The sequence below is a fragment of the Lutra lutra genome, chromosome 8 (genome assembly GCF_902655055.1).
Source record: "Lutra lutra chromosome 8, mLutLut1.2, whole genome shotgun sequence".
In the NCBI taxonomy this organism is placed as follows: Eukaryota; Metazoa; Chordata; class Mammalia; order Carnivora; family Mustelidae; genus Lutra; species Lutra lutra.
Genome location: NC_062285.1, coordinates 15,349,643 through 15,610,267, shown reverse-complemented (window position 1 = coordinate 15,610,267; position 260,625 = coordinate 15,349,643). Strand labels below are relative to the sequence as shown.

The 260,625-nt window shown below is 40.5% G+C and overlaps 4 protein-coding genes and 1 pseudogene across 9 annotated transcripts; 3 read left to right on the top strand and 2 right to left on the bottom strand.

Moving 5' to 3' along the window:
- Positions 1-96,870: 96,870 nt before the first annotated feature.
- PRTFDC1 (phosphoribosyl transferase domain containing 1) lies at positions 96,871-187,714 on the bottom strand. The gene is made up of 9 exons (XM_047739967.1): positions 187,563-187,714; positions 177,813-177,919; positions 171,599-171,782; positions 114,623-114,688; positions 103,576-103,593; positions 102,122-102,204; positions 101,591-101,637; positions 98,588-98,664; positions 96,871-98,036 (listed from the first exon to the last, which is right to left on the bottom strand). Exons 1-9 carry the CDS (start codon positions 187,608-187,610, stop codon positions 97,989-97,991), a joined length of 678 nt encoding a protein of 225 aa, XP_047595923.1. The 5' UTR covers positions 187,611-187,714; the 3' UTR covers positions 96,871-97,988.
- On the top strand, positions 187,684-209,069 carry LOC125106831 (translation initiation factor IF-2-like). The gene is made up of 4 exons (XM_047741457.1): positions 187,684-188,137; positions 188,878-189,025; positions 195,979-196,046; positions 207,467-209,069. The coding sequence occupies exons 1-4, from the start codon at positions 187,684-187,686 to the stop codon at positions 207,469-207,471; spliced, it is 675 nt and encodes a 224-aa protein (XP_047597413.1). The 3' UTR covers positions 207,472-209,069.
- Positions 209,070-216,005: 6,936 nt separating this feature from the next.
- Positions 216,006-245,956, bottom strand: ENKUR (enkurin, TRPC channel interacting protein). Of its 4 annotated transcripts, none has more exons than XM_047739966.1 (5): positions 245,877-245,956; positions 235,068-235,213; positions 229,621-229,844; positions 225,815-225,961; positions 216,006-216,190 (listed from the first exon to the last, which is right to left on the bottom strand). In XM_047739966.1, the coding sequence occupies exons 2-5, from the start codon at positions 235,174-235,176 to the stop codon at positions 216,014-216,016; spliced, it is 657 nt and encodes a 218-aa protein (XP_047595922.1). In that variant the 5' UTR covers positions 235,177-235,213; positions 245,877-245,956; the 3' UTR covers positions 216,006-216,013. The 4 variants fall into 4 exon arrangements, with proteins under 4 accessions (XP_047595922.1, XP_047595920.1, XP_047595919.1 ...); XM_047739964.1 differs by lacking the exon at positions 245,877-245,956 and adding an exon at positions 243,812-244,015 and having other exon boundaries at positions 235,068-235,215; XM_047739963.1 differs by lacking the exon at positions 245,877-245,956 and adding an exon at positions 242,774-243,289.
- On the top strand, positions 233,616-235,035 carry LOC125106227 (hsc70-interacting protein-like; annotated as a pseudogene).
- THNSL1 (threonine synthase like 1) lies at positions 243,166-254,920 on the top strand. Of its 3 annotated transcripts, none has more exons than XM_047739960.1 (3): positions 243,166-243,463; positions 249,712-249,882; positions 251,098-254,920. In XM_047739960.1, exon 3 carries the CDS (start codon positions 251,144-251,146, stop codon positions 253,373-253,375), a length of 2,232 nt encoding a protein of 743 aa, XP_047595916.1. In that variant the 5' UTR covers positions 243,166-243,463; positions 249,712-249,882; positions 251,098-251,143; the 3' UTR covers positions 253,376-254,920. The 3 variants fall into 3 exon arrangements, with proteins under 3 accessions (XP_047595916.1, XP_047595915.1, XP_047595917.1); XM_047739959.1 differs by lacking the exon at positions 243,166-243,463 and adding an exon at positions 243,551-243,729; XM_047739961.1 differs by lacking the exons at positions 243,166-243,463; positions 249,712-249,882 and adding an exon at positions 249,898-250,571.
- The last annotated feature ends 5,705 nt before the right edge of the window (positions 254,921-260,625 follow it).

Sequence of the window (260,625 nt, the reverse complement as noted above, 5' to 3'; positions counted from 1 at the left end):
AGTTATTACCTACGTGTTTAAGTATTAGAGCTATCAAGTAATAGTACTGACTGCCATCTGTATAGCGCCGCCTCTGTGCTAGGTATTCCAAGAGCTTTACACACAACTTAGTGAGATAACTGTGTGACCGCCAGGATTAAGCCCACAGTCAGCTCCGGAGTCCATGCTTTTCTCAGCAACACTGTACTACCTCTAACACGGTTTTTGAACAATAATAACCTTAACTAACTTTTAGTTAGCTTGTTATGTGCTAATTATTGTGCTTTGTGGGTAACTAATTGAATCTTAGCTCTGGGTTAAGCATGATTATGATGTGCCATGTTGGGGAATGTTTTTAAGAGCCGTGAAGAGAAGTTAGTATTATATGTGTCTTACTTCTGTTAGGATGATCATGATATTCTAAAATTTGGGAATATTTTTAAGAATCATTATGATAGATTGCTATCATATGTATCTAAGTGTATTAGGCTATCTGGACGGACTGGAACAGTACACCGAACTAAGACTGGGGACATCTGGGCCCTAGTCCTCTCTTGGGACCTCTGTAACAGAACCTTCTGGAGCTAACTGGACTGTTGAGAGCATCAAATGAGATAATACAGGTGAAGGGGTTTTCAAAATGTAAAAACCTAATTCTGATTACAGAAGTGTTTACCCTGTTCCCCCAACTAGGAACTCTTTATACTCTTTATTTTATTTTTATTTATTAGGAACATGTTTGACCCAGCTAAAAATGAGGTCAATTCCCTTCTGAAGGCGTGAGCTGTAATAATACTTTATTAACGGCTTGAGCTCTCATTTAGATGTGACACTATCTGGGCATCTACAAAGTGGCAGTCATCAGCGAGTCATTCGCCATTCCAAAGGCTGATGGTGTCATTAGTGGAGAATGTAAACCCTTGGAGCTCCCCTTTTAGCTGCCCATCTTCGGCATTTCACTCATTAACACCTCCACCAGAGGGAGGGCAAGAGAAAGGAAAAGGAGCCAAACTTAAATCATGTGGCTACTTGTTAACTGCTCCAGTGAGAGATTTGGTATAACAATGGGTTTGGGGACTGTAACTGAAAGGAGTTTTGGAATTAACTGTGGGCTTCACAGTTCATATCTTGATAGTTTTCTTTATCCTAATTATCATGGATAAGCAAGAGCTAACAGCAATTCTACCTTTGTTTTACTTTGAAAGGCTAATATTTTCCTCTTTTGAGCAAAGCTAATTAATAATCTAGCTTCTTGGGATGGCTGGGTGGCTCAGTCTGTTAAGTGTCTGCCTTCAGCTCAGGTCATGATCTCAGGATCCTGGGATGGAGTCCCATATCTGGCTCCCTGCTCAGCAGAGAGCCTACTTCTCCCTCTGCCCACCTCTCCCCCTACTGTGCTCTCCCTCTCTCTGTCAAATAAATAAAATCTTAAAAAAAAAAAAAAAAAAAAACTAGCTTCTTAGAGTTTCCACTGAGTCTCAGAAATTAATACAGCTATATTAATAGCATCTACAAGACAATCTTGTACACCATAATTCTGACAATGTAGGCAAGACATTTTTAAAGATGAAGATTATATCCTTAAAACATAACTTTTGACTATGTTAATGACATAATAATATTGTTTTGGCGAACCACAATCAAGGAAAAATGTCAAAGCCAGAAATAGGACCAAGTGTCTTAACCCCCGGTCTAATGTCATTCTGTTATAAACTATGGATGATTTCTACTCTGAATATAGAAGTTGGCAATTCTCGGAGGCACAAGTGTTTGCCAATGAATTCCACAGATGAAATGTGTAATTTGGGATGAAGGATTTGCAAAACTATGTGTCTGAGGCAGTTAAGACCAATGGCCCTCAGAAGCGTAAGCATTTTTTTTGGTTTTAGGACTATACTTAGACTTTACATCTTTTTCATACAATAGTAAAAAGACACTGCTAATATTTCTTCTGCTTCTGCTTTCTGCTAATAGTAAAAATATTACCTGCTAATATTTCTTGGAAAATTTTCTGCTAATAGTAAAAATATTATCTCCTAATATTTCTTGGAAAATAGTAAAAATATTACCTGCTAATATTTCTTGGAAAAAGACTTTCATGCTGAATTGAATAGTTCCAGAAAACCCATCTCTCTAGCAAGGCATTCACAACTACAATCAAGAGAATAGAGTAATGGTCCATAAGAAATAAGTTTTCTAAGATTCTTCTTTCTTCATCATCTCTTTTATGATAATAATGTAAATCATTTATTAATTTAATGTTCTGCCTTGGCTAGATACATGACATTATTTCTGTCCCCAGGATGACTATTACCAGTTATTAATTTCTAATCTAAAGAGGAGTGACACTACTTAATCCAGTGTATACAGGGCCTAGAAAACTACCATACACAACAGATATTTTTGAATAATTTCCCTGCCCTCAGCTTATGGTGGTCTTTTCCTCCTCTGGATTATTCTTCTGCTTGGGGTTTTTTGGATTTGTTTGTTTGTTTGTTTGTTTGTTGCTATGAATTACTTACTTGATCATAAACAATCTTATGTTCTCATTTAACTGTAACTGAATATTGTCTCTCTTTCCATCTAGATTTTAAACTTCTGTGGGGAGAATTCATAGGGCTTTTACTTCTTTTCAGTCCCCATAATACCTACTACAACTTTCACACAGAGAAATCACTATAAAATGAGGGTACCCAGGTGGCTCAGTGGGTTAAGCCTCTGCCTTCGGCTCAAGTCATGATCTCAGGGTCCTGGGATCGAGCCCCGCATCGGGCTCTCTGCTCAGCTGGGAGCCTGCTTCCTCTCTCTCTCTGCCTACTTGTGATCTCTGTCTGTCAAATAAATTAAAAATATTTTTAAAAAAAAGAAGTCACTATAAAATGATTCAAGAATGGAATGATGATTGCATCACTATTATTGATAAAGATTGATACCTCAAGAAATTCCTGGCTGGCCAGCAACTCCCCAGAGTCCAGGAAGATTTGTGTACATGCCTGTTTGCATATGCTTAAAATGGAGAGTATAAATTACAAGAGTTGTCCAAAAGAGAGCTCTTCCTTCACCTTCCAGAAATGCTACATCCTATCTCTACTTGACTTCACTTCTGGTGAATGAGATATTTTTTTGGCCACAACACCATGCCAAAAATTAAGGTCACTTGTATTTTGTCAGTTATTCTAAAATATCAGCCCATAGTTTATCCAAAGTCGTGTATCAAATGTTTTCTTCCAGATTCAAATTATTTTTCAGCACCAGCGTCTCCATAATTAAACTTGAATGGTACAGTAGTCTTATTCATCAGCATTATTAAGATTATATTTCTATATTTTAAGAAAAACTAGCATAAAAATATACAAGTTTCTATTTTATCCTAAGAATCGTGATTTTCACTTAAAAGCATTCCAGTTTTCCTTAAAATATGAGACACATTTTTTTAGATGTTTCCACCCACCCAACTACATATGAGCTAGAACATCCTGTGAAAATACCATACAATCTGGGTAGAAAGCCATATTACTGGAAAATGAAAATATGCTTTTATTATCTTGGAATTTAGCTAAGTCTTAACCATTCTAACTAAGAAAGTGTGCTAGCAATTGACTTTGATATTATAGCCCTAATCCAGAGCAACCAAACCTTTTTCAAAAGAATGAAAAAAAAAAAAAAAATGAGTAGATTTCCCTTCTATTTTCATAGAGCAAAAGTAGGAGAGACATCGAAAAACCTCTGAATTACTTCATTCAGTAAAAGTCTGGGTGTCTTTTAATATTCTCTGGCACTGTAGATTCCATTCCTCTATTCCTGTAATTGCCTGCATTCCCTACTAATCCAAAAGTCAACTAACCAAGACTTCTTTCTTCAGATAGGAAAAGATTGCAGGAGTATGTGGCAATTCACATCTGGCCTTAAGTATGAAAGATGCAGGCTTGCATAACTTTTCCCTGAAAAGATTTTTTCAATTAAATTTCAATTTTTAAAAATTGTGACATAAAAGAAAAAAATAGTCTTTGCAACCATGAGAAAGCCCAGTCTTGTATTACATTTCATGAATCCACCTCTTGCTTTCTTCCAAGTTCCTCATTGGATAGATCTAACAGGAAGTTCAAAAATAATTCCTCCACTCTCTCTTTTATTTTTTTTTAAGATTTTATTTATTTATTTGACATAGAAAGAGAGATTACAAATTACAAGTAGGCAGGTAGAGAGAGGTGGGGAAGCAGCCTCCCTGCTGAGCAGATGGCCCATGCGGGGCTCAATTCCACAATCCTGAGATCATGACCTAAGCCAAAAGCAGAGGCTTAACACACTGAGCTATCCAGGCGCCCCCTCCTCCATTCTCTTTTGTATAAACAGAAAGTCTAGATAGGAAATCCTGATCAAAGATGGATGGGAAGAAAATTAAAAGACTGATGTAAACATTTTTAAATGAGGGGAGGTTGTAGAGAAGATGAAATAAAGGAGTATATTAATCAAACGAGAAAGAAAGAATATATTATAGAAAACACTCACCCTAATAAGCAGGAATAAAATGGTGACAAATGTTTTACACCCTGAAGGAAATAAAATATATTAAAAGTGAAATGACAAGAGAATAAATGAGATATAAAAGGATTTGGAAGAGCTAAGGAAAGACATTGAGAAAGAAAAAATCATATCATTGTAGAAGTAATAAATGAATTAGAAATAAGAAAGAAAAAGAAGGGATATCTGGCAGAAAAATAGTGGGATGGGTAACAGCCTTTTTGTTTTTATTTTTAAAATTTTTAAAAGATTTTTATTTATTTATTTTTTAGAAGGATTTTATTTATTTATTTGACAGATGGAGATCACAAGTAGACAGAGAGGCCGGCAGAGAGAGAGAGAGGGAGGAGGAGGCTTGCTCCCTGCCGAGCAGAGAGCCCGATGTGGGGCTCTATCCCAGGACCCTGGGATCATGACCCTAGCCGAAGGCAGAGGCTTTAACCCAATGAGCCACCCAGGCACCCCAAGATTTTTATTTATTTATCTGACATAGAGAGAGAGCACAAGCAGGGGGAGCAGATTCACGACTGAGCAGGGAGCCCGATGCAAGACTCAATCCCAGGACCCTGGGGTCATGAACTGAGCCAAAGGCAGTCCCTTAACCAACTGAGCCACTCAGGTGCCCCAGTGATGACAGCCTTTTTAAAAGCACATCAAACACAAAGGAAAAAGACAATAAAATGAAAGAAATCAGTTAAGAGATGAGAAACATGGAGGACAAATAATAAAAATCGAATTTAGAGAAATTGATGTCTCTACCAAAGAGTTTACATCTAATGAAACTAAAAAAGTATTTGAAAATATAACTTGGCAGACTACTAAATGTCCTCTAAGAGCTGTTCTCGCCTTCTTAAGAATACCGTTTTCACTGAGCACACGATCTAAAAGCTAGACTACATCTCCCAGCCTTCCTTCTAAGTATGCGTGCCCACTTGTCTAAATTCTAGGCAATGAAATGTTGGCAGGAAGGAGTGTCTGCTACTCTGGAGGTCTCTTAGAAGAACTGGACCTGTGCCTTCCTAGTCCTTCTCCCCCTTCCTATTGGTTGGTTGTAGATGACGATTGCTTCAATGTAGCAAATAAAAATAGAGTACCCAGTTCAACTGGAATTTCAGATCAACAATGAATAAATGTTTAGTGTAAGCATATCTCATATATTGCCTGAGACATACTAAAAAAGTGTTCATCATTTATCTGAAATTCCAATTGAACTGAGTGTCCTATTTTTTATCTGGGAACACTCCCAGAGATAGTGAGAAATGGAGCGTATGCCTTTGACCCAGAGAGGAAAGTCACCTGTGGGAGAAAGCCGAGACATTGCAGCAGGCCTCAAGCGCATACTGCATTGTTATCTAAAACAGACATAATTTTGTACGTCGCCATTCCTTTACATAAGGACCATGCTATTTTTAAGATCTTTTTGGTATAGGCACTTACCCTTTGTTCTAACTGATATGTGAAAACTTTCTTGCAATTCCCAAGATGAAAAGGACGAACCATGTTTCCAGATTTATTAACAGAGAATAATTACCTGGGGGAAGTTATTAAACTTTGAGTATTAAAAAAGGAACTTACAAGCAAACTGAAGTGACTCATCTAAAAATAAACTATGGCACACAGACTGAATCAGGTCTGCTACCTATTTTTGTAAATAAAGTTTTATGGAGTACGTTCACACTCTTGTTTTCATGTCTGTTGCCACTTTAACACTACAACAGGAGAGCTCAGTAATTGCAACCAACACCACGTGGCCTGCAAAGACTACAATAATTTCTAACTGGCCCTTTACAGAAAAAGGTTTGCTGACCTCTAACCCAAAGGAAAAACACTACTGATCTCAGAACTCTTGTCAGCATTAACTGACTTGAGAAGAGTTTCGAAGAAAGAAAAGGATGTGGACTTAAAGATCACAACCATGTAGAAAGACAGAAAGACACTCTCAAATATGTAGAGAATTGGGGACTGTATCACCTGTCCTCAAAGCAATTATACGGTATGATAGTGTAAACAACTCAAGGGCAATTTAGAATAACTATGGGAGGGACAAGCTTCAGCTGAAAGAATGGGATTATTATTGTGATGGTACAAAATTTACATGTCAAATCTTGAAAGGAAAGGACTACAGTGAGAAGTAATAATATACTAAGACAAAAATGAACATGCAGAAGGACGCCTGGGTGGCTCAGTCAGTCGAGCATCTGCCTTCGGCTCAGGTCATGATCCCAGAGTCCTGGGATTGAGTCCCGCATCGTGCTCCCTGCTCAGCTGGGAGCCTTGCTTCTCCCTCTGCCTGCCGCACCCCCTGCATTTGCTGGCTCACTCTCTCATTCTCAGTCTCCCTCTGACAAATAAATAAAATCTTTTTTTAAAATGAGCATACAGAAACATTGGAGAGGTGGAATAGGGAGAAATGGAAGAGAGCATTAACTGATCTAATTCCTTCACTGGTTATGGGGGTTTATAGAAATGATATTCCTATGTTATTTAAGACAGGATGGTTGAGTAACTAATTTGAAATAAAGTGGAAAGACAAGCCACAGAATCGCAGAAGAGAGACATGATTGATAGAACCCACCAACGATTTATACCGAAAATTTATGAAGAGCCCCTATAAACCAATAAATAAAAAGAAAAGATAAAAAGATAATTCACAAAAGAGGAAATACATGTGACCACTAACCATAATAAAAGATGCTCTATCCCTGGAATCAGGATAATGCAAATTGAAATGATAATGAGACCATTTCAAACCCATCAGACTGGCAAAAATAAGTCTGACAACATCAAGTGTTGAAGTGTTGATGAAAACAGAAGCTCTTACACACTGCAGGTGGGAAATATAAATTCATAAAAACAGTCGATGGCAACACTACTTGCTCAGGTCCCAAACCCTGGATTGTCTGTAAAACCCAGAAATAGCTGTTCTCCCCACCTTAGGATCCAGTAAGGGTCTCAGATTTCAGAGCCTAATCCACTCCTCCCATATTAAGTGGTAATTCTGTTCTTTCTACAGATAGAGACTCAAACATCCAGGGAAGCCCTGAGTCCTTTTTCTCTCACTCCCTGCATCCTGTCATCAGTAAACCTGGCAGCTCTCATGCCCAGTGATATCCAGAATCTGATGACCTCCACAGCTCTCTCATACCCATCTGTCACCTGGATTATAACGACAGTCTTTATTTAACCAGTCTTCTGGCTGCTGTTCAACACCAAAGCCAAGGGTCACCCTTTTAGGACCTAAGTCAGATCAAGTCACTTTTTTTTTTTTTTTTTGGCCTCAAACCTTCTACTGGCTTCCTATTCCACTCAGATACAAAGCCCAAGTCCTTACCATAGTTTACATTGGCCCTGCTTGTCCGCCCCCTGGCTATTTGCTCCGGTGGGACAACAATTTTCTCCTTTCCCTCAAACGCACCAGGCTGGGTCCTACAGTTCCCACAGCTGACCTACTGTTTACACCAGCTATTCTCCCAGTGCTTTCTCCAAAAAGACACCCAGATCTCTCTCCCTCATTTCATTCAGGCTTTTGCTTAAACGTCACTTATTGGACAGGTCTTCCTGACCGCCTGTTAAAAATAGTGCCGTATTTACTCACCCACCCCAGCTCAACTGCTCTCTGTCCACCCCTTGCATTTTATATAATTTTTCTAAGCCCCAATTACCATCTGGTGTTTTATATTTTTATTTATTATCTATCTTCTTGGTTTAGAATGTAAACCTCAGAAGGACAGGAAATAAGTCTTCTGTTTATTGATTAGAACAGACGTGGCATATGCTAAACACCCAATAAAATACATCCTGAAGAGTAACTGAATAACCACTTTGGAAAGCACATATCTTAGGACGCTGGCTAAGAAAGTTGAGGATGCCCATATTCTATTATACAAAAAATCTACTTCTGGATTCCCAGCCAGAGAAGCTCTTGCATAGACGCAGACATGCATAAAGTATACCTTTCTAGAAAAGTAGAAATAACCTGTTCTTTAGTAGGTGAATGGATAAAATCAGTTTTCTGCAGGCAGTACGCATCAATTTAGCAGTTAAAATAAATGACTACATCAACATATAACAATTTATAGCAAAAGAATGATGGGTTAAAAAGCAAATTGTCAAAGGAGCAACAATCTGATGGTGACATATAATATACATATGTATCCATATCTGTAACATATATTGTTTATAAATATATGATATGAATTAAAGGTACAAAAATTGGACCACCTGGGTGGCTCAGTGGGTCAAATGTCTGACTTTTGATTTCAGCTCATGTCATGATCTTGGGGTCCTGGGATCAAGCCCCACATCGGGGTTCTGTGCTCCGCAAGGAGTCCGCTTGTCCCTCTTCTTCTGCTCCCCCTCCCTGTCCCCAATCTATCTCTTTCTAAAATAAATAAATGATAAATAAATAAAGTCTTTAAAAAATGAAAGTATAAAAATCATGTAGTAATATACATCAACTTCAGGATGAGGGAAGAGTGAAAGGAAAGAGAGATGGAATGAGGGTTTGGCTGCAAAATTTCAGTTATTTAAAATGAAAAGGTAGGGACACCTGGGTGTCTCAGTTGGTTAAGCCTCTACCTTCAGCTCAGGTCATGATCCCGGGGTCCTGGGATTGAGTCCCACATCGGGCTTCTTGCTCAACAGGGAGCCTGCTTCTCTCTCTGCCTCTGCCTGCCCCTCTGCCTGCTTGTGTGCTCTGTCTCTTTCTCACAAATAAATAAATAAAATCTTTAAAAAAATAAAATGAAAAGGTAACTCTGAAGACATATAATTACAACATATATATTTTATACATGATGCAGCATACAGTTTATTTATCTATTTTTACAACACATACTAAAACCAGAAACTGTTAACAGCATTTGTCTTTGGTATGGAACTGAGAATGGTGGAGGGAAGGAAAGAAGTACCATGGTTTACCATTCGGAGTTAAAAAAATTATTTATGAGAATGCATTATTTTTATTTTTGAAATGACAAGTTTAAAATGCCTTTCTTCAGTCCTTGTCAAATCGAGCAGACAGAAAAATAAAAACACTGATGACCTGAATGATAGAATTAACAAGCTTGAAATAATAAATATATGTTAAACTCTCCTTCTGAAAATATAAGACTACCTTCTGCCCAGACTCCCATGAAATAGTAATAAAAACTGGCCATACATTAAACCTTACAAAAGATCTCAATACATTCTACAAGGTATGAGGAGCATAAAATATTTTTATCATGTATAACTAGAAGCAGTTGTTTGTTTTTGTTCTTGTTTTGATTTGTTTTTCTCAAATGGAAGCAAAGCCTTCAACCTTTTGGAGATGTTCATACGCTCCCCTGAACAACTCTTATATCAAAGGTGATCGCAGCCAAAATGTCAGGATAGCAACAAAAGAAAGATAATAAGAACAGAGGAATGTGATCAAAATTGTACTTCTAAGAAAATTCATAACCTTATATCACCTTATTACTGAAAAAGAAAAAATGAAAATAATTATTTTTAAAAAATTGAGAAATTAGAAGAAAGTTAAACCTAAAGAAGGCAGAATGAAGGAATTAACAGAACTAAAATATGGAATCAAATCATTAGAAAGCAAAAAGCAGTGGAAATTACAAGTAAACCTTTGTAACACAAGCAATAATATAAATTATTTTATTATTTAATAAGAAAAAAAGGGAGGAAATATGAATACATGGAAATAAGAATTGATAAAGAAAATAACCACAGATCTGGAGGAAAGATAAGAGAAGTAAAGTAAGAACTTGATAATATATCTGAATACCAGGAAAATAAAAATGTTTTTTGTTTTTTTTTTTTAATTTTTATTTATTTATTTGACAGAGAGAGAGATCACAAGTAGACAGAGAGGCAGGCAGAGAGAAGGGAGAAGCAGGCCCCCTGCCAAGCAGAGAGCCCGATGTGGGGCTCAATCCCAGGACCCTGAGATCATGACCTGAGCTGAAGGCAGAGGCTTTCCAACTGAGCCACCCAGGCGCCCCAGGAAAATAAAAATGTTAAAAGTTGACTTCAGACAAGTCATGCTAAAAGAGACCAACAATAATGGAAGAAATCTGGAAAATTCTCAGAATTACCTTTTAAGCAAGTGTCATAACCAAGTGACTTCTGGGAAACAGAAATTTTTCTATAGATCTTTAAGGAATAGATAACTCTTATACCATGTAGATGGTTCTAGGACACAAATAAAGCAGAAAAATTTCAACAAATGATATTCTAAAGACTAAAAGATAATTATATGATAGGCAAAGAAAACTCTGAGCCAATTTTGCAAGTGAATATTGATATTTAAAATCCTAAATAAGATATTAGTATTAGCTTTAAGCAAAATGTCACATGATATTTCATGATTGGGGGAAGGGTTCATCAAATAAATAGAACTATTGTTCAGAATCAGGAGATCTCTTCATTTTAGTACATCAAGGTAGATGCAGCTGAACCATTCAGTACTCACTCCTAATAAAATTCCTGGACTTCTGTTTTTGGGAAGGTGGACTAAATGTACTTTCCCTTATTCCTTTCACTAAGTACAGTTAAAAAAAAAAACCCTAGGAAAAAAATGTATATGTGACACACGCACATATATATAAATCATAAGGAATATCAGGAAAGGAGAGAGACGGAAGAAGACTGGCTAGGAATTACACAATGATGAACCTCCCGGGTTTCTTTTTGCTTCATATTTCCCAAAAGTGGAGCTGAAGAAGTTGGCAACCTGGAAAGGGCAACAGATGCAGACACACACACACACACACACACACACACACACACACACACACACACACAATCCTATGAGAGGCTCTCTCTATCCAGAGGACCAGGAAAGGGGTAGCCTAGCAACTAAGAAAGTTTCTAAACAAACACTTCAGTGAAACACTGCAGAAAACATTGTGGCCTCATGACATCTCCACCCAAAATGGCAAAGGTAGTGTAGAGAGCCTAGAAGACCGCACTCACCAGGCTGTAATGAATACTCTCCCCACCGCTGCTCACAAGTTCAGTGGGGAGTGACTGGGGAGGATGGAATTCCATCCGCATCCTGCAGTAAAGAGGTGGCATATTCCCTCCTCCCTAAGGGGTTGTCTAAGGAGGCTTCAGAGAGCATCCGGGACTTTGCATACTTCCATGGTAATGAAGCCATTACAATATGGTGCCAATGGAGGCCATGCAGGGAATAGTAAAAAGACACTCTTTTACCATTCCCTGCCAGGAGGTATCAGTGAAAGCCTAGTATGTATGAACCAAAATATATGAAGCAAAAATGAATAGAAATGAAAGGAGAAAGAAGCAAATATCCAATTTTTGTTGGTGACATCAACACACACTCAACATTTGCTAGAACAACTACACTAATCAGCAAGTATATAGAGAACTTAACAACACCATCAACCAATAAGATCTAATCAATATGTAGAGAATACTTCACGAAAACACAGCAAATAAGCATTCTTTGCAAGTGCTCACAGACTATACAGCAAAACCTCTCCTGGGCCATAAAGCAAACCTCAACAAATTATAAAAAATTGAAATTATACAGAGCATGTTAATCATAGTGGAGTCAAACTAGAAATCAATAATAGAAAGATCACAAGAAAACCCAAACACTTGGAAAGCAAACAACGCATTTATACTTGATGCATGATTCAAAGAAAAAGTCTTGAAGGAAGTCTAAAAATACATTTAAGCAGATGAAAATGGAAATACAGTCAATCCTTGAACGACACAGGTAAGAACTGGATGGATCCACTTATATGCAAACTTTTTAATATAAATACAGCATAGACCTGTAATTGTATTTTCCTTCCTTATGATTTTCTTAATAACTTTTTCTTTTCTCCAGCTTATTTTATTGTAAAATATGGTACATAATACATGTAACATGCACAACGTGTGTTAACAAATTTTTTGTTATTCTAGTCAACAGTAGGCTATTAGTTAAGTTTTGGAGAAGTCAAATGCACAGATTTCTAACTGTGTGGCAGGTGGGCACCTCATCCCCAGATGTCCAAGAAATAACTGTGCAACAAATCAAAATTTGTAAGACACAGCTCCAACGGGGGTGAGAAGGAAGAAGCATAGCACTAAAAACACACATATTACAAAAGAGGAAAATTCTCAAATCAATAAGCTCCCACCTCAAAAACCTAGAAAAAGAAGATCAAAATAAACACAAATGAGCAGAAGGAAGGAATTAATAAAGGTAGGAACAGAAATCAATGAAATTAAGGCAGAAAAAAAACAAAGAGAAAAATCAGTGAAACAATTGGCTATTTCTTTGAAAGATCAACAAAATTAACAAACCTTCAGCAACACTGACAAAGACAAAAGAGAGAAGACACAGATTACAACTATCAGGAGTGAAACAGAAGGTATCATCACTTACGGACCCTGCAGACATCAAAAGGAAAAGCAGATGTGGCTACAAGAGCAGGAGAACAACTATGTCAATGTGTATAGCCTGTATATGACCTTGTGCTGGAGAGTTGCAAAATGTTATTAGTGGGGAAACCAGGGAAATGGTACAGTGGATCTCCCTATGTAACTTCTTACAACTGCATGTGAATCCCCAGTTACCTTAAAATCAAAGTTTAGTTTAATGAACTCTAAAAACAATCCCTTAGCAAAGTATAGTTAGAAGCTTACTTCTTTTTTTTTTTTAAAAGATTTTATTTATTTTATTTATTTGACAGAGAGAGAGATCACAAGTAGGCAGAGAGGAAGGCAGAGAGAGAGGGGGAAGCAGGCTTCCTGCTGAGCAGAGAGCCTGATGTGGGGCTTGATCCCAAGACCCTGAGATCATGACCTGAGCCGAAGGCAGAGGCTTAACCCACTGAGCCACCTGGGCACCCCTAGAAGCTTACTTCTTCAACATAACTGTTGTCATGATACAACGAGACACTAGTGGTATCTTCATTAAAGACAGGAACACAGTAAGGTAGGTGGCCTCCTTCCTCAACTATATCTTATACTGTTCTAGAAATTCTAGCCTAAGCATTTGGACAAGGGAATGAAATAAAAGGCACAAATGAACAAAAGAAGGTAAGAATTCCAAAGTTAGAACTGGTAAGTTATGCAACTAGGATATCCAATAGAAACAAATGACAAATTGTTCATAACCAAGGACTTCAGATAGAAGGCCAGTCATAAAATAAAAATATAAAAATGTTCTCATTTGAGGGGTGCCTGGGTGGCTCAGTGGGTTAAAGCCTCTGCCTTCGGCTCAGGTCATGATCCCAGCATCCTGGGATCGAGTTCCGCATCGGGCTGTCTGCTCAGCAGGAAGCCTGCTTCCCCCTCTCTTTCTGCCTGCCTCTCTGCCTACTTGTGATCTCTATCTGATAAATAAATAAAATCTTAAAAAAAAAAAGTTCTCATTTGAGATTGTCAAAATAGGAATAGTTTGAATGTGTATAAATAGGGATTGATTAAAGACAATATGGCTGATCCAAAGAATGCAATCCCATGCACCTACTTAAAAAAAATGTGTAGAGCCTTATGTGTTTATACGTAAATGTGTTTGTATCAGTCTGGGTAGGCCTGGTTGAAGCTATTGTAACAAATGACTCCCAAATCTCAAAGGACTTTTTTCTTGCTCAATTCACATATCCACTGTAAATCAGCTCTACATCATTTTCTCTATATCATCTTAACTCTAGAACTCAGCATAATAGGACAAACTCTATATAAAATTTTCTGATCTCGTGGAAGAGGGTAACGAGAGACATGATGAAAGTATAAGCTAGCTTTTAAAGCTTTTCCTTGAAGATGATGTGTATCTGCTCACATTTCCTTGGCCATAGTCAAAGGCCATGCCTGAGATCAACAAAAACCAAACTTTTTATCTTCACTCAGAAAACAACCCCTTCGAAAAGGGGCACCAGATGTAGATGGACCTAATATCATCTTCCATAATATCCATGAAATATTATCAAGTAAAACCCAAATAAAACAGGTTAGAGTTGGGAAGAATATTCACTGTAAATATTGGCTTTTTTTAGTAGGGTGGGTAGGATTAAGGGACAATACTACGATTTCTTGCTTTTTATACTTTTGTAATGTTACAGGATTTTGTAGTAGATATGTGTTAATTTTAGATTAAAATAATATTTGATTTAAAAAGTGAAAAGAAGAAAAATCTGATCTTTGTCTCTCCTGCTTTCATTTAAAATGCTTGCCTTTTCCCTTTGTCATTCGTGGACGTGGAGAATATGTGTAATCATTCACAGAATAATGCTTTGAGGCATTTATTAAATGAGTTGGTACTTTAAAAAAATTAATTTTGTTTGAACCAAACACGTAATTGATTAAGTAAGAGTATCTATGCACTGTATCAGGCTATAAGAAAATTCAAATCCAGTCAGACAGGAAAATACCCTTCCATCCTATGTCCAACTACAGAGGGTTACCACATCTGCAATACATGGCAGAATGTTATTCACTGGAACCAAAAACAAAGGAAGAAAAACAGTATTTCCTAGGGAGTTTTGTGGACTTTCCCTTACGCAGAGAAAGAAAAGAGAGGAATGGTGTCAAACAGATTTGCCAACTGTTCTGGCCAATGAGTGGCTTGGTTCTGCCATCAGGCAAGAGTGAAAGTCCCAGTGACCATTTTCAGCTGGGAGGCTGTGTGACGTGGAGGGACAGGGGATGAGAAAGAAGTTAATAGAAAGCCAGAGTGATGATGAGGTTGTGTATGGCTGAGAGAAGAGATATTTTTAGCAAATTTCTGTGAAAGTGAAGGAGGAGGGGCGCCTGGGTGACTCAGTTGGTTAAGCATCTGCCTTCGGTTCAGGTCGTGATCTTGGAGTCCTGGGATAGAGCACTGGCATTCCCGCCAGGCTCCCTGCTCAGTGGGGAGTCTGTTTCTCCATCTTCTTCTGCCCCTCCCCCTGCTCCATCTCTCTCTCTTAAAAAAAAAAGGGGGGGGGGAGGACAGGCAGAAGGTAGGGTGTTCTTTCTGTGTGATGTACTATGTAAGACCCCATAAAGAAAGCCTTCTAGAAAGTGTTACAGGCACTTGTCGCAGAAGTAGGGATCCTCCCTATTCTCCTGTGACATCAACACGGCAAACCCTTGGCATTCATCAAAAATATCTATTAAGAGCTCAACCAACCCCCAGGGTCTCGGGTGTAACTGTAAGTGCCACATGCACTTGCTGCTATGACCTCTGGGGGCTCACAGTGGATGGAGATGAGGGGAGCAAAATGAATTCTTCTGCAGTTCCTCTCCTTCAGAGACAATTAGCAGGGAGCGCAGCCTTGAACACAGTAAAGAAAAACCCATAATTTAAAAACCCAGGCAGGTGTCCAATTAGCCAAGGGCTTGAGGACTGTATTGTTTGGAAAGGCATCATAAGGGACTGCATTTTCTATGCCCAGCGAGGCTCCTTGGCATGGCCCAGAGGAAGAAAACGAGAAGAAAAGGTTTGAAATTGCTCTGGGGTGTAATTTAGAACGTGCTCTCCGCAGTGAGCAGGGACAGCTGTGTGGATTTTCTTGCTTCTAGGAAACTGTTTCTTTCCCTTAATGTGGATGTAGACTATTGTCTGTCTGTGAGAACTGTTTGTCCTTGAGAGGGTGTGTGAATGTGTGTGTGAGGGGACGTAAGCCATTGTATCTGCGGAGGAGTATGTTTGAGCATGTTTCTGCCGTTACTCACAAAGACTGCTAGCCTCGGGGAGAATGAAGGCTTTCGCCTCACTTTGGTACAAAGATCACAAAGACAGCGAGCCTTAGAATGCCAAAACCAACCCTAGAATATTCTGCCTGTCAGAGCTCACCTTCTATGTGACGTTATTGTCTAAAGCAGGAGTTGGCAAGCTAGCTCCCCAAGGACAAAGTCTGGCCCGCCACCTATTTTTGTAAATAAAGTTTTATTGGAACACAGCCATACCCATTTCTCTACATTTTGTCTATAGCAGCTTTCATATTATAACAGCAGACTTGAGTTCAGAGTGACAGAGACCTTATCGCCTGTTAAGCCTAAAATAGTTACTATCTGGCTTTTTGCGTAAAAAGTCTGTTGACCTCTGGTCTAAAGCCAGCACTTCAAAGAGAAAAGTGCATATAAACATTATCCTTGAAAATCCATTAGGAAGTGAGGATGGATATTTGGTCACCCAGTAAGCCCCTATTAGTGTTTTCTCCAGAAATAGAGGAATAGTGTTTCTTCAACTTAACCCCAGATAAATGATTGGCCTATGTTTAGGAACCGTGATGTATGGAAAACACACATCTAATGGCAGAATTACCCTTAGCACAGTGAAATGAGAAGCCTGAAGAAATGCTACCCATAAAGGGTATAAGATTCATGTTTCCCAGCTCATTTACACTTTTGGTCAAAAGCTTTTTAAGAAGAAAGTAGGCAGCACCACCTCCACTGTACAAATTGCCACTACTTGCTATTTTTAAAAGAGGAAGGGAGGGTTGAATTTGAGTAAATGAAGAGGATATGTGCTGCAAATCCATTTTGGGAGACGTACTCTGAGGGGTTTGGGTGCTATAGCCTTGGTTGGGGGGAACGAGTTATTTCAGAGGGAGGGAAAGGTCTTTCCGGTACTGTAAAGAATCAGAGAAAGGCTTTTCTGCACAGAGAGATAGGTAGGTAGATCTTGAGACAAGGAAGATAGGTGAAGGACTGGAATGCGCCAGGAGAAGGCTGTAGGAGAACTGGTGCATTTCATTTCCTTTTGCCCCAGCCTGAGAACAGCCATAGCTTGCCTCCTATTTGAAGTTCCTTTGCCTAAATTGTAATTCTGTCCAGTTGGTCTCAAACCTTGAGGAAATCTTCTCATGGGATTGGGTTGGGATAGTCTGGAAAACCAAAGGCTGGAGTGGTAAAATGGACATTTGCGCTTCGCCCAAATCACCCCTCTGACCAGCATGACGGTAGAAGGGTTGATTAAGAATGTGGGGTCCTCTCAAAGTCTTCAGCAACAACCAACTGCAAATGAATGGAGGCTTAGTACAAAAGCTAGAAGCCTTGGGAGGGAAGAGGGCCTTGGGAAGACACAGCTATGCTATTTCATGATTTGGGGACAAACATGAGATAAACTAGCTTTTTTTTTACCCCCAAATATACTACAGAAACATGACTGGCTCTCAAAAATGGAGGAAAATATAAGTGCGGGCGTGTGTGTCTGTGTGTGTCTGTGTGTGTGTGGTGGGGGAGATCAATACATGAGTTACGTAAACATAGGACGATTTTACAATTGAATGTTCTGATGTATGTCTTCCCAGCAGAAGTCAATTGCTCTCTTCACAGTCACAAACACATTTTTTTTCACTCGGAGGCCATTTCTAACTGGGAGACCAAGGTGTCATGCGCGAGCCCCCCCACAACCAGCAAAATACGAGGAAACTGAATTGAGCCATGGATACACCCGCTCTCCAACCTAGAGGCCCACCTCCTTCCAACTTGTGCTTCAGCCAAATTGCAACCTGCTGTTATGTCAGAGACCTCCAGTTCATGTGCGAATATCCAAGCTACAATATTGAATTACTTATTTTTTTTACTAGTAAAATTTAGAAGCATTTTATTTTTTTAACTTTATTGAGGAATACCTGACAAGTATAACTGTCCTATTGAAAGTGAATAATGTGATGATTTGATAGACATATCCATTGCGGAATGATTACCAAGACCAAGTCAACTATTTTATTAATTTAAAATTGATCTGTCTGATCACTGAAGAGAGATCTTAAAACTTGGAACCAGAATGTCAAGTATGACTTAGAATTCCAAAGACATTTTTGAACAATGCAGTTTCATTGGGTTAGGAAGTGAGTTGATAAAAATGGCAGATTAAGTTGACTTTAGGTTTGATCAAAAGCATGAAACTTTGTGCTTCTCAACCTAGGCCACATTTGAAACTGCTGGGACCTTTTTTTTTTTTTCTCTTAAGGTATTATTTATTCGTTTGTCAGAGAGAGAGAGAGAGAGAGAGAGTATATGTGTGTACACAAGCAGGGGGAGTAACAGGCTCCCCTCTGAGCAAGGAGCCTGATGTGGGACTCGATCCCAGGATCCCAGGATGCTGGGATCATGATCCGAGCCAAAGGCAGATGCTTAACTGACTGAGCCACCCAGGAATCCCAGACTTCTGGAAGCTTTAAAAACTTCTTGAGACTCATGGGGCACTGGAGCTAGTCATTCATCTCCCTGGGGGGCTGGGGTGGGGGGTTAGCCATCAGTAGTTTTGAAAGCTCTTTCGGGATGGGGGCAGGTGGCGGGGTGGGGGGGTCCCATCCTGCAGTTAGTGCTGGGTCAGTGCTGGTAATCACAGCTCCAGATGCAAGGAAACGCTAAAGGGTATAGCTACATCCCAGAAGCCTCCAGAAACTTGACAAGTTGAAACGTGTGGAAGGCTTTCTTGTATTCTAGAGCAGAAGGCATTTCAGGAGTGCTTATTTAGTCCAGAAATGGGAACAGTTCTGTTTAGACTTCATTAAAGCACATGTGGGCGATGTCACCATGAAATCACTTCAGCCATCTGGCAACACAACAGGGAGTTATTCTGGTTTTGAATAAAGTGCAACAAGGCGGGTGAGTCAGCAATTAAAACTTATCAAGATAGCTTTGATTTTCCGAGCGGTACAGAAGGGTATGCAACCTTTCCGAAGGGATTTTTTTTTTCTTTCTCTCTTATTTCCATAGAAAATATTTCTAAAGTGAAGATTCAATTCAATTTAATTGGATTGGTTACATTTAAAAAAAAAATCAAATAAACCCTAGTACTTCAAAGGCTTTACTGAAACCATAAAGCTTGATTTCTTCTCCTGGAGAAGAATGTGTAAATCCCATTAATGGGCATTTGAAGTGAATATTGAAGCATTGTTAAAACTAAAACAACTTTAAAATGCAAGAAGGACTTGACCAGTCCAGGACTAAGCGGGGAGCAATGAACATTAATCTGGGTTTAAGGTGAAGGGGGGAATGTTCTCGGTAATATGGTTTTACTGTCCCTTAGATGTGGTTTTTTGAAGTAATCGTCATATCATCCACTGTCTAGTCTTAACACAGCTTTATTTTATTATACTGTTTTTCATTTTAGTAGGTTTTTCATTTGCTTTTATGAGTCCTATCTTTTTAGACTCTAATTTGAAGAATGTCTTTAAGCTCCACCATCACCCCTCCCCATCTTGCCCCCCTCTGCTGTAAAAGATATTATGGTGGTGAATATGAGCCTGTCTTTTTATTGTCCTTGAACACAAATACGGTTTTCTAGATTTCTTTTTTTTTATATTTTTTTAAGATTTTATTTATTTATTTGACAGTCAGAGATCACAAGTAGGCAGAGAGCAGGCAGAGAGAGAGAGGGGGAAGCAGGCTCCCTGCCAAGCAGAGAGCCCGATGCAGGGCTCGATCCTAGGACCCTGGGATCATGACCTGAGCCGAAGCAGAGGCTTTAACCTACTGAGCCATCCAGGCGCACCCCCTTTAAAAAAATTTTATTTTTAAAGATTCTATTTTTTTATTTGACAGACAGAGATCACAAGTAGGCAGAGAGGCAGGCGGGGGGGGGGGGCGGTTTCTAGATTTTGACACATTATTATTTGCTTTTTTAATTAATATTATTGAAGGGCAGTCAACAAGGATGTTTCTTTAGTTTCAGATGTACAGCACAGTGACTGGACAAGTCTACAGCTTATGCTCTGCTCACCACAGGTGTGAGTACCATCTGTCACCGTACTATGCTGTTAAAATCCCAGACCGTATTCCCTGTGCTGTATCTTTCATCCCACGGTTTACTCATCCCATAACTGGAACACATTACCTGTTTCTTATTTAAACTTTTTATTTTGGGAAAATTGGAGATTCACATGCAGGCATAAGAAATGATGCAGAGATCCTACGCTCCCTTTACCCGGGTCCCCCTTAAAGGAAACATCCTACAAAACTATGATACAACCAGGATGCTGGTATTATTGCAGCCAAGATCAAGGACAATTCTTTTAATGCAAGAATCTCAGGTTGCCTTTTTTTGAGCGACCCCTCACCGCATTTCTCTTCCACTCCCAATCCCTCTGTAACTCTTGGTAATTCTGTCCTTTTGAGAATATTGTGTAAATGGAATTATGTGGTCTGTGACCTTTTGGGATCCCCTTTTTTTTCACTCAGCATAATTCTCTGGAGAGTCATCAAGGGAACACATGTGTCAACAGTTTGTTCCTTTTCATTGGTGAGTAGTATTTCACGATATGGATATATCATGATGAAAGACATCTGGGTTATTTCCGGGTTTAGGCTGTCACTAATAAAAACACTTGTGTACACGTTTTTGCATGAATGCAAATTTTTATTTCCCTGGGATAAATATCCAAGAATTTGGTTGCTGGGTTATATGATAGTTACATGTTTTTCAAGAAACTACCACTGTACTTTCCAGAGTGACTACCATTTTACTACTACCATTTCCCTCCAGCAAAGTATGAAATCAAGTTTCTCACATCCCTGCCAGCATTTGGTATTATCATTTTTTTTTTTTTTTACTGTATATGGCCACTCTGATAAGCATAGAGTAATATAGCTCATTGTGGTTTTAATTTGCATTTCCTTAATGGCTGTTGATACAGAAATCTCTTCATGTGCTCTTCTGCTTGCTTTATGTATAATGTTACAGGGTTGTATTTAGCATCAGCAAGAGGAAAGTTCCACATTATCTTTATGATGGGTCAAAATACAGTAGTAGTGGAGAGAGCAAGTTCTGTTGCTTCATGGCCAAGATCCAAATCCTGACTTAACCACATCCTGGCTTCGCAACCTTGGGCAACTTCTCTTTCCTCAGTTTCCCAGTCTGTCAGACAGGGTTAACACCTACCTTGTTTAGAGGGTTTAATGAGCTAAGGCAAAACGCTTCAAACAACATATTCAATAATTTTTATTTAAATAAAATTCATAATGCTTTCATAAAATTAGTAACGTAGTAAAAAATGACAGTTTCACAAAATTGTAAGATTTGCTTAACTGTCCTCTGGTATTTCATATGACAGAAAACTATTTCGATGCAGACCCCATTTTTCCTTTTTAAAGTAACCTTTACTGGACATGCCAGCCCCGCCTGGACGATTTTATTTTCCTTGCAATTCCCAGCTGTCATCAGTCTATGTACAGGGGAGCGTCTCTTCATGCTTGATAAATGCTTGATAAGCTCTTCCAATCTGAAAATGCAAGTGTTTCAGCAATTTACAGAGCCATGGGGAAATCTGGTCCAGATTCTCTGAATTTCTAAGCATGTGCAAGACATGCTTTCTTTACTTAATATTAAATTTCTACAGTCATTCCCAAGATTAAGAAAAGATGGCTATATAGAAAGGGGAGAATCTTTTGAAACCTCATTATTCTATTCGAAATCCAAGATATAAACCAGTTTTCCTAGTATTTACTCTTCTTCTAAGGTTTTTAGTAATACTCTACTATTCCAAAAACTTGTATACAGTATTTTTTAAAAAAGATTTTATATGTACTTATTTGAGAGAGAGAGTGAGCACGCAAGCTGGGGAAGGGACAGAGGGAGAGGGATAAGCAGATTCCATACTGAGTGCAGAGCCTGATGTGGGGCAGGACCCTGAGATTATGACCTGAGCCAAAACTGAGTCAGTAGCTTAACCTATTGAGCCCCCACAGTACTTTTTAAAGTGTAAAATACATCCTAAAAGTGTAAAGATAGAAAATGTTCTGTTGTTGTGAATGACAAAGAAGGGACCATCAAATCATTAGCAGCATAATAATAATTTTATAGCACTTCCCAGTCATTCACTAATCCTTAAAGGATATCTACAAATAATGTAAGAAGTATTTTGATATTTTTTCATATTTATTGTACAACAAATAAAACACAAGATTCTAAAGTGAGTTTGATGACATGTGCAAAGCTCTCACCTATGAGGGGACATTTGGCTAAATGGCTATAATATGGGGTTGGTTAAATAAATTGCAGTACATCTCTAAAATAGAATATTATGTGGTTGTTAAGATGAGTTAGACAAATATAACACTGATGTGCAAGGCAATAATAGACATAGAATTATCTCATAGGAAGAAAATAAATTATATACATATATATGGGTGTGTGTGATTTACACATCAAAATGTTTACAAAAAACATTTGTTGTCAGAAGACTATAAACAAACAGCAGAGTGGAACTAGGTAGGGAGACAAAGATTTATTTTATATCTTTCTATATTATTTGAAAAATTTTAACATTGCACATTATAAAAACAATTTTTTTTTCAAAAATTGATGCATCGGGGCGCCTGGGTGGTTCAGTGGGTTAAACCTCTGCCTTTAGCTCAGGTCATGACCTCACGGTCCTGGGATCGAGCGCTGAATCAGGCTCTCTGCTCAGCAGGAGCCTTCTCCGCACCACCCCCCCCCTCTGCCTATTTGTGATCTCTCTCTGTCAAATAAATAAAATCTTTTTTAAAAAAATTGATGCATCACCACAAAGAATATTGGATGTTTGGATGTCCATGGACCAAACACACCATTCCTGTTAAATAAGGAAAAAAAAATAGAGATAGGGATGTCAGGATCTATCTGAACATAAAAATAAGCTATAATATCATATTTTGTATTTATTTCAGATGCTAGTTTTCTTCGTATCCTTAACAACAAGCTCCGTCTGGGAGAATAATGAGGAAAACAACGGACAATCTTGGCTCTTACTGTAACCAAACATTGAATCCACAAGATGTTTCATGTATTTACATAGCTATGCTTGAAATCCTTATTTGCCGGCTGATTTTAAAAGAATTGTAGGAGTCTTTGATGAGAAAGAGGAAGTGCTGAAGAATAAATTAAGGCAGGGGAAAGGAACAAGCGATAGGAAAACCACGGCGGTGACGTCCTTAGTGTTAGAATATTCCAGAGAGGAATCCGGGTTATTTCACACTGTTGGACAGCAACCATACCAACCCTGACAAGAGCTATCAGGACAGCGATTAAGGTCTTTTCTGAAGTGGCCGTGAATTTTGTATTTTAATCTTCGGGCTAACGTGTCCTTGAGGCTTATTAACATTTATATTCACAAGTACCGGCCTGTCCATCAAAAATATACGTATGTTAACTTTCATTTAATATTCAACAGGAGATGTCATGTAATATCATAGCTCTGGGGCACAACTCTAATTATGTATCCAATGAACTGAAAACACAATTTAATAAGTTACAGTCTTCTGGGAAAGAACATAGGTGACCCTAAATTTTAGCAAGTCTTTCTTTTTGTAAGCTATTTAGAGCAGCGGATGACTTTCAGATGGTATAGAATAATATTCATCAGTCCTCACAGGTATACATAGGTCATATTTACCTTTTTAAAAATATTTTTTTTATTTATTTGACAGAGATCGCAAGTAGGCAGAGAGACAGGCAGAGAGAGGAGAGGAGGAAGCAGGCTCCCCGCAGAGCAGAGAGCCCGATGTGGGGCTCGATCCCAGTACCCTGAGATCATGACCTGAGCCAAAGGCAGAGGCTTTAACCCACTGAGCCACCCAGGCGCCCGGATCATATTTACTTTTAAGCATAAGCTGAAATACTATGTGAAAGTGTAACACTATGGGGCGCCTGGGTGGCTCAGTGGGTTAAAGCCTCTGCCTTTGGCTCAGGTCACGATCCCAGGGTGCAGGGATCAAGCCCCGCATTGGGCTCTCTGCTCAGCGGGGAGCCTGCTTCCCCCCTCTCTCTGCCTGCCTCTCTGCCCACTTGTGATCTCTCTCTGTCAAATAAATAAATAAGATTAAAGAAAAAAAGAAAGTATAACATTATTTTTGTGTATATAAAATCTTTGTAAGGGAGCCGCAGTGGCTCAGTTGGTTAAGCGTCCAACTCTTGATTTCGACTCAGGCCAGGATCTCAGGGTGGTGAGATCAAACCCTGGGTCAGACTCTCTGCTAAGCGGGGAGTCTGCTTCTAGCCCTCTTCCTCTCCCTGTGCTCTTCCAACTCCCAATCACACTCTGTCTCTAAAATAAATAAAAATAAATCTTTAAAAAAAAACTTTTAAAAAATTGTAATTCATTAAGGCTGACATTTTACAATGAAAGTATTACAGCCTTTATAAAACAAATCATATCTTAAACTAGACATCCATTAATATAAATGCTATCATAATGCATACAAATAAACTAGAAGTGATGGCAGATCAATGGCAGCTGATTCTAGGGAATAAAACCATTCAAAAATTGCTTCCTAAATAAAATCTCCTAAATAAACAATTGTGTTGGAAGATACGAACATAAAAGTGCTTAAAATATGTCTCCTCAGCTTCTATAAAAGAGATCAATAGGGCTCTTGAGAATAACTAGAGGGATATATATTTTTTTCTTTCCTTTTTTAAAAAAAAAGATTTTATTTATTTATTTGAGACAGAGAGCAAGCATGATTTGGGTGGGGAAGGGGCAGAGGGAGAGGGAGAAGCAGACACCCTGATGAGCAGAGAACCTAATGCGGGACTCGATCCCAGGACCCCAAGATCATGACCTTAGCTGAAGTCAGATGCTTAACTGACTGAACCAACCAGGCACCCCTAGATGGATATATTTCATAAAGGATGATCTTAGTCTTCACAAGATCATGGACAATAGGAAGAAACTTATGTTTTGTTGTTGTTTTGGTTTTTGGTTTGTTTTTTTTTTTTAAGATTTTTATTTACTCATTTGACAGAGAGAGATCACAAGTGGGCAGAGAGGCAGAGAGAGAGCGGAAAGCAGGCTCCCCGCTCCCCCCTAGCAGAGAGCCTGATGTAGGGCTCGATCCCAGGAACCTGGGATCATGACCTGAGCCGAAGGCAGAGGCTTAACCTACTGAACCACCCAGGTGCCCTGAAACTTGTGTTTTTGAGCAAACTTATTTTAAAAAATTATGAAGTTATAGAATTGTCATGATAGGACATTGAACCATTTCTTGAAATGTGAAAGTTCATAGGGGGTTTGAATCTTGGCCCTTAGAAGGTGAGGCCTCCACAACACCCCTCTCAAATGCGACCATTGAGATCAGTTGATGAGGGAGATCCTCGCACATCACAGAACAGGAGCAGACTGGCTAACCAAGAAACCCACTCTTTTTTTTTTTTTAAAGATTTTTTATTTGACACAGAGAGAGAGATCATAAGTAGGCGGAGAGGCAGGCAGAGAGAGAGAGAGAGGAAGGGAAGCAGGCTCCCCACTGAGCAGAGAGCCCGATGCAGGGATCGATCCCAGGACCCTGGGATCACGACCTGAGCCGAAGGCAGAGGCTTTAACCCACGGAGCCACCCAGGCGCCCCCAAAAAACCCACTCTTACTGCAGGGCAAGTCCCTGCCTTTTCTGGGGTATATGATACAGGGCGTGAATCGGGGACTTACTACGAAAGTGGTGCGATTCTCTCCCCTTCCCTCTATTCATGTCCTTTGCAATGTGACTTTGCAACTCTGACCATCAAGAGACGGTGCACCAACACCGTCTTCATCCACTGACTCTGACCTGACCCTGTGACTTGTTTTGCCGACAGATGCAGGTAAAGTGACGCTGTGCCGGTTCTGAGTCTTGGCCTCAAGAAGCTTTGTGTGCTCCTACTCTCTTCCTGGGAACCCTGCCATCACCATATGAACGGGTCCAGCTCGCCTACTGTAGGACAACAGACACATGGAGTAGAGATGAGTCATCTCAGCTGAAATCGTCCTAGACCAGCCAGTCCCCAACCTACCTACAAGCCGATAGCTGATGCTTGAGCTGGCACAGCCAAGATTTGCTGAGCGTGAGTTAGCTCAGAAAAACCACCCAGCAGTCCTGCAGCCTGGTGAACTTCTGCTATTGTCCCTAGGTTTTGGTGTAGTTTTTTTTTATTCAGCGATACGTAACTGATGTGCAAAGTAAATGTCTTCAAGTTTTCTATTTCAAAACAAAATTAAATGAATCTTCCAACTATTTATTTACTGTCCTCTTCTCTTCGAGTTTCTTAAATGAATAGTCTATGTATATCGGAACCTCTTTTCTTTTCAGTCTTTTCTTGACCATTCTAAAACTGTTCTTGCGGGGCCCCTGGGTGGCTCAGTGGGTAAGCCTCTCCTTTGGCTCAGGTCATGATCTCAGGGTCCTGGGATCGAGCCCTGCATCGGGCTCTCTGCTTGGTGGGAAGCCTGCTTCCCCCCTCTCTCTGCCTACCTCTCTGCCTACTTGTGATCTCTCTCTCTGTCAAATAAATAAACAAAATCTTAAAAAATAAATAAATAAAACTGTTCTTGCTAAGGAGTCCAGACTTTTCAGTTGTTAAGCCCAGTAGGCACTTTCTTTCTTTTTTGAATTGTATAGCTTTTTAGGTCACTGTATCTGGTTTCACTGAAAACTAATTGATTTTGCTATCACACATCTATTAAAATTACTATTTTAATACTTAAGTAATTCACTTTCTTATAATTTTTTGGATCCAGATGGGTGATTATTTGCTTTTTAAATTGAGATGGAACTGACATATAATGTTACATTAATGTCAGGTGAACAGCGATTTGATACTTGTGTATGTTGTGAAATGATCACCACAATAAGTCTAGTTAATATCCATCACCACATATAGTTACATATTTTTTGTGTGATAAGAACCTTTAGATTTTCTATCTTAGCAACTTTCCACTATGTAATACAGTATTATTAGCTATAGTTGTGATGTTGGGCATTACATTCCTTGGACTTACTTATCACTGGAAATTTGTACCTTTTGACTACCTCCTGTCGGCATTCTCTTTCTTGTCTTAAGTTTCTACACCATTTGACACAGTTGATGACTCCTTTCTTGCAACAGCTCTGCTGGTGTTTATGACCCTACTGTCATACGATTTTCCTCCTGCTTCTATGACGATTGCTCTTAATTCACTAACATAGGTCGATCTTCTTTTGTTTGAGAGTACATGATCCTAACTGACCTATCCTCAGCCCTTATCTTTTCTCAGTATACATATGTCCTTTGGTTGACTTCATCTGGGTTCACAGCGTCTATCATCAAATCTAGATTCATTTCTAAGATGTAGGCTTTCATACTCAATTAACGTAGATGTATATGAAAGATGGGTCAGTTTGGTGATATTGTGGAGGTTTTATTTGTGGGGAGACGGGAAGCAATTATGAGGACATTGCAAGAGTCCAAAGGAGAGAGGAGAAATACTTTATCTTGGCCAAAAAACAGGGAAGGGATGTTGAGAAATACTTAAAAGGCAAAATGGACCAGATATGAAGAGTAAGAGATAGTGAAAAGTATTAGATGAAACATTTCTTGAATTTTTCTCCTTTTGTCTGTACTAGTTGAGATGAGAAATGTGAGTGCATGGGTTTCTTTCTGTTAATTCTGAAAAGTAAACAACATCTGTAGATAAAAAATTGGAGAATTAAGGTTGAAAATACAAATAAAAGGTTTAACACACTGTACGAATAAAAACATTTTTGAAAAGCCACAAAGTAAAGTTTATTCAAGCGGTATTACTGTTTGCCAGTTCTATTTCTAGTCTTTTTGACCTTATAGCTTTTTGACCATATAGCTCAGTAATATGTCACTCACTTTCTTTGGACTAAATTTTTGTTAAGCTTTCAGTTGAGTGAGTTGTATTATGTTTATTAATTAATTTGTTCAATGTAGAAGACGGTTATCTACTTTTTGTCCGGTACTTTGACGGAAGCTATGAAACACTAGGTGGATAAACGATGTCCTACAAGAATTTATATTCTAGTAAAATAGAATAAAATTTGTCTCTAAATGCTCATGCTTTGAGGTAGAACATGAGGAACCAAAGGGTTGACAGAAGGGAAGAAAACCTGTAGATACAAGAAATCAGGTGAGATTAAAAGATGGAGTAGATTTAGATATGCAGAGGTAGGAGCAAAGAGCTTTCTAGAATTAGTAAAATCATAAATGTAGCAAAGTGGAATGCATCCTCAGTGCCCAAGGAGTAGCCCAGATTGGACCACAGGTTGAGATAGGAGGTTAGTGAGAGATCAAACCAAGAAGACAGGGAAGGGCTCAAAGCATGGGACCTTTGACTAATATGGTCTGAACAGTTTAGATTATATTTAGGAGACAGCCAGTGGGTGGCTAGAAGTTTGGAAGCATGTGACCAGGGCCCCCTTTACAGGGATTAGTCAGGTAACAGCAGCATGGTTGGAGGTTGAACAGCTGGTCTGGAGAAGGCGATGAAGTCCGAGTGATCGCCGTGAACGCCAGGCAATAGCTTAGGGATGGGGTAGTAATCCTCAACCTGACTCAGGTAGTAAGCAGTGGAAATGGAAGAGAAGAGTTGGACTGTTTGAATCCATTTGATTTGTGATTTAATTGGCTATATGAGAGCAATCTGGGGAAGGACATCTTTGAACATGTTGATTCCAAATTTCTGGCTGGATTTCAAAGCCCACCAGGCACTTGGAAGGGTGAGAACTAACTCAGAGCCGAATGTGTGTGTGTGTGTGTCTATGTGTGTCCATGTTTATGTCTATGTCTATATGTATACATATATATGTACATATACACATATATGTATGCATTTACATACATGTATATATAAATATATATTTATTAATATAAATAAATATATTATATGTTTATAATAAATTTATATATAAATATATATCATAATAAATATATAAAAATAAATATATAAATATATTTTATATTTAACATATAATATAATATAGAAACCAAAATATATAATAATATAAATAAATATAAAATAAAAATATAAATATAAAATATATTAAATATAAATACAATATACTTATATATTACATATATAAATGTAAGTGCATATGTATATGTGTGTGTATATATATATATTCACACACACTTCTTTTGAGAAAGAGAGTGCATGTGTCAGAAAGGGAGTGGGGGAGGGACAGAGGGAGAGAGAGAATCCCAAGCAGGCTCCATGCTCAGCACAGAACCTTTTGCAAGGCTCCATCTCATGACCCTGAGATCATGACCTGAGCCAAAATCAAGAGTCAGACGCTTAACTGACTGAGCCACACAGGTGCCCCTGAAAATTTATTTTTTACTTATATTCTTTATTAGTGATAATCTGTAAAAGTAAGCCTCTTCCTTGAGTTAATATTTTTCTAATCTATTCTTTAGCTGTTTGTATTTGATTGGTCATTGCAAAAAAAAAAAACCCATTATGATTTTAATTGAAATAGTATTAAATGGATAATTTAATTCGGGAAAAAGTCACACTTCGTGTGTGTGTAAGAATAGAATATTATGCTTTCTTATCCAGAAACACAGATTCTTCTTTTCAGTGATTTGTCTTCTTTTATCTCCCTCAGTGAAGTTTTATCACTTTTTTCATGTAACTCCTGCCTATTTCTTCTTCATTTTATTCTTTGGTGTTTTAGAATTTATAGTGATTTGTGATTAGGATGTTTGTCTGTTATGTTTTCAAACTCTTTATTGGTATAAGGGAAAATGATCCATTTTGCATGTTGATTTTATAACTGGACAACTTATGCAGCCATCTCATTAGCTCTAATAGCTCTAATAGCTTCTGCTTCCCTCCCTTTCTTATATTATATCTGTTTATTTTTCTTGTCTTATGTCATGACTAGAATGCCTGGAGAAATCCTAAATAACAGCAATGACTAAAGGCAGAATCACTAGATGTTGTCTTAACCCTTGCAATTTCAGGGAAGTCGTTATGTTATCTTCATAAAAGAAACACAATTTTATCTGTGCTGTTTATTTTTACTTTTTCTTATTTTACCCGTTATGTTTCCTTTGCCTTTTTATCCCATCCTGTCATCTTTTTGTCCTTTTCTTTCCTCTTTGGTCTTTCTGTTCCCATTCTTTGAAACCGTCTCTTTCTGCACTCTATTGAAGAAGTCAAAGAGATTCCTGAAATTCTTCAAAACTTTGTGAAGATTACTCTTTTCCCCTAGTTTTACACTATATTTTATAGAATATAGTTTTCCTTCTGTTGTTCGTTCTTGAATAAGGTGAAATTTAGTCATACTATTTTTTAACAGATAGCAGTGGGGACTGCCCCGGCCTCTCTCTCTCCACATTTATGGGAAGATCGTGTTCCCTTCTTAGATCTATTGTTTGAGAGTGGGTGAAAGTGCTACTTGTTCGGTTGCCAGCTTTTAGAGTATTTTTGCTTATTGTGATTCTACTCATCTTATCTCATTCCTTGCACTTTGAAACTATGGAGTGTTTGAAAAATGAATATCCCCATGAAGTACCAGTAATAGTTAATTTTATGTGTCAACTTGACTGGGCCATGGAGTGCCCAGACATTTGGTCAAACACTGTTATAGATGTTTACATAGATAAAATTAATATTGAATGGATAGACTGAGTGAAGTAGATTACTCTCTTGTATGTGGGTGGGCCTTGTCCAATCAGTTGAAGGGACGAATAGCCCAAAAGACCTGAGTAGGAGGGAATTGCTTCTGCCTGCTTGCCTTCAAGCTAGGGCATTGCTTTTTTCCTGCCTTTGGACTCAATCTGAAATGCTGGCTCTTCAAGCCTGCCAGCTTTTGGACTGGAAACACACCATCAGCTCTCGTGAGTCCCCAGCTTGCCAACTGCAAATCTTGGGATTTCTCAGCCTCCAAAACTGGATGAGTCAATTTCTTATAATAAATCTCATTCTATATACATCCTACTGGTTCTATTTCTTTGGAGAAGCTGACTAACATAGCACTCTTACTGGGATTCTCCAATCTTGGCCCTCTACCTTTGGAACTTTACACTTGGCGTCTATACCTGCAATATACTACCACCAGCTCTCCTGAGCCCTACCTTCTGTCTAATCACTCTCTGGAATTATGATCAGCTCTGAATTATAAAAATGAAAATGATAATGAAAATGGTTAACATTGATAGGAACTTATTCTGACTCAAGTACAGTGGCTTTATCCCTAGCATCCCAGCCAATCCAAAAATATAGAAAGAGGTGAGGGGCAGGAGAGTGAGCAAGAAAGAAGAATGAGCAGTCCAACTGTTGCATAGAGCAGGATCCACCTACCCAATGTTTCAACTGGTACCAACATGGTACAGGAATAACAGGGATGATAAAAATTGTGTTTTACCTGTTTCCCAGTGGTTTAGGTGTACTACGAAGCAATGTCTGGGAAATTATAGTTAGTTGAGCTAGACTATAAGCTCTGTAAGGACTGGCTGTCATTGTGTTTGTTTATGATACATTTCTAGTACTTAGCACTGTGTCTAGCACATGGGGAGCACTCAATATTTCTCACTAATGTTTGTCAAATCTACTTTTCGTTTAGTCAAGATTTCCCCCGGTTTCTGGTAAGTCGTATATCTGTCTTAATTTTCCTAGTGACAATTTTTGATTCCTCTTTCTGTGGTTTCTTAGCTATTTTAGGGGACAATTGAGAGAAATTTTTAAACCAGAAGTCCCTTCAGTGAATTTTAAATGGTAGCGTATTAAAGCTGAGGAATGGCTCTACTAGCAGGCAATAATGCTACACACTTCATTGATTGAAGTAGGTGATTAATGTGCAGAGTCCGAAATATCAAGGAGGGACAGGATTTGGTGACTAAGTAAATCCCTTCATGGCCCACTTCCTTATCTGTACACGAAGACAATTATAGCCAACCCTTTGGCTTGGGGTATGTGTGTGTGTGTGTTTGTGGAAGAGGGGCTATACTATATGTAAAACGGCAGATCCTATAATATATTTAATTGCAATCGTAACGACAGTTTTCTGTGTCATATGCTAATCTGTGTACGGTGTCTTTTCTGTACCAAGATTCTAACCACATGTTTTATTTCTGTCATTCCCAGAAGCAACAGTGCATACAGTGTCATACTCGATTTCCCTACCCCATTCGAGGGTCATGCTCTCTTTGGCAGGGAGAGAGTTACTGCCAGGGACTCTTGCTGTTGGACTCAGGACAAACCATTACAAAGTTGCGTAAGTCTTTGTCAGCACAGAGCTGTGGGTCTGCAGGTGTTTTGCGTGTTGACACAGCTCATGTTTGCCCCGTTTTATTTATTGCTCTTTCTGTTGGAGGAAATCAGAGAGAAAATAGGACTCATACCACAAATGGAAACAGTGTATCTATTTAGCTGGTGAACTCCTTGGGAATGAGGGAAGAAAGAAGTAAGAGATGCACGAATGAATAAAAAATATTCACGTGTTCACCGTCAAAACACCCTGAAAAGAATAATGAAGGACCCAGATTAGAGACCCAGGAGCTCCGGCAAATGTAGAGGGGAATGTGAAAGGCAATTCCATTCATTTTGATAGAGTAAAGGTTAATCCGCAGTCACGTTCAAGGCTCTGAAAGCTATTCCTAGGTGAGTGAAAGCAACAATCCCCATCCTCGTGTTGCTTATAGCCGAGCAGAAAATAGAGCTAACAAATAACTCTGATATAAAACAAACTGTAATAAAATGGCTCTACCCAGCATCGGATCCCCCATTCTAGCAGATCTCAGTAATTCTTAATTATATTAACACTTGTTTCTCAAATAATATATTTTATGATAAACTCACGTAAGTATTTTATTCTCAAATACAGCACGTAAAGAGTCCAATGGATAAACCTTCAGAGAATGATGTAAAGTTTGTCTGGAAGAAATAAAGGTTTTAGAGATATAAGTAGCTTCTGTCCAAATGTCTGTCTCTGCGTTTGTTGATGGCCACTGGAAAGGCTGAGCATATAGGAAATAGTCTTCTTTCTAATATGAAAGGCATATTTGTGTCCCGTGGAATGAGAGGTATGCGTGGTATGAGAACAGGACCCAAGGTCATTGCAGGGCTCACAGTTGTAACGCATATTTCCCGAGTTACGATGATTGCTTGCTGGTTATTCATATCCATTCCTTCTATCAGATCAGTCCGAGGGTGTTTCATTCTTGTACTAATTTTTAATCGTTTTCCCCCGTCTTCATTGTTCTCTATCTTTGTTATCGTAAGTTTCACTTCTGTCTGGAAGCCGGTCTGTTCTCACGTCCGTGTTTCAACAGGATTTGTTGTACAATTTCTCAGATTCTTTACACATGGTTCAGCAATTTTCCACTTCTTCAAACTTTTAACTCTTCAGGGAAGTAAAGGCTCGGGATATGTGTGTGCTTCCAAACACACGTATGTCTGTACAAACACATGCATTTTAAGTTTGAATAGATGACATGGGTTTAATGAGTAGAAATCGGAACCTACTTTAAAAAATTAAAGAAATATTGAGGAACACAAATGAGCTTTGTAAACTGTTACTCATCATTCATATGTTACATGACAAAGTTCATATTTGTTTAATTTTCAAAGCAAGATTCAGGTAGAATAAAATACAGAAATCTGAAGCATACATTTTGATACACCACCACCCCAATCAAGACAGCCAACATTTCCATCACCCCAGAAAGTTCTTTTTTTTTTTTCTCAAGATTTTATTTATTTATATGACAGAGATCACAAGTAGGCAGAGAGGCAGGCAGAGAGAGGAAGGGAAACAGGCTCCCTGCTGAGCAGAATCCTTGGCTGAGCAGGCTCCCTGCTGAGCTCGATCCCCGGACACTGGGATCATGACCTGAGCCAAAGGCAGAGGCCTTAACCCACGGAGCCACCCAGGTGCCCAGAAAGTTCTTTTATAAACCACCACCCCAGTCAAGACAACCAACATTTCCATCATCCCAGAAAGTTCTTTCATATCTTTTTCCAGATTAATCTTCAACATCCGGGGGCAACCACTGTTCTGACTCTTGTCACCATGGGTTAGTTTTGCTTCTTCTTTAACTTCACCTGTGGAAAGACACAGGTTTTACACCTTTGTGACTGTCTTCTTTCACTCAACATACTGTGCTTGAGGTTAACCAATATTGTTGTATGTATTAGTACTTTCTTTCTTTCTGAGTCTAAATATACTCCATTCTAAAATATATCACAATTCATAAAACATTCAACTTTTGATGGATATTTGAGTTATGTCCTGTTTTCAATTATTATAAATATACATTCATAACTGATCCAAGTGCCCTTTCATTTTTAAGATTTTATTTATTTATTTGACACACAGAGAGAGAGAGATCACAAGTAGGCAGAGAGGCAGGCAGAGAGAGGGGGGAAGCAGGCTCCCCGCTGAGCAGAGAGCCCGATGTAGGCCTCGATCCCAGGACCCTGAGATCATGATCTGAGCCGAAGGCAGAGGCTTCAACCCACTGAGCCACCCAGGTGCCCCTGATCCAAGTGCTCTTTCAAATAACACTGCACTATTTCATGAGTAATGTGAGCGCCTTTTAAGAAAAAAAGTTATCCTAATTCTTCCTCCTGTCCTTTGTATCATTGCTGTCATTCATTTCACTCATCTATAAACACACATAAGCATATATGTGTGTGTCTCTGTGTGTGTGTGTGTGTGTGTATATGATATACACATAAGCATACATAATTGAATACATTGTTACTATTATTATTCTCAGTAATCTATTATTAGATCAATTAAAAATAAGAAAAAAAGAAGAAAATAAGAAAAAAATTTTTTAAAAATCACTTATTTATTCTTTGATGTTCTTCTTTTCTTTATGTAGATCCAAATTTCTTACTGGTAGTATTTCCTTCTCTTCAAGAAACTTCTTTTAATGTTTCTTGCAAAACAGGTCTACAGGCCACAAATCCCCACAATTTTTGTTTTTCTTCTTCACTTTTGAAAGATAATTTTGCATGGGGTGCCTGGGTGGCTCAGAGAGTGAAGCACCTGCCTTCAGCTCAGATCATGATCCCAGGGTCCTGGGATCGAGCCCTGCATCAGGCTCCCTGTTCCTGCGGACAGCCAGCTTCTCCCTCTACCTGGCTGCCCGCCCCCTCCGCTTGTGCACGAGCACACACACACTCTCAAATAAATAAATAAAATTTTTAGGAAAAAAAGAAAAATAGTTTTTCAGAGTACAGCATTCTAAATTGGTATTTCTCTCAACATTTTAGATATTTCACTCTACTCTCTTCTTGCTTGCATGGTTTCTGAGCATAAGTCAAATATAATTCTTATCTTTGTTCTTCTATAGATCAAGTACTTTTTCCCTCTGGCGTCTTTTGTCTTTCATTTTGAATAGTTTCTATCACTTTATCTTCAAGTTCTCTAATTTTTTCTTCTGCAATGTCTAATTTGCTGTTAACCCCATCCAGAGTGTTTTCAGCTCATGCATTGTATATTTAACTCCACAAGTTCAATTGGGTCCTTTAAAAATATCTTCCATGTAAAAAGAATACATCTTTCATGTCTTTGTGTAACTTTTTGAACAAATGGAGTATAGTAGTAATTATTGTTTTAATGCCCATGTCTGTCAACCCTCACATCTATGTTCTGTCAGTTTGAATCGGGGGATATTTCTTTTCATTATAAGTTCTATTTTTTTCTGTTTCTTTTATGCCTGGTAATATTTGATCAGATGCCACACATAGTACATTTTACTTTGTTGAGTGCTGGATATTTTTTATTATTATAGATACTTCTTGAACTTTGATCCAGGGTGCAATATAACTCATTTGGGTCTTACTTTTAAATTTTTTAGGAAGAACCAGAGTTCTGCTCAATTATTCCTCCCTATGGAAGACAGAGCCTTCTCTCTATATATACTCTACGGAACACCTACTGAATTACGGTGTTTTTCCACTCTGTCTAGTGGGAATAGTCACCGCTCCTGGTCATGTGTATGCAAGAGGTTCTGTTCCATCAACCCTTTGGGTGGATCTTTTCCCAACATCAAGTAGTTTCCTTACATAGATCCATTGATTGGTACTCTGCTGCATACTGGAGGGGCACTTTCTTTAGATAACTAGATTTCTCTTTTCATGAAAAGCTCTCCTTTCTGTTATCCTGTCCTGAACACTCTAGGTCTCACAATCTCTCTGGACTCTCACTTCGATCTCCTCAATTCAAGGAGTCTACCGGGCTTTGACTGGTTTTCCTTAGAAAGCGCTCAGACTTTCTCAAGGTCATGTGTGTAGGCCATTGTAGCACTCGCCTTGTTCATTTCCTGTTTCTCAGGGATCATTGTCTTCCATTGCCTAATGCTCAGTGGTTTCAAATCATCATTTCATATTCTTGTCTGTGTTTTTGGTTTGTTTGTATTTTGTTATTGCTGTTGCTTGGTTGTTTCAGGTGAAAGAGTGAATCTGGGCTGGAAGCAGAAGTCTCTATTTTATAGTTTTTGATGGACTTTCATTTATTTTCCAGTTGTTTTTTTGCTAGTACTTAGAAATACAACTGATTTTTGTATCCTCCAAGCAAGTATGGCTTTAGCAAGATCACTGGATCACTCTTACACCTATTTAAAGAAAGCTAACCATAAAGGGATATGGTGGATTAAGGGAGCAAGAACTCGCAGCTGGTAGGGGAAATTACTAGAAAGGCCAGATAAGGGAGGTGGAATTCGAAAGATATGTGCAATAGATTATAAATAAAACCTATAGCATAAACAAAGCACAGAAGAATGCATAATCAGGGATTCTGATTATGCTTGATTTGAGCAAAAAATCAATTATGAGTAGAGGACCCGAGGAAATGAAAATCTCTCTGTATATGATACATACGCATAAAACTTCTGTAGGAGAGCATTCTCTGATCCTCCAAGCCAGGTGAAGTCATTTGAAATAAACTTTATTTCCATTTTATAAAGTGTTCACAATTCTAATTAACTTTTTGTTCACCTATTCATGTAATGTTTGTCTTCCATCCCAGACAGAAAACTCAGTGAGGGCAAGATCAATGCCTGTTTTGTTCACTGCTTTATTTCCAGTATTTAACAATAAATATTCATCGAATGAGTTAGTAAATTGAACCAAGATCAGAAGTCTGAATTTAATGTCATGTGCAATTGGGAATCTTTCATAGTGTTTGCTTTGGAAGAATGATATGTCCAGAGTTGTGCTTTAGGAAGATTTTTCTGGCAGCATGTAGTCAATGAACTTGAGAGAGAGGAGTTAGGCAGGAGGAAAGATGTGAGGAGGCTACTGCAGTAGTTCAGACATAAGGTAAGGTGAATGTGAGCCATGGCAGTGGCATAGAAATAAGAAGGAAATAAATACAAAAAGGATTTGTAAAAAGAAAATCAGTAAAGTATAAAAATTGAGGATGAGAAAGAATAAAGGAGAAAAATGGTGTCATTCCATAGAAACAGGAAATCTGATAACAAGAGCTATGTTGTGGCAGTAGCTGTCCATCCTGAGTGTCAATTACCTGTGAACTTTCTAGGTAGGTCTATTAATTGATCAGGCAATTGGAAACTGTGGATCCTGGAACAGAATTGTGTATTAGGGACATGAAATTGAGAATCATCCACCTAAAGGGGATAATTAGCCCTAAGGAACAATGAGATCAAGGAGAAAGACAGAGAGAGGGAGAGATGTACACAGAGTAGAGAAGAAGCCTGAAGAAGCCCAAGGAAACAATTTCAAAGGACATTAATTTTAGGAGGCAGGAGGAAGTCAACAAAGAATATGCATAAGAAAAATTTTCTAAAGTTGGAAGTGGAATCAATAGAGTATTGTTATACAAAGAAAGAGTTTGAGTTACTTAACCGAGTATATAGACAGTTTGAGTAGCACAAAGACAGAGAAGGCCATTGACTTTGATCACTAGCTCACTAAAAACTTCAAGATCATTTGAGTAACTTCATTTGATTCTTAGGATAACCATAAAAGAGAAGAAGGGTATTTTTACCCTCATTTTATTTTTTATTTTTTAAAGATTTATTTATTTATCTGACAGAGTGAGAGAAAGCACGCAAGCAGGGGGATCTGCAAGCAGAGGGAGAGGGAGAAACAGGCTCCCCTTGCTTTTGAGCAAGGAGCCCAGTGTGGGACTCGATCCTAAGACCCTGAGATCATGACCTGAGCTGAAGGAAGATATCCAACGAACTGAGCCACACAGGCACTCCTCGCTTTTTTTTTTTTTTTTAAAGATTTATTTGTTTATCTGAGAGAGAGAAAGAGAGAGAGAAAGAGAGAGCATGCACACCCACGTGTGCAGGGTGAGGGGCAGAGGGGAAAATATTCAAGCAGACTCCCCTCTGAGCACAGAGCCCAGTGCGGGGCTTGACCTCTTGACCCGTGAGATCACGACCTGAGCCGAAATCAAGTTGATGCCCAACTGACTGAGCCACCCAGGTACCCCATCCTCAATTTGTAGATGAAGGAACCAGGTCTCAGAGAGTTCAGTGGCTTTCTCAAGGCTGCACAAACATGGAACTTGAGAACTGAATCTTTACCCTGATCTCATCCCCAACGACCATGTTGTCGGCGTTATGGGTGATGTCACCCCCCAACACCACTGTGCATATTATTCTTTCTACCATTCTTCAGAAAATTCTATTTGTTCTCAGAACTATACTGTTGTTATGCATCTCATTATTGTCTATTTCCCTAAGAAACTTATAAAAACATTTATCTTGGATCCTGATAGTATAATGATTGATATTAGTAGATATAATGATAGATATTAGTCAATAATGTAGGAAGAGTAAGGGCTCAGACTGTTTACCATCATAAGGCATTGTGTGTTGAAATATATAAGTAAATATTATTAAGGGGTTTCCCTTTCTATCAGACCAATGACACTAATGAGTATGTCAAGTTTCCCTCATCAATTCTATAAGTAAATTAAATATGCTCATATTTATTTGGGTTTAAACATGACTAAAAGCTCATATATGTATTCACCTACTTCATCTAATCAGAGACTTACTGTTACTATCTGAAAGTTATATAAGAATATTTAAATACTGATAATGTTTTATCAGTATACTATAATACTCTAAAACCCAGAACAGCTTCTTGTCCCAATGTTGTTAAACATTCATCCCAAAAGGCACAGGTATGTGATGAGGGGTACAGAAAAGGCTCAGAGGATTTTTCCTCTAACTTTTTCTTACTAATTACTTTTTCTCAAAGACATTGGAGATAGTTAAGCTGTGGTCTCAATTGATCTTAAATAAGGAGTTAATATGGGACAACAATATGAGCTACTGTCATCTTCGAGAACTTCTAAGACAAAAAAACCATACAAACAAGAAAATAACTGTTCTACCTGTAGAAGCTATTGTTGGAATCTGTGAGTAGAATACTGGGTTTGCTGATTGCTATGATGGGTATCTGTACATAGGGAGAACTGACCCCATCATAATCAATAGTCATTAGAATGCTGGTTCATTTAGTTCAGAGAAGAATTGCAATTATTGTCCTGAAAAGCCTGATGTCTGGGCCTCACAGATACAGAACAGTGACTCTGAAGAAGCGAGAGCTCTTTCTTATGCAGCTAATAGAGGTGAGAGAATGTTCTGGGTAGGGAATGGGGTAGGTTGATTCTTCTTTGAGAGTCTCTATTCAGTGGGTATGCTGACCCCTCACCCTAGGCTTCAGATTTACTGTATAAATTGATACCATTTTTCAGAAGAAAATAAGGACAATTTTAAGAGCATTTCCATGGATATTCACTTTTCCCTTGCCAAAAAGCAATGAGACAAGCCTACAGGCTTGGTTCCACTTTGGTCAAATTGCAAATATGTGACATTTTAGAAATCTTGGGCTGTTTTACTCTTCACACCCATTTAATCACAGTTTGGTGACTGGGGCTTGATGGAATAAGGGAGCTCTGTAGATTCAGTGCAGTTGTGTTTCTGGGATTTTGTAGCAACTATGGTTTCGGAAGAGAATGGGAAAAATAAACATACTTAGCAACCCAAGGACCAGCTGCCTGAAAACTGGCTTGGTCATTCTGGACTCATCACCGTGACTTTTTCAATCTTTGTTGTTGTTGTTGCTCTAAATTGTAAACAGACTTGTATGGATACTCCCCTTGTATATTTGTTTGAGGAAGGAGCAGGTTAGGTTAGTTTTCTTTTCCACATTTATATCAACTTTAGAAATTTAAAATAATAAGACCCAGCTTTTATATTTATTAAAAACGGGGAGAAAAGACTCAAAAGAAATGTAGCTAATGACTATTGGCACCACTTGCTTCCCCTTTAAGTGAAATTGGATAATAATATTCTTCACCTAAATAATACCTTCTTGTCTAGTCTGGCAAAGAGCTTTAGAAAACATTCATTTGGACTCAGAAACCTCTACTACGTGTGATGGCTATTGTATGGACTTATGTTGTAGGGAATGCAAGAAAAATGTGGTTAAAAGTTTAACCAGTAGAAGTCAACTAAACTGCCCATTTACAGAGTAGCATAGTTGGGAGGTTACCCATTCACTAGAGTCTCTCTTCCTCAGGTCTAGGCAAAGCTCTTGAAATTGAATTCCCACTACTATCATACATCTGGTAATTTTATACCTTCTATGATACTCAAAGGTATACATCTTTTATATATATATCACGATGGGATGCCATCATAGTATAGTGGAAGGGGTCCTGCTCAGGAATATAAAAACCAAATCCAGGCTACACTGTTGCCTAAGTTCTATGAACTCTAGCATGGCATTTTAACACATCCTTAGACATCATTTGGGGGATAGAGTAAAAATGAAGGGCACAGTGTATATTTTGGGGGTGACTTACAATAATCTATTCTTCTCTTCTTTTGCTTAAAGTACTGTGAGTTTTTTGAGGGGAATCTCTTTGCAAATCCATTGTCTGTTAGTCATGAAATTTCAGTGAATGCAGTGGGGTTGACCCAGATGTGGGCCTGATTGATTTAGGCCTATCTTAAATATTCTTTCTCGCCATAAGGATTACTCAGAAATAAACATCATCAAATTTGGGTCAGTGACACAAAACTATGTGTATGCTGAGGCTTCAGAGAAGTTATTTCCTCTCAATTCTTCTAACTACCCCAAAAAAGAATTCTTCCTCTGGGTGGGTTGAGAAGGTCTAGAACTCTGTCACCGTGAACACCAAGAACATTGTCACCATGAATGGAAATGGCCTTAAGACAAAGCTGAAGCATTAGGGGGTGGGGAGGAAGTGTGGCAAGATTAGACATAAAAGATGAGCAAATAACAGGAGGAGGAACCCGAACGTCCCAAGAACCCCTAGGTCAAGGCCTGGACTATCCCATTATGTGGGCCAATAAAGTCCCCACTCTTTAATTCTTTGGTTAAGTCTATCTGGGCCAGGTTTTCTCCTACTTGTGACCAAAGACAACCTAATTGCTCCACAGGGGTTGAATTAGAAAGTAATCACTAAAGCTACACTGTCCAATAGAAATTTCTGTGATGATAGAAATAGTTTTATAAATGTACTGTCCAATATTGTAGCCACATGTGTCTGAGGAAGTAAGTTTTCAATCTAATTAATTAAAATTAAAATTTAAATAGTCATATATAGCTAGTGGCTAATATATTAGCACATTGCTAGATGGTCTTTTAGACCCTAATTCTTCTAACACTGTATGATTTTTGCATAATTTTGTACACATAACACCCCTGAATGGATCCAAATTTTACCTAAATTAAAATCTTTGTGTATTGTAAATACACACAAGACAACCAATTTCCAGTAAGAATGAGTATATTAGATTTATGTTTTCATTCAAAGTTGCTATGGCAGTTAATTTTATAGCAGATATGAAAAAATCAATATTCACTACTTCTTCCCGCATTAAGCATTTTATAGCTAGGAGGACTCAAGCAAATTACATAAAATCTCTAATGATACTTTGAGGATTAAGTAAGAAAACGCATGTAAGCTTAGACTGTCCATAGTCAGTTTCCAATGAATGACAGTTGTGCCTCTTGCTGCTACTGCTACTTAAGACTAGATGCTGCCACTCCTTAGCATCTAGAAGGGCCAATGTCTGACCGAGCCGACCGGCAATCACTGAAATATGGATATACTGAAGTTGGAAAAGACTTAGAGAGCAAGTAATATATAGTTGCAGAAGGTTAAACTAAATCTCGATCATCAAAATGACCAGGTCATTAGTATAGGAGAGGAATGAAAACCAAGATCTCCTGACTCGAAAGTCAAGGTCCTGATGACTCTCCTCCATGGCACTTCATTTTGTTGCACTGGCATGGTCCATTCATTTAGCAAACAGGTTAATCCTGGTGACTTTTAGAAAATTCCATTTTTCGGGGCGCCTGGGTGGCTCAGTGGATTAAAGCCTCTGCCTTCGGCTTGGGTCGTGGTCCCAGGGTCCTGGGATCGAGCCCCACATCGGGTTCTCTGCTCGGCAGGGAGCCTGCTTACCCTCTCTCTCTGCCTGTCTCTCTACCTACTTGTGATCTCTCTCTTTCTGTCAAATAAATAAATAAAAATCTTAAAAAAAAAAAAGAAAATTCCATTTGTCTCCTAGGTAATATTACAATGGGATGATCTTCTTCAGACCATTTAACTTTGTGGGTGATTCTCAATTCCCTCTTCAAGAAGTAATGGGAAGACTCTTGTCAGTGTTACTGGATGTCTGGAACTGGAGGTTTAAAAGATTTCAAAAATTCAAGCACTGTTTTGATCTCTTTATTTCCTTTTATTTCATAGCAGGGAAAAATCTTTTTCTTGAATTTATAGTACTATATTAATATGGTCAAAGGCAGAATCATTCCTTATTGAGTCAGAGGTTTTCCTCTTTATTTCACTTTCTTGTTCATGCACTGACATTTTATTGTCTTCAAAATGGAGCAAACAATGCCTAAAAACAAAATCCCTACTGATCCAATACTGAGTTAGTTCATCTTTGGGTCAAAGTGGTAATACAGAGCCCAACTACAATTTATCACTAAATAAACAGATAATATTTGTTTCACATCTCCAAACTTAGGAATTTCAAAGTCATTCCAATTCTCTCTGTGGCATTGTAGGGATGGATTGGTTGAAGCGTGAATTTTGTAGCTGTATTATTTCACTAAAAATTATTAGGTCAGTATTCCTATCAGATTGTAATTAGTACTTTAGTAATTAGTACTTTATGGTTGAAAAATCAGAATAAGAAGTTAAGACTCTGTATGAGTTAATTTTGCATTACATTGCTTCTACATGGGTCTATATCTTTCAAGCTATCGCATGAAATTAAGTATGAGTATTTTGAAAGAAATATCTGATTTACAAAAACTTTTTTGTTTTACCATCCATCTCAGGCCATACCTGATGTTCTAAGAGGCTCACCTAAGCTATCTGAAGAGGAAAAAAAAAGATTCCCATGCTTCTATACTAAAAAAAAAAATAATAAAAAAAAATAAAAGTCAGCAGACTGTTGTTTCCATAGCTGTAAGAAAAAGAAGAATGTGTTACTAGGGCAGCCACATTTCTTCCCTTCTCATAAGAAAGTTTAAGGGAACAAGTATTTTCTCCAAATAAATGTTTGCCCTTTTTTTGATGCCAAAGAGTTGGTTTTCCCAGACATTGTTATATATGATGATTAGATTTCTAGGATGACCCACACATAAACACTCAAAAATATATTTCTACCACTTTAGGGATTAAGTTGGCTTTGGGTGGCTAAGGTGGGAATTAATCATGGATTTCAGAATTATTTCTGGGAAATGTCACCTAAGCTCCCAAAATTAGACTATAAATTTTTAGAACATAAGCCTTGTGGAAGTTGGGGACTTTCTATATTTCTATCAGATTTAAAGTCTGGATGATAAGAACACAAACATTTTAACAATATAGTTCGATTTCTGGGCAACAATGCAAAATAAAATAACAGATTGTGAAAATACAATAATGAATATGTTAAACATAAAATTTCAAAATGTAAGGTATCAATGCAAACGAAAGACTATCAGACATATTCAGGAAGGCATTCTAATGTTGGTAGTAAAATAAAAATGCCTTATTTGAAATACAAATGTTATGGTGGAGATATAGATATATATATCTATATATACGAAAGATGCACTGGGTCAATGTTAATCATATCATCCATTGCATTTTTTCACTTTGAAAGCACTGAGAAATCCAGTAGTGACTCATAACCATTCTTCCAAACTAGATCAATTTTGAAGGAGACCTAGCCCTGAGACTAGCTGATAAATGTCATTTGTAATGGGAAACATTTGCTTTCTGGCTAGTTTAGTGCATTTAGGTAGACAGTAATGAGTTGCAGCTGAAGGGTGGAGTTCCTCTAAAAAGAAGTATATTTTTTCTTTGCCAAATATAATGAAGAAAGTATGATTTCCAACTGCCCCACTATTGATATTCATTCAAGAAGGATTCTTGCGATGTGACTCTTCCACAGAAAAAAACCCCAAAACACTGGAAAATCAGAAGAGAGAATTATTACAGCTCAATAGACTGTACAGAGACATAAAAATCAAGATTTATCACTATAGAAACAAAGACACAAATTAAAACAAAGACTAAGATGGCTTAAAGTACAGGAAAATATGTGTATGATAAACCACATATTAGAGTGGGCTAGTTTATGTTTTAGTTACAAATAAATCCCAAATCTTGGGTGCTCAAGACAATAAAGGTTTATTTTTCTTTAGGCTCCATGTCTGACAGGGGTCTGCAAGGAGGTTTTGCTCATCCTTGCCACTAGAATTTTCCTAATCAACATGAGAAGGGCCTTGCAACACCAAACTACTAGCCATGCCCATTAAATGCCTCCTCCTAGAAGGGGCACACAACACTTTCAGTTTCATTTTATTGGTCAAAGCAAGTCACATGGCCATGGCTAGCTTCAAGAGGGTCAATTGCAATTCTATCATGTGTCTCCCTGGGAATATGAAGGGTGTGTGTGTGTGTGTGTGTGTGTGTGTGCGGCTGAGACAAAAGTTTCACAAAATACAACTTACCTTTACTACATGCAATAAACTCTGATATGTTCTGTTTGAGGCTTTTTTTTAGTGCTGATTTCAACTCCCTAAATTATTTCATCATCCTCTAAAGGATCACCACCATAGTTTGAAAACACTGACCTGGCGGAAGTTTCTAGTTGGAATGCTACAGGGATCCAGTCTGTTAAACACTTCCCCTGGTGGTTTGAATTAGGGTATTGATTGAACACCGATCATGTCTGCAGATGATATCAGACTGGAAGATATAGCTGATATGGGTTTAATAGGCTGCAACCATGGGTCCAAGAAAACAAGTCGAAGTTTCAAAAAGTTAATGTATCATCTCACACTTGAGTCTAAATGATATAAACCGTATATACCAAATAGGAGAAATATTTTAGAATTTATTTTTGTCTTCAGGAGATGTGCCTTAAAAATAGAACATATGGAAAATATTTCAAGATTTTAATTTACTTGAAGCACAGTATGAGTCATCAGTGTTAGGTGATTGCCAAAACAACCCAGTGAAACTGAGTTGGAGAGCAATCAGGTGAAGAGGTCCGGAGAGCCTTTTCTAAGGCCAGAGCTTACCTGGAATTTTGTGTTTCATTTTCAAGAGCACATTTTAATCGGACAGCCAATGGCAAATTCCATAAGGACAGTGGTAGAAGAATCCCGTCGCATGAGAGATAGTTGATGGATCTAAGGCCATGGAGCCTGAAAATATAAGACTAAAAGAATAGTGGTATTCAAGTATCAGCAAGTCTGATACGAAATCCCGTGAAAGAAAGGTGATACTTGCTCCCTCCAGTCCAAGAGGAAAGAACCATTTATGTGGTCATTCATTCATTTGTTCATTCATTCAACAAATATCTGCTGAGCGCTTACCACGATTTACCAAGGTAGGTTTCAGAGGTATAGGAAGGAGTAAGAGCAATTCTGCTTGCCCTCAAGGAACACACAGTCTAGTGGGGAAGAAGGATAAGTCCCAGCTTTCTGGGACTTTCTTTTTCCATGGGCAGTCATGGCCCCCTGGCAAGGCGCTCCCTTCTAGGTGGGATTGTTTTATTGGCAGGCTCACTGTACCTGACCATGTCACCATCCAGCAAAAATTTTTCAAAGTCCCCCAGCTACTTTTAGAATAAAATCTAGAATCCAAATGGCACCGATGGCTTGTTTCCAAAATCTCTCTAAATTTTCATCAACATTGTCCACCACTCTCCCCAGTATACCTACCCCCAACACTCCAGTCTTCCTGAATGGAATGCCAGTCTTCTGAATGTGCTATACCTTCTCACAACCGTCACAACATTGCATGCCTTTCATCACTGTCAGCACCTGACTGACTCGTTTTGTCCACCATGACAACTCAGTCACTGCCTTCCTCGTGAAACCTCCATGACTCCCAGGGACCCTTCCTCTGGACTTCCTCGGCACATGATGCCCCTTTGTTACTTATCCTTGTAAACTTCCACTTATCTGTGAACTCCATGAAGACAGGAGTGGCTCCCGTCAGTACCTTGGCACCAGGTATATGTAGTGTATGTGTGGGGGGAGGGGAGTAGTGTACAAAACTGGTCCTCAACCAATGCCTGTTAAATGTATCGGTGAATGAACAGTGCAGAATCGCTCTTTACAAAGATAAAACTGTTTATTGGCTTTCAACTTTTGAAAATGAACTTAACTAAAGGAAATATGGCAGAGATCCCTAGAAACTCACTTGTAGCTGCAAGGCCACCATTGACTGCTAAGCAATGGGAGTCACCAGTCGGTTGGGTGACAGGAAGGACTTCCCCAAACTTGCTTCCTTGGGACAGCAGAAGAGTCACCCATCAGAAGGTGCTCTCCATTGGCTGCTTTGCAAGTTGCCCTCACATGGCGGTGGGATCCAGCCTTTCTTGCTTGCGGGCTGGCACCGGGCCGTCTGCGCGTCGGGGCAGCTAACCAACCTTGCGTGAAGGCAGCACGTTGTCCGTGGGCCATGCCAGCCCAAGGAAACAGTGCTGCCTTTGAGAGACACAAAGAGCCACTGTCCTCGCCTCTTTTTTTCTTCTTCAAATGCTGTAAGAGTCCAAAACTGGCTGTGGCGATAACAAAGGCTCCTCGCAGACGGAGCAGAAGGCTGCAGTTACTCACCTGCAGGATGTCCGCCAATACTAGCCCTCGGGACGCAGCCCACAAGGTTAGGGCCGGCAAGCCTCCTTGTTCACCTGGGCTGTAATCTGAAAGAGAAATAAACTCTGGAGAAAACAGACAATCCCTTTTTTTCTCAGCATCTCTCTGCTCTGGGCTTCCCTACCCTCAACCACAGAGCCAGTCAGCCCCTGTGTGCCAGGAGCTCTTCTCGGTAACATTGACCTCACATGCTAGAGTCTTCTGTGATGTTTCCGTCTGTCCACTTCCTATAAAAGCCTTGGGAACTTATTTTAGCAGAGACTGAGTGACCATCCCTAAAGGTGAGTCCTGCCCTAAATGGATCGGTTGGCCACTGAGCTCCCTTCCTGGCTGCATGATGTGGGAACATGGGATTCATTCAAGTCCACGGTCACGTGGTGGTCACGTGGTGGTCACGTTACTAACCCAAATGGCTCAACTATAGGCAGCGCTGCCTTGGATTCAAGCGAAGAGGGCAAGGGTTATAAGGAGAGAAGAGAGGGAGAAAGAAGGCTAAAGATAGGGCTGCTGTGCAGAAGAAAATTGACTTAACAAATCTACACCGGGCACTCTCTCTGTTTCAGGTAGGGGCTGGAGCTGCAGAGCTGAAGCTCAGATTTCCTTCAGATGAGCAGTGCAAACAGACCTGCACCCAGGCCGTTATAGTACAGTGGAATGGGGGCCATGGTACTTGTGTGCTATGCAGTGAGGAGAAGTGTCTGCAGGTAGCATAAAAGAAGACTTTTCCACCAGGTAACAAGTGAGCTGAAGCTTAAGAATGAATAGCGGCTGATTTAGGCTGGGAGGAGGGCACGGGAAGATGTTCCAGCGTTAGGGCACAACAAATGGGAAGCAATAAGGAGAGAAAACATGGCGGACATTGTTTGATGCCGGTGGTTCCTTGGCATGGCTGGCCTAGAGGGTATCTGTGGAAAGATGACAGGAGACATGTTGGAGAACTAGGTAGAGGCTAAATAGTGAAAAACTTTCCCACCATCCATAGCGGTAGGGAATTTACTGCAGCGACAGGAGGCAATGGGTTCTAGACCCATGGGGAAGAAAAGCTGCTTCCTGGTAGTGACCCAGGGAGGGGGCAAGACTTCAGACAGGGAAAGAGACCATAGGTGCTGGCCTTTCCTGCCTCATCACACATCCCCTCATTCCAGGCATGGCAGGAGAGTTGACTGAAAGGCCCACGTGGGGCAGGGCAACAGACATCTCCGAGACTGACTAGAATTCCTTATCTCTCACTCCTGGCTACATCCTGGTACTGTGTAAGGCTCAGGAACTCTGTCTGGGGTTATGTGTAAGAACACTTCTAAGGTTAAAATTCTGGCACCCAGGTGGTTAGGGCTCAGAGTATATGTGATTGATTAATTGATTGATTGATTTTTTTTAAAGATTTTATTTATTTATTTGACAGACAGAGATTACCAGTAGGCAGAGAGGCAGGCAGAGAGAGAGGAGGAAGCAGGCTCCCTGCTGAGCAGAGAGCCCGATGTGGGGTTCGATCCCAGGACCCTGAGATCATGACCTGGGCCGAAGGCAGAGGCTTTAACCCACTGAGCCACCCAGGCACCCCAGAGCATATGTGATTAAAAAAAAAAAAAAAACACATCAGAATTTGTGGATTGAGATTTATGCCTACTCCATATAACATCGCATTTAAGATTCACAATAGTGGTGCCTGGGTGGCTCAGTCGGTAAAGTGTCTGCCCAGGGTTCTGGGATCAAGTCCTGTATTCAGCTCCCTGCTCAGCAGGGACCCTGCTTCTCCCTTTCCCTCTGGGCTCCCCCTGCTTGTGCTCTACCTTTCTGTCAAATAAATACAATCTTAAAAAAAAAAAAAAAGCCTCAATAACCTTAATGTGTGAGGTATTATTGTTCCCATTTTCCGGTAATTAAAATGGAGGTTACATAAAGAATGAGAAAATAAAAAGACATACTCTCATTCAAACACTGTGTCTTGCAACTGAGGTCATGGAGGCTTTGGGCAAGCAAAGTGGGTCTTCAAGTTCACAGACTGAGCTTGGAGGAAAGACGGGTTATACCAGCTTGCATTTTATTTAACATGAACCCTTATGAGGCAGACACATTTCTTGGAGATTTCCTACTTTTGAAATGTTAACTACAGTCTGGCACTATAGGCATGTGTTGTAGAACATAAAAGCCCTTGGGTCTAACAGGGATAACCTCTTCCTGAAACTCCTCCTGTTGCAAGTTTCCAAGACGGAGGCAGCAAATACAGGGAAAAGGGCAAGGGAAACTTCTGGAAGAGATGCTGCGGCTGCGGCTACCGGGCCGGGAGGGCACACACGGGCATCCAGAGGATCGAACCAAACCAGCACTGCCAGTCAGCTGTTAGAACAAACAGCTAGCCCAGTGGTCCAGGGGATCCTGGTTAGAGGCGAAAGTTCCAACTCTGCTGTCAGCCTTCTCTTGGGGGGCAAGAGGAAACTACTCTTTAAGAGCCTACTGTGGGCCAGGAACTTTCACCTGTGTTATCTGATTTCATTGTAGGGAAATACTATGAGAACGATATTTCCATTTTAACAGGAGACAAAACTGAAGATCAAAAAGGTTAGGGAGCTTGACAAAGTCAGAGAGCCAGGGCTCGGAGGGCAGAGATGCAAAGCCAGGTCTTCCTACCCCCAAACCCATCTGCTTTTTTTTTTTTTGCCCCCCCCAATCCCTCATTCCGTACCACCCTCCCCTACAGTTTCTCCATTTGTAAAAGGGGTTTACAAAAGAGCCAGTAAAACCTTCCTCACTTTCCTGAAAATTGAGGGAACAAATGTGAAAATATTTTGAAAGAGAAAGACGTAAAATACACGTAAATATACATATGTATATGTAATATGTACATACCTTTACATAGATATTTATAGGTAAAGATGGGTATATATCTGGTAGTAAAAAGACATGGATTAGGATTTGCATTACCTTGAGTTGGCGTAAGTCCCCAGGCGTAGCCTTAACAGTCAAACCCCTTTTGATTCCATTACTAGTACGGGAGAGGCAGGGAGAAGGGCAGACGCACTGTATTTCCCAAGGATTGTTTTTGGAAAGAAAAAAAAAAAAATCCTTGGTGCTCTAATCTTGAACTTGAGGAACTGTGCCTTTGTTGTCCAGCTGCCGCCTGCCTTAGGATCCTGTGTTTGTGTTAGGGACAATCACCACGGAAGTGTTTCATTTCATTTATTTATTATTCATATCCCTCCAACTTCCAACGATAAATGCAAGGCATGGAAGGAAAGTTTTGCTTTTTGTTTTGTTTTGGGTTTTTTGTTTTGTTTTTGTTCATTTTCATACTCTAGTTCATACACCAACCCCTCTGTTTTGCTGAGGCGTCCATTTAAAAAGCACGGAGCTAAATACAAGCCCCAGTCGAGAGGGTTAGGGGGTAGCAATTACTCCAAAATTTAAATATTTGGATCTGACGCAGAGGTCTAATGGCTAGGACGTGCTGATCCGCGACTGAAGAGCTAAAGCAGGAAAGTGCCAACCTTATTCTCTCTCCTGACCGTGTCGCAGGGATGCACTGTTGATTTAATCTCTTTAATCTGCCTTGCTGCTTCCAAAGCCACAATTATTCGGAAGCCACGCAAGGGCCGCCGCGGCCGGGAGCCGGCTCCTGAGCGCAGCGCGCCGCTGGGACCACAGAGCCCCACCGACTCTTTGTTCGTCCGCACAGGATTCTCTCCGTGGCCAGCTGAAGGCCTTTCTTTGTGTTGTGATTGACAGACATGAATTAAATATCACCCTACTGCGCTCTCCGATTGGAGAATGACTATAGATTACAAGAATGTCTTGGGAAAATGGCGTTTCATGATAGGGGGACGGGACCCGAAAGGCAGGGTTTTTCCAGCTAATCCTGAACTTGACAAACAGCAGAGACCTTGATTCTGTGCTCTGTTTTTTCAGCTTGATCGGCCTTGTTCAGGCCCCGGTGAGAACAATCCTAGAATGGCCTAAGAGAAGAGGATGAAGCCAAAGGAAGTAAAAATTGGGGGGGAGAGAAAAGGATACTTTTCTCAAAATGACTATTTCTGGAGATGCACTTAAGGATCTCTATTCTAAAATGGGTCTGGCATTGTCCCAGAGGCATTTTTCTGTCTCAATCTATCAGAATGGCAATTAGCATTCCTTATGCCAATGATTCGCTCTGCGGAGTCCGCGCCATGGGCAGTATGGGAGGCACAGCCTTGGGCGTAAACATCTCTGCACACATAATCCTCTGGTTTTGAACCAGCGAAAACAGTGCGATAAGAAAGTACGGCAAAATGGAAGAGCCAAGAAAGGAATCCCAGAATTCTAGGCGACCAGGCATGTATGTGGTTAACTAGAAGGGGAAGGAGTGAATGGGGGAGGGGGTAATATGACAGAATGACAGAAACAAACCTGCTATCTAGTCCAAGAGCTGGTGAAGGTCCGTATGAGTGTGGATCTCAAAGGCAGGTGGTGAAGCTGATGAGCTCCCAAGACAGAGAAGGGTGCTTGTGATGAGAGTTCTCACAGAGGTTGGGAGTGGCATCATTTGCCTTAGTTTGGATTTTGTGAATGATATTTCTTGAGCCATCTACCATACATGCCAAAGCGGAAAGTAGCCCGGTTCTTAGGTCAGCCACACAAATTTGCTATCAGTGAGACTGTTGGAAGAAAGCTTTAGGGAGGAATCTTTTGCCTGGCTTGCCATAAATACCAAATTTGCTTGGCCATTGAGTTGGAGGCAAAATTCCTTCTCCAAGAGGAGAGGAAGGGAGAAGTAGTTAAGTCTGGGCTAGACTTCAGGCAGTAAAAGACTAAAGAGTAAAGGTGTGACAAGCACTAAGACCATGTTCTTGGCCTGGAGTTCTCACGAGGTATGGAAAGGTAGGGTTCGTATTGGATTGATACCAGGGACAGGCTTATAACCTCAACCAGGAAAACTCACGGGCCCTGCCCGTCCAGGTGAGCCAGTGAGAATTGTATGGTCATAGCCAATGGCTGGGGCTGCTACTGAGTCCACAAGCCAGGCAGCTGAGGCATGGACTAGCCTGGAACAAAAGGGAGGGGGAAACAGACCAAGAAGTACATTGCGTACAGGGCCCAGGAAATTAGGGGGAAAACCTGGGAAAGCCGTTCAAATCTTGGCATGAAAATTTGGGCAACAGGTTGAGTCCATGGTATCAGAAAGATGTTTGAACCAGAGCTGTCTCTGCCTGGAGTCTGTCATGTTCCCTTAAAGAAGCAAAAGCCAATGTTGGCATGGCCAGGCTGAGTAGGCAGTGTGACCATATGGCTCCTGTGGGGGGTGTCGGAGGTGGCAGTGAGGGAGAAGCACAAGGCAGATGCTTTAGGAGTACAAAGCCAATGAGCTAACCACCTACATTCTCTGACTGCTGGAAATGGCATCCTTCTTTTGGGATTAGAGTTGGGAGATTTTCAGATTCACGGAAATCACGATCAAAGGGAGGTCCTTATTTAGAGACGGCACAGTTTGCGTGAACTGTTTGTGACTCTGGTACAAAGATGCCTGGGTGCTGAGCTATTAAGGCAGCAATACCAGCCCCTGGGGAGCCTTCCTAAACTGGAAGAGTCCTCCTCTGGGAGAAAATGGGAGTAATACCAGATATGCTTTCTCAGTAGACCAGCAGCTTGCTGGGTAGTAGTATGGTACATCCCCACCCCCTCCCGCCATGTTTTTTTTTTTCTTCCTAAAGTACACTGTGTTGCCAGGAAGATTGATGAGCTGTGGGTTATTTTGGCTCCTTCATGAATCCAAACAGTTCAATCCTGACGTTTTTGCCTATGATGTCACTGAGGTCATGGGATTAAATGGGCAGAGAGGTGGACTAGCAATGGTAGAGTATATTAGTTTGGTCTGGAGCCAAAAACAATGTACCCCAGACTGGGCAGCATAAGCAACAGCAATTTATTCTTTGGCAATTCTAGAGGCTTGAGGCCCAAGATCAAGGTGTTGGCAGGGTCTCTCTCTTTGGCTTGTACAGGGCTGACTTCTCCCTGTGTTTTCACGTGATCTTTCCTCTGTGCGTATCCATGTCCTTATTTCCTATTCTTATACAGACACCGGAAATACTGGGTTAGGGCCCATCTGAAGGACCTCGTTTGCCCTTAACTACTTCTTTAAAGACCTTATCTCCAGATATGTTCTGAGGAACTGGAGTTGGGACTTCAATACATGGATTTGAGGGGGAGTGGGATGGGACACAGTTTGGCCCATAACATGTCACTGGTGGCCTCCCTGAATACTCAGGAGATAAACATAAACCTGGGCTTTATAAGATTGTGGTGAGGTTGGTTTCACATGAAAACAGATGTTTATGGACCTAGAACCAGTGGATTTCCATTTAATCAATCACAGACCCATTTATTGTCATAACCCTATTATTATCACACACCGTAAAATGATCATATCAATATTAGTAAGTATTTATTGAATAAATGAATAACTCTTCTTTCTTGAAAAGACCCGCCTCTCCTCATTGGAGGATCTGACAGTCTAGGGTAGGCCAAGGTCTCAGGTTACGCTGCCAATTGCCTCCAATTGAATGGGCTGTGGGCAGTCTCCAGTGGGCTATAAAGCATCATAAATAATTCAAATGAAACAACCTTTGTCAACAAAATTAATAAAGTACTCTTTATGACACAGTTTTTTCAAATCTGTCAGCTTGTTCCCTAACTTTTAAATGCCAACACCAGGTGCTGTGGCTGCCTACTGTGGGAATGAGCTCCTCTCCTGGAGGAGCTCATGGAGGAGAAATGCTGGGCAAAACCTCCTTCAGAATGAGTGTCTGTGGAAAATGCCAGATTGGCCCAGACATGGATAGGGATCCTTCATGTCAGGCTCGGTCCAGACTGGAGCCAAACCAGCCCTTGGTTAGTTCCTGAGCCTGTGCCCATGCAGGTTTAATGGCTGATGAGCCCCTGAGTGGCATGTGAGTCTTGCCCTAGAAGATTCTAGAATCTGTCTGTCAGCTGTAGTCCCTGAAGACAAGCCCCTACTCTGGGAGCAGAGTTTTCCCTTGGCTAGCATTTTGTCACAGGCATAGCAGCTGTGAGGCAGCCCTATGTCAGGAATGTCTCTAAGTCAACACAATACACCAGCGAGGGCAAAATTGTGGACCAGATCCAGGAAAAGGGGTGAAGAATTGAATTTTGTAATATGTAAGGGCCAAGGATAGACTGATCCTTTTTACTTACTGTGATAAAATATATGTATATATATTTAAAACATAAGTGTATATGTTTTATCATTTTAACAATTTTTACCATCTTTAAGTGTACAGTTCAGTCTCACTGAGTACACACCATTGTACAATCATCACCACCATCCATCTCCAGAGCTCTGTTGATCTTGCAAAACAAGTTCTGTATCCATTAAACACTAACTCCAGTTCCCTCCTTCCTCAATCACTTGGCAAGCACCATTCTACTTTCCATTTCAATGAATTTGACCACTCTAGACACCTCGTATAAGTGGAACCGTACAACATCTGTCTTTTTGTCACTGGCTTATTCCAAGTAGCATGTCTGCCATGTTCCCTCCTGCTGTAGCCTGTGTCAGAATTTCCTGTCTTTTTAAGGCTGAAAAACATTCCACTGTATGTATATACCACACCTGGTTTATCCAATTCATCCAACCATGGACACAACCTTTTACCTTGTAGCTATCGTGACAAGTCCTGCTGTGAACATGGGAATACATATATCTGTCTGAATTACTGCTTTCGATATTTCTTAGCACTTACCCAACCGCAGGATCCCTGGAAGGTTTGGTTCTTAAAGCCAGGCCTCTCAAACCCAAAGGGACACACACCAAGCATCAGGATGCGGGAGGGATTGGGAAGAGACAATCTGGCAAACAGGGTCCGAGTCCAGTCAAAGAACCTGGGCAGTCGGGCTCTATCCTCAGCCTTCTGAGATCCTGCTCATGAGGAAGGATTTCTGCTTTTGGATGATGCATTTCCATCAGATCCAAAGCCCTGTGTCTGTACTAGTCAAATAACCGCCGCTACATTGTTACTTATGTGTGTACTTTAAGTTCCCTAGTAAACGGGAAACTTCCTGAAGGTGTCTATGCTTTGCTCATCTTGGGAGACTCACTAGTACCTAGCACAGTCTCTGGAACATAGCTTGTGGTTAATAAATATTTACTAGCTAGATGAACCTAATATTCAACATTACAGAAACAGACCTACTTACTCATTTCCTGGAATTCTTCAAGGAAAGCACCGCTCTCATGTCAGCTTAGATGTTATTAATAGCAACTGAGTAACCAAAGGAAGTAATAATACCACTGTGGGAAAATTAGGCCACTTCTGCAATACCATGTGCAGGTTCAAGCTTGTAAAGAGCCTCTCTCTTAGGTATTGGGGATAATCTAGAAAGAAGCTGTCAGGTGGGGAACAGTTGAATAACTATTTAGCTTAGAGACAAGAAGAGACGTAATAAATATCTGTAAATGTAGGAAAGGTGTGCTTGCAGAAGGAAAAGCTAAATTTTGCTCCAGAGAAAGATCCAGAACAAATGGATTTGAGAGCAAGGAGACCAGACTCAGTATGAGACAGAACTATTGAACTTTTTTTAAAATATTTTTATTTAAAGAGATCACAAGTAGTCAGAGAGGCAGGCAGAAAGAGAGGAGGAAGCAGGCTCCCCGCGGAACAGAAAGCCCAATGTGGGGCTCGATCCCAGCACCCCGGGATCATGACCCGAGCCGAAGGCAGAGGCTTTAACCCACTGAGCCACCCAGGTGCCCCAGAACTGTTGAACTTTTAAATTTGAGCTCTGCAACAAGGGCATGGACCGGTTGATAAGATGGTGAGTTCCCTGTTAACATAGAGATAGTCCGAAATGCAGTAGAAAGGGACATACAGACTAGATCTTGTAGATTCTTCTTTTGACCATCATAGTTTTTATTTCTAAGCCTCAAATAGTTTCCGTTTTTTTCTTTTTTTTAAGGTCTGTTTGGTTTCAGAAATGCAATATCCCCTCTTATCTATCTGAGAGTATTATCCCTGTGTCCTCAGGAAAAAAAAAAAGCTTCCATTTACGGAGTTTGGTACAACTCATGGGATATTGGTGTTTCTCAAATGATTGACCATTCTTAGCTGTGAGCTCACCGTTGAGGTGGAGTCTCCTTGCAGCACGTCTGCGAATGTTTTCTCTGCTTCCTAGCATTCTCATGCGCAAGTGGGACATACTGGCAGCAAGGTGAGCCAGTGGTTAGTCTTCTGGGTATTGGGATTCCCCTTTATTTCTGGATGTTTCCAAAACATTCTTCCAAAGCTCATATTCATTGCCCCTGCCTGAGGGCAGAACCTCTGTTTGGCAATAAGGAGTCAGACCTTGTCCCATCTGACCGCTTCTACCAGTTATCCCTAGCTTTGCCTCTGGGCTCCCCTCTTGCTGCTACTTCCAAGCATGGGGTTGGTGTCTTGGAGAATCCCAGAATGTTTCCTTCCTTCTAAAACAGGCTTTTATTTATTTTTTTTTGAAAAACACCTTCCTCTATAATCCCGATCCTCTCTGCCTTCTCTTATTTAGGACTTCTTTCTTATTTCTGGTCCACCAAGAATATTTCTGTTTTCCTGTTATATTGCGGGTTTATTATTTTAAACATGTAACCGCTTTCTGTCATTTTTAGGCATCTGTGTTCAGTTAACCATCTTAATTCAATCTCCTGTCTCTTCCAATTCTAAATGTTGTAATTTTATAAATTCAAAAGGAAAAGTAAACAGAAAACACTCAGTAATTATAAAAAGAACTCATTTTAAAATGTTTTTTTTCTAATTATAACAGTAACAGCAGAGATGAAAACCAAGATCATTCACAATACCAAATTCAACTATCATAATACATTTCTCTGTTCATATTTTGAAATATATATAGAATATACATAGATATGACTTACAATAACTATGTATAGAATATGCTACTTTCATTGCATGGATATATAAAATGAAAATAAGCTCTTCAAATTACCCTGTCTCTTGAATTCCCTCATAAACTCATATGTGATTATTTCCATAATTAAGCCACATATAAATTTCTGGTCACCTTTTCTCATTGAACTCTTTTTGGTTTTTCTCTTTTTTGTGCCTTTCCTCTTGTAATTAAGTGTTCCTCTTTCACCGGCTAACCACAAAAGATTGGTTTCTTAGACATTTTTGTTTCCTTCTCTATGAATAGCAACCCCTGCAAGGTTTAACAAATACAAAAACATGGCATCTGCCATTCTAGATGTCCGGAATCATGAGTCCCTACTGCCTTTTAAGGTTAATTAATTTTAATTTTAATGACTGTAACACATGAACATAATTTTAGAAATCTAATAGTAATTCTCATTCTTCCTAATTTATACCATAATTTTTCAAGATTTATTTGTTTATTTGAGAGACAGAGGGAGAGAGAAAGAGAGCAGGGGGAGGAGCAGAGGGAGAGAGAGAATCCAAATGCAGACGCCTCTGCTGAGCCCAGAGTCCCACATGGGGCTCTACCCCAGGACCCTGACTGAGACCTTGACCGGAGCCAAAACCAAGAGTCAGTCATTGAACGGACTGAGCCTTCCAGGCACCTCTATATCATAATTTCTGAGTGAATCGACATTCCGAGTTTGTGTTATTATGACTGGTTTTTTTGTTTGTTTGTTTTTGTCTGAGCTAAGTAGAACATCAGGATTACATTCCTTTTCTTATGCAAATTAAAAAATGTTTCTGGAATTATAGTTATACTGAGTCCTGGCTTGGGAAGCAGGCAGGGCCGAGGGACAGACAGATGTGCCTATCCTTACCCTCTGGACCCAGTCTAGACCCCATACCGACCCCATACAAAGTACTGGCTGGTTACCCCCCAGCTCTGGAGGTTCCAGCCTCTTTGGTGGTCTCCTGTTTCTGCCTCTGCCTTTGCTGTGGTGAAGAGAGGCTCCAGCCTAGGATATCCCTCCAGGTTCCGCCACCTGTCCTAACCCCATCTGAGGCCCTGGCTTTTCAAGAGAGTCAGGTGCCTCTGTCCCCCTGGGTCTTTGCAGTTGCCCTGGACCTTGTTCCTTTTCCCCCTCGTGGTGGCGGGGGATGGGGGAGTGGCGGGGGGTGGGGGGGTAGTTGGGGATGCTGAGAGGACAGAGAGAGGCCCCACGGAGACAAGCCACCCTCCAGCTTTCACCTGTCAGTTCAGTAACTGTCTAACCCTGGTGCCTTAACACGTGGGACGAGTGCTGTGGGGCCGTGGCTAACCTCTCACCGCGTGAGTCTGCGGGAGCTTGTGGTCTCCGGGTCCCTGCCTCATGGGCAACCATCCACAGTCCAAACCCTGGAGGGGTGTGGGATGTGCTGCTGCCTCTCCCCTGCCTGCCTGCCGGGGCCTGGCCGGGCCCTCCCTCCCCCAACCAGGGATGTGCTCCTGGCTCCAGGGCCTCGGGGAAAACCCAACTGCCAACACTGAAGTCGCCTCCACTTACATCTGGGTGGCAGAGTGTCCTCACGCCTCTGCCTTCCCAGTCCCGGCAGGCAGCTTCTCTGGAGTCCAGGGCCCCAGCAGACAAGGCCAGAGGTAGGGCCTTACCTGTCCCACCCGGGCTGCAGGCTGTTGGTCTTTCTTGTGTCCTCTGGGCCTGCTGCTCTGCCATCTCTGCCCCAGGCTCTTGCCACCATCTCTGGCAGGATCCCTGGAGGCAGCCAGGATGCCGTCGGGAGCAGATTAGAGTGGCGGGGGGTGGTGGGGGACGTGGGGGGGGGCTCGGGGGGGACGCAGTGTGCCTCCCCCACCTACAGAGCCGGCCTCTGCTTCTCTTTTTCTGACCTGGAAATAAACTTTCATGAAGGGGAAAATACTATTATTAAAACTAAAATATTTTTACTATTAATTGACTATTTTTTCTCAATTTGTATAATCATTTAATTCTAAATATTCCAGTAGCTTGATAATATGCCTCTTGATTCTATTTTCTTCTCAGTCCACTACATTAGTTTTGTTTTTTTATAATCCAGAAGATCTCCCTGGAGCCGTCCCTTCCTATAGTTCCGCCTGGACTGGTTGGTTTCTAGGCCTCCTGGACAGCAGTCATCCTGGGTTAGGTCTTCTGGTTCTTGTACTTTCTGTTTCATGGTTTCCTCCCATATTTTTATGAAGAACATCATTCAGTATTTTTCTGACGAGGGAGCATATGAAAGGTAAAACATTTGAGGATTTAAATATCTAAAAAGATCTTTTAGTCCATCTTTATGTGGTTAATAATTTGGCAGGATATAGAACTCTCATGTCAGAAAAAAAAAAATCCCTCTGATTTTTTGAAGGTAATGATCTTTTGACCTGTAGCTTCTGCTGTCCTGATACTTTTTCTGTGAAATGCTTTACTTTTCCTCTCTAGATATTTTTAGGGTCTCCTCTTTGTTTTTGATGTTCTAAAATTTCCCAGTGATATATATGGTTTGGGTCCTTTGTGGGAGGTGTTCATCAATGCCCTTTTAAATCAAGAGAATCAGATGGAAAATAATTTTTTTTTCCCATGCATGTGTCCATGTGTCTGTGTGTGTATGCGTGTGTACACGTGTTGGTGGGGGGAGGCGGGCAATTTGTCTGGCTGTCAGGGGAAGGGACAGACGCTGAACCATGTCTACATCCTTTTATCTGTGTTTTCTTTGTAAGTCACACAACTTTCCACGCTGCTTGGTGACTCCAAGACCAGAGTCTTTTTAGGTCTCTGGGGGGCAAACTGACTCCCTTCTCTTCGTTTTCCCTCTGGAAGCCATTTAGGGCGGCTGGGTTCTCCTTTCTGCATAAAAATCTCATCTATCAAATTTTTTGTCTCCTAAGGAGATAGGAACATATCATTCATTTGGTCTCTTGGACTTTTTACTTTTTTATTCCTGACATTCTATTATTGACATTTTATTAGATTTATTAAGCTTGTGTTAAACCCACTGTATTTTACTAGAAGTCTAACGGGCTAAGGCAAAAATGACCATCCTTTGCTATCAAATGTTTCTTGGCAAGGCAGAGAACAGGGATGTAGCGTTTCTCTTTTCTTCAGTAAACTCAACCTCCTGCCTCCTGGCAGGAAATGATATAAATGACAGATGTCCATCAATTCTAGCCTTCCCCCCCTTTTTTTTTTTTAAGATTTTATTTATTTGTCAGAGAGAGAGGAGAGCGAGCGAGCACAGGCAGACAGAATGGCAGGCAGAGGCAGAGGGAGAAGCAGGCTCCCCGCCAAGCAAGGAGCCCGATGTGGGACTCGATCCCAGGACGCTGGGATCATGACCTAAGCCGAAGGCAGCTGCTTAACCAACTGAGCCACCCAGGCGTCCCTAGCCTTCCCCTTTTGCCTGAAGTCTTGCCCATGGCTGATTTCCCCAACACTTCTTTGGTTGCTAACAACTGAAGGATCTGTTGTTTTACACTTGGACTGGCCAATGAGTATGGGCAAGGAGTCATTTGGAGGGCTCTTCTGCAAACCTGACCTAAATACAGAGGTTGTTGGAGTAGTTAGTCCTAGCGACTAGATATTACTATACCTTAAGGGCACTCGACTCTGAATCCCCGCCCCCCCAACTTTTTTTTTTTTTTTTTTTTTGCAAAAGCGAAGCAAGAAGAAAGTAAGATGCTGATGCTGTGATGTCCATCACAGCTGTGTTGGTATCTGATTTATTTCTGATGATACATTTTATATACCTTCTATAATATCCTTCTAATTCAGCATAGTATCGCTGTCCTAGAGTTGCCACAAGCCTGCACTGGAGCCAAATTGCGGAGGTTTGAATCCTGGCACCATCGTGGTTTAGTCCTTGACCTTGGGCAAGAGACAAGTCATGCCTCAGTTCCCTCATCTGTGAAATGCAGGTGGAAAAAGAGCAGCCTCACCAGGTCACTGAGAGCATAAAAGTAAAATAATGTCTCAGGCATTTTAAGTATTATATAAATGTTTGCTATGATCATTGCTGCTGTTATTTCAAATGACAGGATGTGGAGGTCGTGACTGTGGTTTTCAAGAAACTCACTACTGACCAGTCTGGAGTAGACGCTGGTGATCAGATACAAGATATGGAGCGAATTCCTTAGCAACCAAGGCTCAGATGACATTCCAGAGACTCTTTCTGGAAGACCCATTGAGTTTCTTTTCTGTATTAGTTGTTTTCCAAGGTGAGAAAGCTCAAGTTTGCCTAAGAAAGCGAGTACTCCAGATGGGAATAGAGTGGGTCCAGGGGACGCCTCTTGTGCTCACGTGACATCCCTAGATTTCCTCTTTCCTTCTCTTCAGGAAATCCCCTCTCTTATCTGATTCTTTCTCTATAAATAGATACAATATGTTTGGAAGGCCATGACCAGCTTGGGGTTCGGAGAAGAAGGTCTGTGAGAAGAGAGATACTTTTGTTCTGCTTCTCTGCAGGCAGGGAGCCCTTACTCAGTGCTGAGGGAGGCGAGGGTCAGGCAGGAGGGAGGGACCTGCCCACAGGGGCCAGAGGTGAGCCATTGGGAACCGACCCAGGGAAGCTTCTCTTGTTAAGGAGGACTCAGGTGTGTCGGAAAGAGCCCCAGGCCCAGAGTCTATCAGATCCAACTTCCGGTTTTATCCCTGATTCCATTGTCGATGTCCTCATCTATAAAAGGAATACCTTTCAGGGTTGTAATGTGGAGTAAATGAGATCGCATCTGTAAAACGGCTTGGCACATCTGCAGAGGTCAGGTTTTCAAGGCTCTCCTAAATTGTCTCTGTTAATGGCTTGTTTCCACTCAGCAAATGAATCAGGTGTATCCAATCAATTGAACCGCGTATTTATTAAGCCCTGTCCTGTGCCCTAGGTACTACCGCTGATATAAAGGAAGGAGAAAGGAGCTTGCAATTTCGTGGACAGAAGCCAAAGAACTAGAGAAGTAATAGAGAACTTACCCAAGTGATGGACTGTGGACAAAGTCCGTGACTCACTGATGTTCAGAGTGGGACACACTTGGCTTTGAGGCCCTATTTGCCCCTCCTATACTATAGGGTCAAGTGTTGGGTAGGGATGTCCTCACCTCATGCAGGCTGAGGGGGGTTTAGGGAGTTACATGCCAGTATGGGTTGAGGTCTATGGGGGGGTGGTGGGGAGGGGAGGCTTCTGGGAACGTGCATATCTGCTGATTCATCTTCAGGTGCCAAAATGCTTTCCCAGCCCAGAGCTGTTTCTGTTCAGGATTGTTTTCTCAGCTTCTTGGGGGAAAAGAACCAAAGGGAGAGTGCTGATGGATACAGAAAATTCTTTTCAGAACATGTTGTGGCCAGACTTGGCTGCCTACCGATTTTTCATTTTTGGCGATTTGTTAGAAGCAAGGCCTCTGTTTTATAGCATGGAGTCTTTTTCTAGACAATTGTCTTCCTGCCCGCCCCCCTCCATTCTGCTCAGAGGTGATGGAGAGACTCTTGTCTTCCACATCAGGGAAATACTTGGCTCATCTACGTGACTTCTCATTCACAGAACCTCAAACTCTCTGAAAACACAACTAACATCAGCTATTCAGTGCACAGGTCATGGTTATTGGCGGTCGGCATTTTCTAGGCAGGAGCTAGAGACTGATGATCAGCACAAGACTCTTTTCTCCCCTTATCTTGTATAAGGATCGGAAGGTAGGCCTCCCCAGGGTAACTTCCGCTTTCCTTCACTCTCTGTACCCTTTGCCCTGGTTTGACTGAGGCTAATACTCTTTCCCCCTAATTTGACTGGTGGTTTCCCGCGTCAGAGAATTCCCTTTTAAGCCTTATAGAATAAGTAAAGGAAGACCCACTTTGCGCTAAATTCAGATGCCATCCTGGTAAGTTCAGTCTCGAAGTCTTCTGTTTTCCAGCTGTTGCTTCTCGTCCAACGATGGACTGACCCACTGGAAGTTTCAGGGAGATTCTGTTCCGACCTCAAGTTTGCCCAGGTCTCAAAGGTCTGAGGTAAAAACAGCATTGTGTTGAGTGAAAAGCAATACTTTCTCACTTCTGGCTTCCCTTTGCTAATACAGTAACTCTGGGAATCTTGAAAGTTCATCCCAGTTTTCTTGAGGGGTGACCGGTTGGTGGTTCACATGAGTTTGCCAAGAAGTCTTTCCTGTGTTGGCCAATTGTTGGCTTTCCCATTTTGGCTTCTTCTGGGGACATCGCCCTGGAAGTCATAGCAAAGCCCCTCATCTGAGCAAACGTACTGACACCCGGTCAAAGTCACCCTTAGCTGCTGGTGGAGTCACCACAACCAGGGAAGGCACTGGCGTTCTCGGGATGCTCTCCCCGCCACGATGAGACCACCAATGCCATTATCATGGGGCTGCCAATGGAGCTGCTGCCCATAGATGTTGCCCTCAGGCTGGTTCTGGAGTGGGTTTTGCCCACCAGAGTGGGTGCTGGCCTGGGGGGTACGAATGCTGATTCCTTGTGCTGCTTTCTGGGCAGCAGGCACACTGTGGCCACGCATGGTGCCCTGTGCAGAGATGGCCTTCTATACAGAAGAGGGCTAAAACTTGCCTCCCACTTTCAGGGCTTGCTTTCATGCCTCTGGCCCAACTAGGGCTGCTTTGTGCTGCCAGAGTCTTATAGAGAGTTCTGCATGATAACCCACTTCCAGTTTTTACATGCCTCCCTCTTTTCATCCATGAAGACTCCGCTGCGTATTTACTAGGGATGAAGCTGTGGAAACATCTAGGTCCCAGGCACAGGCTATTTGCTCCATTCATACTGAGCACTATGTTGACTCAGGCTGCTGAGTACTTTCTAGGGTCCTTCAGTCCCTCAGACCATAAATCTGTCTCCAACCCTCCTTCAACATTCCAGCCAGAAACACAGTTTGCAAATCTACCTTGTTGCAGAGAAGCATGATGGCACAGTGAATAAAAGATTCTCAAGGATAAGTGTCCATATCATGAAGGTGCAAATAACCGGAGGAGTGGAATGGATATAGGTTCAAGGACAAAAATAAAGGCTTTATCATTTCCAAATATTAAATAAGAATCTTCCTGTGTTTGTGCGTGGATGAAAATGACTCATTACATTGTCCACACACTTCGCTCCCATCAGGCACATTTGAGAGTCATGTGCACTTTTAGTTTAAAATATCAACGTTTACAATCTGCTGGAAATGATCTCCTCGGCCATTAATTAAACTTCCAGTGAAAAAATTCTGGATGTTATCTTTAAAACAGCGCAGAGCTCTTCAAAATGACTTTTTTGGAGGGGGTGCTGGGAGCAAACGTGTCTGAGAACCTCCCGTACAAAGTGTTTTGCGAATACGTTCTGAACGAGTGACCGATTGCTATGGATTTTATTTCACAGATTGCTTTTTCATTTGCAATATTTTACATTTGCTTAGACATGTTTTTCACCAGAAACCTTGAAGAAGAAGAATGATGTTCGACGGTTACTTCATTTGGCGCACCCTCCATCGTTCACACGCTTCCCAGTCTCCTACTAGTCAGACACTACCCAAAGCAAGAGACCTCATATTGCTGATCACCAGACGAGGAACACACCTTGCGGGGAACCACGTTAACACTCCTATTTTAAAGCCTTATCTGTTCTCATTCTCTGTTGCCTCCTTCTGCTTTTTAATGTTCCAAAAAAAAGAAAGAAAAATGTGGCAAAACTCAAGATCGCTTGGCAAGGAAGATGAGTGGGAAGGGAACACAATTAGTGAGTAATCCTTAGTTTTCCATGTGAAGTTATTTTTGTTGCCACTCCAAGCCTCAAATATCAGTGGGGAGGGAAGAGTTGAGAATAAATCAGTAACTTGATTATCAAGAGAACTCTTTCTTGATTGGAAAAAGAGTAACCGTCCCAGGAAAAATTGGCTCACAGGGAAGGACTTTCCATGAATATCTTTCTACTCCGCTTTGTTGCTTACGAGAGAGATGGCATTCAGGGGCTGGAAGTGGGGAGACACCTCTGGCAGCTGGGTTCCTTGTGGACAGAAAGACAGGGATTTCCTTTAGCAAAGGAACTGGAGGGCATTGGGGTCCTGGAGACTGGCGGTCAAAGACAACATTCTTTTGCTAGGGCAGTGAGAGTCAGCGGGAGGTCAACGGATTCTAGCAGAAAGGAGAAGAGTATAAGGGTTTTAGTGCCAAAGCCTTTGCACAGAAGCTGAGCATAAGCCCCAGAAGGTTCCAGAGTCATAAGAGTCCAGAGCAAGTTCAGTCCCTCCTTCACCCTGGTAATGAAGATCAGAATCATATTTAGCAATGGGACCTGGAAATTTGGCCAATAAGGAACTTCAAGTACACCTATATATTTGTATGTATTTAAGTCATGTTCTAAATTGCATCTACTTTAAAATTCATAGGCAAACGTTGATAAATGGTGTTTGTTAGGGATTTATACTGATAAGTGTATACACAGAGCTTTATATTTATATGAACACAGACATACCCATACACGTATATGTTTTATGGACATGTTTAACTTATGGTTCCTCTTGCTAAATGTTCCATCAGATCAGCACTACGATCCCAGGAAAAGCCCAGATGGTTGGTTCACTTTACACAATCGAACACCAGCGTTTCTCAACCAAAATGGCAGGAATCATGCTTAAGAGGAAAATAACAGTTTCTAGAGCTGCCATTGCCAACCCAAGCCTCAAGGTGAGGGCAAATAGGCCATCAAATCCAAACCCACAGGGGTCACAGAGTCCGACAGGAAATGTCTGTCTGGGAGCTTCCTGCCTCAGTCTTCCTTGAAGCCCATTTCTAGCCTGGGAGCCAAGGTTTCATGTTTTGATGATTTATTTTGGGGAGGGGAGAGGGGCAGAAAAGGAGAGGGAGAGAGAATCTTAAGCAGACTCCACACCTGGCTCGGAGCCTGATACGAGGCTCAATCTCACAACCCTGAGGTCATGACCTGAGCCAAAATCAAGAACTGGGCACTTTACCGACTGAGCCACCCAGAGGCCCCTTGTGCTCTGATGATTTAAATATGTGTTCTCTGGTGGGTGGTCGGTGGGCCAGAAGAAGCCCGAGAGTGTTCACAGTCACATCTCAAGTTGGTCTCATGGCTATGGTGGCATCAAGGACCAGGCTGCACATCCCTCCACTTGGTGGACCGGGGGACAGAGTGGTTGGCAGTCATTAGACTTTGTTGCCTTTGGGGAAAGCCACGGTCTGCACCTAGACATCACCTTTCCTGGCTCTGGGTCAGAAAGCTGTGAATGGGCAGCCCATGTGGAGATCGGAAATTCTGATCCGACCCCCCCTCTCCCACTGCCGTGAATAGCAGAGGTAAGTATGTTACATCAAAGGGGGCCTCTCTTTGCTTGATTTCCTTGGCTTGAGTGGGAGAAGGAAGCAGAGACTCCAGGATATTCCCAGAGAGAAGGAAGGCCCTGACTAGGGATGTTGTTCACAACGCCTTTCTGAGGAATTCTGCCGCCGCTGAACTGGCTTGGGCACAAATGTTCACAGCTGCACGAAGGACGTTGCAGGGGACATAATGGCTGCTGTGTGTGCTGGAGGACAAACAGTCCCACACAGGCCTGGCCCTGGGAAACAATGGGCAACAAACAGCCTTCAACACAATGCGTTCATTTCCTGTAATGACATCGGGTGCACGGAGGCCCAGTGGGCGATGCCACCTGACGGAGACGCCCTCCACTTGATGCCATCATTGTTGAGGCCTGCTGTTCATTAAGAATGAGGAACACATAAAAAGAAGGAGAGATGACAAATCTTTGTGCTTTTTTTCCTCTGCAGAGCAGGATATAATTAAAACTTTTTTTTTTTTAATGCCCAGATAAAACAGTGCAGTAAAAATACCGGAGAGGTGTTAGAAGCTATTTCAATTTTAAGTCTTTTTGACATTAAATGCGTGTGACTCACTATCACCGCTAAAAATACTGGTGTGAGGCACCCGGGGCTTCTCTGTTTCCCAGCAAGCCAGCTGGCTCTGCCATGAGCTCACCTCCCTGCCTGAGTTTCCATCCTCATGCGGATGAAAGCCCTGTTGAGAGCCGGTTTATGATAGACCCTTCGTAATGGTAATGATAATCATGACGGCTGACATCTACGGAGCTCTTCCTAGGCAGCAGGCCCAGTTTTAAATGCTTAAATTCTCATGAGAATCCTATGACCTGGGTACCTTTAGTAGCCCCATTTTACAGATGAAGACGTTGGGGCATAGGGAGGGTAAGCCACTTACCCGAGGTCACAGTCTGTCTTCTCCAATACATACCCAGGGCCTCCGGTGGACCCACTTTGCTGGGTGACATTCTACTTCACCAGGTACTTGAAATAGTGTCCACGTGTTTCGCACGAGGCAGGCATGCCTGGAGGGGATGAGGAGAGGGCTTCTGGGGTCGGAAGTGTTTTGAGGAGATACAAGGGTTAGGGTTAGGGATGGGAAAGAAGCAACCTCCATGAGGCTGCTTCCTTCCTCAACTGACAATTAATCGAACACCAGGAGCTTCTTCATGGATCTGCTCAGAAAGCCATGACTGGGACACAGACAGCTCCTGACTTTCAGGCTTGCTGGGCTGTCACTGAACATCGAATGTGCCCCCAGATGGCTTAAGGTGTTGGGAAAGTCTCAGAGGGGTCAAAGGGTGGTAGTGGGAAAGGATGGGGTGAGCTGGGGGAAACATCACCAAGATAGAAATAAATACGTAGAACTTTGGAACTGAAGAGCCCATAGAGATCATTCCTGTACTTTCTCATCTTATCATTGAGGAGCCCTGAGGCTGGCAGGTGAAGAGCCCCAGTGAATGCCATTCACGTGGCTCAAGACAGAGCCAGGAGGACAACCGAGGTCTGCTCTCTCCACCTGAAGTAATGAGTAAACCCAGTTACAACCACTTGTCAAGTGTGTCCTGAACACTGAAGGCCATACTAATGACTGGTCTCAGCAGGGATGTGACAGGAAAGAAGTGGGAGATAGGTTCCTCCCTTCCTGAGGCGTACAGCCTCTCTGGGGATCCACAGGATCCCTGAGAGGAAACACCAATGGATGCATCTCACCACTTCCCAAGTCAAGAAGACTCAGGACTCCAAGGATCAACAGGGTGGTAGTTAGGCAGGAAGGGTTTCTAGAAGCACACCTTGTTCTATAGGGAGGTCACTAAGAGGAGGGGGAATTGGTGGAGAGGAAAGCAGGGAGTGAGAGCCGAGAGCACAGGCAGCCAACAGGTCTCTCTGGCTGGCCCAGAGAGTCTGTATCTACAAGGAATGAGAAATGACGTCATGAAGAGAAACCAACTTTAACAACATTCCTGTCATACCTCCAGGCAGCAAGCTGTCTGACATTTGAGATGCTGGAGAATCTGCCCTGGTTTGACAGCTAAGGAACAAGACCCGTCGTAGGCAAAACAATGAGGGGACACACATTGTTTCCCTCGTGTACCCCATGAGCCTCAGTGATGATGACGCCATCCACGAGCTCCATAAACGCGTCCAGAGCAGGGATGGGGCTCCTGACTCTATTCCAGGTATGATGCTGGGCTCCAGCGATACAAGGAGCAAGATAGGCTCAGTCCTGCTCTGGGTGTTCTTTATAAATGGTTTTTGTTATAACAGTTTCAGCAGAAAATCAGCTCTTTTTATATCTCCCAAAACTAAGGGAACCCAGGAATTCTCAGAGGCACTAAATAATCAGTATGTTTCATGGATGTTTAAATGAGGAAATGAAGTCACTGGTTTTTTTCTTTCTGCCCTGCCATCTACTCAAGAAGAGAAATCAAGCGTCCATTTATACACTTCCTGCTCTTCTGGCCACAAGCCAGGACAGCATTACCCCTTCTTTAGGCGTGCTCTCTCCCTGGAGAGATGCAAGGCTCTTCTCTGATCACTGGGCTGTTCTCACTCTGGGGGCTGCTGGGTAGTACTTTGTAAGACCACGTGGGGAGTAAACTCCCGAGGACACTCACTGGGAGAAGACCCGGCCAAGGGCTCCTGAAACAGAAGGGACTGTGAAGAAAGCCTTTCTCATTCTCCTTCATTTGCCTACCACTCCTGTTTTGATCAGTCAGGGACTAGGCATTTCCCTCAAGCTCTCCACTAGAACTGATGGGAAGGAACTGAGGTAGCTGGAAGACAGGGCGGGTTGAACAAGGAGAGGGTTTGCAGTTTCATAAGGAAGCCATCTTGTCTTTGCTGAGAGACGGAATGGACAGGATTCCCTCCTGTTGAGAGAGGGAAGGGGAGGAAGGGGTGTGTCTAGATTAAAATAGGCCTGACTGTCGAATCAGTTGATTTCAAGTAAACCAACTCAATTAAATAAACATTTCTAGGGTGCTTGGTATGTGTCCAAACCATTTATAGTAAGTCTGGAGCACCTTAGTATTCTTCTCTAAAAATGCATTTCTCACCACCAGACACTTGCAGTCTAGATATATTTAGAAACAGATATATAGCTTTTAATTCTTTTTTTTTTCTTTATTATCATTCTTTAGGTTTTCATTAACCCTGTTTTTTCCCAATGGTAGCTTGGCTATACTATGGGAAGTGAAGGAGTTCAGGTGGGGGTGGGGGGACAGGTGCTGTGGCCTTCTGTGGGGCCACCAGCAAGAATACAACTCAGGGAACATTCAGGATACTGTCAAACTGAGGGTGTTGAAGGCAGTGGAGCAACTGAGCCTTCCCATCTGCCTCTTTCCTCCTCTCTGCTCCTTCTGTCACAGTTTGTAGGTTCACAGCTTGGGGTTTGTGTTCATCTGGGAGCTCACAGTTCTGAAAAACCATTGCTTTCTAGGACCTGCATGGAAAATTTGCTACAGAGAGCTCTTGGTCCTGAAGAGATTATGGCAAGAGGGGAGAGAAAAGAGAAGCTAGCTTCCTCTGAGTAGTGGCTTCTCCTCTGAGGGAAGAAAGTGTTGCTAGGACAACTCAGTTAGCTCCAGCTTAAAGGGGGCGGATGACAGCAAGGAGGAGATGAACCATTCAGCCTGAGCTGTCCTACCCCCAGATCTCTGTGGGGTCAGCTGGTCAGCTGGGCATCAGGCTAGGAGGAATCTAGTTGCTACATTATGTGAGGTTTTCTAAACCGATTTCAGACTAGAGTCAGGAGGCTCTGAGCCAGTGGGGAAGGAAGCAGGGAGAGTCAGAAAGAAGACAGTGTTAGTGGACGATAAATCAGTTTGGACATTGCCACTGATTAGCTGTGTGGTGTTGGCAAATTATTTAACTTTCCTCAGTTTACTCATCTGGAAAATACAAGGCAGTCTCTAGAAACAGACCAGTTTAAAGTTTTATCACCTTTCAGCAATCTGACCCAGAGAAACTACTTTCTTTCTTTCTTTTTTTTTAAGATTTTGTTTATTTATTCGACCGACAGAGATCACAAGTAGGCAGAGAGGCAGGCAGAGAGAGAGGGGGAAGCAGACTCCCTGCTGACCAGAGAGCCCAATGTGGGGCTCGATCCCAGGACCCTGAGATCATGACCTGGGCTGAAGGCAGAGGCTTAACCCACTGAGCCACCCAGATACCCCAGAGAAACTACTTTCAACCTCCAGGAGCCTCAGCCTTCCTCTTGTGTCCAATGAGGGAGAATAATTATTATCTACATTAAAAGGGTTATAAGAATTAAATATGATGCACATTAAATATTTAGGCCAGTGGCTAGTACATGATGTCCAATAAACGTTAACCCTGTAGGATACGAACATAGGATGGATATGAGGATCTGAGAAACACATGCAAAGCACCTAACATATTACCTGACACGTAGTCGATGCCCAAAAAACATTAGGTATCATGTGACTTTGAGCAACCAATAAATATTTGTTGGAGAGATACCCCAAGGAGGAATGTGCCTTTTCATCTTTGTGTCTCTATTACCTAAGCAGTGGTACATAGTAGGTGTATTAGTTTCCTATTGCTGTCCTGACAAATTGTCACATATCTAGAGATTTAAAACAATACAAATTAATTACCATACAGTTCTGGAGGCCTGAAGTCCAAAACAGCTTTCTCTAGGCTAAAATCAAAGCCCTGGCAGGGTTGTGTTCCTTTCAGAGGATCCAGGGAAAAACCCATCTTCTTGCCTTCTCACTTTCTAGAGACCTCCTGCATTTCTTGGCTCTTGCCCTCTTTCTTCACCTTCAGAGCCAGAAGTGGAGCACCTCCTGGCTCTCTGATTCTGACCCCCTACCCTGTCTTTGTGTCTTCTTCTCCTCTCTTATAAGGACCCTTGTGATACCATGGGGCCCACTGAGACAATCCAGGATCATCTCCCCATCTCAAGATCCTTAATTTAATCAATCCATGAAGTTCCTTTTGCCATGAATGGCAACATATTCACATGCTCTGGAGATCAGGGCATGAGTATCGTTGGGGGGGGGGCGATCATTATTCTGTTGACTTCAATAGGAATGGATGAACAGTGTGATGCATATTAGTAATTTCTTCTAGAGCCTCTGCTCACCATGTAAACTTGCTCAACTTGTTTTATATTGAAACAACTCTGGCCTGGAATTTATATCAATTCAAGGACATTTGACTTCACAGTAAGACTTTCCAAATGCTAGAACGTGAGCTGCCTCGCCTCAGAGAAGGGCAGTTCGTGATGAAGGCAAGCGTCTCAGCCTGTCTCTTTCCCCCAAATTAATCATAAGTGTCTTGCTGTTTGCTATTGCTGATAAGTTTACTTTTCTTTTATTAACTCATTATTCCTCATAGCTCATTGGTCTCGCCTGGGCGTGTAGCTGAGTAATGCAAGGCCTAGAGAGGACCCCAGTGGGGCCCAGAATGATAGCTCAATGTTGTAAAAGTCAGAGTTACTTGGATTCTGAGTTTTGGCTTTAAGATTCACTTCTCTGCCTTTAACTGGGAGAGTAGAACCTGTTTGGTCTTAACTGCTGAAGTTAACTGAGAGTTATGGTGAGATCAAAATTCTCGTTGTTTTGCGCTCTGTTGGCATTCTTCCTGTTTTTGGTGCCTGATTTGAATGTTGCTATAAAGACTGTTTATGAACTTATGGCACTAAACTAGCAGGGACCCAGCACCTCGCCAGTGCACGACCCAATCATTCTGGCATCCCGATTAAAAGCTGGAACTTCCTGGACGCTTGGGTGACTCAGTCTGTTAAGCAACCGCCTTCAGCTCAGGTCATGATCCCTGGGTCCTGGGATTGAGCCCCGCGTCAAGCTCTCTGCTCAGTGGGGAGTTTGCTTCTCCCTCTGCCTCTCCCTGTGCTTGTGCTCTCTCAAATAAATAAATAAAATCTTTTTTTTTTTAATTAGAACTTTCTTAAAAAGTTTTTAACTAAGTTCAAAGATGGTCACCAAAATAATTTGTACTTAAAAAAAAAAAAGCCATCTGTTCAAATTAAAACAGCACCACAATTATTTTAACCATAGTTCTGTTAGGATAAGTTAAAAAACCAAGAGTTTTGTACCCTTGTAACAAAGTCAAGGTTCAGGCGAACACTATTTGACTGTGGAAATAGTAATTATTTAAAATACATTAATAAAGCTGAAGGGTAAGCTCAGAGGTGAACAAAAGAAAAATATCAACATTAGGTATTTACATAAGACCATATATTTGTATGTTGTGTATAGTTGGGTTAATACAAAGTACTTGGAATTTTAGATATATTATCCTATTTAATTCTCACGACAACTCTAGGGGGTACGTATTGTCTCCGTTGTAAAGGGGAAATCTTGACTCAAACACAGGCCTGTCTCCAATGCCTGGGACTTTACCCTCATATTCTAGTATTACACTCAGAGGTGGAGTACAGGGTTCGTTCAGCTCCGCATTTTAAGCATATGTTCTAGAAAAGTAAAATGCCGTGTTGCTAACAGAGAGGCTAAGAGGCGGGTCAAACTGTGAAGTGATTTCTAGTAAATTTTTGCTACCATTTGTTTCTAAGGGTTAGGAAGGAAATTTATTTCTCTTTAGCTTTTTCACCTTAGGAAGCAAATGCACAATCTAGTGTAGCTTTGAGGTTGCTGGGGCTGGGAAGAGAATGCCTTTGTTTGAGTAAAACCAGCTCAGATGAGGTAGATGGGGTGTCATCTTGGAGCTGAAAGGATGACCTGCCCCCTATTAGTCACAACTGTCAAGCTTTGGGCTTCAGCCGCGGTGGATAACGGAGGCAGGGCACGGAGCCAGGAACAGGCTGGGAATGCCAAGAAGTGGTGGGGTCTGTGGCCGTGGGCTGAGCGCAGGGCCAGTAGTCATGTGAGAAGACTGGGTCTCTGCAGGCCAAGGAATAGTGGACAGAAATCAGCCGAGCACTCAGGTTCCGCGTTAGCTCCGGAGGCCCCAGCACCCTGCAGGCTTGGTCTGGGGACCCTGCGCATAGCTCCTGTCTCAGAGCGCATGCGTGGATGGGGGGCCCTGGACTAGAGCTGGGTCACGGTTGTCGGTGTTCAAGGCCAGTGTAGATGCTTGTGAGCAAGACTGTCACGCCCTCCATATGCATTTCAGAAAATATATTTGTTTTATGTTGAAACATAACTGGTTTATTTCTGAAAATGAAGCAAGAGTCTGTGTAATATTTTTATTTTTATTTTTCCCACTGTTTCTTTTTTTTTTAAAGATTTTATTTATTTATTTGACACACACACACACACACACACACCCCCACACACACACACACAGAGATCACAAGTAGGCAGAGTGGCAGGCAGAACGAGTTTTCCTGCTGAGCAGGGACACCATCAGAGAGGGGTTCCATTCCAGGACCCTGGGATCCTGACCTGAGCCAAAGGCAGATACTTAACAAATGGCGCCACCCACACACCCCTCTGTGTAATGTTGTTAAGCATGCCTCATAGATATCTAGCATTGTGTTGGTGGTCAAGATCATTGTTTAAACATAGAGAGTCATTCTCAAGATACTCCACTGATTTTTTTTTTCTCCACTGATTTTTAAAGGGCCCAAATCTAGGATATGAAAAGGCCATATTAAATAGATGGTAAATATTAGAATATTAAATAATCATTAAATTATTAGTTAAATTAAAAACATTTAATTAATTAAAATATTAAATAAATAAAAATATTAAATTAAATGGTAAAGAACCAATGCCTACTATATATTAAACGATGAATATTTGTCACATGAATGAACGAGTCTGCACGGACAACAAAAAGAAGGCCACTCTCTTTTGGAATGCTAGTGGGAGGGTCTTCATAAAGCCAGAGAAAACCAGGAACTAATGCCCAGGGGAAATACTTAGTATGTTTGGAAAGTAGAGAAACCATCCTCCTCCCCACAAGAGTGAAGCTTAGACTTAGGAAAGAGATCTTGGACCAGGGTGAGAGCAGAGAATCTTCCATGAAGGTTATGTTCATCCTTCCCCAGACTTCAGGGCAGAAAGGACTTTTATTCAGCCACCTGGAGCCTGTGTGTACCCACAGCCGCTCAGGCAATGATCTGAAGGCTGCATTATTACATGCTGCACGTGGGAACATCTGAAACGGAGATTTGAGTTCCTTGGATGCTGCCTTGCATGCCCACACAACAGAAATGCACCCCAGTGCCTTGGCTAAGCACAAGAGGGAAGCAGACAGACCAGCAGATACTCTGGTATTTGTACTACATGCCCGTTCCCTGCGTTCCGGGTCCTGTTCTCCTTATCAAAAAACCAATCTCCTGTGCCATTTGATGTGAAGGAAGACTTCTCAGGGAAGGGAAGGTATGAACTGATTGCAAGCTTCAAGGCCTCTTAAAATGACACAGTTGCTTTTGAATTTCAGTTCTAGCAATCCTCCTGCCTGAAATCGGGGAACTTCTCAAGCCCCATCAGATTTTGTCGGGATGAATTACTTAACACCTTTGGAGCGAGGAAAGAAGAAACGTGCATCTGCTGAGATAACAGCAAGTTTCCTTTCTTCTCTCCCTGCAACGGGCAATTTTAAAGCGAGATAAACTTTGGGAATTAAAAACCTTTCTGAAGGAAGAGTAATTCCATATTCATTCACTCATTCACTCATTCATCACCTCCCAACTCCAGAACATTTCTCATGTTTGAAAACTGAAACTCTACACCCATTACATAATGACTCCCTATCACCCACTCTCCCCAGCCGCTGGTTTGACTACTGTAGGTAACTCCTATAAATGGAATCACACAGTACAGTTAACCCTTGAACGACACAGAGGGTAAGAGGCACCCACTCCCCACACAGTCAAAACTCTGCATCTAACTTTGGGCTCCTCCAAAATGTCACTACTACCAGCCTACCGTCGACCGGAAGACTTACAGATAACGTAAACTGTTAATTAACACACGTTGTGTATGTTGTACGTATTCTATTCTGTATACTTACAATAAAGGAAGCTAGGGTAAAGAAAGCGTTACTGAGAAAATCATAAGGAAGAGAACATGCATTTGCAGTCCTGTCTTGTTTTTTTTTTTTTTAAGATTTTATTTATTTATTTGACAGAGAGAGATCACAAGTAGACAGAGAGGCAGGCAGAGAGAGAGAGAGAGGGAAGCAGGCTCCCTGCTGAGCAGAGAGCCCGACGTGGGACTCGATCCCAGGACCCTGAGATCATGACCTGAGCCGAAGGCAGCGGCTTAACCCACTGAGCCACCCAGGCGCCCCAGACCTCATTTTTATCCATTCATCCACCAATGGACAAAGTGGGTTCCTTCTACCCCTGGGTTATTGTGAACAGTGCTGCCAGGAACATGAATGCACAAGGAAATAGTAATTTCTTCACCTGCCTACTCTGGTTTGTTGTTCACAGAAGAATGAGTGGATATAAAGTCTCATTAAGGGTGGAGACAGGGCGGGGACATGCTGGCGACCTTTTGAAACACCAGCCACACTTGAAACTATGCCAAGACCTCAAAGAATTCTGCTGTAAGTATATTCAATGTGTGTATTAATTTCTCTTCCAAACACATTATTTAAAACCAAGTTGTTTTCTCCTTGGACTTGATGACACAATTCAGTCTAATTTAGTCTCTAATGAAAATAAGAACACAGCTTAAAAAAGAAATGAGAAATATCACATTTATTAAAACCATCCAAACTACCCAATATTCAAGATACCAAATATCAAGTGAATCTAATTATTAGGAAGCTAGAAGAGTTCCATGCAAAGATAAGCATAAAATAGCTTATATTAATTATATCTATAATCAATATTAATGCCAATATTGGGTGTCAACCAATATAGGTTAATTTCTTCCTAAAATTCATTTTGATACCCTTAAGTATCTGGAGTCAATAATTACCTCTTTGCTCAATTTGATTACCATTTATTTTTTAACTCCTGGGGCATTTTTCCCCTGGCAAAAATGGAGATGCAAACAGATGGAGAATAAGTGGCTTGAGCTAACATTTTTCTTTTCCTGAAGAAACAGTAGTAGAAAATTGTATAAGATCTTATTCAAGTGAATGTAATTCCTGTTGTAGACAACAAGCCTAGTTCTGCACTCCCATTTCAAAGATTAATAAACAGACTAGACCAACACACGAACATTAAAAAATCCAGGGATATGTTTCAAGATCACTGAGTAGCATGAATATCACACATAGTTTATCTCTGTCTCAAGCACTGTGAGTCAAAAAGGATGTTAAAAACATCTGGATAGAAAAAAATGATGTCTAGCTGGGGATACATTTTGCAATTTCTGATCCTTATCTTCTCTTTTAGTGGTTATCAAAGAGGCTAAAAGGATTTCTTAATATAAAATCCCAGAAAAGAAATACTGTTCAGCTTGGGAAGCGCCTAAGACTGATATTTTTGTTTTCTTCTAATTCGTTCACAATTATTCCTAGTTTTCTTTTTTCAGGGTTGAACCAACTCAGAACAAATAAATGGAAGGGATTTAGGCACCCATCATTACAAGAATTTATTGTGCAATATTAGATCAAACTCCTGCACTTTTTTTTTTTCAAAATTTTATTTATTTATTTGAGAGAAAGAGAGAGAGTGAGCATTGGAGCTGGGAGGGGAGGGGCAGAGGAAGAGGGACAAGCAGACTCCCTGCTGAGCAGGGAGCCTGAAGGGAGGGGCACGGTGTGCCTTGATGCCAGAACCCGGAGATCACAACTTGAGCCGAAGGCAGACACTTATCTGACTGAGCCACCCAGGCGCCCCAAACCTCTGCATGTTTTAATCTTTAGGAAAAAAATTAAGATGCCAGTGTTAGACTACATGGAGAGAGCAACTCAGAGAAAAATGGAAGTCTGCCAATTGCAGAAACACATTGTCCAGAAAAATCACTGATTGTAAAGAACATCCTCTCTCCTTATATAAGCTACCAGATGTTGTTGAATTGAATTTTAAAAAGAAAAAAGGAAAAAGCTGATGAGTCATAGGGTGCAACCACAGCTAAGCAAAGTTTAGCAGCTCTTTTAATGAAAGCATGTTACGGTATGTGTAATAAACAATGGTACAAAATGAGAAAATGTAGGTTCTGTACTGAAAGGAGATTTAAATTTAAATACCTTTTACACTTGCCCATTTAGAAAATCTTAATAGCGTCACCTAGTTGCAAGGACTCGGAGAGATCCTAGCTACGGCTTCCACGACCTTCCACTTCCCCCTCTACACCCCCAAAAGCACATTTCAGAGAAATTTTTAAAATTTTTTTATTTTTATTTTTATTTTTTAAAAAGCTTATTTATTTATTCATTTATTTATTTATTTATCAGAGAGAGTGAGCACAGGCAGACAGAGTGGCAGGCAGAGGGAGAAGCAGGCTCCTTGCTGAGCAAGGAGCCCAATGTGGGACTTGACCCCAGGATACTGGGATCATGACCTGAGCTGAAGGCAGCTGCTTAACCAACTGAGCCACCTAGGCGTCCTGAAATTTTTTTTTTTTCTTTAATGTCAAAGGTATTACAGTGTCTGCTAGAGAGAAAATTGAGAAAAATACCCTCCTTACATCAGAATTCATTCAGGTGTCTCTCTCTCACATGTTAACAATGAACAAATCGTATACTTTAAATACAGGCAATTTATTGCCTATCAGTTAAACTTCAATAAAGCTGATAGAGAAAATAATACAGGTAATACAATCCTTCAAATTAATCCAATCAGAAATACACTATAGGTGACACACACACTGTGTGGCCGACCCTTTGAGATTATAGGCTCGGGCCGTTTGCAACACTTTACCTGCAATGTGACATTGGACACACGGGCCATGTGAGGGCTTCCATGACAATCCATATGGTAAATGCCAGCAGGGTTTAGCTTCTTATTTTTAGATTTAAAATAAGAAACAAATAGAAGTTTTAGTATTTCCTGCCCACCTAATGAATCATGTGTGTCCATCTGGAGCTATGAACATGAACATCCGTGGGACATCCACAAAAATGGTGGGAAGAGCAGGAACTTAGTGACTGCCTCACCTTTGTCACCAGTGCCGACACAATAGGCAGCTGATAAGTATCTGTTGATTGCATGAAATGGGGCTGTCCTGTTGACTGTAGAACTAATCTGACTTTCTGGAGTTCCAGCACCAGTTCTGGGAATAAAGGTGATAAAGAGAAAGCCAAAAATTGCAAAGAAGAAAGGGAGATTAGGTTTCTAACGACAGAATAAAGAAGCTTAGAGAAAAATCTCTGGGTAAGGGTAGAGGTTTGGAGCTGTTAGGGTTTAATTCAGATGTTGTGGAGGTGAAAGGCTAACCCCCACTTGTGAAAATCAAATGCAAGGGATTCCCATCTCCACTGGGTTCAAAGAGAAGACACAGCCCAATGTGACACCTGAATGAATTCTGATGTAAGGAGGGTATTTTTCTCAATTTTCTCTCTAGCAGACACTGTAATACCTTTGACATTAAAGAAAAAAAAAAAATATTGGTAATTTGTGTTTTCTTTTTTTCTGATCAGTGTAGCTAGAGTTTATCAATTTTATTAATCTTCCCAAACAACCATTTATTAATCCATTGATCTCTTTCTATTGTTTTTCGATTTTCTGTTATAGATTTCTACTTTGACATTTATAATTTCCTTCCTTTTATATACTATGTAATTAATTTGATCTCCTTTTCTAGTTCCTAACAGTGAAAACTGTTCTCCATTTTTAATATGTGTTTAGTGCTCTAAGATTTCCTTAAATATTGCGCTAGCTGTATCCCACAAACTTTGATATATTGTGCTTTCATGTTCATTCTGTTCAAAATACTTTATTATTTTTCTTTTGGCCTCTTATTTGACCCAGAGTTTATTTAAACCTCTGTTAGTTTCTAAATATTTGGGGATTTTCAAGAGATAGGTCATTTTGTTATTAAAGATTTCTACTTTTATTCCCTTGTAGTCAGAGAACACATTTTATATAACTTGAATCCTTTAAAAATTTTTGTGACTTATTTTATGTAATACAATATGGTATATTTTGGTAAATGGTCTACCTGCCCTGTCTATATTCTGTGTTGGACATTGTGTTCTACAAATATCAATCAGGTCAAGTTGATCAACAGTGCTGTTCAACTCTACTATATCCTCCTTACTGAGTTTAGTCCTAGTTGTTCTATCAGTTGTTTAAAAAGGGGTGTTGAAACCATTGTTTACAATTGTGGATTTGTCTATTTTTCCTCACACTTTTCAGTTTTTGATTTATGTATTTTAAAGTTCTGTTATTATGTGCATAAACATTTAGGTTTGTCATGGCCACATGATAAATTGCTTTATTATCATAAAATTTATTTCTTTATCTCTGATAATATTCTTTGTTCTAAAGTTTACTTTGTTTGATATTGATATAGACATTCCAGCTTTCTTTTGATTAGTATCATAGTGTTATGTCTTTGTTCATACTTTTATCTTGAACCTATCTGCGTCTTTATCTTTAAAGTTTGTTTCTGATAGATAGTTAGGCCTTGGATTTTTATCCAGTTTGGCAATCTATTCCTTTTAATTGGGGTGTTTAGGCCAAGGGATGGTGAACTACAGATCCTGGACTAAAGGTTATTTTTGCAAATGAAGTTTTTTTGGGAACAGAGCCACAATCATTCATTTACATGTTGTTTATGGTTGCTTTAGCATTCAAAGGCAGAGATGACTCATTACTACCAAGTCCATATAGCCAGCAAGCATAAAATATTTACTACCTGGCCCTTGACAGAAAAAAACTTTATCTACCCTTCCTTTAGGCTCTTTCCATTTAATGTAATTATTGTTGTGGTTAGGTTTAAGGTTATCATGCTGTTGCTGTTCTTTAATCTCACTTTTGCCATGGGTGTTTCTGTGATCAGACTCCTACCCAGCCCCAATCCTGGGTTTGCTCTCCTGTTTCTTATACCTCACAAGGCAATAAAAATGAAATCTCAGGTGCAGCAAGTTTGGTAAATACTCTTGTGTTGGCTTGGGTCCTCTGAGAAGCAGATGCCATGATGAGATTAAATGTATAAGAAATTTACAATGGAACAGTCCTATGAGAGAAAGTGGGGAGGGATCTGGAAAAAGAGGATAGAAGCATCTTAGACTGTTGTACAGGTCTAAGGAAATTTCAGCAAGACCATCGTGGAGTCTTGGAGACAAAGATGCCCAACGAAGAACATCCCCATGTTCTCTAGAAACAGAACTGGCTTAGGTCTCACTGTGCCCAGTCACTGACCAGGAGCAGCATGTGGGAAGAGTGACTTCAGGGCAAACGTGGTGAGGGTTTCAAAGTAGAGCTGATGCCCCACCCTCCTCTCTGAAGCCCAGTCTCCCTGTTGCTGGAGGTCTAAGGCTCATTCTCATGGCCTTCACAGTCTTAAGATGAAAACTGGTTTTAGCAAACTTACTTGTTTGGGTTTCTGCTTTTACTCATGTTTCAACCTTTGAGCAATTTGTATTTTTTTTTTTTTTTTTTTGGTAACAGTTCATGAGTGCATTTAAAATGACTTAAAAAAAATATATTTCAGGGGTCCCTGGGTGGGTCAGTGGGTTAAAGCCTCTGCCTTCAGCTCAGGTCAAGACCCCAGGGTGCAGGGATCGAGCCCCGCATTGGGCTCTCTGCTCAGCAGGGAGCTTGCTCCCACCCCCTGCCTGCCTCTCTGCCTACTTGTGATCTGTCTGTCAAATAAATAAATAGAATCTTTAAAAAAAAAAATTCATCCAGCAATTTTTTATCATTTCCTACAAGGAGGTCAGTCAGGGTATCTAAATTTTCACAAGTCTAGACACTAAATTTATCTCATTCATTATTTCATAATGTCTATTTTTGTATATATTTTATAACGAACATAATGTAATTGTAAATTTGTAAGTAAAGTCTCATTAAGGGGATAAAAGGTGATAAACATAAAAAAAGCGTGGACTACTGGATCCCTCCCTTCACATAAGCCCTAGAGAAACTACAGAAGTGAGAAGGGGAGTACAGGTTCGGTTTCAATCAATTAACAACAGCCCTCAACTGGGGGAACAGGAGTCTGCTTTCCACTGAGGTATAGAGCAGTGGGTAACTGAAGCCTAGGGGTGGAGTAGGCGCTGGGGAGTGGCTGGAGGCAGCAAAGTGAGTGTGGTTGGAAGATGGTTTTGTTTTTGCCTCCTTCCCTCCACCCCATTGTCCTGAGCCTTCATCACAGAACAATACCAGTAGCCAATTCCTTGTCCAGGAGGGTAAAATGCAGGAGCACAGAGATCCTTAGTGTTGGGGAGTTGATGAAAACAAGTACAGGTTGAGCTGCCAGCCTTGTGCATTCACTCTGGGAAGTGAGGGGAAACTTTCTCTGTAAACCCCTAGGACTGGTGGGTTGTAACCAAAGGAGCTTGCTTTCTCCCAATGCTGCCTCTAAGAGTTTAAATGGAAAACTCCTGTGAAACCAAGGGCATGGTTGCCGGAATGGCAGTGAATAGTGATCAACAACAGTTTTGTGGTATCTGGGATAATCTTTTCCCCTTACCTTCAGCATGCATGGTTGAGCACAGACTAGGGTTTGACCTTCTGCACTACACCTTTCCCCTAAAGCAGCTGATCCCTACAGGGAGATGTGAAGTCACAAGTCAAAATAACTAGATACACAAGGAATACAATGATCGTACAGGAAAACCTATGCTGAACATAATCTGAAGGAGAACTACTGAGCTAAACACACCTGAATTTTAAAATAAACATGAAAAATTTACTCTAGGAGGTGGGGGGAAGATAATGGGTGACACGTATCAATAAGAAGAAGCCATTTGTAGAAACCAAGTAAAAATATGAGATAGGAAAAATATAATAGTCACACTAAAGAACACCATAAATGAGAAGGACAGCCAGAGGGTTATGACTGACACATGCATTAGTGCGTTGCAAGACCCTATTGAGCAACTTCCCCAGAAAGCAGCAGGAAAGAACAGAGTTAAGATAGACAAGCCAAGGAGTGGCTAAGATTGAGGTAAAAGTGCTTAGGTCAGAATCATAAAACCTCCGAGAGAGAGGAAAAAAAAAAGGAGGAAATAGTGGAAAAAATAAAGACCAGTAATTTCTCAAAACTAAAAGAAGAGATGAAAGCCCTCAGATTATAATGTTCAGTGCCCAACAGGAGAGAAAGCAACACATTTCTTAGAGTGCGCAGAGAGCAAAAGCAGATTCTCTTCAAAGAAACAATTATCAGAGGGACATTCTGCTCCCAAGAGCAATATAGGATATAAGAAGATCAACAGATAATGTAAATTAGTCTTGAAATAATTTGAAACCTAGAATTTTATATCCAGCCAATTTTTCATTCAAAATGAGAACACAATAAAAAAGTATTCACACACATATGGAGGCTTAGAAGGTTTATCATAAACACACACACACACAATGAGAAGTTGCTTTAAGGTAATATTTAAATAGGAAGAGAGACAAGGCCAGGATACATGAGAGACAGAGCCAATAAAGGTAGTCAAATACCTTGGCAAAATTTATGTTGTCTTAAGAAGATAAGATGGCTGGGGGAGCCTGGTTGGCTCAGTCCATTAAACATCTGCCTTTGGCTCAGGTCATGGATCCCAGGGTCCTGGGATCAAGCCCAGTGTCAGGCTCCCTGCTCAGCGGGGAGCCTGCTTCTCCCTCTCCCTCTACCCCTGCTCCTGCTCTCTCTCTCTCACTCTGTCTCAAGTAAATAAATAAAATCCTTAAAAAAAACCAAAACAACAAAGAAGAAGATGAAATAGCTGGAACTAAAGAATAAAAGAAAGGATACACACGGTACCTTAGAACTTAACTTCTGGACAAGTAATAGCACTTACCATATTGGGGGAGAATAGATACTAGGATTTTAAAAATCATGAACATGAGAGTGGGTCTAGTAACCCAAAGCCAATGACCATGACAACAAAAATTGATGATGTAACTTCTTTTTAAAAGAATTTATTGGAGGAGTCAAGATGGCGGAGAAGTAGCAGGCTGAGACTACTTCGGGTAGCGGGAGATCAGCTAGATAGCTTATCTAAAGATTGCAAACACCTACAAATCCAATGGGAAATTGAAGAGAAGAAGAACAGCAATTCCAGAAACAGAAAATCAACCACTTTCTGCAAGGTAGGACTGGCGGAGAAGTGAATCCAAAGCGACGGGAAGATAGACCGCGGGGGGAGGGGCCGGCTCCCGGCGAGCGGCGGAGCAACGGAGCACAAAATCGGGACTTTTAAAAGTCTGTTCCGCTGAGGGACATCGCTCCAGAGGCTTAACTGGGGTGAAGCCCAGGCGGGGTCAGCGCGGCCTCAGCTCCTGCAGGGTTGCAGAAGGATCGGGGGTGTATGAGTGTCGCAGAGCTTACCGGTATTAGAACGGGGAAGCCGGCTACAGAGACAGAGCCGAGGAGTGACTCTCAGCTCGGGGTTGCCTTGAACCGGTCGCAGGCTCGGTCAGCTCGGAGCACGGCCGGAGGCCAGGGTGACGGGAGTCATTGGGCGCTGTTCTCTGAGGGCGCACTGAGGAGTGGGGCCCCGGGCTCTTGGCTCCTCCAGGCCTGAGACCGGGAGGCCGCCATCTTTATTCCCATTCTTCGGACTCTACGGAAAGCGCTCAGGGAACAAAAGCTCCCGAAAGCAAACCCAGCAAACCCGAGCGGATTACTCAGCGCGGCCCCGGGTAAGGGCGGTGCAACTCCGCCTGGGGCAAAGACGCTTGAGAATCACTACAACAGGCCCCTCCCCCAGAAGATCAACGGGAAACCCAGCCAGGACCAAGTTCACCTACCAAGGAGAGCGGCGGAATTCCAGAGGAGAAGAAAGCAAAGCACGGAACTCATGGCTTTCTCCCCATGATTTTTTAGCCTTGCAGTTAATTTAATTTTTTTTTCTTTTTCAATTTTTTTTTTCTTTTTCTCTTCTTCTGCTAAATTTTTTTTAACTTTTACTGTTTTCTTTTTTTAACGTTCTTTAAATAGTTTATCTAATATATATATTTTTTCCTCTTTTTATATTTTTTCTTTATCGGCTTTCTTTTTTTTAATAGTTTCTTTTTTTTTTTTCTTTCTTTCTGAACCCCTTTTTATCCCCTTTCTCCCCCCTCACAATTCAGGATCTCTTCTGATTTGGCTAAAGCATATTTTCCTGGGGTTGTTGCCACCCTTTTAGTATTTTACTTGCTCCTTCATAAACTCTTATCTGGACAAAATGACAAAGTGGAAAAATTCACAACAAAAAAAAGAACAAGAGGCAGTACCAAAGGCTAGGGACCTAATCAATACAGACATTGGTAATATGTCAGATATAGAGTTCAGAATGACGATTCTCAAGGTTCTAGCTGGGCTTGAAAAAGGCATGGAAGATATTAAAGCAACCCTCTCGGGAGATATAAAAGCCCTTTCTGGAGAAATAAAAGAACTAAAATCTAACCAAGTTGAAATAAAAGAAGCTATTAATGAGGTGCAATCAAAAATGGAGGCTCTCACTGCTAGGATGAATGAGGCAGAAGAAAGAATTAGCGATATAGAAGACCAAATGACACAGAATAAAGAAGCTGAGCAAAAGAGGGACAAACAGCTACTGGACCACGAGGGGAGAATTCGAGAGATAAGTGACACCATAAGACGAAACAACATTAGAATAATTGGGATTCCAGAAGAAGAGGAAACAGAGAGGGGAGCAGAAGGTATATTGGAGAGAATTATTGGAGAGAATTTCCCCAATATGGCAAAGGGAACAAGCATCAAAATCCAGGAGGTTCAGAGAACCCCCCTCAAAATCAATAAGAATAGGTCCACACCCTGTCACCTAATAGTAAAATTGACAAGTCTTAGTGACAAAGAAAAGATCCTGAAAGCAGCCCGGGAAAAGAAGTCTGTAACGTACAATGGTAAAATTATTAGATTGGCAGCAGACTTATCCACAGAGACCTGGCAGGCCAGAAAGAGCTGGCATGATATATTCAGAGTACTAAATGAGAAAAACATGCAGCCAAGAATATTATATCCAGCTAGGCTATCATTGAAAATAGAAGGAGAGATTAAAAGCTTCCAGGACAAACAAAAACTGAAAGAATTTGCAAATACCAAACCAGCTCTACAGGAAATATTGAAAGGGGTCCTCTAAGCAAAGAGAGACCCTCAAAGTAGTAGATCAGAAAGAAACAGAGACAATATACAATAACAGTCACCTTACAGGCAATACAATGGCACTAAATTCATATCTCTCAATACTTACCCTGAATGTGAATGGGCTAAATGCCCCAATCAAAAGACACAGGGTATCAGAATGGATAAAAAAACAAAACCCATCTATATGTTGCCTACAAGAAACTCATCTTACACCCGAAGACACCTCCAGGTTTAAAGTGAGGGGGTGGAAAAGAATTTACCATGCTAATGGACATCAGAAGAAAGCAGGAGTGGCAATCCTTATATCAGATCAATTAGATTTTAAGCCAAAGACTATAATAAGAGATGAGGAAGGACACTATATCATACTCAAAGGAACTGTCCAACAAGAAGATCTAACAATTTTAAATATCTATGCCCCTAACGTGGGAGCAGCGAACTATATAAACCAATTAATAACAAAATCAAAGAAACACATTGACAAGAATACAATAATAGTAGGGGATTTTAACACTCCCCTCACAGAAATGGACAGATCATCCAAGCAAAAGATCAGCAAGGAAATCAAGGCCTTAAATGACACACTGGACCAGATGGACATCACAGATATATTCAGAACATTTCATCCCAAAGCAACAGAATACACATTCTTCTCTAGTGCACATGGAACATTCTCCAGAATAGATCACATTCTTGGTCTTAAATCAAGTCTCAACCGGTATCAAAAGATTGGGATCATTCCCTGCATATTTTCAGACCACAATGCTCTAAAGCTAGAACTCAATAACAAGAGGAAATTTGGAAAGAACCCAAATACATGGAGACTAAACAGCATCCTTCTAAAGAATGAATGGGTCAACCAGGAAATTAAAGAAGAATTGAAAAAATTTATGGAAACAAATGATAATGAAAACACAACGGTTCAGAATCTGTGGGACACAACAAAGGCAGTCCTGAGAGGAAAATATATAGCGGTACAAGCCTTTCTCAAGAAACAAGAAAGGTCTCAGGTACACAACCTAACCCTACACCTAAAGGAGCTGGAGAAAGAACAAGAAAGAAACCCTAAACCCAGCAGGAGAAGAGAAATCATAAAGATCAGAGCAGAAATCAATGAAATAGAAACCAAAAAACCAATAGAACAAATCAACGAAACTAGGAGCTGGTTCTTTGAAAGAATTTATAAGATTGATAAACCCCTGGCCAGACTTATCAAAAAGAAAAGAGAAAGGACCCAAATAAATAAAATCATGAATGAAAGAGGAGAGATCACAACGAACACCAAAGAAATACAGACAATTATAAGAACATACTTATAGAGCAACTCTACGCCAACAAATTTGACAATCTGGAAGAAATGGATCCATTCCTAGAGACATATAAACTACGACAACTGAACCAGGAAGAAATAGAAAGCCTGAACAGACCCATAACCAGTAAGGAGATTGAAACAGTCATCAAAAATCTCCAAACAAACAAAAGTCCAGGGTCAGACGGCTTCCCGGGGGAATTCTACCAATCATTTAAAGAAGAACTAATTCCTATTCTCCTGAAACTGTTCCAAAAAATAGCAATAGAAGGAAAACTTCCAAACTCATTTTATGAGGCCAGCATCACCTTGATCCCAAAACCAGACAAGGATCCCAACAAAAAAGAGAACTACAGACCAATATCCTTGATGAACACAGATGCAAAAATTCTCGCCAAAATACTAGCCAATAGGATTCAACAGTACATTAAAAGGATTATTCACCACGACCAAGTGGGATTTATTCCAGGGCTGCAAGGTTGGTTCAACATCCGCAAATCAATCAATGTGATACAACACATTAATAAAAGAAAGAACAAGAACCATATGATACTCTCCATAGATGCTGAAAAAGCATTTGACAAAGTACAGCATCCCTTCCTGATCAAAACTCTTCAAAGTGTAGGGATAGACGGCACATACCTCAATATTATCAAAGCCATCTATGAAAAACCCACCGCAAATATCATTCTCAATGGAGAAATACTGAAAGCTTTTCCGCTAAGGTCAGGAACACGGCAGGGATGTCCGTTATCACCACTGCTATTCAACATAGTACTAGAGGTCCTAGCCTCAGCAATCAGACAACAAAAGGAAATTAAAGGCATCCAAATCAGCAAAGAAGAAGTCAAACTATCACTCTTTGCTGATGATATGATACTATATGTGGAAAACCCAAAAGACTCCACTCCAAAACTGCTAGAACTTGTACAGGAATTCAGTAAAGTGTCAGGATATAAAATCAATGCACAGAAATCAGTTGCATTTCTCTACACCAACAACAAGACAGAAGAAAGAGAAATTAAAGAGTCCATCCCATTTACAATTGCACCCAAAACTATAAGATACCTAGGAATAAACCTAACCAAAGAGACTAAGAATCTATACACAGAAAACTATAAAGTACTCATGAAAGAAATTGAGGAAGACACAAAGAAATGGAAAAATGTTCCATGCTCCTGGATTGGAAGAATAAATATTGTGAAAATGTCTATGCTACCTAAAGCAATCTACACACTTAATGCAATTCCTATCAAAGTACCATCCATTTTTTTCAAAGAAATGGAACAAATAATCCTAAAATTTATATGGAACCAGAAAAGACCTCGAATAGCCAAAGGAATATTGAAAAAGAAAGCCAAAGTTGGTGGCATCACAATTCCGGACTTCAAGCTCTATTACAAAGCTGTCATCATCAAGAGAGCATGGTACTGGCACAAAAACAGACACATAGATCAATGGAACAGAATAGAGAGCCCAGAAATAGACCCTCAACTCTATGATCAACTCATCTTCGACAAAGCAGGAAAGAATGTCCAATGGAAAAAAGACAGCCTCTTCAATAAATGGTGTTGGGAAAATTGGACAGCCACATGCAGAAAAATGAAATTGGATCATTTCCTTACACCACACACGAAAATAGACTCAAAATGGATGAAGGATCTCAATGTGAGAAAGGAATCCATCAAAATCCTCGAGGAGAACACAGGCAGCAACCTCTTCGACCTCAGCCGCAGCAACATCTTCCTAGGAACATCACCAAAGGCAAGGGAAGCAAGGGCAAAAATGAACTTTTGGGATTTTATCAAGATCAAAAGCCTTTGCACAGCAAAGGAAACAGTTAACAAAACCAAAAGACAACTGACAGAATGGGAGAAGATATTTGCAAATGACATATCAGATAAAGGGCTAGTGTCCAAAATCTATAAAGAACTTAGCAAACTCAACACCCAAAGAACAAATAATCCAATCAAGAAATGGGCAGAGGACATGAACAGACATTTCTGCAAAGAAGACATCCAGATGGCCAACAGACACATGAAAAAGTGCTCCATATCACTCGGCATCAGGGAAATACAAATCAAAACCACCATGAGATATCACCTCACACCAGTCAGAATGGCTAAAATTAACAAGTCAGGAAATGACAGATGCTGGCGAGGATGCGGAGAAAGGCGAACCCTCCTACACTGTTGGTGGGAATGCAAGCTGGTGCAACCACTCTGGAAAACAGCATGGAGGTTCCTCAAAATATTGAAAATAGAACTACCCTATGACCCTGCAATTGCACTGCTGGGTATTTACCCTAAAGATACAAACGTAGTGATCCGAAGGGGCACGTGCACCCGAATGTTTATAGCAGCAATGTCTACAATAGCCAAACTATGGAAAGAACCTAGATGTCCATCTACAGACGAATGGATAAAGAAGATGTGGTATATATACACAATGGAATACTATGCAGCCATCAAAAGAAATGAAATCTTGCCATTTGCGACAACGTGGATGGAACTAGAGGGTATCATGCTTAGCGAAATAAGTCAATCGGAGAAAGACAACTATCATATGATCTCCCTGATATGAGGGAGACGAGATGCAACATGGGGGGTCGAGGGGGTAGGAGAAGAGTAAATGAAACAAGATGGGATTGGGAGGGAGACAAACCATAAGTGACTCTTAATCTCACAAAACAAACTGAGGGTTGATGGGGGGAGGGGGTTGGGAGAGGGGGTGGGGTTATGGATATCGGGGAGGGTATGTGCTATGGTGAGTGTTGTGAAGTGTGTAAACCTGGCGATTCGCAGACCTGTACCCCTGGGGATAAAAATATATGTTTATAAAGCTGTAAAAAAAAAAAAAAAGAAAGAAAGGATGAATCCCCAAGTTTTGTAGCAACATGGACGGGACTGGAAGAGAATATGCTGAGTGAAATAAGTCAAGCAGAGAGAGTCAATTATCATATGGTTTCACTTATTTGTGGAGCATAACAAATAGCATGGAGGACAAGGGAAGATGGAGAGGAGAAGGGAGTTGAGGGAAATTGGAAGGGGAGGTGAACCATGAGAGACTATGGACTCTGAAAAACGATCTGAGAATTTTGAAGGGGTGGGGGGTGGGAGGTTGGGGGCACCAGGTGGTGGGTATTGTAGAGGGCCCGGATTGCATGGAGCACTGGGTGTGGTGCAAAAATAATGAATACTGTTATGCTGAAAAAAATAAAAAAATTAAAAAAAAAAAAAAAGAAAAGAAAAAGAAAGGATGAATACCCAAGTTTTGTAGCAACATGGACGGGACTGGAAGAGATTATGCTGAGTGAAATAAGTCAAGCAGAGAGAGTCAATTATCATATGGTTTCACTTATTTGTGGAGCATAACAAATAGCATGGAGGACAAGGGGAGATGGAGAGGAGAAGGGAGTTGAGGGAAATTGGAAGGGGAGGTGAACCATGAGAGACTATGGACTCTGAAAAACGATCTGAGAATTTTGAAGTGGTGGGGGGTGGGAGGTTGGGGGCACCAGGTGATGGGTATTGTAGAGGGCACGGATTGCATGGAGCACTGGGTGTGGTGCAAAAATAATGAATATTGTTATGCTGAAAAAAATAAAAAAATTAAATATTTTAAAAAAAAGATTTTATTGATTGATTGATTGATTGATTTGTCAGACAGAGGTCACAAGTAGGCAGAGAGGCAGGCAGAGAGAGAGGAGGAAGCAGGCTCCCCGCCGAGCAGAGATCCTGGGATCACGACCTGAGCAGAAGGCAGAGGCTTTAACCCACTGAGCCACCCAGGTGCCCCAATGATGTAACTTTCAAACCAGGATAAGAAATAAATCTTTCCTGAAAAATCAAGAAATCTAAGAAAAAGAGAAAAAGAGAGAAAAAAATACTATAAATGAGAAATATGATCTAAAACAGCAGAAATGAAGTCCTAATACACCAGTATTTACAATAAATCTAAGAAAGTGAGAAATCTAAAGATCTTTATCAGAAAACAAAAAGTTAAAAACCCCAAAAAACTAATAATTCAGCTCAAATGTTTTTTTTTACAATAGTCATTTAAGACCAGAAATAAATGAAGTAGAACACAAAAGAATAGAGAAATATCTTAAGCCAGATTTCCTAGAACAGAGGTCTGTAAATTTTTCTGTGAAAGGCTAGCTAGTAAATATTTTTGGTTTGGGAGGTCACATAGGATGTTTATTGATATATTTGTCTTTCTTTTTCTTCCTTCCCTTCTCTTCCTTTCCCTTTCCGTCCCTTCCTTTCCTTTCCCTTCCCTTCCCTTCATTTCTCTTTCCTCCCTCCCTCCCTTTCTTCCTCTCTCTCTCTTTTAACAATCCCATACAAATGAAAAAGCACTGTTAGCTTGTAGACCATGTCAAAACAGGCTGCCAGCTGAATTTGACCTGTGGATTGCACTTTGTCCTCCTAGAAGCAGAACTGGAGAAAACTGTTTGGGCACACTCATTCTTCGGTGTTGTCTTGAGGGAGTGCTCTGAGGAGGAACAGAGTGAAGAAAGCAAGAAAGCAGGCCAGGACAGAGAAGCTAAGCAAGGATGTGCAGAACTTCAACCTGATCCCCCAGGGAGTTCAGAGCATGAATCGTACCACAGAGTCCCACTTGGGATTTCGTGGTGCTCACATGCCTGCAAGTCACTGGCTGTGATTACCTTCGGGAGGGTGTAGACCTCCAGGAAGCAGGGAAGGGGCAACGGGGGACTGTAGCAGCCAATACTCAAGGGAATCTGGAAGATGGGTACACCAGTCTGGAAAAGAAAATCCACTAGAAGAACATGAACAAAGTTAAACTGGTTTCTTTAGTTGGGGCGGGGGAAGGAGAAAAGTATTAGAAGCAAGTAAAATATGGAATAAAAAGAAGAAATGTCTACATACACATTGAAAATTTTTAAGTCCTAACAATTTCAATACACAGAGAACCCCTATCTTATGCAAGTTGTTTGAGAAAAACAGAAGAAAAGTAAAAGCTGATGTCACTTTTTAAAGCTAAAGTAATCCTGATTCCAAAACCATGTAAAAATAATAGACGAAAATCATTGGACTCTTTCATATTTGAATGTAGATGCATAAAAATAGTAGCATATGAGATCCAGTTGCATAATTACCCAGAGGTCAGTGTGCGGGGCTCCAAGTTCCAACTCCCCGGTCACTGGTTTTTCTGGAGACCGGCCCCAACCTGAGGCTCTCTAGAGAGGTCTCACTTTAAGTCACCTCTTTAGCATAAACTCAGGTAGATAAAAGGGGCTGTTAAGAGTAACAAATAAACCCATCTCTACTTTGGAAATACCAAGAATTTTAGGAGCTCTGTGCCAGGAACCAGGGACAAAGACCGAACACGTTTCTTATTATTCCACACCATTCTTTCTTCTCCTCATCTGATTATCACCTGTGAATCTATGAGCACACTTCCATTCATGGTCCATGAACTCAGCTCAGTCTACTGAGTACTGACCCGGCAGTCTAATAACACTGTTTCCACATCTTGTTTTGAACACAGCTCTGTGACCCTGGGTAAGTGATTTAATCTCTTTGGTGCTCATTTCCTTATCTCTAAAATGGAGGTGCTGGTTCCTACCTGTGGGTTTCATGCTAGATACTAAATTGAATTATTGTCAAGATTGTGTATAGTGCACGACCCACAGTTGTTGCGGCCAGAACTTTGCAAAATGTCAACACACTCAATGTCTGGGTTCCAGTCTTTCACAATGTTTTGTTATGCTCATGATAGATCTCTACTAAATACAACCGTAAAGATTCGTGCAGTCACCCAGCAGCTACGTACATAGTGTACATAGTGCAGTATAAATCATTTTCCCAGGCTATTGATGAATATTCTTCACGCGGCACAACCAAAGGCGTTGTTCAAATAAAGATAAGACAAATTACAGCACTTCCTTTTTCCAGTCCACCAGCTCCATCATTCAATATTAGGAGATTAGACAAATCGGACACAGCAGTTTTTATCGGAAGCCCTGTTGGTTAGAACTCAGTGATTTGTTGTTTTAAAAATGTTTTTTAATTGATTTGGTGAGTACTATTTCCAGCATGATGTTATATAAATATATATAGGGAGTCCCATTCTGGATTAGGTTCTTGGCCAAATTATATGGCAATTCCTTCCTATAAAAACGGAACTACTTCTAAAGTTTCCACTTGAATTTACATTTACAGAATACTTGGCAAGCAAAAACTATTTTACTATGGTTTTTATTTTTCAAATTTAAGCACCTTAATAATAAGAGAAATAAAACTGCTTTCAAAGTCTTCTTAATCTGGTCCAGACACTATCAGTGGGAAAACATGTATTTCTTTATAATCAAGGTGGGCTACTCCGCTGTTCTTTTTATCATTTCATCTTTCCCCAGGTGGCTAAGTAAGTAGTCGTCTTTTTTTCTTTTTTCTTTTTTTTTTTTTTTTTTGAGGGGGAGGGAGAGTGGGGGGAGGAAGAGAGAATCTTAAGCAGGCTCCATGCCCAGTATGGACCCGGATGTGGGGCTCCACGCTGAGCTCCATCTCAAGACCCTGAGATCGTGACCTGAGCCAAAATCAAGAGTCAGATGTTTAACTGACTGAACCACCCAGGTGCCCCAGTATTCTGTCATTCTTAAAAATCTAGGCAAACAAGCGTGCATTATAACCACTGCATAATCAGCTTCTTCTCTAATCTCATGAGTGGAAAATGGGCAAGGGAATAACCTATCTGTGGCAGATTTCATCTTCAGCTTTTTGACAATGGCCAGAGCCATATACATCCTACCCCACTGGATGATGGTCTTATAATGTTCTTCCATCAAGTGGTGGCAGTCTACCTTCCCTCCCCTTAAACTCAGACAAGTCTTTGTAACTGCTTTGACTAACAGAATTTGGTGGAGAGCCTGTCATTTAAGAGACAGTATGGCTTCCACCGGCTTCTGTCTCTGTCTTTCTGCACTTGCCTTTGGAACCCAGCTGCCATGTTGTGAGGACGTTCGAACCACATGGAGACATCACACAGAAGAATTGACTGACCACAGCCTCAGCTAAGGTTCCTGCCAACAGCCAGTATCAACCACCAGGCAAACCTTCAGATCAGAGCTACCCACAGAACTTTCTGGGATGGTGGAAATTTTCTTTGTGCTAATATGGTAACTTACTCCCTTATGAGGCTATGGAGCAGTGGTAATGTAGCTAATGCGAATGAAGAAGTGGATTTTAAATTTTACTTCATTTTAGTTCATTTAAATTTATTTATTTATTTTTATTATTATTATTTTTAAAGATTTTATTTATTTGACAGACAGAGATCACAAGTAGGCAGAGAGACAGGCAGAGAGAGAGAGGGGGAAGCAGGCAGAGCAGAGAGCCTGATGTGGAGCTTGATCCCAGGACCCTGAGATCATGACCTGAGCTGAAGGCAGAAGCTTTAACCCACTGAACCACTCAGGCACCCCTCATTTTAGTTCATTTAAATTTAAACACATACATGTGGCTAATGGCTGCCATGTTGGACCATTTACCGTCACTTGGTTGTAGCCCTCAGCCTTTGAATCTTCCAGCTGAAGCAAAAGGCTTCACGAAGCAGAAGCAAACCATCCCCACAGTGCCTGCTCCATCTTCCTAATTCTCATAAGCCCTGAGAAATAATAATTGCTCATTTAAACTACTCAGTTTGGAGAGTGATTTGTTACGGAGCCATTGATAATGAATACACTGTTTCTACTGTTCCCTTGTTTTTTGTTTTCCACAGTAAATAAAAATGTACAAGCCTTTCCATCTTTTAAAAGCCCTCTAGCTGTGGTTATGTGTCTCTGGTCTTCACAGCCAGGTTTCTTGAAAGAGTCGTCTACACTCACTATCCTCCTTTGCAGCTTATTTACTAGCCAATACCCATTAGGCTCTGGATAAAAATGACGTCACAGTAACATTAGTTCAGGCTTATTTCTCCCCCTTAGAAAATGCAGGACTTCAGTATCCCACTCTGTCTTCATGGCCTCTCCTACTAATCTCTGAGCAAAGCCCACCCTGGCAGAAAAAGTCAGAAAAGGGGGTCCTTTGGACCAAGAAATGGCAAAAACATTTTTCCCCCCCTTTGGGAATGGACTATGCATGACCTTCCGTGAAATGTCAATGGCCTGTCTGTCCCAGGGTGTGGCCCAAAGGCTACGGTGAAAGTGGCTCTTTCAGTTGGGGTCTTTGTCTCCTTCTCTCCACAGGGTTCAGAACCAAACATCGCGGATGACTGGGCCAAGAAACAAAGCAGTCTTCTCCATGCACACCTTCTGTCCCTCTACATGCATCCCAACATCAACGCACAAACCTCCCTTCCACAATCCCTTTGCTCCCCTCCTGAAACTAGCCTGCCCACCAGCCTTCAAGTGTCATCTGGTGATCCCAAAGGAGCTTATGATGGCACAGTAAGGACAAATCCCAAACGCTATTTTTGCCCAGATTAGCCAGACATCTGGGTGGGGAGTGTGATTTAGGGTTTCGATTTCCAAGAACATACTACCTCTATTACACAAGTGAGGAAATATTTCCATGACACCAGTTCTCTAGAAGTGGGATGGGTCACCTTCTCTCTCCATTGGGGAAACCCAAGTTCATCCTATGGGAGGCTGAAAAAATACTCAGAAGGCCTGGAACATGGTAAACCATTTTATACCCAAAGACATCCAAAGGTTAAACAAGGTGCATCAAGATTCAACTATTTGCAGTTCACACTGGGAGTGCATGGTTCAATATTGGATACATTCCAACCCAGTAAGAAAGAACCAATTTATAATGAAGCGTTCTAATTTGTTTGGAATATCCCAAAGTATTACTGATTAGGTAACTGTATTACTGTAGTAAAAGTATTACTAATTACTGTAACTGAATCCAAATAAAACATCACACACTTGTCTGTCCCTGCCCCACCCCCACCAATCAGCTTTGGAACACCAAATTAATAAATGCATCGGTTGCTAAGCAGGTTATGAGTTTTTACATTTTTGGTCTGGATTGAAAAAACCCTGAGGTATTAAACCGATTAGAATTTTGCAAGAGAAAAGGAAATACTATTTTTCCCAAGATGACATTCTTGGATATCACTGTCAAAATATTGTGTGATAGGAAAAAAATTGCAGGAATGATTAAATTTCTTGTGTGTTTAATGGATTTTTCTTTTTCAGCATTAACTAGCACAAGTCCTTCTCAAGATTTTGTGAAGCAGATCAATTTCCTTCCTAATTCAAATAAACATACAGTCCTCAGAAATCATACTGACATTTGCTAAAATTCAACATTCTATGGAAAATACTTTTGTAAAGATTATGGATAATTTTATATTTATAATCAAATGTATCTGGGTTTTTCTAGGTCTTCTAATATAAAGGTGGCGTAGTGGAAACTGTATTTAGAACACAAATTTGATAATTTAAGAAACTGGCCAATTAGTATTTTCAATTTCTAACTTGGTAACTGATTCTTCTACGGAACAAAGCTAAAAGGAATTCCCTTTGCTGGTTTCTCACTTGGGATATCTGGGTGTGGTTTATTTTCTTCTCTGACTGGAACAAAGATATTCAGGAAAATCTTTTACAACTAAAATTCTTTGTCTTACAAACAAGCTTAAGGAGAAAAAAAAGCAGTAGATCAAGTCTGGCTTAATCGTTTGCTTATACTAGTGCATATACTGGATTTTTTCCAGGTTAACAAAAATAAAGCCCCAGGAAAGATATATGCAGTAGTATATTTAAGCTACTGGCTCACACATTTTAATGGCTGAAAGTATATAAAAAATACAAAGGCGGAAGAAAAACAGTAAGCAGTTATGAAATGTAACAAGGTTTTTTATTCTTTATTAGTTTAAAGGAAGCTAGAACCTGATAACAATATGCCACATATGGTTCAGAACCAAACAAAGGCCGCTTAGTTATTTATTTTGCATTTTCTCCTTTTAGGAAGTGAGAAAAAAAAAACAGTTCTATTGGCACTCGAGTTTACTTTCAATTAAAATTCCCATAAATTAGAAAACATCTCATAAAACAGTGGAAATGGAAAAAAATGTTATTCAGAAAAAAACTTTCTTAAGTGTGCTGATTTTCTGTAATGCCTTGGGCTGTCGGATAAGCCTTCTAAGATCACTCAAAAAAATTATTCAACCTCTGTGTTCATGTTGATGATAATATATAACAGTGTTTTGTCCTTTGATGTAAATAAGAGGAAAAACCTGACTTGCTTCGATTTGAATTGAACCCCCCGCCCCGCGAATTCTGCCATTTGCTCATGTCCCACACAAATAAAAAGATGCAGCTTAGAAACGAGGGCCTTGCTGCCATTGTATTTTTTCTAATTAAAATTCAGAGTATTAAACACAGTTGAGTACATCCATGCAGACATGACATACCGTTATCACATACCGGAAGCCAGTATCAACAGCACTGAGCAAAGGCTCATTTCATAACATCATTAAGATTCATTATATGCTACAGTTCAAAAAGGCTTTGTCAAAGCAAATAGTTATGGCTTGCCAGAAATGCACAAACAGAAATTTATATTAAATTGTCATTTCTCTCCTTTTTTAGTATGGGAATCTAGTTGCATTCCCAGGATTTGGGTTCAGAGCTTAACTGGAAAGCCTTCCAGTTTCTTCAGATTGCAAAATGTTACCAAAACGGAATATTAAAAAAAAAAGTTAAGCGAAAAATATTTGAGTAACTAGGTGGGGGTATGGTGATCAAGCTTAAAGGCTGTGTTGGAATCAAGAAAGGTGAAGTTTCAGAGAGTGTGAAGGTAGATAGAACTCATGAGTCACAAGGCGGAGTATTTAATTTGGAACAAGTCAAATAAAGCATTGCTTTCTTTTCCTTAACAACCTTTGGTACTCTTTATGTTATAACCTCAGAAAAGAAAGCTCTCTCATTAAAACATTTTTTTTTCTTCTTTTATATCCTGCTGAGTGAAGATGCCTGGGGAGACAAACTCTACATGCTGGCTTTCCAACTGTGGTCATAAGTTACGATGTTATCTGGAGAGTCGATGGTGAGAATTGACTCCTTTAGACCCGGTACTTTTCTTTGCCATGCTCATTGATCACGCATATGTGCTGAAACAATAGACGATTTAAATGACTCGGTTTCTCAACAAAATAGGAGGTGCAGAGAATGTAATGCAGTGATAACAGAATGTCATATTAAAATTGGTTATTGTTCATTCAAATTACGTGTGCGCATTTATGTGTGTGCACGTATAGAAAATCTAAAGAGACCCAATCGAATGCTTGAAAAGGTTTCATTATTGTTCTGGTTTTGAGCTCTATTATGAATCTGACTCCCTAGGTCACAAAGTGCACACAATTGGTCCACTTTAGGTAGGATGTTTACCTCTAGATCATTCAACATTGGTCAAGGTCACACAGCTGAGGGGTCTACACTAGGGGTCCATGTATATATGTTGACACCATTTCTCCAAATGGGGAATAGGAACTGCATGCAACGGTAATTGGAATTATGAATGCAAAGTGCCCAGAATAGTCCCAACACAGAAGATACTCAGTAAGTGGCAGCCATCAAGACTACTATTTTAATAATTTGTTAAGTTCATATAACTGTTAAGTTCTTGTGAAAAGGGAGTTAGGGATTTGCATGAATGACTTACATTCAGATCTCTGAAGTATTCATTGTAATCTAAGGCATAACCCACCACAAATAAGTTTGGAATCTCAAATCCAACATCTGAGGAGAGAGAGAGAGAACAACAACAACAAAAAAAGGAATCAAATGAGTAGAAAGCCACTATATGCTAATGTTGGCACTTAAACTGGAGGATCTTTCATTTAAAGAGAAGCAAGTGTGAGAAAAATGATAAGCAAAGCATAGGATGAGCTCAACAGGTCCTGGACCAGAGTGACTAGGAAAGTAGGCAGGTAGACAGGTAGACAAGCAAACATACAAGGAAGGATGGCTATACTCCTACCACACAGAGCTGAGAAAGGGCTCAGCCAGCTTAGGGGAGAGCATCAAGTATGCATGAGTTAGTCATGGAGCCCCGTGGTTCCGAAGTGAGCAGTATCCAATAATATAATGCCAAAGAAAATACTTTGGAAGCATGAAGTGCAGTTCACACAGAAGTATTCCAATCCTGTACTACTTGACTAGGTGCACAGGCTGCTGCCACTGGAAGCCATTCTCCCACTGTGCTCAGTGTCCTCAGCTGGACAAAGGCCTGGGAAGCCAAACCTGGGAGACCAGATGACAGGAAGTGGGATTGTTCAGTTTGAGGAAGAGAACGCTAAGGGTTATTCTAACACTAGTCTTTGAATTCAGGAGACAGATGATACGAATTAGCTCTCTATCTCTATTGTGGGAAGAATGGGAGTAAATGAATTTAAGTGCAGTATGAGGTACTTAGGTTAAACAAAGGAAAAATATCTTGAAAGGAAGGTGATTTTTATGGAAAAGGATCTTTAAGGAACAGGCAGTAGTGGTCCTTCTTCACAGGTCTTGGAACACAATAAATGTGCCTATCGTCCAATGGTTTTTTAAACTCTTTCCAATTTTTTTGAATCTGTTTGTTTATTACAGCATTGCAGATGAGAGAGGAACTCAGTTTTATGAAACTGGACTTCGGTATAGCCAATGGACTTAGAGCATGGAGAAAGTTGTTCCTCTGGTGACTACTCACCACCACTGTGATTCCTATGACCAAAGATGTTTCACATGGAGTAGGCAACTAGCTCCTGCTTGTAGAAAGTGCCGGAAGAGAGGGGCTTACTTTCTAAAGGATTGTATTCTATGTCACTGATAGAAACCCCCTTTGGTCCCTCCACACTGTACATTGCCTTAAGAAAAATAATCAAAGAGGAGAAGCTAGAGCAGAAGAAAAGATGTCAGAGCATATAGAAGATGTCATTGAGCATACAGGAAAGAGTCAATTATGAGAAAGGAATCAAAAGTATCAAGCCTGAGAAATCCAGGGAGAAGAAACAGAGATTCTGAACCAGCTAAAATGGTATTAGTAAATCCCAGAGCACCCGGGTTGTCACCATAGTAACGACATCACAGGGAACAGAACAAAGCCTACAGTAGGCATGGCACCTGGGACTGGGTAAAGCCAGTTCCGAAGGTCAAACCTCCAGAGCTGTCGGGGAGGGAAAGGACATTGGATCAGTAGATCAGGGGAATGGTTAGGAATCAGGGCGACTTATGTCCAGCTGGAAAATGGGTGCATTTCCTACACTTCTATTTGCACTTGGTGGATGTTACTTATAGACGTAGCGCAAGAGTAAGGCAGTGATCAGAACCAGACTGACTCTGGTCAATACTGACTCTCCACTTCCGGCAACGTGACCTTCCAAAACCATTGAACCTTGTTGTGTTCAATTTCCTCAGCTGTAAAATAGGCATCACAAGAGCAACTACTTTGGACGAATGTGAGGAGGAAATGTGTTGATCTCTGTGTTGCCCTTAGAAGAGTGGAGGGCCCATCATGACCTCTTACTAGTGTTATCTGCCATTATTTTATTCATGTTGTTGCTGTCAGCGATGCAAATAATCTGTAATTAGTTGGCTAGGTCTGAAGCGAATCTTTCAGCGTCAGTTAAATTCTCTCTGTGAGATCTTCCATTATTTCCTTCGAAGATTTCTGTTTACTAACTTTGCCTAACCTTACTGCATCCAGATTATATTCTCCAGGCCAGGACCTGGACGGGGACATGCTGTTGGTTCTATCTGCCCAGCATGGATGAAACTTGTTTTTAGAATAAAGAGTCACTTGTGAAATGTCATTACCCGTCCATAGCGTGCTTCTCTTGCTCTGATGTTTTTTCAGCTTGCTGATGAGAACCGCAGCCAAATGATCCCAGAGGCCTTAGAGCAAATGTAAGTTATAAAAATCAAACTGAAGTCTGCCTATGTGAGTGAAAAAAAAGTCGCCTCTAGTGTTAGAATAATAAATAATCAAGATGCTTGTTTATTCTTCCTGGCATTGGAACAATTCGTATTATGGGAAGGAGAATAGCCAAGTGCCCTGTATGAGCCAAATCCTCCAGGACATATGAAGTCAAGTACGAAGATGGTATATGGAGATACTTTCCCGGCCAATTCTCTGCGTTATTGAACTTTCCTTTGAGGGTGACGGGAGAGGTGTCTTGAATTTCCCCCTTTTGCATGCTAAAATTCAGGCTTGCTGAAGGTTGGCATCGAGTGTTGTCTGGTGACAGTTCCTGGAGATGGTACGAGGATCCCTCTACAGTGCCTTCCCGGTCTGACTGACAGGGCCAGTGGCCAAGGCAGGGATCCTGCATGTCATCCAGTCTGGTGGGGTCAAGTCTCCCTCTACCCCCCTGAAGCCCATTAGCTGAGTTCTTTGGCTTTAAGGTGCTATGGAAAACCTAAACACGAAACTATCCATTGCACACAACAGAGTTTCTGTGAAAAATGTGAACTGGGAGATTAAAAACTCTCATTGTAAAGGGTTCTGTCCTGTTGTAAAGGGTTCTATCGGCAAGGCTGGGGACACCTCGGGAGATCTGTGGGACTATCAAACCTTTCTAGCTTCTGTATCACATGGAATGCCGGCAAATAGGAAACCAGACATGCTTCAACACGAAACGACACCAGCCAACCAAGCAAGCAACCAACAGAAACCAAAACCACTCACAGTCGGGTCTAAAGCCATCACTTCTAGGTGTTCTCTTCACCAACAAACTACCATTAAAAAAAAAAAAAAAGGCGTTTAGTGATCCAGATAAAACTTCTGGGAATTGCAAATAGAACTGAACATCATTAAAATAGGTATCCCCCCTTCCCCACCTCCTGGAGCACATGGGGCACCATCCCAGCCCCCTAATTTATGCTCCTGCTACCGGGGCACCACATCAGTGATCCTAGATAAAAGGAAGGGAGAGGGGCGCTGGCACCAGGCTCCGCCAGCTGCTCCCGGAAGCCGCTAATGGAGGGGCAGTAACGAGAGGCTCAGACACCCAGCAAAGCATGTCCTCTTCCCCTTCCTCTGTCTCCCGCTGGCAGTCAAATGTGCTATTTGTTCAATGCGGTCAAGCCATAACACCCCAGGGCAAGGGTCACTGGTTTGGAAAAGACTGCTCTCTTTGGGGACAACCTTTTGTGTTAGCGCCCCTCTCGGGCTTCTTTGGACACAAAGAAGCATCAATGACATGAATGTCCTACTCACCTGGCGACCTTCACCATGTTGGGCTTGTACTTCTCTATGCTACTGAGCAGCGCCCTCATGGTCTTCCCGGTTCCAACGACATCCTTTGCAAAGAGGACAGACACGTTCAGCTGGGCGCATTTGGACGGCATAACAGATTTTGCATCAAGACAGATGACTGTACGCCTTATTAATAATGCATCATAATTAGAATTGCCATCAGATGGAGTCAAAGTAGGAGGCGGGGTTGGTTCCATTTTTTAGACAGGTGCCTCTCTTGGAAGCTGGGTTTAGGGGAGTATATCGGTGAATATTTCCTCTTGGAATTCTTGAGCCATGTTGAAATCTAAGATCGGCCTTTGGAGAGCCTATGGGGCTGCTCACTGAGCACACTGGGACTCGTGCACGCGCATGCAAGGACTAAATTTGGCCCTGAGGTTATTGCGACACAATACAGAACGCATGAATTTTCATGGACATGGGATGTCCATCTGAATACACTGAATGGATAAACACCTCCCCGTTGCCCTCCCCACTCAATAGGGCATTCTGTGGCCGGGAAGTGAGATGTGTCTGGACGGCAGCTGGTGACAGCCTGTGAATTCTGAGGGTGTGAGGCTGCAGTGAGCCTCTCGGCTCATCTCTGCTGACGAGCTGCTGCACAATTAGAGGAGAATGGGCAGCAGAAATGTATTGTCCTTGGGACAGAAATCAGCTGTTGGGGAGCTGATTATCAAAACAACAGGTCTGAATTTAGCCGGGGTTGGGCAATTCACTTGGCTAGAGGGTTTACTTCCTGGCTTAGGTCTGAGCCCGGGAGGACTGCAGGTACAAATGGCACACACAGGCAATTGTGTAACGAAAGCTTGAAAACAGCTCTCTTGAATTCCTGCCAGTTGATAAGACAGGCGTGCTCTTGAAGGAAAAGTGGCCATGTGCTGTATTAAGTCCGCTGCTTCCGTAGGACCCGTTCTCTCCCATTTTTCTTTTTTTAGCAGAAAATTAAATTAAATTATAGCTTTCTCTTGGATTGCCATTTGAAAATTGATTGTATTTATGACTTGGTTGCTGAAGGTAGAATTCTTTGAAGTCCTTAGGGGTCATAAGCAAGAACACTGACTCAAGGGTGAAAAGAATTCAAATCTTGGTTTTGCTATTACATACATTTGGTTCTGTTGGGTTAGTTTCCTCTTCTGTAAAAATGCCTGATTCGCACATTGGTAGAAGAACCAATGTGGACGGGCATGAAATTAGACATAAAAATGGATAAAGTACCACGAAATTATTATTCCAAAGCTTTTATTCTAAACTGTTTGAGGCCACTGATTCTAGATAGCTCTTAGGAAATCTGGAGAGCCATGTGCACGGTGGAAATTCAATAGATCCTTGACCAATTGGATAATAAGTTCTATATTTCAAAACTCACCGTTAGATTCTTTCAATTTCCCCATATGGATAAAGAAAAGTCAGCTTACCTCAACAATGAGGACGTTCTGAAATTAAACAAACAAACAAAAACCAACACAACAGTTATTAAGAATACGATGCAAATCTGGCTCACAAGACAGACCCACAGTTTTGCTTACAGTTAGAAATTTCATAATTTGTTTAGCTGGTCCTCCCCCATCCATCTAACTCAAATGTTCGGTGGTCATGTAGGTATCCTAGGTTCATTTTAACAGTCTCTCTGCAAATATTCGGTGCTACCATATTGGTATCTATATTGAGGTTAGCGGGGTCATGTCAGATCCTAGACTTGTCTGACGACCTATCCACAAGGTCAGCCCACGTCCCTAATTCCGGCAAGCACCCCATCCAAGCATTCCTTGGCACACAAAGTTTATAAGAGTTTACCAGGAAAATGAGCCACATAAACTATGTTGTTAATGGAGACAGTGCTCTGTAGAAGGATCATATATTCAGCTCTGACAGTCCTGTATTCCTGCATAGCTACCAGTCATTGGGGATTCTGTGTTTACTCTTGGATTTTCAACCTCGAGGAAGGGTTGGGCTAGGGAGAGCTCTATGAATCGCCTGGTTGATATTTTAAGAAGCATGGTTGGGTTCCTTTCTATGTGCTCTCAAGGTCTACCTCTCCTTCTCCCCTAAAAACACTGACTATGTTTCATTTCAATTCCTGTTTGATACCTGTCTTCCTACTAGAATATAAGCTCCGCGAGGATGGGGATCATGTCTGTCTTGCTTACTATTCTCAGTCCCTAGGGTATATAGAGCTGCATATAGATGCTTAGCAATTATTTACTGAATGGAGGATTAATAACTGATGACACTGATTAATGAGTTAAAACCAACCAATTAAATGGATTAGTAGTTATATGTCAATACTGTCACCCGAATTAAAACACGACTGCGTTAATATGACATTGCAATGAACTGAAGGGTGTGGGTATGATGTAAAGTTGTTTTCCTTTGGATGACTCTTATTTCTCCCTGTGATTCATACGATACTTTAAAAATTCTATCAAGCCTTACACCTTAGAAAGCTCATTTACGTCTAGTGCAAAAGAGATTTAAGTAATGAAAGTATTAGTCAACCAACCAAAACCATATTTACTTTATGTACTACGTGCTTCTTAGGAGGAAATATCTTTCTGGAACTGTTTTCCTCTCAGGTATAGTCATTAAATAGTCATTTAGTCATTAAATACATTTTTTAAAAATTTTATCTATTTTTTGAGAGAGAGAGAGTGTGTAAGGTAGGGGAGGGGTATAGGGAGAGGGCAAAGCAGACTCCCTGCTGAGCACAGAACCCAATGTGGGGCTTGATCCCAGGACCCTGACATCATGACCTGAGCAGAAGTCAGATGCTTAACCGATGGAGCAATCCAACTCCCCCCCCCAGTTAAATACATTTTAAAAATCCTAGTTTTATCATTGAAATGTAAGCTTATCTCATCCATTTTTAAAGTAGATCATGCCCACAGTATCCCCTACCCTAAAAGTCACAGAGACAGAGGAGTCCCCTTGGTATTCTGAACACATTTGCTATGTTCTTAACCATTATCCCACAACAGTTAGTTAGGATGTGTATTTTTAGTCTGATTGAGGCTTACCAACCATGCCTGTTAACCAACCCAAATACTTGGAGAATACTTGGTTAATTTAATTCCCTAGCTCATAATCTTTTTTGTTTGTTTGTTTCAATCTTATAATGAAAAACTCTTTAAAACTCTGTTAGTCTGCCTTCTTGCCTAATTAGATAAAGTGCACAGAACATAATTAAATTTGTTGTTTAAAAGCTTGGAACCTTGCAAAGCAGGAGTCATCTTTGAATGCATTAGCTTTAACTGTAAGATACAGTGGTGACTGGGAAGTGGGACTTGAATGTGCACTAATCCAGAAATACATTATCAAAATTACTTAAACATATTTTAAAATCAAGGAATGCATATACAGATCCAAAATCAAATAGGAAAGTCTGAAGATTTTCTAAATGTTGCTGTGTATCTAACTGTAAAGTATTTAAAAATGCTTATGTACTTTATATTAAAGTTATCATGGCATTCTATATTATGCATAGCCAAAATATTATCACACCTAACAAAAATGACAATAATCCTTTTATTTTATGTTTTTCATTTTTTCTAGTTTTATCAAGGCATAATTGACATACACATACACAAAAACTTCTACACCATATAAGTTTAAGGTGTACAGCATAATGGTTTGATTTATGTATATTATAAAATGATTACCTCAAGAAATTTAGTTAGTACCCATCATCTCACATAGATACAGCAAGAGAAGAAAGCAAAAAAAGAAAACAATTTTTTCCTTATAATGAAAACTCTTAGGATTTACTCTCTTAACAGCCTTTGTATATAACATACAACAGTGTTAGCTATAGTCATTGTATTATACATTTCATCCCTAATACTTACTTATCTTATCACTGAAAGTTGGAACATTCTGGTCACCTTCCTCTGATTTTCCTACCCCCAACCCCACCCTCTGCCTCAGGTAACCACAAATCTGATCTCTTTTTCTGTGAGTCCAGTTTTTGTGTTGTTTTGTTTTATTTTAGATTCCACCTGCAAATAAGATCACACAGTATTTGTCTTTCTCTATCTGACTTACTTCACTTAGTATTATGCTCTCAAGGTCCATCCATGTTCTCACAAATGGCAGGATTTCCTAGTTTCTTATGGTTGAATAATATTCCATCGTGTGTGTGTGCGTGTGTGTGTGTATCACAACTTCTTTATATGGCAATAATTTCTTAATATCACATATAAAACTTAGGACATATTTAGATTGCCCTAGTTGTCTTTAAAATGGCCTTTGTAGCTGGTCTGGGTAATCAAAGCCCATGTATTGGGTCTTTAATTCTCTTTTAATTTAAAATAGTCTCCTTTACTTACTTCTACTTCCCAATTTAATAATTTTAGACATTATCTACTTACTATATTATATAATGATAAGAATTTTGTTGTTTTGCACTATCTCACTTCTTTTTCCACCCCCCGGGGTAGATACTTTGTTATGACTGTATCTTCTTGTACTGTTCATGTCTTTTCCCACTACAGAGTCAAGTAGTATACTATAATTACGTTCCCTTTTAGTTTGTTTCTTTCCTTGGAATTCCTAATTGTTTTCCCTGTCATCATCCAGTGTCTAAGACTTCAACAACCCTCCTTTTCTTTATTTTTCTCTTTTTCTTTCTTTCTTTCTTTCTTGGAAGGATTGTTATGAAGAAAATATTAGTTAATTATGGTTTAACTATATTTCTCAAAGGATTTTGGAGGATTAAAGAGGTTAAGTGGGTTGATAAAATCTGTAACAACATAAAGAACTTTCTGAGTTGTGTATAGTATTTAAAAAGTAAAATTATTGGGGCACCTGGGTGGCTCAGTGTGTTGGGCCTCTGCCTTTGGCTCAGGTCATGGTCTCAGGGTCGTGGGATCAAGCCCCGAATCAGGCTCTCTGCTTGGCAAGGGAGCCTACTTCCCCTCTCTCTCTGACTGCCTCTCTGCCTACTTGTGATCACTCTCTCAAATGAATAAATAAAATCTAAAAAAAAAAAAAAGTAAAATTATTCAGTGGGTTCATAAATGATGGTCAAGGGAATACTGATATAAAAAAACCCATCTGCTACTGAAAGGGGGCTATGCAGAAATCTAGAATTCTTCAGTGAGTTAAATAGAGCAGTCAATACAGATATTTCTTTTCCTTTACAGAACATCACACTATTTTCAAATTCTTTCCTAAGTAATACGTGGGTTTATTGTCCAGATTGTTAGAAACCTACCTGTTGTATGAAAAGTTCACTTCCCAAAAAAAGCAATACCTTTAGTACCTTTGGAAATTGTCATACAGAACAAATAGCTCAAGGGTACAGAGAAAGTGACTGCCCCAACTTTGGAACCATTTTCACTACTGTCTAAGAGTACTATTCTCTTTACATTTTAACATATCAGAATAAGTTCCACAAAGGGACAAAGACAAATTCATCTTTATACGATCAGCATATAACATGGAGACCGGTGGAAACGGTCTTCTGTTTCCATTTCCACAGAAATGCCTGTGGAACAAATCAACAATTTTTTTTTTAAAGATTTTATTTATTTGTCAGAGAGAGAGGGAGAGAGAGCGAGCACAGGCAGACAGAATGGCAGGCAGAGGGAGAAGCAGGCTCCCCGCCGAGCAAGGAGCCCGATGCGGGACTTTATCCCAGGACGCTGGGATCATGACCTGAGCCGAAGGCAGCTGCTTAACCAACTGAGCCACCCAGGTGTCCCACAAATCAACAATTTTTACCCCATTTCTGTCTCTAGTCTGTTATACTTTTGACACATTCCCTCCATTATTTTTCCTTAACGATGTACAATTCCCCCTTAACTGAGCTATAATTAATGTCTACTGCTTTTAATTTTGCACCAAGAAATCTTCCAAAATCCCCTCTCCTTTTTTTTTTTTTTTTTTTTTTTTGGAGTGGACAACCTTAGAAATTTTTTCAGGACACGCTGTGCCTCTTAAATGCTTCCAATCTGATAACTCCCATCACTGAATCTGAAATGTCTGCCAGTTACTGTCTTAGTCATCTCATCACACCTAGCTCATTTCCTCCTGGAAAGTAAGTAAAATTTGCAACCTGGGAGGGCCACAGGCAAAAATTCTATGGGGGTCTCTCGAGTGAGTCCTTTCGTTGCTATTGTGCAATCCCGATGGAAGCTAATCACCTCAAGTTTCCTGAAGAAAAAGAAAGGAAAGAAGAAAAAGAAGAAAAGAAAGAAGGAAGGAAGTGATTTTCTTAAATAGGTTATTCCCACTTTCAGTCTTTTAAGATATAGACTGATTAGCACACCACAGTCTAATGGCAGCGACACAGTTTTGCAGCTATGGTCACACCCAGCAGAGGGATGGCAGTAATGATGATGGGCTCATTGTGGGTGCGGAGCATGGGTAGGAGTGTGAATATGAACCCCACAGAGAAAGGAATGCAGTAAAGCATTTCACTTTATGTGATAATTCACAAAATTGCCAGAATCATCAGTCGGTGGGCATTTCCATTATTGTTCTTAGCCTAGTCAGATGCAATAAAAAAAGGAATGATTTAAATAGTTAAGGCAGCCAAGGAGGAAATTTGGCAGGTTCTGACACTTCATTCTGGCATTCGATTAGAAACTTATTTGGTGGAGGAAGGTGGCACGTCTCCTGAAATCTTGCATTTAACCTGCACATCTGTGTTTTCCTGTTGCCAGATTTGGGTCTGCCTCCATGCATTTGGTTTTATTCCACCCCTTTCAAAGATTTCCCTTGAACATGAATAAAATCTTCTTGCTTTAATGGATACACACATTTTATGAAGTGCCAGGATTAAATCAACTTTGAAAAAAAATCACCCAGAGAGCACGTTGCGCAGACAGCTTGAACACACTGAGGAAAACGCTTTTAAATACTGTGAGCCGAGGAGGCCATTTAACTTAATCATTGAGGGTTCCCTTTATTCAATAGCCATGACCTATTTAGAACCATGACTCAGCCAGTTTCCCTTATGGGCTTCCTTTTCTTTGCTTTAAAAAAAAAAAAAGAAAGAAAGAAAGAAAGAAAAAAAGAAAGCAGGAAGGAAAGAAAGAGAGAAAGAAAGAAGGAAAGAAAAGTAAAAAGAGGAGCCAAGAAAGAGAGGTCCGTCGGGGGGGTTGTAGTCTCTTTTCTGAATATTTTAACCCATACATCTTTAGAGAATTTAAGAAGTTATGGAGTACAGTTATGGGGCTTATAATGTATGGATAATTATATAGGTGAGCTATGTTCCCATGTTTTTAAAAGTTCTTTTATAAACAAATTTGATTTAAAAAAAAATCTTTCCAGGGTTCCTGGGTGGCTCAGTTGGTTAAGCATCTGACTCCTGATTTCAGCTCAGGCCATGCATGATCTCAGGGTTGTGAGATCGAGCCCTGCATCAGGATCCACGCCAGCCAGGAGTCTGCTTGAGTTTCTTTCCCTCTGCATCTTCCCTCTGTCCCTCATCCCACTCACACACTCTCTCTCTCAAATAAAGAAATAAATCTTAAAAAAACAAAACAAAACTTTTCTAACTCTCCCTCCTTCATTTCATCATTTAGCTCTGCTACTGCTCCTTTTGTAAGCGCTGCGCCTTCTCCAAGGCCCCTTACTTAGCTCCTGTGGGTCTAGTGCTCGTGTGTGCCCTGCCCATAGGGTCTCCTGACTGGTTTCTCTGCCTGGAGTCTCTCTCCCTCCCTCAGTTACTCTATCCTCCTATTAAGTTCACTTTCCTGAAACACAGCTTCTTGATGTCATTTCTCCTCAAAAACGTTTGCGACTCCTCTTTGCTTTTCTGAGCGAGTTAAACTCTGTATTGAGACATTTAATATATTCTACAAACCAAACCCAATTTACATTCTTGGTGTTTTAAAGCATTGTTTCTCTATTTTGAGCTGATTTCCTTGGGTCACATTGGTCTGCTCTTGTCCTCTGGCTCTCTCATTTCCCTCCTTTGTCCCTCATTTTGTGATTCTCTTCCTCCCTTTACTCAAGCGTTTTCTCTCCCTTTCCCCGAGGCTTTCTAGTCCCAAGCAAAACCACTTCCACTTGTGAAGACAGTCACAGTCCCAAGGAATCATTCCTTCTCTGGATTTCTTTACGGGCAAGGAAAGAATTTCGTGTGGGAAGACTCTTGAAGTTCTTCTCGGGGTGCCGAGCGTTAAAAAAAGGTGTACAAGTTGAAGGTAGTGTAATAAGATAATGATAAATGCAGCTTCAGTGTAAATGTATTGATTGAGAAATTGTGTAATCACTTTGTAAGGGAGAAGTTGGCCTCCAACAACCCTTCCATCCCATGCAGGTGTTTACTACGGTTCGACTTCCCTCTACAACCACTGAAAAGAGTACCCACCTGTTGTTGGGCACCTTTTCAAGTTTGTTTTTCTCCTCCCAAGCTGGTGTACATTCTGCATGATGGAAAGATTCTGGAAGGCCTCTGAAACATTTTTTTAAAGTTCTAAGTCTTAGTGCATAGCCTTTCTCTGAAAGGCTGAAGGATGGTTGAACAGATAAGGCCACATGAATGCCTTCATCTACTTAAGGGAAAGGAAATTCCGAATGTTGAGTTACATTGTTTTCACTCATCCGTCTTCAGGTGTGCAGCATTTGCCAACCCAGTCCCCAGGTTGAATCTCTTAGGACACTAAAGACTTTCTGCTTCTTAAAGACAACGTGCTCTCATCTGACACATTTCTCATTTGGCTTAAACCCAACCTGCTGGCTGATGTGTCCTTTGGTCTGGCTAAACAGACTTCTTTTTTTTCTTTTTTAAGATTTTATTTATTTATTTGACAGAGAGATAGAGAGTAGGCAGAGAGGCAGGCAGAGGGAAAGGGAGAAGCAGGCTCTCCACTGAGCAGGGAGCCCAATGTGGGGCTTGATCCCAGGACCCTTGGATCATAAGCCGAGCCTAAGGAGCCACTTAACTGACTGAGTCACCCAGGTGCCCCACTAGACTTACTTCTATTTACTGTTCCCTCTGAACATGACCTCCCTTTCCCATACTTTATTGAAAACATCTTTCTGGTTTCTTTCTAAGAGAAAGAGGAGCCTGCCCTCACTCAGTCACCAAATATTTATTCCAACCTGTCAGCTAGGCACCGTGCACGATGCAGGACATAAGATGGTGAATAATATAGGCAGGGTCCCTGCCCACCTTACACAGACCGGTGGGGAAAACAGACATAAAAAAATTAGCCTCAAAGTAAACACTGCAAACTGTGGAAAGTGCTTGACTTGAAAGAGGGTACTGATGCAGAGATGAATGGGGACGGTGGGAAGTGTGCAAGGGAAAGACAGTTTGCTCATTTTAGACAGAGAGACAGGGAAGGCCTCCCTTACACAGGAGGCTGAGACCTGACAGATAGGAGGAAAATGGATTCCAGGTTGGAGGCCAAGCTTGTCCGAGATCTTGGCTGGAAGGAGCTTAACCAGTGTGGTGACAGCACTATGAGGAGGGGTGAGCGGTGTACGGTGATGGTAGGAGGGAAGCAGGGCCAGATCACATAGGTCTTACAGGCTGTGAGAAGGACGTTGGATTATAATCTCAGAACACTGGGAGTAGGGTTCCCAGATAAAATACAGAACGCCCAGTTACATCTGAATTTCAGATGAACAATAAATGGCTTTTGAGCTTAAGTACGTTCCAATTACTGCATGTGACATGCTTATACTAAAAATGTATTCATTGTTTATTTGAAATTCAAATTCAGCTTGTTGGCATCCTGTTTTCTGTTTTGTGTGCGTGTATGGTGGTGTTTTTTTTTTTTTTTTTTTTTTTGTTAAGTCTGACAACTCTAATTGAGAGGCCGCTGAAAGGTTTTCAGTAGGCAAGTGAGGGGATCCCATGTGTATTTTAAGAAGATCTCTTTGGCTGTTGTTTTTTGGAGAATGGTTTGGAGTGTAGCAAGAGTTAAATGAAGGCCGAAGTTCGAGGAGACTAGTTAGGCTACCATAGCATCCTGGAGAAGAGATAGTAGTGGTCTGGCCCTAGACCAATGCTTCCCAAACTTGCACATGCCTAGGAACCATATAGACCTCTTGTTAAAAGGAAGACTTAATTCAGAAGATCTGCGGTGGGATCTGAGATACTGCATTTCTAATTAGTTTGCAGGTGGTGCTGACCTTGCTGGTTCCTAGACCAAAGGTCATCAAACTATGGCCCATCTGGCCCATTTTTATAAAGTTTTACTGAAGCACAGCCATGTCCATTTGCTTCCATTTTATCTATGGCTGTTTGCTGGTTTCACGCTGTGATGGAATCAGTAGTTGCAACAAAGACTATACAGCCCTCAAACTCTAAAGACATTTACTGCTTGGCCTGTCCCTAAAAAAGCTCACAAAGCCCTGCCATAGACCACATTTCGCTACTGCAAAAGTCTCGATTTGGGTGATTACCATGAAGATGGAGAGAAGTGGGCAGGTTGAAAACACATTTGAGAACACTGAGTGTGGTCTACACCGGTTCATCAAGTACTCGGCTCTGATGTGAGTCCATCCAGGTCCACAGAAATGCATAATGATACGTGACCTTTACACCTAAGCTGTTGTGAACGTTGAGAACCTGCCTGACCAATGTTGATTCATCTCAGATATATTTACCCCATGCGTTGTAAGCTCAAGGGGTTCGACTCAGCACCTATTTAAGCATATATAGAAATCCATCGATGCACACACATACAGGTGACTGTAAAGATACCACAGAGTAGCACCTGGTAACCTGGAAGAATCATTTGTCTTGGAATAAAACACTAAAGCTGACTCCTGCTTATACTTCCTGCTGATTGATTTTTCTCCCTCTCCTACCTGAACTTCCCTGATCTCTATTTTCTCATGGTGGGAGGGTATCTTTGTAGTAATTCTGGGAGGGATACTGAGGCTTAGTACTATCACCCCTCCTATCACTCTGTGCTTTGTAAGAAACTACCCTTTCCCCACCCTACTCTCTGTCTCTTAAGGGAAGGGAATATCCAATACTCATGTAAGAGGGAGAGCACTTTAAAATGAAATAGAAGATGATGTTAAAGAAGTAGGAAAGAAAAATCAATTTTATATGCATCTTTTTTCTTGGCCTTCCTTTAGAATTCTTAGAATTGACAGTTTGACAAACTCTTCTGGTAATAGCCCATGGTGATTGTGTAATACTGCACAGGGTACGGTATTTCTCTTCTGTCATACACCTGTAAGGCAATGTCCTCCAGCAAAGTCCCAAAGTGACTTATTTAAAGGCCACTTCAGGGTTGTGAAAAGTTGTGAATTTCTGGAAATTGAGTATTTTAATTTTCTAGCATGTCATTTTTATTTTTATTATTTGTTTTAAGTAGGCTCCACGACCAGTGTGGTGCCCAACGTGGGGCTCAAACTCACAACCATGAGATTAAGATCTGAGCGGAGATCCAAAGTCAGACACTCATTTGTCTGAGCCACCCAGGCGCCCGAGGATGTTATTTCATGCACTGACGTAGTAATATCACATGGTGGCCTCGTGATGCATTAACATCAGCCAGTTAATTCCAATTTCTGTGGAATATAATTTACGTCTAGATAGCAATGCCCCACTTGGATGGCTATGAGGCTTTCTAAAGAGTAGAGGGAAAGAAGCTGGTTTGTATAGGTAGAGCCCTTGGGGCTCTGTCATGTTCCTAATGTTATTATACATGTTTCTGTTAAATGTCTGCTATTCCTTTACCCCATTCAGATGTTGCATCACAATAACAACCACAAATATGAGAGATTAAACTTGTGCTAGAGACTGGTTCCTGTCACTCGGAAAGCTAAAGTTGTTCAAGGATAATGCGTACTAGAGATGTCGATAGAGCTGTCGCATGGATTCACAGCAGAACTTGAATCTCGGGGTCCACAAAGGCCAGGTGCTTTAGGAAACAACGCTTCCTTCCATGGATGTACTTATGTCAGAATCCAAACAGATTTTCACTTAATTATTAAGCATTGGAAGGTCTGGAACGCCAAGTTGAAAGTGGAGGTGTTCGCCCCATGATTTAATGGATTGCATTTTTTGCATGGGAGTGAAAAAGGCATAAGGTTGGAACATATGCTCTCCAGAAGTCCTTTTTAATCCCCTCCTTAAATATTAGATATTTCAACAAACCTGTTTAAATGTCTTAGTGCAAGGCCTAGGTGCTGAGGCATAGAGGAGAGACACAAAAGCATACAAATAAAGGTTCCTTTTCTGGAGGAACGGCAAGAGAAGAAAAGGAAGAAAGCAGGAGCGCCAAGGGATTTTGTAATACGGGGTTGTCTGAAATGAGATTGGAAGGAAGGCTGGAGACCAAAGATCTGGTCGGCCTCGGGTCCTGGAAGCCTTATAAAAGGAGTGTTTTAGAAGGAAGAAATCATTAAAAGGATTCACACATCCATTTGCATGAATTAGCCAACCCCGGAGAGTGTCTGAAATGCATTGAGAGAGCTGACCTGAAATGAAGGTCACTGATTTCCCCATGACATCAGTGCAGCCCCAGCAGAGTCACATTAACAAACCTTTCCAGCCAGTGTTGAAAGATCCTCGCCTCCAATTATCTGCATCTCGCCCATGGACTGGTCGTTCTAAAAAAAGCGAAGATAATATTTCACTGTGCAAGAAAACCTTTGCGGCACATTTTCCCTGTCTGCCCAGCTCGCGGCTAGATTGTGCCTGACAAATGCGGCACAAATAGCTGGTACAGATTCCTGGTTGCCCCTGGTTACCGAGAGCCACCCGCCTGCCACGGTGCTGGAGACAAAGCATTGGGATGGCTCCCAGAGGGGAGAGACTGTGGAGAGGGCTGATAAAAGGAGTGGAGAGAAAACCAACAGACCTAATTTGAGAACACAAAAATGACGGAAGGTGCCCAAGTCTATCCTGAGGCAGATGGAATTGGGGAAGGCTGTCAAGTTCCGAGACCTCTCTGGGTGGAGGGGGCTACGGTTTGTGGGGGGGGATGGGTGGTGTATGTGGGGGTGGGCAGAAATGGGCCACGCATTTGTCCGCTGGGCCACCAAGCCCCATCCTCTGCCCCAGGAGGTAGCAATCAGGTAGTAGTTCCCAAAGAAATTAGGGGCTTCCTCTTTCCTCCTACCAATAGAGGTCCAGCCCCCCATCTGAGGTCCAGGGCAATTTTTTAAAAAATTCATTTATTTAACAGAGACAGTGCAATAGAGCACAAGCAGGGGGAGGGGCAGATGGAGAGGGAGAAGCTGGCTCCCCACTGATCAGGGAGCTCCACAAGGGGCTCGATCCAAGGACTTTGGGATTGTGACCTGAGTGTCTGAGTTAAGGCAGACGCTTAACCGACTGAGCCACCCTGTCAAGGGCAATTCTAACAGTTCACACAGATCAAGAACTATTGCACTCAGACCCTCAGGCATGAATGAAGAAGCCTCAGGAACGTTGCGTAGGCCCAGGAATATGTTTAAGAGATTTTCACGCCAGTTCTGTTAGAGGTCATGAGTATCCACTTTCATGATGGTTATATATTGTAGATCATCCTGTTCTAATTAAACTACACACACACACACACACACACACATACACACACACAAAACCAAATATGGATTGTTACCTAGTTCCTATCACAACAAAATAACATGGAGGCGGAACAGGAAACAGAGACGGGCAACTCGTGTTCTGGCCTCACTGGGGAGACACAGCAGAAGGGCTGATGCAGACACCCTACAGACCGTGGATTCACAACCAAGCCAGACCTTCCAGCAATAACCTACGGGAGAAGGTCACAGTGCTGCCCTTCATGCAGGACTCGATGAACCAGGAAACATCTCAGGTCACTGCTGTGGCTTTTTGAGCTCTGGGCTCTCCTCTCTTGACAAAAAGGCTCTGCCTCTTTCCTGGTGGTGGGGTGGGGGGCAGGTGTGGTTCATTTCCTAAGGATCAGGTGGGGCCAGGCCTTACCTGGGTAGGTAAACCAGCTACGCCCGAAGCTACAACAGGCCTTGGACTTTGCAGCGACTGAAGCAGATTTGTCCCCTTAGGAAAGTTCTTGGGTCCGTTTGAATTGGATTCTGTCACTTGGAATTGAGTCTCTATCTAGGCATAGAGCTACTTTGTCGTATAATGGGTTATCTGGGAAGATGAAAAGCAGCCAAATAACCCACAGAACAGTTTCACCAAGGAAGCAGACTTTATCTTTTTACCTTACTGCTCCAGATCGGGGGGAAAAAATGACCTTAAAATGTTTTCACTTCCCTTGGTAAAGCATTTATTCTTTGCAGCAGCGGAGTGGACAGGACGCCCACCAAGTAGGTGAGACCAAAAAATTTTCTTCTTATGGGAACTGATCTCTTATGTGTTTTCTTTTTGGGTTTTTCAATGACCTCCCAGCTTCCACACTGTGCTGTCTGATGCTTTCCAGCAGATTGTTTGGTGGGCATAATTCCTGTCATTCCACTTTGCTGTTTTCATCCTTCTCCTCAACAGGCAGAAGCCACTTTGAGATGGTGCTCTGGCCCCCTTTTATACTTAACTCTCTTTAGATCCTTGTGAGAACCATTTACAGTTAGTAGAGCAAGGAGTTAACCTTGAAACTGCCTTGCAAGATGGCGGCAGAAGGTCTGTGGTAGAACATGAGAATGGAAGGCTGGGTTTCTCATCTCTTTCCAGGCCCAGCTGCATTTTTACCTTGGGGATCATGAGCTGCCCTAATTCCTTTCTACGAATCCACCATTTTAGCTGAAAGTAATCTAAAATTGATTTATGTACTACTCGTAAACAAAAGAACCTCAACTAAGATACCATGCTAACTTATAGGACAAGTCGGTATTTGCAAATTTTGATAAATATTACTAGTGACAAATTACTTGTGACACATCGCATCACTATTGATGTCCTACACTGTCCTGCACTGAGACCCCAGGAGTTCCTGGCACAGAACCTGCTGTATTACCCTCCACGTCTTAACTCATGGTTGTTCACATCACCTGTCTCCATCTTTCTTCACATGGGTAATTCATGTTCTTTCATCAAGACTCAGTTCAGGCATCATCTCTTCTGGGAAGCTTTCCTAGAGTCCCCTGGACTTTATATGTGTCACAATAACACTCTATACAGATCTGCATATTGATAGACCATATCCAACTGGAGTTTATTTTTGTGAATGTAGCAGTTGCCAATAGAATGGAAACTCCTTCAGCATAACAGCCTTACTGTCATCCTAATTGTTCCCTCTGTTGCTGGCACATGGTGGCGTCCAGTGTTTATGGAATCATACTAAAGCATCTAAGCACATGCGTTAGCTATATTTTTAACACTTTTTTTCCTGCCCACTTAGACAACAAGTGTTCTCGGACAGCACTTGGTTTCTATTCCTTTAAGTTCTTCTCCAGCTGTCCAGAAGCCTGAAGGACCTTATTCCTCTATGGGACTCAGAGAAAAATGACAACTATAAACAAACACATGAGAAAATATCTGTAAAGCTCAACTGAGAAGGACTTAAATAAAGCTGCCTTGAGTAACTTGGAAGATGGGATGACTGAAATAATGTAGACCTTCCTCTGTTACGTCTGATTTCCATCCAAATGATATTTCTTTATTCTCACATTCTTATTATCTCAGTTCCCTATCTCCTCAATATTTTTAAAAACCTACATGCCCATATCCATGTGAATTCTGAACACAAGAAATATGAAAAGATGATTTATTAAGATATCTTAATAACAGGAATTCATTTAATGATTAGTAAAAGATACATTTTAAAGCCAAACTAGTGTTTTAGCCAGGAAAAAAACATACAGGTTAGCATGTACTGTTTCACTCATTTGAAAGTACATGTGTACTTTGCATCTCCTGAATTTGGTGTGTCTAATTTTGCAAACATGATATGACTTTATTCGAAGACAAAATGGCTTTCTGCTTAATGACAATGATTTATTACTCCATTGTGATTGGTATTCTACTCCACCCGGTCTCCAGGAGGGGTATGGGCTAGCTAAGAGGAATCTCCACCCAACAAAGAAAGGTTATTTTTCTGTATAAGAAATAAAGGGGGGGGGGCCTGGGTGGCTCAGTGGGTTAAAGCCTCTGCCTTCGGCTCAGGTCATGATCCCAGGGTCCTGGGATGGAGCCCTGCATCGGGCTCTCTGCTCAGCGGGGAGCCTGCTTCTCTCTCTCTCTCTCTGCCTGCCTCTCTGCCTGCTTGTGATCTCTGTCCGTCAAATGAATAAATAAAATCTTAAAAAAAAAAAAAAAGAAATAAAGGGGAGCTGGGTTAGAAGAGGCCACAATGATGTGAAGAATCTATAGGCTGAAGAAAACAAAGAAGAAGAAAAAGAAAAAGAGTGAGAGAGTGAAAGAAAAGAAAAAGAGAACAGGAAGAAGAAAATAGACGTTTATTTTAATTTAGTTATAGAGGACCCCAGGAAGGAGGAAACACAGTTTGAAAACAGATTGAGTGACTTCTCTTTACATGAACTCTGAAAACTTGGAAGCAGGATATCCTTCTGTTTTGAATCTTGGTATGGGCTGTTGTTTTGGTTGAAGTTGTGTTTTTAAATTATGGATCAGAAGGACAAACAAGTGGAGCCTCTGGAAACATCTGAGTGTTTCAGTAAAATCTGACTTCAGTAAAATCTGTGTTTTAAAATGTGGATATCCCAGTGGTTGACTCTTTCTTGGAAGACCATTTTCTCCATACAATTTTTCCCTCCTAAATACCCAGGGAAGATTTATAATTATAACTTGAAAAACAACAAAAACAACTGAAAATAGTTGTTCAACAGTAATGAAATCTTAAACCAGCTCTCATGAACTGGTTTTAGGATTACCAGGGGAAGGGGTGGTGAACAGGAAGGACCAAGGGAGAGAACTGGCAACAGATAGCATACCAGAGAAACCTCTAGAACCCACACTACTTTTTAGTATTAAACTTGGATCTATCTTCTTTCCCACCCAATTGTACTCTGGGTCCAAAAACTTCTGCTATCTTGTATCACTTCTCAGCTCAAAACATTTCTGAAGATGCCCATGCTTGCAAAATAGTGTCTGATTCCCCCCGGACTCCCACCCTCGCCCCACCTCAGAGCCAGGCTAGAGGCCCCTGCATATCACAAACACCAAAACACAAAGACATTTGCTTTTTTTCTTTTTGATCTTATAAGGGAGTTTCTGGAAAGTTCTGTAACTGTTAAACTAATAAGAATTATGCAACAGGGACATGTGTGCTGAACTGGGCCTTGCCCTCTACCCCCTTATAGGGTCAAGTTTGTGGAGGGTGGGGAGAGGATGGTGGTGGAGAAAAGCACAGCCTTATCTTGGGAAACCAGAAAAAGAAGGGCTGACATGTTTTCAGGTTGGTGACTCTAAACCACCCAAATCAGGTGTCTCCTCAGATAACCATGTTCCCACCATGTTCCCTCCTGCCTCTCTACTCAGAAGGTACCATCTTGGAGGCACCTGAATCAGGAAAAAGAGGCACAAGGGAGAAAAGCCTAGCCTCCCCAAGTCCCTGAAGAGCTTAAGTGGGTCAGTCTCATGCCGGTTTTAGGCAGGCTCAGTCACCACCCAGAAGCTGGTCCTGGGCCCAGCTTATGCCCTGCCCTGCCCAGCAGACACACCATTCTGCTCAGGCTTGCAGGCTGCAGGGATGAGTACAGCTCCTTTAGTCTCTAGCTCAGGGGATCTGAGTAGATACATGAGCCTGGCCATGGACAAAGCTATAAAGCTTCAAAACCTTAAACATTTAGAAATAATGGTATGTGCCTCTGCATTCATATTAGAGGCAAGGCTGACTTTGAGAACCATTTACTGAACATTTACTAAGCGCCAGGCACTATGCAAAACACATCACGTACATGAATCCTAGTGAAATCCCATGAGGTACCATACAGCAGCTATTCTCCTTGGTATTTACCCAAGGAGTTGAATATTTATGTCCACACAAAAACTTGCACTTGAATGTTTATAGCAGTTTTATTCATAATTCCTAAGACTTGGAAGCAGCAGAGATGTCCTTCAGTACGCTGACAGGATAAATAAACTGTGGTACATTCAGACAATGGAATATCATTCCGTACTAAAAAGAAATGAGCTATCAAGCCATGAAAAGACATGGAAGATGGTTAAATGCATCTGGCTAAGTGAAGATGCCAATCTGATGAGGGTATATACTCTAGGATTCCAACCATAAGACATTCTGGGAAAGGCAAAACTATGGAGATAGTAAAAGAGGCTGGTCAGGGTGGGGGGAATGAGTAGGTGGACCACAGGTGATTTTTAGAATAGTATAAATACTCTAGGATACTATAATGATAGATGCATGTCATTACACATTTTTCCAAACACAGAGTTATGGGGTGTCATTGTAGGTTCATCAGTTGTAACCTATGTAACTCTCTGGTGTAGGATGTTGATGGAGGGGAGGCTGTAGGTGCGTGGGGCCAGGAGGTGCATGGGAACTCTCTATACTTTCCCCTCAACCTTGATGTGAACCTAAAACTGCTCTTAAAAATAAAGTCTATTTACTATGGTGAGTGCTGTGAAGTGTGTAAACCTGGCGATTCATAGACCTGTACCCCTGGGGCTAATAATACATTATATGTTTATAAAAAATAAAATAATAAAATAAAAATAAAGTCCATTTAAAAAAAATCCTATGGGGTAACAGGCACTGTTATCATCCCAATGCAAGTAACTTTGCTAAGTTACAGTGCCCAAGTCCACACAGCTGGAAAGTGAGGGGGCTGAAAACAGGATAACCCTCTGTCTTGCTCCAAAACCTCCACCTAACCAATACGTTCTACAGCTTTTCTCTTGGGTCTGATCAGAATCTACCTTTCTGTCTGACTCTGCACTAGACTTCCTCTCCCCGCCAAGGTGCTTGTAATATGCACAGGAGTCCCCTGCACAGACTGTGATCCTGCCTGGGGTGGGACCTGAGAGTCTGCCTTTCTCGTGAGCTCCCAGGTGACAGGGAGGGGACAGGTCCACAGGCCATGCTCTGAGTGGTTGGGGTCTACGTTCCATCTGCTGGCTAACTCCAGCACACACCCTCATTTTATCATCGTACGTCTTATGGATGTGCCCTCCACCCAGAAGGTCTTTCTGCCACATCCCTGCTTGTCAACATCATAACTTCCCTAAATGTACAAATTAAAAATCGACTCTCACTGTAAGTCATCACCTGATCCTCATCCCACCACCTCATCCCATCAGCCAGAATTGATTTCTCCTGCCGAGGTGTTTCCTTTGCATTAAGCACATATTCTTACCATCCTTGTTACACTATTCCTCTTCACTCATTTTCTATGCATCTGTTCACATCTGCTCTTCTAAAAGCAACTTGAAAAATAGAGACTTTAGATCTTTCATCTTTGTAGGCTCCTTAGCCCTGAGCAGGTGCCTTGCATGCAGAAAGGAACCATGATGTGTTCCCCTTTTCTGTAAAGTGGGGACAATAACACCTACTTGTTTGGATTGTTGTGAGCTTTAAGTTCAATGTCATATGTAGAGTACTTTGCTCAGAGTAGGCCCCTGATAAATATTTACTGAAATGGATTTTCCTTTTCTGTTACCCGTGAAAGGGAAAGGGGAGGGTGTGGGAGTGAATTAATGACAAAGCCAGGCTTACCCCCAAGGTATCTTAACATTTATTTATGTGGTTTTTCCACTCTATCAAGCTCTACTTCACTTTATTTTGCTTATGTAACCCCCAGTCACTCATGTGACTAAAATTTATCAGTATTTACAGAAGAAACCTGGAGTAGTATTTCCTGGTTCACACTTTCTATGCAAATCATTGACTCATGTTCAATTAGGGCTTACCAGATGAAAGGAATACATGTGTCCTTACATTGTGGTAAAGTATAAGTTAATGTACATAATATATTTAGGGTGCATGCAATGTACATATGTAACAGTTACATAGACATACCAGTATGTCTATGTAATTCAAGATAACCAAATTTAAAATTAGGTAATGGTTTCCAGGTAACATGACTGTACAAGAAGAAATGATTATGACCAGACAATGACTATCTTAAGCAATTACTCACTGGAACACCTTGGCAAACTCACTCGATTTCTCATTTACTTCATCTGAAAAATGGGGATAATACTGCCTGCCTTACATGTCGAGAGCAAGCAGATTGCCTATACATGCCAATGCTATGAAAAAAGGGAGCAAACTTTTTACATGCAAAATTGCATTAACTATATCCTCAGCCATAATACAAAGCTAGAGGGAAAAGGCAATTTATATGGAATACAAAGAAAGTAGAATACCAAATGTCAAGCATTTCATCTACTATTACTACATTTTAGGTTTACAGTTTTGCTTCAACTTCTCCAGGTATCTGATGAGACACAAGTATCATGTGAGAAGGTCCGAGAGCAGAATGCTTCTAGAACCACCTTTTATTTTTCAGAACAAGAGGAGATGGTTTATGTGATGTAGGCATGTTGATTGGCAGTGCAGGCTTGCAAATTCCTTCAGTATTAAGTCATGTCTTCAAAACTGGGTGGGGCGCTGAGTTATTAAATTTTTTCTTTGCCTCTGGAGGCCAGGCTTGGAAGTGGCTGGAGACTACATGTGAACTGAGCTGGGTGGTCTCAGGAAAATTCTGTGTAAACAGCGTTGCTCATCTAAAAGTAGCACAATACACTGCACATCTGTCTGTCCATGTTATACAAACAGAATCTGGACTCCATTAATGTGCCTGAGGAATAAATTATTCTCTAATAAATGTTTTTATAATCACAGTGGAAAGGAAGGTCCAAGACAGCAAAGGAAATGAGACTCCCATACCAATTTGTTGGCGGAAGCCTGGGAGGGGAGTGGGAGAAGGAAGTAGACCACAGCTGTGTCTGACTTAGAGCGGGTGTGTCTTCTTTAATATGGGAAAGGTGGGGTTCCATACAGACTAAGGTACAGGAGAGTACCTTATTCTGTACTTGCCAATGAGGACTGCCAGATCGCCCAGGGAAGGTGGATTTGCTCTCAGTTCCTGCTGGATGATCAAAGAATAACTTCTTAATGACGCTTAATCTAGCTAAGGATGTAGACCCAACAACCTCAGTGCCCCAAAAGTCAGAATGTCTACATGAGGTGGCCTGACAGGGCCAGCAGCTATAGAACAGGGCACGTGGACTGTCTGACTGTTCACACATGAATAGCTACTCTTCTCTCTTTACCCCCATTGAGTATTTGTTGTCATTGGCTGATGACACAAGGGCCTTTGTTTTGTAAGGGGGCAGGAGAACTTGTATGAGTCAGAGGGGACAGGGAAGAGAGAAGAGAAGGCTTGAGGCTGATATGATGACCACTGTTCTCCATCTGGTTCCTTTGACTTCATTTGAGCCCTGATATTGGAGGACTGAACTGCTTTCATTAGAGACGAAGATTCTGGAAGGAGTCAAAGGTCGAAAGTGGAGCCCATTCACAACTGTTTGGGGCCCTGCCTCTGTGGGAAACCTGGGTCTGTCCTAGTGCCCTCAAGACTGGCAGTTTGCGGGGCTCCCTGGCACGGACATGGGCACTCACAATAGGCATGGTTAGCCGTGGCCTTGATAATGATTCCAGAAGGCACTTCTTGGGCAGAAACACCAAAAGCAGGAACTAGAGCAGGGGCTGGCCGAGGAGGTAGCAGATGCTGTGGAGTAAATGCAGTTGAGGGACTGACTCAGACACACATGGGAGGACCCCCTTGGGAAGTCTCAGAAATAACCAAAGAGTAAATTCTTGATCAGGCCAATGGGAAAAGTATAACCCCAATGCAGTGTACTTTGGCATGCTCACACCTAGATCTACTTTTGTAGTTATCAACGGGTAATGCCAAAGATGAAAGCTGCATAGGAAACGACACTTGGGTTGCAGAAATGTCGAATATTTATTTGGTGTTTATATAACCTTCCCCTGATTACATCAAATTCATTTGTTGTGAAGTTCACAATGTCCTTAACATCATGGAGTTCATGACACTATCCCTGTTGTAGCACCTCGGTTTTTAATTTAAAAATTTTAAGGGGATAATTTTTACTGTTGTTGTAGTTTTAAAATTTCATTATATTTTGATAAGTCTCCGTGACTTCTGCTTCTTGCCAAGATGGAGTAACAAAGACCAGATTTAAAAAAAAAAAAAAAAAAGCAAAAAGTAGGAAACAACAGTTTCAAGATACTGGATGTCAGGCAACAAAGAAGAACAATGCCCAAGATGGGAACCAACAAAGTGGACCCTATGACTGACTGGCTGACTGTCTTGGGAGAGTTTTCAGACCACAGCATAGGAAAGGAGAATCCTGGTGGAGTCTGGGAGGTGGAGTGTAGGAGATGGAGAGGAGTGACCCGGGAGAACCTGACAGTTGGTTCTCAGGATACGATATTGGAGAGAAGGGCTGCAGAAGGAGAAGCAGCATGCAGCAGATCTGCAGACGCAGACGAAGAAACTGCCTGTGCCAAAGAAAGAACCATCTAAACGGATTGGAGGGAGCAGTGCCCAACATAAGCAGAGCCAAGAATAGTGCCTGTCCCTACTAGAAGGTGAAATCCCACCATCGATGGGGAGTTGCGTAGAGTACTTTGGAGGGTCTTGCCTCCGTGGTGAAGACTCTCTAGCCCTAGCATGTTGTTTGTTCTGGACCCACCTAACAAATCATAAAAGCAGGATCTGAAAGGATCTAACTGCTTCCAAGTCACAACTGCATCTCAAAACAAGGTTCAAGAATATATAAGGGAGGGGCGCCTGGGTGGCTCAGTGGGTTAAGCCTCTGCCTTCAGCTCAGGTCATGGTCTCAGGGTCCTGGGATTGAGCCCCGCATCGGGCTCTCTGCTCAGCAGGGAGCCTACTTCCCTTCCTCTCTCTCTCTGCCTGCCTCTCTGCCTACTTGTGATCTCTCTCTGTCAAATAAATAAATAAAATCTTAAAAAAAAAAAGAATATATAAGGGAATAAAAAAAAGTACCCATCCACAAGCAAACGAAAAGTTGCTCACCATCACTAATCGTCAGAGGAATGCAAATCCCAACTACAATGAGCTATCACCTCACACCCATTAGGATGGCTATTATCAAAAAGCCAGAAAACAACAAGCATTGATGAGGATGTAGAGGAACTGGAACACTTGTACACCGTTAGTGCAAATGTAAAATGGTGCACCCTCCTTAGAAAACAGTGTGGTGGTTCCTCAAAAAGTAAAAAATAGAATTATCATGTGATTCAGCAATTCTACTTCTGGGTATATATATATCCACAGGAACTAAAAGCAGAATGTTGAAGAGGTATTTGCACATCAAGGTTCACAGCAGCATTATTCACAACAGCCAAGAGGTAAAAGTAACGCAAAAGTTCAATAGGTGGAGAGATTAACAGAATGTGGTATATGCATATGATGGAATACTATGCGACCTTAAAAAGAAGGAAACTTTGTCACGTGCTACAACATGGATGAACCTCGAGGACATTATGCTAAGTGAAATACAGTAGTTACAAGAAGACAAATACTGGTATGCTTCCACTCATTTGAGGTGTCGAAAGTAGTTCCAGTCATAGAAATAGGAAGGAAGTAGAATGACAGTTGCCAAGGGACTGGGGAGAGGGGGAAATAGAGGAATCGTTCAGTTTCATAGAGTTTCAGTTCCACAGAATAAAAAGTTCTAGAGGGGACACCTGGGTGGCTCAGTTGTTTAAGCAACTGCCTTCGGCTTGGGTCATGACCCTGGAGTCCTGGACCATGTCCCGCATTGGGCTCCCAGCTCCGCAGGGAGTCTGCTTCTCCCTCTGACCTTCTCCCCTCTCATGTCGTCTCTCACTCTCTCTCTCTCTCAAATAAATAAATACAATCTTAAAAAAAAAAAGTTTCAGTGTTCTCTTGCACAACAATGTGGAATATTTAACCTACTGAACCACACAGTTAAAAATTATTAATATGGGGGCACCTGGGTGGCTCAGTCGTTAAGCGTCTGCCTTAGGCTCAGGTCCTGATCCCAGGGTTCTGGGATCGAGCCCCGCATCAGGCTCCCGGCTTGGTGGGAAGCCTGCTTCTCCCTCTCTCACTCCCCCTGCTTGTGTTCCCTCTCTCGCTGTGTCTCTGTCAAATAAATAAATACAATATTTAAAAAAAAATATTAATATGGCAAATCTCTTGCATTTTTATTTATTTAAATAATTTTATTTATGTAAAAAGTCCATCACACAGTAAGGTACAAGTCACAATGTTTGACATCTAAGTAAAGATTCTCAGGCACAGAAAGAGGCTGAAAATTGAAGAAAATAAAAATCAGTAGAAATTGATCAAGAACTGACACATGTTAGATGTTAGATGTTAGAAGATGAGGACATTAGAACAGTTCTTACAGTTGTATTGTATATGCTTATTGGTTAAGTAGACTGGGAAGATATACAATTTTTAGAAGACATAAATGGAGCTTCCAAGGATGAAACATAAAATGTCTGAGATGAAAAATGCATGGGTGTGGTGCGCAGAACTCTAAGATGGTCCCAAGACTGTCCTCTGGCATACACATCCTTGAGTGTGAAAGGGACCAAGAATATGATAGAATATAACTCCAACACTTATGTTACCATATATGGCAAAAGGAACTTTTCAGGTATAATTAAAATCCCAAATCAGCTCACTCTAGCTAACCAAAAGGGAGATGATGCAGGTAGGCCTGAGAACTCAGAGGAGTCTGTCAAAGAAACAGGAAGCCTGCTGGCTTTGGGAAGCAGACACACGTTTTGTGAACTGCTATGCTGTGGAGAGAGCCTAGTGGCAGGGAATGGGGGGCAGCCTCCAGGAGGTGAGAACTGCCCACAGCTGTCGGCCAAAAAGAAAATGGGGTCCTCTGCTCACAACCTGACGGAAATGAATTCCGCCAACAACTTGGAGGAGGTTGCAAGGGTATATTTCCTGAGCTGGCTTTATAAGGATGTTTCCAGCTGACAACCTTGGGAGACCCTGAGCAGAGGACCCAGCATCCTGGCACCAGACTCCTGACCCATGATGATGTGAGATCACAAATGTATGCTGTTTTAATCTGTTAAGATTGTGGTGATTTTTCATGCAGCAGTACAGAAGTCATATAAGTGACAAAGCCAAATGGCAGATGAGATAATGCAGGAGAAATGGTTAGTGAGCTTGATGACAGCAATAGAGAGTGCCCTAAATGGAACACAGAGAAAAAAAAATTTTTTTTAAAGGTAAAAAGATCATTAGTGAGCTGTGGAGCAACTTTAAAATATGGCCTAATCGACATGTCAGCAGAGTTCCGGAAAATGGGAAGTGGGGAAGAGAATTATTCGAAGAAATAATGTCTGAAAATTTCCAGGTTTGATGAAACATATACATCCGCAGATCCAAGAAGCTTAATGAAAGCCATGTACAATTAACATGAAGAAAACAACACTAAAGCATGAAAATAATAATGACAAAGTAGCTCTGGTTAGAAAAAATTCCAGTGAGAAAATAATGGTGTAACGCATTTAAGTACTAATAAAAGACTGCCAACCTAGACTTCTGTACCCAGCAAAAATTATCATTCGAAAATTGGGTGAGAGGTGCCTGGGTGGCTCAGTCAGTTAAGTGTCCGACTCTTGATTTCAGCTCAGATCATGACCTCCGGGTCATGACATTGAGCCCCACGAAGGGCTCGGTGCTGGGTGTGGAGCCTGCTTAAGATTTTCTCTCTTCCTTTCCCTCTGCCCCTCCCCTCCATGTGTCCTCTCTCCCTCTCTCCAAAAAAGGGGATGAATAAGACAGTGTCAGACATACAGAAGCTGAAATAATTCATCATCAGCAGAAGTACACTACAAAAAATTTAGAAGAAAAACTGCAGGCAGGAGAAAGATGATCTGAAAAGGAAATAGGGATTTGCACAAAGGAATGAATGTGACCAGATACGGTAACTACACAAATAAATAGAAAAGATTTTTTACATTTGGTATCAAAATCTTTTTAAAAAGTAAACTGTCAATTTTGGAATTACTGCAGATTTACAGAAAAGTTACAAAATTAGTAGAAAGATTCCCTGCGTACCCTCTACCGAGTTTCTTTTATTGTTAACATATTAATTAGATGGCTGTTGTCAATCTGTCATAACTAAGGAACCATTATTACTACATTACATTAACTAAACTCTGAAGTTTATTTGGCTATTAGTTATGTCCTTTATCTATCTCAGGATCTCATCCAGGATACCGCATTGTATATAGTCATCATGTCTCTTGCCTACTCTGGTCTGAAACTATTTCTCAGACTTTCCTTTCTTGATGATCTTGACAGTTTTGAGGAGTGTAGTTGGGTGTTTTGCAGAATGTTCCCCAACTGAAGTTTGTGTAATATTTTTCTCATAGTTAGATTGGGCTATGAGTTCTTGACAAGATGATCATGGAGGTAAAGTGCTATTTTCATTACATCACACCAAGAGTACATGCTATCAACATGACTTAGCACTCATGATATTAACCTTGGCCACCTGGTCAGGATAGAGTTTGCCAGGCTTCTCCACTGTACAGTGACTTGTTTTTCCTCTGCTTTCCATATTCTCCTAAGTCATAAAGCCCAGACTACCCTCAAGGGATGGGGAATTAATCTCTTTCTCCTTGGGAAAGAAGTATCTACATAAATTACTTAGAATTCTTGGAACCCATCTTATTTGTTCAAATATGGCCATGCATAGGAATGAACTACATCAGAAAAAGTAACTATAATTACATGAGTGTACATAGAGATTTAGTTTCTTCATATTTACATCCCTTAAAAGATAATTACCTTTAAACAAAAATAACAAAAATAGTAATAATATATTGTGGCATTTAAACCATATGTATTAGTAAAATGCATGGCAATAGTATAAAGTCCAGAATGGTAAAAATGGAAAGGCACTATTATAAGCTTCTTATACTATAGGTGAAATGGTATATTACAACTTGACGGTAGACTGTGGTAAGTTAAAAATGTTTCTATAAATGCTGGAACAATCACTAAATTAAAAAAAAAAACAGAATTTTGGCTAATTAGCAAATAGAGGAGATATAATGGAATCACACACACACAAAAAAAAAAAAGAAAGAAAAAGAAAACAGGGGCACCTGGGTGGCTCAGTGGGTTAAGTCCTCATGATCCCAGAGTCCTGGGATCGAGCCCCGCATCGGACTCTCTGCTCGGCGGGGAGCCTGCCTCCCCTCTCTCTCTGCCTGCCTCTCTGCCTACTTGTGATCTCTGTCTGTCAAATAAATAAATAAAATCTTTAAAAAAAAAAAAGGAAAGCAGAAAATGATGGGAGAGAACAAATGGACAAATAGAAAACAAATCACAAGATGACAGAATTGAACCATACTGATAATCCCATTAAATAAATATGGTCTCCACGTCACAGGTAAAATGCAAAAGTATCACATTGGCTATATGCTGCCTTCAAGACACCAGCTCTGCATATTAAGAAACAAATAGGTTAAAAGTAAAAAAAAAAAAAGTAGAGAAACCAAAACCATCAGTATTCATTATGGAAATACAAATTAAAACACCATGAGATACCTCAATTCCTTTGAACAGCAAAAATTAAAAACCACACCAAGTGTTGGTGAGGATGTAGGGGAACTGAAACTATCTTGCTTTCCTGGTTGGGTGGGGGAGCGGGGAGTGTAAAATGGTACAGCCACTTCAGAAAACAGTTGAGTAGGTTTTTTTTAGAAAATTAAACATGTGCCTACTATAAAGTTCAGCCATTTACCCTTTGGTATTTATTTGCCCAAAAGAAAAGAAAGCCTATGCCCGTACAAAGACCTGTTACAAATATTCATAGCAGCTGTATTTGTAATATAGCCCCAAACTGGAAACTACCCACTTGTCCATCAACAGGGGCCAAGTAGGTGGGCTCAGGGGAGGGTGCTGAGGTTAGAACACTGGCACCCGAATGAATGAACAACCAGGAAAGAACGCTGGGCTAAGAATGCTATGCCTACATGTGCCTGTAAGGATGCTTATTGATTGGCTGTTTACAAAGACTGACTTTCACATCAGGTTTAAGTATTCGAAAATGTTAAAAAAAAAAAAAAGCTCAGTTAAAAAAAAAAAAAGTCAATACACATATTCAATGAATGTTAAATAACTTCTGTAGCCAAAAGTTCTAGGAATTTGCTCCAAGTCTTCTCAATCCCATTGCCACCATAGAGACCAAGTCAGACTTCCTTCAAATATGCCCTTCAAATCTGCGTCAAGTCCCTGGTGTTCTGATTAAATCACTTCTTACGTAAAACTTCTAGCCTCCTTCTCTTTACTCACTGCCATCTGTCTCTTCTGCACATTCACCCCTGACTGTCATCTGCTCAGATGCGCTGATGACATTATATTTTTTTTTACCCCTGCAGTCAAAATAATCCTTTTCTCTTCCCATTTATCTGCTGCTGGAGCCAATTAGTGATGGAGCCTTGGTTCTGTGTTCATATGCCTTCCAAGCACACCTAATTCAACAATCAAAATTGAATGACAAATTGTGGATACTATAAATATACCAGTCCACAAGTGGGAAGGGACTGAGGTATTTCAGGAGGCAATGGCATTGAAAGCAGATTCTTCACGAGAACACTGACATTTCAGGTTTTATTAAAGCGTTAGTTATTTCTGGAGCACTAAAGACCTAAAAGCAAGTTTTGCTACCACTGGAAGACATGGCTACATTTTAAGCATGCATTAATGATTCCCAAACCTGCCACACAGAAGTTTGGTTTCTATAACTCCAGTTTTCATTTGGTTGAGAGAATAGGAAAAGGAGTTTCCAAATTCTCTTTAAAACTTGGGGTTTATGGGCACCTGGGTGGCTCAATCGGTTAAGCCTCTGCCTTCGGCTCAGGTCATGATCCCTGGGTTCTGGGATCGAGCTCTCTGCTCAGCAAAGAGTCTGCTTCTTCTTCTGCCCCTACCCCTCTCTCACTCTCTCTCAAATAAATAAATAAAATCTTTTAAAAAATCTCTTGGGTTTAGCTATCAATAGATAATAAAATTCACCTAAACTCTGATCATTATAGGATCTGTCTTTGTAATGGCACAACTGACTCCCAGGAACATGGAATTATGTCACACCCCATATGACATAATATTACATATCTGAGAAAGAGACCTTATATAAAATTCAACCACAACTTTAAAATATAAAATATAGTATTATTATTAACTATGGTCACCGTGTTGTACATTGCATCATGTTAAGAGAGTAGATCTTGGGACGCCTGGGTGGCTCAGTGGGTTAAAGCCTCTGCCTTTGGCTCAGGTCATGATCTCAGGGTCCTGGGATCAAGCCCCACATCGGGCTCTCTGCTCAGCAGGGAGCCTGCTTCTCCTTCTCTCTCTGCCTGCCTCTCTACTTGTGATCTCTCTCTCTATATCAAATAAATAAATAATAAAATCTTAAAAAAAATAAAATTCCTTCTACTATTAAAAAAAAAGGGATAGTAGATCTTAAAAGTTCTCATCATAAGGAAAAACGTTGTAACCATGTGTGCTGATGATGTTAACTAGACTTATTGTGGCAGTCATAAAAACAAAAAATTTAGATGCAATTCAGGGGAGTATCCAAACCAAAAAAAAAAAAAAAAAGTTTTTAAAGATTTATTTATTTATTTGAGGAAGGGGAGGGGCAGAGGGAGAGAATCTTCGAGCAGACTCCTCACTGAATGCGGAACCTCACACCGGGCTCCATTATCTCATGACCCGTTAGATCAGACCTAAGCCAAAACTGAGAGTCAGATGCTTAAGTGACTGAGTCATCAGGAGCCCCTAAAAAAAAGTTTTTAAAGAGAGGAGTCCATCTTTGAATAATTAGATTACCAGATATATTAATAAACTTTTTGGAAGTACTGATTCTTCTCATTTTCTTATAACTAGAAGAATATGTTTCAGTAACTTACAATATTATATTAATAGTTAACCTTTATTGTGATAGATATTGTGCTGGGTTTTACTTACTTTATCTCATTTTTGAGATGAGAAAATGGGATCTTAATTAGATAGCTGGTCCAAACCCACTCAGCAGTTGGTGGGGTCAGAATGGAAACCTAGGCTTGTTCATAGCAAAGTCCTCACACTTGAGCATTATGTTAAACTTCAGGAAAATGATACACTAATCAACTTGGCAATGCTAATGGCAGTGGTGCTTCAGGAACGAGGGCCTGAAGGTTCCTACTTATTATGTCTATTAAAAATGTGATGGAGTCAAGACAAAGGAAATGCAGAAACTGCTTGCTTCCTGATAACGTTATCGTGGCCCCCAAAGGAAATATTAAAATAGGGCTGCTCTACTGGCTCTTTGGCTGTTGGAATTGCTACTTACACTGTGAGTCATGCTCTTGGGCCTCTGCCTCTGTGGACACTGATTGCTTGAGCTTCACCCAGAAAGTCTGGAAAGGAGACAAGGTGCATGTTGCCCTATCACAACTGTGTGTAGTCATGGGAGTGTCATGTTTCTTAGCCATCTCATGCAGTTCAGAGTCCTGTGAAAGCACAGTGAGGCCAACCTAGGCTTGTAGATGAGGCAAAGGGGCCCATACTCACATTCCCACTTTACTTAACCCAAAGCCGCTCTACTTTTGAGGTTTTATGGAAGATACCACTTAAAACATTTCAGTGCTGAAAACACATTTGAAAATCACAGGCCTACTGGGAGACGACATGACATGGTGGTAAAGATCATGGCTTTGGAGCTTGACAATGTGGGTTCAAGTCCAGGTTCTACCATTCCTGGACTGGGTGCTCACAGAGCAACTTAATCCACCCTTCTGAACCTCAAATACATGCTGGCTCAGAACAGGCATCAGGAAATGGTGGTTGTTAACACTACCATCTGGTCCCATTAGAGGGTGATGAGCTAGAGGGGAATTAGGTTAAAATCCAGAAAGAGAAGGGGAAGTGACTAGAGCTTTATAAAAGAGGAACTTGGGACCTGGCTCCCCAGACATGTCTGCCTGTGTTATAACTTCTAACTGTAAAACTGAATACCACTATAGAGAATACTAGATCCCTTTCCTGTTATAAATGTGAAAACTGAGATCCAGGGAAGCTGTGACTTGTACCAAGGTTAAATTTAAATACCTATAGCCTATAAGCCATTCTGTTTCTAGCTCCAGATAGGTTTTTTGTTTTTTGTTTTTTTGCTTTCTTCCAGAAATCTCTAAATTTTCTTATTCAAATAAAGTAGTTTTCTATACATGGGGGATGGTGGTGCTGATGTGAGTTTAGGGTAAAGGTATAGCAGTGGACAAAAAGGGAGAGAATAAACCTTAAAACTTAGGAAGGATAGAGTTGGGGCTACACACCTACCATATATGTATTCAAATATCAGTATTATTGATGTAATAGGTTAAAATAAGATTCATCAAGGCATATGGATTTTCACTTTTGAATCAGTCTGTGCTTTTCACACGTATGTATAAAAATATATACATACAGGGGTGCCTGGGTGGCTCAGTGGGTTAAAGCCTCTGCTTTTGGCTCAGGTCATGATCCTAGGGTCCTGGGATCGAGCCCCACATCGGGCACTCTGCTCAGCAGGGAGCCTGCTTCCTCCTCTGTCTCTACCTGCCTCTCTGACTGCTTGTGATCTCTGTCTGTCAAATAAATAAATAAATAAAATGTTATATATATATATATTTTCATATATACAAAAATATAGACTGATTGAAAATGCAAACCAACATGCCTTAATTAAATCTCTTGATATATTAGTAGAGACCTAACTATATTAAAAATCTTTTTCATGTGATAATTATCCCAACCATTGAAAGCTAGGTCAACACATACTTAATCAAAAAATAAAATGAAAATAGTTCCCTCCTTTCTTTCTTATACTGCACAGACATGGTGAAAATCTTAAGCCTCAGCGAACTCTTTGGCCACATCACATTCACGCCACATAGGCACAAAATGGGCTTTTGGTCCTGGACAACAGCAGCACAGATGTCAACAGTGGTTACTCTAAAGGACGCTTCCCCAAGTTTTTAATTGTGAAACATGGCCTGTCTTCACTTGGAGACTCTTCTCGAGAATCCCAGAGTTCACCAAGTTCAATTTCTGACACTGTCATGCTAGTTTTAGCCTGCTGCTAATGGAAGGGAGTGCAAATGCACCCTATTTGGAATCACTGCAAAGGAAAAAAAAAGTGTGTCATTCAGTCCGTTGTGGGAGCACTGGGCGGTCAAACATTGCAAATGCTTTGGAAAAGGATGACGTGGAAGAGTCCTGAAAAGTGCCTCTGTGAAATCCAAGATCATCCCAGCTCCATAGCAAAAGAACAAACTATTGTGAGAGCATTAAAAAAAAATTGAGAGCAATATGAGTCAAAAGAAAGTCTCCTCCTTAGGAAGAGAAACTTGGGGTCAGTTTCTCTGCCAGTAAAAGAGCTTGCCCATCCCCCTCAATCCCTCAGTCTAAATGGAACAAAACCCAACAAAATAAAGCAAAGGTGCTCCCACTACCTGCTATCATCTCTTAGGATGTTTACTCGATGACTTCTCTTCTGCTCTCAGCATGAAAAGGGTTGGTATTTTGGATTAAAATTAGGCAACGTGATATTTTGACAAAACCCTCCGATGGCAGGAAACTCGGTTAGCATTTTGATAGGGTGAGTCAGGCAGCAACGAGGCTCAGTGCAGCGATAAGAGCGCCACTAGCGTGCGGTTCTAAAACGTGATGGAAACCCAGGCCTTCTTTAGAAGAATGACCTGCTTTCCCCAAGAAGAGCAAAGTGAAAAAACAATGAATTAGCACTTTTTGCTTAGAAAATTGAGAAACATATTACAGAAAGAGAACGATCATATCCCGAGGTGGTGACAGTGTGAAAAAAAACAGACAGTTGCATAGACTGCTGTTGGAAAGGCACATTAAATGTTTGTCAGGGAAATCTGGTGCTAATGTATCAAAGGCTTTCAGAGAAATGTATAGAGAACAGGCTGGTGGTTGCCAGAGGGGAGGTGGCTGGGGGGATGGGTAAGATAGATGAAGGAGATTAAGAGTACATTTATGGTGATGAGCACTGAGTAATGTATAGAATTGTTGAATCATTACATTGTACACCTGAAATATAATACTGTATATAATACTGTATGCTAACTATACTTAAATCAAAAAAAAAAAAGCTTTCAGGAAGATCTGGTGACAACATATCAAAAGCTTTCAAAGTACACCCAGTTTTAGGAGAAAGCCTAATGAAACAATCAGAGATGTGTACAATATTTTATGAATAAGGAGGTTTATCACAGCATTGTTTATGATGCAGGAAGACTTTAAGTTATCTAAATGTCCAATAATAGAGGATTACTTGAAAAATCTGTGAATATATGCAAATGGTGGGATGCTTCCCTACCATGAAAAGTGATATTGTAAAGTCCTCTTTTCGAAATGTGTCTTACTGAAGATACGTGTCTTACTCAAGTGCGAGTGATTAGTAATTTAAACAGAAAGGTGATTAACTGGAAGGAAGAGCTGAACCACCAAGTTCAGGAAGGTAGGGCACAGGGCAGTTTGAGGAATGGTGAGACTCTAGAACCGGCAACTCAGATGGCTTCAGGACCCTCCCTTTCTCTTGTCTCTGCTTCGCTCCATCTCTAGCCTCACATCCTAACAACCTCATCATCCAAGAGAAAAGGATTTTTCTTAAACTTGGATGTGAAAAATCCATAGAAGAATGAACTCAGATCACATGTCTTCCCCTTGAACCAATCATTATGGCCAAGTATACCTGAGCTGCGGTGATTAGCCTGCTTTGTATCAGATATCTACCCTTAGGTCAATAGCTGTGGCCAAGGGGGCAATGTGGACCCTCCATGAGAGTAGCAGAGTGGATGAAATAGCACAGTCTGGGCCATTGGGGAAATTGGTGGAAGCGGGGCACCCACTCGAATTTGTCTCCCACAACTTCAGTTGATAATAGGATTTATCAGTGCTTTCCACAGTAGTTGGTCCTAGTTGTGGTGTTAAAGAGTACCTTTGTCTTACTTTATTTCAAGAACTAAGGGATTCCTTTGAGACTGTGTGGTTGGGAAGTGCTCTGGGATAAAAGGCATTGGGTAGGGGTTGTACTATTGGAGCTGTGCAGAACTATCCCCAGCCATACTGTCTGAGAGATAGGACAGAAGAGCTGCCATTACTGACAAAATACTTCATATCCTCTACCAAACTTAGCAGGTAAGAAATGGTCATGGGAAACGGCCATTTCTTACATAGGAATCCAGTAGAGCATTCCTAAAACATACTGATTTCTAACTAACCAGAAATGAACTCTATCATGCTATCATAGAGATGCCATACTTGAACCATCTACTTGAGAGAGAGAGAGAGAGAGAGAGAAATACACATGAGCCTTTAAAAATCTAATATCTCAAGACAATAGAGACAGATGACTATGACACATGACGGTTATTTTAAACATGTTCCCACAGCAATGAAATTCTCTAATTCTGTTTGAGAATAGCCAACAATGTTGTGGGAAGTATTCTAAATTAAACAGTAATGCTGCTTTTACAGATTTTCTTTATTATACAGATGTAGATGTCTGTGGACTCTCGTCTATTGGAACTGGGGGACTTTGGAAGGGAGCAAAAGATGGATTGGAAATGAACTCCCAGATTTGTTGTTGTTTTTTAAATGGTGAGAGTAGTAAATGTGTAGGAACTCCTAGCTGGTGAAGGTTTGAAAATTAATCAAAAGAAATTTACTTGTTGCTTATTGTCCATCACTAGGCAGAATTCCACAGCGCACTTAATTGACCAACGGCAGCCTACTTCTCCCTTATGAAAACCACGCCATTTACTTTATATCGTTTCTCATCTTGTTAAACTGAGAGACCTTCAGTATTGGCCTCTATAGAGTTTCTTTCTAAATATAAATTCCTGTGAACACCTAAGCCAGTACTGAGGAGAAGTGAGAAACAACACGGCAGGGGTATTGATCCAAAGACCCTTCAAACGCTGATAGTTCACACACACCAACTCTCAAAGAGGGGCAGACAGCAAAAAGCCAGAAACTTTGAGGCCTTGTTTTCGTAACTGACTTTTTATATAACCTTATGTAACTTGGTATTTTTGCAACGTAATTTTTCCCATTGACTTCTGGGGCTCTAGAAAAGTTACCTTGTTATTCTGGCCAATTAACAGAAAGGCAATACCTCAGACCCTTCCAGAATCTTGCATGGAGTTAGAGAGGAATGTGCTAACCAATTTGTGAAAGAGAAATTGGGTGAAAAAAACATGCTCTTTGGGATACACAACTCCTTAGTCTTTTAAATATTCTCATCAAGTTCATTCATGGGGTTAAAAAAAATCAACTGTTTCTCCCACAAACACAATCAACATATCTAGATAATATTACTTGCAAACCCAGTGAGTTTGGATTCTAGTTGCTAAGTTTTGTGCATGTTTATTTCCAGAATTAAAAAACAAATAACTTGGGTAAATACTGTTTATAAAAACTCCGGATAAACATTTTATATAAATAAAATCTATGCATAAAGACTGTATTTGAAACACAAAAACCCTGCTTCCTGTGTCTGGCCTTAAGGAAGGAGATTATTTCACAGTCACCAGTCACTGATTTGGTGTTTGAAGTTAGAATTTGAAATCTTTGGTCTCAGAGTCAAACCTCAGCCTGGAAATCATATATATATATTTTAAAGATTTTATTTATTTATTTGAGAGAGAGACAGTGAGAGAGAGCATGAGCGAGGAGAAGGTCAGAGAGAGAAGCAGACTCCCCGCGGAGCTGGGAGCCCGACGCGGGACTCGATCCCGGGACTCCAGGATCATGACCCGAGCCAGGCAGTCGTCCAACCAACTGAGCCAGCCAGGCGTCCCTGGAAATCATATTTTAGCATCAGACATGTGTCTAGGCTTGGAACCTGCTTCGGAATCATACACCTCAGACCCCAGAACATAACTTAATAGGCCACTGTATCTCAGTTCCTTTATTTATGCGTGGTTGATCACAAGGCCACAATTAAAACCCCTCAGTTGTCAAGCTCTCCTTTCTTGAATGGCCTAGCAGGGTAATGTCAGTCCAGTAAGAAAAAAGGAACCTGCGACTGTGTGAGAAACTGAGGGCTTCCTTACCGGCATCGCGTCAGCAGTTAGAAGGTAAGGGAAACTGGCAGGGCCGCACGCACGCGCACGCTATAATCATGCACCAAAAACAGAAGCCATAGACAGAAATTCGCTTTTATTTATTTATTTATTTATTAGAGAGAGAGAGAGAGAGAGAAAGAAAGCACTAGCATGGGTAGAGGCAGAAGGAGAAGCAGGCGCCCCACCAGAGCAGGGAGTCCCACGCGGGGCTGGATCCCACGACCCCTGGATTCATGACCTGAGCCAAACGGAGAGGCTCAACCGACTGAGCCACCCAGGTGCCTCAAAATTTGCTTTTAAAGAGAACTGACTACCATGGCCTAATCTCACGAATACATGCTAAAATGTGTTTTTAAAAGGCTGAAACAGGGGTGCCTGGGTGGCTCAGTGGGTTAAAGCCTCTGCCTTCCACACAGGTCATGATCCCAGTGTCCTGGGATGGAGCCCCAGCATCGGGCTCTCTGCTCCGCGGGGAGCCTGCTTCCTCCTCTCTCTGCCTACTTGTGATCTCTGTCGGTCAAATAAATAAATAAAATCTTTAAAAAAAAGGGGGGGGCTGAAACAGAGCATTTCCAATTTCCCCATGTTGTTGATGTCTTACTGTCGTCCTGAATCACTCTGTAGCTACCGTCAATTTCTCTTCCTGAACATCTAGGAATAACACCTACCACAGCTGAGATGGTATAAAGGTGTGGTCACTTGTCACAGGTATCCGTGACAGGTATCCGTCTACAAGGGTCAAAGCCCCGGAGTCTTCCCAATGACTGTCTCTGCAATCCTTGCCCCATCTATCCACAGAGGAGTGTTAGGTAGGTGAGATCTGCACAGAAACCTGCATCAGCAAAGTGGGCAAAAGAACAAAGCGGGCCACTTGGAGCAGTGGAGGGATTGCTCATCAGAGCTGCCTGTTTAGCTGGATTGCAGAGGGATGGTCTGCCGGGAATTTTTTTCTCCCTAATCTTTAAATTGCTCTTTTGCAAGGCAACAATTCACATTTGAGTTAAGCATTCATCTCTGCCTGGATCTGGATCAGCAAGCTCATAGAGGTGTGGCCCTATGTCAATGGCTCATTACTGTGGGGTTCCAGTTCATTTGCATCTGCTCTGTGGGCAACAGCCAGTCATTGCAAAGAAGTGGGTGTCCTTGGAATCTTAGAGCAGGAATGAATTTTAGCAATTGTCCAGATGACACCTGGTCCACTTCTGTCCAAGATCTTGTGATTCAGAAGGTCGCATCAGAACCAGGACTAGACTCTCGTCTCCATAAATTCTGATCCAGCGCAAACTGCCTCTTTAGGAAAGGAGACTCTTCTAGAAGCCCCAGGGGAAACTGATCTTCACATTTTCCTTCATACTTTGGACCAAAGAGAGTGACAGGGGAGCTTAAAGGCCTTTCTGCTCTTACCACACAGTGACACGGTGACAGGAAACAGGAAAGCAAGCACGATGTAGTCTAACAAGATTACAGTTAGATTTCTTCCTTCTTTGTTGTCTAAGTGCTTTGCCATAATTGTTTGCTTCAAAACTCATTCATTTATTCTTTCAACAAATATCTGCTATTCTCCTAAGACTCTAAAAGACTGGGTGGATTATTCAGCACAAAATTACCGCTATGAATAGAGTAACAAGGTACAGAGACTGTTGTGACAAAAAATGATTAGGTCATCTCCATAGACTAACTTGTTATTCGCTGAGCATTGCCTGTGAGCAGAAAACTAATAAAGCAAACAGTTGGTCACGTTCTATTTGTTGTTAGCTGGTAATGATTACAGGAGTGCATTCATATTCATTTGATGAAAAATCCATTAAGCTGACCTCTTAGGATTTGAACACTTTTCAGTATGCAGTTATGCTTCAACTGAACATTTTTTTGTAAAGATTTACTTATTTAGTTTAGAGAGAGACAGAGAGAGCACAAGTGGGAGAGGCAGAGGGAGAGGAAGAGAGAATCTCAAGCAGACTCTGTGCTGAGCGCAGAGCCTGATGCAGAGATAAATACTGCAACACTAAGAATAGGACCGGAGCCAAAACCAAGAGTCCAGTACTCAACTGACTGTACCACCCAGGCGCCCCACAATAAAACATTGTTAAAAGATGCATACCTCAGGAAGCAATTAATAGACACAATCCCAATTCTCAAGGAGCTCATATTTTAATACAGTCACCCTATGATACAGTAGTCCTCCCAAATCCATAGTTTTGTTTTTGGCAGTTCCAATTATCCACAGTCAACCATAGTCTGGAAGCAGATGATCCTACGTCTGATCTGCCAGAAGCCTAGTGTTAGGCTATGTCACCCTAGCCTAACTGTCACTCACCTCGCCTCATCTCCTAATGCAGGCATTTTATCATCTCATATCATCACAAGAAGAAGGGTGAATATAGCACAATGAGATTTTTTGAACGAGACCACTTTCTCATAAATTTCATTACCACATATAATTCTTTTATTTTATTACTGTTGTTAGTCTCTTACTGTGCCAAATTTATATTAGACTTTATCACAGGTATATCCATATAGGAAAAAATAGGGTATATATAGGGTTCGGTACTCTCTGTGGTTTTAGACATCCACAGGGAGCTTGGAATGTAATCCCGTATGGTAACTGGGGACTACTGTTTTTATAGAAAAAAAAAAATAAGTCATCCTCTTTCATTTTACAAAGGAAAAGCCTAGAAAATCTAGGAAGTAAAAGTAAAGGGTAGAAAGGTCACATGGCTGGTTTTGGTAGAGCCAGGGGTAGGACCTGGCTTTCCTGGTTGATACTCTCTCCACATTCTCTCCTCAACAGTCTGGCCTTCTGTTTTAAAGGCCATCTCTGAAGAGCGTCACTCAGAAAAACGTACCATTTCATTTTTTCTTGGCCTTGTTTCAGCCTTTTTAAACCGTAAGCTGGAAGTTTTCATCTTTATTCTGATACACTGTACTGTGAATGCCTGAAATTTGATAGAGTTACCTCCTTTCAGTGAAGTTCATTTGATAGAAACAAAGGAGGTTGCCTCTGTAACCCAGTAGGCTGCACAGTTAAACCACTCAGATTCTCTTTCATTTGAAAGGTTTAATTTTTTTTTCCATTTGCAAGTCTGTGATTCTCCTTATCATTTCTGAAGTTGATAAAAACAAGTATGTGACAATTCTCCACTTTTATGGAACTGGTCACACTATTCTATATCTTTGTTGAGATATCTCTTCCCAAAAATGTTTGCACAACCAACTGTTCCTCCATATGAAGAGTCAGCGGTACGGAAGGGCTCCTGCAAGGCTGTGAGGTAGGTATGTCAGTGATTGTGAGAGCATGTCAGGGGGCATGCCAGTCAGCTGTACGGAGGGCTTGGAACATGCTGGCACATGGCGCTGGTCATCTACTATGCCATCTCTTATATCCTGTCTCCCTGACTTAACATTCCAGAGCCATGTCTTCTGGAAACCCTAATACATCAGGCCCTCTAGGGACCTCTAATTATCCCAGAAGTAGTCACAGAAGACTAAACAATGGTTTACAGAGCCCACTCTTACTTGGCCTTTTCCCTACACTACTGACCCTTCCTAGTGTGGGCTCCTTTTCCTCACTCCACCAAAGTCTTATCCCCCACTTTCAATCCCTGTTCACAATCTCTTCCATAGTCTCAACTTCCCCCATATACTATTTTATTTTTGCCTCTTGCTAAGGTATCTTCAAAGTACCAAAGTTCATATTCCTAACATTCTACTGGAAACCTCCACAGGGGTGTTCCATGGGCCCTTCAAAGTCAGTCTGTACAAAAGTGCCTATTATCTTTCCGCTGAATGGTTTCTTCCTCCTGTGTCTCCGTGAGGATATATTATTCATCAGAGCCATAGAATTATTTTCTCTTCCTTTTATCAACCATATTCAATGTTATCTATTAATTTAATCACCTAGAGGAATTGATCACTATTGATTACCCATTTCACTTGTTTCATTTTGCTTTTGTTGGGGGTGGGAGGAACAAGGGGAGAGGGAGAAACATGATCCCAAGTGAGGCTCAATCTCATGACCCTGAGATCATGACCTGAGCCAAAACCAAAAGTCTGATGCCTGAATGAGCCATCCAGGTGCCCCTCATTTATTTTTTTGAGAATTAAATGAGAAAGTCCATGTAGATCACTTACATAGTGTCTGAGCAATAAATATGCAATGAATTATGATTATTAGTCCTAGTAGTATCATCACCCCTATGACAGTTGCTTTGATCAGAGAGATGGGTGGGTGGATGGGTAGAAAGATAGATGGATAGATACAAAAAGTGACAGGATTCAGGTATCTGACACTTTACATTCATTGTTCGTTCATTCAAAATATATGTAGGACGCTGACACCAATCCCAAGGTGTGGGTGGTCTCCCCACACCAAGCAATTCTCTGATACCTGCTGGGTATCTTACAATTTAGCTTAATTCTGATGCCGTCTACCTGGACATCCATCAGATTCCACAGGTTGAGGGCTCAGTCCTACAAGACTACCGTCTATTTCATATACCAGTCACAAGTTCAGGTTGGTCCTCTAACCATCTGTTTATAGATCAGAGAGGCTCTACAACCCCCACCTTGGGTTCAATTTTCCAGAATGGCTCATAGCACTAAGAAAACCAGTTTACTCACTTGATTACTGGTTTATTACAAAGGATATGAATCAACAGCCAGATGAAGAGATACACAGGGCGAGTCCCTGAACACAGGAACTTATGTCCCTGTGGAGTCTAGGGCTTAGCACGGCAACACAGGGATGCGTTCTGGTTCGCCAACTTGGAAGTTCTCAGAAGCCTAGCCTTTTGGATGTTTTGGGAGGCTTCATTACATAGGCACGATTGATTAAACCATTGGCCATTGGTGATTGAACTCAATCTCTTGTCCCTCTCCCCTTCCAGAAAGTCAGGGTACGGTGGTTAGAGGTTGGGTGGGTCTGAAATACCCAACCCTTTCATCACAAGGTGAGCTCCACTGGCAACCAACCCCCATGCTTAAGGGCTTTCCAAAAGTCACTCATTAACAATAAAAGACACCTTTATCACTCTCATCACAGGAAATTCCAAGGGTTTTAGGAGCTCTGTGCCAGGAAGTGGATGAAAACCAAATGTGTATTTCTTATTACAAATCACAATATCCCAACTACTATTATGCTAGAAACTCTTCTAGGTTCTGGGGACACTAGTGAACAAACAAGTATCTACTCTTATGGGCCTTAGATTTTAGTGAACAAAGACAGGGATTATGTACACACATAAATACATAAATAAGATATCTGCACTGATAAGTTCTATCAAAAAATAAAGCAGGATCAGGGAGGTGAAGGGTGTAGGGGATACTACTTTAGACAGGGCAGTCAGAATAATATCTCTGATGAGGAGACATTTAAGAAGCATCCTAGCGGGGAAAGCCATGGGTGGGGTGGCTCTGCGTGTGAGTATTCAGGGTATATTTCAGGAAACCAGGAGGCCAGTATGACTGGCATGGGAAGTAGAAAGAGGAAGGACTCATTGGTGGTGGGGTGGTGATCTCATCTTACCTGATAAAATTTTTCAAAGTAAGTGTTATTACAGTAACCTCACAGATTAGAAACAGAGACTCAAAAAGATTCAGTTATTTGCCCAACTGCCTTCAAAATACTTCCACGAAGCCTCAGACTAAGCCTGTTCTTTCTGCCTCTTCCCTTCTGTCTTTGCCCTGGTTCAGAGCCTCTTCCTGTCTTGACTGGACTATGGCAATAGACTCCTAACTAGCTTCCCTGTTCCTAGTCTCTTCCACCTCTGATGTTCCACATCATTCTCAGAATGACTCTCTGTCACAGCTGAGTGTATTACTTTCCTGTTTAAAATCCTCTTATAGTTTCCCAACCTCCAGACCAGAGGGTTAGGGTCAAGTCCAGAGGTAGACCAGGCTCTGCTGCTCAGCTTCCTATCATGACACATGCACGTGGCCCTCCATCCATGCCGGCTTGGGCTTCCCCCTATCCCTGTGCAGTTGTGGATGCTGCTTTCTCAGCTTCCAACTCCTCCTCTCCTGTTGTCTGTAGGGAGAGTCCCAGTCCACATGATGCTCCAGCTGAGGGAGCCTCCCCTCCCCCACTTCTGCTCCCATGCTTTGTATATACGCCTCATTACAGCTTTAATTATACTGTGACTGCCCGGTCCTCTCTGAAGTGAAGCAAGGCCCGGACCACCCATCTTATGAGATCTAAAGATACTGAATATGAAGATTAAGAATTATAAAAATGTGCAAATTTGAATACTTCCATAACACACACACACACACACACACACATTGCTAGATGAAGATGGGCTACACTGACACTTGGAACAAATGACTCGTATGAATGAATGAATGAATGTGTCTTCCCATGTGGAACGAAGAGAATAATATCTTCCTTGGTAAATGGTCAGGATATAGACCACACAGAAGGCACACAAAAGTCTGTCTTTAATTTTTTTTTTAAATAATATCCTTGTCATTTCTGCTAAGAGACCAGTAAACTGGAACATTTTTATTTATCAGGGAAATAAAAGGGTTGCTACAAGACCTCATTTCATGGGAGCAACTGTGGCCACAAGGCTCACACGTAAGACGTTCTCCTCAGCTCCTCTTAATGCTGGCTTGAGGGCTGCTAGCTGCCTGCTCCCATTCGAGCACCACAGGCTCTGGTTTTGAAAGGCATGGGGTCAGAGGGATGGGGAAATGGACATGTCAGGAGATCTTGGTACTCTTCCAGGTTTTGCTGCTGGTTTATCTTTCCTTAAAGGGAATTCTATGAAATATAGGCATATGGATAGGCTATAATTATATCCATTGAGGATATAAAGCAGCTATGTCTTACTTTCCTAAATATAAAAGTCACATGAAAACACTTCATAAAAATGGGATAGTGTAGGATGTCTGGGGGGCTCAGTCAGTTAGGCGTCCAACTCTTGATTTTGGCTCAGGTCTTGATCTCAGGGTCCTGAAATGGAGCCCCAAGTCGCGCTCTGCACTGGGTGTGGAACCTGCTTACGATTCTCGTTCTTTCTCCCTCTGCCCATCCCCCACTCCAAAAAGAAAGAAAAAAAAGAAAGAAAGAAAAATGGGATAGTGTAGATAAGTATAAAAATGGAAAATTACCCAGGAAATGGAGACTGATAGGGAGTTGTAGGAGTTAGAATTTCCACAAGATAAAAGTTATCTATCTGACTTCAATTATTTCCAGGCAGATTCTTTGGGGGGGGAAAATGTCTTTGAAAATAGCAACATAATCATTTTGGAGTTATCTCATTTCACTTAGGTTCTGAACATCCCGTGAAGTTCCACCAATGCCACATAATTATATTTTTTTTCAAATGTAATGGCTAACAATCAAAAAAATATTTGGAGCAATTGTCTTCTTTCTTTTTCTCGCCATCCTCTTTCATTTTAAAACTACATGCACATGCATTTCAAAGTGAAGTATTCTAACCCCGTATAAATAGGCGACAGGGAATAAAAGCCCATTTCATTCTGGAGTCAGGCAACAAAATGTCATAACCTTTGCCCTAAGAGTTTGATTTTCAGTAAAATTTCTTTACAGAGTTTTCTAGCAACCAAGTGTTTTGAACGTTAAATGTGGGAAAATTTTACTTGAGGGCAGCACTGCTTTCTAGGATTTGGTCCAAGATCTTTAAAGCGAATGTTGAATAGGGCCTTTTAGAATAGTTTCACTGACTGCTGCTTGATCTGCTGCAAAGGCCCCCGAGGCCCAGGCCTACATCACATGCTTCGATCACCACCACTGAGGTACAGAAGACCCTCAGTACATTTTTGTTGAATTGCATTTAATTGAACATGCCTTCTAGCTTTTATCAAATAAAGAACTAGAAGACCACCCCATTGTGTTTCAAGGCAGTGTTTCTAAAGCCCGAACAATGTTTCTTTACACATTTTGATGTTTTTTTCACAATCTGAGGCAGGACGAAATATAGTACCAAGTGACAAAGTGTCCCCTTCCCCCCCTAGAGCACTGCTGACAAGCCAGGGCTTGAAGGGGCTGGAAAGGGTTGAATGCTGGAGATTTCCATGCGCTATTGGGTACCTCCCTGGATCTAGACCTAGTTCCACTCTGGCCTTCGTACCTACATGGAGTGCGGAGGCCAGGGATGAACATTTGGAGTTAACCCCTCTTCTGAACAGTTCCTTGGAGTCCAGATCCTTCGAGAAACCCAGAACATCTCTGGCTGGGGTGGTTATGCAGGAAAAGGAGCAGGCATTTTAAACATAAACTCCCCTCCTGGGATGATCAGCCTTAAGCAGGGCATCTAACCTCCCCCATACGTTAAGATCTATGGCAAAGATTGGAGAAAGAGATTGTCCAGTAAGTAGCTAGGGTGCAAGTTCCCTTTGTATTATATAAAAGTATCCATTACCCATTATCTCACTGTTCAGCACTCATTTGTGGGAACATCTGTTTCCCTTACTAAGCTGTGGGTCTGTTTAAGGACAGTGATTGTGTACAATTGTGTAACGTTTTCCCAAATTTGCAGGATCTAGCAGAATCATCGATGCACCAGCTTTCAGCAAATCACTTAAGTGGATGAATTTGAAAACATGGCATGTATGTCTTTATAATTTGTCAGCTTTGTATAGGGGGGAAAGTGTCCCTTTCTTCTAATTGTGGAAGGCTAAAATGCTGCACCTGGCATTAATTTTAGATTTCAAAATGTTCTCACTCCATATTTCACCCTCTATATTGAAAAAGACTACTTTGTTTCATCTCGCCTCCTAGTGAAAGTCTATGAAGCCATTAGCACCGCAATGAAATTAGCGGAAGGGCTAAATTAGTAGCACGGGGTTCTTTCTCAGTGCCCATGGCCAGACCTTACTGACATGGCTGGCTTCCTAGGCAGATATATTCTAATAATATATGCTTAATAATGGTGGAGGCTGGGGATTCCATAAGTTAAGGCCAATTATTATCCTGACAATTTCATGTATTTGAAGGACTAGAGCAAGAAGGCAGCTTTGGTTGAGGGAAAAGCATAAAATCAAAAAACCTTAGATTTAATTATCATTTGACCAATTACAAGCTGGGTGACCGCGAGCATGTCATCTAACAGCTCATAGATTTTTATCTCATTATAAGCATATTGGGGATAATGACACCTATTTCAAGGGGCTGTGGGAGATGAGATAGTGTGTCTGAAGGCGCAGTGTATGATAGCAGTGAATACAGTAATCCAATGTTCCTTGAGGGCGAACCACCTAAGAACCTAGAATTTCTGCTTGTGCATATGAGAGCAAGCATCCCTCCCCTACCCGCCCCGCCTCAGGATTATATAATTATAGATCCATCCAGCTCTACTAAAATCTAGTTTTCAAAAACACCAGTCCACAAAATAATTCTCGCCCACTTACTTTACCCCAAAAGGATACCTTACAAAATGAATCACCACGGGCTTCCAATGAATAAAAACTGAACTTGACGCAATGAAAATTCAACACAATTTACAGAAATAGTTCTTATACCTGACTTTTCAGATTTAAAAAGTCACTACATCAGGAACTATGGTCTCCAGTTTGTATCTGAGGTGACAGATGGCTAGAGAAGGAAGTCGATTTTTCAAGAGTGCCTATGCTGTGTACACCTGCGCATTCATTTCTCAAGTCCCAAGCAATTAATATGTGCTAACCTCAAAAATAAAAGCAGTGATATTTAGTGTTACTTAAAAAAAACAGCTCTTCTGAGGTTTAATTTACATACACCAATTTTGAGCATATAATTCAATGAGTTTTGCAAATGTCTAGAGTCAAGTCTCCATCACTATGATCATGATAGAAAATATGTCTGTCAGCCCAAAAACCTCCCTTGTGGGCCTTTGAGTTGGTTCCCTCACCTCTGTCCACAGGCTCTGGCACACATTGTTCTGCTTTGTGTTCTGATAGTTTGGGTTTTTTTTTCTAGAATTTCACTTACATGGAATCATACTGTATGTAGCTTTTTGAGTCTGGATCTTTTACTTAGCATAATGCCTTGGAAAGGTGCCCGTGTTGTTGCGTGTATGATTCTTTGCTTGGTTTCTACCCTTTGCGTTGCTGGACCCCAGTTTGATGATCCCTTCTCCCACTCCAAAGCTATACGTGAGTTTTTGACTTTGAGGGAGGTCAGTGTCCCTAACCCCTGCGTTGTTCAACCGTCAACTGTATTTAAGTTTATGAGAAACTGCTAAAGAGTTTTTCAAAGTGGTGATACGATTTTACCTTCCCCACAGCCGTGGAAGAGGGTTGCAATTCTCAACAACTTCTCTAACACTCGTTACTGTCTGGCTTTTTGATGATAGGCATCCTCGTGGGTGTGAAATAGGAACTCATTGTGGTTTTGATTTGCATTTCCCTGATGGCCCATGATGCTAGGAATCTTCCTATATTCTCATTTGCCATTCAATTTATCTCTTTGGTGCACTGCCTACTGAAACCTTTTGCCTACTTGTAAAAAAATTGGGTTCGTGTCCTCTTATTATAATGAGTTAGAAGAATTCTTTATATGGCTAGATATAAGACCTTTCTCAGATGTGTCTTAAAATAAAAGTATTTTCTTCTAATTGGTGCCTAAGTCCCACATCTTAGAATCAGTCTTGACATCCCTCATTCCCATTTGCTTCACAATCCAGTCCTTCTGGTTCTACATGAAAATGTATCCAGAATCTGCCCCTTCTCATCACCTCCACTGCTACCACATGGCTCTGTCACCTCTCACCCGGGATATGGGATACCGTGGTCACCTCTTAACAGGTCTCTCTTGCCCCTTCATTATATTCTAAATAGCATCCTGAGTGATCCTTTCAAACCATACATCACAACATGTCACCTTTTCATTCAAAACCTCCCTTTTGACCAAGTAAAAAACTACAGGTGGTTATTCACACAGAGAAAATGCCACCACTTTCACTTTTTGGAATCAGCTACGACCATACAGTATAACACAATCTTTTCAGTAAATCAAATATAAAGAATTTCAAGTACAGCTTCTAGAAGTCCTAATACCATTTGCCATTGAAATTTCAGCCACTCTAGGGGAGAAAACACCAACTTTTCTAGGGCTGCCTGGTTTCCAAGGCAGAGTCATCTAGTAGAATAACTTTGTTGAGAGATAACCTTGTAATTGACTTCCTCCTGTTAGTTCAAAATTAGGTTAGCTAAGAGAGGGCTGGGTGTAATGGTCTCAAGGAATGTCCAGCAATCTCACTGATCCTTTTACTTGACACTTTAAGTAACTTCATGTGTATATGTTAGGTTTACGAGATGATTAATTATGTAGTAGTTATTATAGTAAAGTTCTCTGTTGAATGTTATCATTCACATGCCTGTTCTGTGACTCCAAATATCTTAACCTATGGCAGGCCCAAACTGACAATTCCTTAGGCCCAGAAACTTCTTAAGTAAAATTTTACTGTGATCTCCACAACAGAGAGAGAGAGATCAGAATCTAATTAGGCTTACTGTACCTGATCTGGGTATTGAGGAACTGGCATTTCTGCCAGAAATGTCCCTTTCAAGTTAGCCTACATGGTTTTCAATGCCCCTGTTAGAATGTATTTTCATTTGGTTATAGTCAGAGATTAAGAAGGGTAAGGACAATACAGGCAATGGTTCTAAGTCAATTTTTAGAATCAATTTACCTCTAATATAGGAACTAGAACTCATATAAGGGAAAGTCAAGAAATACACAAAGCCGCTGTACATTCAAGATGCACAAACAAATCTTTCTTTGAGTCACATGTGAAGAAATAGGATTTCCACAGTTATTTTTAAATAGGGTCAGGATTTTTTAATTTGGGAACTAATGCAATTTTTCTTTTCCCTCTGGGGAAATTGTCTTTTCCCTCTGGGGAGAGGATCAGTCCCTCATGCGCAGATGAACCCATCGAAAAATGGAAAATATGGTTAGGTCAAAAATGCATTGAATACACCTATTCTACTGAACACCATAGCTTAGTCTGGCCCACCTTAAATGAACTCAGATCAATTACATTAGCTGACAGTTGGGCAAAATTTTCTAACACAGAGACTATTTTATAAGAAAGTGTTGAACATCCCATGTAATTTACGGGATACTGTATTGAAAGTGAACAGCAGAGTGGTTGTATGCGAGCAAGATGGTTATAAATGTATTGCTTGTTTACCCTCATGATGGAGGACTTGACCATGGGCTGCGCCTCGGTCACACCCAGCATCACGAGAGAGATTCTGACTGTATGTCACTAGCCCTGGGAAAAGATCCAAATTTAAAGTTCAAAGTACAGCTTCTACTGAATACATATTGCCTTCACATCATCTGTAAAGTCAAAAAGTCCTAAGCTGAGCATTCTCTGGACTTGACTTCTGGAATGTCCATTTCGTTTGATTTTTTTTTTTTAATGTTGAATGCCCATGAACTGTAATGCAAAACCGAAATCCAAAACTAACACTGCCCTGTGAATCTCTTGGCTACAGTGCTTCCATGCCATAAAGTTTCATAGTCAAGTCAGCTAGAAAAAATAAATCATAGGACCGGGACTCAAAATTACATATTTAAGTAAGAAAATGAAGTTAATAATAGCTTCAAGTAAACATTGTTTTAGGACATAGAACCCATTTGCTAAATTTCCAAATATTTTATTCAAGTGTGAGGAATGTGACTATTTCTACTAGAAATATTCCAGTTTGGTTTGGATTACTGCAAAAATAAAATGGAAGTCATCGTGTACTTTCACAAAATTATTTCTTAGGTATTTGCTATCTGCTTTCTATTTGGTGAACCAGTGAGAATAAAACCAACACCCATGTGTACATAGTGTTCTGAAGTAAAAATACATGCGTGAGAAGAAAAACAAAGGATGAAGGTGAGTTTAGGGCTGCTTAGAGCCTGACAAAGATGTACTTCTTGGCCTGGCAACATTCTTAGACAGCAAGGTGTTCTCTTTTCTGCCCTCAACATCCCAGAGGTGTGGTATTATCTTAACCTTACACACGCTATGATCTAGTTTAAAGAGTAGAGTTTAAGAGAAGTCAGTGAAATTTATTTTGGAATACATCAAGAAAATATGGCCTTGAGCCCTGTTCTGCTTCTTACAAGGTCTAGGTCATAATAAATGCCTTTTAAAGAATTTTGTTAAAACTGCAGGCACAGCCAACCCCTTTTCCAACTAGGTTCATATCAACAAATGCTTCATCTTTTCCACATCAAAGCAGGTGGCCTCTTGTCTCAGGCCAAACTAGAATGTAGTACAAATCAGCATTACCATAGTTGTTACTTATTAATTATCTGTTTGCATGACTCTATACCGAGTCATCCATATGTTATCTGATTCGATGCTCATAAAATCTTCTCATGAGGTAGGCATGACTAGCTTTATTTTAGAGATGAGAAAGATTCAGAAAGGTTCAGTAACTTGGTTTCAAAAATTAGTCTATGTCAGGCGCCTGGGTGGCTCAGTGGGTTAAGCCTCTGCCTTCCGCTCAGGTCATGATCTCAGGGTCCTGGGATTGAGTCCCACATCAGGCTCTCTCCTAAGCAGGGAGCCTGCTTCCTCCTCCTCTCTCTCTCTCTGCCTGCCTCTTTGCCTACTTGTGATCTCTCTCTGTCAAACAAATAAATAAAATCTTTAAAAAAATTAGTCTATGATATTGGAATTTGTGCCAGATACATCTTTATTTGGAAGCTGATGCTTATAACTTCCATATTCCTTTTTTTTATGGTTGCCTTTTCAAAGACCTCTGACATTTAGACAGGGAAATGGGTCATCTAGCTTCTTTTACAATGAGTCCAAATAAATCAGAGTAGCAAAGAGCATAACTTAGATGGTAAAATCAGAGCCTCTTGTTTTCCTTTTAAATATCTTTTCCCTCATTTGGCTACCACACCCTTACAAGCAATGTCGGGATTCCACACACCTCCTAGACAAGGAGCCATTTTCAGTGTCCCCACACACTTCCTATGGTGTGTCTAGATTAGCTACTATTGCGACAGATCATGGCTTGCCAAACCTGTCCCTCTCTCTTTGTTCCTAAAGACACCTGGTCAAGCCACTAATGAGCCCATTTTGCTAAATTTGGTGGTTGGTTTTCGGTCTTCTTCTTATGTGATCTATCAACTGCCTTTAGTGATTGATCAGCTTCCCCTTCACTTGGATTCCAGGAGAACTTGATTCCCTGGCGGCTCTTCCTCAGACTTCTTTTCTAGTTTCTTCTTGTCCTCTTCATTTCTAAATATTGGGGTGTCCCAGGGTTCGGTCCTTGGATCTCTTCCCCATCTATCCTGACTCCCTGGGTGACCTCATCCTTTATAACAGCTTTAAATCCCTTCTACACATTGACTATTCTCAAATTCATCTCTTTATCCTCAGCCTCTTCCCTAAACTCCAGACTATTATATACCTTGGCGTGCTCCTCTTGGATGTTCAAGAGGAAAAAAGTTCAAAACCAAAGTCCTTGTTTTGCCTTCCAAATCTCCTCTCTTCACACCCTTCCTGATTTTAGTAAATAGCAACTCAGTTCATACTGCGGCTCAGGCCCCAAACCTTGAAGGCCTTCTTGAAAAGCAATGTCAAATCCATCAGCAAATCCAGTTGACGGTTTTGGCTTACCTCTAGAACGTGTATAGAATCTAGATCCCCGCCACCTCCTCTGTAACCATTCTGGATCAAGCTATTATTACTTCTCACTCTGATTACTGCAGAGGTCTTCCAGATATCTCTCTGCCTGAACCTTTACCTCCTTCATTCTGTTCTCAACACAACAGACTTCTTTAAAACGTAAGGAAGATCATGTCACTCTACTCAAAACCCAACAAAGTCTTCTCATTTATAAAGAGCCAAAGGAGAAGTCCCTACAACAGCCCGCCAGATTTTATGTGATTTTACCTCTCATTACTTCTGAATTCATCTCTTATTAATCTCCCTCCACTGATCTTCTTCATATTCTCCTTTGTTTTTCTTCAAATGAGTCAAAAATAAACATAATTTCACCTAAGGGTTGTTTCACTTGCTGCTTCCGCTACTGGATTTTACTTCCCCTGCCCAAACGATTTACTCCCTTGTTTCCTCCAAGTCTCTGCTTCAAATTACCTCCTTGTTACAGACCACCTTCTCGGACCACTCTTCCCACAACCCCTTTCGACCTACCCTATCTCTCCCAGCCAGCTTTATTTTTCTCTGGAGTATTTTTCACTATCTGACACATTTCATATTTTCTTGGTGTTTTTTTTTTTTCTCATTTTTTTATTTCCTGCCTGTTTTACCCAGAATGTAAGCTCCAGAATGGCAAGGAATTTGTTTTGTTCACTCCTGGATCCCTAGCATGCAGAACAGGGTCTGACCCATAGCATAACTATTTCTCGAATGACCACACTATGGCAATATTGTGCTCATAGTACCCCCAGTAACATCATCTCCTATTTCCTGACAAGACTGTCTCTTCCACCTAAATTTAGAGACTTTCCCTTATGGCTCAGTTGCTATATATTCATGTCTTCTTATTGCCATAGAGCTCAGAATTAGTTCCTGGTCTCCACAGGGACATTGTAGACCCATGCACTGGCTCTCCTTCCTCTCTGCCATCCTTGGTAATTAGCTGAGTCCTCACATTTGTTTTCTGGTGGGCCCAAGAAGACTGCCACAGTCTTTACGACAAAATAAATCTTACTTAAAAAACAGAGGGATTTCCTCATTAGGGAAACAGATCATTCCCTCTGGGAAGGCTTGCAGTAGGCTTCCCTTTACTGTGTCAAATGCCCATTTCTTAAGTGAAAGAGAGGCTGAGAAAGTGAGTTGGCATGAGCAGCTTTTGTCACGGAAGACAGAAGAGTTGCAGTCGGGAGGAAGGATATCTTTTGGATAAGCAAGCAAGAGCGTCTGGTGCCCTGCAAATATTTTTAACTTCTAAGAAATTTTTCTTCTCTCTTCTTCATCTTCTCTTATTCTGTTACAGGGTCTTGTTCTTGCTTTAGAGATACCAAACCTTATTTTGTCTCCAAGGGAATGCTAAACATAATATTTTGAAGTTTTCTTCTGTTCCCTGCTTTATCTCCATTTCTTGACGGTCCCCTTTATTTTGTTGTATTTTTGTGTGGTCTTTCTCATCCAAGTTAGAGTCAGTTCCTCCTGCTTGTCTTTTCCTATTTAAAAGAGTGACACCAAACAAACTGATTGGAAAGAGTTACGTGTCCATCAAGGGGCAGAGAGTAATAACAGATGAATTGACTAGAGGATTCCTTAGGGGAGAGATGTCCTTTTCTGTGGGAGACTTGCAAATGCAATATGTGGAAGTCTTTTCTTCAGGGCCACTCAATTTCTTCAAAGAAGAACATTTACTTTCAAACCTCAGTGCCTCATTGGTGGGGTGTGGAGTGGTAATGTGTCTGGCTGCTAAGGAAGGGGGCTGATATTCCCAGAATCTCATATAGAAATCTTAGCTTAATCCCCCAGGCCTCTGTTTTCCTTGGTGTCCACAATTTTGGCACCTCTTTGGTTCATTTTTTTCTTGCAAAATTAAACTTTACTTTCCTGCAACAGTGGAAAAGGGAAATAAGAGTGGGGTGGGAGGGGAGGAGAGCAGACACCTGACTTCAAACAAGGAAGGTGAGGTCAGAGCACCAGGAAGTGCAAATGGTCTGTGCAGATATTAGCTCACTAATTGCTATACAGGACTCAGTCCCTCAAGGCCCCGCTTGACTTGCTCTTTGCTTTTTGGTGTCCTCCTGCAGGAACTTGGGTCCCGTGCACCTCTGTGACATTATGTGCATTATATCTGGCACTGTGAAATGCCTCTCCTGTTTAATTTGTCAACTGAAATTTCATATATACACATACATGAATGTATATATATTATATGTATATAATCAGTATCACATATAATTAATATATTAATGTCACTTTAGTGGAAAATGCAAATCAAATGTATGCAGTCAATCTGTCATTTTCATACAGATATTCAAAGATTGAAAAGATGATAGCAATTCAAATATGCCAGCACCCTACCGATCTTGAAAGATGACCTTGTCATTTCACAAAAAAGAAAGGAAAGCCCTGAGAAGTAAGTTCTTGGCCAAAGTGAACTGCAGTCATGAGGTTCTTCTGGAAAGCTGCATGAAGATGTTGTCAGGCCTTATGCTACTGAGGCAGGCTGCCTGGTTTCGTGATTCGGCCCCATCTTCAACCAGCTCTGCGACCTTGAGACAGTTTCTCAAACTCTCTGTCACTCACTTTCCTTATATGTAAAATGGGGATAATATCAGTTACCTAACTCATCAAGTCATGGTTGGCATTAATGCATTAATATTTGTGAAGCATTTAAAATGGCACTTCCACATAGCAGTCATAACACTCCATTAATCAACATTGCTATTATTAGTTTGCATAAATCTAACTCAACTTTTAAAAAACCCACACAATACTATTATAGTAGAAAGAGAGCTTAATCTAAGAATTTGTACTGAATATTAGGGATAATTATTCTAGTATATGTGTTCTATATCTAGACATAACCCTAACAAGGCTGCTGACAGAGAAACCATCCTTGGAAAAGTCTGCATGAACCCATCCATTTGAAATATGCTTAAAATTTATCCAGTAGAAGAAATGAGCTAGATTACATGATGGCTTTTCAAGTTAAAATATAGTCATTAATCATCTAAAATTACCAACAATTCTAATTCTTACAAAAACACTACCTGGGTGGCTGGGTGGCTCAGTGGGTAAAGCCACTTTGGTTTAGGTCATAATCTCAGGGTCCTGGGATTGAGCCTTGCATCGGGCTTTCTGCTCAGCAGGGAGCCTGTTTCCCCCTACCCCACCTGCCTCACTGTCTACTTGTGATCTCTGTCTGTCAAATAAATAAATAAAATCTTAAAAAAAAAAAAGGAACACTACCTGAAAACACAGAGAGTTACCCTTTTTTTGCTGGTCCCAACTCATCTGCATTAAAAGGAAGTGGATTTTCTTTTAAATAATGAAATAAAATCAGGATATGTTTCTTTCATAGTTAAGTATTTCCCTGCCTGTAATGCAACAACAGTGAAAAGTGATTTAAAGAACTGAGTATGGGCATAATTAATATCTTCCTGTGGCCTAGGCTCAGAAATCAGTGGAATAAGGGAAAACCCTATTTTCATCTTCAGACATTTTCTTAACAGGCAAAGGAAGGATAACACTGTACATTTTCCCTTCTTAGATCTCTTAAACACAGGCCAAGAGGAACTTTAAAAGTGTATCAGAATTACTAGAATTACTAGAATTCTAATTGGGGCAGCTTCTGAGTGTCCTTTCCATCTGTCTTTGCTGATTAGAAGAGCCTCTACAACAAAACAGACAAGAGGTTACTAGGGCACCAAAGCCCCTGCCAGTACTTCAGCCAAGAGCTCATGAGAGAGGAAGGAGTAATTCCAGGATTTGACAGGTCATATGACTACCAATGCTTCCCGCTACTGTATTCAATTAGCATTCTTCCTAAAGGCGGTGCTGACTCATCACCGACTACTGGTCTACCATGAGTGCTGAGTCTCTTCCTGAGGCATTTCTGCCTAGTCATTTCTATCTATGGCGTGAGCTTCAGGGTCCTTGACGTATTGTTGTGCCCTTTTGCTCACTGAGGGTCATCCTGTTTTTGCGCATTATTCCCTAATTTGTCAATGTCTGTTTGAATTTCATTTCTGTTCTCAAAGAGAAAAAAAATGTTAGCCACCCACAAAAGAAATATTTTCACAACTATCCTCCAAATGAATGCCAAATTAATTTTTTTTAAAGTTAAATAATTTCTGTCCTTGAAAGCTGCAAATTTCAAACATTTCAGGTATGTTGAAATTACCTAAATTGCTAACAATAATATTGCATTTAGTAAGGACAAACTCATGCCATGAAGTAATCCATACTATAATCCAAAATGAAAATAAAAACATTAAATTTGAACTGTATTATAGCACAATGACCATGATAAAAGATATTTAAAGAGATTATTTTCTCATAACTATTTCCCCAATTCATTTTTTTACAACTATTTTTTCCCCTCCAAATCCAAATTATTTCTTGGCATCTTACCTAGCATATAAACTCCATGTGTTTTATGAGATACACATGGCATATCTGAGTTCATAAACACTTTTATGGCCTTGATGTTAGGTTTTATATTCTATGTCAGTTACAAAACATTGATAAAAGTAGTCCAACTTAATAAAATCAGGGCAAGGATTTTTGCTGCCTGTGATTATTTTCTTGTGCTAAAAATTAGACATTCCCTAGACATAATTTTTTTTTAAAGATTTTATTTATTTGTCAGAGAGAGACAGAGAACAAGCAGGGGGAGGGGCAGGCAGAGGGAGAAGCAGGCTCCCCATTGAGCAGGGAGCCCGATGCAGGATTCCATCCCAGGACCCAGGTTCATGACCTGGGTTGAAGGCCGATGCCTAACCGACTGAGCCACACAGGTGTCCCTCTCTGGACATACTTAATAAAATACCACATTGCAACTTTTTTGGAAATGGTCAGATACAAATAAATCAAAATGATTAACAGCATGCTTATATAGCATGCTTAAGTTCTGTGGGTCTAGAATGTATGGGAAAGATAAATGAGACAAAAGCAGGGACATATGATACAATGGGAATCCTGAGGCATCTGATGCAGTCAGGACTCCCAGATCACACACCTGCTGGGCCAGGCCTTGCCTAGTTCCCAGGTTATGCGGCCTTCACTCTTAAGAGCTAAGTCACATGATCCCCACACCCACTTCACCTATTGACTCAACCTCAGTGAATCTCTAGGAACAAACCCAACCTTAGATGGGATCGGAACTCTGGAACTGCTGGGCCGGCAACCGGAGCCTAATTGCCTCATGATTCAGTCCTCTCCTGCTGGCTTTGGCCTTCTGCCTTGTTCTCAAGATCCACTACCCAATGTGTGTTCTGGATTTATGCCTTGTCCTGTTTGCTGTGCCCAAGCCCCTTCCTGGGACCTCATGCAGTGTTCCTAAAGAACTGGGAAGCTCCCTTCTGCCCACCTGCTTCATAGGCATTAGGGTCCTTTTCCTCACCCACAACTCCAAGAGCAGCTATGGTGTTGTGGTTAATAGTCCTAATTTAGGAGCTGGACAGACCTTGGGGGTCCAACTAACCTCTCCGGCCTCCATGTCCTAACCTGTGCAAAGGGAATATTAGTACAGCCAACTTCACAGGGGTCTTGTGAGCATTTAATAGTTAATAGATATACAGAACTTGGAACAATGGTTGGTCATAGTATATAAGGGCTCTCTGAATATTAGGTTTCATTAATTGTAGAAGCAATAATAGAATACAATCCAGCTGACACTACCAGCCTAGTGTGCGAGGCTCTAAAGGCTGTGGTGCTTACATCCCATTTTTCAACTATCTGTTACATTTGCTGCACTTGACTTTAACTCGCACGGGCTGCAGAGTCCATTCCTCAGTGCACCCCATGGTGCGCTGGGTCTTGTTTCTCATCCTGAATTCAACCCCAGCCTGTGGCAGTGACTGACTTAAGCACAGCTCTATCCCAGAGTCACCTGATAACTTGGTTGCCTCTATAATTTAGTAATTACTTCTGCATTATCCTTTTATTTTCCCTCTCAGTGTTTGCTTTTCATAAGGAAAGACAAATCCTAATAAGCATCTCTACAGAAAACGAAATGTGAACACCAAGCATGTATACCAATAAAATACAGAGTTATTTACAAAATAAAGACCATACGGAATGATAACTAAAAATATCACTGGAAACCTACCATTAACCTTATTACACAGTGGGCTTTGGTTTCCTTCTTTCTTTTTCTTTCTTTCTTTCTTTTTTTTTTTTTTTAGTATCTTTTACTTGCTAGAATTGGAAATCTCAAAGTAAACTTGCCCAGAGCAAGGCTCAACTATCTCTCTTAAGGTCAGACTAGATATTTGCTTCATTCTGAGTTTCTTCATCCATGCATGTTGAAAGCCAGTAGTAAATAAATCTTAAGAACCAAAGGTCAAAGACAAAGCAGGTAATGTCAACACTCTGTTTCAGTAAACGTATGAACATGACAGATGTTCCAGTGTCTCTATCCAGAGGTCACATAGAAATTATACTCTGGTTTTCTTAAATGCTTTTGATTAATTTTAAGGATTTCAGTGGATGGATTCAAACCACCCAGGCCTCTTCCTGGTTTATTCTTTTGTAAATAAATCACCCTTTGAAGTCTGCAAAAAAGATCTGAGGATATTAAACATACTTCAGATACTAGGTGGAAAAAATCTGCAGTCTCAGAGAAGTATCTCACCATTTGCAAAACAGTATTGGAATAATATCACAGCACCCAAGATACAAGAATAACCAAAGGGTAAAGACAATGTTTTCTGTTACATTTCAGCTTTTCAAACATTTGCAAATGGCATTGCAAAAAAAGGGAGGACCACCAATTCATCCATTCCAAGTGGACTTTTTTTTCACATTTTAATATATCCCAGATCAGGATGCAGCACACAATCCATGTCATGTCATGGCTTAATTTATAGCATTTTTCCTTTCTTAAGTCGTACATGAACTAGTGGTGTACTTTACGGTCTATGATGTCTTAGGTTTAATGAAATATGGTAAATAATGGAATTTCTTTTGTCTCTCACCTCTCTTTCTCTATTTCTTTCTTTTCTTTGACTTCCCTATTCCTTTAGTTTTCCTCCTTTCCTTGCTTAAGAGATATATAGATATACATATATACAAATTATGTACAATTTGTACATATACAGCTTGTATATATACAAGTTTGTATATATACAAATAATATATATTCATATACTCTCTACACACACATATACACCAGGCTTGGATCCATCCAGCACCCTCAGAGAACTAGGGACCTGTCTTCTCTACTTGTTCCTTACCAAAGAGTTGAACTGGAATCCTCTTCCTCAACCCAAACCCAAGATGGGACTCTGCTAAAGGTAGAGTCCCTCTCTCAACTCAAAGCCTCCTTATGATATATGGAAAGTTCGTATGGAAAGTTCGATGAACAGCAGGCTGTAGGGCAAAGTGAGAACTTCTTATTAGCACTAAGGATGCTAAACGTGGCTTATCTCCTCATCCTCATTCCTCACCAGCATGGCTAATGAAGGACTGACCTAAACCTTTTGTTCTGAACCCTGGGAATGAAAGAGAAGAGCCGTATTTTAGTTTTTCTCTTCTTTCATGGGAATAGGTTTGTGGCCAACCCTTAGCTTTAACGAGCCTCTTTAATAAAGATGCCAGCTTCCCCAGGGGCCCACATTTGCCTGCATGGCAAATCTCAGGACTGTATTTTATCTCCAAAAAGCTTTCTGTTGGTGCTGCCAACACACAGGAATTATTAATTAATACAGAGCAGTGTGCATTGAAACAGCATGGGGCAAGGATCTTGGGAAACTCCAGAATGCCCAATACAAAGTCCTTGTCAGTTTTTAAACCTCAAAGTCTGTTGAAGACTTTGCTCACAGGTTAGCTATCCAAATTGATGGAAAACAAAGAAGTGAAGAGTATTACATTTTAGCCTCTGGTGGGGTTGTATGTAAATTAACAGGCCTTTAAATCAGGGCAACATTTTGGAGGCAATGAAGAAAAACTGCTTGGCAAATAGTACATCCACACACAAAAAAGCTGGCTGAAAAGTCATTTGCTGGCACCCACCAGTACTCCCCTCCAACTTTCCTTAGATCTTCCTATGTTTCTCTACTTCCAAGCTCCTTCGAACAGACATTCCAAAAGTTCTTCCACTCCAACCCTGACAGAGTTTTCCCCATACACTAAATTGGGTAGCTCAAGGGCAGCTAAAGTATGCCTGTTTCTCCTTGATTCTAGTCTTTACACCCTCAGGAGTTGGTAGGGAGCTTGGTGCTCAAGGCTCTTTTGCCTGCTGGATTTGCTTCCCAAGAACATCAGCTTTTAGGGAATCCAGACAGCAAGCCGTATAGTGAATGTTCAAATCTTTTGGAAAGTCTCCATGGAGTAAAGGGGAAAGATGAAGAGAAAAGCATAGTTTCCCATAATTTACAGGAAAACCAAGAGTTAACATTTATTATTCATTTTCCTGGAGGGTACTCCTTCATAGTTTATTAATATTAGGTATAAAACGTGTCAAAAACTATGCCGTTAATTGTCTATTTATAGACATTGCCATTTTTTTCCAGAAATTACAGGAACTGGCTTAACCTAGTCAGGTATGTATTAAAATAAACCTCAGAAAAAAATAAAGTTGATCCCTTTATCCCTTTTTTAAAAAAAAATATTTTATTTATTTATTTTAGAGAAAGAGAGAAAGAGAGCACGAGCCAGGGAGGAGTGGAGAGAGAGGGATAAGTGGACTCCACGTTGAGCACAGAGCCCGACACGGGGCTCTATCCCAGGACCCTGAGATCACGACCTGAGCTGAAATCAAGAGTTGGACGCTTAACAGACTGAGCCACCTAGGTGCCCCTAAAGTTGATTGATTCCTTTTGGTGAAATTCTTAGCCTACTACCTTTCAACACATTAACATATCTCTAGAGAAACAGTATGTCTCAGTGGTCGCAATCGTGCACTTTGGAGTTAAACTCGATTGCAAGCTGTTTGACCTTAGACAGGTTAATTAACATTTCAGGTCTCAGTTTCCTCATCTGAGAAATGGGTATAATGTTACCTAGTTGTTTCTCATTTTCTCTCTGCTATCGCGTCAGTCAAGTTTTGAGTTTTCTTTATCCCTTCTCATGCTCTCCACTTCCTGGGAAGTTATCCATGATCTACATAATATTCCTATTCTTTCAATGGTTCTCCCTAAATTTAAAGTTTGCAATTTAAAGTTTGCAAGTCATAGACATCTCTAGGCTTCCCCTAAATGATGCACAAAATTAGAATGCTTTCCCTCTGGTCATTTACAAGTGAAGGTGGACTGGCATTTTAATTCCATCCTGTTTATTTTACCACCAAAAGATGTCATCATCAGTATTTTTATTTTGTCAATTATTTTGTTAACCAATCAAAACCTTCTTTTTAGAACCAATGTTCTTTCTTTCTTTTTTTTTTTTTTTTAGATTATTATTTGAGAGAGAGGGCACGTGAGAGAGAGAAAGAGAGAGGGATATCACAGGCAGGAGGGAAGGGGAGAGAGGGAGAAGCACACTCCCCGTTGGACAGGAAGTCAGATGCAGGACTCAATCCCAAGACCTTGGGATCATGACCTGAGCCTAAGGCAGGCACTTAACCGACTGAGCCACCCAGGCATCCCAATCAAAACTCTTTTGATTTACCTACATTCCTGTCAGTTTTTTCACATCACATTTATTCGTTTGGGTTCAATTTCCTTCTTATTAAGATACATGCTTAAAGAAGTGCTTTCAGCCAGGGTTTGTTACCAGGAAACTTTCAGCATGTGATTGCTCACATCTCCAGCTGGCACTGACACTTGAGTTAAAGATTAAAAGGGAATGAAAATCATGGTGGACAATTATCTTTTCTCAGAGTGTTGATGATAGTGCTCCATGTCTTCTGATTTTTGTTGTGGCTTTGAGAAGTCTGTTCATCCTGTAGTGGTGATTCCTTTAGAGATAGTTTCTCTTTGTTCCTCAGCTGCTTTCACAATCTATTCTTTGAGTCTGGTGTTTTGTTTTTCAGCTTCACGATGACGTGCTAGGTGTGGTCTCACTGTGCTTCCTACATCTGAATAGTCATGTCCCTTCCGCAGCTCTAGAATATGATTAGGCACTCGCTTATCAAAAATTCCCTCTACTTGGGGCCCCTGCATGGCTCAGTAGGTTAGGCGTCTGCTTTCAGCTCAGGTCATGATCCCAGGGTCCTGGGATCGAGCCCTGCATCGGTCTCCCTACTCAGCGGGGAGTCTGCTTCTCCCTCTGCCCCTCCCACTCTCTCTCTCATTCTCTCTCTCTCTATGTGAAATTAAAAAAAAAAATCTAAAAAAAATTCCCTCTACTCAATTGTCTCTAAGGAATAGTCTTTCCTTCTGGAATTCCTGGGTGACATATTTTGGGCCTTTTCATTCACTCTTTGATGTCCCCTAACTTCTCCCTCCTATATTTCATCTGTATCTAAGCTGCCTTCTGGCAACAGTTTTCAGCTCTATCTTCCAGTCCAGAATTCCCATCCATATCGACATTATCCTATCAGCCGACTTACCATCCTATCCATCCAGTTACGTTATTTTTCACTGCTAGACGTTCTGTTACTTCAGTTCTAAAGGTTTTCATTTATTTTTTTTTTCTTCTCGTGCTGTCTCACCTTTTCTTTAAATCCTTTCATTTATGTCTTTAGTCATACTACGTATAATTATATTCTGTTTCAGATTGTTTGTGTCCCTATTTCTAATTATATTTGCAGCTGATCTCGTCCATGGTGGATTGTTTCCATGTATCCTTTGTGCTTTGGGTTTGTGCACTCAGTTGAAGTATACAGCTTATCTGAAAGAATCCCACCTACGTGGAAGGAATCCCTCCAGAGAGTTTTCAGCAGCCTTCTACCAGTCACCTTGGGGATATTGTGGTCTGAGCCCAATTTTAATACTAAATTCTCAGGTTCGACTTTCCCAGATGATGCAGGTAAATTAAAACCTTTAACTCAGGGCGCCTGGGTGGCTCAGTGGGTTAAAGCCTCTGCCTTCGGCTCAGGTCATGGTCCCAGGGTCCTGGGATCGAGCCCCGCATCGGGCTCTCTGCTCAGCGGGGAGCCTGCTTCCTCCTCTCTCTCTGCCTGCCTCTCTGCCTACTTGTGATCTATCTCTCTGTCAAATAAATAAATAAAATCTTAAAAAAAAAAAAAAAACCTTTAACTCACATGTGGTACAGACTTAAATTAAAAAATTCCCACAGGATATTTTACTTTCCCTTTCCAGCCCGGGCTAAAAAAGACAAGCTAGTTGCGTAGGGTCTCCCATTATTAAGGGTGGATTTTTTTCACCAAGGGCATGCATCTTTGAGGGCACTGGATTTGCTGGAGGGTCTCATTCAACTTCCCATCTTATATTGGTCCAAGGCTTTATTCTCTATCTCTGCATGGGTGTGAAAATCCAGTGCTAAGCCAACAACTCCTCCTCTTCCACAAGCCCAGCCCCCAGTTCATTTCTGGTCTAATTCTCAGACTTTTCATTTCTGTTTTGTGGCTACAGTGTACCTTCTTGTGAGCTCCAGGAAGCATTGAAAAGATTTTTAAACATTTATTATTATGTTCGCTGAGCATTTTTGGGTGTTGGTAGCAAGAGGATTTTCAAGTTGTCTGTTCCATTAAACTGCCACAACCAAATTCTCTGTTTGGTCTGTTAACCTACTTGAATGTATTACTTTTTGAAAAAGAAAAGGTTTTTAAAATGTGTCACATACTGGTATAATACAAAGAGATGAGGTGCAGTGTTTCCTTGGATTAGATCTCCGGAAAAATTAGGCCTCACAGGTGACTAAATTCTTATGAGAAATAATTGATAATTTGATTCTTTTATTAAACTGAATATTTCCACAAATTTTGTTGATCTTATAAGAAAAGCTACAAACTATAGCCACTTATGTGCATATGGGATGTCATACACATAATAAATTCTCTCTCTGAAGCAACTTCCAGATTTTCTCATGTAAAGCCACCATTTCTCTCTCTTTTTCTTTTTCTTTTTCTTTTTTTTTCTTTTTTAGAGAGACAGATGTGAGAGCAGTGGAATGGAGGGACAGAGAGAGAGGGAGAGAGAGAATCTTAAGCAGGTTCCATGCTGAACACTGAGCCTAACATGACCAAAAATCATGACCTGAGCCGAAATCAAGAGTTGGACACATAACTGACTGAAACACCCAGGCATCCAGGCACCCAAGACCACAATTTCTTAAAGGCACATTATTACATTATGATAATAATTGTATAGATGTACTTAGTATGCATCTAATATATATTTTAGGAAGAAAATATAACTAACTCCTTCATAAATGTTGGCAAACAAATTCATTGCTCATGAAACAATAGAGTTTTGTGGAAAACCTTAAAAGAATTTGTGGGAAATGTGGGTATGTTGCAAAGACCACAGACTTGAGAGACAGATGGGCCTGGGCTTTGATGCCATCTCTTCTATTTATTAGCTGTGTGACATTAGGTGAGTTAATGAACCTCTTTGAGCCCCCTTTTCTTCATCATTAAAAGAAGAGATGAGAGCTACCCGGCAGGGTTGTAGTCAGAATTACATGAGACAATGAATTCATATAGCAAGTACTGAATGAACATTGGTGGAAAGACAAGGAAGGACAGAAGGAAAAAAAGGAGGGAGGGAGGAAAGAAAACTTGAACTGCTAGGGAATTAAGGTTATCGGTGTTCCTCTTTTCATTAAAGAACAGGAGTATATTGGCCCTGCTTTCCAAGGAATTAGCCTAATGCTAATTTCTAAATAATCTTTGGCTAGATTGCTATCGTTCATGCAAATTCATTCCAGGTTTTATGGGAGGTTTCATATAACAGCAAAGACAAGTCAAACTGCCTGGAATCTGGGATGTTTGGCGCCATTCACCCCACAGGAAGGCCCCTTAGTAAAGAGTGGAGGGCATCCAGCAATGAGAGCCCTCCTGGGAAAAGAGCCCCTCAAGTGACGTATGAACGCAGATGGCTGTCACAGAGAGAAACATGGTGTCTGAGCAAACTGGACTTTCAATTTTTCTGCCCCAAGTAAGAAATCTATAAAGAGTCACAGAGCAAGAAGCTAGGAGGAATTAAAACTGCACAACGCTTTTGATCAGCACGCACAATGGTAGAGTCCTGCTCTCCTTCCAGAAATTTCTAAAGGAATAAAAAGAACACTTTCATGGTCACTGTTTCTGCTGAGATGTTTTCGAGATGTCTGCTCTCTGTGAACAGGTTTAGAGGTATGTGGGAACACCAAACACCACAGAGGAAAATGAGCTGGTCTTGTTCCCCTTATTTGGTGGTGTTTATTAGTTTTTTTGGTTTTGAAAAAATACGTCTCTGCCCTCAGGAATGTTGAAAGAACCCAAGTATGTAAAGGCCTAACCTGACAGAGCAATTAACTCACCTCTAGATGAAGACCGCTTGCACGCTCCCAGCAGAAACCTGTTCACATCACACCTCAGTCTATGAATACGGTTTTTCCATTCATTTCTGAGGATATTTAGTTAGGGGAAAAAGCTTGTTCTGACTGAGCAGGTAGGCTTTTACATTGTATGTGAGGTAGTTTCTCAGGAGATGATCTGTGTCACCTTGTTGACAGACATTGGGAAGAACAGTTGGTAAGAAAAGAAGGGACATGGCAGTTGTCCTCAGGTCCTCCAGGACTTACTCTAGGACCTTTCCGGGCAGGAAAGCAAACATACGCAGTGTGTGAGAAATGGATGAAGGTGGTGAAGATGTAAAGTCTACCACCGTCTTCCTTCCTCACCGGAACACTGATCAGGAACCACCCCATCCTTATCCTCAGGAAAAATATGTTGTTTTGGAAATAACTGTCTAGAGACAGCAGTCATGCCCACAATGCTATTGCAGTTTTAGAAATGCAAATGTTCGCTTTGAATTAGTATTACATAAATATAAGTTAGCATAATATGAGTGTTAGAATGTGTGCCTCTAGGTTAAAACGTTGATCAAATAAACAGAAGTTGTCCAGAGAAATGGACAAGAGATAAACAGCAGTATTGCTAAATCTGACTTGGATTACGATGTTGTTAGTTTCAGCAAGATTGCCCATATTCTGCAACATAAAATAAACCTCAACAAATTTAAAAGAATTGATATCATACAAAGTATAGTTACTGCAAAAGAATTAAACTAGAAATCTTAAAGAACTATCTCTGGAAAATCCCCAAATATTTGGAAATTAAACAAGAAATAATTCATGAGTGAAAGAGGAAGTCACAAAGGAAATTAGAAAATAGTTTGAATTGAACGAAAATGAAAACAAAGTACCAAAAATTGGGGGATGCCATAGTCAATATCATACCCATTGAGGACAAAGCAAGGATGTTTTTCTGCACCACTCCTATTCAGAATTGTACAGGTAGTCCTAACCAGTGCGTTAAGGCAATAAAAAGAAACAAAGAGTCTACAAATTAGAAAGGAAGAAGTAAAATCGTTTCTGTTCACAGAAGAAATTATGAGAAATCCTACAAGAAAGTTGTTAGAACACTCAGAGAGTTTTGGAAAGTCATAATATTCAATAAACAAAATCAATAATATTTCTATATATGGCAGTAAACAAATGGAAATTGAATTTCAAAGAAAAACTTACCAAAAACAATATGACCAAAAACATTTTAAATATTTAGGTGTAAATCTAACCAAAGATGTCTTAGATCTGACTCTTGAAAATTAGACAAACACAGATATTAAATAAAATCTAGAAAAATTGAGAACTATATCTTGTTTATGGATTGGAAGACTAAAGAGTGTTAAGATGTTAATTCTCTCCAAATGGATCTATAGATTCAAAACAATCCCAATAAAATTTCCAACAGGTTGGTTTTTGTTGTTGTTGTTGTTTTGTTTTTTGTTTTTTTAAGATTTTATTTATTCATTTGACAGAAATACAGAGACAAAGCATAAGCAGGGGGAGGAGAGGCAGAGGGAGAAGGAGAAGCAGGCTCCCCACTGAGCTGGGAGCCGGACAAAAGGCTTGATCCTAAGACTTATAGATCATGGCCTAAGCCAAAGGCAGACACTTAACCAACTGAGCTACCCAGGCGCCCCTTTCCATGTAGATTTTAAAATCATATTGTTGATTTGTACAAAACAACCTGTTGGGGCACCTGGGTGGCTCAGATGGTTAAGCGTCTGCCTTTGGCTCAGGTCATGATCTCCAGGTCCTGGGATCAAGCCTCTCCTCAGTGGGGAGACTGCTTCCTCTCCCTCTGACCCTCTTCTCGGCTTTGGTTTTCTCTCTCTATCTCAAATAAATAAATAAAATCTTAGAACAAGTTAGAAGACATATGCTACCTGATTTCCAGACTGATTATAGAGCCACAGTAATCAGAACAGTGTGGTATTGACAAAAGGATAAGCATATAGATGGACTGAACTAGAGAGTGTCCAGAAATAGACCCATAACTTGTACAGTCAAATGATTTTCAGTGAAATAGCAAAGACAATACAATGGGAAAGGACAGTTTTTTCATCAGATGATCCTGGAACAAACAGACATTCACTTGCTTAAAAAAAAAAAAAAGTACCATATTAACAAATTCACATGACATAGATCATACACCTAGATTTAAATTAAAACTGTCCTGCATCAGCCTCCTTCTCCCTCTCTTACCCCTACCTTGTGCTCTTTCCCTCTCTTCAAATAAATAAATAAAATCTTTAAAAAATAAATCAAAACTATAAAACTTATTTTTTAAAGATTTTTTTCTATTATTTATTCATTTGAGAGAGAGAGAGAGAGAGAAAGTGAGAGCACAAGCAGGGGAAGAGGCAGAGGGAGAGGAAGAAGCAGACTCCCCTCAGAGCTGCGAACCTGACATGGGGCTCAGTCCCAGGACCTGGAGATCATGACCTGAGCCAAAGACAGACATTTAACCTCCTGAGCCACCCATGCACCCAAAACTATGAACTTCATAAGGAAAACAGAAAAGAAAATCTTTGTGACCTTGGATGAGGCAAAGATTACTTCGATACACAAAAAGCATGATCCATAAAAGAAAAAATTGATAAATTGAGAATTCATAAAAAATGTTTCAATTATTCACTTTAAAAAAAAACAGAATACTATCATGAAAATGAAAGAACAACCCACTAGCTTGAAAATATATACAAAACGCATATCTAATAAAGGATTTGTGGCTAAAATATATAAAGAACTCTCAAAACTCAATAATAAGAAAACATCTGACCCAAATTATTGAAATAAGCAAGACACTGAACAAACACTTCAACAAAGAACCTATATGAATAGCAAATAAACAAATGAAAGTATGCTTGATATCATTATTCCTTAGGGAAATGCAAATTAAAACCATAATAAGCCATTATCACCTATTCAAATGGGTAAAATATAGGAAAAAAGGAAACTAGCAATACCAAAGGCTGTGGAAAATATGGAGGAACTGGAACTCTCATCTACTGCTAGTGGGGATGCAAATTTATTCAATCCCTCTAAAAAACAGTTTGGTAATTTCTTACATATACTCAGCATATGACTAAGCAATCTCAAGAGAAATTAACTCAAGATGAATGCAGATATAAGTATACATAAAAATTTGCATGTGAATATTTGTAATAGCTTTGTTCATAATCATCTCCATCTTCAGCTGATGAATTATTTAAAAAAAATTTTTTTAATTAATTTATTTATTTATTTGAGAGAGAGAGAGAGAGAGTGTGTGCACAGGGGGAGGGATAGAGGGAGAGAGAGGGAGAGAGAATCACAAGCAGACTCCATGGTGAGCGTGGAGTCCATCACAGGGCTCAATCTCACAACTCTGAGATCACTACCTGAGCTGAAACCAAGAGCTGGACACTTAAGTGACTGTTCCACCCAAGTGCCTCTGATAAATGATTTTAAAACTGTGATATATCCATATAATGAAATTGTATTTGACAATCAGAAGAAATAAACTTCTGGTATACATAACAACATGGATGAATATCAAATGATTATGCTAAGATTTACAGATGTACTAAGGCTACGTGGTATGTGATTACATTATATGACATTCTGGAAAGAGCAAACTCTAGGGACAGAAAATGTATCAGTGGTTTCCAGGAGCTGAAGAGAGAGTTGACTGCAAAGTACAAAGGGACACGAGGCCATTTTTTATGGAGAGGAATGTTCTGTATCTTGATTGTAGTGACTTCCATGACTGTATGCAATTGTCAAAACTTATAAAACTGTAAACTAAAACAGGTAATTTCTCCTGCACATAAATTTGACTTTAATTTTTAAAAGCTGTTTTCTGGGGGAAAAATCCAGTAAATCTCAGAGCCAAGTAAATGAGAAAAAAAATCTTACATGGAAGAACGGCGACTTAATCTGGGATGAAAGGAACCTAAAGAACAGGTTTCCAGAAGAAGATGAAACCAACTGAAGGCTAAGTTGTCTATAAAAAACAGCTTAGAAGTCATCCGGAGAATACAGAGTGTCTCAAGAACTGGTAATAATCCACCAGCTGCTCAAGAGCTGAAGAACTGAATCACGGAGAGCGGAAGGCAGAACCCTAAGGCACACGCCCATCTGTTCCCTGGTGTACACACCCGGTTTAATCTCCTCCACGTGAGTGTGGGTGGAACTAGTAAACTTCGGGAAGCAGACGCTATGCTGAGTGGAGCCCCTCTCGGGGCTGTATCTCATGACCTGGAGATCATGACCTGAGCCGAAATCAAGACTCAAACCAACTGGGTCACCCATGCACCCCAGGTCAGCGTTAGCCCTCACTAAATGGAAAGGTTCTGCTGTGCTGGGAACTGCCCAGTGTCGGGTGGGGAGGGCATGGAGCAAAGACCCCAAGGGCAGCCTGTAGGAGCTGAGAGTGTCTCCAGCAGGGAAGCAGAGACGGAATTCTGTCAACAACCAGTGATCTTTTGCCAATGAAGGATCTTGGAAAGGTCGATCATCTGCAAACCTCAGGTGAGATCTGAGATCCCACCCCGGCTAATGTCTTGATTTCAGCCTTGGAAGACTCTTAAGCAGAGAACACGTGCCTAGATGGCTGACCTAGAGAAACTGAAATGATAAATGTGTGTTGGCCTAAACCACTAAGTTTGGGGTGATTCTGCCACCTAGCAATAGAAAACCAATTTGAAGAGTGAATTAAAATGTGTCAAGCTAGTTTAATCAGAAAATGCTTTTGTGATTTTGACTCCAACAGTTCCTCACCGAGTAGTGGGCTAGTTTTAATGATACATTGAACCCAAAAGCATCACAGAAGGTCATATCACAGAAGAGGGAAGACCAAGGAGATGACATTTTTGGAGGATACTCTCCCCTGGTTCTGTCCAGTGCAGACCAAGAAAGCCCCAGTACAGACTGGTGGAGGGGCCTTCTGTTGGAGGCTCTTTGATTTTGGCTCATTGCACTTGGTAACTCATTGTCCCACAGACTTCCCTTCTCCATTTCCAGGCCGTGACTGCAGCCACCCCAGCACTAATACTGTCCTCTGTGGACCAGACACTCTCCCACAGGTCTCTAGGGCCAACGGTGACATCCAGACCGGAAACATGTCAGCACTCACTGGACTTTCTTAACAGTCATTGTTAACACACTCATCTGTGAGGCTAGTCATCAGGAAATAACCACTCAGCTTTATAACCATAAAAGAAAGCATGAATCATTCCCGAAGCCTCTTTCCGTACATGTGATAACAGAAAGAGGGTTTTTTTCTCTGCTCAAACAATATTATTTTAATTTTAGCTTGCAGTATCTTGCAAATTTAAAAAATGACATTCTTTGTTTTTACCAGATTATCAATTTTTTAATTCTAGAAAGTTCTTTATTCTAAACATTATAAAATGAAAACAGAATTAGGAACTTACCCTGTAACTTTTTAGTCTGATGAAATCAACCTTCATAGAGACAAATCTGTCTGAATTTCGACTGATGTTCTTAAGGTGTTCTACAAGATCGGCACAGAACTTGTAACCTCCTTTAAGCACACACAGAATCATAATGTCACAGTATCCTATGTCTTTCATAATATCCTTAGCCAGCCGTTCAGTTCTGAAAGAGGGATTAAAAGATATATTAAGGCATTAGTACTTCTGAGTATTTTTTTCCCTTTCAAAAAAATGCATGATGCATTACCCATATTAGATTACACAGGGGATCATGGAGGAGAGCTTGGGCGACAGAAGCCTACAGATAAAGCAGCTTTGTTAAAACTGGACAAAGAGAGAGTGTTCAAAACATTATTTCTGATAACCATGTCATCCCTCGTATATTTTTGTTCCTCGGTGTCACAAACACGGGTAAGGTGTAAAATATGTGTCAAAGATCACGAATGCTATTATTTTATCACTGCAGAGCCTGGTTGTTAACAATGCTATGAAAGTACCTGGTGATGTTATGCCCACGTCATAGCAAAGAGAGAGGACATGGAGAATGACTCACCTTACAGTGTTAGAAGAGACTGGAAGAAAAGTCAAGCCCACAGAAACTATCAAAAGAATCACCTCTGTCTTCTATTTGACAAAGATAGCACATTACCTATGTGAAAGGAGCTCAGGGTACAATTCCGGGGGGCACCATTTCCAGGGCGCACCATGTGAATGATGACTTCCTGGAGGTAGACAACACTGCAGCCTTGGGCTGGCACCCAAAGCCTGATTTGGAACTGTCACTGTATTTTTTCTAATTGTTTCATGTCCAGAAGTCCATTGCCCACGCATCCACACAACATTAAAACCTTGAATGGAGGCAGGAGCTAAGGTGCATATTTAAAAAAATTCCTACTGGCACTTCAGATAGAATTAGATTTAAAATGTGATAAATGAATGATCTGAATATATATATATATATATATATATATATACACACACACACACACACACACACATATATACACACACACATATATATATACACACACATATATGTATATGTATCTACATCTGTATCTATAAAGCATTATATTACATATGTTCCACATATCTCATATATTGCCTAATATATTTTATATGTAAGTTATATATGTGTGTATACGCATACATATGTATAAACTTATACATAGTAAATGGCAACCATGGTTTCAGACAATGTTTCTCAAAACATGCTCATTGAGAAAAGGGACATCAGCCTGCCAGATAGATAGTCTGCAAAAAGGGACATTTGTTTTCAGCATAACAGAGTGAGACAGTCAACACATTTCGCTCCACAAAAAAGTAACTATAAAGCTAGATAAAACTGTTGAAAACAACCATTTCAGCACTCTGGAAGTTAACGAGAGACATACAACAAACTGAGAATCATTTACTCCTGAAAATACTGAACTATGGGTAGAAACAGGACAAGTCTGTGGCATCCTTGTCAGAGAGTGCTCCTGTCTCCCTGCACCCCACATCAGCTCCGTTGTTCAACTAGGCTGTTAAACCAGGGTGGGGCACTGCCAGAAGGAGCTCCCCTCATAGGAAGCATTGCCAGTTAGCATGGCTATCTTGGTAGCCGGTAAACAGGGAGAGCCAATGGCCCCATTATTGTGAAGTTGCAGTCCTCTTTGAGCAACTAGCAGACTAGTCTAGTTGGGGATTTGATAGGGAGTTCTGGGAGGTTAGCATCAGGGGAGAGGGACAGACAATACACTCTTCATATATACCAAGTTGACCAGAAGCTATGCATATGCTCAGCAGAGACCAGCATGAGACCAGCTCCTATACATTCCTGAATGATGGAGCCTGTAAGCCTTCTTGGACACAAGGAAGCACAAGAAACAATAGAAGAAACAATAAAAGTCAGGGAAGACTTGGAAAGGCTGGGAATTTGAAAGTGCTTGCCAGCCCCCACACACATTTATCAGCAGAAAGTGGAAGCTTAGTGGGTTTGAGGTGCTTGAGTACAATCTCTAACCAATCTTAGACTGAAGACTAAACTATTCAGACACAGGGGTGAGTCCTACTAAGTGAGGCTTACAAGTAAAAACAAGAAAAATAAACTGCGTATTATTGGAGGCTACATACCATGGGGGTGGGGAGGTGGGACAGATTCCACAGAGTGGAAGACAAAAAAAAACCACACCCCAACAACCCGAAAACCAAAGAACAAGGGCAATGAACAGAAAATAATTACAAATATGGTAGATATTAAACAAACTACATCAATAATCACTTTAAATGTGAATGATCGAAATATACCAATCAAAAGACAGAGACGGTCCAAGTGGATTTTCAAAAAAAGACCCTAACATATGTTGTCTATAAATATAAAGATACTGATAGATTGAAAGTAAAAGAATGGAGAAGGACATACCATATCAACACTAATCCAAAGAAAGCAGGAGTAGCTTCCTGCTTTCAGACAAAGCAGATGTCAGAGCAAGGAAATTATCAGGAATAAAGAGGGCATTATATACTAATAAAGAGGTCAATTTGCCAAGAAGACCTAGCAATCCTTAATCTGCGTGCACCTAACAACAGAGTGTCAAAAAACCGACAAAACTACAAGAAATAAATAAATCCATTACTGCAGTTGGAGATCTCAATACCCCTCTCTCAGTCATTGACAGATCCCGCAGTCAGAAAACCACTAAGGATATAATTGAACCACACAGCACCATCACTCAACTGGACCTAATTAGCATTTATAGAATACTTCATCTAACATTCTTCTTGAAAGATACAGATAAGAAAATAAAAAGACAAGCCACCGATGGGGGGTGGTGTATTCAAAAATCATATATCTGGTAATGGACTTATATCCAGAATATATAAAGAACACTTACAACTCAGTAGGAAGACAAACAACCCACCCAGTGTAAAAATGGCAGAAGACGTCAATGGTCATCTCTTCAGAGAAAACATAAATAACTAAAAAGCACACTAAACAATAGGAAAACACAAATTAAAAACACAATGAGATACTTTCATACATCCATGAGCATGGCTATAGTCAAAAGGATAGACGATACTAAATGTTGGTAACCATGTGGAGAAACTGGGATCCTCATCCTTGCTGGAGAAATGTAAAATGGTACAGCCACTCTGGAAATAATTGGCAGTTTCTTAAACTTAACCATGAAACCCGGAATACCACTCCAAGGAAACCACCCAAGAGAAATGAACAGGTATATCCACACAAAGACTTACATGCGAATTTTTATAGATGCATTGTTCACAGTAGCCCCAAATTCGACATCCAAATAACCACTGATTGGTAAATCAGTATCTAGATATGGTATGATTTAATTTATATGAAGTGTTCAGAAAAGACAAATTTATAGAGAAATGAATCAGACTAGTGACTGCCTGATGCTGGAAGTAGGAATAGGGACTGACAACAAACAAACTTTTGGGGATGATAGAAATACTGTAAAATGATGGTTGTGCTTGCCCTACCATAAACATTTACTAGACATCATTGAATCATTGACCTACAGTGGGTGAATTTTGTAGCATGTAAATTACACTTAATAAATTCATTCCTGGGCCCCACCCCAGACCACCGAATCAGAATTTCCAGACATAAAAAGCATAAGAATACACATTTTATGGGTTGCCTGTGTGTCTCAATGGATTCTGCATCTGACTCTTGGTTTTGACTCAGGTCATGATCTTGGGGTCATGGGATCGAGCCCCACGCGGGGCTCCGCACTCAGCACAGACTCGCTGTCCCTCTCCCTTTGCTTCTCCTCTCTCTCCCTCTCATGAATAAATAAAAGCTTAAAAAAAAAATGCACATTTTAACAAGTTCACTGGTTAAGTCTCCTGTACTGGGAACTGGCTTCGTGTAGTCTTAGCAGGGCCCAATCACGTACTAGATCAGGACGCAATTAACTAAAAGTCATAAAATGCAGGTGAGAAAAGCAGGAATTTTTTTAAACCAGGGGGTTCCCAAATTGGTGTTAAGGGGAAAATGCCTCTGAGTTATTAAGAGGTACGCTGAATGCAAGGACTGCACAAGAAAGGTTGGTTTAATTGTTAAAGTCAAGCCCGTTTCTTCCCTTTTTTTTTTTTTTTTGCAGGAATTTCTGTATCTTCAATATAAATCACAAGAAAGGTTGGCTTAATTGTTAAAGTCAAGCCGGTTTCTTCCTTTTTTTTTTTTTTTTTGCAGGAATTTCTGTATCTTCAATATAAATCACTAACAGGAGGATCTGGCCATCTGAGAGGTGCAAAATTTCCCAAGTTTCTTTGATCACAGACATTTTGTTCCCTCTGAGGATTGCAACTTGTATTCCACGGAAAGCCATCTTAGGCCATGAGAAACTCCAAACTAGACCTTATTTTTATAATATACTATCATTTGAGAGGATGTACAATATCCCAGTCTTATCCAATGGAAAAATCTTGGAGTGAAAGAACGACATTTCCTTTTGCTCTGGACAGGAATTGATGAAAAGATAATATCCTGGGAATAGTGACTATCTAGTGTTTTCCAAACTTTACTTTGGCTAAGGACTTGTTTCATAAAGTTAAATATTAACTCAGAAGGATATAACAGATTTTCAAAAAAATAGGGGCAGAAGTACTATGGTTTAAGAACAAAAGGTAGCGTGGAGTTTCCAAAGTTTCGATCTGCTCCTACTCCCCAGTGCCTCTCCTGCCCCCATTTCTGGGTGTCTAAAGAGTCTCTGTGTTCCTGGGAGTGCACTGTGAGGCTTGCTTTCCATGTAAATGTGAAGGCTTAAGTATTTGATCTTTGTACAAGAAAACAGAGAAGTACATGGAATGATTATAGTCTGGGCATTAGGCAGTTTTGTGAAAGGGGTAAGACCTTTAAATCCTAATGCTTAGGGTGGGCTCAAGCGAAGGATGCTCTCTGAAAACCAAGAAACAAATGGTGACTTAAGGGCTTACAACAGGCGAGAAAATGTTGGCTTTTAGAAAGCCAGTTGGCTAAGAAGGAGCTAAAGCATCTCTATATAGATGGGTCAGAGAGAACTAGAAATAGTGTTCTAGAAATAGTTCTGTGCAGATATTTTTAAGTTGAAAATAGGCCTATTCCCAAAACATTACCACTGCCTGGAAACCATAATCGGGCACAGACTGGCCGATCTGTGATACACTGGTTGATCCGAGATATGTGCCAAATTGCAGGAAAAGCCAGGGCTGCAGGGGTGTGTCCCGTGAAGGCAAAGTTCACCTGTTAATTATCCCTTGTTAACTCAAGCGTCTGTGAAAAATGCAAGACAAAGGTCCTCAGGTAAACAGCAATGCTTTCCCAAACGCTGTTTTTATCAGTTTGTGCAGAATATTGTTATTTTGAGGCTGTTATGTATAATAACATATATATATGTGTGTGTGTGTGTGTGTGTGTGTGTGTGTGTGTGCGCACAGAACTTAAAATTATCAGCACAAGGGGCGGCTGGATGGCTCAGTTGGTTAAGCAACTGCCTTCAGCTCAGATCATGATCCAGGATTCCCAGGATCGAGTCCCGCATTGGGCTCCCAGCTCCATGGGCAGTCTGCTTCTCCCTCTGACCTTCTCCCCTCTCATGCTCTCTCTCACTCTCTCTCTCAAATAGATAAATAAAAATCTTAAAAAAAAAAAAAGAATTCCCATATACCCTTAAAAAAATATATCGGGGTTGGGGCTCCTGAGTGGCTCAGTGGGTTAAAGCCTCTGCCTTCGGCTCAGGTCATGATCCCAGGGTCCTGGGATCGAGCCCCGCATCGGGCTCTCTGCTCAGCAGGGAGCCTGCTTCCCTTCCTCTCTCTGCCTGCCTCTCTGCCTACCTGTGATCTCTGTCTGTCAAATAAATAAATAAAATCTTTAAATATATATATATATATATATCGGGGCTCCTGGGTGGCTCAGTGTGTTAAAGCCTCTGCCTTTGGCTCAGGTCATGATCCCAGAGTCCTGGGATCGAGCCCCACATTGGGCTCTCCATTCAGCGGGGAGCCTGCTTCCTCCTCTCTCTCTGCCTGCCTTTCCGCCTACTTGTGATATCTGTCTGACAAATTAAAAAATATATATATCGACACAGAACTATTTCTAGAAAGACTCAGGAATAGCGTTGTAAAGTGTATTATATGATTCGCACAAGAGGGGGCCAGCCAGGGCAGGACCAAGACTAACACAAGAAATAACACTCACCTGTCCACAATGATGCCGTGAGGTATGAGGACATATTCCAAATCCCCATAATAGTGCTGTGGGTATGTGAATAAATCCAAGTCATATCCTGGCCAATCGTCCATAATCTGTAAGTCAAATTACCTTGGTTACAATATTTTCCTTGTAAGACATAAATAAGTAAAAAATGGGCATCATTTGAAAAAAAAAAAAAGAATAACATTAAAAACAGAGATGAGATCTGATGATCAATATGACATTAGATTACATTGTGTCAACCTGTGAAAAGCCCAGTGGGGGAAAGTAATTTGTTTCACGAAACCTGGTAAAGGATCTAGGACTGAAAGGAACAGAGAATTCCACTCCTAACTTTTGGCATCGTACAAAGAAATAGCCCCTTGATGTCTTACAGTTAGTCTAATAGTATTGTTTTAATGGTTGTAATATCTAAATTATATAGCATATCTAATATAATATCTAAATTATATAGCATAGTGAATATAAGTAACACTATGTTCATAAGAATATTGGACTTATGGACTTATAAATGTGGACAGTCTGATCATACATTATTATAAATGTTATTACATATGCTATTAAATTTCTATGCATTGTAAATGCCTCACCTGCCTGGGAAAGATTACCTATTAAAGTACATGTATCCTGGGATTAGTGTGTAGACACACACCTCTGGGTGGTCTAGTCATTACAGTAAACACTTCAGAATGATATACTATGGTGGGAACTTCTGTCAGTCCTATCGGGAAAAACTGTTCCAAAAAATTGGCCTATTCATGTAGGGAATAGAGTACTACCCAGTCTTCCCCTTGCTTAGCACTGGATGTGAAAGTTTTATGGTTAGAACAGCAAAGATGTGGGAGAGAAAATGAAGGTGAAGAGTGAGTTACTTTTACTTTCAGATCACTGAGAAAGGATACACTAGGGAAGTGTTAGCACTCAACTCATTCCACGGCCGTCTTGCGGGTTCCTGTTCTTTGATGACTCCTGCACACTTCCATCAGACTCCTCTATTCAACCTGAAGCTTTCATCATGCAGAGCTAGCCTAATTTTCCAGCCCAGTTCCCTACATCATCACCTTCCCATCCTCAGACGGGTCTTCAGTCCAGTCATGACCTTTCCCAGCTCTGTGTCCTGTTCGTTTGTCTTTCTTGCACCTATATCCTTTCCTTCTCTCTCTCTCTCTCTCTCTGTATCCCAAGTTCAACCCCCTCCCGCAGAAGCTCAGGTCAGGCCTCACTTATTTCTGGAGGTCTTGCTAGCTGCTCCTACCCTCTGATCTCTCTCAAACTCCTCATAGACAGGACCGTCGTAGCTCTCTGTCTTTCCAAAGACTCCCATTCAGGCTCCTTGAGAAGACTCCTGCCTCCTCCAGCCTCTGGCTCACTGGTTCTTATCTGTAATAGAACCCATTTGCCCTTCATTTAATTCTGGCATGTCCCCCAGCTCTCCACCCTTTTCCTCACCCAGGACTCAAAACCTTAGCTCCGGTTTTGGAAGGGCAACTTATGGTCCAATCCCCACCCAGACCCACCCCAGTTCTGGGTTCTGGAATGCCAGCCAAACCAAACCTAAGGGCATTTTCTTCCAAATGTATCCCTTCCTTATCTCAGCAAAAGACAACATATTTTTCTACTCACTCAGATCAAAATGTTGGAGTTGTTGTCGACTTCTTCCTTTCATTCCCTCATGTAACGCATTGGCAAATCCTATCATCAATTCCTTCAAAATTTAACCAGGACCACCTGTCAGCATCCCAACTGCTACCTCCCAGTCTGCACCACCATCATTTCTGCAGGGATCACTGCCATAGCTGTCAGACTTGCCTCCCTGCCTTCCACCCTCGCACCCCCACCCCATTCCAACGTGACTGCCATCTTCTACTCATCTTCTTTCAGGGGCTTCCCACTTCTCTCCGAGAACTACCCAGAGCCCTCACCATGGCCCACGGGGGCCACCTCTCTGACTTATCTACAAGCATTCTCTTCCTCCTTTGCTGTGCGTCAGCCACATTCTTCTTGCTGACCCTTGAACATGCCAGGCATGCCCCTATCTCAACAGCTTTGCACCTGCTCTATATCTTGCCTAGGATACTCTTCCCCCAGATTTCTACATGGCTTACACTTCACTTCCTTCAAGCCCTGACTTCAATGTTACCTCCACAGAGAGGACTTAGCTGATCCCCTATAGAAAATAGCACCCCCTTTCTTTCCTACTCATCTCTATATCCCTCTTCCCCAGCTTTACTTTCCTTCCCAGCATCTGTTCCCACTGGATGTGACACATGTATGTCTCTATGTGTGCTCTTGTCTTGTCTCCTCCCACTAGAACGTCAGGGCCTTCTGACAGGGACCATGTCTGAGTCACTGTTGAAACCCCGGCACTCAGAACACAGATCTGGAATACAGTAAGTGCTCAAAAATGCTCAGTGGGTTAATGACTGACACATTCTCCATCCACAGACTACCCAATACTACCTGAGCTCCAACCCAACTGATTTGTCTCGATTTGCCTCCTTACATCAAGAGCACCGCGGCTCAAGGCTCTAGAAATCTACCAGCGGCAGACTGTTGGCCAAATGGTGTGTGCCATCTGCATATTTGAAAAGTATCACATAAGCTCTGTCTCTATCTGCAAATTGGCTCGGTGCAACTATTGAATTTGCACAGAGCAACTCTCTTTTCTGGCCCTGAGACCTCCATGGGCCTGCTGTAACCATTGACACCACCGTCCCCTGTCAGAGCCTGAACGCCAGCTGGACGTGAGGCGCCTGCTGAAGATCCCCCGGCAAGCCCCGGTAGAGGCCAGACAAGAACCCCAACCAGCATGAGGCCCCCGGGAGATCATTCAAGTACACGGCATTTTCTGGCTCCCCTTCCAGACCACACACACACACACACACACACACACACACACACACACACACTCCCCACTCCACTTCCTGGAGCCCTTCCAGGTGGTGGCATCATTAACTAGTGGTCTTCTGAGCCCATTCTTCCTACCGTGCAAATCCTTTACTGCCCTGCCCCCAACCCCCCACTGCCGGCCCCCACGGCTCTGGCTACACCTCAGAGCCTACATTCCTCTCTGTGTTCTAGAGCTTAGCGCTGACCCTTACTGGCTGTGATGCTAGGGAAAGTACTCACCCTGCTGGATACTCAGTTTCCCCCTCCTTTAAATAAGACACAATAAAACCTATGGTGTGAGGATTCAGAGAGAACAGCGAGTCTCCAAAGCAGGCAGGAATAACCCCATTTTGAGGAGCTGCTGCAAGGAAGCTGTGTCTATGGTGCTCCCCCACCCCCCGGATTCAGGTATTGACGCCCTAACCCCCCATGGTGATGACATGAGGGGGTGGGGCCTTTGGGAAATAATTAAGTCATGAGAGTGGAGCCCTCATGATGGAATTAGTGCTTTTACAAGAAAAAACCAGGGAGTTCTCCAGCACAGACGCGCACTCGCTCGCTCTCTTTTTTCTCTCTCCCCGTCCCTCTCCCCTCTTCCTCTGTCTCTCTTCCCCCACAATGTGAGGACACAATAAGAAGAACAAGGCAGTTATCTATAAGCCAGCAAGAGAGTCCTAACCACGAATGAAATCAACCAGCACATTGATCTTGGACTTGCAAGTTCCAGAACTATCAGAAATACCTGTCTATTGTTTAAAAACAAACAAAACGGAAGAGAAAGAGAGAGATAATTTACTTAGAGCTCCTAGGACATTTCCTGATGTATAATAAGTGCCTAGTAACTAATGTCAAAAAGAAGAAAAGGGGGTGCCTGGGTGGCTCAGTGGGTTAAAGCCTCTGCCTTCAGCTCAGGTCATGGTCCCAGTGTCCTGGGATCGAGCCCCACATCGGGCTCTCTGCTCAGCAGGGAGCCTGCTTCCCCTCTCTCTCTCTGCCTGGCTCTCTGCCTACTTGTGATCTCTATCTGTCAAATAAATAAATAAAATATTAAAAAAAAAGAAGAAGAAAAGAATGATAAGCAAATGGCAAAATCACCCTATTGATAAGAGCTATCATGGTAACCTGTCGTCAGAGGTGGCCTGGCACAGTGGTCAAGCACCCAGACTTAGAAATCCAGTGCATGTTGGGAGGGGGACTTATAGTGTTGGACTTCACTTAGGGCTTTAGCTCTCTGTGCCTCAGTGTGTTCATCTATAAAATGGAGTCACTGCCAGTCATTCACGGCTATTGTGAGGATTCAGTGAGATATATCACGGAAATAAAACTCTCACATCGTCCTCTAGTCTATAGGTATGCTGAAACATCATGAGTTAACCTGCAAATTAAAGGTCTTAATTAATTTACATTACAGAATTAATTTACAGAATCAATTAATACAGAATTAATTTACAAATAGGCCTCCAACCTATTTGCCAATGTCTTGTTACCCTAGTTAAAGTTACACATTTAAAACTAGAAGAAATACGGGGCACCTGGGTGGCTCAGTGGGTTAAGCCTCTGCCTTCGGCTCAGGTCATGATCCCAGGGTCCTGGGATCGAGCCCCGCATCCGGCTCTCTGCTCGGCAGGGAGCCTGCTTCCTCCTCTCTCTCTCTGCCTGCCTCTCTGCCTACTTGTGATCTCTGTCTGTCAAATAAAAAAAAAAAAAAAGAAATCTATTAAAAAAAAAAAACTAGAAGAAATACATTTCTCTAAAACTATTCTGTAATCCAAACTTGCCTTTTCCAATGAGTTTGAAATAGTGAGTTTTCCTTGTTGAGATAAAAAGACGATTAGAGATAAACTACTGGTTTATAAACAACAGGTCTTAGCAGGGATGTGGGGAAAAAGGAACCCTCATGCACTGCTTGTGGGAATGGAAACTGGGGCAGCCACTGTGCAAAGCAGGATGGAGGTTCTGCAAAATATTAAAAATAGAACCACCCTACGATCCAGAAATCACACTACTGGGTACTTATGCCCAAAATACAAAAACACTAATTCAAAGGAATACAGACACCCCAATATTTATTGCAGTATTATCTACAAAAGCCAAACTAGGGGGGCAGCCCAAGTATCTATCGACAGATGAACATATAAAGATGTGGTGTATAGAGAGAGAGGAATATTACTCAGCCATTAAAAAGAGTGAAATCTCGCCATTTGCAACAACACGGATGGAACTAGAGAGTATTATGTTAGGTGAAGTAAGTCAGAGGAAGACAAATACCATATGATCTCACTCATACGTGGAATTTAAGAAATGAAACAAATATGCAAAGGAAAAATAAAGACAGAGAGAGACAAGTCAAGACACAGACTTTAATTCTGGAGAACAAATGCTGGTTACCAGGCGGGAAGTAGGTGTGGGGGGATGGGTGAAACGGGCGATGGGGATTATAGAGTACACTTATCATGGAGAAGAAAAAGTAATATTTTTTTTTTTAAAGGGAAGCTACTGCTTTACTCCTTGTAATTCTTAATGGTGCATGCAAATTGCATTGCAAATAAGTCCTAAAGCTAAAGGAACAGAGGCTGCTATGAACTGTAGATAATTATGTTATTCATCTGCTTTTTAAAAAATCAAAACAAGAAATCTTTAAATAGTTTCAGTATCACAGATAATATGCTCTAAGTTTAGTCAGAACAATGCTTTCTCTGTCCAAAGACACAAAGCATGGCTAGGCTGGGGAAGTGACAAACACATTAACTGAGCCATTTTATACAAAATTCAAACCCCAGAACTCATTCGACATCTCTTTTTTCCCATTTGAAGGTGTATTGAAAACCTGCCTTCTAAGCCATTACAAATAATTTTTTTGCTTAGTATATTTCTCGCACCATTTTTCAGGTCCCCCAACCCCCCACAGAGAAAAGTAGTTTGGAAACACATACAAAAAGCAAATCTCTGTTCTTCTCTGTCTCTGAGCCCCACAGGCCGGGCCCTACTCTCTCCTTCAGGCAGTGACCATGGGTGCTGACAATTTTCAGGCTTACATCTACCCCTCGACCGTCAGGGAGGAAAAGAGTCTCCTCCCTCAGTTCCACTTCCAGGAATCCCTACACTGGAACATCAAACATCGACTGGCCCAGGCAAAGAGGCATGCTGTGATGGGCGCCTCAAACCACACGCTGAGACCATGTGTAGAAGCTGATCCCTAAAAGAGGGGCTCCAGATTCTGCTCTAGAGGAATAAAGACCTATAAAGACCAAATGACACCTTGTTATCACACAAGCCTTCCTCTTCTGTGGCACCCAACCTGGTAAAGTTGGGTTTTAAAAGGATTATCTGATTACTTATCTCCAATACTGCCCCAATACTTTGGCAGGGGGAGACCCAAAAGAGAAACACAACAATTATTTTAGATTTTATTTTCTTCTTCTTCCTTCCAAACTCACTACGTAGGTATTAGCTATGATTCTCTTGACAGTGCTTTGGCAGAAACAAAACATATCTAAGAACCTGGTCCCAAAAGGCCAGGTGAGTAGAGATCTTTATCTCTCCCTAAATGGGAACAAAGATGTGCTAATCACGGGCTGGTGACTTCACTGCCTCCAGATCAAAGGACCACTCAATCTTGAGCAAAGTTCCTGAATTCAGGGTCTACAACTCTTTTTTGGCAATGAGCATTTCCTACCGCTTACTGTTAAGAATCTACTAATGTCCTACCTCCCCGATTCAACAGAGAGCCATTTGTAGGCAACAGCCATCTTAAATCTCTTAATAGTCCCTTCTTTAGCACCAACTCTACTTCTTGTTTTATGCTTATGTCCTCTGGCTCTATGCAACACCCCCCCCCATCTTCTTCACAAAGTTCCTACCAACTCAGAATTTTCTTCTGCACCTCATTCCTGGACAGCCCCGAACCTGCCTCCATCATCCTACTAGACACTATATCCAGTGGCTCCTTCACCTGCCTTAACCCAAACTACTTCATCGTCATGCCACATCCCATCTTCTAGAGCAGTCCCACCTTCAAAGGACTTCCTGCAATTACAGCTTTCTATGTGGCACTGTAAGTAAACCCTGACTTCAATTCTGCTTCTGTCATTTGCTAGTTATGTGACCTTGAGATTTTTCTTAATGTCTCAGGGCCTCCGTTTCCCCCTCTGTAAAGCGGAGATCATTATAGTCCTCCCTCATGGATTTGCAAGGAGTTAATGAATAATACAGGGAAACCACATAGTAAGTGCTCAGTAAACGCTCGCTATCATTACCTGCTCCTTTTCTCCACTGGTACTAAACCTACCCTTTGGTTTTTTTGCAACCATCCTTGAGGGCTCTCTATTTTCCCTGTATAGGTATCTTCTTAAACTTTGCCTTTCATTTCTACCCTGGAAGCCACGGGCTTCCCCAGAACGCTGAACTCGCTCTGAATTTGCCTTCCCTACCTGTATCCAGCTTGAGTTCCTCTGACGATGCCAAGCTCTATCGGAGAAAATAGCATAAATGCAGGGGTCATCCCCATGACACATTGTTTCCAACCTCTCATGAGGTCCTCTCACTGCCTCACACCGTCTTTCTCACAAAATTACCTTGCTTCTCAGAGCGCTTCTTTTGATACTAATAGATTGGGCTATTTATACTCTTCCATAATTCGCTTTTTAGATTTTAACAATCCGCCCATCTTATTAGTCATATCAATTTACCTAATTCCTTTCTAAGAGCATATATTATTAAAGAGTAGTGCTATACTGTAGCCATTCTACTGATGGGATGGTTGTTTAAATGATTCTCAAGGCTAATGGCTTTGCAATTGTTAAATACAATGGCCTCTTTTCCATCTTTGTCCTATTTGCTCTTCCTGGAGCATCTGCCGCTCTTAAGGGGCCCTCTCGCCCCTCCACAAAACTCCCTTCCCTAGATGCCTACCACCCTGTCTGTCCTCTTGGGCTTTGCTATTCAGTCTCGGTCTCTTTATCGGACTTCTGCTGGGCACTCTTACATATGGGGATTTTCAAGTTTCTACCCATAACAGCAGTTTATAATTTTTTTTGCCCCATTTTCCGGGTGCCTTCCTATCCAAGCCAAGCATCAGATATTTTTCTATTTTCTGAAGACTTCCAAGTCTATCTAATCACTCTCTTCAATTGCAAATATGAATTTGCACCTGTAGTGCATCTTGACCTGGAGGTCTTAGAGACTCAAGAACTGAACTTATTTCCCTTGTTATATTTTCATTTGTCCCCATCCCCCACTCCTAGGTCTGACTATTCTCTCCATGGCAACTGGAGTGATTTTTTTTGTTTTTTTTTTTAAGCATAAATTGAGTGTGAGGATTTCTTCTCAGGATACAATGATTTCTTTGCAATCAGTGTGCCCTGTACCTCTTCTTCCAAGTGTTCATATGGCTACTGCCTACTCACCCCTCAGGTCATGGTTCAAATATCACTGCCAAGAGGGCTTCCTGACCACTTGAGTAAAAACAGCATGGCTCTGTGCCACAGCTCTCCTCCAATCATTCTGTATCTCATCACTCTCTTTTCTTTTCACTGCACACATCACTATGCAAAATTATCTTCTTTATTTGCTTGTCTATGTCCCTTCTCTAGAATGGAAGCCCAGGGAAGGCAGAGCTTTGTCTGGTTCCCTGCTCTATCTGCAGAGCCTAGAACACCACCCGGAAACCCGGCAGGATAGTCAACAGGTGTAGAATGAATAAATGAATGAATTCCTTATTCTTGAAGACAGAAATTTTCTGCTGATAAATTGAGAACTGAGCAACATATTTCAACCGATGAGTTCTGAGTGTGTGGTGTTTCCTTCCTCAAATCCCAGACTTCAAATCCCATACTCAAGCAATCCATGCATAATCACAGACAGGTTCTCTGCGAATACCACAGATCTCTGAAGAAAGAAGTGTTAATGCAGCAAGTCAGCCCCACTCTCCACCCTCACCTCTGCTCACACACCTGACACAGTAATAACCACCGCCTTCTATATAGAAACCATTCATAGACAGGAGCCAGGAGCAGAGGCCAGTAGCCACAGGACAAGAAAGGATTTGATTCAAGGACACTGACAAATAGGTACCCTCTGATTGACTCTTGGAGGGATTCCCAGGAATAAAGAGGCTCTGGTCTGGGAACCCATCATCCCACATCTTCCCATCCGGACACACTACTAGATAGATATTTTAAAATCTTTCCAATTCGCTCAAAGGGTCAAGGCCGCAGCGTCTCCCTTTTGCTGACAAGGAGACTGACTCCCCAGAGGCTTTAGCCTGTGTCGATCTTCTGCAAAGACCCCAGGATCCCAGCCCACGTTTCAAAGCTCAAAGTCCGTCCATTTGAGCAACTTTAATTCCTAGCTGCCCTCGAGAAGCTTCAGGATCCTTCTGGAAAACAAAACTGGAAGCCTGCGCTGGAGGGGTGAGAGGACGCACAAAGGGAGGGAGGCCCCCACGAGTAGCGCGCGAGGGTCTTCACGGACCCGCCCCGCTCCCAAAGGTGACCCGTCCTGGCTAGCTGGAGTGGGGACCGGGCCCCACACAGGCTCAGCGCCGGACTATCCGACTCCTGGCCCGGGCGGGTAGGGAGGGGCGCGGAGTGGGGTGGGGGGTGGACACTGAGAACACAGGGTGAAGGGCTGTTGAGTGTCGGGGCAGGTCGCGCGCGGGGAGGGGCGGCTGGGAAGGGAGCAGGGAGGCCATCCGCTCCGGGACGGGAGAACAAAGCAGGGGCCCGCCCGCATTTCACGCGAATGCATTTCAGGCATTTAATCGAAAAGGAGGGTGCCAAGGAGGGAGGGGAGGGGAGAGAGCGGGGAGCGCACGACTCAGCCCAGAAATCGGGAGTTTGCATTTACCACGACGCCTCGCCCGTAGTCTGGCGCCTCCTCGCTGCTCCCGGCCATGTTTCTCCCGGGGAAAACGGGAAGGAAAGGAGGGCGCGGGAAGGAGCTGGGAGGGCGCAGGGCTGGGAGGGGGATGGGGCTGCGGGGGGACGGGGCTGGGGACGGGGACGGGGACGGGGCCGCCCCGCCCCGGGCCAGCCGGCGGGGAAGGACCGCGCGCCGCGGACCCCTCGCCTGGCGCGGCTCCAGCGGCTCGGCCGCGGCGTCCCCCCGGCCGGCCCTCCCCTCCCCGGCGGGTCCCGGGGCGCGGGCGGCCATGCGGGCCCGGAGCGCAGGGCGGGCGGCGCGGGGCGCAGCTGCCGAGCCGCGCGCGCTCCACCTGAGCGCAGGCCCGGGGCGCGTCCCTCGCGGCCGCCGCCCGCCCGTCTGCGAGCCCGGGAGCCCCGGACCCCCGCCGCCTGGCTGCTTCCCGCTGGGACTCGGGAGGACAAGGCTGCCCCGCGGCTGGAATTTTACAGCACCAGAAAGTGTTCCCATGGCCCCCGCCTCCCTAAGGCTGTGTGGTCCGCGGCTTTCAGGCGAACAAGGTCTTTGAATTCTTCCTGCTAATTTTCATGCGCTCTTTATCCCGACTAAAATCCGTGGAAGAGTCCGCGATATGGGATGTTCTCGAAGGACGGCTGTGGACAAAACTCTCCTGAGTGTGTGTGTGTGTGTGTGTGTGTGTGTGTGTGTGTGTGTGTGTGTTTAAACCGTCGAAACGCCCATCCCGGGGTTGGAAAGAGCCCCGTGATGGCTTTTCCCAGCCGAAGCCCGCAGTTTAGGATCTGGAATCTGAAATAGGGCCTTTCTTTACCCGTATTCGGGGGGCGGGAGGGGGGGCAGCGAGCGAGGGGAGAGAAATTTTTACAAATTATCTACTTCACCACTTTTTTGAGACCCTATGGCTAGACTTTAATGGTTTCGGGTTGCAGTTTAAAGCGATCGCTCTCAGACTCGAAAGCCTCTTTTATGAAGCTTTTGTTCATTGAACCCCTCGTCCGAGGCTTCTCTCCACGGAGTGTGCGGGTTCTTTGTCCGTTCCTCTAGGGACCCGCTTTCCTTGCCTCTATCCTCATTCTGCTCGCTGCTGTCCCGTCGCATTCTTTGCAGCCCGGTTCTGGGCTTGAATGCCCGGAGCTGAACACCCATTCTCGGGGTCAGGCCTCTCTCTCTCCAAAAGGCTATTTTTGTTCATGTCTGGGTTTTGGCGCACGGCAGGGAGAGGAATGCAGATTTTGCTTGGCTTAAGGGGAAAATAGTCATCGATCGGTTAATGCCGCTCTAGGTTGGAAAATTATTCGTCGTTCGGACGTGGCGGCGCTCAGCACTGTTGTTGACGCCCCCAGATACCAGCGCACTGCAAGGAAGACGGCTCCGTGGCTCGCAGACACGAGGCACCGCGCTGGGCACTGGGCGATACTGTTTCCTGGCGTGTAGGTAAACATGTCGCTCGTCCTTGTCAGAGGTCCTTGTTCAGGGCCGTTTTTATCGTCTGCCTCTCTCCTCTTTTCCCAAAGGTGAGAAAGTCCGTCCTGCACTGACGTTATCAAAGACCAAACCCAGGAAGTACCTTCACAACCACCGTCACTAAAACTTCCAGAAACTGAGAAGTACTTTCCCTGTGCTGTGGTCAGACTGTAGAGTTCCCAACACTCGCTGGGGAGCTGCTTTAACCCTACCCGCAGGTTATGGGGAGAAGTCATGAGGCGGGACGTGGAAATCCGTGCTACCAAGACACAAAGGTGAGCCAAAGGCAGGTGGTTCTCGAAGCACGCTGTAAAGTATCCCACTTTATCTCTTACTGCTGCAAAATCAAACTTACCCCTAGGAGGCTCACTGTGGGTCATGGGTCAGTCAGATCAGGGGCAAGGGGCCTCAAAATAAATGAGAGGTTTAGCTTTTAAACAGAAATCAAAAAGGGCCCAGCTCAGGCACTGTGGAAGATGAAAGAGAAACTCTGGGTGAATCTTTCCTTAGAAAGCCATTAATTTAAATGCAGAACCAAATGGGGTCACAATGAAAAAATATAACTTGCTTGGAAGGCAACAGGAATCTTATGAATGTATGCTGAAGAACATTCTGTATAGACCTGTATAGGACATCCTAAGAAGACCACACAATGATGAACAATTTTTAAAAATTTTAATAATTCATTTTATTCAAACCAATATGGGAAAAATATCACTTCAACATTTATCGGTATGTCTATTCATTTTTTCATAATAGATCTTTTAAATCTAGTGTGTTTGGGGCGCCTGGGTGGCTCAGTGGGTTAAAGCCTCTGCCTTCGGCTCAGGTCATGATCCCAGGGTCCTGGGATCGAGCCCCGAATCAGGCTCTCTGCTCGGTGGGGAGCCTGCTTCCTCCTCTCTCTCTGCCTGCCTCTCTGCCTACTTGTGATCTCTGTCTGTCAAATAAATAAATAAAGTCTTTAAAAAAAAATCTAGTGTGTTTTATGCTTATAGCATATCTCAGTTTAAAGTAGCCACATTTAAAGGTTTTCAGTGGCTACCTATGGTTAGTTAGTGGTTCCCATACTTGGGTGTTGCAAATCTAGAGTACTTTAGAATTTACTGCATTGACTTAAAGGCCTTGGGAGTGAAAGGAACTAAAGACGAAAAGGATGAGATTTCAAATATGATTGATCAATAAATTTTCCAAGAACTTGGTAGAAATTATACTAGCAATACAAAAGTTGACACCAACTATTTGGAGTTTTGTTCTAGCTTTTGTTTTTTTTTTAAGATTTTATTTATTTATTTGCCAGACAGAAATCACAAGTAGACAGAGGTGGGGCGGGGGTGGGGGGGGATGCAGGCTCCCTGCTGAGCAGAGAGCCCGATGCGGGGCTCCATCCCAGGACCCCGAGATCATGACCTGAGCTGAAGGCAGAGGCTTTAACCCACTGAGCCACCCAGGCACCCCTGTTCTAGTTTTTAAATATACTTGTTTTTTTTTTTTAACAAATCATTTTTAAAAGTAAATTTATTATCTTGTCATATTTGGATAATGTTTTGTGTGATCTAATTATACTTCAGTACTTTGGGCAGCATTAAGGTAACACTATGTAATACTTGATATCACGAATAGTAATTGCAAGGACAAATATCCAAGAATAACAACTCATCTGGCCAGGCTTAATTCTTAATCTTGAATTATGAGAATTTAGGGGCAAAAATTCTTTTAAAATCTCAACTTTCTGTTATGTGTCTAGTGGGATAGCTTTGCACTAGAATTCTGATTTTTTTTCTTTTTAGTGATAATCCTTATCATCTTAGCCAGTGAGGCTAAGCCAAATACCCCAATCTAATATGCCACAATTTTCTCATCTATAAAAAGGGACAATACCTTGCTGCTCTGTTGCATATAATGATGAGAATAACATAACAGGCAAGAGAATCCTTAGAAAAATCCCATGAAACTGTAAGGTGCTATTAATCTGAGATATCATGAAAATGTATGAGCAAATGCTTGTAAAGTTAGTTGATCAGAAAATGACAGGGTAATTGCCTTTTTAAAATGGGTGTGGAGGGGCGCCTGGGTGGCTCAGTGGGTTAAAGCCTCTGCTTTCAGCTCGGGTCACGATCTCAGGGTCCTGGGATCGAGCCCGGCATCCGGATCTCCGCTCAGCAGGGAGCCTGCTTCCTCCTCTCTCTCTCTCTGCCTGCCTCTCTGCCTACTTGTGATCTGTCTGTCAAATAAAATAAATAAATAAATAAAATGGGTGTGGGGCGCCTGGGTGGCTCAGAGGGTTAAAGCGTCTGCCTTCGGCTCAGGTCATGATCCCAGGGTCCTGGGATCGAGCCCCACATCAGGCTGTCTGCTCAGCAGGGAGCCTGCTTCCTCCTCTCTCTCTGCCTGCCTGTCTGCCTACTTGTGATCTCTGTCTGTCAGATAAATAAATAAATAAATCTTTAAAAGTAAAATAAAATAAAATGGTTGTGATGGACCAATCAGGAGCAGTTACAGTCTAGAGACAAGTTGGGGTTGGTATGAGAATTTATAAGGAAAATGAGAAAATTAGTAAAATAATGTAATTTTCCACACAAAAAAGGGATATTTTATTTTATTTTATTTTTAAAGATTTTATTTATTTATTTGACAGAGATTACAAGTAGGCAGAGAGGCAGGCAGAGAGAGAGAGAGAGAGAGAGAGAGGAAGCAGGCTCCCTGCTGAGCAGAGAGCCCAACGTGGGGCTCGATCCCAGGACCCTGGGATCATGACCCGAGCCGAAGGCAGAGGCTTTAACCCACTGAGCCACCCAGGCGCCCCAAAAAAGGGATATTTTAGCTCAGACTGTCCATTTTCTGATATTTCTTTGAAGGAGCTGTAAGAATAAAAATGTACCTCTTTGCTAAGTTAATAACCAATAAATATACTTTAGTTTTTCAGTCATTCTCCATATCACATTTTAGTTGTAGATTCCCTGCATTTTATTTCATTTGGGGGGCGGTATGTGTTTTAGAGAGAGACAGGGAGAGTATACACAACAAGTGGGAGGGGCAGAAAGAGAGGAGAATCCTTGAGCTGACTCCCCTCTGAGCGAGGACCCCAATGCAAGGCTCAGTCCTAGGACCCCAAGATCTTGACCTGAGCAGAAACCAAGAGTCAACCCCTTAACTGACCGAGCCATCCAGGATCCCCAAGATTCCCTGCATTTTAAATTCTGAGATTATCACGTGTCACTACTATGGTGTAATCACAAATATTTATACTTACCTGAATTCTCCACCACACCAAAACACTTTTGTCCTAAAAATGTGTATTGATTTTTTTGACACTCCAGTAGCTTTTAAACTTTTGACCATACTAATCTGTTACTGAAGGAGCATTTCAATCTATGTGTTGAGTTGCTTGCAGTCTGTCACTCAGTAACACTGGATTCAAAAATAACAGAAAGGCATTTATTTTTTTCTCAGCCCTGAAACATGAAAAAAAAAAAAAAAAACCTCTCAGCCTGGGAATTGTGTTGAAATACATAAACATATGAAACTTAGTGACTCAGATTGTTAGTCACAGAGAGTCACTGGTTAGAGTCTGGATGAAATCCACTGTGGACAAAGGCCAGTAATAATGATGATGATATTTTGCTTTTCCTTAGTGCTGAACAAAACCCTTTACAAATGTAACAAGTACAGAAGAGTGGCAAGATACTTTCTTCCAAATATTCAGGCTAAGTGAGAATCTTGCTACCTTTGAGGTAGTTTGGCCTCTGCTGGTACATATGTACAGAAGAAATATAGTTGCAAATAATTGTAACACAAAACAACTTACACCAAAGCCTCATTAGTATTCGATTAGCATAGTAAGCCCTCTTTTACCGCCTCTTGTTTGAAGCAGGATCCAATGTGTAGTCTTAGAATAAAGGAAATAATGGCTCCATAGTAGTTCTTACAAATAAAGCCAGGAGCTACATTCAGAATTATGTTTTGTATTATTACACTTTCATTAGTAATTAACCTTCCACTGAAGAACACACGATGGGTAGACTTCAGCCTGCTTTTTTTTTTTAGCAATAATGTCAGGCCTGAGTAATATCACCAACGCTAAGTGTTGGGCTGTTTCAGAGATATCCTCCCACTATCTCCCCACCTGACCGGAACAGGAATTGGATAGCTTCAGAGTAAAAGAATAATGCGTCCATGTGTTCCTCCAGATCTCAGAGTCCTGGCAGCCGACCTCAACTCTCTTGGCCACCATAAAGCAGTCATTGAAAGGACACAGCTGCAGGAACTAGAGGCGAAGCACTAAATAAATCCACAGGGCTGGAGGCACAAGTCATGTACATGACCCTAACACAATACCTTGTGGTTATGAATGAACAGATTAGCATCTAATGCTGCTGTGGCAGCTTATGCAAAATTAATTGGCTGCCTCAGCCAGTGCTGAGCTTCTAATGGAAAGATGTCCCGTTCAAAAAACAAAAACAAAACCCAAGGAGATCTCCTTAAACTTTGGCTGGGGTGGGGAGAGGGAAGACCAATGGGAGTGGGAATTGAGCCGCTTATTCTCTTAACTGTACATACGTTCTGTTCAGATCAGCATAGATGTACGGTCCTCACTGGCAGCATCCCAGGAACTCGTCAGTATCGCCAGTGTCTGGGTTGTATTCTAGATAGGAAGTAGCGGGAGCTTAGGAAAGAGGTTGGGGAGAGGTGGCTTGAGGTCTGGCATTATCTCCCATGAGGGAAGAGGCTAAGACAGAAAAAGGGAGGGGGGGACTTAGAGCAACTTTTCCTAAGGTGTGTTTTGTGTTGCTTTTCTTTATATTTGAAAAAGATGAAGCTGTGATTCATTAGGTTGGACAAACGATGAGATAAGCAAAGTTAAACACACCTCTATCTTCTGGGACTTCTAGGAGCTTGCAACATGCCAACATACACTGTCAATACTCAAGGAGACTGTAGCAAAATGCCATGTTTCCCTAACTTTGTTGACCGTGGATACCTTTCCCAGGGTGGGTGTTTTATAAGAGATTTTTAAATTACACTATTGTGAAATATTTTAATTTATACTTTTAACATTATCTCCCAGTAAGACGTTTTACGTGGTCCTAAAAATACACTGAAAGAACTAAACCTTTAAATAGAACATTATTTTCATACTAAGTATTGTTATGTTTTTCTTTTAAAAAATATGCACTAATGGAGCACCCGGGTGGCTCGGTTGAGGTGTGCCTTTGGCTCAAGTCACTATCTCACGGTCCTGGGATTGAGCCCTCCACCTGACTCTGCTCAGTGTGAGTCTGCTTTTCCCTCTCACTCTGCCCCTCCCCTGCTCATGATCTCTCTCTCTCTCTCTAATAAGTAAAATCTTTAAAAAATATATGACTAAGAACTTAATTGGACATGGCTGAGACCTTTTTCCATCTCCATATAGTCCTTCAAGTTGACATGAAACTTTGCATGTCCTAGAAGACAAGGAATTTATTCCCATCCCCATTCATTCTCTCTCCTTCCCCCTAGCTTGTGAATAAGAACAGCCTTCTGAGTAGCAAGAGAGATGAAAGCCATCTCATTGCTTCCATTCCCTTTGGTCTCTCTCAATGATAGTATAGTGGCTTTCAAAGACAATGGTTTGTAGACATTGCCAGCATAGAGAACATCCAGGTGAACCAGTAAACATACTGGGTGTGGGCATGCTGGGCTCCTGGAATTTCCAAGGAGGTCTCTATCATATCCAGGACAATGGACATCTATTGTAGCGCCCACATTAATAGTTCTGTGGTTTGTACTTGAAAGAACTGAGTTCTTTGTCTTTTCCAACTAAGAATCTCTTTACTATAGTCACCACCTCAGCTGTACCTGTAGGACTCCTGTCAAGTCCAATCTGATTCCCAGAGGATGGGTGTGGCTCCTCCCATAGGACCAACACGAAATGGGTCTGTAGCGAGTCAACAGGTGCACAGGGCTGCTTCTGGGTCTGGAGTCTACCACGTGGGGATCGGGGCTTGCTTTCTCCAAAAGGCCCTCCAAATGGGCTCCACCAGGGTTTCACAACTCCCGACCTCGATCCAGAGCTTCCGCAAAGGCCTTTTTATCCCAGAATATCTGCCATATTATTGTTGCTGTGGGGGGATAGGAGCAAGGGACTTCCTAGTCTGCCATCTTGCTGACCTATGACTTTTTGAAAAAGAAAATTCAAATGTATTTTTCCATTTTAAATGTAGTATGCACCAATAATTTTAAATCAGGACACTTGGAAAAATAGAAGTAAAATAGAAAGGCATTTTAAACATGTTCTGGGGGTCTTCCACTTTTGTGACTCTGGAAAGTTGTGACTAAATACTTGCTCTGTATTGCTATACTTCTCTGTCTCACACTCTAAGCAAAATAAACATCACACAAGTCTTTTTCCATGGTCTAATAAACTCTGTACAAATGTCACTTGAAATGGCAATACCATCATTTATTTAGCCGTTCCCCAAGTATTTTCATTACTTCCAAATTTTGATTTCATAGCTACATATAAATAAATATGTTTTTAATAAAATGTTTATATGCATTTTAACCATTTCTGGAGGATGGATTCTTCAGAAATGGAGTTTCTAAATTAGGAGGTATAAATATTTTAAGGGTTCTTGACATATATTGATAAATTTAGCTTACAATATTAATGTCTCTCTTCAATGGAAAGTTATAGGAAATTTTATACAATTTTTAACTGAAATTGAATAAAATTTTATAGCAAAAACACTTTGAGGTTTGAGGAAAAGGGTATTAGTTAACATATGCTAAAAGCTTAGTAATTAGAACTAAAAGAAAAGTCAATTTGAATTTGTGATTAATTCTTAACTAAAGATTACTTTAAAACAATGTGCTTTTATTGTAGTAGTCCATAAAGTAATATCTAGACTAATGAAAAGTTTATGGTGCTCTGTTTCAGGGTTTTGGCTCTACGTCAGACAAACTCAGTTTTAAAATCAGACTTCACCACCTACTGCCTGAACTTGGGTAAGTTTCTAACTTTTTTTTACCTTCATTTCTACATCTGTTCAATGAAAACAATTTTAGTTCCTACTTCTTAAGGTTGTTGTGAGGTTTAAGTAAAGTAATGTACTCAGGGGACTGAGTAGCTCAGGAGTTCCCAGCACATTAACTCTTTTTTTTTTAATTAATTAATTTATTTTTTAATTTTATTTTTTATAAACATATAATATATTTTTATCCCCAGGGGTACAGGTCTGTGAATCGCCAGGTTTACACACTTTACAGCACTCACCATAGCACATACCCTCCCCAATGTCCATAACCCCACCCCCCCCGCACATTTCCTCTTTTATCAAAATAGAGCAATTTTATCGTTTATAAAATATTGTGTTTATTTATTTTAGAGAGAGGGTGCTCGCTTCGGCAGCACATATATTTATTTTAGAGAGAGAGAGATAGAGAGAGAACCTGCACCCAGGGTGGGGGGAGTGGGAGGGAGAGGGGCAGAGCAGACTTGGACATGGGGCTCGATCTCACAACACTGAGATTATGACCTGCGCAGAAATCAAGAGTCAGATGCCCAACTGACTGAGCCACCCAGGCACCCCTAAAATAGAATAATTTTAGATGGAATTTCTGGTCAGTTGGAATTTCTGCATGAATAAATAGATCTGTTTAAGAGTTTTGAATTAGTAAACTTATAATCTATAAAAGTTTCTTGGGGCGCCTGGGTGGCTCAGTGGGTTAAGCCTCTGCCTTTGGCTCAGGTCACGGTCTCAGGGTCCTGGGATCAAGTCCCGCACTGGACTCTCTGCTTGGCGGGGAGCCAGCTTCCCCTCTCCCTCTGCTTGCCTCTCTGCTTACTTGTAATCTCTCTCTCTGTCAAAAAAAAAAAAAAAAAAAAAAGTCTTATTAAAAGTTTCTTCATGTAAGTGAGCTAACAATTTCCTTGAAATTATATTGTGTCACCAACTTGTTTTATATATATATATGTAAAATATATATAAATACATATATAAATAATGTGTGTGTGTGTGTATATATAGTGTGTGTGTGTGTACACATGTGTAAAGCAAAAATAACCTACAGGAAAAGAAAAAGAATCTGTTTAATTAGTACAAATAATGATGGATTCTGAATTAAGAAGTCTATATTTTCTATATTTCTAAATTTTATATTAGAAAGAAAAAAAGTAACTTGATTTAATGCTTTTAATGTTTGGAATATGAAGGATAACAATAAAAGTTAACTTCCAGAAGTATTAACATACTTCAGATAAGCTTATATCAATCATAAATACATCAGTCATCTCAGTATGTATGGTTTACATGTAAATAATAAGTGCAAATGGACCAAATTTAAAAATCATGTAGGGACACCTGGCTGGCTCAGTCAGTAGAGCATGGCACTCTTGATCTCAGGGTCATGAGTTTAATTAAGCCCCATGTTGGGTATGGCATCTACTTAATTAAGGAAAATAATAATTTAACATTTTTCTCAGTGTCTCTGCAAGGAGTGACCTGGGAAATCCTATGGTAAAGAGCTGTCCCTTGAAACAGAAATGGTGCTTTGGTACAACAGGCCATTTTAGATGCTAATTGGTTACTGTAGTCAGTGGCTTTCCTGCTGAGGTGAAGCGCTCACTTTACCTCAAATTCTCCACTATTTCTTCACTCCAAATTCTCCACTTTTTCAGCAAAATGATCACAAACCTCTTGAACTCAAAGCTCAGGCCAACATTGACGTTATCTGACCTTGTTCTTGGCTTGAGAAATAACCTTCAGATTCTCTCTGGTTCATACCAGACGCACAAATGACAACCTGAAAAGTCACAACAGTGAAAATTTTTAACGCATCTTTAAATTAAAGCCATTCAGAGGAATTAGAGACAGGAAAAATCTAGTTTTTATAGTAAAGGCCAAATGCTTACCTGAGAAATAATTTCTTTCTCTTCCTGTGATTGACGTCAATGGCCTTTTACGCTCAGTTTTCTCAGTGCGTTCATTCAGCCACAGAACATACACCCGCGTCACCTTATACAGAGAATAATGGAATGAGAGATGAGTGACTCAGACTTCTTTGTGGGTCTGGGGATTTTGCCAAAGCTTAGGTGATACAGACAGTCTTCAAAATTATCAACGTCATATCTGGACTTTATACTCCTTACTTTTTTACCTTGATAGTGAAGTCATATACCTTTTATGTGATGACTTTTTTGCTACCTGGGACCTTTTGCCTTCTTTCTCAACATGTTTTCTAGGTCTTAAAACTACTTTGTGTTTCTAAGTTCGTGCTTTGGGCGCATTTCCTGGGTTCTGTTGTCTAATCAACTACTTTTTTTTTTTTTAAAGTAGCAGACTTTTAAAAATGATAAATATTGAGAAGGTTATTGAGATTGCCGCTAGGGTGGTTAATCAGAAACCTCTTTGTGTTGGAAAAGTTTTTCTGAATCTTCTTCCACATTTTCTGCTCCTTATTACAAAAAAAAAAAAAAAAGGAGGAAACTCTGGCTTGAAGATCAGGCTATGAAAAGTGATGTCCAACAGACTAGCAACAACTCTCAAAAGCCAGTTTACTTTTGTGTAATGAGAAACACAGAGAAAGGAGATGGTGGAAGTAGTTACCTAAGTTCATCCGATGAACTTTCAAAATAACTAGAGAATGTGGGAGAGATGTTCCCTTTCCCCCTGTCAGAACACCCCAGGCAACTCCACCGTGCTGTTTTCTTTAGGTCTGAGAGCCTAAAAGGTAGCGCCCAGGTGGGTAAGCTCAGTGCATTTCATCTGCTCTTAGACTAGAGGTTCTCACCATGAGCAATATTGACATCTGGGACTGAATCAGTCTTTGCTGTGGGGGCTGTTTTGTGCATCCCAGGATGTTTTAGCAGCACCCCTTTTACCCACTAGATGCCAGCAGCAGTCCCAGTCGTGGTCACTAAAATTATCCCCAGAGGATCTGGGTGGCTCAGTTGGTTAAGCATCTGACTCTTAATTTCAGCTCAGGTCATGATGTTGGGTCGTGAGATGGAGGAGACCTGAGTGGGGCTTCATTCTGCTGTGGCTGCTTAGTATTCTCTCTCTCTCTCTCCCTCTGCCTTCCTCCCCTACACCCATGTCTCCGGGCATGCATGCACCCTCTCTCTGTTTCTCTCTCTCTCTCTCAAAAAAAAAAAAAAAAAAAGAAAGAAAGAAAAAACTTCAGAAAGTAACAAGTATCCCTCCCAGGGTGTGGGGGGGAAATTGTTCCCAGTTAAAAATCACTATCTTGGGGTGCCTGGGTGGCTCAGTGGGTTAAGCCTCTGCCTTTGGCTCAGGTCATGGTCCCAGGGTCCTGAGATGGAGCCCCACATCAAGCTCTCTGCTCAGCAGGGAGCCTGCTTCCCCTTCTCTCTCTGCCTGCCTCTCTGCCTCCTTTTGAGCTCTCTCTGTCAAATAAATAAATAAAACCTTTAAAAAAAAAAATCATTGTCTTAGAGTGACAACTCTTACAATGGCCTTACCTGTTTCCTACTCTATTTCAAGGAGGAAAAGGAAATTGTGTAGCCCATAGCCAATAGACCCATAAACAGTAATAGCCCTTTTGGCTATGGAATAATGCTAGAAGAGTTTGAGGGAGGGTTTTCTTTCTTAGATGCTTCCTGGAATAGAGAAACATAACCCAAACATAAAGAAAACATTGACTATGTTTCAAACATAGAGGAACAAATCAATGTTCAGGTCGAAAAGCAAAACCCAAACTTGGTTTCTACACTGTCTTTTTCTTAATGACTCAATCATTTTTCATTTTCTCCTAGTCCTTCTAAATAGGGATTTGAGTTTACAAATAAGGATTTGAGTTTAAGAGACCTCTGAAGTTCATTGATATTCTTTCCATTTAATATAAAGAAAGGTGAGTCTCGGGGGAGGACATAAGACTGCCCAAATGGTGTTTTAAATTCCTGAGGCTTACCGTGGAAGTTGGAAGTGACCTTCCCTTCTTAGACCTGTCTTTCATAGAGAGCTGTGCATGCTGGGCTGATCAAGCCACTGCCTGGGTGAGCACCTGGTCGCACAGGCAAACCCCGAATCAGGAGTCACATCTGAAGTCTGTGTCATGCCTCTGCCAATTAATATGACCTTGGGACTTACCAGCCTGAGGTTCAGCTCCTCGCCTGCAAAATGAGAATTTCCATGATGACCTGATGTGATTGCTGTGGCTCACATTAGCATCATGATCATTGTCACTCATGGTATTCTAATTTTCCTCCCTCCCTTACTTTTCCCTCTACCATGTCTGTTCCTTGCACATGCCCAGGCCTCAGGAGCCACAGAGCCCTCGAGTACTTGCTCAGCCCTAATTCTGAGTCCCAGCATTACAGAAAGCTCACCACCACCTCTCTGGTTTTTAGAAAACCAAGTTCACGTGCTTCAAAGAAAATGAACAGAGCTGTCTTTCAATTTGTTACTCTTTGGAATGGTTTCATCCCATGTTCTAATGTTTAGATGTCCATGCATGTAAAAAGTTAAGTTCTCTTTGAAATGAACCAGCAGTCTTCAAGCTGGGGCAGAAGGATTTTTGGAAGTCATCTAGTTCAGCAAGGGTTCCTAGTATAGTGTTCCCACTGTGTGGTCAGGTTATTTTCACTGAGGGATACTCAGACCCTTCTCGGTAAGTCCTAATTCTTGCCACCGCCCTACCTTGTACATTTTGTGTTTTCTTTTGGAACAATACTGGTTACATCTTCTTTCTCATTCACTAATGAGCTGCATGACTCTCAGGTAGTCATGGGGCTCTAATTTTGCTGCATTTAACGGCTTTCTATGTGAATCCATCAAACACAAAATAACGAAACTAATTCTGAAGCCACACAATCACCTGAAACCTAGTCTCATTTTTTTGCATTTAGTGGGATTATATAACTTGGAAGATGACTGATCTCCCAGTGATCTGAACAGAATACATTCAGACTCACAGTCTTCCTCCGGGAGAATAAGTTTCAAACACCCTCCAAAGGGAGTATGAATTAAAATCTCCAGATATGTCTAGAAAATAGAAAAAGAAACTTGAACGTGACTTTTTTTTTTAAGATTTTATTTATTTATTAGGCAGAGAGGTTGGCAGAGAGAGAGGGAGAAGCAGGCTCCCCGCTGAGCAGAGAGCCTGATGTGGGACTCGATCCCAGGACCCTGAGATCATGATCTGAGCCAAAGGCAGAGGATTTAACCCACTGAGCCACCCAGGCGCCCCTGGAATGTGACGTTTGTGCCATTTCTATATTGGCATTTATGTCAGCCTTGTAATTGGAGGAGAAAAATGAAGTATGGGGGTGCCTGGGTGAATCAGTCAGTAAAAGCCTCTGCCTTCGGCTCAGGTCATGATCTGAGGGTCCTGGTATTGAACCCTACCTTGGGCTCTTTGCTCAGAGGAGAGTCTGCTTGTCCCTCTCCCTCTGCCTGCAGCTCCCCCTGCTTGTGCTCTCTCTCTGTCTCTCTCAAAGAAATAATAAAGAACTTTAATAAAAAAAAGAAAAATGAAGTATGTACAAACCTCGGGAATATGGTCAGTGATGCTGTAATAGTCCTTTATGGTGACAGACGGTAGCCACACACTTGTGGGACATCACGCATAGAGTTGTTGAATCACTATGTCCTACACCTGAAACTAATGTAACATTGTTTGCCAACTGTATTCCAATGTAAAAAAAAAATTAAATGAAGTGTATGAAAAGGACTTAATACTAACACGGCTAATAAGGGGAAGACCCCATTACGTGTGGTATGTGCAATTTTCTCACTAAGTTTGAAAGCAGTGCCGTCACTCTTTGGGACTGTAACACCCACCGGTTTCCTTTCATCCTTCCTGCCAGTGTCGTAGGGCTTTCTCTGGACACCAAAAACACCTTCCTCTGAGTCACTTTCCAGCGTCAACTGAGCAGCCCATGCTGCCAGCCGGGTTCCCGGACACCTTTTCCATTGTGCAGTCTCCCTCTGTTAGAACGCACCATTCCGTACACGTAAGCAATGAAGTGAGTGGAATATGGTACACGAAGGATGCCAGAGATTAAATGAAATCTTTGTAAGACGTACTCCAGATCCCCAAATGTATACCTTTATTTATGGACATCCACATTCTCCTATCAACACTTCCAGTACTGACCTTTAATGGTGGAGTCTTGAACAATTACCTACCCTATCTGTGCCTCAGTTTCCCTATTGGTAAAAGAAGGTAGCAATCACGTTTACATCATAAGGTTATTATGAGGACTAGGTGAGTTTACTTAATAAGTGTGGAGAATACTACAGACCCTATAACTGCTGTGTATGTTTGATTCTTACTGTTAACAGAGAAGAAAATGCAGCAATGTCTCTGTTTCTCATTTTATTGGCTCTTCATGCCTTTGGAAAGTCATGTAACAATTGAGTCATTTTTTACTTAATTTAATGAGCATATTTTGCCTCCACTATGAGCAAGACCCACTGCTTTGCTCATCCTAACACACTAGAAGATTCTGGATTCCATAGGTACCAGGTTCAATTTCCGCCACCACACATTCAGAGCTTCCGAAGTCATCTTTTTCTGGAGTATGTGTATGTGTGAGCGTGTGTGTGCGGCCACACACACCAAGAAAGTGGAAGAGACGTACCCAGCTGGTCTGGACTAACCCATTCTTCTGTCATTACTCTTCATAATGAAACCGTGTGATTTCTTTCAGCAAGTGCAGCTGGCACCACCTGGCCTGCCTTTGATGGATGCCATGCCCAGAAATGATGAAAGGCTTTGGCTCTTACAAATGACAGTACCCCTCCAAATGAGCTGAATGCTTGCCGTGGAGGTAGGGCAGGAAAAAATCACGAATTGTGGTTTTTTTTTTTTCTCCTCGTCCAGCAAAGCCCTAGCATTTCTCACTGCATTACTCTTGGCCTTAATTCCATATTTAGATCCTTGAATAAAAATCTACAAGATGGGGCACCTGGGTGGCTCAGTTGGTTAAGTGACTGCCTTCGGCTCAGGTCATGATCCTGGAGTCCTGGGATTGAGTCCTGCATCAGGCTCCCTGCTCACAGAGAGTCTGCTTCTCCCTCTGACCCTCCCCCCTCTCATGCTCTCTCTCTCATTCTCTCTGTTTCAAATACATAAATAAAATCTTAAAGAAAAAAATTCTACAAGAGACTTACCAGCAGTCTTACGTGATCCTGACTGTTCTTTGTGCCCTTAAGTGGATAGTAGTGACACTTGTATGTATATAGGTATGTGAAAAATATAGATATTTAATATATTTATACTTATGTATAATTAAATATACATGCATATATTTGTGTGTGTGTATATTATAATTTTGACCAAATAATTTTGGCTCAGCACTCCCAAAACTGCAAGATACTAGTTCATCCTAAAGATAAAAGAAGTAGTAAAGCAATACATTATTTTTTAAAAAATATTTTAACAGATTTCCATAGACAAGGCTTCTGGTATTTCTGGTTATCAGCAAAATCATCACTGGGACACAAAAAGAGTGGAAAATATTGGTGGAAATATCATCACCTGGTTTTGTTTTGTTTTTTTTTTAGGCCTATCGGCAGGTGAGATCTTGTACTAGACCATTCCTTCTTCCTTCTGATCCCTATTTTGGGAGTAGGGTTTCCTCAGGCCCAACAGAAAGAAGAATTCTGTTTCCTTTCTCTCTGACAACAACCTCTTCCAAGGCTGACAAGCAAGGCAAGCAAAGTGTAAGCCTAGCCTTGTTGAGGAGTACGAGACTACACAAATGTGGTGCCCTGCCAGGCAAGCTTAGCAAGCAGGAAAGCCTTCTAGGTCTTTCAGCAATCTCCTCGTAGAGATGCTGCCACTCCCTCACTCATCAAGCAGCTAATGTCCTTCACGATATCCTTTGTTGTCCAAGCTCCTCCCACAGTCCTGCCCCCTAGACCTGCCTTGAACAGTACGACTCCATGCCCGTGGCTTCTTTTCAGCCCCCCGTGATGCCCTTACGTGCCTTTACATGCCTTCCGACTCCTTCGGTTGAGGCCCTTCTACCCATGCAGGTAATCTGACTCCAGAGGACCCGATGAGACCTGATGGTGGCATTTCAGACACTGCAGCATGTTGATGAGGGCAGACAGAACATTTGGAATCCCGTAGTATCACCTAGGAACCCTGTATCTTACTCCGGGTTGACCACCACACAGGGACTCCTACATTTGGAGGCCCCAAAGTTGAATCGTGTATAATCGCTCACTCTCTACTCTCCCAACCCTTGTATTTTGGCTTCTTTTCTTTCTTTCTTTTTTTTTTTTTAAGATTTTTATTTATTTGATACAAAGAGAGAGAGTGAGTACAAACAGGGGAGAGGCAGGCAGAAGGAGAGGGAGAAGCAGAGTCCCCGAGGATCAGAGAGCCGGATGTGGGGTTCCATCCCCTGGGATCATGACCTGAGCTGAAGGCAGACACTTAACTGACTGAGCCACCCAGTTGTCCCTATTTGGGCTTCTTTATAAGTAGCAAGAGGGATGCTGCCAATCCTAAAGTTAGCCCATGCTGCCCCTTTAGTTATGAACACTCAACGTTTTAGAGTCTACAATGGGTGATGTATGCTGAGGATGGAAGTTCTGTGCTCAAGATCCTATGAACATGTTTTGTAATGCCTCTTCTAAAAGCCTATCACAGAACTGTAGAATCCATAGATCTCTTTTTCTGGGAGTGAGCTCTGAAGAAAAATTCACACACATACCCACAAAAGAAAGATAAAAAGGAAACCGTGATGCAAATTTTTTTAACAAATGCTAAAGTAGTAGTTTTGGTGTTTTCTTCTTTCTTTCTCCCTCCCTCCCCTCCCCTCTCTTCCCCTCCCCTCCCCTTTCCTCTCCTTTCATTCCTTTCCTTCTCTCCTTCCTTCCTTCCTTCCTTCCTTCCATCTTTCCTTCCTTCCTTCCTTCCATCTTTCCTTCCTTCCTTCCTTCCTTCCTTCCTTCCTTCCTTTCTCTCTTTTTTTCCTATAATAAGATTGTAGTATATAATTTTTATAGGGAAAAATTCATAGAGCCCAATGAATTGCAAGAAAAAGATCAAGAGGGCCTTTTGTTTGCAAAATAAAAAGAAAAACACTTTTCACTTTTCAAAACTGTGGCTTCAGTGATGTCAATAGTTGCACAGTCCCTGGAACTGATGAATTTTGTTCTGTGGAATGACATTTTAGGCCATTATTGACATTTATCCTTTCTTATCATGAGCATTCTTAGATCATTCCCCAAGGAGTTCTAAAATTTTTCTAAGGAACTCTGCAACATTCTAGAGTAGCATTTGCTAAACTTAAGTGCCGTAGGGGGGGAAAAAACACTCTTTTATATCGTTTTGCATAGCAACATCCCAAACACAGCAAATGTGATGATGCATGGAAAATAGAAAGAGTCTGGGAGAAATACAGCTATGGAGGGACTGGTCATGTGTTCCCAGAAATCACTTGAGGACTGTGCTTCTGCTTTCTCATGACAGCTGCCAGGGGCCAGGCTCGTCCATGGTTCTTATTTCCTGAAACTCTGCCTTAGCAATTCTTACGAACAAAGCTTTATTTTATTCAGAAATCAGGTGAAAAGGAAAAAAAAAAAGATCAATGCTTATTGAAGGAGTAAAAACATCTTTCATAATGATGGGTACTCCCATAAGGATGTGCTGCATACTTTAGAAGTATAGTAAGTATACACTGGTCTGAAAACAGTTACCATGGGAACAAAACTTTTTCCCCATTAGATGGAAGGGTAGTGACTGTAGTAAATTTCCACCCAAATATCTAAGCTACACCAATTGAGCATCAGTTGGGAATCAAATCCAACAGACTGTGGATTTAATAGGCTGATGTTAGAGGGGGACGATAAAGACTCTAATATAAGGAAATTTTTTGCACATCCAGTGATCAAACTAGGTTTGCTAAACAAGCCATCAAAATACGCACTTTGATGCCCACTGCTTTTTTAAAATTCTGCTGTAACTTCCCAGAAGGGCTTCACCCCAACTCTCAGCTGAAAGCTGTGCCAGGCAATTTCAAAGAGGAGTCTTACAGCATGGCCCCTAAGAATTTATTCTGGAAAAGAGAGAAAATGTGAGAGAGCATGCACAAACAGATACATAGGGTTCTGGAAACACTGGGAATTGTCGAGTGGGGTTAGAGTCAGGGATGTTTCTACGAGAGTTGGATTTGAGTACAGCTCTGAATGTAAAGATGTTTTAGGATTACCTTAACCTTAATTTCTTTATTTCATGTAAGAGTACATGAAAAAAATCTACATCATAAGTTGAAAAAGGCTCTTTTCCTATCAAATAAAAATTATAAGTGATAAGAAGGCACTGTGACAGTTAGTTAAGATTTTTTTTTTCTTAATGGTACTGAAAATGATAGATCTATGATGACATTTTATATTTAATGAGATATGGGCATAGGAGAAGGGTGAATAAGGAAAATATGATCTTGAGGACACACAAGAGAAAAGCAGAAGTTTAATATGTGAGGTGGGGGAGGGGTGAAGATTATAAGACCCCCAGAAAAATATTGGTTAGCAAATATAGTAATGGTAGATTCATTTTCTCTTAAACATTTGAATAAACTAGCACACATGAATTCTAATATGACTTTTTAAAGTAACTAACAATTTAAAATAGTTTTAAAATCACAAAGGATTCTAATAACAAACTATCACCTTAGGGGTGCCTGGGTGACTCCATTAGTTGAGGGTCCAACTCTTAATTTCCGCTCAGGTCATGATCTCAGAATCATGAGATGGAGCCTCACATCAGGCTCAGGGCTCTGCTCTCAGTGGGGGGTCTGCCTGAGATTCTCCCTCTCCCTCTGCCCCCTCTCCCCACTGCTGACACGCTTTCTCTCTCTCTCATTCAAATAAATAAATCTTTAAAAACATGTATCAATTTAAGCCCTCATTGTAACTGAATTGAATTTACATGAAAAATACCCCAGTCTAAAAAAATCTAAAAATCTAAAAATTCAGATGCTGAATCAATGCCAGGTCATTACATAAAATTCTGAAAGAATACTAGAAACCTAAGATGAAATGATGATAGAATACGCATCTTTTACAAAGACCATATTCTACTGAAGGCCCTTGGCTGACAGTTTTACTTTTTTAGAATTCTCCATTTCATTTAATTTTTAAAAGGATAAGGGTCAATTGTCATCAATTTCTTGACTCACACTGAAGTAACTGGAAATTCTGAACACTTAGAATCTTGGCACGTTCTTTATTTTACTTTTTATGTTATAAAATATACTTAGAAGCCTTCTTACCAGAGTCTTTTAGGTTTTACTACTACTGTATTTTAATTCTCCAAAGGGTGTGTCGAAGAGATTTTTTTAGGGGAAAACATGAAAAAAAGCTTTGGGTGCATTACAAAAGAACGCCAGCAGTTTAATGCTATAGTAAGATGGTGACCTAAAATCTAAGATCTTGTTATAATTTCAGGCTGAACTCACCAATCTCACTTGTTCATACCACCCATACCCAATGAGGCCCTCAGCTTAGTGCTAGACACCATCTGACTACAGGAGAGGCAGCTGCCTGTCATCTCAGCAATTCTGAAGAAAAGCCAGGGAATTTGTTTGAAAGTGTTTGTCCAGATGAAACCACATGTGGCCTCCAGGGTGCTCTGGGCTTGAAGCCTAAGCCTGCTGGCGTTGGGAGAGCCGCGGAGCTCATCCAGAAGAAAATCTGATGTCTCCTCAAAGCCAGGAGAGATAAAAGAAACCTGCATTGGTCCAAAACAGCACAGTTCATGTGTGGGAATTGCGCAAGATTGGGGTTTGTCCTCTTTGTTGGCCTCAGAAAGGCCAGGGGATGGAAAGGAAAGTAGACAGCTGCTGAGTCCCTCTGTTTTGTTGTTCTCCTTGCTTATGAGAAACTGAACTGCTTTGCCTTGATTAACCCTCTTGGTGGATAGGGGGCCTTGAGCATATAATAGCAAACTCTGGCTATTGTGTCCATGTAGGTGATAAAGCCACACTGGGGCCCAATCCTGTGAAAGGTAAGACTTGATGGGCTTTCTGTGCCTTACAAAGGTCTGATTCTTCTTAATAGTGATTGAATTTCATGACCTATTGTAGATGATAGGCAAGATTCTCAGGCAGGCTGGAAAGCTATTGATCCTTGTTATCCCATGGCAGAATATTTGGTAAAGTCGTCACTTGAACTGTCATAGAGGAGAAACCACTTGCTTATCTATCCCCTTGAGGGGAACTGTTTGGAAGAACTCAGACTGTTGTGGTAGGTTGACTGCTCCTTGTTGCTTTTTATCAAGACATGATGAGAGAAAAGAAGTCAGGCAAGGACCATTGCACGGAGAGATGGAAGTGAAGACACTTGTGTTAAGGAGGGGTTCTTGGAACACAGCTTGCCATCTAATGTCCAAATGTGTAGCCCTCTGCTGTTGGAAAACACAATCAAGAAAGAGAGGAACACAAAACAAAGAGAGCAGGAGACCCAGCACAGACTCTACCACTGGGAAGGTGAAAACAGATCTGAGATGGTTACAGAGAATCCAGATTGGAAAACTCAGCCAGTACCCATAGCCTCTCTTCCATCCAGAATGTAACATAGGCATTGTGAAGGTCAGTAGAAACATTGCTTCCCTGATGAAATCTACAATGTTGTTGGCATCTGGCTGATTAAAAAAATGACAAGACAATAAAAAAAATCTATTCCTTACTTGAATGCTGACACCAATCTCTGACGTGTCTCTCGGCAAGAGTCTTCTGATCCCCACTGACGTAACAGAAGAAAACTGGATATCTGTCAAGCCAGAGAACTTCTGTAGATACATATATGATTGTGTCTATATTTTAGGTACATATATGCATGGAATATTCTTTGGAAACTTACACAAGAAGTCGGTCACAGTGGTTCCTTCTAGAGAGGGGGATGCAGAGGCCATAGGAAACAGCATGAGGGAGACTTACTTTTCTCTTCTCCCATTTGGATAAGTCATTGGACCATGTGTGTACATCTCCTTTTCACACATGCACACTGCAAAGTAAAACAATAGTCTCTAATAAAATTTTGAGTGCATGTACCTTTTGACCTAGTTATTTCTCTCCTGGGAATGAACTCCCACAAATCGAACCAAATGTGTGAAATGATGTATGTTTAAAGTCATTAGATTGTAGCGTCGCTTTTAATAACAAATATTAAAAACAAGTGAAATCTTAACTGTCCATCAATAGGGCACTGGTGAAGTGTACACAGCCATATGATTTAATAGCACACGTCCACAAAGGAAATAAAGAACAGTATATATTGATAAAAATGAGCTCTACAGTATTACTGAAAGGTACATAAAAGTTGGTAACATTGGCTGTCTCAGAAAAGGAGAACTTGGTAGCAGAGTTTCACTGGTGGGATAGATGACTTTTATTCCAAAAGAATTCCATATCAATAACAACACTTAGGTAAGTGTATACCCTTGCTTCATAGACAACATTCATTTTTTTTAAGATTTTATTTACTTACTTAACAGAGAGAGACGCAGCATAGAGGGAACACAAGCAAGGGGAGTGGGAGAGGGAGAAGCAGGCTTCTTGCTGAGCAGGGAGCCTGTTGTGGGGCTCGATCCCAGGACCCTGGGATCATGACCTGGGTCAAAGGCAGACACTTAATGACTGAGCTACCCAGGTGTCCCGACAACATTCATTTGAGTGACTAAGTTAAGGCATTAAAAAATTTTATATATATAAATATATATTATTTATATAATATATATATATATAATATATATTATTTATATTATATAATGTAATGTATAATATAATATATTCTGTATGTATATCACCCCTCCAATCTCATTTCCTTATATAGGCAACATCCCATAGAATAAAAAGTCTTATTCTAAAGGCCGTATCTGCATGTACAACTTAAAAATTTAATATGTGCATGGATTTTTTGTATCGATCTTGTGAAACAGTATGTACAGTTTCCAGGGATAATTAGCATCAACTTAGTCTGTTGCTAATTTCAGTTATTTCTTACCAAGTACATTATGAAGAAAAAGTGCATATGCCACCTTTGATGTCTTTCACCAATGAATGAATGAATCAATCAGTTGTTTACTGGGAAGACAAGATTCCTTTTTACTTAATTATTTTTTGGCCACAGGCATTGTTCTAAGAGCATAGATTCTGTGACATGGTCAAAGAGAATGTTCTTCTATAATGGCAACCACTCTGTCTAGCTAAATGGACGTACTTTTTAAAATGTTCTCTTCCTGTCCCTGTTCCCTTCCCTCCTTCTCTTTGTTCTCCACTTCTTTCCTTCTTTCTTCTAGCACTAGTTTCCTAGAGACCACTTATTTAAAGAACACCTTAGAGTAGTTGAAAACCTCAAATGACTATTATTAATAAAGTTTTCTTCTAAAAAGTCCTAAAAATTAGCAAGATTTTTGTTTTACTTAACATTCTAATATGTTAAATGGCAGACTGAGCTGGGGAGTGTTGGTGCACATCATTGGCTCTGGATCTTCTGGTGCTTTTCTGTGTCCTGATGAGATTCGAGACCAAACTTATGGATAAGCTAAGTTGAAAATAGTCGTGTACTTTGAGAGCGACAGACCATTAGAACTGGAGGGAGGGTTGAACAAAACCGACTTCAGTTTCTTTGCTTTAAAGATGAAGAGACTAAGGTTGAGGGACACTGAGTGATTTCCCAAAGGTCACGTAACTTAACCACCAGAGCCCAATTTTTTTCACCATAGCAGGTCTCAGCCAGGAAGAAACAAACCCTCCAGAAAAATTATCTTGCTCTTTTTTCCCTTATCTATGCTTGTCTTTTACTTGGAATAACCAGTGTTTATGAACAAATCACCTTCTGTGGGTTACTAAGAACTTGGAAATGAGAGAAGTTAGATTGCCCTCTTAAGAATTAATTGTGCTTCCTGCCTTGTCAATTTTTGCCATTCTAACTGGTGTAAGGTGGGGGGGAAATCAGAAGGGGAGATGAACCATGAGAGACTAAGGACTACAGGAAACCAAGTGAGGGTTTCAGAGGGGAAGGGGGTAATGGGTATTAAGAAGGGTTAGCCTGGTGATGGGTATTAGGCAGGGCACGTAGTGCATGGAGCACTGGGTGTTATACGCAAACAATGAATCATGGAACACTACATCAAAAACTAATGGTGTACTGTATGGTGACTAACATAACATAGTAATATTAAAAAAGAGTTAATTGTGCTTTTAATCAGCATGGGCCTTCTCACCTACCAAAAAATTTTCTTGAGCCGTTGAAAAGTATCCTTGGCTCTGGTGGTCAAACTGTTAATGTGGGCTGTATTAATAGACAAGTTAAGTCACATGGTAATCTTGTGACATTGACCAATGACATTAACATATCTAGAGAGATAAGAGGATTTCAGCATAAGAGTTTGAACTGCAAATACAAAACAGGAGCAGGGGAGCCAAGGTAGTAGTTGACCTGTGTCTTCCTGCTCAGAGCCGGGGAGAGGAAAACCCAGCTGGGGTGTTGAGAATTTCATTCCCTTCGTCCAACATCTCCTTTAGGAAAAGGGTCCTTCTTTTTTGAACTTCCTTGGCTTCCTTTTGAACTTCCCTTGGTTTTCTTCTGACCTCTCAGGCCACTCATTCTCTCATCTACTTGCTCCTTCCTGCTCTCCCATCTGACTTCTACATGGTAGAGTCATTGAGACCTCATTCATTGTCTTCTCACTGGATACTTTGTCCCAAGGTGATCTCATTCATGCTGATGAATTCTCAGAATTATAGCTCTATCCCAGATCTCTTTTCTTTTTTTCTTCTTTTCTTTCTTTCTTTTTTTTTTTTAGAGACAGAGAAAGAGAGAGAGTAAGCTTGTGCATGGAGGGGCAAAGGGAGAGGGAGAATCCCAAGCACGCTTCATGCACAGCACAGAGCCCAACATTGGGTTGGATCTCACAACCCTGAGATCAAGAACTGACTAAAATCAAGAGTCAGACACTTAACCAACTGAGCCACCCAGGCGCCCCTCTGACTCAAATATCTATCATCTATCTATCTATCTATCTATCTACCTATCCATCCATCCACCTATCTATATCATCTATCTCTAAATAGATGTCACAGAATTGTCATAAATACATATGTAAAATTTTATCTATCACCATCATTTATCGTCATCTATCTATCTCCAACTAAATGTCATAAGATTGTCATAAATATAAAGGTCTAAAATTACATTCTTGATCTCTTCACCTATCCTCACCAGTCTGGTCTGCCTTTAGATTTCTCCATCTCGGAAAATGGCACTTCCATTGCCTGGCTGCTAAAATCATAAATTTGGTGGTCGTCCTTGAAATCTCCCTCCTTCTCCCTTTTCAATCGATCACCGAGTTACATTTTTTAATTTTTTATATATTTCTTTTTATATATTTTTTATTTCTTTCTTTTTATATACCATGGCACTGGTATATGCCACTATGTTCTTTACCTGGAGGACTATGATAGTCTCCTAGTCTCTCCACATTCATTCATTCTTCTACTTTCACCCATGTAGTGAGTGATCATTTAAAAATAGGTTGTATTATGCTCCCTCTATGCTTAGAACATGTTAATGCCCTTTGCTTCCCTCTTCATCTTCAGCTTGAATCCTTCTCCTTTCTCTGTATACTCCAGCCCCAATGGCTGTCTTTGTCCTTTGGGTTGAGGGTTCCCTGCCCCATATTCTTCATACATTCTGCTTGGAATTTTTGACTTCTACAATCCTCTTTCCCACCTTCTTTTTTCCAACTTCTATTAATTCTTTAGTCTATTTGTAAGTGTCATGGAGACAGAAAGTAGAATGGCAGTTGCGGGGGGCTGGGGGGAGAATGGGGAGTTACTGTTTAGAGGGTATGGGTTTGTTTTATAAGATGAAAAGACTTACGGAGAAAGATGGTGGTGATGGATGCACAAGGCATGGAACATATTTAATCCCACTGAACTGTGCACTTAAAAATGCTTAAGATAGTGAGTTTTTAAATGTATTTTATCATAATAAAAAATTGATGTTCAGGTAGCAACTCAAGAGTCCTATGCCTTTTAATACATGTGCACTGGTCTCTGAGGTCCTGAGAACAGTGAACCTGTGGGCCCTCAGACGTGAGGTCAGGCTCTGGGCCACATTAATTCACTAATAAATGTCACCCATGAGGCTTTGTTGGAGACAACCTTGCGCACTTCTTTCCTTAGTGACGCTTGGCAGCATTACTGACATAAGCTTATCTTTCTTGGGGGTAGGGGGGAGAATATCTGTGCTGAGTAATTCAGGAAGTATTGCCAAGTTTTTGCCAGTTATTAAAGATAGCAGTTTCCAAATACAGTTATCATCTGCGTGTGCCGCTGAGGAGCCAGACTGGGGTAATTTCAGGCGAGGACTTCTAAACTGTTCATTCAAGTCCTTTCCTGCGACTGGACTTTATAAGCTTGGGAAGTTCTATTGATAATATGCTAATGGGCCCAGAACCAACTGGATAAAAATACTACAGAATTGAGACGTGTTCTTTGTTCATTTTTTGGTTTTTTGTTTGTTTTTGTTTTTGTTTTTGTTTTTTTCTGAGAGAGCATGAGCTTGACGGCGGGAGTGGGGAGGGGTGCAGAGAGAGAGAGAGAGAGAATCTTGACCAGGCTCCATGCCCAGCATGGAACCTCACACAGGGTTCAATCCTATGACCCTGAGATCATGACTTGAGCTGAAACCAAGAGTTAGACACTTGACCAACCAGTCACCCAGTTGCCCCCAGAATTGAAGGATTCTTAATAATAAACCTTAGCAAGGAATGTATTGTCTTTCTACATGCCAGGAATTATGCTGTTATGCTGTTATGCACACATTGTTTCATTCTGTTCCTATCACAACTCTATAAAGCACTGCTGTAGGTTATCAACCCCATCTAGACTATGAAAACATGTCCTAAAAAGATGTTGAAGCATGGTTAAGTGCTGAGCTGGGATGTGACCTTGAATCAGCCTGACTCCAGAGCTTGAGCTCATAAGCATGACAAGAGATTGCCTTCTCCCATCTTGCTCTTGGAGTTCGTTGCTAGGGTAGCAACTGCCTTGTTTAGTAGTCAAAATCCCTATCCTCTAAGTCTGATTTATGTCATGATAATAATAGCAATGGGTCATCAAAATATATGTTTGGACATCATTCATTAATTTTTTCACAAAAGTTTTTTGAGCACCTTCTATGATGTAGATTTTAGGGAATGCAGACGAAAAAGTATGGTCCCTTCTCCCCCAGAAGTTTGCAGTTTTGTGGGAAACTGCAGATAATCACATACACACAATACAATATGAGCAATACTGGAATAGGAGGACTGAATCCAAGGAGTCAAAAAGGGGTGGCACGGAAGTCTAATGTGACCCAACTCTTGAAGACCAGAGTTTCTCCGGGCAGATATGCAGGAGTAGAAAGAAAAGGGCAGAGGAAACTGTGCAAAGATTGGGTGCGGGGCGGAGGCTCTATACCTCAGTATTATAGGAATGACCCCTACAGTGGGGAGGGAGCAGCATTTCAAGGAACCAAGCTGAAGATCACAGGCAAGGGGCCAGACCATCAGATCTTTATTCTGCTCAGAGCTCTTTGGAATAGGAATAAAAACCAAGTCGAACTAGCTGCAGGAATGAACTTTGGCTTTCAGGCTCAAATACTTGCCCCAAGGTAATAAATACAGAAATGAGGTTCATAAAAAGAGGTGAAAAAAGTTTAAAGTGAGTTTTCAAAAATATTTGTATATAATCATTTTTAATCAATTAAACTTTTGTACAATTCTCTCAAATTCTGTGTGTCAAAAAGCTAAAAGTAAATACTATTTTTTCCCTATCATCCATTAGATAAAAATCAGTGTAAGCAGCAGGCATTGTGATAGCTCTGATATATTGTATTTCATGTTTTACTGAATTTCTCTAAGTTAAAATTTCATACAAGAATCTTTTCTTTTTAGACTTTCCTTATACACTTATTTTGAATTAAAGGCCTCTCTGCATACACTTATTGCTTAATAAATTAATCATACAAGTGGAAACTTTAGAATTCACCAGATAGGTATATAGGAACAAAAAAAGAAAAAGGAACATCCCATTTTAGTGAAACACCTCTAGTGAATTATTGGAGTAGCAAAGTTCTTAAAAGTTGGTATGCCCGGAAGAAGGCTATTCTCTCTGATTATCCTCAGTGATGCATTTCCTAAGTTGTCTTCTTGATTTTATGTTACCGTCTTCACTTTTCTTCCTCCCAACATAAGCCCTTCAGCATAGCTACCGTTATGGACATTGACAGTGTCTACAGTTGAGAAGAGCTGCAAATGACAGAGGCTATCAGAAATTGCATGCTGTTGGGGCACCTGGGTGGCTTGGTGGGTTAAGCCTCTGCCTTTGGCTCAGGTCATGATCTCAGGGTCCTGGGATCGAGCCCCACATGGGGCTCTCTGCTCAGTGGGGAGCCCGCTTCCCACTCTCTCTGCCTGCCTCTCTGCCTACTTGTGATCTCTTTCTGTCAAATACACAAATAAAATCTTTTAAAAAAAGAAAAAAGGAAATTGCTTGCTGTTAAATGTGTGGGAATCTTAAGCAATGTGCAGAAAGCATGGGAGTAGGAAGAAAGCATACCCCACTAAGTCCAATTCAGAATTCTACACGGTTTTTAATGTTGTGCTCTTTGTATCATCAGAATAGAAAAATTTGAAGTTCTGAGAGCTGACTTTATTCTTCAGCGCCCAGAAATGAATGTTTCTGGGAAACAAGTGTGTGAAAGTAATGGATCACCCAGAGACTGGAACACGCCACATCAAACTTCCGTTTATATGTGGAAAACCTAACGCTGGTGAAAAAACATTTTTCTCTCACGTCAGTAGAATAATTCGATTACCCTTTAATCATTGCTTCAGCATTTTGGTCAAAACTATTTTTATTCTCTTCATAGTATTTTCCCCTTTGAAAGGCAAAGTTTCACCTTTTTCCCCTATGTTACAATGACTCTATTTTTTTTCTAAATCTATTACTTCTTATTGGCGATGTAAATAATTTTGTGCTTTTCGATGACACCGATGTCATGTTCCAGTTGCTTCATTTCTTCTTCCAGCTTCTGCTTGCGGATCTTCTTTGGGATGGAGTCGATGAACACCGAGAGGGACTGAAACTCCTTATGCACCTCCTCCCAGTTCTTCTTCAGCCCCTGCAAAGGGGAACGAGAACTGTAAATACTCAGGTAGCTGCAAAAGTAACAGAAACGGTTAAAAAAATATAGTGAAGAGAAATGTAAATAGGTAAAGGAAACTGATGAAAATAACTTTACAAAATGATATGTATTTATCGAGTCCTTGGCTACAGTAACAGAAAATACTGTGCAGAGTCCAAATCCTGTCCTCGATTGTGTGCTCAGTTCCCAGAGGGAGTATTTATTTGCTCTGTTTTTAATGTTACTGTTACTCGTTATTGCCATTAAATATGCATATGCTGAGTTACGAGTAGTATGAAACTAAGCTCACAGCAAATGCTTTGGTAAAAACATGTAAGAATCGATGCCCCCCTCCCCCAAGCAAGACATATTTTTTTTTTAATTTTTTTATTTTTTTAGCATAACAGTATTCATTATTTTTGCACCACACCCAGTGCTCCATGCAATCCGTGCCCTCTACAATACCCACCACCTGGTGCCCCCAACCTCCACCCCCCACCCCTTCAAGATTCTCAGATCGTTTTTCAGAGTCCATAGAGCAAGACATATTTTTGAATAGGAAGTTATTTCTTATAAAAATTTTAGTTTTTTCCTTTAGAATTTTATAGTTCTGTTGGGGAGGGTATGTGCTATGGTGGGTGCTGTGAATTGTGTAAGACTGATGAATCACAGACCTGTACCCCTGAAACAATACATTATATGTTAATGGAAAAAAAAAAGAATATTATAGTTTTGAACCATTATCCCCATTCATCAAAAGACCTGATTTGGACTCCCATGGCATGTTTGCGTAAATTTGACTAAATGGCATTGTACAAAATGCCAAAATTCAATGTAACAGGAGATGATCTTTCATGTATTTTTTCAATATATTAGAAAGAATGCTTCATATAGTCAAGGGGTCTATGCTTTCCATTAATGTATACCAGAAATAACTGAGATGTCATTAAATGTAACACACATGCTAATTCAGTAATGTAGTTAATGCTTTATATTCTCAGAAGCTGACAGATTCAAAATTAGGGATCTCTAAGGAGCAATAAAGGTTCTTTTCATCTGCCTAGTCCCCATTTCTCATCACAGTGCACTAGAGGGTCTCATTGACAAAATGGGCTGAAACCTCTAATCAAATTCAAGCTATGAAACTTTTGCAAAATTAACACTTTCTGTTATTCACTATAGGTATACAAATCACTTTATTTACACAAAAAACAAAAGGCCAAACTGAAAGTTGAATTTAAAATATTGCCTTGGGGCGCCTGGGTGGGTTAAAGCCTCTGCCTTTGGCTCAGGTCATGATCCCAGGACAGTGGGATCGAGCCCCGCATCAGGCTCTCTGCTCAGTGGGGAGCCTGCTTAGTCGCCCCCTGCTCCCTCTGCCTGCCTCTCTGCCTACTTGTGATCTCTGTCAAATAAATAAATTAAATCTTCAAATAAATAAATAAATACATAAAATATTGCCTTGAAAATATGGTGCTTGAAATCCATGACTATATATTTAGGTGTAAGACAAGATTAGAAGTGTCTTATATAATAGTATCTTCATAATAAGCCCTCACAGTACAAATTTAATCTTGTAGAAACTTTTGGGGGATAACAAAATTTCAGTGATTTATTCCTGTGCTTAGGTGGGCCCATGATGCTAGGGAGAAGGTACACTGTATAGACCAGGTTGGCTGGGGAAAAGGGCAACAGATTTTGAACACTTATTGAGTGAGACGAAATGAGATTTAAGGAAAGGCAAAGAATGAGGAAAAACATCCAGGTTACATGTTAAAAAGAGGGGAATGGGTTAGCACAGTTCTTCATAGTGTATGAGATGTATTCCAAAAAGGCGTCCTCAGAAGAATTCCTTTTTCATAGCCTTTCATTATGAAACAGGAACTATGTTTCCACAGAGCTCCACAGGGGTATGTACCGCAGGGAGGAAATCTATGCATTTATACACTTTCAAATATCAAAGGTTTTTCATAGCTCCTTAAGTGGTATTTCCACATTACTTGTGGTCACAGCAGCTACACTTTTTCTCTGCAGCCTTTATCTTTTAAAGGATAGTTTGCTTTATCTTCCAGTGTGTACAAAAACCTTTGAATCAAAGTCAACAGGCGGGGATGGGAACTAAATGTAACTGATATATTATATTGACATAGCCTCTCTGCTGTTTTTAAGACTTATTTCTGTTATTTCACCGAAAAAATCTTTTATTCATTGCAGGAATAGTGATTTTCTTTTTTTCTTAGTTGACTTTTTCTCTTTTGTATTTTATTTATTTATTTTTATTGTTAGTTTGAGAAAAGCTTCAAATAGGGAGAAGCAGTCATAAAATAAGTAAGAAGTGCCTTCAGTTCCATGAAGGATCTCGTCTGCTTGGGGACCAGGGCAGGGTGGCATGGGGTGGCTCCCCACACCATTGCCCCGCTCTTTCAACCTGCAGCGCTGGTGGGAGGAGAGAGAGGTTGGGGCATTTCTTCTTCCTCTCCCTTGATGTACCTGGACCCTCGTTCTGGCTCACGTGTCTGTAAGGGCAACACTACTCAGTAGCCCCCTCTTCCAGGCTCCAGATCTTACCAGGCTCTGGTAACACTGTTTCTTGCCTCTGCCCTTTGAGCCTAGAGTAGTGATGGATTCCCACTGTCCTTAGTCCTGGGGTGCTTCAGGGTTATTTGTTGTTGTTGTTGGCTCCCTTAGCCCTGCTTTCCTTCTGTAAATAGTTCCTTCATAATTGCCCTTCAGGATCCTGGCTGGTGGTGCCTTGTATTTCCTGCTGGATCTCCGACTGACAAGCTTCCTTTTGTTACTTCCTATGCACGCATGTACAATGTCACGGGGGAGCACTGGCCTAGGAATTGGCCGATGTGGGTTTTAGTCCCTGTTTGGCTCCTTGCTAATTTTGGAACCAAGGGCAAGTGTAAACCAAACTCGAAGTTCACTGTCGGTAAAGAGTGCATTTGTCTCGCTCACAGTGGTATCCCCTGGGCTGGGCACAGTTCCTGTTCAAATGAATGAATAGATAAACGAATAAAACTCAATATATTTTCATTTTATATCCTCATATGTCCAATGGAAGTGGGAAATGATTAGACCATATGATCCTCTAGGTATAGTGAGACTGTTATTTTATGAAGAATGAGCAGGATGTGGCCTACTCAGGGACATACAACTATATATACTGTCTTATTAGTGCTGTGGGCAGCTCTTACTCAGGGAGGGAAACGTGATGGGGTTTATCAGGACCAGAGCTGGTGCCTCTGTTACCATGGTAGCTAGAGTACCTGTAATAAGACATATAAGAAGGGTCTGCTATTAGCCTATCAAATCTGTAGTGACCATATTAGGAAACTGAGGGCTGCTTTTCCCCTAGAGCCAAAAAAACACAGGACAGAGGAGCCTTTCCTTCTGAGGGAAGTTCTTGTTCCTCTCTTTTCCTGTGTTTTTTTTTTTTTAAGATTTTTTTATTTATTTGACAGACAGAGATCACAAGCAGGCAGAGAGGCAGGCAGAGAGAGAGGGGGAAGCAGGCTCCCTGCTGAGCAGAGAGCCTGATGCGGGGCTAGACCCCAGGACCCTGGGATCACGACCTGAGCCGAAGGCAGAGGCTTAACCCACTGAGCCACCCAGGTGCCCCATGTTTTTGTTTTTTTTTTTTTAAAGTAGAATATTACATAATATCAGTTTCAGGTGTACAACATAATGATTTGATATTCATATACATTATGGAATAATCAGCATGAGTCTAGCTACAGTGTCACTGTACAAAGATACAAAATATTTTTTTCTTGGGATGAAGACTTTTAAGATTCACACTTTCAGCCACTTTCAAATATATGACACAATATTACTGACTAGCGTCATCATGGGGTACATTACATCCCCAGACTTATTTTATTTTTTTTAATATTTTATTTATTTGACAGAGAGAGAGATCACAAGTAGGCAGAGAGGCAGGCAGAGAGAGAGGGGGAAGCAGGGTCCCCGCTGAACGGAGAACCCAATGCGGGGCTTGATCCCAGGACTCTGAGATCATGACCTGAGCCAAAGGCAGAAGCTCAACCCACTGAGCCACCCAGGTGCCCCCCCAGACTTATTTTATTAATGGAAGTTTGTATCTCTTGATTCCCTTCACCCACTTCACCTACCCCCGGCCTCTTTCCCCTCTGGCAACCGCCACTCTGTGCTCTTTTTATGAGTTCTGTTTTGTTTTGTTTGTTTTGCTTTTTAGATTCCATGTGTAAGTGGAATTGCATAGAATGTCTTTTTGTGTGTGACTTATTTCACTTCGCATCACACACACATACACACATACACACACACACACACACACACACACACATGCGTCCCATCTTCCTAATCCATTCGGACATCATTGGGGAGGTTGCTTCCATATCTTGGCTATTGTAAATAATGCTACAGTAAACATGGTGGGGACATATACACTTTCAAATGAGTTGTCTTCATTCTCTGGATAAATACCCAGAAGAGGGATCGCTGGATCATATGGTAGTTCTATTTTTAATTTTTGAGGAACCTCCATACTGTTTCTTACAGCAACTGCACCAATTTGCATTCCTGCCAACAGGGCACAAGTGTTCCCTTTTCTCTATATCATCACCAACGCTTGTTATTTATTGTCCGTTTGATAAAAGCCATTCTGACAGGTGTGAGGTGGTATTTCATTGTGGTTTTGAATTTGCACTTCCCCAATCATTGGTGATGTTGAGCATCTTTTCATGTGCCAGTCCGTATCTCTTCTTTGGGAAAATATCTATTCAGGTCCTCTGCCTGTTTTTTAATTGGTTTGTTTGGGGGTGTTTTGTTGTGGTGGTGGTTGAATTGTAGGAGTTCTTTATATATTTTGGATATTAACCTCTCATCATAGACAATTTGCAAATATCTTCCCTTCAGGAAGTTGCCTTTTCATTTTGTTGATGGTTTCCTTCTCTGTGCAGAAGCTTTCTGGTTTGATGTCGTCCCAGGTGTTCATTTTTGCTTTTGTCACCCTTGCCTTTAGAGTCAGGTTCCAAAAAACCATTGCCAAGAGGGATATTAAGGAGTTTGCCACCTAGGTTTTCTTCTAGGAATTTTATGGCTTCAGGTCTACATTCAGGTCTTTAACCGATCTTGAGTTAATTTTTGCATATGGTGTAAGATAATGGTTCAGTTTTATTCGTGTTTGGTTGTCCATTTTTCCCAATATCCTTTTTGAGAAGACTGTTCTTTTCTCACTGTATATTCTTGCCTCATTTGTCATAAATTAATTGACCATATATGCAGGGTTTATTTTGGGGCTGTCTATTCTGTACCTTTGATCTATGTGTCTGTTTTATGCCATCGCCACATTGTTTTTTAATTACTATATCTTAGTAATGCAGTTTGAAATCAGGGAGTGTGATGCCTTCAACTTTGTACTTCTTTCTCAAGATTACTTTGGCTGTCGGGGATCTTTTGTGGTGCTACACAAGTTTTAGGATTATTTGTTCCATTTCTCTGAAAAGTGCTATTGTTCCATTTCTGTGAAAAATTTTGATAGGGATTACATTGAATCTGTAGATTGCTTTGAGTATTAGGGGTATTTTAACAATATAAATTATTTAAATAAATAAAATCTTTAAAAAGGGGGGGACACCTGGGTGGTTCAGTGGGTTAAAGCCTCTGCCTTCGGGTTAGATCATGATCCCAGGGTCCTGGGATCAAGCCCCGCATTGGGCTCTCTGCTCAGCAGGGAGCCTGGTTCCTCGTCTCTCTCTCTTTCTCTGCCTGCCTCTCTGCCTACTTGTGATCTCTGTCAAATAAATAAATAAAGTTTTTAAAATATATATATATATATACATATACATATGTATATATATATATATATATATATATATATATATATATATATATAAATTCTTTTGATCCATGAACAGGAGATATCTTTCAATTTAGTCTGCCTTCTTTAATTTCTTTCATCAATGTCTTCTAAGTTTTCAGTGCACAGATCTTTCACCTTTTGGTTAAATTTATTCCTAGGTATTTTATTCTTTTTATTGCAACTGTAACTGGAATTAGTCTCTTAATTTCTGTTTCTAATAGTTTGCTGTTAGTGTATAAAAACACAACAGATTTTTGTGTATGGATTTTATGTCATGCAACTTTACTAAATTTGTTTACTAGTTCTTTTTTTTTTTAAGATTTTATTTATTTATTTGACAGACAGAGATCACAAGTAGGCAGAGAGGCAGGCGTGGGGGGGGCAGCGGGAAGCAGGCTCCCCGATGAGCAGAGAGCCCGATGCGGTGCTCGATCCCAGGCCCTTGGGATCATGACCTGAGCTGAAGGCAGAGGCTTTAACCCACTGAACCACCCAGGCGCCCCTGTTTACTAGTTCTAAGAGATGTTTGGAGGAGTCTTTATATATAAAATCACGTCATCCACAAGCAGTGAGTTTAACTTCTTTTCCAATTTGAATGGCTTTTATTTCTTTTTCCTGCCTAATTGTTCTGTGTAGCACTTCCAATGCTGTGTTGAATGAAAGTGTTAAGAGTGAGCATCTTGTCTTATTCCTGATCTTAAAGGAAAAGTTCTCAGTTTTTCACTGTTCACATGATGTTAGCTGTGGGCTTGTCATAGACAGCCTTTATTATGTTGATTTTATCAGTAAACTGATGTTGAATATTGTCAAATGCTTTTGCTGCATCTATTGAGATAATCATATGGTTTTTATCCTTCATTTTATTACTATATTATATCAATATTGATTGATTTATGGATACTGAGCCATCTTTTCATCCCTGGAATAAATCCCACTTGATCATGGTAAATGGTACATTTAATGAATTGTTGAAGTTGATTTGCTAATATTTTGTTGAGGATTTTGTATGATGTTCAACAGGGATATTTACGGCCTATGATTTGCGAGCGTATGTGGTGTCCTTGAATTGTTTTGGTATCAGGGTAATGCTGGCCTTGTAAAATGAATTTGGAAGGCTTCCCTCATGTTCGATTTCTTGGAAGAGTTTGAGGAGGATAGATGTTAAATCTTTGAATGTTTGGTAGAATTCGTCAGTGAAGCCATCTGGCCCTGAACTTTCACTTGTTGGGAGTTTTCTGATTACTGTTTAAATCTACTTACTAGTACTTGGTCTATGCAGATTTTCTACTTCTTCATGATTCAGTCTTGGAAGATTGTATGTTTCTAGGAATTTATCCATTTCTTTTAGATATCCAAAATGTTGGCATAGACCTGTTCATAGTATTCTTTTATGATCATTTGTATTCCTGTGTTCAGTTGTAATTTTTTCTCTTTCATTTCTGATTGTATTTATTTAGGCCCTCTTTCTCTTTTTTCTTAGTGAGCCCAGCTAAAGGTTAATTTAGTTTATCTTTTTAGAGAACCATCTCTTACTTTCATTGATATTTTCTAGTCTTTTAGTTTCTATTTCATTTATTTCCACTCTTTATTATTCCATCTTTATTATTTCCTTCCTTCCAGAACTTTGGGCTTCTTTTGTTCTTCTTTTTCTGGTTCCCTTAGGTGTAAAGTTAGATGGTGTGCTTGAGATTTTTGTTGTTATAAAATTCCCTCTTAAATTGTCATCCCATAGATTTTGGTTGTATTTCTATTTTCATTTGCCTGAAAGTATTTTTTTTTAAGATTTTATTTATTTAGGGAGAGAATGTGGAAGCAGGAGGAGAGGCCCAAGGAGAGGGAGACAGAGAATCTCAAGCAGACTACACTGAGCATGGAGCCCAACATAGGGCTTGATCTCATCACCCTGAGATCATGACCTGAGCCAAAACAAAGAGTCAGACACTTAACTGACTGAGCCACTCAGGCACCCCTAAAGTATTTTTGGAATTCTCCTTTGATTTCTTCATTGAGCCATTAGTTGTTCATTAGCATATTATTTAATCTCCATATGTTTGTGATTTTTCCAGTTTTCTTCTTGTATTTGATTTTTAGTTTTATACTGTTATAAGTGGAAAAGATGCTTGATATGATTTCAGTCTTCTTAAATTTATTGAGACTTGTTTTGTGGCTTAACATACGATCTATCCTGGAAAATGTTCTCAAGAACACTTGAGAAGAATGTGTATTCAGGTTTGGGATGGAATGTTCTGTTTCTCTCTGTTAAGTGCGTCTGGTCTAATGTGTTGTTTAAGGCTGAGGTTTCCTTATTGATTTTCTGTCTGGATGATCTATCCATTGGTGGTTTTGTGTTCTTTTTTTCAGCATTGGTTAGATATAAAAACCTGGCTTTCACAAAAGCATGTACTTTCTATAAATGGTAGATTCAAACTAGAGAGAGGTGGAGTGCAAGAAGGAGAAAGAGAAAGAGCAAGAGAGAAAGGGAAAGAGAGAATGGACCAAAAACCAGTACTCTGAAAATGACATCCAAAGTCCCACCTCCATGTCCGCTAGCCTTCTTGCCTACCTTCTTCCTTTCTTCTTTCCAGCACACCAATATTAAGCCTCCGTGTTTATACTGTGGCACCAAGTTAGGCACAAAGGAGACTGCTGTCAACAAAGAGACACAGTCTTTGCCTTTAGGTCAGCTCTGCTGTCCAGAAGACCCTCTTACTCTGAAGTTTAAGGCCAAGCTAAATCCTTCATCAGATACTCAGTCTTAGAACCTGATAAAACTTATGATCTCTACCTAACACACACACACACACACACACACACACACACATCTACATATGTGCATATATACATATCACCTCTCCTCCATTATATTACAACATTATCTATAGTAGAATTTTATCTTATGTCCTTTTTAATATCCTTGAGGCTTAGCATGATACTTAATGCAAAACAGGAATTAGTAAATGTTTAATAATGATTATAACATTAATAAAATATTAGGAATTTAAACAGCTTACAAATCTATTTTCAACAGAAGTTTATGTGGACAAAATTTTTTTTTCTGTTTTTAAAAGGTCACTAGAAATGACTTTGTAGAAATCTTTCAAAACAACAAAACAAGAATAAAGTACTAGTTTTACCTCTATAAGAGATATCATTGACTATAGAAGAGTACAATTAGGTGCTTAATAAATACTCTCTAATGATATTGTATATACTTCAGATAAAAGACTTGCAGTAAACACATAAGATCATATATCTCTATGCCTATTTTATTCAAAATAAAGAAAATATATAAAAAAACCTAACACCTGCTTATTTTAAAATTTGGACATTTGGCTTATAACAAAGAAAAAAAAAAGTTGGCCTAAGAGCAGCTTCAATTATTCTAGAGCTCCATCTAGTGAAAAATATCTATTTTATGGATATTATTTTTGAAAAATCTAGGGACATGACAAGAAAAATAAAAATGCCTTTTGGCTTTACTTACTCATGTTGGCTGAAGCAGAAGGCGGGCTTCATACAACATTAACTGCCCCCAAGAAAAAACGGAAGTTCACAAAATTGGAAACAAAATATTATCCAATAATTCCTAGTATAACTTTTGCTCTCCCCAAAGGCTCAGTGTACCGCACATACTCCTCACCATAACCCAAAGAGAGTGTTCTGATTCAAAGTCAAGACGCGAGCTTATAATAGTCATTGATGGTGGATGGACCCTTCCTTCAGAGATGTTCCAAAGGACTACTACATATGAATATAAATTACAGAACACTTACCTGCAGAACGGCCTCTCTTTCTTCATCAGACAGCCTTTTCATAGCTGCTTTCCTAAGGTTTTCCTGGATATAATTATCATATTCTTCTTGGGCTTTCCTAACTTCCTCATTTCGCTTACATATATATTCTGGTGTGACGCCATAATCCTTATAAGGATGTTTCAGAAAAAAAAAATTAATATCCTGAATGCAGTCTTACATGCATGCATATATCAACTAATGACTGGGAGAAAAAGAAATGTTACAGATTTTTTTGGAGCAAAGCCTTTGCTCCAAACATGACAAATTGACAAAATTCAATGCTTGCTTGTCTGTTTTTCTTTTCCCGTTGGGAACTAGTTGGTTCTCAGCTTTTAAAACCATCCGAATTGTTATTGTGGTTGCTTGTTTCTTGTCTTCTGAATGTTTCCAGCACCTGTTCCTGGCTGATGACTCCGCCCTGGTTTCACCTCTAAGAGTTGGCTTTTCTTTATTTCTTTTAGGTGCTTCAGCTCGTACCTTTAAATATCTTGAATATCTTGAGGTCTCTTCTGCAAGTTCTTCTTACGTAAAAGAGGATAAAGGCTTCCAAAGTATAGTCAAGAACCGAATACACAACGCACATCTGCTTTAAGTAAAAACACTTGGGACCCTAAGGTTGTTTTTGGAATGCAAAATCCATTTTGAAGTTTCCTGGACCGCTTACAAGGACTGATAGTGAAACAATCTGCTGTGATTTTGTTTTCAGACTAGCGACTGTGCTTGATACCACTGCGTACAGAAATCGAACTATACTATTCCTTGTTTATTTTTCAAAAAATTATTTGAGAATTTACTTGATGCCAGGTATACTAGTGAATAAGAAGATTTCTATCCGTATGGAATGTGCATTCTGTGGTGAGAGAAACTCACGAAAAATAGAGTATAAAATAATATATGTATCAGTGCTCCAAACTGAAACAAAGAATAGTAAGGGGAAGAAAGAAATAAGATCTATTTTAGATAAATAAGGAGCTCAGTGAAAAACTCTCTGAGGAAGCAGCAGTTAAGAGGTAGGATAGTCATTAAAATTATTTGTAGACCTTCTGGTTCTTCTCCTTCTAGGCAGTTGATGAGACAACACTTTGCTCATCCACTTGACGTAAGATGTGATCATGTGACCTGACTTGTCCAGTGATAGTGCAAGTAGCCTCTGTCCCTTTTGGGTAGAAGCCTCAAGAATTAATTGATGACTTGCCATGTTCTTTTTCTACTTAGTATAATGATGGGAAATATTTCAGTTTGCCTGGGTCTTGGAATGAGGACAAGAAGAAGAGCTTCCAACCCTTAATGGACGTGGAGCATAAGCAAACAATAAAACTTACTTGCTTTTAGCTGCTGAAATTGGGGTTATTTTTTTTACCAAAGCATAACTTAACCCATCCTGGCTAAAAAAAGGAGAGTTTGAAATCCTAGCTATAAGTGTGTTCTGGCAAGTTGCAAAACACTCTACAAATAAATTCTAAGTGCACAGTATTCTGGTAAGTTAGAGCAGTGATAAATAGTCCAATTCATTTCAGCAAACACTGAGGGCAAAACTTCATCACAACTAAGTAGTTACTGATGCTCATAACAATGATTCTGAGTCATCACCAAAACATTAAATTATATTGGGCATATTCTGTTTAATAAAGGGAATAACGTAATATCTTTTAGGAAGAAGAAATGTCTTGCACATGGCTAAAAGCTTCAGTGACCCAAAATATTCCCAGGGCTGGACCACTAAGGGCTAATGAATATTCTTAATGTAATAATTACTAATACCCACCCTCTATTGAACTTTTATTAGGTGCCAGATAGTGTATCAAGTGCTTGATAGATTTTATATCATTTAATTCTCACTACAACCCTGTGATAAATCTAATAATATGTGAAAGATCACAGAGTTAAGTGGCAGAGACAGAATCTGAGACGAGGTCTCACGTCCATTGCCGTAGACCTCAGGCAATCATCAGTGCTTCCATTTGTTTTCACAGATGGTTTCCCATGGCACAAATGTGCACACAATACTTTACTTGAAACTAAAACATGAGGTTCCCTCACTTTTTAAAAAAATGGCATTGCCCTTTAAAGACTTGATCTCTCACTTACCATTAATAGGTTTTATCTTTTTTAAAACTTTATAATTTCCTTCACATAGGATTTTATTTATTTATTTGAGAGAGAGAGAGAGAAAGAGAGAATGAGCAGGGGAAGGACAGAGGGAGAAGCAGATTCCTGGCTGATCAAGGAGCAGTATGTGGGCTCGATCCCAGGACCCTGAGATCATGACCAGAGCCAAAGGCAGCTGCCCAACTGACTGAGCCACTCAGGTGCCTCAAGTCTTAAAAACATAGCTCTGATCAGTGGAAAGTAAGCTGAGAAAGTCCTTCATGAGCCCTGAAGGCCCAGCCAGCAACACCAAGAGTCTAATGGGTGCAGAGTGTTTGCATGGCTTGGTAAACAAGCACCGGGAGGCTAACTTAATATTTTTCTGTCTCCATGATGAATACTCTCAATTTCCTCTTCAGGATAGAAAATGTATTAAAGTGGACAGCTTAGGCAGAAGGCAGCCAGAAGGAGGGGCACAGCGTGGGCAGTTGGTGGCATAACCAGCAAAGAAGAAGGGTTTTACATCCTAGTGGATAAATAGTGGTTTGGAAGTTGCCTTAAAGAGCCAGCCAGAAGAGTGAAATTTCTGTTTTTCCACCCCCATTGGGACAAGGGCTATGAGAAGCCTTCAGGGCACCGGAGGAAGTATTCACAGAGGCCGGAAACAACTTCGTCACCCCGTGCTACGAACCCTTAGACACCTGCTAAGGTCTCCCGAAAGTGTCTTAGCTTGATGAGTGACAGGAGTTTCGCAGAGAGTAAGTGGTGTACTCTGACAACAGCTGTGAGGTTCCTGTTTGGCGTTGGATTCATCATGGTAGATCCTTGGACTACCTCGATGTAAACCCCTCATACACCACTATTGCAATTTCTGTTTTTCCTCTTCCTTCCTTTCTTCCTTCTGTCCTTCCTTTCTTTTTTGCAACACTATATTGTTATGGATTATCATTCTTTAAGATTTTGCATTCGCATTTTACGACGTGTGTTCCAAGCAGTTTTACACTGTGTACGCATACAAAGTAAAATAGGTTTTGTATAAGGTGTTTTTGTAAGCTCTTTAAATTTTAAAGATCTTCTATATCTAAACAAACTGAAGGTCCTATAATTTTCAACAATGAAATTGTATGCCTATCTGGTAAGCACCTTTTCAGATAGAGATGAAGGTCCCAAAAGGACTAGATTGTACAGTACTTTAACGTCTGCTTTATTCCAGACACATTGAAGTTGAAATTGTAATGTGACTCATTTATACTACATTGATAGGATGGATGGCTCTAAAATCATCTTCCTCTTCATTTTTCCTCATTCTGTTACCAAGATATTATAACCTAATGACTAAATCTCAGGACTTTCTGAAAGGTTATTTCTTAGTAATGACTCATAGTAATGACTGTGCTGTTCATGAAATTTCCACCACACTAAAAATTAACATCTTTTAGAGGATGTTTGCTGTAACTGTTAAATATATTAAAAGCTGAAATTAAGGGAAACAACGAGAGTTTTCCTCTACTGGACTACGTGATGCTATTAATTTCAAATTCTCCATAACTTCATCACATTAGATTTGGACCAAACACAGATTGTAGAGGAATAATTTGCCCAGTGAGAGCGCTTTTACTAATAATATGGATAATCATTTTGAACACCATACTTAAATTATTTGCATTTAAGGTCTCATTACTGTATCGCAAGGCTACCTTTTTATTGATGTATTTTGGAACTAGTCCAGAGGTTTCAAGATCGTGCTTGTCTCCAGTTCGTTTGTCAACATAAATTGGCTTAGGCTTTTTAGCCACTCCCATGATGACATCGGCTGCATTGGTATTTATAAAATTTTTTTCACTCTGTATTCCCATGACCGGATGCTCAGTCCTCAGTGGCACGGGAGGCTTTTTGGGCTCATTCCGATCAAACTTTTTTTCTGTTAAACACAACATTTTCTTGTTAATATTAAATTATAAACATTGCTATTCAATATTATTTATAATATCTTGATATTTTATTGCTAGTATATTAGAGGGTTTTTCTTTTTAAAGATTTTATTTATTTGACGGAGACAGACAGCAAGAGGGGGAATACAAGCAGGGCGAGTGGGAGAGGGAGAGGCAGGCTCCCCAGTGAACAGGGATCCTGAAGCGGGGCTCCATCCCAGGACCCTGGGATTGTGACCTGAACTGAAGGCAGACGCTAAATGACTGAGCCACCCAGGGGCCCCCTAAGAGTTTTATTTATAATATATTCAAGTATTTAGGGGAACATCAGTAATCATAAACACCCCAAATTAAGCACAACATAATCATTTAATATATTGAAGAACAGTATCCAAGTCTAAGGGAAGAAGATAAACCCTCCCAATCATCTGCTAGCTAACTAGTATATTTTTACTAGCTAGTGTGAAAATATTTTCTTACAAAGCTATCAGTAATAAATGTTTAGCTTTCTCACTGAAAAAATTTCAAAAAACTTTAGAAGTCTTTTCTAAATACTACCAATATTACTAGTAACTTTTTCTTCAGAGGAAAGTTACTGTCAAGTCACCAATAAGTCAAACTTGATGAAAGTCCAAGAATTATGGATTTTTTTCACTAGAACTCTCATTATCAGGTATGAAGATCATGTAAGAGCTTTGTCCCCAACATGTAGCTTAATGAATAAAAATTAGCAACTCAGCTGAAGTTTCCAGTTCGCTCCTCCGATTGTTCCTCACTTCCTAAAATTACTACTATCCAGAATTCATCTTATTTATTTCTCTCTACCACATTGTCTTCATTAGCAGCAGATGAGACTGGCCATTTCTCACAGACTCTTCAAGGTGACCATTCTGACATCTATTTTAATAGAACCACCTCAAAATGGTTTGTAAGAATGCTAAAATGTAAGAGAATTACAATTTATTTCCAAGAACCGAAGGCAACACCCATCTTGACAAAACTTTACCCACATCTTCACCCCTCACAATTACTAGGTACTTTGCCTTTTTTCATTTCTGCGGTTTGAATTTTTATGAGTTTATGTCACTTTTCTTAGCAGGAAAAAAGATATTATTAAATGTCTAAGGACTGGATTAACCTCTTGTTATGAGCTGAATTGTATGCCTCCCAGCATTCATCTGTTGAAGTCCTAACACCAGTACCAAACACATTTCTGTTTGAGCTATTCAGTCTGTGATACTTTGTTATGGCAGCCTTAGCAAGCCAACACTTCTGATATTAATTTACACACCCAGAAATATCATAAAGGAGTTTATCATAAGTATCATTAATATTTATTCATTAATTAATGCAATATGTTTTTGTTGAGAATTACTATGTCCCCAGTTAATGCTCCAGGAACTGCAGATATAGCAATGAACAAGAGACAAGTCCCTGTTCTCGTGGAGTTTACATTATAGGGGGGAAAGGAAAAAATGCATTTTAATATGTAGACTATAATGTATATATTTGCTTGAATTATATGTAAAATTGTTTACTATCTCTGATCTACCAAAATTGTATCTTCTGATTTATCTATTAATGAGATGTTATGAGCAATGTTAGAAATTGAATGTGGAGTTCCTATAAAGCCTGGAGCAGAGAATAAGGGCTCGTTGTTACAACCCAAAGAGCTTCCTTCAACCAGATACACTCAATCCAATGAAGCTTGCAAAATCTGTTTGCCTAAAAACCCAGTTACTTATCCTCTTGATACTTACATTGAAAATATTTAGAGACCTAATTATGAATTGACAGTGCATGCAAATGTAAATATAAGGAAATCTGTAGCTTTAGAAATGTATATAAGAGGTAAAGCTGAATTCTAAGGAAATGAGGAAGCAGTTTACAAAGACTGATAATTCGTTCTTAGGTGAGTAAGTAGAGTAAATTACAACCCTTGATTGGTTGTGGTTGTCCACTGGATGGCGCCTATCTTTCCCTTATGTCTATTTAAACATCATCTTTTCTCTGGGGGCTGGCAATGGGGTAAGCCTTGGAAAATGGGATGAGGATGTCTTTTCACAAGGTACTTGGGAGTTATGATAATAAATCTGAAAACCAAATGGTTTGTTTTCTTACGGTTATATCAAAGTGGCAATGTCAACACAGCCTTGTTGTCATGCAGACGTTCTAGCAACTGAATTTATAGAAATGTTCATGTATCTGTTAAGTATTGTTCAGTGGGTCTAGCAAATTCCCGTCTTCAAAACTATTGCGTTCAAAATGACAGAATATCCAAAAAGAGACTCGAAGTAGCCTTGGTCTATATTACCTTTAACTCATTGGATTCAACTCTTGCAGCAACCAACCTTCTGGATTATTCATAAGGACAATATTATTTTGTGGGGTTTTTTTTTTCCTGTTATGAGGGGAGAGATAGACTTCTTCCCCTATCCCTTATTTGATATTTAGGTTTTATATAGCTTGGTATTTGTGTTATATAATGTGCTTAACTCTAGAGAGGATGCATGAGAACCCAAGTTATATCATCGAAATTATATCATGGAATTAGTTTATTCCATTTTAAGATTTTCCAGTGTTCTCAAGTGGTTGTGGGTCACAAAATACCAAGCCTCCCCTCAAGAGAGATAATAGAGACTTCTGAAAGACATGAATTTATGCAAGAATGTTGTACTTTTAGATTTGCATTTTCCATCTTTCCTGATAATATCCTCATCCTTTGTCAAGGCATTATGGGTTATGAGGGAGGATTGTGGGATATAAAATATTGCCATAGGGAGAAGTAGTTCACTTTTGTCAAAAGGTACATCCTAGCTGGGCTTGAGATGTTGCATTATTTCCTTGATGCTAACTTTGTGAAAGAGAGAGACTAATTTCCCTCTCCTCTCTATTGTCCTAAAACATCAGGAAAGACACAACCAGGATGGGAAGAAGCTGCTTCCATGCATACATACCTGTCCATTTTCCAGATAGCCCTCTCCCTACTATCTATATATTCTATGACCATGATTAATTACATAATTTGCAAGGCCTAGTTCAAGATGACAACATGGAGCTCCTTGATCAAAAATTAAGAATTTCAAGAGGGCAAAAGCAGAGCATTAAACCAAGCTTCTAAGCACATGGCCCTGTGTGACCACACACATGCCCAAGAAGCTGGCTTTGTCTCCCAGTCGTTCATGACGGCACCTACATTACACCGGACTCATTTACTGTCCAAAAGGTCTTAGAGATCTGGGAGAGTTAAAGCCCATGCCTGATAGTTGCTTCAACTGGTCTAACAGTTGCAATTCTCTTCTCTTGCAGAAAAGACCAGACGGGTTTAGATGCCAGGCTATCCTCTCACTAGAGTTTCAAACTCTTCTTATAATCGTTATTTGTTACTGAAATTGTCTGGCTAGGGACTAAGATGGTGAGGCCTGTGGGGCTGGAGGTGGGGCTTTATTGGATAGTCCAAGCTGTAGGTCAGATGCTTGCACATCACAGGGAAAGTCTATTTGGGGGACGACTTAGTATTCTCCACCTTCTTTTTCCACTACATTCTCTACTTCTACTTTCTTCTAGAATGCCAGATTCTGTTAAATATGAGGTAAACTTCTCACCTATGAGCACTTAATATTCATTGGCGGTAAGATAATTCTAGCTAAATGATCTGTTAGCACTTTTAACATTAAAAAGAATGATAAAGCCCCTTCCACACGATCACGCTGAGTTAGTACCCACGCCTGGAATCGGGTCGCAACCTCAGCCGCGCCTGCCGCCTGCTACTACCTCCGGACCATGGACCCCCGCAAAGTGAGCGAGCTTCGGGCTTTCGTGAAAATGTGTAAGCAGGATCCGAGCGTTCTGCACACCGAGGAAATGCGTTTCCTGCGGGAGTGGGTGGAGAGCATGGGGGGTAAAATACCACCTGCCACTCATAAAACTAAATCAGAAGACAGTATCAAGGAAGAAAAACCAGATAGTAAGAAGGCAGAGGAAAACATAAAGACAGATGAACCATCAAGTGAGGAGAGTGATCTAGAAATTGACAATGAAGGTGTGATTGAACCAGATACCGATGCCCCTCAAGAAATGGGAGATGAAAATGTAGAGATAACCGAGGAAATGATGGATCAGGCAAATGATAAAAAAGTGGCTGCCATTGATGCCCTAAATGATGGTGAACTACAGAAAGCCATTGACTTGTTCACAGATGCCATCAAACTAAATCCTCGCTTGGCCATTCTGTATGCCAAGAGAGCCAGTGTCTTCATCAAATTACAGAAGCCAAATGCTGCCATTCGAGACTGTGACAGAGCTATTGAAATAAATCCTGATTCAGCTCAGCCTTATAAGTGGCGTGGGAAAGCACATAGACTTCTGGGCCATTGGGAAGGAGCAGCACATGATCTTGCCCTTGCTTGTAAACTGGATTATGATGAAGATGCTAGTGCAATGCTGAAAGAAGTTCAACCGAGGGCCCAGAAAATTGCTGAACATCGGAGAAAATATGAGCGAAAACGTGAAGAGTGAGAGATCAAAGAAAGAATAGAAAGGGTTAAGAAGGCTCGGGAAGAACATGAGAGAGCCCAGAGGGAGGAAGACGCCAGACGACAATCAGGAGCTCAGTATGGCTCTTTCCCAGGTGGCTTTCCTGGGGGAATGCCTGGTAATTTTCCTGGAGGAATGCCTGGAATGGCAGGGGGGATGCCTGGAATGGCGGGAATGCCTGGGCTCAATGAAACTCTTAGTGATCCGGAAGATCTTGCCGCCATGCGGGATCCAGAAGTTATGGTGGCCTTCCAGGATGTGGCCCAGAACCCAGCGAGTATGTCAAAATATCAGAGCAACCCAAAGGTTATGAATCTCATTAGTAAATTGTCAGCCAAATTTGGAGGTCAAGCATAATGCCCTTATGACAAATAAAGCCCTTGCTGAAGGAAAAGCAACTTCGATCACCTAATGGATGTCGCAATAATACAAACCAGTGTACCTCCGACCTTCTCATGAAGAAAGCTGGGGTGCTGTGAAGAGAATCCCTACCCCTCTTCTCCCCATGCAACTGAAACATTCTACAATTGTTGCCATTAGGGTATTCATTCAGATAATGTTTTCCTACTAGGAACTACAAACTTTAAACACTTTTTAAACCTTAAAAATATTTAAAAACATATTAAAAGGGTATGTTAGTCCCTAAAAAAAAAAAAAAAAAGAATGATAAAACCTACGAGGTGGTAGAGTTTTTTCCTTTGAATGTTTCTTCAGGAAATCCTTTGGAGAAGGTACTTCAACTTTTGGTGGTCCCATAGTCTTCATTGCAGTTTTATTTTTTTGCATGTCCTCTTTTACAGATGTCTTAAAAATGGATATGTACCTAAAGTTAAAAAAAGAGAGAGAAAAGTTGTAACATTTGTATTTCCAGTAAAAGTGATTTCAAGTTTAAGTTGTACATTTTTAAATATATATAAGTCTATATTCATTCAGAGACAGATGTAAAGTGTAATTATCTGAGCCCTGTCTATCAAACACCATTGATGGAAGCTTCGAGAGGTGCCAGGGTCAAGATTCTAGTATTTCGCTGTTAACATGTGAACATGTGATGTCACCTCTCCCACTCCTGATATTGGTGAACTGTGTCCTCATTCTCTCTGCTGATCAGTTTAGCTAGGCATTTATTTCATTGACCTTGTCATTGTGTTTCTCTAATGTTCACATGTTTTCCATTTCAATGATTTCCACACTTATCTTTGTTATTTCTCCTTATTCTGATTTAATTTGCCCTTTTTGTTTTAGTTTCTTAAGGGGCATGTTTAGGTATTTGACTTTAAACTTACTAGTTTTCTAATAGAAGTATTTAAAACTGTAGAATTCCCTCCAAGCACTGCTTGATAGCTGCATCCCACAAATCTTGATATGCTTATTCTGTCCTTTTCATTCAGCTCAAAATACTTTTTTAATTCTCTTCTGATATCTTCTTTGACTTAAGAGTTTCTTTAGATGTGTTTTGTTTGGTTTCCAAATATTTGGGGATTTTCCAGGTGTCTTTCTGATTTCTAATTAAGTTGTTATGGTTAGAGAATGTATTTTGTACAATTTCAATCCTCTTAAACTTTCTGACCCTTGTATTATGGCACAAAGTATGTTCTATCTTAGTAAATGTTCTATATACCCTCAAAAAGAAAGTGTATTGGCTGTTGCTGGCTGGAATGTTCTGTAAATATCAATCAGGTCAACCTGGTAGTGTTTTCAAGTGTTCTTTTAATTATGGAGAGATGTTGAAATCTCTGACTACAATTGTGGATTTGTTCTTCTTTTAGTTTTATCAATTGTTCCTTCATATATTTTGAAGCTCTGTTTGTAGGTTCATAACATTTAAAATTATTACATCTTCTTGAACTGATCACTTCATCATTATAAAGTCATGTTATTTACTCCTTTAAAACTCTGTACTCTAAAATCTACTCTATCTCATATTAATAAAACCACTTCAGCACTCCTTTGCTCTGTGGCAACACAGTGTTTTTCCATTTGACTTTTTACTTATTTTGTCACTTTATTTTTAAAGGTTTTTTTTTTTTCATGGAGAACACAGAAATTTAATTCTTTCTAAAAAATCTCTTTTATTTGTTTAGACCATTCATATCTGATATAATTTTAAAAACACATTTCTGTTTAAATTTTCCATCTTGCTATTTGTTTTCTACATACCACTTTGTTCATTCTTCTTCTTTTTTATTTTGCCTTATTTTTTACTTTTGTTTGATTTTATTTTGTGGACATTCTAAGGTTTACAATATACATGTTTAACTTACCATAGCCTACCCTCATGTAACATTATACCATGTCACATGCAGTATAAGAACCATACAAAAGAATATTTGCATTTACCCCCCACCTTTCTCCCACTGTTATATTTTACTTCAATGTGTTATAAAACTCATAATTCATTGTGATTATTTTCCCTGTAAAAAGCTAATTATATTTTAAATAAATTTAAAGAGAAAAAATAATTTCTAATGTTTACCATATATTTGCCATTTCCAGTGTTATTTCATTGTGTAAATCCAAATTTCCAATTTATACTTATATGTGCATTAAGCACCTTGTAAGTTCTGTCTTCCATTGTTTCTGATGAGATATTTGCTATCTTTCTTTTTCTATATGTGATATTTCTTTTTCCTTTGGCTGCTTTTAAGGTTTTTCTCTTTATTACTGGTTCTAAGAAATTTGATTGTAATATCCCTTGGTATGGTCTTCTCCTCCACCACCTCCTTCTCCTTCTTTTTTCTTCTTTCTGCTTAGGGCTCATTGTGATTCTTGGATTTGTGGATTTGGAAATTTCATTAACTTTGTCAAATTTTAGCCATTATTCAAATATGTTTTCTGTTTACTCAGCTCTCTCCTCTCCTTCTGCAAGTCTAATTATACTTAATGTTTGGCTGTTGGATGTTGTCTGCAACTCACTGATTCACTGTTTTCCTTTTCAGTTTTTTTCTTTTATTTTGTATTGTTCTATTACTGTCTTCAAATTCAACAATATTTTCTTCAGTGTTTTAACTATTGTTAATCCCATCCAGTGGACAATTTTCATTTTAGAAGTGGTATTCTTTATGTCTAGAAGTTCAATTTTGGTATTTTTTTAATCTTTTTTTATCCTTCCATTTCTCTCTGTATCTTGCTCATGTTTTCCTCTATCTTTTTGAATACATGGAGAATATTTAAAATAGCTTTAATGGTCTTGTCTACTAATTCTCTCATTAATGCCATTTCTTTGTTTGTATTGACTAATTTTCTTTTGGTTATGCATTATATTTCTGGGTCCAGAAGAGCTTTGAGTCTAGTTCTAATTTGGCTCTACTACTGAGGCAATATACTTTTGAGTGCACTACTCAATGCCCTGTGCCTTAGGAGGTATTTCCACTTTGGCTGGTGGGAACTCGAAATTTATCTGACTCCGTTGGTTATTTATAACCAACCTTCCGCTGGTGATTTCTCTGGCCTCCATAGTTTCATTGCATACATGTACTGCCAACCAAAGACTTCAGAAAAATCTTCTTGCATATTTCTATAGCACACACTCTCTCTTTCTCTCTCTCCAGTTCTTTCCTCTCTGGTACCTTATTCTCAGTGCTGTGAATTCTACATGCCTTGACCTCCCCAGACTCTGAACTCTGTCTCCTTTAACTCAAGGAACTGCTGGATTTTGTTTAAATTCTTCTTCCCTGGACTTCGGCCTGGAAACTCTCTAAGAAGATTATTGGGCAATTGTGAGGCTTGTTTCTCTTCTCTTAGGGATGACTGCTCTGTGCTCCCTATTGTCCATTGTCTGAAAACTATTGTTTTACACTTTTCCCCCCTAGTGTTTTAGTTGTTTAAGGTGAGAGGGTAAATTCCACATTTGATTGGAAGCAGAAGTTCAGCTATACCACTTTTAACAACTTATTCTCTTCTTACTTAATGTTGATAAATTTGTTTGAAGAAACATTGAATTGTTTCTTGCTTTTAAAGCCCGTTCCTCAATCTTGAGTTCAATGGCTAGGGATTAATTATGGTCTAAACTGAATGAGTTTATTAGATACCTTCAGAAAATAATGTTCAATCCAAACTTGTGCCTTAAATTTCATATGCAAGTTGGAACTGGCAGATATTACCTCTTAATTAGTAAAATTACTTTCCTTGTGGTAAGAAAAGAGTGTGTATACTCTCAGCTCTTTTTAATTTTCAATCTTGTGATTCAATACATTATTTTGTGAGCTGAAATCTTGCCTGTTTGTTACACAAAACAATACACTTTATGCTATTTGAGTAATTTTTTACTTTTCCAAATTACAAAAATAGAAAAAAAGATGGAAACTAATATAATATACCTTTCCTCCATCTCCTCAATCTATTTTCCAAATAAATTGAGTTTTCTATATTTCTATTTGTGTATGAAATATAACTTGATTTTTAAAACTTAATGTCATCTCTTTCTATATTAGGACATGTAAAGTTTCTTTTCTTTACAAGAGATGAAAAGAAGTGTTATTATTATGGAAGTATGCAAAGACTGGGCAGCCAAATTAAAAATCTGAAAAACAATTTCTAACACTAGTTATAAAACTCTGAGACCATATATTGGAACAATGGGTATTTTAACATAAACTTCATTATACTAAAAGCAAAGACTTTAGAGGTGCCTGGGTAGCTCAGTGGGTTGAGCCTCTGTCTTCGGCTCAGGTCATGGTCTCAGGTTCCTGAGATTGAGCCCTGCGTCAGACCTCTCTACCCAGCAGGAGCCTGCTTCCCCCCCCCCCCCCTCTCTCTGCCTGCCTCTCCGCCTACTTGTGATCTCTCTCTCTCTGTCAAATAAATAAATAAAATCTTTTTAAAAAATAAAAGCAAAGACTTTGGAATATTTTCGACATTCTTTGAATATAAGTTCATTTTAAAGGACTACTGCTTTCCCCAATTGAATTATTGGCTACAAACTGTCAGCAAAGTAGATAAGAATCTCAGGAGAAAATGACTCTGTCATCTAAGATTTCATAATAGTCAAGATTGCTTAGCAAAGTTAGATACATAACTAGACTTTAAACAAAGAGATGTTGCAAAGCCTCAGAAGATGTAGATTTAACAGTATGGAAATTGAATAAAATGAAGGATAGTCCAAAGAGAATGAGGAGCTCTGAAAATGAAATTCTAACTACAGGTCACAGTTAACATCAATGAAAACCAGAAAGCCTTAAAAAAACAGCCAACTAGTGGGTGCTTACACATTAAATATTCCTATTTTTTAAAAACCATGCATCAATGGTGAGTCTGAAGTCAATTTTGGAAAGCATCTAAAAATCCATAGAGAAGCAATGACTAAATGAGCAATATGGAGTTTCAGGTCACTGAAATGAACATCATTTTTAAAAAAGATTATGTGACTCATAAATGAGTCAAGTACCTTAGACATAATATACATCTTTATGTTAGCAAAGCCTCTTATCCTTACTGATAAGGTAGAGACATAGGAATTGATTAATGGATGCATATGGATGACTGATTATACCCGCAAAACGAGTATTGCTATCAGCCTAAAAAGAGGGGTCTTGTAGTCTACTAAAATGCCAAGTACTTGTCCTGTTCAATGGCAGATGGAGATATAAAAGACATACTTACTAGATTTGCAAATGTCACAGAGCTGGGAAGGATGGTTGAGAGAATATACGAAAGACTCAAAGTTCAAAACTGTGTCCATAGATAACAATGAGTTTAGATCAAAAACAATCAGTTACATTAATTATAGTATGGTAGAGACCGACCTTAGTCATAATTTATGTGGAAATTTCAATGTGAGGCAATGGTAGGGAAATGAATGTCAAAATGTTAATGAGTGTATTAATAAAAGTATTGTGCTGCAAGGGAAGAGATAATGGTACCATGGGCTGTCCAGTACATACATGGAATATTATCTTAAATAAAAGGGAAAGACAGAATGATTGGAGACATCAAGTAACTGGAGCCATCAATAGAAGGGTGACAAATTTGGTGAGTATCTTGGAAACCATCTCATGCATTGTGAGCAACTGAAATTTTTAAAATGGATTCATGGCTTCCCATTGACTTTAACGCTGTTATATCTTGAGTCCCAGCTCATTAAGCTCAACTAAAAGAGGATGCCCTTCACCCCATTTTCATTACATATATCCATTTCCTAAGTTCTCATTTAGTTATCTGCATCTCTCATTAGGGTTTCCAATAATATATGACTTTATTGTTAGTCCAAATGTTAATGTTTATACTGTAGTGTCCCAAGGAGGCTGTAACGTCTGAGGTGTGGGAGATCACAATGCAGTCAGTTTTTGAGGGATGCACCTCTTGGTGAAAGCTGGACAGTCATCTTGCTAATCTTGCAAAGAGCTGCAGTGAGCTTTTTTTGAAGCTGAATTTGTAACTCAGTAAAGCAAATAAGTCTTGTAAGTTAATACATTTCTTTTTAATGATTAATTCTTACTATTAGTAAGGGGATTGGGTCAGGGCAAATAGTGTGGTGAGAGGAAGGTGTTAAATGTGTTATGTTCTGTTTTTATATATTGGTAGTTTATATATTGGTGGTTTTATTTATTGGTGGTCTAATTATCAAATTAAAACCTTTTCAGGGTCGTTGTAGTGTAGGTTGTTCTGGATAGTCTCACTCTAACAGACAGAGTTCTTTGGCACCACATTTGGATGCCTTCTATTCCCTTCACCTGAGTTCCTTTTTCCTACTTATTCCTTCAGAGTCAACCATGGAGTTTGTGCTGTTACTTCCAACATTTCCCAAGACATTCTCCAAGGGCAATGTTATACACATAACAGGGTCTCAGTTATTGCTTGCCAAATGAATAAAGATTGTTCCTATGAAATTTCTTGAAAAAATTACTTAGATATAGTAAAGGCACATCTTTTTAATTTACCAGTGAACAAAACACATATCTAATAAAATATCTTAACGTTCAAATTCAGTACTCTATAGAAAATGCAACCTACCAGTGGTTACAAAAAGGAGATTTATCTAGTACAACATACAGGAATTTTTGACCAAAAATTCATTCAGCAATAGTTAATTTGGATCCTCCTCATAAACTCTGCAACTCCATCACATTTTACTTTACATTCCTCTTTCCATGCTCAGTTCGATTTTGAGAAGCTAATGGAAAATAATACAGGTACTACTCTTGTTAAAACTAGATACTCGGGCTGGAAATGGAAAGATTTGCCCACTTGATGATGTTATGCACCCCAAGTAATCACTCAAAGGAAACTTAGAGATTATGTGGATCATTTAGTTCGTTTTACATGTCAGGAAACAAGGGGTGCCTGGGTGGCTCAGTGGGTTAAACCTCTGCCTTCAGCTTGGGTCATGATTCCAGGGTCCTGGGATCGAGTCCTGCGTCGGGCTCTCTGCTTAGTGGGGAGCCTGCTTCCCCCTCTCTCTGCCTGCCTCTCTGCCTGCTTGTGATCTCCTCTCTGCCTGCTTGTGCCTCTCTCTCTCGCTCTGTTAAATAAATAAATAAAATATTTTTTAAAAAAGAAAAGAAAACAAATGAAAATTTATTCATTATTCCCAAACCAATGGGTTTCAGAGCATGCTTTTTAGCCGAGTGCTCTTTCAATGTGGTTTTGACTTGCATCAGCAAAAGAAGGTAAAAAAACAGCAAATATTTCAAGTACTAGGAGGAATAAGATTTTTTGCACTAGTTACCTTCTTTCCTCCCCATAGATTTACATCAGTTCTAAACCCCTACACAGGAGAGTAACTGAGATATTTACTTTGGGGTTAACTTTTTGAAATAATGGGGAAATTGGGGGGTCCTAATACCTAGGTAAAAATTTTAACTCAATTACATATTTTGGGGCCTCCACCTATCTACTCTTCCTTCTATCCAGCTATCAGATCTGGAAAAGACCTTAAAAGCTTTTCTGTTTTGTTTTACCAATCAAAAAACTGAGCTTCAGAAACAAATAAGAATTTATATTTGACAATAATCTCAGAAACAAGTAACTACTATCCCTTTAGAGAGGAAGTGGTAAGTGTAGAGAGAAATAAAACAATGAACTCCTGAAACCAAGTAACAAGTATCCTAGCAGAGGATAATATAAATGATTTTTTCTTTTCAACAGCAACAAGAAATTTTACGTCATTTTATATACTACATCATGTACGAACAATTAGAAAATTACAAAACAATTACATATTGTATTAATAGGTGTCCAGCAAACTAAAATGGCCCTCTCTGTGAATTGTGAGATGTGAAATACCTAGATTTTGCAGCCACTTCCTTATGAAGCTGATATCTAGACTACTTCACTGAGACAGACATTTATGTTATTTTTCAACGTCATATGATGCTCAGTTAATCCTGAAATGGCATAAATATTCCCTATTCTTGTTGCAAGTGATAATCGTTGCTTACCCACATACCTAGGAGGCTGGGGAGGCTCCTTCCAGTCAATGGGTATGAGGTTATAAATGCTTTCAGAAAAGCAAGTTGTATCCATGGCCACCAAAATGACTGCTTAAAAATATTTTTTTCTCACTATACCAATATCTCTCTCTTTCTTCACTGTTACCCCTTTCCTTTCCTACTTTTGTCTTCTCACATAAGTAAGGTTTCTCTCTTTCACCTAATTCCCCTTTGACCTCTTCTTAGCAGCTCTCTCTCGAGAAGAAAATAAAATAGCCCTTCTAATTCTCGCAGGGTTGCTTAGCGTTGTTGACGGCGTGGTTGCCTTGGAAACAGTTGCTAGGCTATGGGGAAGTGGAAGGCAGCACGGTGAACTACGTTTCCTCTCTGACCCCTGCAGTTTTTCTGCTGGAGTTCAATATGGAAACCACTGTTTATTTGTGCCCTTGGGAATAATGAGTTGAATGGCATCCTCCTAAAAACATCGCACGTTTCTATCTCTGCATATTTGGAGAGAAACATATGCCCCACGAGAGACATAACGGAAGCGAAGTGCGGCTGGGACGCACGCGTCACACAATAAGGCTCTTGTGCGCAAGCGTCAATCCCCGGGGAGGCGGGGCGAGCCGCTGAGGCCTCCCTGACGCTAGGACTCTGTGGAGAGTTGGACCGGGTGAGGAGGAGCCAGAGGAGCACGGAGGATTCTGGTAGGTGGAGCGGGGACCGAGAGTCACGTGCCCGGTGGGGTTGCTCGACGCGTGGGTGTGGCGGCTGGCGCGCAGGCCTTCACTGACGCAGGCGCAGTGGCCGGGGCGCGGGGTTGGGGGCGGGTCAGGCCTAGGGAATGCTTTGGCCCTGGGCTGTGGGTGAGCCCCTGAGGTGTGGCCCTCCGTCCTGAGGCGGCACTGGCGGCTCCTGGACGCTCCTCCCCATTTTCTTTCCTTTACCCCGTCTTCCCAGTGTGATTTTCTTGGTGAGTGATTTGAGGAGAAAGAACGGGTAAACTGTAGAAAACGGTCCGTTCCCATTGCATGCCTTTCCCCCACCTTGTTCCCGCCCGCCCGCTGCTCCGTTGTCATCTCAACCGTATCTGCGCTCATTTCCCCGCTGCTTCTGCCCCAAGCTGTCCGGAGCTCGCTGCGCGGCCCCGCTCGCCACCTGTGGGAGTGCGCGCCCACGCACGCCCCCGCCGTCAGTCGGGTTCGCCCCGTACACCTGTCGCGCTGCGGTCCTCCCGTCGCCCTCCTGTCCTCCCGTCGCCCTCCTCCCCTCGCCCGGGTTCTCCGCTCTCAGCCCTGTGTTCCTCCTGGTCGGGCCCCTCCTCTTAGCTCTTTATCCACAGACGTGTGGCCTTGAGGCTTTTTAAATAAGCAGCCGAAACTAGGAGAAACCTCTTAAATGGACCCCTGAATTTTGGTCCATTTTTATGGTGTCCCTTTCTGAAAATTGCCTTCTCGGAAGCGGTTTTGTTCCGTTTTGAACCGTCTGCTCTTCCCATGTACCTATTTATGCACGTATGGCTGCCGAAAGAAATTCATACGGAAGCCTTTGCCCCATCCCGAGTCTCTAAAAGACATTTTGGCAATATTTGGGAAAGAGGAATTGGCCTAAACGAGCCTTACAGAGGCCACTGCCCAAAGGGAATAGAGGTAGTTTAAGATAAAAACCAACACCAGCTTTGGTCGTCTCACTGCAGGGGTGCTCCGTGGAGAGAGAAAAACAGTAGGATGGCTTCATTAACCTTTTAGCTTCTACTTAAAAGGCTGCTGTGCAGAATGTGAGGATCCTTACCATGTGGGGCTCTTAGCCAATGTCATTAAATAAGAATAAATTTAGTTTTTTTCTTACCCAGTTGATAAGATTTTTATTTTTATCCCAGACTTTGAGCATTTTATTTTAGATGAGTGGCACGTTGGAGAGGATGTTCTGGTCTTCACATCAGATCTTACTTTTCAAAACATTTTTTTATGTATATACCACTTTGTCGTTTTCCTTTCCCTTCTGACTAGTTTATGTTTTGGGGAGGTATTTTGTTTTTGCTTAACATGTATAGAGAAAAATTCTCTTTATACATGCTAAGATTTGAACTAAGGACTTATAATGATAATACCATTTACCTAGTGGGTGGTCATTGGCCAAAGCTTATACATTTTCTCATGAAGAATAAACATTTTGGGACGTTTATATTAATCAGTTCCTAAAAAACCAGTAAGGGCAAAGCATGATTTCTCCAATTAGTAAGTCCCAACCAACCTCAGCTAGTCTTGACTTTCTGGTGTTACTGAATACAGTAATTTCACTGTTGTCAGTATATTTATTGTGGTTTTAAAAATACCAATTTATGATCTCCTCCCTATGATATATTTAGTTTCCAGTCATGATGAAGTTGTTAAATTATTTAGAAACGAACTTTTTTCCTTAGATACTTGATGTATAATTCTGCTTGCCTTTTGAAAGCATGTTTACAAAAATATATTTCCAATTTTTATAATTCCCTAAAAATGGCAGTACTGTTCAAGGAAATGTCTATGTCCAGTATGCCCACAGGGAATTAGTATTGGTATACTGACAGAGATCATGAACTTTTTCTGTAAAGGGCTTGGTAATAAATATTTTAGGCCTTTGCAGGTCAAATGGTTTTGGTCAAAACTGCTCAGCTCTACTGTTGTGGCTCAAGAGCAGCCAAAGACAATACAAAACAGATGAACAAATAAATAAGCAAAGTTTTGTTCTCATGAAACTTAATTTACAAAAAGGGTGGTTATAATTTTGCACAGATTTGGCCTGTGGGTTTGCACAGACCTCTGCTATAAATGGTTGTATGTACAAGTTAGAGTTTTTTGCTTGAGATTAATTCTAATTTACTTAGATGAATAAAATGAGATTAGGTAGGAATAGTAAAAAGACAACTAGGAGGAAAACTAACCCTGAATAAGAGATATTCTTTATAATGTATTTTTAAGTTAGAGAATTAAAAAGGGTACTTAAAACATTTTTTGAATTAAATACTCAAGACCATTAGGAGGATCTCTAATAGTAAAAGGTGAGCAACAAGAAAGACTTAATCAGCTTTGATACTAAGATAGGGGCAAAGATGAGTGATAAACTTGTAAATTCTACCTTTGATTGTAAGATTCCTCTGATTACAACAGAACACTGGAGTGTGTGGTTCCTCTCCACATAGCTGACTGACCAAAAGGAGTGTTGAGAAGATTTTTGCTTAATAGTCCAGAGCAGCAGAACTTTACCTCCCCCTGGTTAGTTTATGTCCTAGGAAATTTGCATTTTTTATTCTGTATTGGAAAACAATATATCGCTGTCAAAATACAGTCATTTTTAAGAATTTTTAAAAATATATCAGCAAATCTTCATAAGATAATGGACTAGATTTAGTCATTCTTCTGAGAAATTTAGATTGCATTAATATAGGGTGACAAGCATAATCATGGCATAAATATTTTCAGAAGTTCAGTGAACCACAGTCAGTTCTCATCATGAAATAATTTTTAAATAGTATGTTGCAAATATTTTAAATGGGTGACATGCTAAATCATCCCGACTAAATAGGATTTGGATAATTTCCCAGAGGAATCAGAAACTAGGTAATTTTATAATGGAATTCTTCTGGACCATTTTGGAAGTAAACATTGATAACAGGTATGACTTTAGTTGATTAGCAATCATCTAGTGGTGTCCTTAAAACATCACTGTAAATAAGTTGCTGAAAATTAATAGGAATTTCTGGTTTAAAAATGTAAGTTTATTAGCAGTCATAGGAAATAATTTAAAAGTGACTTAAAAAGTGATTTCTGTACTTTTTTTTTCTTGAATTCATTATTCAGTTTTGATCAGCTTCCCGAAGTAAAATTGTTAAATTTTATACCATGAGACCAAAAAGTACTTGAATTCTTTTGTACATGTGGACATTCTGGTTTTGTTTTTTAAAATTTTTGCTGTGAAACTGACAGCCTCTTCATTTATCTGTTAGAAAGACAAGTGTCTATTATGTCAAAAAGTATCCATTGGAGTTAGTGAATCAAAAAACCCCACTATAAGTGATCAGTAGGAAAACCTGTTTAAAAAGCATTAGTGTATAATGGAGTTGTGCAGATCTTCCAACCTCTGAGGAGTTAGAGAGTATGACTAAAATGTTTTCATGAAGAACTTGACTCTGCAAAAAATACTTGAGAACATCGATACAGTAAAACCTGAGTACTTTATGGCCAAGACATTTGGTCTTTAAGTACTGTTTTTGTTTTCTGACTCCTGTGGTTGACTTCCATTTAATTTGAAAAAGCTTTGTCCTTTGGCTGAAGAAAAATTGCTTATTCATGACCAGTAGACTAAAATACATAAACTAAAATATAAGTAAATGAAAAAGCTTAATAACATGGCTTTGAATCGTAAAGGAAAATGGTATGCAGTTGATGCTCACTTTTCAGAGGTTCCATATTTGTGAATTCTACTCACTAAACTTTATTTATAAGCCCAAATTAATACTTGCAGAACTTGTGCATTCATTCATGGACACACGCACGGTGGTAAAAAATATGAGTCTCCTGATGTGTGTGCTCTAAAATGTGGTCAAGCAGGATGGTGCTCTGCCTTGCTGTTTCAGCTCAGATACTGTAAACAAGTGTCCTTCTCCCATTCGAGTTAGTGCCACACTTCTCACATTTTTATGCCTCTGGTTGGTGGCTTTGTTGTTCAAAATGGCCCCTAGGTTGATGACTAGGTGCTGCCTAGTGTTCCTAAGGCTATAATATGCCTTACAGATAGAATCTGTGTTAGATAAGCTTCATTCAGGCATAAGTTAGAGTGTTCTTGGCTGTTCAGTGGTGAGTTAATTACTAATATAATATAATACAAAAAATATAAAATGACTTTAAAGAGAAACACATAAAACAGGCCTATGTATTGATCAGTTGGCAAAAAATGTGACCTGAGGCTCACAGAAACCTAACCCTGTATTTCCCCTAGGAGTAATGGGAATATTCACTCTTCACTAATTCAGTATTCATGATGACTTTATAGAACAACACCGTGAGGGACGCCTGGGTGGCTCAGTCGGTTAAGTGGCTGCCTTCTGCTCAGGTCATGATCCCAGAGTCCCACATCGGGGACCACATCGAGTCCCACATCGGGCTCCTTGCTCCACAGGGAGCCTGCCTCTCCCTCTGCCGGCCATTCTGCCTGCCTGTACTCTCTCTGTCTCTCTGACAAATAAATAAGTAAAATCTTTTAAAAAAAATTAAAAAAAAAGAACATAATACCATGAATAATGGGAATTGAGTGTATTACCTCCTAAGTAAAGACTTAGTTTCTAGATGAAAGTTACATACTGCAGATATTATTCCATCTTGTCTTTTGGTTTGCTTACAGTGGATGTTGAAGCCTTAAAATTAATTCATGGCTAAAATGTTATGAAACAAAATTTAGTATGTTACTTAAAGTAGAATTCATCTCCTTTATTTGTCTCAAAAAATGGCATTATTTGTTATATATTATAGCCCTTTAATAACTGAATTCAGGAAGATTTTGTAAAATGATATACTAAATTAAATTAAACTCATAATTTTCTATTTTTAATTCATATAAAATAAAGGAAAACTAAGATTATAAAAGATAATGCAAACAATGCGTAATGTTTGTGTTACAGTCTTCCGCTTTTAATGGAATTGATGGTAAACATTGTAGCAACCAACACAAAGTGAAAAAGATCAGTTAAAAAATTCAATGTCCAGAAAAACCAACCAGCTATTCAGGTAATACTACAGTTATTGCTACTACAGACAGTAGAAAGGTATGCACTGGGAACTAAAAAAGAGCACACACTCCTGAATAGCACGTGAATCAGGTGGTTTTTATAGTGTTCCCCTTCCTCCAAGAAAACTAGCTGGTATTAAAGTAGTATACTAGAATACAGTTTAATAAAAGACATTACTGATATGGTTCAAGTGTATACTTCTCTGATCCTTGGTTTATGGCAGGGAAGGAATTAGACTGTGTATAGTAAAACAGTTCTTGATCATGGTAAGTACCCATATTTTTCTGAAGGCTTATAAACTAACCAAATCATGAAAAAATACACCTAGCCTTGAGTCTAGATATTCTGATTCAATTTATATGTTTTTGGTCCATTGTCATTGAGTGATAATAATATGACTATATATATGAGAATACTCTTATGTGCCAACCATTTTGATATGTGTTTTGAATTTATTATAAACTCAATTAAATAGACAAGGGATACTTGTGTGTAGCAGACACTTTCTTTGTGCTTTTTTATGGTAAATATTATTACATACAAATCATGTAGTGACTCAGATAGATAAAACAACCTACAAGAGGGGCGCCTGGGCAGCCCAGTGGGTTAAGCCTCTGTCTTTGGCTCAGGTCATGATCTCAGGGTCCTGGGATCAAGCCCCGCATCAGGCTCTCTGCTCATCAGGGAACCTGCTTCCCCCTCTCCCTGCCTGCTGCTCTCTGCCTACTTGTGATCTCTCTCTGTCAAATAAATAAAATCTTTAAAAACAAAAAACAAAAAAAACCTACAAGAGTAATTCACCCATTTCATAGCTTTAGTCCACTGATTTAAATTTTTCTCTCATCACTAAACATCCAGTTAAATAATTAAAATTTCAGGTGTCATTGTGAGAGATTTTATATTTGCTCTTATTTGGTTATATTACTGTCTTTCATATTGCTTGGTGGAAGAAACTCCTTCAATACTGTTTAATGAAATTTCTTTTCCATTATAAGACACAGTTGTTAAAAAAAACAGTATATCTTAATCTTTTAATAATAGATTTGGGGAAACATGAAAAGGGTCAATTCATTCTTTCTCTAGACTTTAAATTTTTCAGGTGGATATTTTAATAATACAACAGTCTATGTGTGGAATTTTGTAACATTGTATGCAGTAATGATTAATTTGAAAATTTTTCTATTATAGACTCCATTTTTTGCAAAGATTGACTTTGCCTCAGCATCAACAAACTCTTCATCAGATTGGTTCCTGTGTGTCATATGGTTTACAAGTCAGTGGGAATTAAGCACAGCACATTCAAGCTGAAAAGCCAGATAAGGAAATGTACTCCTTCTCTTGACAGTTCTAATCTAACTTGTAAGTTAAATTCAGTGTTAGTTTTAAAATGGTTTAAATGTTTAATTATAGAACACAGTAGCACAGATAGAGTAGTCAGTGAAAGTTTTCAGAATGTGTTTGAGCATACCATCTGATACTTAACATGGCTTAGTTGCAGAACATGTGAAAAGCTCCACTACATGTCTGTGGAGTTCCTTTCGTCAATTTTAATCAACATTGCAACAGTTACTAAATTGCATTTTATGTATGACGAAGACTTTGACTTGCCTGGCATAGGTTTGTGTTTTAATGGTGAGTACATTTCCAAAGACAGGTATTTGAGCAATATGGGGAAATTGCAGAGATTCTTTGGAAGTCAGAATAATTATTTCCTCTCATCATTGGAAACCTTCCGGAGTTGGTTTTTTTTTAATTGCTGTCACTGTAGAGTTTGGCATTTGCATTACATGTCTCCACTGATAATGTTTAGAGGACAGAAACAAAAGTGACAGTTTCATGCAGATAAGGTTAGAGACATGTAGCCTTTGACTTTGCTGTTATCAATTTTCTTGACTATTTGCATAATATTATACCTTTCATTTTAGATTTTTTTAAAAAAGGCCTTCAATATGAAAAGGATGATCCCTTATAGTATGTTTATAAAAGGCACATGAGAAAGAAAATGCCATGCCTTTGCCCTATAGTTTGGAAAGTTATTTAAGCATCTTGTAAGCAAATATTCTACTTTCCTATTGTGAATTTTATGAGAAATTTCTGAGTAGCATGATAGTCTGTCAACATGTTAGTAAAACTAAAGTTAGAAATTAAATGTAAAGAATATTGTTCAGCTTTTATGAATTGTAAGTAAATAGCATTCCAAATAATCCTTGTTTATATGGGTTATAAACCAAGAAACAATTTTCATTATGAGAAAAGAAATACTAATCTGATTTGTATGTTTTTTTTTTTTTTTAAAAGCATCTATGATATGGCATTTTCTGAGTAAAGCATGCCTTGTAGTTGCAATTTTTTAATGTTTTGATTATTCGGGCTTGAGATTGAAAAGATTATTAAAAGGATAATATGTAACATATGAGAATTTGGGTTTGAATACTTTAAAAAATATCCCATTCATATGAAAGATTTCTGAACAGTTTATGTACCATGGACGTGGTTATTTTTAGTCCTATTTGGGATTTTAAGTTTGTTGAAATTAGTAACCAAATGTCTTTTTTGTTTTTATGTTTTGAAAAGGGCTAAAGCCAGTTTTTAGGTTAACTTGGGCAGAAAAGTGAAGAGAATGCTGCACTTTAACCGATGTCCGCATCTGAAACAAATAGCCCAGAAATGTTTTTCTAGTATACATGTTAGAACGGATAAACATGTGCAGCTGTTTCTTTCAAGAACCTTTGCACTTGCAGAATTCAGGAAGTCGTGGCACTCAACCCACTCTCTTGTTGGAGACAAAAATATTATCCTGATGGGACCGCCTGGTGCTGGGAAAACAACAGTAGGCAGAATAATAGGTCAGAAACTAGGTTGTTGTGTCATAGATGTGGATGATGATATCCTTGAAAAAACCTGGAATATGAGTGTGTCTGAAAAATTACAGGATGTTGGTAACGAGCAATTTTTAGAAGAGGAAGGAAAAGCCGTGTTAAACTTTTCTACATCTGGAAGTGTGATTTCCCTTACGGGGTCCAATCCAATGCACGATGCTAGCATGTGGCATCTGAAGAAAAATGGGATAATTGTATACCTGGATGTACCTCTGATAGATATAGTCAGCCGCTTAAAATTAATGAAAATCGACAGGATTGTAGGTCAGGATGCTGGAACACCTATGAAAGACTTACTGAAGTTTAGAAGACAGTATTATAAGAAGTGGTATGATACCCGGGTTTTCTGTGAAAGTGGGGCTTCCCCAGAGGAGGTCGCCGATAAAGTGCTCAGTGCAGTCAAACGATACCAAGATGTGGACTCAGAAACATTCATTTCCACAAGACACATTTGGCCCAAAGACGATGAACGGAAGGTTTCAACAAAATTCTTCAGCGAAGCAGTGATCGAGGGGTTAGCCTCTGATGGTGGACTCTTCGTCCCAGAGAAAGAGTTTCCGAAATTAAACTGCGGGGAGTGGAAAAGCCTCGTAGGAGCCACCTACATAGAAAGGGCCCAGATCCTGCTGGAAAAGTGTATCCACCCTGCTGACGTACCTGCTGCCAGACTGGGAGAAATGATCGAGGCTGCTTATGGGGAAAACTTTGCCTGCTCAAAAATTGCCCCCGTCAGGCACCTCTCAGGCAACCAGTTCATCCTGGAGTTGTTTCACGGACCCACAGGGTCATTTAAAGATTTGTCTTTGCAGCTCATGCCTCATCTTTTTGCACACTGTATTCCACCAAGTTGCAACTATATGATCCTTGTAGCTACTTCCGGAGACACCGGGAGCGCGGTCTTAAACGGTTTTAGCCGTATTAGTAAGAATGATAAGCGAAGAATAGCTGTGGCCACATTTTTTCCTGAGAACGGTGTAAGTGACTTTCAGAAAGCACAAATAATTGGCAGTCAGAAAGAAAATGGATGGGCAGTGGGTGTCAAGTCCAATTTCGATTTTTGCCAGACAGCCGTCAAAGGAATTTTTAGAGATTCTGATTTTACTGGCTTTCTTATTATGGAATATGGAACAGTCTTAAGTTCAGCTAATTCCATAAACTGGGGCCGACTGCTTCCCCAAGTAGTTTATCATGCTTCTGCATATCTTGATCTTGTTAGCCAAGGATTTATTTCCTTTGGAAGCCCGATCGATGTCTGTATTCCCACAGGGAACTTTGGTAACATTTTAGCAGCAGTGTATGCCAAAATGATGGGAATCCCTATTCGCAAATTTATTTGTGCCTCTAATCAGAACCACGTTTTGACCGATTTTATAAAAACAGGACACTACGACCTAAGGGAAAGAAAATTAACACAAACCTTTTCACCAGCAATCGATATTCTTAAAGCTTCAAACCTGGAACGACATTTGCACTTGATGGCTGATAAAGATGGCGAGTTAATGACAAAATTATTTAATCAGCTCGAAGAGCAGCATCACTTTCAGATAGAGAAGATGCTTGTGGAGAGACTGCAGCAGGATTTTGTCGCTGACTGGTGCTCCGAGGGAGAGTGTCTGGCAGCCATCCGTTCCACTTACCACACTTCAGGGTATATTCTGGACCCACATACTGCTGTTGCAAAAGTGGTTGCAGACAGAACGCAAGACAAAACTTGCCCAGTGATTGTCTCATCGACGGCCCATTACTCGAAGTTTGCACCTGCTATCATGCAGGCTTTAAAGATTAAAGAAATCAACCAGGCTTCATCAAGTCAGCTTTATTTACTGAGTTCCTACAATGCGTTGCCTCCGCCGCATGAAGCCTTGTTAGAGAGAATGAAACAGCAAGAGAAGATGGAGTACCAGGTCTGTGCAGCGGATGTGAATGTCCTGAAGAATCAGGTGGAAAAACTGATACAAAATCAATTCGTATAACAATGTTTTGAGTAAAATGTTTTGTTTTTTTTTTCCTGGTGATAGGCATGCAAAAATAAATCCCAGACATTGATCTGCAGTACAATAGCATTTTCATTTTTCCGTAAATATATCTACATGTAGATCCATTATCTTTTGGAATTTCAAGTAACCTGATCTCTGTAACTGAACATTGTACCTGCACATGCTCCTTGGAACCTTATAATCTGGAAGTCAAAACGGTAGCACAGTGCATGGATCTTTGTGTTGGGCTGTGTTTTGCCCTCGTGAGGGATTCATCAGTTTTCACGTCCTCATCCCTACTTTGAAGTGGATCAGAATGTCTGGTATTCAACTTGGCAATTAGAATATTTGAGCATAGTTGTTAAGTAATACATCTGTAACCATTACTGGTTTTCTATTGACTAGAAAGATGATTTATCATTCAAATGGCTATCTTGTATGGAAGAAGAAGTAAGTTCATCTGTTAATACAGGGCCAGTGTTTTTACCTCTCTTCCAAGTCCCATTGTGGACTACAACTAATTATATGCGTCCTGCGCCATCCAAATTAGATAAGTGCTCTGTCCTTTCTTCCATCCCTTTTGGATGGTTGTACTTTGGGTGATGTATTTTGAAAATCAAGACACATAATTTAAATCTAGGATATAATCATCTACATAACTTAGTGGTAGATATAGAAGTAAAATTATCTATTTCATGAGAAAAGTTTTCCAAAATTCAGAGTACTTCAATAGTCTTAATAGAAGTATATTTATAGTATAGGTAGCAGTTTTTCTATATTATTTGGAGTCCATTCCAACGTAATTTGTCTGTGGTCTCTCTCTTCGATGAACATTGTCTTTTTTGGCAACTGAAGTCACACAAAATTGAAAACACATATCTAGCTAGCTTTTCTTTCCTTGTAGTAATAATAATTTTAACCATGATTTACCTTTGTGAATTTACTGGTTTTTTTATTTCTGAATTAAAGATTGTTATTCAGAGGATTTGTAATGTAATGGACTACTCTCAACCACAAGATGGCATTCCTAACATAACTTGTCTTTGCTGATAATACTGTGCTTCATTTTCTAGTTCATGGAGGAACTACCTCCATGAAGAAACATATTAAAAGTTGTAAAGAAAAAATTTTAATGGTTTAATGAGTAGAAACAATTGGTTTAAAAAATACTAAAAATCAAACTGATTTTGTGTTAACATTGGATGTGGCTTGGCTTCTACAAAGTAAGTTCTAAAACCAGAAATTGAAAACCAGAAGCAGGGACAAAAAAATGATGGAGGATTCAAAGTTCAGTTATTCATGTCTTTTTTTTTGCTTTTGCTTTTAAGAGTATCTGTTTAAGTAGATGACATATTTTAAAAATGGAACAATGAACAGCTAAATGTTTACTGTATGAGACTGCACTATTTTTCTGAGAGGGGGAGCACAGTGCTAAAAAAAAAAGTTATTTCTGTCTCAAGAACTGTAGCTAGGGAGACCACACAGAAAAAAATGAAGCCATGTACAACACGAAAGAGTTACTGTAAGATAGTTTATGAGTAAGTAAAAAGCGATGATAGTTAAGTGCTGTAAGGATTAAAAGGGGAAGGAAAAGATTGCCGTGGAATAGAACAGGTTTCACAAAGGACATAGAACCTGAGGTGAAGCCTTGAAGGATGGAGAGATTTTCTAGGTGAAAAGAAAGTGAAAACATATTCTAGACAGAGGCCAGGGAAACATAGAAGGTGAAAAGCCCAAGGGAGCACCTGCATTTATCTGTGGTCAGTTGTTACGTCTCACTGCCCCAAACTGTCACTTGATACCCTAATTTCCTCTCAGACCCAGCTCTGCCTTTCCCCTCTCAACGTCATTGAGGAGGAGCGAGCCACCGTATCTGATGAACTTCGTTTCCTTCATCAACTGTGTAAATCTGTGCCCATTATTCGTAGCTTTCCCTGTTGCCCTCTGCCTGAATAAGTTGTGCTGCTCCTCCTTTCACAGGCAAACAAACCTTCACGTGTGCTGTTGCTTCAGCCTCTCCCCTCTGCTGGAACCTTTCTGTCATTCAGATGCTCTCTCTGCATGTCTTAAACAAGAGCAAAACAAAATCTCTGAAAACATTCACATTTCTTCCCATCTACTACTCCTTTATTCCTTTATACTCAAGATCAGTGCTTTTCTTTTTTTTTTTTTAAGATTTTTATTTATTTATTTGACAGAGAGAAATCACAAGTAGGCAGAGAGGCAGGCAGAGAGAGAGAGGAGGAAGCAGGCTCCCTGCTGAGCAGAAAGCCCGATTCGGGGCTCGAACCCAGGATCATGACCTGGGATCATGACCTGAGCCGAAGGCAGCGGCCCAACCCACTGAGCCACCCAGGCGCCCCAGATCAGTGCTTTTCAAAGAGTTGTCTATACAGTCACCATTTTCGTGCCTCATTTTCTCCAGTTTGGAAAGTATGTGTACAGTGTAAGGAGGAGTAATAAAACAAATACCCGTGTACTCACCACCTTGCTCTAAGAGTAGAACGTTACTCACATCTCTGTTAGCCATGCTCTCTCCTCTTGATCACGTGCACTTCTCTTCCCCCGAGGTAACCACTGTCCTAAATTTTCATCATTCTCCTTTGTTTTTATAATTTTTTTATTGCTTAGTTTTGCCTCTTTCTGAATCTTATGTAAGTGGAGTCACACTGTATATTTTTCCATGACTTGATATTTTGCTCAAAAACGTTAAAATCCATCCATGCAGATGAGTGGAGCCACAGTTCATTAATTTATTATTATTATATATATAATATTACAGTGTATGGTTACTACAGTTATAAGTTAGTGGACATCTAGGTTGTCTCATTTTTATCTGTTCTATGCAGTAGGTGTACTGTTTTGTAAAATTTGTGTTGAAGACTAGTGAATATGGACTTTGGAACATTTGTGCTTCTTTCTGATGTGTAAAAATAGGTTTCATATCTTGGTATTATTAAAAAAACTCCTGTGCTTTATTGTTAATGTTAGTTATTAAACTTCAGGCTATCATTATCTAGCTTTAACTATCTTTTAGAAATTACTTGATAATGTCATAAATATAGCAAATTTAAGATTTTTGAGGAAAAATTAGATTTTAAAATTATATATTAATGGAAATCCTAAAATAGGCTTCCATCAAAGTAGATGGTGGAAAGCAATAAATTGTTTTGTATGAGGTTTTTGTTGGATTATAATAACAATTCACTTTGAATACCGATCACTTATGGCAAATACTGTTTCAATCCATTAAATAATTTATAAACCTTTCATAATTCAAACTACTTAATGTCAGTTTTCTTAAAAAGGCTATTTTCCCGTGAACCACAAACCCATAAAAACATAAATAGTACAGTTTTTGTCCCAATCCAGGAACTTGAAATAAAATCTGCATATGAAATAGGTATTTGTGTGGGCCTATGTGTGCACTCCAACTATTAAAAGCATACGTTTTATCTCTTCAGACTTTAAAAACAAATAGGCTCTTTTAAAATCAAAGTTAGCATAAGCTCCTCTGATTCAAGACAGGAGAGCCAACCAAGAAAGTCGCCAGTGTCAATCAAAAGGGACCCATCAGAGACAAGAAACCAAGTCAACATAATGTCTAGCAATATTCTCATCAATTGGCAATATTTTCACGACCGCTCTTCAGCAAAAAGTTGAGTTTGCTTCCTACAGAAGGGTGCATTAGTCAATTTAGCTATTTTTGTTTTCACATTCTTACCTCTTACTGAGTTCTTACCAACTTTCTTCATCTAAGTGGCGATGGTAATTGTCTGGAGTCACTGCATTGAAGTTACCTGTACAGATGTGACATGAAGTTTATTGCTATAGACTTTATTGAGAGTTTAGTGGTCTATGAAACACAGACTTGCTAATGGCAGGTTGAATTTCATTCATGAATATTAGAAGAGTTTATAACGTAAATTACTTAAATCCTCAATGAATTGTTTTAAGTAAATTCTCATATTTGGTGAATGAGTCCTAAAATTAGTCAATTTAATATTCTCTCATAGAAGGTTTGATGGTATCCTTGCAAGGCTTTTTAAACAAATGCTTTGTTACTATTTCTCAAAATGGAAACTTTAAAATCAATATTCTAGAGTTCATGAGTAATGCCGAAAAAAAGAGAAGAGCCTCCAGGAGCCATTTTGAACAGTTAGAAGTTAATTTTTTTGACTAAAGGTATATTCTTGGCACTCTTTATGGCACAAATATTAACACATGTTAATTTTTAGCTAATTTTATTTCAGAGAAACCAGGCTTTTTGTATTCGTGGTAACATTAAAATCTAATTTTGTGCAACAATAGGTTTTCTTTGAAGCCATGTAAAAAATACTGTTTTGGGTGTACTTGATAGCATATGCCCCAGATTGGCAATTCGTGTGCTTGTATGTCATTTTCCTTAAAATTTGAAGACTTCTATGTTTCAAAATATTTTGTTTTGTGCACAGCACTCATCTCATGTTCTTACTGAATAAATAGTATTATGGAAATTTTTTTTTATTTTAGTACTTTGAGATGTGAATATTCTGACCCAAGATATCTGTCTACTCTTTCGTCAAATAAAAAGACTCATCTGGTAGGACCTGATGTTAATATAAGGTTTGATTTTGATTTGAGTTCCAAAAAATATTATGTCTAGTACATCTGTTTTTCCTTCATCTGTCTCAAAATTGGATTCACATTTCTTTTACCTAATTTTAATTACTGCCAGTCTCTGTTAAAATATTGATCATAAACATTGGTAAGCTGCATAATATTTTAAAATAGTGTTCATAGAATTAGGGACTGAGGAAAGAGAGAGCTAAATAAGCTGGCCTTGGACTTGTAAGTGATGGGGTGTGGGGTGTGATATTAGCTGGCAAGAGGAAGTTTCTGATCTCCATAGGTTATGGGGGTGTCAGTACAGATCTATGAACTCTGGGAGAGGGGAATTCATCTTCGAATTTCTTTTGTAGTAAACGCAATGCAGTGATTAGGAAGTGTTTACCACAAGATACTATATCTTCCTCAAATTTGGTCTTTTCTGGACACTTGATCTCCTTTTGCCTCGGTTTTTCTATATGTTGTAGATGGATAATACTTACAACTTGCCTCACTCTTTGGAGAGCAGTGATCATTGGGATTAGTCAATAACTAAGTCCTCTTTGTAATCAAATTGCTATATAAATAACTTTTATGTAAGTTGGACTATTCTGTAGTGAGTTGGGAACTAATTCCTCAGCTGAGAGTATATGCCTTTGATCAGGAATGCTAGAATGAAATGAATGAAAATGGTGGTCTACTAAATTCAGAATGTAGGTGGTGTATCACTAGGGTAGCAGATTTAAAACTATAATGCACATCAGAATGAATTGTGGGTCCTTGTTAAAAATATTGGTTCCCCAGGCTCAGCCTTGGGTTCTGGCTCATTAAATCAGGAGTGGGACCCAGAAACTCAAGTATTGTTTTTAATTATTTATAATTATGGCAAAATGCACATAACATAAACTTATCATGTTAGCCATTTTTAAATGCACAGTTCAGTATTGTTACTCACAATGTATATTCAATTGTGCAACCTGTCTCCAGAACTCTTTGCAGCCTGCAAAGCTGAAACTCTGTACACATTAAAAAACTCCCCATTTCCCCTCCCTGCCTGCCAGGCCCTGGCAACCACCATTCTCCTTTCTCTTCCTGGGGGTTTGACTACTCCGGTTGTCTCATGTAAATGGAATCATACAGGATTTGTGTTTTGTGACTGGTGTATTTCACTTAGCACAATGTCCTCAAGTTTCCATCTGTGTTGTACCACCTTTTTTTTTTTTTTTAAGATTTTATTTATTTATTTGACAGAGACACAGTGGGAACACAAGCAGGGGGAGTGGGAGAGGAAGAAGCAAGCTTCCCGTAGAGTGGGGAGCCTGATGTGGGACCCAATCCCAGGACCCTGGGATCATGACCTGAGCCAAAGGCAGACACTTAACGACTGAGGCACCCAGGCGCCCTGTGTTGTGCCACCTTTTGTTTATCCATTCATCCACTGATGGTCACTTGCATTGCCTCCACATCTTGGCTATTGTAGATACGGCTGCTGTAAACATGGATGTAAAAATATCTTTCAAAACACCACTTTCAATTCTTTCTATTTTATTTCCAGAAGTGGGTTACTAGATCACATAATTCTATTTATGTGATTTTTTGAAGAACTGTCATACTGTTTTTCATAGCTGCTGCCCATTTTCTATTCCAACCAGTGGGAGCTTGTATGATTTTTAAATTGTGTTTTTAAAAAACAAAGTTACGGGGCGCCTGGGTGGCTCAGTGGGTTAAGCCTCTGCCTTCAGCTCAGGTCATGATCTCAGGGTTCTGGGATCGAGTCCCGCATCGGGCTCTCTGCTCACAGGGAGCCTGCTTCCCCCTCTCTCTCTGCCTGCCTCTCTGCCTACTTGTGATCTCTCTCTGTCAAATAAATAAATAAAATCTAAAAAAAAAAAAAAAAAACAAAGTTACACATATAGTTTTAAAAGTCAGTTCTGAAAATAGGAGGAGATGGCGGACTTTTGTCCTGAAGAACCATCTCGAGCCTGAGATTTAAGCTGCTTTTATGTTAGGAAAGGGAGGAAGTGGGAGGGAGTCGGAGGCAAAACGCGAAGTCAGCAGACTTCGAAGAAGGTTGAGTAACTTACCTGTCCTTAGTCAGTTGCTCTTTGCATACAGGAATGTCATGTATGTCATTCCTGTTAATCTTAAACAGCACAGTCATTTCTGTACATACCTCTTTATCTCCACAGGTGAGGTAGATTTCGGGTAAAGAAGCAGTTTCTGGAAATTTTAGTTATAACATGCCTACGTGCAGGGCTAAGCAGAAGTTTTGAAGGTATAGGTCACAGCAGCTAGGGAAATAGAAGCAACATGCAGCCAGACATGCTATGTTTTTCCCATAATAGCATATTAATCCTGCTTTAAGGAAACTTGTTTTAACTTTCTTTAACCCTTTCTTCCCGAATTTATTTGTCCATTGAAAGAAAACTTGTAAATATTTTGCAGGACACACTACAAAAAAATGCTGGAATAGGTGAATATAGGCAGAGGACTTTGGAGAGGTTTCATGGTCATAAAGTGTTGCCTCTACACAATTTTTTTTTTAAAGTAAGGAAGCAATTTAATCCAACCTATTTGAGAATGAAATAAAAACTAGACAAAAATGAGACTACAACATAAAATTTTTAGGGTGCAGGTACAGTGGAATTTAGACATGTACG

Bases quoted from the DNA above. Each gene is read 5' to 3' on its own strand.
- PRTFDC1 (XM_047739967.1), bottom strand. From the start codon at position 187,610: ATGGCCGGGAGCAGCGAGGAGGCGCCAGACTACGGGCGAGGCGTCGTG. The intron at 114,689-171,598 runs GTAAGTTCCTAA...CGCTTTTTTTAG, and splicing joins TCAGACTAAAAAGTTACAGG to AACGACCAGTCCATGGGCGA. The intron at 101,638-102,121 runs GTGAGTAGGACA...TTTTAATGGTAG, and splicing joins AACATGGTGAAGGTCGCCAG to TTTGTTGGTGAAGAGAACAC.
- LOC125106831 (XM_047741457.1), top strand. From the start codon at position 187,684: ATGGGGCTGCGGGGGGACGGGGCTGGGGACGGGGACGGGGACGGGGCC. The intron at 188,138-188,877 runs GTCTTTGAATTC...ATGCCGCTCTAG, and splicing joins GCGGCTTTCAGGCGAACAAG to GTTGGAAAATTATTCGTCGT. The intron at 189,026-195,978 runs GTAGGTAAACAT...GCTCTGTTTCAG, and splicing joins GCGATACTGTTTCCTGGCGT to GGTTTTGGCTCTACGTCAGA.
- ENKUR (XM_047739963.1), bottom strand. From the start codon at position 242,850: ATGGATACAACTTGCTTTTCTGAAAGCATTTATAACCTCATACCCATT. The intron at 225,962-229,620 runs GTAGCCTTGCGA...CATCCTTATAAG, and splicing joins CAAAATACATCAATAAAAAG to GATTATGGCGTCACACCAGA. The intron at 216,191-225,814 runs GTAAGTGTTCTG...TCCCCTTTGCAG, and splicing joins AAAGAGAGGCCGTTCTGCAG to GGGCTGAAGAAGAACTGGGA.
- THNSL1 (XM_047739960.1), top strand. From the start codon at position 251,144: ATGCTGCACTTTAACCGATGTCCGCATCTGAAACAAATAGCCCAGAAA.